Genomic DNA, 286,245 nt, shown 5'->3' with positions numbered 1-286,245 from the left:
AGCAGGTCAGGTTATAGGGGTTGTGAAGGTCCGTGACGGAGCTGACGTTAACCGCATTTTGGTCAGGAGGTCCTCGGAGGGAGTTGGCGGCACTGACTGGGACACCGTAGGCGGCATTGATGAATTCCGACAGGCAGTGTCGCGGACGCCCATCCAGGTGGTAGCAGGGGTCATGGGGAGAAGTCCAGCTCAGAGGGGAGTGAGAGAGTGAACGGGAAAGGAGGGAAAGAGGGAGAACAGTGAGGACTAGCAGGAGAAAAGAGAGGGAGAAGGAGGGGGGAGGGGAGACGGGCAGGAACATCATGTCATCGAGCCTGTGGGAGAAAATGGTCAAATAAACGATTTTAGGGGAGAAAGCGACAGTGAAATCATAAAAGGAAAAGATACTGATGGATTTATATGACTTGTGGTTGGAGCCAAAGGGAGGGGCCTTCTGAGGTAGAGAGACCACCTGTCCCTTTACTGAAAACACCAGTTCGCACCACCACCTTGAACCTTTAACTCTCATATAATCCAGCCAAATCTATCTTCTCCCTTAACCAGGCCTCTTTCAGTGAGTTTTAGATGACTGTATGGATGAAAGCTTATAAAGAGTGGATGAATGTATGGATGAGAGCGTATAGGAAACTAGCGGGTCCAGGATGACAAAAAACAGCTGGGTCTGAAAGCACAAGCTGGGCGGCATCCATCATCTTTATGGTCCTCCTTTCAAATTCTTCTACCGCCGCTCTGCTCCACTCCGCTCTACTCAACACACATGGGCAACAACCCGAGTTTTGGAGAACCCAATGTGTGGATAGAAATGCAAGGAGAGAGAGAGAGAGAGGATGTGAGAAAGAAAGTCGGGAGTGGAAGATGGAGGGAAAGATTTATAGAAGAGAATGCGAGAAATGTGTGTTCGGCTTAAAGCCCCTGTACAGCCACTTCCTGGGAGAAGACAAACACACTTATGTACGTCCACGGTGCGAACGGATTTTTTTCCCCCTCGTAAGACGGCTGGTGATGTGCTAAATGTGTTCGTCTGTCAGGAATTGGTACTGATACCAGAGAAGGTTACTTCATTTACGCCTGCAGACATGTGCGAACAATGTGTCGAGTTTTCCTGACAACATGATCTACGACAACAAACTTTGCACTTTTATATGAGCTCACACGGATGAGTTGAGGGAAAGCGAGCAAGGATCCCACCCAACACTTCACTTCACACCAAACAACTTATGAAGAGGCACATTGTTAGGATCCATCTCTTCTCCAGGCCCTCGTCTTTCTTTCTTTCTTTCTTCCTCCTCTTTTCTTTCTCTGTCTACTGTGCAGTAAATCTCTCTCTCCTTCTATCCTCCCTTTCTCTCATTCTCTCTCTTTCTTTAGAGTATCTTTCTCCTCTCTCTTATTCCCTCTCCTGCTTCCCTCCTTCTCTACCCTTTCTGTCCCCTCTCCTTCTCTCTCTCTTTCGCTCTCTCTCTCTATCACCTGCCCCCTTCGTTCTGTTCTGGGAATATCTCTAACTGCGTCTAGATTGATGATGTCCTAACAAGCGTTTGACACTGACAGCACAGTCAGCAGGCCTGTATAAACCAACCCCATAGGAGAGGAGAGAGGAGAGGAGAGGAGAAGAGTTGGGAGCCTCCCAGGGCTAGTCATCCCACTCAATTAGACCACAGCCGGAAACTTGAGGCTTCCCTCAGGACCACAGCACTATAAGTGGGTCTAGGGGGGGTTACAATGAGAGTCGGCAACTAAAACAACCTATATTACTCAACTGACCCCCCCAAAATGAGTTATGATTCCTCCGTGCCCAAAAAGTGGTCGGTCCCAACCTAGCTCTGTGAAATCGGGCAGATGAGGCGTATCAGGCGTATGTTTCGAGTGTCATTATTGGAAACGCCAAGGCCCGGCGGCTGAGGTGATGAGCGGTCCGACTGCGGCCCCTGTCCCGCCGCACCACATTCCGGGGGTCCGGTGTGCGCCCCCTGAGCATTCCACACGTGTTGCAACATATCCAGCTGGGAACCCAGACGTCCCTCTAAAAGCTGAGCCTCATTAATTGATCGACTGATTAATCGAGTCTCAGGTTTCATAACGGCGTCAGAGTTTCGCTGGAGGGGGAGGGGGTGTCTGGTAGGTGATGTATAGTCAGGGCTGGGGATGGGGGGGTGATGGTATATAACAGGGGTTCCCAAACTTTTTTGGTTCGTGACCCACCAATTGAGGTGCCTTTTGAGTCGAGACCCACCATAAGGGTTGACCAAAGAATAAATCAAAGAATAAATCAACAATATCATCTTGGCAGTGGACAGAAAACGCTGTAGTTTTAAAGCTAATTTACTGCAATTCTAGTCATTTTGAGATGGCTAGTACTGTGTTATTATGCTCAAACATTATAACATAATCAATGGGTACCTGACTGCCTAGCTTTTATTTTGCTGATTGTAAATTCTCAAAGATTAGAGGAGTTTATTTTTTAGATAGGTCCATTATTGCTTCTACATACTTTCTATTTGGTTTTTGTTGTTTAAGTTTACACTGAATAAGTATTTCCCAAAAAATAAATGCACAAAAAATGTAATCCCACCGCGGGTTCCGACCCACAGTTTGGGAAACACATGTATATAATGAGAGTAAAGTGAGGGTTTGGGGAATTTGTGGAAGGGGGGTTTGTGGTGATGGGGGATGTCTGAAATTCAGACTAGATGTGGTTGGTGGGTAAGGGGGGAAAGAGGGATAAAAGGGGTAAGAGGGCTAAGGATACAGGCCATAGCGGCAAGGGGGTTGTTTGCCATTCCCCATGGCGTGAGTTGCACTTGTCTCAGGCACATTACCTCGTCGCTAATGAAACATACTGTAGCCCCCATTACAAACTACATGATAGATGGAAGCTCTTCAGAGAAGATCACAGTGCTCTTTAAAGTGCTACTCACCCCCAACCGTCCCCCCAGGCCAAATGCAGACCCCCTCACCCCCCTCTGCTCCGAAACCAGATCGCCAGTCTCGCACCAGGGATGTAACCCAACCACCGGATACCATTTCAACGGTTTTCCTCTGTCGCTTTCCATAAATTCACACGCCTGGCATGCCAGAAGAACATGGTGGATGAGTGGCATTTCTATTTAATTGACCCCCTTTAGTTTTAAAGACAAATAGAAGAGAGGAAGAACACTCATATCCCACATGCTGGACAACATACATATCCATCCACTACAATAACCTTTAATGGAGAATCACAGGAATAACAGTGTTCCAGAGTGAATATGAACCAATCATGGACATAGAACACTATCAACATTTTTTTGTGTTACAGCCTGAATTCAAAACGGATAAAATAAAATACAATTCTCTCACCCATCTACAAACAATACCCATAATGAAAAAGTGAAAACATGTATTTAGAAATGTGAGCAAATGTATTGACAATTAAATACAGAAATATCTTATTTACATAAGTATTCACACCCCTGAGTCAATACATGTTAAAATCACCTCCGGCAGAATTTACAGCTGGGAGTCTTTCTCAGTAAGTCTCTAAGAGCTTTGCACACCTGGATTGTACAATATTTGCACATGATTCCTTTTAAAATTCTTCAAGCTGACCTTTAAGAGCCTTTTTATTTCTCTATTTGGTTAGGTTGGGGTGTGATTTGGGTGGGCATTCTAGTTTTTCTATTTATTTGTTGGCCGGGTATGATTCCCAATCAGAGGCAGCTGTCTATCGTTGTCTCTGATTAGGGATCATACTTAGGCAGCCTTTTTTTCCACCTTTAGTTGTGGTATCTTGTTTTTTGTGTATAGTTGCTGTGTTAGCGCTACAAAATGTTATGTTTGTTTATATTTTGTTGTTCATCAAATAAAGAAAGATGTACGCTTACCAAGCTGCACCTTGGTCCAATCCTTCTCTAAATGATTGTGACGCAAGCTCTGTCAAGTTGATTGTTGATCATAGCTAGGCAGCCATTTTCAAGTCTTGCCATAGATTGTCATGCTGATTTAAGTCAAAACTGTTATTAGGCCACTCAGGAACATTCAATGTCGTCTTGGTGAGAAACTATATTTGGCCTTGTGTTTTAGGTTATTGTCCTGCTGAAAGGTGAATTTGTCTCCCCTGTCTGTTGGAAAGCAGACTTAATCAGGCTTTCCTCTAGGATTGTTCCTGTACTTTGCTCTATAAAACAACTCCCTAGTCTTTGCCTATAACAAGCATAGTCATAACATGATGCAGCCACCACCATGCTTGAAACTATGAAGAGTGGTACTCAGTGACGTCTATTCACTCTGTCATTTAGGTTAGTATTGTGTAGAACTACACCATTGTTGATCCATCCTCAGTTTTCTCCTATCACAGCCATTAAACTCTGTAACTGTTTTAAAGTCACCATTGGCCTCATAGTGAAATCCCTGTTACCTCCCTCTCTGGTAACTGAGTTAGGAAGGACGCCTGTTTCTTCGTAGTGATACACCATCCATTGTGTAACTATTAACTTCACCATGCTTAAAGGGATACTCAATGTCTACTATTTTTCTACAGAGATGAGCTAGTCATTCACAAATCATGTTAAACACTATTATTGCACACAGAGTTCATGCAACTTGTTATGTGACTTGTTGAGCACATTTTTACTCCTGAACATATCTGGGCTTACCATAACAAAAGGGTTGAATACTTATTGATTCAAGACATTTCAGCTTTTCAGTTTGTTTTTGATTTGCAGAAATGTCTAAAAACATAATTCCACTTTGACAATATGGGGTATTGTGTGCAGGCAGGCCAGTGACACAAAATTGAAATGTAATCCATTTTAAGTTCAGGCTTTAACACAACAAAATGTGGAAAAGGTCAAGGGGTATACTTTGTAAAGGCGCTGTACATACCTAAGTATCAAAACCATTTGTCAAAAAGGGGGTTTTGATACCTATGATCTAACTTTTCAAAAGGCTTACATAAGCAAATAGTGTTTAAGTGAGGTCAATGATATCTCTGGAGGGAGGCAGTAGGCTGTGCATGGTCTTTAAGCGCAGCAGTCAGTGGGACCAGCTATGTTTGGCTTGAGAAGGTCTGGAAAAATACTTGATGACAACCTGGGCCATGTTTACAGCATAGTCTAACATGGTGGGAGCTAGCTAACAGGAGAGCCTTCTGCTCATGTTCTCACAATACGCCTCCTGTAGCAATCTACTCTAAGACGCTTTGTATAATCTTTCATTCCTTAGGATTTAGGTGTGTGGAGTTTAAAAAGTAGCGCTTTGGGGTCGAACAGTCTGCTCGGTAAAATCCCACTGCTGCCGCCAGTAGTTAAAATGCTATCCTACTGTGTATTCTCTCAACATGTAGGAAGGGGGTGTTTTGGGGTTCGGAAGATAAGAAGATACTAGGGGCGTTAAAAGAGAGATAAGAGTGGATACCCGGGTGTTGTAAGAGGGGCCTATGAGGGTGGCAACGGGGTTAAAGAAGTGGCGTAAGACACAGCGTGTATGCGGGCGCTCAGACGGAGATATCATTCATTTTATAGGGTGGTAAGAGAGGAGTAAGAAACGGGTAGGAAGGTGAAGAAAATAGGGAAAAATAGGACGATACAAGAGTAAGACTGTGACATGTATTTTATTTGTTTATTTTATTTAACCTGTATTTAACTAGGCAAGTCAATTAGAACAAATTCTTATTCACAATTACGGACTGCACCCGCCAAACCCGGACGACGCTGGGCCAACTGTGCGCTGCCCTATGGTACTCCCAATCACGGCCGGTTGTGATACAGCCTGGATATATAAATGAGAATAAGAGGCAGGAGTTGGATAGGATGGCGCTTTGGAGGGGGTTAAAGTAGTACTAGAAAGTAGTACTAGAAAGGGTGAAGGGAGAATGGCTAATAACGGGAGAATATGACGTTATTAAGAGGGGTCATGGGTTGAAGTGTGAAAAGAGGGTGATGCCTTCTGTTACCTGTCAGCTCCCCTTGCCACCGTTCCACTCTGCGGTCTAAATCTGTGTCTTTTGGGGCTGTGTATCGGGAGCAGATGAGCTGGATTTGGCCTTTCTCACACGTTTTAAAATTCCTCGTCATGGGTAGCAGTGTAGAGCACAGTTCAGCCACAGCCGAACAGCACCGATCTCAACAATACCACGGAATTCAACATGCAATATGAAGGCAGAGGATATAGCGTGATTTGTAAACAGTGTGTTATGAAATAATGTAGTTGTGATGCTGTATTTGATATTGTTGTCTGATACACGTACATTAGACTGGCTAAGTAGCTATAGCAAAAGGAGGAAAGAAAGTGACAGTAAAATAGCACGAGGACGTGCAAAGAACAGAGTAGGCCTAGGCTAAGAAGTATAGGTCTGCTAAACAACACTGGTCCACAGTGGATTACTTCTTTCAAGAGCCCATAACAATATGCATCCCGTGTTTTAAGCCTCCGCCAAGCACTAATGACCTCTAAATACAGTCTATCTGATTAATTACACGTCCTACCACTCTGCCACTGTGAAACTGAACCTGACACCTGTTTGGGCATGTTTATCACAGCTGACAAGTAACGCATTTGTTAATTTCCAATTGTCCTTAGCCCGTCCGAAACACAACACTGGGCATAGAGACCCGGGAAGAGGAGAAGAGAAACGCTATGTACACCGTCCTGTATTCCCCAACGGCATTCCTGCCTGCTCCCGCTGCAACCCAGCGTGATATTCCACACGGAGCGGATTCCAAGAGCTGTTTTAGGTGTAATAATCTAATTTTAGTGGGGCGGTGAGGGAGGTGCAATTGACAGACTGCACAGAATGGATTATCCCCGCTGCCACTCGTATCATTAGCTAAAGGCCCATGTCCTGTACCTCTGGTTCGCACCTCCAACGCCCAGCTAACGCCTGCTATGTGAGCCCCTCTGTCTAAGGTCAGGAAGAGAAATGGAGCGACACAACAGAGATGATTTACATTGAAAAGCCTTTTCATACAGGCCAGACACCTCAGCTTGGACATATGTAGGGGTTGAATAAGAAAACACATGCCCTAAAGGAAGCAAGGCTATTTCTCCCAATTTCACTGTTTTCTTTTCCCACGCTGTTTCATAAATTATCACACAAGTCGGCAATGCGCTAACCCATGGAGGTTTCGATTCAATGTCGATATTGAAAAACAGATGGACATGAAATCCTTGTCCGTGATTTCATCTTCAAGTAACGCCATAAACAACCTTGGGTGAAATGAAAGTGAAGACCATTTTACTAAGTGGAAGACATCATTTTGGAATTCATGGTAATTAATTGCAAGTCACAGAGAAACGAGAAACAGAATCCTAGAAAAGTAGATCTTGACCAGCCATTGATTTAAAATCGGAACATGCCTATATAAGTCAAGTCAAAGCACGCAAAAGAAGAATTGGACGTACGCTATTTAGTTTGATTTAAATTCAATTGACCGAAGATTATGACAAGATAACATGAACATGTTAATTAAATCCCCCTCGAAGCATTGTTCATGGAGTCAGGAACGGAGATAAAAATCTCTTCAGATATGGGCAGCCTGTGTTGACCTTGAACTCGCTAAACGAAAAATATTGGAGACAATTCGAGAGACCATATGCGTTTGGAATTACCGTTTGTCTCATTAGAAAGAATAACATAGAAACCTAATAGAGTATTTTCTTGTTGCAAAAATGTATTATTATTATTAATAATTACTATGAATAAACGTATTGTTATGAATATTCTGATTTTCATATTAATACATTGCATGCTCATTTAATTGCCAACCTAGCCAATTGAGATAAGTTTATGAAAATATTATATTGGCTATATCCTTAAATGTTCCCCTATCTTAATTAAATCATTTGAAACAAGAGTTTTATCCTGGGGTGCACCCTGATTTAGACAAAAGGGTGTATAAATGAAAAGCCCTTCAAAGAAAATTTGTTGGATTGCTTAATTTAGCACAAATTGTTTTGGCAAGAGTCCTTTATGTGCGGGGCCAAATTGTCTATAATTGCCCACTCCAGTAATTTACTCAATTTGCTGCATCTTGCAGAGACGAAACGCCGATGTATTCTATACTCTAAACATTCTGGGTTGTTTTGATGATCATATACGCATTTAAGTGTTATCATGTTTCTGGTCATTTTCGTTTCCTTTTCTCGAAATAAGTATATTTATCATTGCTGTTGTCGCTCGTCCTGAAATTGTCTGTAAGAAATACACAGGCCTATAGGCCTATCCCTGTTTTCAAGAGAGATATGCGATATTCCCGATACCTACAGACATATTAATAATAATAACAATAATAAAACATAATTGGATTTAATTATGTTCAATGTAATTGTAACATAAATAAATGAGAGCCCAATTGCAAGTGCCAATGATGGCTTGTGTTTGTCTTAAAAAGTGGCGCTGGACTGCTTAACACAATTCCAATCATCCACTTGATTACTTAGATATCGGGGCGGCAGGGTAGCCTAGAGCGTTGGGCTAGTACCTGGAAGGTTGCAAGTTCAAATCCCCGAGCTGACAAGGTACAAATTTGTCGTCCTGCCCCTGAACAGGCAGTTAACCCACTGTTCCTAGGCCGTCATTGAAAATGAGAATTTGTTCTTAACTGACTTGCCTAGTTAAATAAAGGTAAAAAATAAAAATAGTCCTAAAGATATTACTGTCAAATCTCTTTAAATGATTCTCAATCTAATACTTCCAAAATATTTGTTTTCATAAATAAACTCTCTCTACTAACTGAACAGTGTTTTTAAAGAATTGTAACATTTACTAAACGCAAAATATGTATTACCTTAGGTTAGGATATTCAGATGTTAAATAAACAAAATAGTCTTCAATCATAAAATAATATTCTAATAAAAATGGTCACAGGCTAATTTAATTCACACTTTTGAGCAATGCCACTATCATATTCAGATATAAGCCTAGGCTATATTCCCACGAAGAGAACAGGTGTATATCAAATCAATCTTCAATAACAAATGTGTAAGTAATCCGTTTGATACAAAACGCTGACTGTAAAGCTTACCTACCCATGGAGAGTGAATATTGAGCACTTGAAGCGCGAACTTTGGCACGCTCACCGGGTCCAACTAATCAACTTGTCAATGCCTGTAGTCCTTCCATTCTAAATTTAAAACAGGTCCACCAACTTCGTGAGAAAGAACCAACAGCAAGAAAGAAATATACACATAAAAATATAAAATATGAGAACACTCACTATGTGCGTCTCAATTCTTGATCTCCCTTCTCTCGCCGCGGTATTTATTAATATAGGCGATGCGGTCTTTATTAATATAGGCGCGCAACACGTTGACAGTTATCCGGCGGTGCTGTGCTGTGCGCATGGTGTGGAGATCCAACTCGCTGCAGTCCGCCTCCGTAGGGGGCGTCCCGTCCAGTCCTGACGTCAAGACGCTGCCGCCTCTCAGCTTCAACTCACATCTGCACAGTGCTACAGTGCAGGGGGAGTCCGTTTGGCATTTCAAGTGCATTACTGGCAGGCAATTTGAAGACACAGACAATTGAGACAAAGTGGCCTCAATTACCGAGAAGTTCATCTTGCTGTCGAAGACTTCAATCCGTTGTAACAATATTTGTTCTCGTTTTCCAAACGTGCAATGGAAAAATATTGTAACCACATAGGCTAGTAGGGGAAGCTCTTACATGCGGTAGTTAGTAATAACTTAGCAGATGAACTAAAGCAGATACAGATGGGAAGCATGAAATAAAAGAGAATGGATGGATGGTGACGGGATGGAGGGAGGGCGGAGAAGCGAGTGCCTGAGGGAGGAGAGGAACTTTCCCAGAGAAGCCCATTAAACAGATTGATGACTTCCCTCAAGGAATGTTTCCCCAGGTGTGTGTGTGTGTGTGTTCAAGTAGTTACTCGGAGTAGTTTAGAAATGCTGTCATTGGAAGGGTGACAAGGTCAATAAAATAAATTGGGGGGAGAAATCACTATTACATTTTGGCAGAGTTTATGTAGCCTAATAAAGACACTATACACTGCCAAACTCTCGGTTAGCTGGAGGAACATTGTTTTTCTTTGAAAGCTTAGTCGATTTAGCAAAGCAAGTCTATGAGACAGAAGCTGTTAAGACAGTTAAGGCGACAAGTACTAGGGACGTAAAATCCAATAGTGTGTGTGTGTCCGATATACTGTGAGAGGGTAGTAGCAGGTGCACGTGTCCTGCCAAAAATCTGTACCCTGCAGCAAGATGTGACTAATAAAGTGGGCCTAAACAAGGCATTGGTATTTGTCAGACTTCCCCCTTCGTCATAACAGTAAACATGAGGTTTGTTCTTCACAGAATCAGAACAGACTTCACAAGTTATTGACTTCCGTTATGAGGGGTTGAAATCTTGACACCCAAAGTGTTATAATAAGCATACACAAACCCAGCTGTTGACAACATAGTTTTTTATTCAAGTGTTGTCTACAGATGATTCTCCTCGTGTTTCCCAGACCTTCATGTTGTTGCCAGCTTGCCAATCGGTGACACCGGTACACCTGCAGACGCTGCCAGTCCCATGTCACAGCTGAAAGAACCAGGAACTGGGCGGAAGAGTACGACCCTGGCTACCTCATGTCACCTACTTCCCCAGGCTGCTCCCATATGGACAAAGGACCCATGACCCCATAGGACAGGCCACCTATGCTCCCCCTAGTGTCTGGGGGTGGTTATGATCACCTCTCCACTGGAGATCACCGTCGTCTCCCCAAAGTAGGACTCTGGTACCGCATTGACATCACGTCCTGGAATAGACAAAAACACACAAGGTACTGTAATAAACCTAGGAAATTTGGTTACAATTTCTTGCAAGCAGCTTCACCACAGTACGGTAAGGCAGTATTCACCAAACCTAGCATTGGAGGGCTGGCTACTGTCCACTGTATGCAGGCTTTTGTTCCAGTCCAGCAGTATTAAAATGATTGTATTGAATCATCAAGTCTCGTGATTTTCAACATGTATTTTAGATCAAGAACAAAAGCCTGCAGGTCTTGAAAAGCCTGCAGGGTTGGCAACCAATGCTCTGAAGACAAATCTCTAAGCCCCATATGTTATTTTCTATTGAAGTAGTGCTAGAGTACTGCAATACCAACACTCAGCCACCCACTCTCAGTGACAGGTTCATTCAATTGTTGGAAGCAGTTGGGTAGCAGACTGAACATGCTGCAATGGAAAACCTGGAAAAATATAAACACAACAATACCAAATTCATTTTCACAAAGGCGTAACCATAGAATAAGGAATTAGAACATTGCAGTGGACATGAACCTTCTTATGATGGTGCAAAGGTCAGTCATGTTGATGTTGGTCAGGGAGTTGATCATCCATGGTTAGCCAGTGCTGTGATAACATTTTTTTGTAAAACAATGAAAGTGAAGAATTTATCTGCACTGTATGCGTGTTAACTAGCTCGCCAGTTTTAGAGGCTTGATTCAATACGTTTTTCTAATTAACTGCCAATATGGCAACATTCTATTCAAACAATCAGCTGATGATAGGACTTAGACAAGTTGTAAATTCAACAAGTACTGATATTGTATCATATAATAGCACTCAGAGCTTTCTAAGAAAACAAAATCAGAACTGTATGGTTTGTTTACATATATTTTAGAGGCTATTTATCCAGAACATTTGTGTTAAACCCAAGTATTATTTTTACATTTATTTAACTAGGCAAGTCAGTTAAGAACAACTTCTTGTTTACAATGATGCCCTATGGGACTCCCAATCACAGCCAGATGTGATGCAGCCTGGATTCAAACCAGAGACTACAGTGACACCTTTGCACTGAGATGCAGTGCCTTAGACAGCTACGCCACTCGGGAGCCCTTAAATTGTATTTATATTTATATGGTAGTATAATGCCATTACACAATTTCTGATACATCACACCTTAACTTTTGTTTTCCTGCATAAGTAAAAGCAGGAAATGCATCAGCTATGTTTCTACTGCCATTATTAGACTGGTTTCCCATTTTCACCCCATTATGGAACTTTGAGGGTTCATGACATAGCCCCTCTAGTAATCTTTATTGACGTAACATGAAATCAGATCAGACAGAAATGAAGGACATACAGTCTATACGTTATATTTACATCTTCAGCATTTGAAATATTGAGGCACGTTGAATTGAATCAGGCTCAAAGTTCAAGGTGGGAGGTCAAAGGTTAAAGTTCAGAGTAAATAGCGTCAGAGGGAAAGAGGTGAAGCGAGAAGTTTCACTTACTCATTTTTGTATGGAGGTCAATGAGAGTCAAACTTGGTCAATAAAAATGGAATTGCTAATTTGCAATGTGAGGCTTATTTGATCGAACAGAAGTTTCGTAATGGTTAGGTTGTGACAAATTCACTGATGTAAGTGGATGCACATGGCATTTTGGCAACTTTGAAAAAAATGACTATGTTGTAATAGGGGATGGGGGGGTGGATCAGCTTTAATGTTGCAAATAGATTTTGGGTTCTATCAATGTAATTATCTGCATCATTTCCAATCCAGGAATTTCCACCAGAGCTGTTGCCAGATAATTAAATTGTAATTTCTCTACCATACGCCGCCTCCAACCTCATTTTACAGAATTTGGCAGTACGTCCAACTGGGCTCATAACCACAGACCACGTGTAACCACGCCAGCCCAAGACCTCCACATTCGGCTTCTTCACCTGCAGGATCGTCTGAGACCAGCCACCTGGACAGCTGATAAAACTGGGTTTGCACAACCGAAGAATTTCTGCACAAACTGTCAGAAACAGCCTCAGGGAAGCTCGTCTGCGTTCTTGTCATCCTCACCAGGGTATTAACCTGACTGCAGTTCGTCGTCGAAAACTGACTTCAGTGGGCAAATGCTCACCTTCAATGGCCACTGGGTCCCTGGAGAAGTGTTCTCTTCACGGATGAATTCCGGTTTCAACGGTACAGGGTAGATGGCAGACAGCGTGTATGGCGTCGTGAGGGCGAGTGGTTTGCGTTGTGATCAGAGTGCCCTATGGAGGTGGTGGGGTTATGGTATGGGCAGGCATAAACTATCGACAACAAACACAATTACATTTTTTTGATGGCAATTTGAATACAGAGATAAATTGATGAGATCCTGAGGCCCATTGTCGTGCCATTCATCCGCTGCCATCATCTCATGTTTCAGCCAGATAATGCATGGCCCCATGTCACAAGGATCCATACACAATTCCTGGATGATGAAAATGTCCCAGTTCTTCCATGGCCTGCATACTCACCACTCATTTCTCCCACTGAGCATAGTTTGGATGCTCTAGATCAACGTGTACGACAGCATTCCAGTTCCCACCAATATCCAGCAACTTGGCACAGGCCACAATCAACAGCCTGGTCACACCAGATACTGACTGGTTTTCTGATCCATGCCCCTACTTTTCTTTTAAGGTATCTGTGACCAACTGATGCATATCTGTATTCCCAGTCATGTAAAATCCATAGATTAGTGCCTAATTTATTTATTTCAATTGACTGATTTCCATACATGCAAACAGTTGGATATTCACACAGCAGGAATATATACATAGCCAGAAAGAGAAATAGAAGGGTTAGGCACTTAAAATGTATGGCCCTCTCTCAGATCTTGTCTGATCTAAGAAGGTGTCACGGTTGTCGTAAGAACGGGACCAAGGAGCAGCGGCTGTTGAGTTCCACATATTTATTTCAAGGTGAAACTTTAAGCAAAAACAAGAAATCAATAAACGAACAACGAAACGTGACTACGTGGTGCTACATGCACAATACACAAAACAATATCCCACAAACACAGGTAGGAAAAATAGCTACTTAAATATGATCCCCAATTAGAGACAACGCATCACCGGGGGCAAACTACCTGCCCTCCAGGACACCTACACCACCCGATGTTACAGGAAGGCCATAAAGATCATCAAGGACATCAACCACCCGAGCCACTGCCTGTTCACCCCGCTATCATCCAGAAGGCGAGGTCAGTACAGGTGCATCAAAGCTGGGACCGAGAGACTGAAAAACAGCTTCTATCTCAAGGCCATCAGACTGTTAAACAGCCACCACTAACATTGAGTGGCTGCTGCCAACACACTGACACTGACACTGACTCAACTCCAGCCACTTTAATAATGGGAATTGATGGGAAATGATGTAAATATATCACTAGCCACTTTAAACAATGCTACCTTATATAATGTTTACATACCCTACATTATTCATCTCATATGCATACGTATATACTGTACTCTATATCATCGACTGCATCCTTATGTAATACATGTATCACTAGCCACTTTAACTATGCCACTTTGTTTACATACTCATCTCATATGTATATACTGTACTCGATATCAGCTACTGTATCTTGCCTATGCTGCTCTGTACCATCACTCATTCATATATCCTTATGTACATATTCTTTATCCCCTTACACTGTGTATAAGACAGTAGTTTTGGAATTGTTAGTTAGATTACTTGTTGGTTATTACTGCATTGTCGGAACTAGAAGCACAAGCATTTCGCTACACTTGCATTAACATCTGCTAACCATGTGTATGTGACAAATAAAATTTGATTTGATTTGATTTGATTACCAGCTGCCTCTAATTGGGAATCATACAAAACACCAACATATAAAATATAAACTAGAAGACAACATAGAAATTATAAACAAGAATAACCCCTAGTCACACCCTGACCTACTACACCATAGAGAAACAAGGGCTCTCTATGGTCAGGTCATGACAGAAGGCACCGTTACAAAGCTGTAAATCAAAGTGCACATACAGAAACCTCGAGAAACTTGTCAATTGTGCCCTGTAATTCAACAGTACAATTTAAGGCTATACATTGCAGTGGTAATAGAAAAACAATATATATATCTTGCTGATAGACATACTGAGTATATAGCAACGATAATTACCTTATTTCTTATTACAAATATGCTAATGATAACCACACTAAACCCGAGGTAGCATGCACTGCATACACACAAACAATGCAAGCATTAGCTGGAAGCTAGCAAAACACGACTTATCTACAAAAACATAGCGCAGGTATATACAAAAAAAACAATCACACCAAATATCCCACAGAGAAAATCCCCAAATGTACATGCTAAGAGGCGCACACAACACTTTAGTAAGGAAACCGCATGTTAAATATGGTGTCAGTTCCAGTTTCAAAAGTCTAACCGGCGCAAGATGACACGCACCTGTGATCCAGTGAGCAGAAGCTCTCAAGTTTAAATTGCGCTCAACTGACCTGTGCACACGCTGGAACCGTCCTCTGCTCACTCGACCACATTTTTTCTCTCTTAACTCAACGTTTGCTCTCACAACTATGTTTCATCTTGCTCGTGCACATTTTACTTTTGAGTTGGATTTGACACCAATGGTAAATTATCAATGAACCTACCAGGTACAACCTCAAATCCGTAAACATAGATATCATCCTAACCAACCTGCCCTCCAAATACACCTCTGCTGTTTTCAACCAGGATCTCAGCGATCACTGCCTCATTGCCTGCATCCGTAATGGGTCTGCAGTCAAATAATCACCCCTCATCACTGTCAAACGCTCCCTAAAACACTTCAGCGAGCAGGCCTTTCTAAATGGACCTGGCCCGGGTATCCTGGAAGGATATTGACCTCATTCCGTCAGTAGAGGATGCCTGGTTATTCTTTAAAAGTGCTTTCCTCACCATCTTAAATAAACATGCCTCATTAAAAAAAATTGAACCAGGAACAGATATAGCCCTTGGTTCACTCAAGACCTGATTCCTCTTGACCAGCACAAAAACGTCCTGTGGCGTACCGCATTAGCATCGAATAGCCCCCCGCGAATTGAAACTTTTCAGGGAAGTTAGGAACCAATATACACAGGCAGTTAGGAAAGCAAAGGCTAGCTTTTTCAAACAGAAATTTGCATCCTGTAGCACAAACTCCGAAAAGTTCTGGGACACTGTAAAGTCCATGGAGAATAAGAGCACCTGCTCCCAGCTGCCTACTGCACTTAGGCTAGGAAACACTGTAACCACCGATAATTGAGAATTTCAATAAGCATTTGTCTACGGCTGGCCATGCTTTCCACCTGCCTACCACTTCCCCGGTCAGCTGCCCTGCACCCCCCACAGCAACTTGCCCAAGTTTCCCCCATTTCTCCTTCACCCAAATCCAGATAGCTGATGTATTGAAAGAGATGCAAAATCTGGACCCTTACAAATCAGCCGGGCTAGACAATCTGGACTCTCTCGTTCGAAAATTATCCGCCGAAATTGTTGCAACCCCTATTACTAGCCTGTTCAGCCTCTCTTTCGTATCGTCTGAGATCCCCAAAGATTGAAAAGCTGCCACAGTCATCCCCCTCTTCAAAGGGGGAGACACTCTAGACCCAAACTGCTACAGACCTATATCTATCCTACCCTACATTTCTAAGGTCTTCAAGAGCCAAGTTAACAAACAGATCACAGACCATTTCAAATCCCACCGTACCTTCTCCGCTATGCAATCTGGTTTCCGAACTGGTCATGGGTGCACCTCAGCCACGCTCAAGGTCCTAAACGATATAATAACCGCCATCGATAAGATACAATAATGTGCAGCTGTATTCATCGACCTGGCGAAGGCTTTCGACTCTGTCAATCACCACATTCTTATCGGCAGACTTAGTTTCTCAAATGACTGCCTCGCCTGGTTCACCAACTACTTCTCAGAGTGACAGAGTTCAGTCTCTATGGGGGTGCCACAGGGTTCAATTCTCGGGCCGACTCTTTTCTCTGTATACATGAAGGGCGTCGCTCTTGTGGTTGGTGATTCTCTGATCCACCTCTACGCAGATGACACCATTCTGTATACATCTGGTCCTTCTCTGGACACTGTGTTAACTAACCTCCAGATAAGCTTCAATGCCATACAACTCTCCTTCCGTGGCCTCCAACTGCTCTTAAATGCAAGTAAAACTAAATGCATGCTCTTCAACTGATCGCAGCCCACACCTGCCCGCCCGTCCAGCATCACTACTCTGAACGGTTCTGACTTAGAATATGTGGACAACTACAAATACATAGGTGTTTGGTTAGACTGTAAACTCTCCTTCTAGACTCACATTAAGCATCTCCAAACCAAAATTAAATCTAGAATCAGCTTCCTATTTTGCAACAAAGCATCCTTCACTCCTGCTGATCCTTGACTTTGGCGATGTCATTTTCAAAATAGCCTCCAACACCCTACTCAGCAAATTGGATGCAGTCTATCACAGTGCCATCCGTTTTGTCACAAAAGCCCCATATACTACCCACCACTGCGACCTGTATGCTCTTGTTGGCTGGCCCTCGCTTCATATTCGTCGCCAAACCCACTGGCTCCAGGTCATCTATAAGTCTTTGCTAGGTAAAGCCCCTCCGTCACAACTTGCAGGCTTGTTTTCGAGTTGCTGTGCGTTTTGTTGCCAACCTGTTTTGCTACCTGACAACTTTATGGTTTTCACTTTTTAATTACCGTTCATATATTTATTTTTTCCTCAACTTTTTCACTCCGGACGCTTTATCTGGACACGATTCGTCAGGACCTCCAACAGCCGAAGTTAAGTAGTAACATTAACATGATGCCTTCTAATTGCAGCCGCTGTACTCGCCTTACGGCAAGGATAGCTGTGCTGCAAGCCCAGCTTCAGACGCAATCGTTAGGCAAGGGTAATTTCAGTGTAGGAAAGGAAGAAACAGCGTCTGTGGCACCAGTAAGTACAGATAGTAGTATAAATCCCCTGACACAGTCCCCGCAGCCGGACAACTTTCTCACGGTTTCTGGAAGGAAATGCTGTAGGAACGCTCAACCGGTGTCGCTCATTCAGCCGACAGAAACTTTCAACCGGTTTTCTCCATTAAGCAGCGGGTCGGAGTCAGAGGCCGATTCTTCTCTGGTCTCTACTCCTCCCGTTACGGGGTCTGAGACGCTGAAGCTTCCCACCATTAGCTCTGACAAATTGAAAACTCTAGTCATTGGCGACTCCATTACCCGCAGTATTAGACTTAAAGCGAATCATCCAGCGATCATACACTGTTTACCCGGGGCAGGGCTACCGACGTTAAGGCTAATCTGAAGATGGTGCTGGCTAAAGCTAAAACTGGCGAGTGTAGAGAGTATAGAGATATTGTTATCCACGTCGGCACAAACGATGTTAGGATGAAACAGTCAGAGATCACCAAGCGCAACATAGCTTCTGCGTGCATATCAGCTAGAAAGATGTGTCGGCATCGAGTAATTGTCTCTGGCCCCCTCCCAGTTAGGGGGAGTGATGAGCTCTACAGCAAAGTCTCACAACTCAATCACTGGTTGAAAACTGTTTTCTGCCCCTCCCAAAAGATAGAATTTGTAGATAATTGGCCCTCTTTCTGGGCCTCACCCACAAACAGGACCAAGCCTGACCTGCTGAGGAGTGACGGACTCCATCCTAGCTGGAGGGGTGCTCTCATCTTATCTACCAACATAGACAGGGCTCTAACTCCTCTAGCTCCACAATGAAATAGGGTGCAGGCCAGGCAGCAGGCTGTTAGCCAGCCTGCCAGCATAGTGGAGTCTGCCACTAGCACAGTCAGTGTAGTCAGCTCAGCTATCACCATTGAGACCGTGTCTGTGCCTCGACCTAGGTTGGGCAAAACTAAACATGGCGGTGTTCGCCTTAGCAATCTCACTAGGATAAAGACCACCTCCATTCCTGTCATTACTGAAAGAGATCATGATACCTCACATCTCAAAATAGGGCTACTTAATGTTAGATCCCTTACTTCAAAGGCAATTATAGTCAATGAACTAATCACTGATCATAATCTTGATGTGATTGGCCTGACTGAAACATGGCTTAAGCCTGATGAATTTACTGTTTTAAATGAGGCCTCACCTCCTGGCTACACTAGTGACCGTATCCCCGTGCATCCCGCAAAGGCGGAGGGGTTGCTAACATTTACGAAAGCAAATTTCAATTTACAAAAAAAAAAATGACGTTTTCGTCTTTTGAGCTTCTAGTCATGAAATCTATGCAGCAAATCTATGCAATCACTTTTTATAGCTACTGTTTACAGGCCTCCTGGGCCATATACAGCGTTTCTCACTGAGTTCCCTGAATTCCTATCGGACCTTGTAGTCATAGCAGATAATATTCTAATCTTTGGTGACTTTAATATTCACATGGAAAAGTCCACAGACCCACTCCAAAAGGCTTTCGGAGCCATCATCGACTCAGTGGGTTTTGTCCAACATGTCTCTGGACCCACTCACTGTCACAGTCATACGCTGGACCTAGTTTTGTCCCATGGAATAAATGTGGTGGATCTTAATGTTTTTCCTCATAATCCTGGACTATCGGACCACCATTTTATTACGTTTGCAATTGCAACAAATAATCTGCTCAGACCCCAACCATGGAACATCAAAAGTCGTGCTATAAATTCACAGACAACACAAAGATTCCTTGATGCCCTTCCAGACTCCCTCTGCCTACCCAAGGACGCCAGAGGACAAAAATCAGTTAACCACCTAACTGAGGATCTCAATTTAACCTTGCGCAATACCCTAGATGCAGTTGCACCCTAAAAACGAAAAAAAAATTCTCATAAGAAACTAGCTCCCTGGTACACAGAAAATACCCGAGCTCTGAAGCAAGCTTCCAGAAAATTGGAACGGAAATGGCGCCACACCAAACTGGAAGTCTTCCGACTAGCTTGGAAGGACAGTACCGTGCAGTACCGAAGAGCCCTTACTGCTGCTCGATCATCCTATTTTTCTAACTTAATTGAGGAAAATAAGAACAATACGAAATTCCTTTTTGATACTGTCGCAAAGCTAACTAAAAAGCAGCATTCCCCAAGAGAGGATGACTTTCACTTTAGCAGTGATAAATTCATGAACTTCTTTGAGGAAAAGATTATGATTATTAGAAAGCAAATTACGGACTCCTCTTTAAACCTGCGTATTCCTCCAAACCTCAGTTGTCCTGAGTCTGCACAACTCTGCCAGGACCTAGGATCAAGAGAGACGCTCAAGTGTTTTAGTACTATATCTCTTGACACAATGATGAAAATAATCATGGCCTCTAAACCTTCAAGCTGCATACTGGACCCTATTCCAACTAAACTACTGAAAGAGCTGCTTCCTGTGCTTGGCCCTCCTATGTTGAACATAATAAACGGCTCTCTATCCACTGGATGTGTACCAAACTCACTAAAAGTGGCAGTAATAAAGCCTCTCTTGAAAAAGCCAAACCTTGACCCAGAAAATATAAAAACTATCGGCCTATATCGAATCTTCCATTCCTCTCAAATATTTTAGAGAAGGCTGTTGCTCAGCAACTCACTGCCTTCCTGAAGACAAACAATGTATACGAAATGCTTCAGTCTGGTTTTAGACCCCATCATAGCACTGAGACGGCACTTGTGAAGGTGGTAAATGACATTTTAATGGCATCGGACCGAGGCTCTGCATCTGTCCTCGTGCTCCTAGACCTTAGTGCCGCTTTTGATACCATCGATCACCACATTCTTTTGGAGAGATTGGAAACCCAAATTGGTCTACACGGACATGTTCTGGCCTGGTTTAGATCTTATCTGTCGGAAAGATATCAGTTTGTCTCTGTGAATGGTTTGTCCTCTGACAAATCAACTGTAAATTTCGGTGTTCCTCAAGGTTCCGTTTTAGGACCACTATTGTTTTCACTATATATTTTACCTCTTGGGGATGTTATTCAAAAACATAATGTACACTTTCACTGCTATGCGGATGACACACAGCTGTACATTTCAATGAAACATGGTGAAGCCCCAAAATTGCCCTCGCTAGAAGCATGTGTTTCAGACATAAGGAAGTGGATGGCTGCAAACTTTCTACTATTAAACTCGGACAAAACAGAGATGCTTGTTCTAGGTCCCAAGAAACAAAGAGATCTTCTGTTGAATCTGACAATTAATCTTAATGGTTGTACAGTCGTCTCAAATAAAACTGTGAAGGACCTCGGCGTTACTCTGGACCCTGATCTCTCTTTTGAAGAACATATCAAGACCATTTCAAGGACATCTTTTTTCCATCTACGTAACATTGCAAAAATCAGAAACTTTCTGTCCAAAAATGATGCAGAAAAATTAATCCATGCTTTTGTCACTTCTAGGTTAGACTACTGCAATGCTCTATTTTCCGGCTACCCGGATAAAGCACTAAATAAACTTCAGTTAGTGCTAAATACGGCTGCTAGAATCCTGACTAGAACCCAAAAATTTGATCATATTACTCCAGTGCTAGCCTCTCTACACTGGCTTCCTGTCAAAGCAAGCGCTGATTTCAAGGTTTTACTGCTAACCTACAAAGCATTACATGGGCTTGCTCCTACCTATCTCTCTGATTTGGTCCTGCCGTACATACCTACACGTACGCTACGGTCACAAGACGCAGGCCTCCTAATTGTCCCTAGAATTTCTAAGCAAAGAGCTGGAGGCAGGGCTTTCTCCTATAGAGCTCCATTTTTATGGAACGGTCTGCCTACCCATGTCAGAGACGCAAACTCGGTCTCAACCTTTAAGTCTTTACTGAAGACTCATCTCTTCAGTGGGTCATATGATTGAGTGTAGTCTGGCCCAGGAGTGGGAAGGTGAACGGAAAGGCTCTGGAGCAACGAACCGCCCTTGCTGTCTCTGCCTGGCCGGTTCCCCTCTTTCCACTGGGATTCTCTGCCTCTAACCCTATTACAGGGGCTGGGTCACTGGCTTACTGGGGCTCTCTCATGCCGTCCCTGGAGGGGTGCGTCACCTGAGTGGGTTGATTCACTGTTGTGGTCATCCTGTCTGGGTTGGCGCCCCCCCCTTGGGTTGTGCCGTGGCGGAGATCTTTGTGGGCTATACTCAGCCTTGTCTCAGGATGGTAAGTTGGTGGTTGAAGATATCCCTCTAGTGGTGTGGGGGCTGTGCTTTGGCAAAGTGGGTGGGGTTATATCCTTCCTGTTTGGCCCTGTCCGGGGTGTCCTCGGATGGGGCCACAGTGTCTCCTGACCCCTCCTGTCTCAGCCTCCAGTATTTATGCTGTAGTAGTTTATGTGTCGGGGGGCTGGGGTCAGTTTGTTATATCTGGAGTACTTCTCCTGTCCTATTCGGTGTCCTGTGTGAATCTAAGTGTGCGTTCTCTAATTCTCTCCTTCTCTCTCTCTCTCTCTCTCTCTGAGGACCTGAGCCCTAGGACCATGCCCCAGGACTACCTGACATGATGACTCCTTGCTGTCCCCAGTCCACCTGGCCATGCTGCTGCTCCAGTTTCAACTTCCACCTGACTGTGCTGCTGCTCCAGTTTCAACTGTTCTGCCTTATTATTATTCGACCATGCTGGTCATTTATGAACATTTGAACATCTTGGCCATGTTCTGTTATAATCTCCACCCGGCACAGCCAGAAGAGGACTGGCCACCCCACATAGCCTGGTTCCTCTCTAGGTTTCTTCCTAGGTTTTGGCCTTTCTAGGGAGTTTTTCCTAGCCACCGTGCTTCTACACCTGCATTGCTTGCTGTTTGGGGTTTTAGGCTGGGTTTCTGTACAGCACTTTGAGATATCAGCTGATGTACGAAGGGCTATATAAATAAATTTGATTTGATTTGATTTATCTCAGCTCACTGGTCACCATAGCAGCACCCACCCGCAGCACGAACTCCAGCAGGTATATTTCACTGGTCACCTCCAAAGCCAATTCCTCCTTCGGCCGCCTTTCCTTCCAGTTCTCTGCTGCCAATGACTGGAACGAACTGCAAAAATCACTGAAGCTGGAGACTCATATCTCCCTCACTAGCTTTAAACACCAGCTGTCAGAGCAGCTTACAGATCACTGCACCTGTACATAGCCCATCCAACTACCTCATCCCCATACTGTTATTTATTTGATTTATGTCACGAAAGCTAGGAGTGGTGGGTGTGGAGTCAGGCGCAGAGAGCAAAGCTTCCCATGTAGACGTATTTATTCAGCTGGGTCTAGCCAACATACAGGCACAATGACCAATAAAGTCTCCCAAAACCAGGGAAAATAACGAACAGAGAGGAATAAGCCCGCACAAAAGCAGGTGGGCCCTGGAAGTTTAAATAGCCCCGAATTAACAACAAATAACGTACAGGTGAAAACAATCAAGACAAAACCAACAGAAAAGAAAAAGGAATCGGTGGCAGCTTGTAGACCGGTGACGACGAGCGCCAAGCGCCGCCTGAACCGGGAGAGGAGCCACCCTCGGTGGAAGTCGTGACAGTACCCCCTTCTGACGCGTGGCTCCCGCAGTGCGCCGACACCGGCCTCGAGGACGACCCAGAGGGCGAGGCGCAGGGCGAACCGGATGGAGGCGGTGGAAATCACTCAGCAGTGATGGATACAAGATGTCCTCCACCGGTACCCAGCACCTCTCCTCCAGACCGTACCCCTCCCAATCCACGAGGTACTGCAGGCCCCTCACCCCCTCACCCCTCAGTCCAGGATGGAACGTGCCGTGTACGCCGGGGCCCCTCGATGTCCAGAGGGGCGGGAGGACCTCCGGCACCTTCCTGCAGGGGACCAGCTACCACCGCCCTGGGGAGAGACACATGAAACGAGGGGTTAATGCGATAGTAAGGAGGAAGCTGTAACCTATAACACACCTCGTTTATCCTCCTCTGGACTTTGAATGTCCCCACACACCACGGCCCCTGCTTCCGGCAGGGCAGGCAGAGGGGCAGGTTTCGGTCGAGAGCCAGACCCGGTCCCCTGTGCGAACACGGGGGCCTCACTGCGGTGGCAGTCAGCGCTCACCTTCCGCTTCCCACCCGCCCATTTGAGCGATTCCTGGACGGCTCTCCAGGTCTCCTATGAGCACTGCACCCACTCCTCCACTGCAGCAGCCTCGGGCCGGCTCTGATGCCATGGTGCCAGGACTGGCTGGTAGCCCAACACGCACTGGAAAGGCGACAGGTTCGTGGAAGAGTGGTGGAGTGGGTTTTGGGCCACCTCCGCCCATGGGACGTACCTCACCCATTCTCCTGGCCGGTCCTGGCAATACGACCCTCAGAAATGTACCCACATCCTGGTTCACTCTATCCACCTGCCCATTGCTCTCGGGGTGAAAACCTGAGGTCAGGCTGATCGACGTGAACTGGGGACCCCGATCAGAAACGATGTCCTCAGGCACCCCGTAGTGCCGGAAGACGTGTGTAAACAGGGCCTCCGCAGTCTGAATGCCCGTGGGAGACCGGGCAATGGGAGGAGATGGCAGGTCTTCGAAAACCGATCCACAACGACCAGGATCGTGGTGTTCCCCTGTGACGGGGAAGGTCGGTGAGGAAGTCCACCGACAGATGTGACCAAGGCCGTTGTGGAATGGGGAGGGGCTGTACCTTCCCTCTAGGCAGGTGTCTAGGAGCCTTACTCTGAACGCACACCGAATAGGAGGAGACATAAAACCTCCTTCAGTAAAGTGGGCCACCAGTACTTCCCCCTAAGATCCCACACAGTCCTCCCAATTCCCAGATGACCCGAAGAGGGTAGTGTGTGGGCCCACCGGATCAATTTGTCACGAACACCAAGCGGCACGTATTTACTTTGGTAACACAGGACCTAGACCAGGTTGAATGTGTGTCCCTGTCCATTGATGCGTCCAATCATGGACATGCAAAGCTGCTGCCAATACTCACAGACATGATTCAAACAGTTTTAGAAACTTCAGAGTGTTTTCTATCCAAATCTACTAATAATATGCATATCCTATCTTCTGGGGATGAGTAGCAGGCAGTTTAATTTGGGAATGCATTTCATCCAGACTTGAAAATACTGCCCCCTGTCACCAAGAAATTAAGTCTTTATTGAAGACTCATCTCTTCAGTAAGTCCTATGATTGAGTGTAGTTTGGCCCAAGGGTGTGAAGGTGAATGGAAAGGCACTGGAGCAACGAACCGCCCTTGCTGTCTTTGCCTGGCCTGGTTCCCCTCTCCACCGGGATTCTCTGCCTCTAACCCTACTACAGGGGATTAGTCACTGGCTTACTGGTGCTCTTCCATCCCTTCCCTAGGAGGGGTGCGTCACTTGAGTGAGTTGAGTCACTGACGTGATCATTCTGTCCGGGTTTGGTACCCCCTCGGGCTCGTGCCATGGGGGAGATCTTCGTGGGCTATACTCAGCCTTGTCTCAGGTTAGTAAGTTGGTGGTTTGAAGATAGCCCTCTAGTGGTGTGGGGGCTGTGCTTTGGCAAAGTGGGTGGGGTTATATCCTGCCAGGTTGGCCCTGTCCGGAGCTATCGTCAGACGGGGCCACAGTGTCTTCCTACCCCTCCTGTCTCAGCCTCCAGTATTTATGCTGCAATAGTTTGTGTCGGGGGCTAGGGTCAGTCTTATGTCTGGAGAATTTCTCCTGTCTTATCTGGTGTCCTGTGTGAATTTAAGTATGCTCCCTCTAATTCTCTCTCTCCCTCCCCTTCTGGAGGACCTGAGCCCTGGGACCATGCCTCAGGACTACCTGGCCTGATGATTCCTTGCTGTCCCCAGTCCACCTGATCGTGCTGCTGCTCCAGTTTCAACTGTTCTGCCTGCGGCTATGGAACCCTGACCTGTTCACTGGATGTGCTACCTTGCCCCAGACCTGCTGTTTTCGACTCTTTCTCTACCGCACCTGCTGTCTCTAACTCTGAATGCTCGGCTATGAAAAGTCAACTGAGGTGCTGACCTGTTGCACTCTCTACAACCACTGTGATTATTATTATTATTTGACCCTGCTGGTCAACTATGAACGTTTGAACATCTTGGCCACGTACTGTTATAATCTCAACCTGGCACAGCCAGAAGAGGACTGGCCACTCCTCAGACCCTGGTTCCACTCTTGGTTTCTTCCTAGGTTCCTGCCTTTCAAGGGAGTTTTCCTAGCCACCGTGCTTCTACATCTGCATTGCTTGTTGTTTGGGGTTTTAGGCCAGGTGTCTGTATAGCACATCGGCTGATGTAAAAAGGGCTTTTTAAATACATTTGATTGATATCTGAAAGCCACTAATATTACCATTCAATTTGTTACTTTCACTAGTCTTCATATCTGTTTCCTTCAACTAGGACTCTCAAGACCCTCCCAATCACTACTGTTAATACACACGGATCACTCTCAAACAATGTTCTGCTTTTACACCTATTGCAAGTTTTAAAACAAAACAAACATGATAACTTTCTCAATATTACAAGGCATTGTTTTCATTGTAGTCTACCCTAACAATGTTGCTCTTAATATTTATGACCAATTTCAGTTGGATATAGATTAACCTGTAATGCGATTAATTTATAAAATACATCAGCCAATTCAGAAGGGATGTGATAAACCTTCTGGGATCAACATGTATTAAAACTGGGCTGGCACTGTCTATCAGTCCCCTGCAGATGGTGTCCTCTATCCCATAATAAGTCTCTACCTAGCAAGTTAAACTTTAGTAACCCATTATGCATTCATACATTCTTGCTTTATCAAATGTAGTAACATGTTATATTATTCATTTCTCTTAATACTTTTTACACCACTTACATACGTCTGTGTGTGGGTGTGCAAGTTGTATATTATTATTATACTTTTTTTCCATTGTTACTTCATCAAATCTCTAGTAACCGATTATACACATACAATTATCTATTTTTTCATATTCTTCCCACACACACACACACACACACACACACGTGTTCCATTCACTCATACAATTTCCCTATATAACATTATAAATCAACTTATGTATTCACATCCACACCACCAGCAAACACACACAGTAATACTCCCTTATTACTCCTTATGCATATTCCACGATTCTCTTGTCATTACCTCCTATGCATACATGTGTGTCTTCTGCGGTTCCTCTATAGTCTTTACAGTCGCCATAACCTCTACAGTATCTATAGTCCCTGAACATCCATATTCCATATAGCATCACAGTCCCATTAGCATCCATAGTATATATGGTCCCTATAGCGTCGTAGTCTCTCAGCATCCATAGTATCAATAGTTTATATAGTCATAAATGCCATGGTCTCTATAGACTCTATAGTCTTGCCGCTTCCCATACATATAGTTGTTGTGGTTTTCCGACCACGTAGACAGTTCTCATAAATGCCTACAATAACATCTTGTGCTATTTTCAGTGGTTCTCAGACCACGTAGACACTTCTCACATAAATTCCTACAGACAATTTTCAGTGGGGCCTCCTCTGCCCTCACTCTAGCCTTTTCTAAGACTGGTACCCTTCGCTTTATATTTAGTTTTATGATTTTTATTTTTATTGTATTTTTTTACTTACTGAAATCAGTTAAAATGAAGTCATGTCCCTCAATTGCTCGAGGATGATGTGTCTCCTGAGCAGCTCACAGTAAGGGTCTGGTCTGGTCGAGTCCTTGTCGTCTTTTGGTCAGACGGGAATTTCCCTAATGAGTCATACAATGCGCCACCGGTTTTCCTCGCAGACCCTCACTGGAAAGCTCCGCAGGCAGATTCAATCAACCCTTTTTGTGATGCCAAATTGTTGAGGAAATTCTACACATGGACACTTGAAGTCAATCTTAAATTAATCATTGTTTATTAACAGCATGCTGGAGAGGTAACCGTCAAACTTAGATTCATAAAGTACCGGTCTGAAGTGAAGTCCCCTGGGGCAGTCCCGTTCGTTCTCTTATATACTGCTTACACAGACAAGTTATATTTGCATGATTTAGCCTATTCATTATTCATAATTAATTCATCATTAACGTTTGGTTCATGCATGTGATCGACCAATACTGGTCCATGCATGTGACAGACCGATCTCTCCAAGCTGAGACCTTGAAACTGAGATATCCCTTTCTGTTCTCAAAACAAGGTTCTGGACATCCTGCCAAATTGCAGATACTGATAGTGAGGATTCCTCCCAGGCATGTTCATTCAGTGATTTGCATGAACACAGAAATTGGTTATTACAAAAGCACAAACATAACATTTTCCATCACACTCTGCCAAAACGTCATTCCATCACCTCGTATGAAGATGACATAACATTACCATACAACAGAGTCATCTTCAACCTGAGAGGAAAGGGAATTACATCAGTGAATTGATTAGAACATCAGGGGTAACAATCTTACCGTGGCTGTCAGTGCCTGTGAGATTCCCCCCTCTCATTTTTATATTCTGTTTCATACATTTAATGTGAAACTCACCTGTATCCAAGTGCCACAGGCTTTGACAGGGAACTGGTAGATGGCAAAGGCTGCTGTGGTGTCAACAGGGCTGCAGATGTTATCATCGTCTCCTCCCTCTCATCCAAGTAGACTGACAGTGGACAATTCCAGATGAGGTTCAGTGATGCCCACCAAAACCACAAACTGACCATCCCTGGTGCAGTGGAGAGTCTGAGCGTGAGAGACACTAGCAACTTTATGTGATAGGTAGGCCTAGTTCAGATCTCTGACAAATTCAATTGGACATCCAAACAGCCAACACAAATCCATATAGCCCTAAACATTCACTAAAACAAGATGTCAAGTTCTACCATCAGATCACAATTGATTGTAAACAGCGTATTAGGACTACCAGCATTCCCATAATAACACAGCTCCCTGTCAAAACAACAGCTCAGACTCACAGTCAGTCAAATGTACAGTGCCTTCTGAAAGAATTCAGACCCCCTGACTTTCTCCACATTTTGTTAAATTACAGCCTTATTCCACACCTCAATGGGTCAATGGCTGCTTTCGCAATTGGCTGCGTGACAATTGCAGCGCAATGGGTGTAACTTTTGTTCACTATTTCGATACATTTTGGAAACAAAAACACATTTTATGAGGAGGATGGGTTCCACCCAATTAATGTGGGTTCCTAGATATTTTCACAGCATTATAAAGCTACGTTGAGACAATTAATTATCAATGACCCAAGCCCAGCTCAGTTAATCCCTACCATTGTGATGCTGAGTTGTCATTATGCTTCAGCAAATGTAAATTATCCCAGGGGCGTTGGTAGACACAATGTAAGTAATTTAATTTATGTTCCTCTAACTGCCCTGAAGGCCTCTGCTGATCCTACAGCTATTGTATACAGTAATCATGTGCCTATGATCCAGATGTATACTATTAACACCTAGGCGGTGTGCCCTAGTAGGAAATCCACCGTGTGCAGCTCACCCTGCACTAAACTAAATAACATGAGTATATTTACTTCTGCTAAGCTTCCCCAGTAAAGCAATGAAAACAAGAAAGCATCCCAGAAAAGTGCTCAAAATTAACTACATATGCTGACGTGGGCTAAGAAACAAGGTTCATGAAATCAATAATTTGCTATTAACAGATGACATTCATATTATATCTATCTCTCAAACTCACTTAGATAATACATTTGATGATACAGTAGTAGCAATACGAAGTTATTACATTGATAGAAAATACAGAAATGCCAATGGTGGAGGTGTTGCTGTTTATATTCAGATCCACATTCCTGTAAAGCTTAGAGAGGAGCTCATGTTAAATACTGTTGAAGTAATATGTCTTCAGGTTCATCTGCCTCATCTAAAGCCCATTCTTGTGGGAAGCTGCTATAGACTACCAAGTGCTAACAATCCGTTTCTGGATAGCGTGTGAAATGCTTGATAATGTAATGCGATATCAACAGAGAGATATATTTTCTGGGTGATTTAAATATTGACAGGTTTTCAACAAGCTGGCCCCTCAGGAAAAATCTTCAAACTTTTCACCAGTGCCTGCAACCTGGTTCAGGTTATCAGTCAATCTGACAGGTTAGTTACAAACAGCACAGGAATGAAATCATCAAATCTAGAGTCGGCTTTCTATTCCGCAACAAAGCCTCCTTCACTCACGCCACCAAACTTACCCTAGTAAAACTGACTATCCTACCGATCCTCGACTTCGGCGATGTCATCTACAAAATAGCTTCCGATACTCTACTCAGCAAACTGGATGCAGTGCCATCCGTTTTGTTACTAAAGCACCATATACCACCCACCACTGCGACCTGTATGCTCTAATCGGCTGGCCCTCGCTACATATTCGTCGCCAGACCCACTGGCTCCAGGTCATCTACAAGTCCATGCTAGGTAAAGCTCCGCCTTATCTCAGTTCACTGGTCACGATGGCAACACCCACCCGTAGCACGCGCTCCAGAAAGTGTATCTCACTGATCATCCCTAAAGCTAACACCTCATTTGGCCGCCTTTCCTTCCAGTTCTCTGCTGCCTGTGACTGGAACGAATTGCAAAAAAATCGCCGAAGTTAGACACTTTTATCTCCCTCACCAACTTCAAACATCTGCTATCTGAGCAGCTAACTGATCGCTGTACATAGTCCATTGGTAAATAGCACACCCAATTTACCTACCTCATCCCCATACTGTTTTTATTTATTTACTTTTCTGCTCTTTTGCACACCAGTACATGACCATCTGATCATTTATCACTCCAGTGTTAATCTGCAAAATTGCAATTATTCGCCTACCTCCTCATGCCTTTTGCACACAATGTATATAGACTCTTTTTTTCTACTGTGTTATTGACTTGTTAATTGTTTACTCCATGTGTAACTCTGTGTTGTCTGTTCACACTGCTATGCTTTATCTTGGCCAGGTCGCAGTTGTAAATGAGAACTTGTTCTCAACCAGCCTACCTGGTTAAATAAAGGTGAAATAAAAAATAAAAAGTTGTATTTTTTAAATGTACTGATCACATCTTTACTAATGCTAGAGAAATTAGCTTGAAAGCTAATTTCATCCATCGGATGTAGTGATCACAATATAGTAGCCATATCTAGGAAAATCAAAGTTCCCAAGGCTGGGCCTAATATAGTGTATAAGTCATACAATAATTTTTGTAGTGATTCCTATGTTGATGTAAATAATATTTGTTGGTCTGTGGTGTGTAATGAGGAGCAAACAGACGCTTGCACTTGACACATTTATGAAATTGCTTATTCCAGTTACTAATAAGCATGCGCCCATTATGAAAATGACTGTAAACACTGAAATCCCTGTGACTCGATGAGGAATTTAACAATTGTATGGTTGAGATGGATGAGGCTAAAGGAATGGCAGGAATGGCTGCACAACCGATTGGCAAACCTATTGCAAATTGAGAAATTCATGTCACTAATCTGAATAAAAAGAATAAACTACACTATGAAACAAAGTTAAGTGATATAAAAAGCTTTGGAGCACTTAAAATGCAATTTTGGGAAAACAGGCAAACTCGGCTCCATCATTCATTGAATCAGCTCATTCATCACACAGCCGACTGATATTGCCAACTATTTATGTTTTTTTAATTGGCAAGATTAGCAAATTAAGGCATGACATGCCAGCAACAAACGGTGACACTATACATCCAAGTATATCTGACCAAATTATGAAAGACAAGCATTGTTATTTTGAATTCCGTAAAGTGAGTGTGGAAGAGGTCAAAAAAGTATTGTCTATCAACAATGACAAGCCACCAGGGTATGACAACTTGGATGGAAAATTACAGAGGAAAATAGTGGATGATATTGCTTCTCCTATTTGCCATATTTTCAATTTAAGCCTAACTAGAAAGTGTTTGCCCCCAGGCCTGGAGGGAAGCAAAAATAATTCCGCTAACTAAGAACAGTAAAGCCCCCTTTACTGGCTCAAATAGCCAACCAATCAGCCCGTTACCAACCCTTGGTAAACATTTGGGGGAAAAAATAGTTTGACCAGATACAGTGCTATTTTACAGTAAACAAATTCACAAGACTTTCAGCACGCTTATATGGAAGGACATTCAACAAGCACAACACTTACACAAATGACTGATGATTGGCTGAGAGAAATTGATAAAAAATATTGTGGGTGCTGTTTTGTTAGACTTCAGTGCAGCTTTTGACATTATCGATCATAGTCTGCCACTGTAAAAATATGTGTTATGGCTTTACACCCCTTCTATATTGTGGATAAAGAGTTACCTAAGGGTGTTATTTAATGGAAGTCTCTCCAACATAATCCAGGTAAAATCAGGAATCTTTACTAACGACATGCCACTGCCTTTGAGGAAAGCCAGTGTTTCTATGTATGCTGATGACTCAACATTATACACGTCAGCTACTACAGCGACTGAAATGACTACACTTAAAGAGCTGCAGTTCATTTTGGAATGGGTGGCAAGGAATAAATTAGTCCATATTTTTCAAATCTAAAAGCATTTTATTTGGGACAAATCGTTCACTAAACCATAAACCTCTACTAAATCTTAGCAGCAGCTAAATGGGGATCCATAATAAATACACATTTTGGTTAACCGAACAACTGACATCATTTTGCCAAAACATAAAGGACCATCAGCACCAAGAGCCAAACCCTGAGCCAACAGGGTGCACTTCGCGTCACCAAATAACTTGGTGAAAAGTTCTTCTTCAAAGTTTAATTGGCGGAATACATCCAAAAAAGGTGGTTCGCTGCCACCTACTAAAAATAAATCATTATTTGCAGAAAAAAAACGAGTAAAGTCAATATACTCCTTCAGTCAAATGCACTCAGATCCTTATACAGGTTCTGGGGATGAGAGGAGAAAGCGTTGTCAGACATTATTCCCTGCAGTGTCTCAGCAGTGAAATCATTGATATCCAAGAACATTTGACCTGCTTTCACAATGATTTCCGGTTTCTTCGATTTTTTTGTTTGTTAGTTTGTCCCGTACAATGAATCACCTTTGCAAATAAACGCAACAAAATCAACCTTCACAATTAAGTGTTTTCAGGATCTCTCAAGTAACTGACATCCACATAACTGTTGGGCATCACCCACTGCCATAGCTGCATCATCTCTGCTCGCTGCTTCAACCTTTTTCACTGCCTCTGCATAGGAGAGCTTCTCAACAGCCCTGATCCTTCCTACTTGGACCTTCTTCACCCTAAACAGGACACTCAGGGAACTCTGCAACAATATTGAGTTTGCAAACACTTGAGATGTGGACAAATGTTTTACATTTATGACATTGAAGTGGCTTTTGTACGTACGTTTGCGCTGCAGATCTAATACAGTCCTGCTTTACAAGGGTCGGGAGAAATTCAGCATCAAAACGTAAAAACAGAAAGGCTTTCCTCCTTTCCATTCACAGTGCAGGTTATGCGATGTGAATAAACTATTCCTGGCATGTTCATCTTAAACCATGAAGCCTCAATATCTATCGAGACGCCAGATATGACACCTTTAATCGGTGCCCTACTCCGATAATCATAGCATTCCACTTCATGCGTCGACCATTTGTGCATTCACAGTGCTTTCTCCTTTTGACACACATGAAAACACCATCACCAACAACAACAACACCAACAGAATCAAGCCTCGCTCCTGCTTCCTCCATTACTCTCAAACCAAAGTTAGAGCTTCTTCTTCTTTAGGTTTTATGGCAAACAAGTCAGTGCTTCAGCAATAAATCCTTCCATAGAGATAGCAATTACCGGTAGTTCTAATTATTAATCAACTAATCATTTTTGGAGGTGTAGTCTTCTGGCAGGTGGGACCGATTAGAATAGGGATGATGTCACTTTCCATAAGGCAAAAATATATATTTTTACCACATGGAAAATATTTTCCTACATTTGTGAAATAAGAATGATCAATGATGTAGCACAAAAGTAGTCAACCTAGTCAAAGGCCAATAAACAATTGCGCAGGTAAAGTTCTGTGGTCACAATTTGCCCTAGTTGAACTACTCGAATGTTTGTTGTAAAATATATATATATTACATTTCATTTGAACACTGTGACTAAGTAGTTGAGATTGGAATTGTTGATTCTGGGTTGAGAAGTTACAGAGAGCCAGGTTCCAAGCTTATGAAGATGACTCTTTATAGATCCTTTATTTGAATTCTGGCAACTCCGCCTTAGTGTTGTTTCTTAATGTGCTTGGCTGTATCTGCTGGGTTCACATAGTTTTGGTTGATTTGCAGTACCATCCTCAGGGCCAAAAGCCTGTATAAAGACTGGGACAGAAAAAACAGGAGAATACACTATTTAAATTTAGTTTATTTCCTTCAAAAAGAAAAACACATGTGTAAAATCGTACATGTTCCCATCATCGTAGACACCTAAACAGAGCTGAATGTTGGATATTTGTGCCGCATAATATTATGGAAGCAAGACTAATAGCGCACCTTCCACACAAAAAAACAACACTTGTTGCTCTGGTCTAGGCCAGGGACCCTGATAGATCAATGCAGTTCTAGAGACAATTTCAGAAATATACCACAAGATGGCAGCACATTACAAGTTCTCACATCTCCAGCCAGGTAGCTACACCGACTTTCATTGGATATGCAATTGTACCATTTAAAAAAAAAATCCAGTATCCCAATGTTCTTGCTCCCTATACAGTAGAAGGCATGTGAAAAGCTAAATTAAATTCAGACAAATTTCAAGACTCACATGTACACAATGTGATAAGTTTATTCAAATTTAAAAACGGTACATATTGGATTTAGGAAACAAAAATGTACCATATAGTAGTACACGAATACAAAACATGGGCACACTTCGACAGGGTAAAAAGGCTTTCCAATTTCCTATACTTCCCCATCTTAGATAATGCAGTTGGTTTTTAATTTACTTTCATATTGTAGTGTTCTGTAGCATTCTCAGTTTCAACTTACCTACTGAAAAGGGACAGGTGTGTGTAAATTGATGATATTGATTTGATGTAAACTGTAAATGACACATCTATGACTATTCAAATGTTGGACACAACTGGATTGCCTCTTGCTCCATAGATACACTACATGACCAAAAGTATGTGGACACCTGCTCATTGAACATCTCATTCCAAAATCATGTTCATTAATATCGAGTTGATCCCCCCACTTTTCTGCTACAACAGCCTCCACTCTTCTGGGAAGGCTTTCCACTAGATGTTGGAACATTGCTGCAGGGACTTGCTTCCATTTAGCCACAAGAGCATTAGTGAGGACGGGCAATGATGTTAGGCGATACGCCTGGCTCGCTCTCGGCATTCCATGTCATCCCAAAGATGATCAATAGGGTTGTCAGGGCTCTGTGGAGGCCAGTCAAGTTCTTCCACACCGATCTCAACCAAACCACTTCTGGACCTTGCTTTGTGCAGTGACATTGTCATGCTGAAACAGGAAAGGGCCACCCCCAAACTGCAGCCACAAAGTTAGAAGCAAAGAATCTTCTACCATGTCATTGTATGCTGTAGCATTAAGATTTCCCTTCACTGGAACTAAGGGGCCTAGCCCAAAACAGGAAAAACAGTCCCAGACCATTATTCCTCCTCCACCAAACTTTACAGTTGACACTACGCATTAGGGCAGGTAGCTTTATTCTGGCATCCGCCAAACCAAGATTCGACTGTGGGACTGCCAGATGGTAAAGCGTGATTCATCACTCCAGAGAACGCGTTTCCATTGCTCCAGAATTGAATACGGCGAGCTTTACACCACCCCACCACCTCTACTGCCAATGTTTGTCGATGGGGATTGCATGACTGTGTGCCCGATTTTAAACACCTGTCAACAACGGGCGTGGCTGAAATTGCCGAATCCACTCATTTGAAGGGGTGTCCACATACTTTTGTAGATATAGTGTATGATAATAGAGTGGTGAAGGTTTGGGAGACTTGACTTAGCTCACTTTTAGCTTTCTGAGGAGCAAGACAGGAGGCGGATTGTCGATGCAGAGACAGGAATTGTAATGTTCAGTTGGTTGGTCTGCTACATACAGTATTATTGATGTTGAATGTAACTTTGCTCCATGCATTCTAACTATGTTCCACTCCAAATATCGTATGACAATTTGGGAAGGAAAGAGGGGTAGTTCTGTTAGGGAGACTTTCACTCCGCCATTTTGGATGATTTCACAGTTCTCCTGCGTCGTGAGTCTTCCCTCCTCCCTCTTCTTCGCTTGCTACCTCCACTTTGGATCCCTTCTTTCCCATGTCACCCTTCCAAACCTCCTGTAGACATTCTGAGGGAGAGAGGGAAAACCCAGGTAAGTGTTTAACTCTATGTGAACACGTGTATGTTGTGTTTGCCACTATTCAAGTGTCTTGGGTGAGTGTGTGCTTTAGGTATACGTTTGCAAGTGTGTATGCTATAGTGTGTGTTTCCAAACCTTGCTCGGAGGTCTTGAGAATGTGTGTCTCACACAGGAAGCGCTCCAGCCTCTCCTCCTGATGGTGGAAGTACCAGTCCTCCACAACCTCCTCATACTGCTCTAGCATCGTCTCACACTGAAACAACCCAACACCCACTTATTGTCATGAACACGCACAACCCTCTGCCTGTAAAGCGGTGTGTTGATGTGTAAACACACACGGGTATGTACCTGTTTCTTCATGTCGGACACCTCCACTGAGGGTTCGTCCCAGAGTTCATAGGGCAGACCCAACTCCACCTTCACCCCCTTATGGACCAAGTTCTTCAGGGTGGCCATGGTCTGACTGGTACCCTAAAACACACACAGATTGTTAGTTGACTCAGGTGTGTTAATACTGGACTGGAACAAAATCCTGCATGCCATGTGGGTCCACAGGACCAGGATTGAAGAACACTGTTCTAAAGCATGAACATTGGTTAAACTGCGAAGATGGAGAGGTGTGAGGACCTTGGCGTATCGGAGGCTGCCAGGTCTCTCTGCATGGACACTGTACTGTAGGATCCCCTCACAGATGTTATCCACTGCCTCCGTCAGACGGGTCTCACTGAAAACAGTTATTTCAAAAATCACAACTACAAAATTAGTGGTCAAATCATTTGTCTATGACAAGAGAGCAGAGCTCAATGAGAGGCTTGCCTCTCCTTCTCCATAACATAAAAGTGGCTTCCTCTCCATGTATCCTTCCATTCATCGATCTTAAAGGCCAGTTGACCCATCCTGTTTTATTACATCAACACGGTTGAAGGAGAGGGACACTTTAAAGTACTCGTCCTGGGGTTACTTACGAGGTATTGTATTTGATCTTGCGTCTGCGTTTACCCGTGTCCAGCACTGCTCCTAGCTCCAGAACCTCCTTGGACCGACCCGTCTTCTCCAAGGCTGCTTGGAGCTCCACCGTCAGGAATTTACACACTATAGGGTTCCGACAGGCGGATGTTGTTCAAATGCATGTTAATTTACATTTATAAACACGTCCCATGTAAGTAAGAAAATGCATTCACAGACACTGAATCTCCTAGTTAGTTATCTAGCTAACGTTAGCTAAGTATACAAAAAAGCTAACGCTGAGCAAGACATCGTCACATTCAATGTGTAACTACTGTAGCTAACGTTTACCTTCGCATCGATTGGGCAGTCTTTCGTCCTCGGCTGATATAGCGAAGCTGCACACCCAAAAAAGGCACAAGAGGAAAAGTTCCATTGCAACTTTTCGCCAACTTGATTCCCTAAATCCGTTTACAGAAGCCACATCGGCATTTTTCTGAGAGACTCACAGCACGTAAATGGCAAGGCGCAGGCGCAGTGTAGTAGTTGAAGCTTCCCAAAAAGGTATTCACTTAACACAGCCAGAAAGTCATAAATATGGCTAAACCCCGCTAGTTCCACAATTTATTTTCATACAATATTATTTTAGCCCTAACCTTAACCACACCGATAACCGTATGACTAACCTTAAATTAAGGCCAAAAAGCGATTATTTATTATTTTCTAACATCTTTAAGTTGCAGCCAATTGTGACTTTGTGGCTGTGTTATCTAGTGGAAAACACAAAAGGGGAAAGGCGGATCGTGCGAATCCGATTTAGGAAATCTAGTCGAGCATTGAAAAATTCAAACTCAAGGTGGGGAAAGATATTTAGAGTGGACATTTGTAAAATGTAAACATTACAAAAAAAGATGAACGTGCATTTTATCCCATAGGGATTGTATTAAGTGAGTTTAGAGCTTTGGAGTCTCAAGCCCCCACTCCCCAGTTAGCAATGAGCACTCTAGCCAGAGGAAAGAGTGCTGTGCCTTTTTAGCCGATTTATCACGCGGCTGCAATGCTCCTGAAGTTCACGTGCCGTTTTCCTCGCACAGCCTTTGCTTGTCAGTGCTATAATTCAGAGCTAGGGCCTACTATTTATTGACCCCCATGATGAAATCTGGAGGGGCCTGTGGATCTGTCTTCATCCGTTCGCACATTAGTCATACAGGATATCTCAGACAGCAATGGCCTGATTTTTAAATTTTATTTTACCGTTATTTAACTAGGCAAGTCAGTTAAGAACAAATTCTTATTTTCAATGACGGCCTAGGAACAGTGGGTTAACAGTGGGTTAACTGCAGGGGCAGAACGACAGATTTGTACCTTGTCAGCTTGGGGGTTTGAACTTGAAACCTTCCGGTTACTAGTCCAACGCTCTAACCACTACTAACCCATTTACTCACATTTTGACGAAATGTGGGTAAATGATGCATCTTGCCATTAAGATCCGGCATTTAAAAAAATACACTTATTGGCCAGATGGTGGCGCTGTAACAAGAGATTGAAAATGCGAAATTTGAAAGGTCACGCCCCACATCCCGTTTGACCTAAAGTCATGAAATTCGGTACATAGGTCCCTCTCCTCACAAGGAATACATTTGCCTAGGGACCCATTAGGACTGTCATGGTGGATCTTCTGCCATTTAGAATTTTGTGAAAAACACTACTCTGTTACCGAATGACTGATCTGCACAAAACTTGATATGTGAAATTGATGGACAACGATGGACAACGGTCTCTCAACGCAATATTTTCCAGACTTGTACCTAAAACAGCATAGACCAATAAACATTCATGTGGGTGTGGCCTGGCACATATTTGTATTGTAACGAAATTTGGTACATATTTTGAAAACACTGTCAAGACTCAACAGTTGCAAGAACATTTTGACCTCACAGTGGCACTATAACGGGCACATGTTTTTATCTCTTGATCGGTTTGACTGACAGCGATGAAATTTGGCACACATGCTCAGGGACATGAGTCTAGCTAATCCATGCGATATCTCGGACACCACTGGCCCGATTTTGATGAAACTTGGGTGAATGATACATCTTGCATTGAGATCCTTCATTTACAAAATGACACTGACTGGCCCAAGGGGGGTGCTGCATCATTTGTGGGGAACAACATGGTTACTGTTGCCTTGTATATAAATATTTATATTTAATTATAAATAGGCAGTGTATATACAGTGGTGCAAAAAAGTATTTAGTCAGCCACCAATTGTGCAAGTTCTCCCACTTAAAAAGATGAGAGAGGCCTGTAATGTTCATCATAGGTACACTTCAACTATGACAGACAAAATGAGGGGGAAAAAAACCCAGAAAATCACATTGTAGGATTTTTAATGAATTTATTTGCAAATTATGATGGAAAATAAGTATTTGGTCACCTACAAACAAGCAAGATTTCTGGCTCTCACAGACATGTAACTTCTTCTTTAAGAGGCTCCTCTGTCCTCCACTCATTACCTGTATTAATGGCACCTGTTTGAACTTGTTATCAGTATAAAAGACACCTGTCCACAACCTCAAACAGTCACACTCCAAACTCCACTATGGTCAAGACCAAAGAGCTGTCAAAGGACACCAGAAACAAACTTGTAGACCTGCACCAGGCTGGGAAGACTGAATCTGCAATAGGTAAGCAGCTTGGTTTGAAGAAATCAACTGTGGGAGCAATTATTAGGAAATGGAAGACATACAAGACCACTGATAATCTTACTTGATCACCCCGTGGGGTCAAAATGATCACAAGAACGGTGAACAAAAATCCCAGAACCACACGGGGGGACCTAGTGAATGACCTGCAGAGAGCTGGGACCAAAGTAACAAAGCCTACCATCAGTAACACACTACGCCGCCAGGGACTTAAATCCTGCAGTGCCAGACGTGTCCCCCTCCTTAAGCCAGTACATGTCCAGGCCCGTCTGAAGTTTGCTAGAGAGCATTTGGATGATCCAGAAGAAGATTGGGAGAATGTCATATGGTCAGATGAAACCAAAATATAACTTTTTGGTAAAAACTCAACTCTTCGTGTTTGGAGGACAAAGAATGCTGAGTTGCATCCAAAGAACACCATACCTACTGTGAAGCATGGGGGTGGAAACATCATGCTTTGGGGCTGTTTTTCTGCAAAGGGACAAGGACGACTGAGAAATCGTGAGATTTTGAGTGAAAACCTCCTTCCATCAGCAAGGGCATTGAAGATGAAACGTGGCTGGGTCTTTCAGCATGACAATGATCCCAAACACACCACCTGGGCAACGAAGGAGTGGCTTCGTAAGAAGCATTTCAAGGTCCTGGAGTGGCCTAGCCAGTTGAAAGTCCGTGTTGCCCAGCAACAGCCCCAAAACATCACTGCTCTAGAGGAGATCTGCATGGAGGAATGGGCCAAAATACCAGCAACAGTGTGTGAAAACCTTGTGAAGACTTACAGAAAACGTTTGACCTCTGTCATTGTCAACAAGGGGTATATAACAAAGTATTGAGATAAACTTTTGTTATTGACCAAATACTTATTTTCCACCATAATTTGCAAATAAATTCATTAAAAATCCTACAATGTGATTTTCTGGATTTTTTTTTCTCATTTTGTCTGTCATAGTTGAAGTGTACCTATGATGAAAATTACAGGCCTCATCTTTTTAAGTAAGAGAACTTGCACAATTGATTGCTGACTAAATACTTTTTTGCCCCACTGTATAAAACATTTTGACACAGCAGGGTTTGTAGGGTTCATATCATCGTGGTGGTATTCTTGTTGACAGTGTTGGGTATGAGAGAGGAATATACTTTGGCTAGGTAGAGAGTGTGAAGAAGTTCAGGTATGAAGACATGAATAGATTAATAATCAAAGGTGGGGTTTATAAATAGATGACTGATGTAATGTGATTCCGACGAGCAGATACAGTAATATTTCATCCAATGGTTCAATGCCATCTGAATCGTCACAAAATGACCTGGATGTTCAGGAAACAACAGACATATACAGTATCTCAAATATTTGATAGACAAGTGGTAGCAGCAACAAGACAGAACAGCAGCCTCTGGTAAGACACAGGGCGGGGGCCTATGCATTTATGTAACAACAGCTGGTGCACGCTATCTAAGGAAGTCTCAAAGTTTTGCTCGCCTGAGGTAGAGTATCTCATGATAAGCTGTAGACCACACTACCTACCTAGAGAGTTTATCTGTATTTTTCGTAGTGGTCTACATACCACCACAGAGCGAAGTTGGCACTAAAACTGCACTCAATGAGCTGTATTCCGCCATAAGCAAACAGAAAAACGCTCACCCAGAGGCTGCGCTCCTGGTGGCCGGTGACTTTAATGCAGGGAAACTTAAATGAGTTTTACAGAATTTCTATCAGCATGTTAAATGTGCAACCAGAGGGAAAAACACTCTAGACCACCTTTACTCCACACACAGAGATGCGTACAAAGCTCTCCCTCGCCCTCAATTTGGCAAATCTGACCATAACTCTATCCTTCTGATTCCTGTTTACAAGCAACAATTAAAGCAGGAAGCACCAGTGACTCAGGCTATAAAAAAGTGGTCAGATGAAGCACATGCTAAACTACAGGACTGTTTTGCTAGCACAGACTGGAATATGTTCCGGGATTCTTCCGATAGCATTGAGAGGTACACCACATCAGTCACTGGCTTTATCAATAAGTGCATCGAGGACGTCGTCCCCACAGTGACTGTACGTACATACCCCAACCAGAAGCCATGGATTAGAGGCAAAATTCGCACCGAGCTAAAAGGGCAGAGCTGCGACTTTCAAGGAGCGGGACTCTAACCCAGAAGCTCATAAGAAATCCCGCTATGCCCTCTGACGAACCATCAAACAGGCAAAGCGTCAATACAGGACTAAGATCAAATCATACTACACGGGCTCCGACGCTTGTTGGATGTGGCAGGCCTTGCAAACTATTTCAGACTTCAGAGGGAAGCACAACCGAGAGCTGCCCAGTAACACGAGCCTACCAGACGAGGTAAATAACTTCTATGCTCACTTCGAGGCAAGTAACGCTGAAACATGCATGAGAGCATCAGCTGTTCCGGATGACGGTGTGATCACGCACTCCTCAGCCGATGTGAGTAAGACCTTTAAACAGGTCAACATTCACAAGGCCGCTGGGCCAAACGGATTACTAGGATGTCATGGCTCACATCAACACCATTATCCCAGAAACCCTAGACCCACTCCAATTTGCATACCACACCAACAGATCCACAGATGATGCAATCTCTATTTCACTTCAAAATGTATTCCCCTTCAGGAGACTGAAAGATTTGTCATGGGTCCTCAGATCCTCAAAAGGGTTTACAGCTGCACCATCGAGAGCATCCTGATGGGTTGCATCACTGTCTGGTATGGCAACTACTCGGCCTCCGACCGCAAGGCACTACAGAGGGTAGTGCGAACGGCCCTGTACATCACCGGGCCAAGCTTCCTGCCATCCAGGACCTCTATACCAGGCGGTGTCAGAGGAAGGCCCGAAAAACTGTCAAAGACTCCAGCCACCCTAGTCATAGACTGTTCCCTCTGCTACCGCACGGCAAGCGGTACCGGAGCGCCAAGTCTAGGTCCAAGAGGCTTCTAAACAGCTTCTACCCCCAAGCCATAAGACTCATGAACAGCTAATCAAATGGCTACCCAGACTATTTGCACCCCCACGCTGCTGCTACTCTCTGTTATCATCTATGCATAGCCACTTAAATAACCCTACCTGCATGTACATAATTACAATTACCTCAATTACCTCGACACCGGTGCCCCGACACATTGACTCTGAACCGGTACTCTGAATATAGCCCCACTATTGTTATTTTGTGCTGCTATTTAGTGCTGCTCCTTAATTATTTGTTATTCTTATCTCTTACTTTTTTGTGGGTATTTTCTTAAAACTGCATTGTTGGTTAAAGGCTTGTACGTAAGCATTTCACCTGGTGTATTCGGCGCATGTGGCAAATAACATTTAATTTGATAATGTTGTCCTGTCCCACTCTTGTCTGTGTACACTGCAATCCAGCTTTAAGCTGCAAATGTATACAACATGTTTATACATCGATACATAGCTATTTTTTATTCAAATTAGATCATCAGTTTTGAGTCTGGTGATGGAGGGGTTAAGTGAGGGGGATGGGGAAGAAGGGGGGTGCCCCCTGCAGACTCAGGAGACACGGGACACATGCTTAATGACAACATGAGAGAGGGGGGGGGGAGAGAGAGAGAGAGAGAGATGACGGAAGGAAAGACCAAAAATAGAGAGAACGAGAGGTAAAGTGTGAATAAAGATTTATGTGAATGTGTAAATGACAACTATAAAGTGTGAGAGAGGGAGAGAGACGGACAGAGAAAAAGCGAGGGGGAGGAGAAAGAGAGAGCGGGCAAAGAAGAGGAGGGAGAGTGAGAGGAACGAGAGGGGTCTTGCATAGATAAAGTTGCTGGGGGAGTATGGAGTTCAGGGAGAGGACAGAACACTATGCAGAGGAGCCAAAGAGAGGAGCAGAACCAGAAGTAAGAGAGACGTCCTCTGACACACACACACACACACACACACACAAGAAACAGAGCGAGAGAAGTCAGTAAGTTGCTCAATGAAGAGATAACCAAACAGCACCTTAACGTGTGTGTGCTGTGTGTCTTTGCATGGAATGGCCTTCACAATAACAGTAATAACCTTGGATGGCTTCAGATCTCAAGTACTTTCGATTGGTTTGTTTGTGTGGGCTCCCTGTGTCCTATGGTCCTTGGACAGCTTGTTAACACACTTGGTCCAGAGGACGAAGTGTTCTTGATGTAATGCACTGAAAAAGCATGTCTGAAGTAACCATGTGGTTTTCCCATACCTCTATGGGTTATCCCCAGTGTGTGAGGCACTGTTGCTAATTGTGTGTTATCACAAAGAGGGATGGAAGGAGTATCCATTGTCTGTCAAGGGATACGTTTACAGCAGCACACAGCTACACAGGTCTACGGATGTTACCGATGCCCTGTCAATCAAGCCCACTTTCGCTGGTGCAATGGACTTAATTGAATAGACACAAAAGAGAAATCCCCGCCCGTCTGGCACTCCAGCCAGGCTTAAGCAAACACTGAAAGTATTTAAGAGATGTTAAATAGTATTTTAACCCATGTGTGACACACACCCGCATCATCAGATTAAGTCATAAGGAAGGCACACATTTTGACACACCCCAGGACAGGTCGTCACAGGTAGAACATGGACATTATACATACAGAGTGTCACTCAACTACACGCTGTCACGTACGCACAAACACACTTATACGCTATAAAAAGTAGCAAGCGACGTCGCTTGTGTCAAGACTACATACACAAAGCGGTCAGACAGAGGCCGACAAACACACACACACACACACACACACACACACACACACACATAGAGAATTAAACTAAACCAAAAGAGAACAGCCAGATATTAAGAGTTGTCAATCCATGCTGTAATAACAATATGCTGACTAACTGAAAAAATGTTTTAATTCACCGATTTTTTTTCTCCATTGAACTTTTATTTGATTCAGGAAAATCTCACTGAACATAAATAACGTATTTTCCAAAGGAGACATGACCAACATGCCACTATAAAACACTGTAAAACTCTGACAAGACCTACAGCTGATCAGCGAGCCTGTACCGTCTGCCTTAGAAAAGACAGGCAGGAACAACAGAAGCTGAACCGGTCACTTCATACACCCGCTCTCTCTAACATATTCTATGGAAGATATGGATGTCCCTAAAAAGAGGATTTTCTGACAAGCTGATATCGAAGACGCTTCCTCAGTTATAATGTATTAGACAAAACAGATATATATGACCAAGAGGGAAGGTTTAACAGGACGTAATTGAGCTCCAGGAATTCTCTCCTTCCAGAAACAAATTGGATTATCTGACAAGCCATCTAGAACAGGTATGCCTTATATTTACAGTGCCGTTGGAAAGTATTCAGACCCCATGGCTTTTTCCAAATTTTGTTACGTTACAGCCTTATTCTAAAATTGATCAAATATTTTTTTCCCTCATCAATATACACACAATACCCCATAATGATGAAGCAAAAACAGGTGTTGGGAATTTTTTGCTAATTTATTTACATAAATAGTCAGACACTTTCACTCACTGCTTTGTTGAAGCACCTTTGGCAGCGATTACAGCCTCGAGTCTCATTGGGTATGATGCTACAAGCTTGGCACACCTGTATTTGGGGAGTTTCTCCCATTGTTCTCTGCAGATCCTCTCAAGCTCTGTCAGGTTGGATGGGGAGCGCCGCTGCACAGCTATTTTCAGGTCACTCCAAAGATGTTTGATCGGGTTCAAGTACAGGCTCTGGCTGGGCCACTCAAGGGTATTCAGAGACTTGTCTCAAAGCCACTCCTGCGTTGTCTTGGCTGTGTGCTTAGGATTGTTGTCCTTTTGGAAGGTGAACCTTCACCCCAGTCTGAGGTCCTGAGTGCTCTGGAGTAGGTTTTCATCAAGGATCTCTCTGTACTTTGCTCCGTTCATCTTCCTCTCGGTCCTGCATAGTCTCCCAGTCCCTGCCGATGAAAAACATCCCCACAACATGATGCTGCCACCACCACCATGCTTCACCATAGGTGTAGGTTCTCCCATCTCCACAGAGGAACTCTGGAGCTCTGTCACCATTGGGTACTTGTTCATCTCCCTGACCAAGGCCCTTCTCCCCTGATTGCTCTTGGTGGTTCCAAACTTCTACCATTCAAGAATGATGGAGGCCGCTGTGTTCTTGGGGACCTTCAATGCTACAGAAATGTTTTGGTACCCCTCCCCAGATCTGTGCCTCGACACAATCCTGTCTCGGAGCATTACAGACAATTCCTTCGAACTCATGGCTTGGTTTTTGCTCTAACATGCACTGTCAACTGTGTGACCTTATGTAGACAGGTGTGTGTCTTTCCAAATCATGTCCAATCAATTGAATTTACCAACGGTGAACTCCAATCAAGTTGTAGAAACATCTCAAGGATGATCAATGGAAACAGGATGCACCTGAGCTTAATTTCAAGTATCATAGCAAAGGGTGCGAATAATTATGTAAGTAAAGTATTTCTGTTTCTATTTTTAATACATTTGCAAAAATGACTATAAACCTGTTTTTGCATTGTCATTGTGGGGTATTATGTGTAGATTAATGAGGAAAAACGTTTATTTCATCAATTTTACAATAAGGCTATAATGTAACAAAATGTGGAAAAAGTCAAGGGGTCTGAATAATTTCAGAATGCACTGTAGTTAGAATACTTTATTATATGGAAATGATGCTGAATCATTACAGGTATCATAGAAACATAGTACACATTATATTGCAAAGAAATACTGTCAAAAGGCTTATTTCAGTCTTACCTTTGTCATGCACAGAGAATATTTTCAGTTCACAGTCATACTCTCACAGACAGAACCCATGTTAGTTCATTTTAGAGCTGTTAATGTGAAGGAGCACTTCTCGTCAGTATAGTTCCCCTTATGATAGGCATCCCGCTAGCGGGACACCAGTCGACAACATCCCGTGAAATTGGACGGCGTGCAGTTCAAATAAATAATCGTAATATTAAACATTCATGAACATACGAGTATCTTATATCATTTTAAAGCTTAGATTCTTGTTAATCTAACTGCATTGTCCGATTCACAATAGGCTTTACAGCGAAAGCATACCATGCGATTGTATGAGGACGGCACCCCACATGAACATATTATTGAACCAGCACAGGCTTCATAAAATCACAAATAGCGATGAAATAAATCACTTACTTTTGAAGTTCTTCCTCTGTTTGCAATCCCAAGGGACCCAGCTACAACATGAATGGTCGTTTTGTTAGATACAATTCTTCTTTATATCCCAAAAGGTCTGTTTAGTTGGCGTCATCGATTTCATTAATCCACTCGTTCAACATGCAGGCAAAGGAGTCCAAAAAGCTACCGCTAAACATCATCCAAACAAGTCAAACGACGTTTCTATCTAATCCTCAGGTACGCTAAAATGTAAATAAACTATAATATTTCATACGGAAAATAGTATGTTCAATAGGAAAGTAAAACTAGTAAGCGCGCGCCCTCTTCCTCGCGCTCCGAAAGACTGATATTGTTCCGGTGCTGTCTTCACTAAAACTCCAAATTCTTGCTAGTTTTTCAAGAAAAAAGTTTGAAACCTTGAATAAAGACTGTTGACATGTAGTGGAAGCCATAGGAATTGCAATCTGGGAGCAGGAATTACATAGGACCCATAGCTTTCCATTGTAAGAGCATGGAACCTAAAAAAAAAAACATTCAGGTTGGTTTTTCTTCTGAGTTTCGCCTGCCATATCAATTCTGTTATAGTCTCAGACGTTACTTTAACAGTTTTAGAAACTTCAAAGTATTTTCTATCCAATGCTACCAATTATATGCATATATCTGGGCCTGAGTAACAGGCAGTTTACTTTGGACACGCCAGTCAGGCGGAAATTCAGGAAACTAGACCCTATCTTAACATGGTGGCCAGAAACGGCAAGCAAGAGGTTTAATTTACTAACGCTGGCCTGTGTGTGTGTGCGTGTATGTGTGTGTGTGTGTGTGTGTGTGTGTGCATGCGTGTGTCGGTATACAGCACCACTAGATCCCACAGCCACCTACACACTGGCTTCTGGCATAAACACTGACACAGAATCGCACCTGGCTAACACACACACACACACACTGCTGGCTGGTGTCAGGGCCTCCTTGGCAGTAGCTAGGTGTAATGACCTAAACTGTGTCCTCACCTCATGTCCCCTGACCCCTACGACCATAACGTTAACCCTTCTAGCTCCACACTTTCTGAATACTATGTACAGTGCCTTCAGAAAGTATTCACACCATTTCACTGTTTCCATATTTTTGGTCTTACAAAGTGGGATTAATATGGATTAATTGTCATGAGCAAAAAAATAATAAAATGAATATATCTTGATTAGATAAGTATTCAACCCCCTGAGTCAATACATGTTAGAATCACCTTTGGCAGAGTCTTTCTGGGTAAGTTTCTAAGAGCTTTGCACAACTGAATTGCACAATATTTGCCCATTATTCTTTAAACTATTCTTCAAGCTCTGTCAAGTTGGTTGTTGATCATTGCTAGACAGCCATTTTCAAATCTTGTCATAGATTAAGTCAAAACTGTAACCAGGCCAATCAGGAACATTCAATGTCATCTTCGTAAGCAACTCCAGTGTATATTTGGGCTTGTGTTTTAGGTAATTGTCCAGCTGAAAGATACATTTGTCTCCCAGCGTCTGTTGGAAAGTAAACCAAGTTTTCCTCTAGGATTTTGCCTGTTCTTAGCTCTATTCTGTTATTTTTATCCTAAAGAAACACTCCCTAGTCCTTGCCGAAGACAAGGATACTCATAACAGTATGCAACCACCACCATGCTTGAAACTATAAAGAGTGGTACTCAGTGATGTGTTGGATTTGCCTCAAACACAACACTTTGCATTCAGGATTTTTTTTTGCACTATTACTTTAGTGCCTTATTGCGAACAGGATGCATGTTTTGGAATATTTTTTATTGTGTACAGGCTTCCTACTTTTCACTCTGTCATTTATGGCAGTATTGTGGAGTAACTACAATGTTGTTGATCCATATTCAGTTATCTCCTATCACTGCCGTTCAACTCTGTAGCTGTTTTAAAATCAATTTTGGCCTCATGGTGAAATCCCTGAATGGTTTCCTTCCTCTCTGGCAACTGAGTTAGGATGAGCGCCTGTGTCTTTGTTGTGACTGGGTGAGTATTGATACACCATCCAAAGTGTAATTAATAACGGAACCATTCTTTCTCTATAGACACCAATAGAATGAGAGGACTTTGTAACATCATGTTCTAACTACTGAAATGAGCAGACATTCTCTTTGCTGTTCCCCCCCTCTCCTCTCTCAATCCCCATCTTTTTCTCTCTCAATCCCGGTCTCCTCGTTTTCTCTCTCACCCTCAGTATGCCAGAGAGAGTGTGTTGGTTCCAGGGGCAGAGTTACCACAAGCTGAAGAGGGCATGTCTGCAGCAGGGCAAGCTCTTCAAGGATCCCCTCTTTCCCCCATCCGCACTGTCACTCTTCTACAAACGAGCCCCACCCCCTGGACTCACATGGAAAAGACCACGGGTGAGCGGATCGGGGATGGGACGGAGGGGGAAGGTGGGGGAGAGAGAGATGGAGTGAGGCAGTGAAAGAGTGGACGAGGGTGAGAGATAGAAGTGTAAAACAGAGGTAAAATCATACACAGACAAAAAGACCAAAAAAAACCACACAAAAAAAAGAAAAGAGAGAGAAGCGGCACCAGAACAGAATTTTTCATCAAAATCAATCACTTGCTTTCTCTCTTCCTCTACAACCACACACACACACACTTTAGAACGCCTGGACTCCCCTTTGTGCCCTTTCCCAGGAGGCACCCATTTAAGTCCCCAGTCTAATTCTAGTCGTCCACTCAGCAGGTTTTACTCCAGATATAGTTCATTAAAGCCTTTCTAACAGACCAGAGGCGTCAGGACAGTGTAACCCAACACCAACGGGAGTGTGTGTGGCGCGTGTTGCAGATTTGGACCTGAATATGACCAGGGTTTCAGTGTGTGTTTATAAAAGCATCACCTGATGATTTAAATAGCATGTGTTTGTGATGACGAGTGGAGAAGGGCTGTGTAGTGGTGGTGTAGCTTCAAGGGTGGCTGTTTATTGGACATCAGGTCGTGGTTGTAGTCTTTCTTAAGTATACATAGAAGATATACAAACAAAAAAAAACATCATGAGGAACGAAATGTTCCTATAGGAGGTCAGATTTTTGTTGTTGATTGCATTAATCGATAGAATACTGGACTGCACAGGTATTCTCTTTGCTCACTGGAGTGTGGGGGGGCTAACCACAAAGGGTTAATGGGATTGTGTTCCTAATGCTCTACACAGGTCATTTAAGCCTGCATCCAACAGGAGTCGAACGATAGGATGACATCTGTCACCTCACTTTGCAGTGAGACATACGCACTTGGACTCCTGTATACACACAAACGCACACACACACTTGCACACACTCTCACCAGCATTCATGCACGTGTACACCACACACACACATGGACAAGACGCTTGGACACTCTGAATTTCCTTCCTCAGCTATCATAACTGTTATAAAATCCGTTCAGCATCATATTTCATACAGTACTTAGCTTGAACATGATGTCATCTAAGGGGAAATTGAGTTCATAACTTTTCTAGAGTTACATGTTTACAGGTTGTGACCTGTGTGTGTAGTAGTGCGTTTGTGTGTATGTGTGATAGTGTTTAACTATTCTTGTGGGGACTTCCAGTCCCCACAAGATTAGGAAACAAACAAAAATTTGACCAACTGGGGACATTTTGTTAGTCACCACAAGGTCAAATGCTATTTCTAGGGGGTTTAGGGTTAAGGTTAGAATTAGTGTTAGAATTATGTTAAGTGTTAGGGATAGGACCTAGGGTTAGGTTTCGGGTTAGGGTTAGGAGCTGTGTTTAGGGTTAGGGTTAAGGTTAGGTTTTTGGTTTAAGGTTAGGGTTAGGGTAAGAGTACGGGTTAGGTTTAGGATTATGAGCATAGACTGGATTGACACTTGTCCTGACAAAAACACTGACACTATGTCAATATAAACTAGATTGAATTGGCTTACTATACTGTGCTCTACTGTATGTTGCACCAAATTTACTGCTGATCTTGGAGTATGCATATGTTAACATGTTATTGTGTATCTGTATTGAGTCTCTCTCTCTCTCTCTCTCTCGCAGGAACTGTGTAAGGACCCTCGTCTCTTTGTGGACAGGATCAGCACATGGGACCTGCACCAAGGCAGCTTAGGTAACTGCTGGATGGTGGCAGCCACTTCCTGTCTGGCCTCGGAGCCATCGCTGTGGAAGAAGGTGAGGGGTCAAAGGGCAGAGGCCAAATCCCTATAGGTCACATTCAGTGATTTACTTCCTGGTCACTGATTTCATATTCATTTTACTGAAGAAGTCTTAACGATATGTTTCTTATAGCTGAATCAGACATGTTAGTGCTGGGCTGGAATAAAAGCCTGCACACTCCGTAGCTCTGAACGACCAGGAAGCTGGCCGCCTCTGTACTAACACATTCAGGTACCCCAAAACCCTTGTTCAATTTGATTGGTCTAAACCACCAGGTGATTCCGGATCACGTGGAACAGGAGTGGAAGCCCAAGCGTCCGGACCTGTATGCCGGAATCTTCCACTTCCGCTTCTGGCGGCTTGGCCGCTGGACAGACGTGGTGGTGGACGACCTCCTTCCGGTCAGCGAGGACGGAACGCTGCTCTTCTGCCGCTCAGCCACGCCACGGGAGTTCTGGAGCAGCCTGTTGGAGAAGGCCTACGCCAAGTGAGACTTTACACTGTACTAAAGCCAAGACACAGCTGAGAGATTAGATTTCAGGTTGGCTAGGAGGAGGCTTGTTAATCACTCAATCAGTATTCATTTATTGTCCCAATTGCACAGAGTAATTTTAGATATAATGAATACAGTATCCACCACACAGTATACACTACACAGTATACACTACACAGTATCCACCACACAGTGTACACTACACAGTATACACCACACAGTGTACACTACACAGTATCCACCACACAGTGTACACCACACAGTGTACACTACACAGTATCCACCACACAGTATTCACCACAGTGTACACCACACAGTGTACTGTACACCACACAGTATACACCACAGTGACCACACTTGACCAAATAAACCAGTAGCTAGTCAACATTCTTTCCTTATCCTCACCCATTTAACATTTCTTCAGTCTTCCAACCCTTTCCTCCCCTCTTCCTCTTCCCCAGGTTGAATGGCTGCTATGAGGCATTAGAAGGCGGTAACACGGCGGAGGCCCTCATAGACTTCACAGGGGGGGTGTCGGAGCCCCTATGCCTGGACAGGGAGGCCCTCACCCTGCACCCCGGCCAGAGGAGGGCGCTGTTCCAGATCCTGGCCAAGGCCCACGGATGCAAAGCCCTCATCACCTGCTTCATACGGGTCAGTGACCAATACACTTTTCCCTGCATAACCACACTCCTAGGATCAGCTTACCCTTCTTTCCACAGCGTAACAGTAACCATGTGTGGGGAAGATTTTCAATTGACCTTAGATCAGTGAATTAGTACTGAGGCCTCAAAATCTAGGCTTGTGCCAACCTGCCCTAGATGTGATATGAACGTGTGCATTCAGGGTGGTAGTGAATGGTTTGGGATTGGGCCAGAGAGCTTCTATGAATGTCGTCCTACCAGAGAGATCACCTCTACCTACTGTACAGTAGCGGGTTATAGAGAGACAGGTGGCTACATAGTTAACAATGCTAACGCTTACATTTACTGTAGTACAGAATGCGTTAGAATGGCACTGAATGCTATCTATCCTGTCACGCCTCTTTCTGTCCTTTCACACCAGACACATGCCTCTATTGATTAATGATCTGTATTGTTCATTGTGTAGTTGTAGTATACTGCAAGATTCCAATTATACACATCAGGGTTGCCTTCATAGAGTGCCTGTGGTGTGTATTGGTATTAGCGTATCTGTATTGAGTCTCTCTCTCACTCTCTCTACAGCCAGCGGAGGGAGAGAGAGTAGAGTCGGTGCTAGACTGTGGTCTGGTGCGGGGCCATGCCTACGGTATCACCGCAGTGAGGAAGGTGCGCCTGGGGAAGCGGTCACTGCTGCCTGGCCGTTGTAGCGGGACGCCCCGTCTCGGCATGGTGCGCATGAGGAACCCCTGGGGTACAGCCGACTTTACCGGGCCCTGGAGTCAGGGGTGAGGGGGAACGGTTACTGCTGTTCTAGTCTATCAGGATACGGTACATTCAACAAAGAGCTATAGGCCAAGGGTTGTCCCTTTTGGGTAATGTCAAAAATCAGGAACGGACTAGAAACAAGGTTTTGTCTATTTGGTCCATTGACATAGAGCTCTTTTGCGCCCCCTTCAGGTCTCAGCAGTGGAAGCAGGTTGGTCGTGGTGAGAGGGAGAAGATGGGCCTCATTGTCAGAGATGTGGGAGAGTTCTGGTAAAGACATATAGTAAAATAAGCATCACTCTTTTGACAGAAAACAATGATCAATGCATTAAACAAGTCACTACAAATAACACTACAATTCCTGTTGAAAAACTAAAAAGATACTTTTTCACCTCCCCTTCCCTCAGGATGGAGTTTGAGGATTTCTGCCGCTACTTCACAGATGTGGTGGTGTGTCGTCTGGTAGAACGAGCCCTGCTGTGGCCCAACACCCACTGGAGAGAGGTTCGCTGCCATGGGGAGTGGGTCCCAGCCCCCAACACTACCGGGGCAACCCCCGCCACCCTCCTCCCCGGCCGCCAGGCATCCAACCTCGGGAATGACACAGCCAAGCTTGGGGAGGTGAACCAGACTCCGCGAGGGGACCGGAAGGAGGCAAGATTGGGGAAGAGACGAAGAAGTGGAGGAGGAGAAGGAGGAGGCGGTGGAGGGAGAGAGAAGGTGGCTGTAGCGAAGAAGGGGGGGGAGAAGAAGACAAAGAGGAAGGAGGAGAGTGTGAAGAAGGAGGGAGAGGTGGTTGGACGGTGGGATAAACACATGGATAAGAGGAGTAGGTGTGGAGGATGCATCAACCACAAAGACACCTTTCTACACAACCCCCAGGTGAGTTTACCCTATATATTTCTACACAACAACCAGGTGAGCCTACACTATAGCTAGGTTTATGCCCATAGCAACTGGTTAAATGGTTCCAGGGCAAGGTTCAGTCCACTCAGAGTCTGTTTGGTAATGACCAGTAGTTACATTCTGACGGTAGTGATAAACATATTATTTATGTTCAGAGAACTACACTCAGTATGATAGTATAGTATCTCATTATATAGTATGCTTATACGTCAAGCATGTAAATCATTTGTGTTGCTATAACTGTAAGGACTCAACATGTACTATTTTGGCAACTGCTGCAATCTTAATGGTGTAGAAATAGACCTGTGAAAGCCTATTCAGAGGGGTGCAGTTAGGAAACAACATTGCTAAGCTAAAAACAACATGGCTGACACTAAGCTATATTAGTGTTACTGCTATTCTAGGGACACTCTGCCTCCCTTCTGCCCCCCCCCCCTTCTATCTCTTATCCCACCTCTCCCACTACAGTTCATGTTTGAGGTGCAGGGAAAGGAGGATGAGGTGTTGATCTGTCTGCAGCAGGAGGACAGGAGGATAAAGAGGAAGGATGGAGGAGGAGCAAATCTGCCCATCGGCTTTGAGGTGCTGAGGGTGAGTCACAGGCAATGTTCCCTCTAAGCTGGAAGTGTGCCATGCAGAAGAAATATTAGCCCGCGCAGAGAAGCAGGAGATTGAACTTGCCTGTTAGGTAATACTATCAATATTTCCCTTTACTGTGGGAATTGTGATCAAATCAATGCAACATACCGAAACAAAACAAACTGCGCAAGATTTAATATACAAAAATAATTATGGAAGAGATTTTGTTGTAGGCACAACGCATCAGAATAGGATTCTATTGCATTGACAGGCACGACTCAGGCTCGTACTCTATAACCGGTGTGCCATTCACATTGAACTGGACTGTTTTTACAGCATGAGCGGTCCTGAGTAGATGGCTTCTTTTTAGATCAAAGCGAGAACTACATGTAGCAACGTGTGCACATTTGTACATTTGTTCATATCCTTTGCTAGGTACTGAGTTATTAGCCCAGTTATAGATCCTTTGTAGTCAGCAATGGAGCCTGATTGCTTCATACAAGAGCACAAAACCTCTGCATTTCTAGACATCTTTGAAAAGCAAGTCAAGTAAGAGCTGTTTTTGTCTTAATGGGGCAGTATCGTAATTTGAGATAGGCTTGAATAAGCTAAGTAGCCAATAGGCAAAGGGTAACATAATTTGTCTGATTCTCTGTAATAATAGTATGGGAATAATGATGCATTTTATTTTGTGAAGTGGTTTCTTGCATCAAACAACACAACATGTTCAGTCACCTCCTTGTCTGAAGGACAAGTGGATAACAGATTAATGTCAAGCCCTGCATGTTTTCTTTAAAACTTTCATGAAATGTAGGCTTACATTGAACACCACACATTGGCCTCTACTGTGGGCTGAACGATAGAACAGCTATTTCCATTTTTGTTTTGGATGGTAGGCCACTCTGGTAGGCCTACATTACGATCAAATAGCCACAGCAGCCTACTTGACCACTGTTAAAATGACCTTAAAGTGGGTACAGCCTCAGTGTTCACAGTAAACATGCAGCGGAAGTTTCATAGAATTTTCACAATGTTCAAGTTTGCGCTCAGTAGACCGTAGAATGCTATAGTACACCCAAGGTGTGTGTGTGTGTGTGTGTGTGTGTGTGTGTGTGTGTGGACGTGTTTAACTATTCTTGTGGGGACCATATGGATTCTTTAGACACTCAGAACAGTGAAAAAAATGCATGCTGAGGGAAAATAGAGCCACTCTACAAAGTATTACTAACCCAAACACAGTGGGGAACAATGGGCTAAGGATTTATAAAATAATGATTATATTAATAATGATAATGCTATTATTATTTTCAATGAAGTTCTGATTTAATCTCTTCAGTGTTTGTTGAAAAAACTCCAATCAGGTCTCTAGCTAGCTAAGTCAAGCTTTGGCTAGGTAATCAGAAGCTAGATAAAGGCACCTGCCCTCCAACTATATTAGGGCAAACATTTTGAGTGACAGTGGAATCAACCAATCACATTTTGACTTAATGGGTGGGACCGTTTTTATAAAAACATATGGAAACATCTGCCTTCTTGAAGGCCAACAGGTCACTGCGCAATAGCGAGCAGTAGTTTTCCCACCTTCTAGCTAGCTAGCTTTCGTTGTCTGCTCGTTTGCAGCGGCTGCAGCAGGTGTTATCAAAGAAGATGTTGTTGCTAATTTGTTAGCTTCTCCCTTTTCAAGAATACGTTTCAACAAGAAGTAAAAAATCTAAAAAATCTGACAAGCAACCAATTAAATATGGCCATTTTCAATTTTTCTTAAATTAGAATGTTTGGAAATTACGTACAGTATACTAAGACATTTGTGAAAATAATATAATAATATAGAGTGGGAAAGTGGCCTTGCATTTGAACAATTAATAGACATTGGCGTTAATAAAACCGAATAAAAACATCTGTCTTGTCCAGGACCAGAGTATACACAGACCGGTGTGCTATAGCCATTCATAGCTACATTAAGCCTTAATACAGACAATCCATTTGCCACACGGGCCTGCCATCATTCACTTAGAACTGGACTGTGTGTTTACAGGCAGTTGCACAGTGCAACTTTAGATCATTAGAACACATTTGCCAAAAGCCACAAAATACACCTGAATGTATTTCTGAAAACATGTAAACACCACGGGAGTCCTCTTACATTTGGTAACTTTACAATCCTATTGATCAAACAACCATGAAAAGGTAGGCTCTCTCTCCCTCAGTTATGCACATCAACAACAACATGATCAACATCTAATGCTAGCCTGAGCAAGATGAGCTAAAATCTAATGAAGGAACTTTAGATAAACTCTCTCAAACTTTTTCAGCTAGTTGGGCATCAAAATTGCACTGATAAACAATGGGGAATTGTAATATCCTCGTCCTTCTGTAGCTTGCCTGCCAATACATGCTTGTCCCAACCAAGCACCAAGGCTCACTGGCTAAAGTTGGCTAGCTTGCCAGCTAGCTAACATTACTTTTAGACACAAATGAGAGAACCTCACTGACCATTTTACTCGCCGTAGCAGAGCTGGATAGGATGTTTACATGTCAACTAGAGCATTCTTGACTAAGTATTACTTTTTTTGCCTACGTTTACTGACACTTTCAGTTTGTGTTGCTCATTTGTAAATTCCTCAGTTGTTCTGCGCTATGGCACACAGACGAGAGTGCTCTAAAATTGGAGTAGATAGCCAGAGTGAATTTGCGAACGCAAGAGATATGTTAACTGGATAACAGTTGTTCAAGTTCTTGCTGGCTAACCAAATGACACCTGCATCTCTAGCTGTGTATAGCCACTGAAAAAATAAATGAGGGGTACAAATCAGTCACTCACCTACTCCATGACATGACATCCTCCTAGCACCTGGCTAGCTAGCTAGGCTCCGTGTTTTTAGCATTCCCAGCCTTGGTTATATTCGTCTGTTTTTGTCCAGAAAATGTTGTCATTGCAACTGTGGCGGACTGCAATAGCATCGAATAGTCCCCGCGATATGCAACTGTTCAGGGAAGTCAGGAACCAATACACGCAGTCAGTCAGGAAAGCTAAGGCCAGCTTTTTCAGGCAGAAGTTTGCATCCTGTAGCTCCAACTCCAAAAAGTTCTGGGACACTGTGAAGTCCATGGAGAACAAGAGCACCTCCTCCCAGCTGCCCACTGCACTGAGGCTAGGTAACACGGTCACCACCGATAAACCCATGATAATCGAAAACTTCAAGAAGCATTTCTCAACGGCTGGCCATGCCTTCCTGGCTACTCCAACCTCGGCCAACAGCTCTGCCCTCCCCCCGCAGCTACTCGCCCAAGCCTCTCCAGGTTCTCCTTTACCCAAATCCAGATAGCAGATGTTCTGAAAGAGCTGCAAAACCTGGACCTGTACAAATCAGCTGGGCTTGACAATCTGGACCCTCTATTTCTGAAACTATCCGCCGCCATTGTCGCAACCCCTATTACCAGCCTGTTCAACCTCTCTTTCATATCGTCTGAGATCCCCAAGGATTGGAAAGCTGCCGCAGTCATCCCCCTCTTCAAAGGGGGAGACACCCTGGACCCAAACTGTTACAGACCTATATCCATCCTGCCCTGCCTATCTAAGGTCTTCGAAAGCCAAGTCAACAAACAGGTCACTGACCATCTCGAATCCCACCGTACCTTCTCCACTGTGCAATCTGGTTTCCGAGCCGGTCACGGGTGCACCTTAGCCACGCTCAAGGTACTAAACGATATCATAACCGCCATCGATAAAAGACAGTACTGTGCAGCTGTCTTCATCGACCTTGCCAAGGCTTTCAACTCTGTCAATCACTATATTCTTATTGGCAGACTCAGTAGCCTCGGTTTTTCGGATGACTGCCTTGCCTGGTTCACCAATTACTTTGCAGACAGAGTTCAGTGTGTCAAATCGGAGGGCATGCTGTCCGGTCCTCTGGCAGTCTCTATGGGGGTGCCACAGGGTTCAATCCTCGGGCCGACTCTTTTCTCTGTATATATCAATGATGTTGCTCTTGCTGCGGGCGATTCCCTGATCCACCTCTACGCAGACGACGCCATTCTATATACTTCCGGCCGTCCTTGGACACTGTGCTATCTAACCTCCAAACGAGCTTCAATGCCATACAACACTCCTTCCGTGGCCTCCAACTGCTCTTAAACGCTAGTAAAACCAAATGCATGCTTTTCAACCGTTCGCTGCCTGCACCCGCACGCCTGACCAGCATCACCACCCTGGATGGTTCCGACCTTGAATATGTGGACATCTATAAGTACCTAGGTGTCTGGCTAGACTGTAAACTCTCCTTCCAGACTCATATCAAACATCTACAATCGAAAATCAAATCAAGAGTCGGCCTTCTATTCCGCAACAAAGCCTCCTTCACTCACGCCGCCAAACTTACCCTAGTAAAACTGACTATCCTACCGATCCTCGACTTCGGCGATGTCATCTACAAAATTGCTTCCAACACTCTACTCAGCAAACTGGATGCAGTTTATCACAGTGCCATCCGTTTTGTCACTAAAGCACCTTATACCACCCACCACTGTGACTTGTATGCTCTAGTCGGCTGGCCCTCGCTACATATTCGTCGCCAGACCCACTGGCTCCAGGTCATCTACAAGTCCATGCTAGGTAAAGCTCCGCCTTATCTCAGTTCACTGGTCACGATGGCAACACCCATCCGTAGCACGCACTCCAGCAGGTGTATCTCACTGATCATCCCTAAAGCCAACACCTCATTTGGCCGCCTTTCGTTCCAGTTCTCTGCTGCCTGTGACTGGAACGAATTGCAAAAATCGCTGAAGTTGGAGACTTTTATCTCCCTTACCAACTTCAAACATCTGCTATCTGAGCAGATAACCGATCGCTGCAGCTGTACATAGTCTATCGGTAAATAGCCCACCCATTTTTACCTACCTCATCCCCATACTGTTTTTATTTATTTACTTTTCTGCTCTTTTGCACACCAATATCTCTACCTGTACATGACCATCTGATCATTTATCACTCCAGTGTTAATCTGCAAAATTGTAATTATTCGCCTACCTCCTCATGCCTTTTGCACACAATGTATATAGACTCCCCTTTTTTTCTACTGTGTTATTGACTTGTTAATTGTTTACTCCATGTGTAACTCTGTGTTGTCTGTTCACACTGCTATGCTTTATCTTGGCCAGGTCGCAGTTGCAAATGAGAACTTGTTCTCAACCAGCCTACCTGGTTAAATAAAGGTGAAATAAAAAAATAAAAAACAGTGCATCCCGAATAGAGGCAGCAAACAATGTACCAGGCCAGCTGTGGTTTACAACCTGATAGCAATATTTTTTGGACTATCAAGAAATGTATTGGTGAATTGTATTCATCATTGATTAAACTGCATCCATCTTTTCTGCCAACAATGCCTTAGTGTATGTCATGGAAGGTTGAGTCAAATATAACCTATTTTTAAAACCTCTTATGAAGTTGGTTTTGTAGCTTAAACTGGGAATTTGATCTTTTTTACTGATGTTACGATTGTTAGTTTGCTTAATATCTGCAAAGTAGTTAAAACGCTGTCAGTTACACTTTAAACTTTAGGTCACTGGTTACTTTGTGTGTTAAACATGAAATGTATTTTGCAATGGGAAGTAATAGTTGTACATTTCGATTGATAAATGCTTAATGGTGGTGCTTTTGTATTCTTATCATTGGGATTTACTGGCTTCGTATGTCCGAGTTCATGGACTGCTTATCTTTTAACATCATGCTGTGTGTGACTCCTGTCTTTCCATCTGCCCTATGCAGTGGTGTTAGTGGTGCCTGGAGAAGTGGGTATACTCTAATTTTGACAAAAGTTCCCAAAGGCCTGCCCAGCGTAAGAAAGGCACCTCGTGTGAAAAAATTAATGTTTTCCTATGTTTTTCAATGAGTTGTCCTATATCTTTTTCAGATTTTCACTCTCGAAATTACATTTTTTTTGTATAGAACAAAGACAACATTTGATGGTCTAAGTCCACAACAGTGGTTAAACCACATCTGATTGGATGGGCCTGGGTCCACCATGTCTACGCCCCTGATGCTAACAGCACATCATGACAATTGTACATTACAAATAGTCTACTAACCAAGACTTCGGATTAAACTTTTTCAATACCCGGTTTGTATACCCATTGGTAGATATCATACGTTGAAATGTCTTTCCTACCCTACCAGCTATCGATGTCATTCTTTGTGAGCTACTACATTCCAAAACCAGTTGAGAACTGCACACTCTTTCTGCCTGCAGATGATGTTCCCCTGGATCTAGGCTATGTGTGCGGCGGGCATGTGAATATATTTCACGTGCTTTGCGATTGTGTAGACTACTTTGTGCATGATTTCTCTAATTGTACTGCATAATTGATTGAAGTCGTATCCCAGGTAGACAAAATTGGTTTCATAAAGTTTTTTTTAGGTGTTTGATTGGTTGTCTAAACATTCTGAATGCATTCAGATAAACGTTCAGTTTTGGTTAAAGTGTAGGTGCTAGTGTAGTGCTCTCTCACACCATTTGGGCACACAGATCTCTTTCTGTTTATCGGTGACTCTGTCACAAAGCCTGGAGTGGTGGGTGCGGAGTCAAGCAGAGAGTAGAGGATAATGCGGACACTGGACTTTATTACGGCCTCCAAATTAAACGGCCAAAACAACAGGCGAATAATCAAAAATGGTCCAACCCAACACAGGGCACCAACAGACAGGAACACTACACGCAACAACCTAGACTAACAGAAAACAAGCCCGCACAATAACAGGCGGGCCTAACAGGCTTAAATAGTCCTGAATCAAAACAAAATAAGAGACAGGTGCAACCAATAAGACATAACAAACAGAAAAGGAAAAGGGGATCGGTGGCAGCTAGTAGACCGGCGGCGACGACCGCCGAGCGCCACCCGAACAGGCAGGGGAGCCACCTTCGGTGGGAGTCGTGACAGACTCTCTTTTCTCTGGAGACAGATGTGTCAATTTTGACAAGTAACGTTATAGAATAAGAAAGTTACCTAGCATTATGGGATAGTGGTGAAGTAAACAAACATGGCTGTACCCACGAAGTGCGTACGTGGCAAACGTTGGAATAAGTTTCAAATACATTTATTTATAAATGTTTATTTTGAAACCTACTGAAAACGTCCATAAACGTTGGCCAGGAGTTCCTTCTCATACGTGTCAAACAGTTTCAAATCCCAACCTATTGGCTATGTTGGAATAGGTTTCAAATACATTTATTTTGAAACATTCATTTTGAAACCTCCTGACAACGTCTAGAAACGTTGGCCAAGAGTTCTCTTTCATACGTGTCAAACAGTACCAAATCGAGGAGCACGTGATGCCGCGGAGCTGAGCAGACGTTGACAAACCAAGCTCTTCAAAGTTATTCCATTATTACCTAAATAACAACGTTGAAACAATATTCTAACATCGACTGATAAATTGTCAAGTACTTACCTTCCCAAAGAGCCTTGGACCTCCGGCCGAGAGGCAAGAAGGACGACCTAAACGTAGTTGATTCCCAAGATAACACTACATCTAGCAAGATTAGCATTAGCCCTCATAACTCAGACGACAGTTCCAGACTGTTGCTCTCAGCCTCTTGCGAGCCTGCCGACAGGCTTGCTACTCCCCTCCGGGAAATCAGGATGGTAACAAAGGTCTTTCTCTGAAAATTGACAAGAAATCGACTGAACTCCATTCTTCCATTGACGACCTGAAATCCTCCATGAATGATCTCCTTTTGAGAACGACTGAGATTGAGTTGTGCATTAGCACAGTTGAAGATACCATTACTCGACATGACCAGGTTCTGATACAACTGTAGAAGGACAATGCCTACCTGAAAAACAAGGTAGACCAGATGGAGAACCAGAGCAGACATAGCAATATCTGTGTGGTGGGATTGAAAGAGGACAGCGAGGGCCATGACCCGGTCTGTTTCTTCACTCATTGGATCCCGGATGTCCTAGGCATAATCAACTTCACCAAGCCATTGGAAATCGAATGCGCCCACAGAACATCCGCCCCCGAAACCCCGGGCCAGATGAGCCCCCACGAGCTGGCCTGATCAGGTTCCTCCGTTTCCAGGACAGAGAGAAGATACTGCAACTCGCAAGAGCCAAAGGGTACATCACCATCGATGGCAAGAGGGTCAGCCATTTCCCGGATATGAGCGCGGATCTCGCCAGACATCGCAAGCAGTTCAGACCTGCCGCCAAAGCACTGAAGGAGAAGAACCTCACCGGCTACGTCATCCACCCGGCGCAGATGAAAGTTCAGTACAAAGGCCGAAGCCATCTCTTCAACACACCGGAAGAAGTGTTCACTTTTCTCAAAGAACTGAACCGGGTCTGAATCAGGATGGTTTCTCTGGGGGATACAGTTTGTTTGATTTTTCTTTTCCGTGCTGTCCTGGGACTGAACTGCTGATCTCTTCTTGGAATTTGGATCCATTTACCCCGCTATCCGGTCACTATAATTGATTTGTACATTTTCAACTAACCGTTTTTTTCCCGGGGTGATTCCTATTACATTTACAGGAGAGTATATTTTGGTTTAGTCAATATCCACTAGGCGAAGCACATTAGTGGGCTTAGGCCCACTGCTTTCCCCCTCATTTATGTTTCTCCTCTCCTGAAAAAGACTCAGCAGCCCTTACTGTGGGCAGTAGATATTCAGCCATAAACGTCTATTCACAACGTTTGTTTTCAACTTAGAGAGCTCGCAGGTTTTAGTTTACACCAAAGTTTAGCTAGTAAGAGCAAGATGGATAGCGCGCAACAACGCATCTCTACAAGTGTATTCATGTTTGATTGTTGGGATTGTGGTTTTAGTCTGACAACCCCGGGTGGGGTTTCTGTTTTTTGTTTTTTTTCTGTTTATTGTTTTTTCCTTCCTAAAGAGACACATAGGTCACTTCAGTGTTCAAACTAAAGTTGAATATATATATAAGAGATTACATATAAGAGATTTCCATTTGGTTATATATTTGAAACCCAACCTATGCTTAATCCACTAAAATATGTCACATTCAACGTAAAAGGTCTTAACAGCCCGATTAAAAGGAAAAGAGTCTATACATACCTTAAGAAATTAAAGGGCAGACATTGTGTTTTTACAGGAAACACATCTTACAGCCAGTGAACACAAGAAATTGAAGAGGGAATGGGTAGGAGAATTTTTTGCGTCCTCTTTTAACTCCAAAGCAAGAGGAACTGCAATTTTACTGCAAAAGTAGACACATCCCCTTCTGCGTCAACAACACCATCTCTGATCCCTCGGGCAGGTTTGTTTTGGTGCGGGGGAATACGTTTTCGGGGTCTTGGACCCTATTGAATATTTATGCTCCTAACTTCGATGACCATATGTTTATTCAGAATGTCTTCCTTCAGGTTGCTCAAGCACCACCAGGATGGCTACTGGCTGGAGGAGATTTAAATGTTTGTTTAGATACATTTCTTGATAGGTCTTCTGATAAACCCTCACTTCTTACCAAAGCCAGCAAGCTCACCATGTCATTCATGAAAGATCTTAATTTGCTAGACATCTGGAGACAGTTGCACCCACAGGATAGGGACTACTCTTTTTATTCACACCCACACAACACACACACACGCATAGATAACTTTTTACTATCGACCCAACTGTTTCATAGAGTGTTAGATATCAAGTATCTCCCCAGATTGCTTAGTGGTATTATCAATCTCCATTCCTACCAAGGTAAATGGAGCATATAGATGGAGACTAAATTCTACACTCCTGAAGCAACCTGAATTTTGTGCATTCATCAATGAGCAGATCAATATTTTTACTTTGACAAACAAACCCTCCGCTCTTGACAGTTTCATTCTTTGGGACACATTGAAAGCCTATCTGAGGGGACAGATCATTTCCTATACTAAAGGGTTGAAGAGAAAACATGTGCGGAACGTGCGGAACTGAATGTCCTTGAATCTGAAATCTCTGAGCTAGAGAACCTACCAAAGAGGCCCAACTAAATATCTATACAGGCTTTTGATAAATAAAAAACTGAAATATAATACTCTGAACACATATCAGGCTGAGAGGGCCGTCACTAAATCAAATCAGCGTTACTACGAGCTTGGAGAGAAAGCACACAACGTATTGGCATGGCAACTGAATGCAGAGGAAAGTAGAGGACAATTAATGCTATAGAAACTCTTACTAATGAGATATCTTTCGACCCTACTGAAATTAATGATACTTTTAAGAAATAACACAAAGACCTCTACACTTCCCAATCAAGCGATGATCTATCAGAGATCAACTCCTTTCTCTCCTCTCTCAACCTCCCATGCCTGTCAGAGGAAGACAGAGAGCGCCTGAGTAAACAGTTCTCAGTTCCTGAATTGTTGGAGGCCATTAAATCCTTACCTTCTAATAAATCACCTGGGGAGGATGGCTTCCCTCCAGAGTTCTATAAAGTATTTAGGGAGCAGTTGATCCCCTACCTTATGGAGGTACTTTAAAAAGCCAGGGAAGACAACTGCTTTACAAGAGTCTTTCTCTTAAGCAGTGATTACTGTAATCCACAAGAAAGGGAAAAACCCGCTAAAGTGCGCCTCCTATAGACCAATCTCTCTCCAGAACACAGATTGTAAACTGGTCACCAGTTTCCCTGTTGGTCAACCCGGATCAGACTGGCTTCATAATTAATAGATTGTCCTCCCATAATCTCAGAAGGTTCTTTTGATATAATTCACCTTGCTATCAAAAACAAAATACCTAGTGTCGCAGTCTCCCTCGATGCTGAAAAGGCCTTTGATAGGGTTGAATGGCCATACCTCTTTCACGTCTTGGAAAAGTTTGGTTTAGGTACCGTGTTTGTAAGTTTGATAAAATCACTCTACAAATCTCCTAAAGCTAGGATTGCTAACAATGGGATTACTTCCTCCTCTTTCCCTCTCTATAGGGGGAATAGACAAGGTTGCCTAATTATCCCCCAACTCTTTGCCCTCGCCATTGTCGTGTCTTTGGCTATGCCGGATTAAGTGATGTGACATCCTATTCTATAAAATAATTTCTCCGTAATTAATATCACCTGATTGAGCTAATCATGAAAATGTCATTAACTAGAGAGTCGGGCACCACGAAATAATATTTGTAGAGCTGTTATCTTCCGAATAAACTCTTAAAGACCTAGTAATATTTTACATCAATAGCAGTCAATATCAATCGTCATCTTAATTCAGTCTCATCTGAAAGTTGTAAATTCTTGGTTATCTGCACGAACCCTGGCTAACAATCTGAATCAGCAATACAAAATTGGGTTTAATCATTTATTTACTAAATACCTAACTAATCACACAGAATTACACATACACATAATTAAATCATAACTTGATTACAAATTACGTCATGAAGGAAAACATCCCTAGCGGGCGGAACAGATATGACAGCTTGTTACACAAAGGAAAAGGGCTGGGTTTGAGTGAAAGATCGAGAAGACTGAGGAACAAAGGGAGAAGCTGTGCTATCGTAAATACAGTATCTCATGCATTCTAAATTACCGCCCATTTGGAAAAAGAAAATGCAATAAACATTTACTCTGAGCTGCGCTTCGGTAGGTTGGTAGTAGATGGAAGGCCGTGTTGCTCAACCGAGTCCTTTGAAGAATGTCTCTGCTGGTAAATTGAATGCGTGGTAGTAACGCCGTTGCGTGGTAGACGGGATACTCTGTCTGTTCCTTCCTAACCTACGTTTGCAGCTGCGGTTGCTAACTCAACGGCTAGGAGGTATCACTTCTGTAGTGAATAATAGTTAAAAGTTCATACCATTCGCAACCAAAGCTCCCACTGATGTTGGCTTCATTCTGTAGTTCTTATCTGAACCATTCTGACATCGGACCGTCGTCCTACATCCTCGGAACAGAAAGTTATATTGTCATCAAGGGCTTATATAGGAAGGGAGAGGAGGGCGTGTTTGAAAAGTTTTATAGCCCATGTCCCTTCACAGGGCGGGCCACTGATTGAGCAGCCCTATCTTATGAAAATCCAAATCTCTCATTTTAGTAGGTAAAATCACATTTCATCCCATCACAAATGATTTCATATTCAAACATTTAAATTGAACAACAATTCCATGTGAATCCGATAACTCTGATGTGTAGACTTTCCACTGTAGAGTTTATGTCATCTTATCATTGATGAGAATGTCTCAGATGAAAACCGAACTGACATCATAGTCATTAAGTACCACCGCATATGTTCAATTGGTCGCATTACCAGAATATAGTTCATTTCCCCCCACCTTTTGATGTTCCCCAAATCTCTATGTTAACCAAGGGTTTTGCAAAAGTAACCTTAGTAGGGTAGAGAGAGGAAAAAGGGGGGAAGAGGTATTTATGACTGTCATAAACCTAACCCCCAGGCCAACGTCATGACACCATCGAACCATTGACTGAGGCTATTAGAACGTGCCCTGACATACATGGCTTTGAGGTGGGCCCCCATACCCATAAGTTATCACTCTTTGCGGACGACCTTATCTTATTTCTAACGAACCCAGAACAATCCCTCTCTCACTTGCAGATCCTACTACAGTGTTATAGTTCTTTCTCTGGATATAAGGTCAATTTTGATAAAAGCAAAATCTTACCATTGTCTGTCTTTGACCACCATACCATCAAGCACAAGTTTCCTTTTAGATGGTCACCTATGGCTTTACATATTTGGGTATAATGGTGGATGGTAACCTGAAGAACCTCTATAAACTCAATCTGGCCAGCTTGTTGCAAAAGGTGGAGGGTGACCTTTGTAAATGGATGGACTTGCCTCTCACTCTACTGGGTAGAATCAATGTAATTAAAATGAACATCCTGCCCAGATTTCTATATTTGTTTCAATCTCTCCCTATCCCTGTGCCCGCAGCATTTTTTTCCTCTCTCGACATGCTGACCAGACAGTTTATCTGGCACAGCAAAACCCCTAGGGTTGGCCTGGATAAACTGACCCTTGATTATGGTCAAGGGGACTTAAACCTGCCCAATTTTAGAATGTACTACTGGGCTGCGCAGTCTAGGTTTCCAAAGGATCCCAGAGATAATATGAAATGTCGTTTTGTTAGATAAAATCCTTATTCATATCCTAAAAAGGTCCATATAGCATGCACGATCGATTTTGTATTTCCACTCGTTCAATTTGCATAGAAAGGAATCTGTGAAAATATAACCCTAAACGTTGTTTCAACCAGTCAAATTACGCTCGTATTTATTCCTCAGAGATCCTAGAAGTAACCAGACTTCACTAAATCATTAGGAGTGTAGTATATCCTATAGGACACCAAATTTGGTCAGAGAGCGACGCCTTCATGGAGCACCGATGACGCAGGTGGTCTTCACTTGATTGACTGTAACTTTGTCTAATAAGCACCAATCTGGGTCAAACAAAGCTTGCTAGATATCCAAGGAGCTGGGGTTTACAGGAGTATGCGGACCCCGTATCTGTCGCAAAATGTTGCTGCTGACCTTGTGCGACAGCAAGCCTTTTCCGTTTGGACAAAAATATGGAGAGTTATGAGAGAGAGTTATTTATGAAAACTGGGTGTCTTGCAAATGTTGAACTTACAATATGGCTACTAATACTGGAAAAGCATTAAGTATTACCCAATCGAAATGTACAACTATTACATCCCATTGCAAAATACATTTCATGTTTAGCACACAAAGTAACCAGTGACCTAAAGTTTAAAGTGTAACTGACAGCGTTTGAACTACTTTGCAGATATTAAACAAACTGACAATCATAACATCAGTAACAAATATCAAATTTCCAGTTCATGCTACAAAACCAACTTCATAAGAGGTTTTAAAAATAGGTTATATTTGACTCAACCTTCCATGACGTACACTAAGGCATTGTTGGCAGAAAAGATGGATGCAGTTCAATGAATGATTAATACAATTCACCAATACATTTCTTGATAGTCCAAAAAATATTGCTATCAGGTTGTAAACCACAGCTGGCCTGGTACATTGTTTGCTGCCTCCATTCAGGAAGCAAGTACAGGGAGTGAATTTAATAAATAATGGAACATTGAACGAAACAAGAAACACAAATAGCGTACAGACAGGAAACACAGAAACAGAGTCAGTAACGCCCGGGGAAAGATCCAAAGGGAGTGACAGATATAGGGGAAGTAATCAGAAAGGTGATGCGCCGAGACCGGGAGCAGGAGTAGATTTGACAGTAGACATCATGAAAAACTACAAATCCCTGCAAGCTCCTGCAAGTCATCTTTAGCTGACACCTTTGCTAACAGGTATTGTAAACTTGCACAAGACAGTTCACAGAAATGTCCATTAAATTTTTTTTGCCAATTTATTTTTTACTAAGGCATCAGTCAAACACACCTACTCATTCAAGGGTTTTTCATTATTTTACTATTTCCTACATTGTAGAATAATAGTGAAATAACTATGAAATAACACATGGAATTATGTAGTAACCAAAAAAGTGCTAATAAACAAATCAAAATATATTTTATATTTAAGATTCTTCAATGTAGCCACCCTTTCCCTTGATGACAGATTTGCACACTCTTGCATTCCTGGTGACTACCTCAGAAAGCTGGTTGAGAGAATGCCAAGAGTGTGCAAAGCTGTCATCAAGGCAAATGGTGGCTGCTTTGAAGAATCTCAAATATAAAACATATTTTGATTGAACACTTTTTTGGTTACTACATGATTCCATATGTTATTTCATAGTTTTGATGTCTTCACTATTATTCTACAATGTAGAAAATAGGAAAAATAAAGAAAAACCCTTGAATGAGTAGGTGTGTCCAAACGTTTGACTGGTACTGTGCACGTAGCTAACATTAGATAGTTAATCCAGAGATTATTACCTTTGCCTCGATTCGGCAGTCTCGTCCAGATCATCATGGCATTTGTAGTTCTTTATGATAGCCACGTTAGCAGCTAATGTAAAAGATATGCAAAACTCCAAACAAAAGAAAGAAGGGAAGCACTGCTAAGGTACACAATAGTAGATTTTGGTAGACAGAAGGGGCTCTTTGGTAAAAGGGGTAAATTGGTCATCAAAAAGAAAGGAGGACCAGGGTACTCTTCATGTAATTAAAATGCCTTTATCTGTATGGCATGTTCAATGGATACAAAGTTTATAAACTACATGTGTGTGTGCGTATGTCATATTTACTGTGCGTTTACCCGCATATTAATTCACCCTCCTCCATTGTTAACAGGTGGAGGTGAACCGTCTAAGCCGTGTGCAGCGTGTGGTGGAGCAGGCTGCAAGCTCTGTGTACATGGACTCCCGTAGCGTTGCCCTGCGAGTGACCCTGGTCCCCGGCCGCTACGCCCTCCTCCCCACCACCTTTCAACCTAGGGCCACCGGACGCTTTCTGCTACGCCTCTTCTCACATTCACACCTCAGACTCAGGTCAGGGGGAATGGTGTGAATGTTAAGAATGAAGGAATGGGATGTATGTTAGGAAAGAAGGTGTAAGGTCAAGTGTGTGTGTGAGATTCCCTGTGCATTTAGCATGTCAGCACTATATAATGATTGATGATATTACTGTCTATCATTCTTCCTCTTTACTACTTTTATTCTCTCTCCCTATATATATATATATATATATATATATATATATATATATATATATATATATATATATATATAGTGAGTTGAGACAGGAGTTGCCTGCTCTGTCAGTGTGGCAGTGTTGTCTCCCCCAGTCCAGTGTCGTGACCACCGTCCACCTGCGCCGAGCTTGCGGACTCAGCCAGCCCAAACAGACAGGTAGTGTTACCTCACTCATTATTAACGTTATCACAACATACATTATCATAACACACATTATTATGACATACATTATCATAACAGACACAACATTAAACATAAATGATCATAAAATACATTATTGTGACATATATTATTAGAAACATACATTATCATAACATAGATTATTGTGACATATATTATCGAAACAGATTATTATGAAATGTATTATCATAACATACATTATCATGCTATACATTATCATAATATACAGTACATTAAAAATAGATGATCATAAAATACACTATCGTGACATATTATTATAAACATACATTATCATAACATAAATTATTGTGACATATATTATCGAAACAGATTATTATGACATGTATTATCATAACATGCATTATCATGCTAAACATTATAATATACATTATCACAGCAAACATTGTTGACAAATTATTATAACAAACATTTTTTATTTATGATATACATTATCTCAACAACAACAAAATTGTGGCATACATTGTCGCAACGAACATTAGTATGACATACATTACCATCCCACGGTATTGTGGCTCATACCAGTAACTGACCACATCAAGTCTCATTGTATACAAACCTTGATATCCATCTTTCCAAAGAATATGAGATGAAGTCTGACAACACAAGAGTAATTGTCTATGCATGGTGTCTGTATCTGTGTTGTGTAGCACCAGATGTGTATGCTGTGATCTGCTGTGAAGACGACACCATAAGAACACGAGTGTTCAAGGAGGATGGAAATCCAGAGTTCAATATGAGGGCCATTTTCTACAGGAGATACCCAGATGCACACATCAGCATTAAGGTTAGAAACACACACATAGCTCACAAGGATGATACAGTACCGAGGGCTAGTAGTACTGAGGGCAAATAGTTTTGAGAGAAAATAGTATTGAGGGCGAATACCACTGAGGGCGAATGTGTGTGTGTGTGTGTGTGTGTGTTTAGTTGTGGAGCCGTGGTCTACTTTGGGACACTCTATTAGGAGGGGCTCGACTCCAGACCGGCGACAGCGAGAGAGAGCGGAGCCAGGGGATTGACCTGCAGGGCGGCCAATCACATTCAGGATACCAGGGATGCATCTATGTGGAAACCTCATCCAGCAAATGCCTGACAGACTTGTGACAGACAGCTGTGGCTTGTCCCACCCTCTATACAACCATGGCAATCGCTGCTTTTCTGGATGAAGCAGTGGATTTGAATGAGGATGGATCCAATTCAATAACTTTGAAGGAAAATAGACATTTGTCTTCGGCTTCCATGAATTACAAAGACAAATACCTCTTTGAATGAAATGTTATGAGAACTCGGAACTACTGCGTTAAGGAACAGAAAAGCACAGTGATCTGTTTGTTGTTCACTACTAGTGCAGAGGAGATCATAAAATCATAAAAATATCCCCTAACGTTACATCTCTGCTGGCCAGACCATGTAAGAGTACAACATTATCCAAAAAACAACAACATTTAAACTGTAAAAAGACATTGATTACCAGCTGCCAAGGTTATCTAAGGATTATACATAATATGTAGGTCTACTCTTTTTTTATGTGTCATGAAAGGTGCATAATTTTAGGAAAAACATTTTGATCAATTAAAAGGTAATTTTCCTCTACAAACTGACCATTATATAGATGTTTTATTTCACCTTAATATGGTATGCTATATTTTCAAATATTTATTTTAAAAAGAAACATATTTCAACGTGGGATTTTGTTTTTTGAATTAATGTGAACAGGAGAATACCCTAACCTGTCTCTTCTAGCCGTATTCACAATCAACTATCAGGTTTCAGGTATGACCCAGATGCAGACAGTGTCGATGAAACAAAAGTTTATTTCTAGTCCAGGGGCAGGCAAACGACAGGTCAACGGCAGGCAGAGGTCAGTAATCCAGCGAGGGGACAAAAGGTCCAGAACGGCAGGAAGACTCAGGGTCAGGGCAGGCAGAACGGTCAAAACTGGGAAGGGAGGGAGGGATTTTTGATTCCTCTCCCAAAAGATTATAGTCATATTCTGTCATGCATGAGAGTCAGAAATTGCGAGAGACATTGCTAAAGTGGGTGTGGGCAAACATTTAAATTGTAAAAAAAATATTGAGTTGAATGCTAAAAAAATAATATTGTACACAGTATTATCAAAGACTTTTATAACTAACCAAGATAGACTCGAGACTGTCTTTTCAAATGGGAGCAAACTGGGCTTCCTCTCATCACCATATTTGGTATTTGGTAGAGTGGAAACGCCAATAGGATGCTTCACATTTATACATCTGGTGAAATATCTGTCTCATTGTTCTATCTGTGGTATGATCAACTTAATTACTCCAAATGCAAAGCACTTTGAGGCCAAGTGTTGATTAGAAGGAGTACCGTAATTTCCGGACTATAAGCCGCTACTTTATTCCCACACTTTGAACCTCGCGGTTTATACAATGACGCAGCTAATTTATGGATTTTTCCCGCTTTCACAAGATTCATGCGGCCAAAAAACTGAGCACCGTCACATAATGTGACGGAAATCGAGCGCGCTGAAACTTCCCATCATTCTGATTACGGTAGTAATTTTGTCACCCTCATCATGGCAAAGACACGGAGAAATGCATATGATGCAGCTTTCAAGTTGAAGGCGATAAATCTGGCTGTTGGAAAAGGAAATAGAGCTGCTGCATGGGAGCTTGGCCTTAATGAGTCGATGATAAGACGTTGGAAACAGCAGCGTGAGGAACTGACTCAGTGCAGAAAGACAACAAAAGCTTTCAGAGGGAAGAAAAACAGATGGCTCAAAGTATTTGCAGCCACTCGACATCAGTGTAAATCGTGCATTTAAGGTGGCGCTCCTTGTTCAGTGGGAGGCCTGGATGACAAGTGGGGAGAAATCCTTCACTAAAACGGGCCGCATGCGAAGAGCAACTTATGGTCAAGTCTGCCAGTGGGTCCTGACAGCGTGGAGCATTGTCAAAAAATCCACTATCATCAACGGGTTTCGAAAGGCTGGACTGCTGCGTGTTGAAGGGGCAGCATGAGCTCAGCGGGGTATTTGCCTCCGGATGAAAGTGACGACAATGAAAACGATCCAACATCGGATGAAGCAATTCTGAGGCTATTCAACTCCGACACCGAAGATGACTTCAGTGGTTTCAGTGCACAGGAGGAGGAAGATAGTGACCAATGACTTTCTTGGTAGGCTACTGTTTTAATTTTTGTTACAAGCCGTGTTTCGTTAAAGCCTATTTATTTTTGTTGCAAGCCGTGTTTAGTTTAAAGGCTGCGTAAAGTTAATTTGTTTCAATGTACCGGTAGGCACCTGCGGCTTATAGACATGTGCGGCTTATTTATGTACAAAATACATATTTTTTAATAATTCAGTGGGTGCGGTTTATATTCAGGTGCGCTTAATAGTCCAGCAATTACGGTACAAAAGAGAGAAACATATTGTATAGAACTTTAAAAAATATTTTTTCTGTTGTGAGGAGTAGAGAATTGGGGCAGCTTTATACATTACATTTCTATAGGCCGTTGATGACCAAACCTGGGTTGAAATCTTTCCAGTACTTTGAGCCTGGAGTGCAAGGTATGAGGGATTTGCACTTTTGAGACTTTTCTATTGGTTCCATTTCAACAGGCAACCTAAATCAATTACAGATACAGTGAATGATTTCAAATAGTATTTGAACGCAGATCTGTTGATGACAAGGCCCATAATACAGCATCCTATGGAATGTTTGTGTCATGGCTCTCTTTCTCCCTCTGACTTTCCTGAATACCAGTTGTGATTTTTAGCATGTCAATCTTGGTGAAGCAAACTCCCCAAATGTTTTGTTGTTGATGCATGCCAACAAAGCCACTACACAACACAACACAACACTAAACAATGCATTCATTGCACTATAACGGTGACAAACGGTGCCCACAAACTGTTAGGGCCTCATGAGGCTGTCCCAACAGCAGAGCTTTCTTTTCAGCATCATGGAGTGAATCCTTACCATCACTACACCTGGCTATCAGCGGAGTCTTGTCTAGCAGCAAAACAGTTAATTCAGTCTTATTTACTGTCTTTAAAAAATATATGTCTGATATGGCTGACTTGCTTAAACAAATGTGGTTTCTACTGACAAATGAGATGTACAAACGATGGCATAAGGAGATGACGAGCAGATAGGAGGCAATCTGTCATTTCGATTAGACATTAATGAGCGAGCTAGGACGGATTTAGTCAATATAATTATTTGTTCAGCACTTTTGACATGTATAGTTACAGAATTCAGAACATGGGCCGTTCTTACAGTATTCTCCCTGTTCACCAAGTCAGAACCGTAGGATATATAAAGGGGGCGTATACAGTGCCTTGCAAAAGTATTCATCCCCCTTGGTGTTTTTCCTATTTTGTTGCGTAACCTGTAATTTAAATGGATTTTTATTTGGATTGCATGTAATGGACATACACAAAATATGAAGTGAAATGACAAAAATAACTTGTTGTTAAAACGGAAAAGTGGTCTGTGCATATGTATTCAACCCCTTCGCTATGAAGCCCGAAATAAGATCTGGTGCAACCAATAATCTTCAGAAGTCCCATAATTAGTTAGATTGCACACAGGTGGAATTCATTTTAGTGTCACACAAATTGTCACATGATCTCAGTATATATACACCTGTTCTGAAAGGCCCCAGAGTCTGCAACACCACTAAGCAAGGGGCACCACCAAACAAGCGGCACCATGAAGACCAAGGAGCTCTCCAAACAGGTCAGGGACAAAGTTGTGGAGAAGTACAGATCAGGGTTGGGTTATAAAAAAAATCAGAAACTTTGAACATCCCGCAGAGCACCATTAAATCCATTATTAAAAAATGGAAATAATATGGCACCACAACAAACCTGCCAAGAGAGGGCCGCCCACCAAAACTCACAGACCAGGCAAGGAGGGCATTAATCAGAGAGGCAACAAAAAGCTGGGCTATAGAGAAGAGTGGCCAGAAAAAAAGCATTTGCTTAAAGAAAAAAATAAACATACACATTTGGTGTTTGCCAAAAGGCATGTGGGAGACTCCCCAAACATATGGAAGAAGGTACTCTGGTCAGATGAGACTAAAATTGAGCTTTCTGGCCATCAAGGAAAACACTATGTCTGGTGAAAACCCAACACCTCTCATCACCCCAAGAAACTATCCCCACAATGAAGCTTGGTGGTGGCAGCATCATGCTGTGGGGATGTTTTTCATCAGCAGGGACTGGGAAACTGTTTTTTTATTTTACTAGGGAAGTCAGTTAAGAACATGTTCTTATTTTCATTGACAGCCTAGGAACAATGGGTTAACTGCCTTGTTCAGGGGCAGAACGACAGATTTTTACCTCGTCAGCTCAGGGATTCGATCTTGAAACCTTTCGGTTACTAGTCCAACACTAACCACTATAATACCTGCTGCCCCAATTGAAGGAATGATGGATGGTGCTAAATACAGGGAATTTCTTGAGGGAAACCTGTTTCAGTCTTCCAGAGATTTGATGTCTGGGACAGAGGTTTCCCTTCCAGCAGGACAATGACTCTAAGCATACTGCTAAAGAAACACTTAAGTGGTTTAAGGGTAAACATTTAAATGTCTTGGAATGGCCTAGTCAAAGCCCAGACCTCAATCCAATTGAGAATCTGTGGTATGACTTAAAGATTGCTGTACACCAGCGGAACCCATCCAACTTGAAGGAACTGAAGCAGTTTTGCCTTGAAGAATGGGCAAAAATCCCAGTGGCTAGATGTGCCAAGCTTATAGAGACATACCCCAAGAGACTTGCAGCTGTAATTGCTGCAAAAGGCGGCTCTACAGAGTATTGACTTTGAGGGGGTGAATAGTTATGCACGCTCATGTTTTCTGTTTTTTTTTCATCTGATTTCTTGTTTGTTTCACAATAAAACATATGTTGCATCTTCAAAGTGGTAGACATGTTGTGTAAATCAAATGATACAAACCCCCCAAAAATCCATTTTAATTCCAGGTTATAAGGCAACAAAATAGGAAAAATGCCAAGGGGGGTGAATACTTTCTCAAGCCACTGTAAGCAGGCAATGAAAGCTCTTACAGTATTCTCCCTGTACACCAAGTCAGAACCGTAGGATAAATAAAGGGCACACATAAGCAGATAATGAAAGCTCTTACAATATTCAAAGATTACATTTCTCTAAAACAGGCTATAGGCTACATGTGCACCACCAAGTCAGAACAGTAGGCTAAGCTATGAAGAAAGGGAAAGGGACCAAATTATTAGGGTGAGGCACATGGGCTACTAACAGTTTACTACACAACATACACTTAGTATTACTTTCTTAGCTACAGTATACATATCTCCCTGGCATAATACATAATGTAGGCAGCAGCATACAATACATTTTTGGACTCACAATGTTGTGCTGTGCTCACTTGAACAGGAAGGTGGCGCGACAGTCATCAAACTTTGTCATCAAAGCTTGGCCATCTCTGGATTTGTGGTGCTTTCAAGACAACTGGGAACTCAGAAAAAAACAATGTTGAATCGTGATGTCAGTGATCTTCAGGTCGAAGCTCTAGAAAGAGGCCAGAGCTCCCGACTTGGAATTCTGAGTTGAATGACCGTTCTCAGTTGTCTTGAACTCACTGAATTCTGAAATTTCCGAGTTTCCAGTTGTTTTGAATGTGGCAGAAGTCATGCTCGATTGGCAGCATGGCCTATATATTCCACTTGTTCTGGCCTATGGTGTTGAATGTGTATCCTTTTAAGCTTGGAAAAGAGACCTTTAAACCCAGACTTGGACCACCCTCCCACTCCACTGAATAGCATGCTAGTTATGGCTTTGCAACGCTTGCAGTTAGCCACTAATTCCTTCCAAACAACTCTTTGTTGAATTTGTGATTTCCAACTTGTTGTGTAATGTTTATGTCCAATAGCCGATGAGCACAGATACATTTTAGCTATAATTTCGCTTCATATGACAAGAATTGAAAGGATTTGCCAGTCGATTGTCGACGTGATTCATGAAGATGACTGCATGTCTAGCTTGCTAACTAAGATTTTGAAAGTATGATGTTGACATGATCAGTCCAATCAAAGCTACGGTAGATATAACGTGATTTGACAATTTTATCTGTGGCTAATGACCTTGAGCCTTCTTGGATGGGCATTTCTAATATAACTCTATGGCAGCATCCAAGGCGCTTGAATTTATTTTCCAGCTCTCCCCGTAGATTTTGCCGTGACGTACAGTAGTGTCCCCATGAGTGACAGAACACTGAGCCAATCACGTCGCAACTAGAGAACATTACCAACCTGGCTTCCCCACCACCACAGAAAGCACCGAGCTAAGCTGAAACACCTGCATTTTGGGCTAAGCTGAAACACCCTTACTCAAGAAAGCAAAAAAGAGACCGTGCAGCTTTATTAATTGAATAATTAAAAAATATATATATTTATATGTGACAGGCAATGCCACTGCTGAATACAACTGCAACTTTATATCAATATAGTGTTTGTGTTTGAATTAAGATGCAGGATTAAGATGTCAAATCTGCTGCCACCCACAAGATGCAGTAGTGATAAAGTCCGGAGAATGTGGAGTTTCTTATCATTCATCAAACTGAAAGTACTACCTTTAGATTCATACTGTTACAGTAAGGTCACCATAGTTCCATTTTTAGCGACGTTCCAATTCCCTTTTCACTTCTGCATTTATAGTTGATTTGGTGTTCGGCAGCGTAAGTGTCTGACCATTAAAGAGAACGCAAGTTCCACAGCAGGTAGGAAATGTATTAACTCACAGGATTTCTGCACTTCTATTCTCTCTCTCCTAGACGAGGATAACTCTGATCTATATGCGTTAGCAAACCAGCAGTGAACAGTTAAGTAATGATGGTTCAATTGTAGCATTGTGTCAACAATAGATATATTTAGTTAGCCTATGTGACTGTGGGGAGTGTGACGGTGGGGAGCCTAGAAACTGACTGGAGTGGGAGTAAAGATAAGATACTGCCAAAGTGCAGAAGGGACACAACGACTACAGTGTTATCACTTCTTCTCTTCATGAAAAAGTACATTTTACATTTAGTCTCATCCGCCATTCAGGTCAATCCCACCAATCTGTGTCACGCACCATGGGCAGATGTATCGAAGGTGCGTACCTGAGCTACTTTTTTTATAAAGTATTAGCCACGTTACAATCTGACGGCATTACAGAAACCTCAAAAATAGGTGTTTAACATACCGGCAAATCTGATGCCCAACTGTGCAGTCGATGACGTGGCACGCAACCATTGGTTGATGAAATGTAGTCCGCCTGGAATGTGACCCTTGTAACATGACATCATAACTCTTAATATACATATTGCACCCCTTTAGAGAACAGTTAGTCATGGTATGGCTGCGCTGTTGATGAAAACTGAAGGGTAGGGATACAATGACTGACACGTCTGTTTATAAATGTGCAGGATTATAAATGTATACATTTATAAAGGTTTATAAAATGTAAAGATGTTATATCATCATGCTATGCAACCATAGATAGGGCATGAAACAACAACAAAAACATTTTGTGTGGTCTAATTCTGCAGTTTGCAAGCTGGTCTTATGGGTTGCAGTTTGTGTGACCTTCATTGTCTTGGGTAAGTAGCTAGTAAGAAAAACATATCGTTATCATACCGCATCATCTTTCATTGACAAAACTCCTCTACTTCTCCACATAAGTGCTGTGTACACTGATGACTGCCCAGTGAAACGTGTCATCCCTATCCACATGATCATTTCTGGATCTTTCGGTCTCCTCTATGTATTCTTCTCCTGCTGCAAGGACCGTGTTGTGTGCCAACATTTGTCTATACTATTTTGGTTCATGATCATCATCTGGCTCATTATTGGTACGAGACATCAAATTACGATACATGTTGCCTGGTTTGAATATTTTTAAACGCTTCCTTCCTCACACCTTTCCTCCCGCCTTTCCTCCCTCCTTTCTTTGAGGTAATCACTGATCTGTTTCTGTATTGCTTCCAACAATCCAACATTATCAGCTCAGTGATTACTTTACGGAAGGAAGGAAGGAATGTACTGAAACTGTCATTTCAGCAAGCACCATCTCAGATTGTTCTGAAATCATTTCTGTAGTTAGAAACAGATAAGATTAGGATTTCTGCAACAATATTTTGTTGAAAAATAATTTGATCTCTGAGAAGCTAATTGATTGCCAAATTTTAATTTATAGTATTCATATAATATTCTATAAATGTAGTCTGATTTGGACCAAACTTTTATCTAACTTAGCCTTAACTCGACACCTCACAAAACTACACAAGATCTCTCAAACTGTGTACATTGATTACATTTCCTACTGCTTTGTCTACAGGCCGTTTTTGGACCTTCTCTGTATTCCAACCCAACTATGCACGGAAAGAGATCATCGGCAACACAGTATACTGCAACAAATCTCTATACCTCTTTGTGGCCTCTACCACCATCATATTGGACATTATTCTATGTATGTGGCTGCTTGTGTTGTTTTATGTATGTAAATGCTTCATACTTTGTCTGGTCTGCTGTGTCTCTTTATGCAAGTCTGACGATGTCAAACCTGTGCAGGTTGTTGAGCCTTTGAGGGTTGTGGAGACTGAGGACTGTGTTGAACCTAAGGAGTGTGTGGGGACTGACCTGTGTGTGTGTGTGGGGACTGAAGTGTGTGTGTGTGGGGACTGAAGTGTGTGTGTGGGGACTGAGGTGTGTATGGGGATTGAGGTGTGTGTGGAGACTCAGGAGAGTGTGGGGCATGACGAGAGTGTGAGACATGAAGAGAGTGTGGAGTATAAGAAGTATGTGGTAACTGGGCAGAGTGAGTCCAACATTGCTCATTATTAATGCAATTCACTATTCACAATACCAATAGTAATTTCAATGAATTTGTCTATTTTGGGGGGTGAGATAATGTAGATGTCATCATAAAAAATAAGCAATCAATGGGTCAATTTGTGCCATTATGTTACCAAAAATCTGAAGATTAAAATAAAAATATTAATTCCCACTTTGATTTTCAAGATTTAAAATGTACCTTGGTAGACAAATATTACCTTTCCATTTTTGAGCAGAATGATAATCATTTGGCTAATAAGCTGCTGTTCCACTTCACAAACACACGCCCTGAAATAGTTTAGTGGAACGGCCCATCAATGAAAACGCACACCCAAAGAAAATGGACTGGTGTGTTAAAATGCCTGGGCCGACTATTGGTCCGATTTTGCCCCTGCTGTAGTTCGTAAATCATTACAATTATAATAACTAACTGGATCAAATTGTGTGACCATCATCTTAGTGCTTGACAAATACTAGGCCTAAGCACAACGCCTCTCCCCTATTTGACCTAGATAGTTTGTGTACGTATTAATATGTAGGCTAAGTGCAACCGATATGAATGTCTAGCTAGTTAGCGGTGGTGTCCGCTAATAGCGTTTCAATCGGTGACGTCACTCGCTTTGAGACCTTGAAATAGTGGTTCCCCGGCTGCGCATTTTGTGGAGCGATGGGTAACGATGCACCGAGGGTGACTGTTGATGTGTGCAGAGGGTCCCTGGGTCGAGCCCAGGTTGGGGCGAGGAGAGGGATGGACTCAAGTTATACTGTTACATAAGTGTGCCTTTTGTAAGAAATAAAATAATTTATGTAGTTCTGTCCTTGAGCTGTTGTCTTTTAATGTTCTGTTTCATGTTTTGTGTGGACCCCAGGAGAGCACAGAGAGGCTGCTGCCTATATACACAGACTTGAAATCCCTAGCCACTTTAATAAATGGAACACTAGTCACTTTAATAATGTCACTTTAATAATGCTTACATATGTTGCGTTACTCTTCTCATATGTATATACTGTATTATATGCTGTTCTACTGTATCTTAGTCAATGCCCCTCTGACATTGCTCTTCCATATATTTATATATTCTTAATTCAATGCCTTAACTTGGACTGTGTGTATTGGGTATATGTTGTGAACTTGTTATTTAGTACAGCACTGTCGGAGCGAGAAACACGTGCATTTCGCTACACGCGCAATAACATCTACTAAACACGTAGATATGACCAATAAAATGTGATTTGACTTGCTTTTGCAATAGCTAATGGGAATCCTGATAAAATACCCCAAATACCAAGCTTATGGGTCTACTGTCTGTTACCAATATCAGCAATATTATATGCAGCAGCTTGTTTACTTGGAATAAACAGAGCAAATAATGCTAATGTATACAAAGTCAGACAGAGACTAAATCGAAGTTTGAATGTATTATGGCTCAATTGAATTGATAAAATGTGTGTTGTGTTCTTCCACAATAAAAAGGCCAGGGCTTCTAGACTGGTGTGTTTCATTTGACCTACTCTATTTGAGTTGGCATAATTCAAATGGTTGCCAATCTATTCAAATGAAGTTGTGCTGCCTTACTGTAACATTGTAAATTGTCAGTCGCCCGTACCGTTTCGATAAGGTAGCCAACAGTAGCTTGTGATCTTGGCTGCTTTCAGTCGCCCGCAGCACCAGACGAGGGACAGCAAGAGCATGCGCTGTCGAGAGCGGTGGCTCCGTCAGTTAATGAGAAATGGTGAAATGGAATTCTTTTCTGACTTTCCCCAAGCGCAGATCTCTCAGTAGTAGTGTTTACTTCACTGACACACGCACAACCAAGGTAAGTTTACCATATCGCAATCAAATACATTTGACATGTTTTGCCAAATTCTGTAAAGGTTTTTAATTGATCTTTTTTTTAATCATAGCCTACATTCTATTGCCGACAATCCACGGATGCGTTCATTGGACATAGAGTAGACGAAAGAATAAGAGGCTGATCATTACTGGTTATAAATTGTCTGCATAGGTTCTTGGTTATTGGTATTAACTTAATATGATTAAATGACATAGTATTAGCTAAATATTATTAATTGTAATGTAGAACTGTCCTACTGTGTTTTATTGAAAAAAATAGTCTGTGATGGACTAACAAAATGCTAACGTGAACAAGTGTGACAGGTGAGGTTACTTCACTATTTAATGTAACTTCAACCAAACATAAAACTTTGTATGAAAAAAAACACAACGAGAGGTGACATTGCAAAGCTAAGAAAATAAAATATAGGTACGGGCCAGCAAAGACAGACAGGTGTGTGTATAGTTATGGGATTGGTGATTGTGTGATTGATGTTTGTGTCAACTTTTCATGGTAGATATACAGTGCATTCAGAAAGTATTAAGACCCCTTGACTTTTTCTACATTTTGTTAAGTTACAGCCTTGTTCTAAAATTGATTAAATAATTATCCCCCCTCTAATCCACAGACAATACCACATAATGACAAAACACAAACTGAAATATTACATTTACATAAGTATTCAGATCTTTTACCTAGTACTTTGTTGAAGCACCTTTGGCAGCGATTACAGCCTTGAGTCTTCTTGGGTATGACGCTAAAAGCTTGGCACACCTGTATTTGGGGAGTTTTTCCAATTCTTCTCTGCAGATCTTTTCAAGTTCTGTCAGGTTAGATGGAGATTGTCGCTGCATACCTATTTTCAGGTCTCAAGATGTTAGATTGGGTTCAAGTTCAGGCTCTGGCTGGGCCACTCAAGGACATTCAGAGACCTGTCCCAAAGCCACTCCTGCGTTGTTTTGGCTGTGTGCTTAAGGTCGTTGTCCAGATGGAAGGTGAACCTTCACCCCAGTCTGAGGTCCTGAGCGCTCATGAGGAGGTTTTCATCAAGGATCTCTCTGATCTCTCTCCGTTCATCTTTCCCTCGATCCTGACTAGTCTCCCAGTCCCTAACTCTGAAAATCATCCCCACAGCACAATGCTGCCACCACCATGCTTCACCGTAGGGAAGGTGCCAGGTTTCCTCCCAACGTGATGCTTGGCAATCTTATCTCGGAGCTCTACGGACAATTCCTTCGAGCTCATGGCTTGGTTTTTTCTCTGACATGCACAGTCAACTGTGGGACCTTATATAGACAGGCGTGTGCCTTTCCAAATCATGTCCAATCAATTGGATTTACCACAGGTGGACTCCAATTAAGTTATAGAAACATCTCAAGGATAATCAATAGAAACAGGATGCACCTGAGCTCAATTTCGAGTCTCATTGCAAAGGGTCTGAATACGTATGTGAATATGTTATTTCTGTTTTTAGTTTTTAATAAATTTGCAAACATTTCTAAAAACCTCTTTTTGATTTGTCATTATGTGTGGAGATTGATGAGAAAAAGGTTTTATTTAATCCATTTTAGAATAAGGCTGTAATGAAACAGATTGTGGAAAAAGGGAAGGGGTCTGAATACTTTCCGAATGCACTTTAAGTTTGTGTATGAATGGTAGATAACATCATATCTCAACATCACAAACATGAGATGTATAGGTGACATCATGTATGTTTATGCATACAGTACAAGTCAAAAGTTTGGACACACCTACTCATTCAAGGATTTTCTTAATTTTTAATATTTCCAACATTGTAGAATAATTGTGAAGACATCAAAACTTTGAAATAACACATATGGAATCATGTAGTAACCAAAAAAGTGTTAAACAAATCAAAACATATTTTATATTTGAAATTCTTCAAAGTAGCCACCCTTTGCCTTCATGACAGCTTTGCACACTCTTGGCATTCTCTCAGCCAGCATTACCTAGAATGCTTTTCCAACAGTCTTGAATGAGTTCCCATATTTGCTGAGCACTTGTTGGCTGCTTTTCCTTCCCTCTGCGGTCCAACTCATCCCAAACCATCTCAATTGGATTGAGGTCGGGTGATTGTGGAGGCCAGGTCATCTGATGCAGCACTCCATCACTCTCCTTCTTGGTCAAATAGCCCTTACATAGCCTGGAGGTGTATTGGGTCATTGTCCTGTTGAAAAACAAATGATAGTCCCACTATGCGCAAACCAGATGGGATGGCATATCGCTACAGAATGCTGTGGTAGCCATGCTGGTTAAATGTGCCTTGAATTCTAAATAAATCACAGACAGTGTCACCATTAAAGCACCCCAACACCATCACACCTCCTCTTCCATGCTTCACGGTGGGAACCACACATGCAAAGATCATTTGTCACCTACTCTGCGTCTTCCAAAGACACGGCAGTTGGAACCAAAAATTTCAATTTAGACTCATCAGACCAAAGGACAGATTTCCACCGGTCTAATGTCCATTGCTCGTGTTTCTTGGCCCAAGCAAGTCTCTTCTTCTTATTGGTGTCCTTTAGTAGTGGTTTCTCTAATAACTGGTAACTCTAATGAACTTATCCTCTGCAGCAGAGGTAATTCTGGCTCTTCCTTTCCTGTGGCGGTCATCATAAGAGCCAGTTTCATCATAGCGCTAATTGGTTTTTGTGACTGCACTAGAAGAAACTTTCAAAGTTCTTGAAATTTTACGGATTGACTGACCTTCATGTCTTAAAGTAATGATGGACTGTCGTTTCTCTTTGCTTATTTGAGCTGTCTTTTACCAAATAGGGCTATCTTCTGTATACCACCCCTACCTTGTCACAACACAACTGATTGGCTCAAACGCATTAAGAAGGAAATAAATTCCACTATTCCATTAAGTCACACCTGTTAATTGAAATGCATTCCAGGTGATTACCTCATGAAGCTGGCTGAGAAAATGCCAAGAGTGTGCAAATCTGTCATCAATTGTGGCTACTTTGAGGAATCTCAAACATCAAATATTTTTTGATTTGTTTAACACTTTTTTGGTTACTACATGATTCCATATGTGTCATGTCATAGTTTTGATGTCTTCACTATTATTCTACAATGTAGAAAATAGTAAAAATAAAGAAAACCCTTGAATGAGTAGGTGTGTCCAAACTTTTGACTTGTACTGCATGTATACTTTGGGTGCAAGAGGTCCTCTGTCCAGTGTCTGTTTTCTTTTGCCCATCTTAATCTTTTATTTTTATTTGCCAGTCTGAGATATGGCTTTTTATTTGCAACTCTGCCTAGAAGGTCAGCATTCCTGAGTTGCCTCTTCACTGTTGACGCTGGTGTTTTGCGGGCACTATATTATTGAAGCTGCCAGTTGAGGACTTGTGAGGCGTCTGTTTCTCAAACTAGACACTCTAATGTACTTGTCCTCTTGCTCAGTTGTGTACCGGGGCCTCACACTCCTCTTTCTATTCTGGTTAGAGACAGTTTGCGCTGTTCTGTGAAGGGAGTAGTACACAGCGTTGTACGAGATCTTCAGTTTCTTGGCAATTTCTCACATGGAATAGCTTTCATTTCTCAGAACAAGAATAGACCGACGACTTTCGGAAGAAAGTTCTTTGTTTCTGAACATTTTGAGATGGTAATCGAACCCACAAATGCTGACGCTCCAGATACTCAACTAGTCTAAAGGCCAGTTGCATTGCTTCTTTAATCAGCACAAAAGTTGTCAGCTGTGCTAACATAATTTCAAAAGGGTTTTCTAATGATCAATTAGCCTTTTAAAATGATAAACTTGGATTAGCTAACACAACGTGCCATTGGAGCACAGGAAGGATGGTTGATGATAATAGGCCTCTGTGTGCCTATGTAGATATTCCATAAAAAATCGCTTGTTTCCAGCTACAATAGTAATTTACAAGATTAACAATGTCTACTCTGTAATTCTGCTCAAGTTGATGTTATTTTAATGGACAAAATTGTGCTTTTCTTTCAAAAACAAGGACATTTCTAAGTGACCCCAAACTTTTGGACGGCAGTGTATGTTTACAATGAAATCATTACCTATCATCTCTTATCTATTATCTCTGTTGTGGCTAATTGAGAATTGTGAGAGCTATACATTACATTTCTATCTCCAATGTTCCAAGCGTTGCACACCACTGAATTAATACAGCGTCCTATGTCATGTTTGTGTCATGGCTCTCTATCGCCCTCTGTAGGCCTGACTGTGTCGCACAAGATGGAGAGGGGAAATCTGCTGCAACACATGCGTCACCCTTCCAAACCAACCATATCAGGTGGAATGAAATACGTCCGATTGCATCACTTAAGAGTTGCTCAGATCAATTGAATGGTGCATTTAGGGTCCAATCCTAACTTCCACTTAAAGTGACCTTCCACAGTTGAAACAATAACATAGCTCTTGGTAAACAGCTGAGGGATGGGGCTGCAGAAATGTAACCACTATCGCATAATTCATAGACATGGCTATGGATGCAAGGACTGACCATCCATGCTATCGATTTACATTTACTTTATATACAAACATTGGAGTAAAAATCAAACAAGCTTATATTTTGGGTTCTGAGGATGACAGTTGAACTAAGCTCATGAGACATTTCTAAGTTATATGATTTAATAATCAATGGGTACATATCATTAATATATAGGTCCAAAAATGTATGTAGTAGCTGCAGATTACCACTTTAAGTCAAAGGGAAAATGTAGCTAAAATATATAGATTGGGTTTAGGGCAAAAATCTGAACCTCTATCTTCTCTCTCCCCCAGGTATCTCAAAACTACTTGCGTGTGTCATTCCTATCGCTCAGATCACCATAGGTGAGTAGCTGAAGTAATACTTTTATAATACACCTTCCTTACCATTGTTGTACACTTTGCAACCCCCTCTTGCTGCAACTGACTATCCCAAACTCTCCTACCCCTATGTATTACTTTATAGGTGCAGTGTACCTGTATGACTGCCCCCGGCAGCACTACATCCCCATTTACCTGGTGGTAATGGGGGCCACCGGCCTGGCCCTAGCCCTGCTCTCCTGCATACCATGTGCCCAGGACTCAGATGACATGGCCCCCAACCTCCTGAACCACCTCTGCACCACCTGGAGCACCCTGGCCTCCCTCTTCCTCTTCTGCTGGTTCATCAGCGGTGAGTCTGAGAGACCGTGGGAGAGAGAAAGACGGTGTGGTAGGATAGAGAAAGAACACTGTGTGTGTGTGTGTGTGTGTGTGCATGTGTGTGTGAGAGAGAGAGAATAGGAAAAGAGAGAGAGAGAGAGAAAGAGGAGGAGGAAGCGTTCCAGCACACTTTTAACCTCTTCCAAGAACTAACTGATTCCCACCAAAAATACAACGTTACAGTATCTCAAGCTGTGACAGTGAAAGACTTGTGAAAATAACAGACTTGTGAGTTTTACACTCTGTTAGGAAACATTTACTTGACAAAATGACTGTCTTTTCAACTTCATACCAAAGGCCTCTCTCTCTCTCTCTATCTATCTCTCTCTCTCTATATATATATATATATATATATATATATATATATATATATCGCTCTCTCTCTCTCTAGGTAACGTGTGGATCTACTCCATCTATCAGCCCAATTTCAACCAGACACTGACTGAGGACCCCTACTGCAACAAGACCCTGTACCTGTTTGCCTTCTGGACCACCACTCTAGCCTACGTTGAGCTGGGCCTTCTGCTGCTGGGGGGATGCTGTATGCTTGTCTGTGCCTTTATACTGGGCAAGAGGGACCCCGATGACAACAGATCATGAGGGAGAGGATGAGAGGAGGGGAGGAGAGGAGACAACAGTACAAGACAGGAGGAGGAAGGGAGAGTAGAGGGCAGTAGAGGAGAGGGGAGAAGAGAGGAGCAGAGGAAGATGATATTGGAGAGGAGGAGAGGGGAGGAGAGGGTGTATAATGTTTACTAAACAAACTAGAGAAAACCAATGGAATCCAGTTATCAATTGAATAACGAATTATTGGTTTTAACTGTTATTATATATGACTGTGTTTCTGTATGAGAAACGTTGTTGCATTCATTCTCATTAGCTCAATTTTAAACTATTTATACGTTATTAAATGTATTAAAGAAAATATTCAAATTGTGAATAATGTGCCTGTGTTTCATGTTATGATCCTAGTCTGGTGTAGGTATATGATTGTATCAGTGATTCAGTTTAATCTGCAGGACAAAACTGTTTTTGTATCACAATTAGTCAGTGATACAGGTCTATCAGAGCCACATTATTACCGGTTCTTACCTTCTGGGTAACAGTTGCATTTCTATGCCTAAGGTATATTGTTCATACATCATATATCTCTATGGATAGCTCTATGTAATCATTGACTAACAAACATATCAGGCTTACTGTTATGTGTTGGACTGGGAGCCTTTACAACCCCTGAGATCAAAATGAAAGTGAAAGATTCAGTTACTTGAGAATTGCAGACGAACCTTGTTCAGTTTAAATGTTACTCCATTTGAACTCTTTGTACAGCTATTTTCTTTCATTCAATGCTTTCAAAATGCCCTGTTCACCGATAACATCACAGGATACTTCTTATCTGTATGATTTGACAAAAACAGTGCTTTAATTAGTATGAGCTGCACAAGGCCTATATGAGCTGTCTTATTTGACACATAATATTTTGGTGTCCCCAACCTGGCTTAAAATACGTAAACTCCTTTCAAATACTTGAGCTGCACTGATTGAGTTGCCTTGTACAAGGGAATCAATTGAATAATCCCAAAAGTGCAAAGTCCATGCTAAATCAAACGCCATTCAAATTACCAAGACAGTTAGAAGCCTTTCAAAATCACTGGGTTTAAATATACAATCATTATAATCACATTTTCAGCAATATGACTGATTATGTTTAGTAATAATAGTAATAATAACATAATACAATGTTGAAGCAGTTGTTGTTACAGAGTACCAGTGTTGTATTGTGACTGGATCTCAAATTCACCATGCAGACTGATGAGAGAAAAATAAACTACCTGGACATTGTTGGATTCGGGGTTAAACTTGGAACATTGTTGTATTAAACTCAGAAGTATAGAAGTACAGAAGTATAGGAACATATTCCCTCCGCAAGGCAATCAAACAAGCTAAGCATCAGTACAGACACAAAGAAGAGTCGCAATTCAACGGCTCAGACACGAGAGGTATGTGGCAGGGTCTACAGTCAATCACAGACTACAAAAAGAAAACCAGCCCCATCGGGGACCCCGATGTCTTGCTCCGAGACAAACTAAACAACTTCTTTGCTCGCTTTGAGGACAATACAGTGCCACCGACACGGCCCGCTACCAATACCTGCGGACTCTCCTTCACCGCAGCCAACGTGAGTAAATCATTTAAACGTGTTAACCCTCACAAGGCTGCCGGCCCAGACGGCATCCCTAGCCGTGTCCTCAGAGCATGCGCAGACCAGCTGGCTGGTGTGTTGACCGACATATTGACGGACATATTCAATCAAAAATTATTCCAGTCTGCTGTTCCCACATGCTTCCAACATTGTTCCTGTTCCCAAGAAAGCTAAGGTAACTGAGCTAAACGACTATCGCCCCTTAGCACTCACTTCATCATGAAGTGCTTTGAGAGACTAGTCAAGGATCATATCACCTCCACCCTACCTGGCACACTAGACCCCCTCCAATTTGCTTACCACCCCAATAGGTCCACAGGCGACGCAATCGCAATCACACTGCACAATGCCCTAACCCATCTGGACAAGAGGAATACCTATGTAAGAATGCTGTTCATTGGCTACAGCTCAGCATTTTACACCATAGTACCCTCCAAACTCATCATTAAGCTCGATACCCTGGGTCTCGACCCCGCCCTGTGTAACTGGGTCCTGGATTTTCTGACAGGACGCCCCCGGGTGGTGAGGGTAGGAAAAAACATCTCCACCCCGTGGATCCTCAACACTGGGGCCCCACAATGGGACAGCCTACAGGGAGGAGGTGAGGGCCCTCGGAGTGTGGTGTCAGGAAAACAACTTCAAACTCAACGTTAACAAAACAAAGGAGATGACGTGGACTTCAGGAAACAGCAGAGTGAGCACCCCCTTATCCACATCGACAGGACAGTAGTGGGAAGGTGAAAAGTTTTAAATTCCTCGGCGTACACATCACGGACAAATTGAAATGGTCTACCCACACAGACAGCGCCACTTCAACCTCAGGAGGCTGAAGAAATTTGGCTTGTCACCAAAAACACTCACAAACTTTTATCACCGCCTGGTACGGCAACTGCTACACCCACAACCGTAAGGCTCTCCAGAGGGTAGTGAGGTCTGCACAACGCATCAACGCAAACTACCTTCCCTCCAGGACACCTACACCACCCGATGTCACCGGAAGGCTTAAAAGATCATCAAGGACAACAACCACCTGAGTCACTGCCTGTTCACCCCGCTATCATCCAGAAGGCGAGGTCAGTACAGGTGCATCAAAGCTGGGACCGAGAGACTGAAAAACAGCTTCTATCTCAAGGCCATCAGACTGTTAAAAAGCGATCATTAACATTGAGTGGCTGCTGCCAACATACTGACTCAAATCTCTAGCCACTAATAATAAAAAATTGGATGTAATAAATATATCACTAGTCACTTTAAACAATGCCACTTAATATAATGTTTAATATAATGTTTACATACCCTACATTACTCATCTCATATATATACTCATATATATGCACTGTATATATACACACACATATACACACACATATATATATACCATCTACTGCATCTTGCCTATGCCGCTCGGCCATCGCTCATCCATATATTTATATGTACATATTGTTATTCATTCCTTTGTTGTTGTGAAATTGTTAGATTACTTGTTAGATATGACTGCATGGTAGGAACTAGAAGCACAAGCATTTCGCTACACTCGCATTAACATCTGCTAACCATGTGTATGTGAGCAATAACATTTGATCTGATTTGATTAGTTACAAAAGAGACATGAGGGGTGCCATAATGAAGCTTGGGAGGGGCAGAGCGCAGGGAAAACAATCGCATGTGACAGTACTGATAAGGGGAGAAACCGTTGAAGGCTCAAACTACTTAGTTCCCTGCTTAGCAAGAACGATGCATAAGGAGGAGTGATAAGGAGGAGACTCCACCCAAAGTGGGGTATGAATACCACAACGGGGAAAGCTATGTCTTTGAATGAATACAGCTGTATCGACCCTTTGGGAAGAATTCAACTTGTCCGTGAGTTATTTACTCTGAAAATTAGAAGCTAACAACATGGATCATGAAAGGAGAATGATGCATTACACACAGACTAATACACAAGCTCACAGACCACAATGCCCTGCTACGTGCGGAGAGTGTGCATCCCCTTCCCCTCAAGAATGGTCTACCATATTGTCACGCCCTGGCCTTAGTTATCTTTGTTTTCTTTATTATTTTGGTTAGGTAAGGGTGTGACATGGGGGATTTCTGTGTTTAGTTTGGTCTAGGGTTTTTTGTATGTTGATGGGGCTGTATCATTTCTAGGTAGTTTGTAGGTCTATGGTTGCCTAGATTGGTTCTCAATTAGAGGCAGCTGTCTATCATTGTCTCTGATTGGGAACCATATTTAGGCAGCCATATTTTGTGGGTACATTGTGGGTGGTTGTCTTCTGTCTTTGTGTCATTGCACCAGATAGGACTGTTTCGGTTTTCACATTTGTTGTTTTGTATTGTGTAGTGTTCTCGTGTATGGTCTTTATTAATGCAACCGCTGTGTCAGATTTCAAAAAAGCTTTACGGAAAAAGCAAACCATGCAATAATCTGAGTACGGTGCTCAGAGCCCAAACAAGCCAAAAAGATATCCGCCATATTGTGCAGTCAGAAATAACATTGTAAATATTCACTTACCTTTGATGATCTTCATCAGAATGCACTCCCAGGAATCTCAGTTCCACAATAAATGCTTGATTTGTTTGATAATGTCCATCATTTATGTCCAAATAGCTCCTTTTGTTAGCGCGTTTGGTAAACAAATCCAAACTCACGAAGCGCGTTCACTAGGAGCAGACAAAAAGTCAAAAAGTTCTGTTAGTCTGTAGTAACATGTCAAACGAAGTATAGAATAAATCTTTCGGACGTTTTTAACATAAATCTTCAATAATGTTCCAACCGGAGAATTCCTTTGTCTGTAGAAATGCAATGGAACAGAGCTTGCTCTCACGGGAACGAGCGTGGCCAGCTCGTGGCTCTCTGGCAGACCTATGACTTGTTCGACCCCACTTCACAGTAGAAGCATCAAATAAGGTTCTAAAGACTGTTGACATCTAGTGGAAGCCTTAGGAAGTGCAACATGACCAATATCCCACTGTATCTTCAATTGGGAATGAGTTGAAAAATGACCAACCTCAGATTTGTCTCAGGTTTTTGCCTGCCACATGAGTTCTATTATACTCACAGACATCATTCAAACAGTTTTAGAAACTTCAGTGTTGTCTATCCAAATCTAATAATAATATGCATATATTAGCAACTGGGACTGAGTAGCAGGCAGTTTACTCTGGGAACCTCTGGGTACCTTATTCATCCAAGCTACTCAATACTGCCCCCAGCCATAAGAAGCTAGTGTTCAGCGAAATAACAACACAATGTCAAATACAGGTATCCTAGACAAATACAGTAAGTAACATCCAATCACATTAACCGTTACTCTCTCGTGGGAATTCCACTAACGGTCTGTATGAAGCCAAACGTAGCTGCTGATCATGTTGGTATCTGTACTGATGGTGCAAAGGCCATGATGGGAGACATAGTGGAGTTGTAACGTGCGTGCAAGCAGTTGCTCCCGACACCACTTGGGTGCACTGCAGCATCCACTGAGAAGCTCTTGCTGCCAAGGGAATGCCTGACAGCTTGAAAGACGTTTTGGACGGATGGAGATTGTAATTTGTGAGTTGGATCATTGGATCATTGGATCATTCAGAGATCCTCACTGAACTTCTGGAGAGAGTTTTCTGCACTGAAAGTAAAGGGGCTGAATAATTTTGCACGCCCAATTTTTCAGTTTTGGATTTGTTAAAAAAGTTTGAAATATCCAATAAATGTCGTTCCACTTCATGATTGTGTCCCACTTGTTGTTGATTCTTCACAAAAAAATACAGTTTTATATCTTTATGTTTGAAGCCTGAAATGTGGCAAAAGGTCGCAAAGTTCAAGGGGGCCGAATACTTTCGCAAGGCACTGTAAATGAAAACCGAAACAGTCCCATATGGTGCAAACACTGAAACGGAAAACAACTACCCACAACCCATAGTGGGAAAACAGGCTGTCTAAGTATGGTTCTCAATCAGAGACAACGATTGACAGCTGCCTCTGATTGGGAACCATACCAGGCCAAACACCTAGAAATATAACACACAGAACCAAAACATAGAATGCCCACCCCAACTCACGCCCTGACCAAACTAAAATAGAGACATAAAAAGGTCAGGACGTGACAGGGTATGAGTTGTGTTGTAGAGTGTGGTTAGGGGGTGTTGCAATGGTTCTGCTTTGCCCTGAGGGTGCATTTCAAAACATCCTACCTCAATGGTAGAAGTTTCAAAGTTGACTAATTATGGCACAAGCTGTGAGGCTACACGGTAACAGAAAAGCAAAAATCTTGACAGATTCACTCCTTCACAAAAGAGACAGGTAAGAGATACTCACAAAATAAAACATATTTTATGTATTGAATACTGTATACTTTTATCAACAACTAATTTGAGGGTTCAGTGTTTATTTCCACGTCATTTGGCAACCATTCATTTATGATTTCAGCATTTGACATAAAGTTAATCAAGTAAGAACCGATATCTACGCTGGTTTTTATCTTATCCATCATTTATTGGTGGCACATTGTATAGTAGTGAATAAAAACTGAAACTAGTATATTTAAACGTCGGAGTCTTTGCTGTCTGCAATTTGGCAAATAAAACTTTGAACCTGGAACCATCTATCAAATATTTTAAGTTGAAATGACTGTTCAGAGACCAATCCTGTGTCTAGTCCTTTTAGATTTAAAGGACTCACAAAAGATGGAGACTTCACAGAGGTCTCCCGTTCTGTCATCCTGTCTGATCTCAATAATAGGTACAGTAGTTACCTCTCATATAACAAACGAGTGTTCAGTGTTTTCAGCATGTTGTTGAGTTTGTGATCTCTTGATCTCTCTGTCTACAGTTGTGCTGAATATCATCTTGTGGATGTTTCTAATGTCAGCAGTTGGATTAGGTGTGTACATCATATTTCCTTTTCTCTCCATACTCCTTACTGCGAGAATGACATTGATGGTGGATAAGATACTGCAAGATGCCTAAAATCACCCTTTGAGAGAAACTGACATACTGTGTATATAATCAATCTCCACTTTCTTCCTTTAGGGGCTATGCACCTACATGACTGCCCCTTACAGCCTTATATCCCCATCTACCTGCTGGTGATCGGGCTGACGTCCATCGCCTCCCTGCTCCTAGCCTACCTCAATAACACACTGGAGACTGGCTTCCTGAACCTACTGTGTTCCTCCTGCATCTTCCTCCTCCAACTCTTCAACCTCGGCTGGTTCATCACAGGTAAGCAAGAGGGATGAGGAAAGGAGATTGAGGGAAGGGAGAAGGAGGTGGCAATAGGCACATAGGGGCAAATCCTATCTTTCACTTAAGTCAAATTTTCACTTGCATTCATGCATTAATGTCAATGGGAGACTAACTGAAAGGATTCGCCATGTAGAGAGGCTAGGGGAAACAAGAAAGTTTTGGTGCACAAACTGGTCAACCAGAACACTTGTGCACAGGAAGTTGCAGAATAGCCTAGCACCACCAACTTCACATTGTCATTACCAATACATAGACTCCACAGTATGTCACAAAGTAAACAGTAGCATTATTTCCCAAAATCTGTATATACAGTGCATTGGGGACTACTTTACTATTTCCACATTATGTTACGTTACAGCCTTATTCTAAAATTGACTAAATCGTTATTTTCCCTCATCAATCTACACACAGCACCCCATAATGACAAAGCAAAAACAGGTTTTTAGAAATCTTTGCAAATGTATTAAAAATAAAAAACTTAAATATCACATTTACATGTATTCAGACCATTTACTCAGTACTTGGTTGAAGCACTTTTGACAGCAGTTACAGCCTTGAGTCTGCTTGGATATGATGCTTCAAGCTTGGCACACCTGTATTTGTAGAGTTTCTCCCATTCTTCTGTGCAGATCCTCTCAAGCCCTGTCAGGGTGGATGGGGAGCGTCATTGCACAACTATTTTCAGGTCTCTCCAGAGATGTTCGATCGGGGTCAAGTTAGTTCTGGCTGGGCCACTCAAGGACATTCAGAGATTTGTCCCGAAGCCACTCCTGCGTTGTCTTGGCTGTGTGCTTAGGGTCGTTGTCCTGTTGGATGGTGAACCTTCACCCCACTCTGAGGTCCTGAGCGCTCTGGAGATCAAGGATCTCTCTGTACTTTGCTACATTCATCTTTCCGTCTATCCTAACTAGTCTCCCAGTCCCTGCCGCTGAAAAACTTCCCCATAGCATGATGCTGCCACCACCATGCATCACAGTAGGGATGGTGCCAGGTTTCCTCCAGACGTGACACTTGGCATTCGGGCCAACTCCAAGCGGGCTGTCATGTGCCTTTCACTAAGGAGTGGCTTCCGTCTGGCCACTCTACAATAAAGGCCTGATCGGTGGAGTGCTCCACAGAGGAACTCTGGAGCTCTGTCAGAGTGACCATCTGCTTCTTGGTCACCTCCCTTTCAACCAGAGTGGTTGAAAAACAAGTTTTAATGACTCCAACCTAAGTGTATGTAAACATCTGACTTCAACTGTATGTAAATAAGGTATTTCTGTTTTTATATTTAATACATTTCCAGAAATGTCTAAAAACCTGTTTTTGCTTTGTCACGATGCAATATTTGTTTCAAAATGCTTTGTGATGTAGTCACGACAGACAAAGATATATAGTTAATCAGACTTTACCATGCATGTTGTTTACCAGCACATCAAGTACATGAAGACGGTAAGTAACAATTGGTTTCTGTTTCCTGTTTCCTGTGTAACTTCAATACCACTGCCACTCTCTGTTGTCATCTATGCATAGTCACTTTAATTAACTCAACCTACATGTACATACTACCTCAACTAACTGGTGCCCCCGCATATTGACTGTACTGGCACCTCTATGTATATATTGTTATTTATCTATTTATTCTCCTCTTTAACTTGTTACTTTTATCTCTTATTCTTATCCATATTTTCTGAAACTGCACTGTCGGTTAGGGGCTCATAAGTAAGCATTTCACTGTAAGGTCTACTACACCTGTTGTATTCGGTGCATGTGACTTGATCAATTTGATCAATAGTGCAACAGTATTGTGTGTAGATTGATGAGGAAATTGCTTTATTTAAACAATTTTAGAATAAGGCTGTAACGTAACAAAATGTGGAAAGAGTCAAGGGGTCTGAATTTTTTCTGAATGCACCGTACCTATTATTGTCTGACATTATTCCTTGTTTTTCTCTGTATCTTAAGGGAGTGAGTGGGTCTACTCCATATATCCCCCGAACTATGACACGAACAGTGGAGAGAAGTACTGTCAGAGGAAGATATACCTGTTTGCTTTCTGGTTCAACAGCCTGGGCAGCATCTGTATGGCTGTGGTGTTCTTCTGTGGAGTGTTCTTCATCTTCCTTACCTGTGTGAAAATGGCATTTAGGGGACACCATCTACTCCATTCACATAAGAGATCGTATGGTGTGGACGCTTGAGAACTCCGTGGCACAGAAACCTCACTAACATGGTTTTGCTGTTCTGTCTGTTTGTCTGTCTGTCTGTCTGTCTGTCTGTCTGTCTGTCTGTCTGTCTGTCTGTCTGTCTGTCTGTCTGTCTGTCTGTCTGTCTGTCTGTCTGTCTGTCTGTCTGTCTGTCTGTGTGTCTGTGGTGCCTGGAGAAGTGGGTATACAATAATGTTCCCAAATGTTCTGCCCAGTGAAGGAAAGTCGCACTGTGTGAAAAATTGTTTTCCCATAGTTTTTCCAGGTATTCACTCTCAATTGCAATTCTTCTTTTTTTTACCATATCAGGAGACAATTTTTGGGGTCTGGAAAAAAATCTAAAAATCTATATTTGGGGAGGTGTAGTTGCCATTTAATTCAGTTTCACACCAAGCAAGATACATTTTGGCTAGCGGGGTTTCTGTAGCCTAGTGTACAACGTACAGTTGAAGTCAGAAGTTTACATACACTTAGGTTAGAGTCATTAAAACCTCATTTTTCAACCACTCCACAAATTTCTTGTTCACAAACTATAGTTTTGGCAAGTCGGTTCAGACATCTACTTTGTGCATGACACAAGTCATTTTTCGAACAATTGTTTACAGACAGATTATTTCACTTATAATTCACTGTATCACAATTCCAGTGGGTCAGACGTTAACATACACGAAGTTGACTGTGCTTTTAAACAGCTTGGAAAATTCCATATAATTATGTCATGGCTTTAGAAGCTTCCTTTTATGCTTCGCAGAAGTTAGAATAACAATGATCCAGGGTTTTTACCAGCCCTGGTTGCACAATCGATATGCTGATAGAATTTAGGGAGTCTTGTTTTCAGATTAGCCTTGTTAAAATCCCCAGCTACAATGAATGCAGCCTCAGGATATGTGGTTTCCAGTTTACATAGAGTCAAATGAATTTCGTTCAGGGCCATCGATGTGTCTGCTTGGGGGGAATATATGCGGCTGTGATTATAATCGAAGAGAATTCTCTTGATAGATAATGAGGTCAACATTTGATTGTGAGGAATTCAAAGTCAGGTGAACAGAAGGACTTGAGTTCCTGTATGTTGTTATGATCACACCACGTCTCGTTAATCATAAGGCGTACCCCCCACCCCCCCGCCCTTCTTCAAACCAGAAAGATGCTTGTTTCTGTCGGCGTGATGCGTGAAGATATCAGCTGGCTGTACCAACTCCGACAGCGTGTCTCGAGTGAGCCATGATTCCGTGAAGCAAAGAACGTTACAGTCTCTTATGTCTCTCTGGAATGCTACCCTTGCTCGGATTTCATCTCCCTTGTTGTCAAGAGACTGGATATTGGCGAGTAGTATGCTCGGGAGCGATGCGCGATGTGCCCGTCTCCGGAGCCTGACCAGATGACCGCTTTGTCTGTATCTATATCCACAGTAAAACTAGTCCTATATCGACATATAACCTGAAAGGCCACTCAGCAAGGAAGATGCCACTGCTCCAAAACCGCCATAAAAAAGCCATACTATGGTTTGCAACTGCACATGGGGACAAAGACTGTACTTTTTGGAGAAATGCCCTCTGGTCTGATGAAACAAAAATAGAACTGTTTGGAGGAAAAAGGGGGAGGCTTGCAAGAACACCATCCCAACCGCGAAGCACGGGGGTGGCAACATCATGTTGTGGGGGTGCTTTGCTGCAGGAGGGACTGGTGCACTTCACAAAATAGATGGCATCATCATGATGGAAAATTATATGGATATATCGAAGCAACATCTCAAGATATCAGTCAGGAAGTTAAAGCTTGGTCGCAAATGGGTCTTCCAAATGGACAATGACCCCAAGCAAACTTCCAAAGTTGTGGCAAAATGGCTTGAGGACAACAAAGTCAAGGTATTGGAGTGGCCATCACAAAGTTCTGACCTCAATCCTGTAGAAAATGTGTGGGCTGAACTGAAAAGGTGTGTGCAAGCAAGGAGGCCTACAAACCTCACTCAGTTACACCAGCTCTGTCAGGAGGAATGGGCCAAAATTCCTCCAACGGAATGTTTGACCCAGGTTAAACAATTTAAAGGCAAAGCTACCAAATACTAATTGAGTATATGTTAACTTCTGACCCACTTGGAATGTGATGAAAGAAATAAAAGCTGAAATAAATCATTCTCTTTACTAGTATTCTGACATTTCACATTCTTACAATAAAGTGGTGATCCTAACTGACCTAAAACAGGATTTTTTAACTTGGATTAAATGTCAGGAATTGTGAAAAACTGAGTTCAAATGTATTTGGCTAAGGTGTATGTAAACTTCTGACTTCAACTGTAGACCTACAGTGTAAATGTGATGGCAGAGTTCGCTAAAAAAAAGAATGCCCTCCCGATTGATAAAAATCATAATGATATCATTCTGTCTACTTTGGAGTCATTTAATTGTGAAGATTTTTTGGTAAAGCCTTGTTTACTCAAACAGCGCCTGATGACTGAATTGCGCTTTGCAAAGATTCAAACAAGACTCCGGACTAAACGTTTTCAATACCTGGTTTGCATACCCATTGTTCCCTTAGTTAGCATATACTGGTAGATATCATAAGTTGAAACGTCTTTCCTACCTACCCTACAGGCTCCCGATGTCATTCTTCTGTGAGCTGCTCCATGTAACAAACGCTTGAGAGCTGTGTGCTCTTCTTCTTCTCCTTCTTTAACTTTGTATTGGCTGATCGCAACCAAGAGGTGCATACGCCACCTACTTACTGTACTGGAGTGTGAGGCCAGTCACAGCCTCCCTATTCATAAATTTCTCTTATCTTGTCCTGTGTTTCCACCTACTGTTCTGGAGTGTGAATTCATTACACTTTGTGACACAAAAAGGGAAGGGAAAAAGGACTGGGAAAAGGGGAAAATAATTCCCTACCAACTAAACCTACAGCAAATTAAAATCTCACCAATATTCCACTACTTGACCCTATCTGATCCTACACCAGGCCGGCAGCCTGGACCCAGCTTCCTCTACTACTCTCTTCACTGCCTGAGCATATTACACCTTCTGTACTACTCTAATCCTGGCAACCTCAACCTGCCTTTCTCTCAAATCAAAAATCAAATCAAATATATTGGTCACATACACGTGATTAGCAGATGTTACTGCGGGTGTAGCGAAATGCTTGTGCTTCTAGCTCCTACAGTTCGGTAATATCTAACAAGTAATATCTAACTAATTATACAACTTATACCCAAATCTAAGTAGGAATGAATTAAGACTATATACATATGGACGAGCAATGCCAGAGCGGAACAGACTAAGATACAGTAGAATAGTATAGAAAACAGTATATACATATGAGATGAGTAATGCCAGGTATGTAAACATTAAATTACTAAGATACCATAGAATAGTATAGAAAACAGTATATACATATGAGATGAGTAATGCAAGATATGTGAACATTATTAAGTGAATGAGATACTGTAAAATAGTATAGAAAACAGTATATACACATGAGATGAGTAATGGCAGACATGTAAACATTAAATGACTAAGATACCATAGAATAGTAGAGAATACAGTATATACATATTAGATGAGTAATGCCGGATTTGTAAATGTTATTAAAGTGACTAGTGTTCCATTCCTTAAAGTGGCCAGTGATTCCTAGTCTATACCCATAGGCAGCAGCCTCTAATGTGCTAGTGATGGCTGTTTGACAGTCTGATGGCCTTGACCTTTTTTTTAAATGTAACTCTTGCAGGAAGCCACATCTGCTGACAATCTCTTTAAGTGTTCAATAACCATATGCTATCATGAAGCCCGTGCATATTCCATGTGATAAATTGGATTTTGTTGGTCTACTTTGTACTATGAGGCACTTTGCCTTTTTAGGGCTTTTAAACTTCAACTTCTCTTCTAATGTACCAACAAAACAGTTTTGATTATGTCATTGTACATCAAATGGAGAAAGACTGTTACTTAAGTACTGTGGCCAGGTTGTATTACCTTAGAAATTAAATTAAAGTATAGTGGCTGGTGGGGGTCTACTTGGGGAGAGTGGGTCCACCAAGTGACTGAAATGGGATGAATGGAGGCCCCATGCACACCTCAGAGAAGTGTCTGATGCCCTCCCAGTCACCCCATCAGAGTCCCCTGGATTAAGCCCCTCTTGATTTTAACCAATAACCACCATTGAATCTTAGCTATAATGACAAACAAGGAATAATAATGATTTGACATCCTTTCCTAGTCTTTTCAGGACTCTTATTAATTTTACAGCGGGTTTGCAAGTCACAAAAAAACCAATACAATTAATACAATTCTCCCCCCTTTACCCCACCCAAGCCAAGCGTATCCCAAACTCCCATCTTTACTCACCCTTGCCCACCCACGCCAAGCTTGTCCCCACCCTCCCATTCTTACACACATTCTCGGAGCTCTACGGACAATTCCTTCAACCTCATAGCTTAGTTTTTTCTCTGGCATGCACAGTCAACTATGGAACCTTATATAGACAGGTGTAGACTGCCATCACTAACCGGCTACCACCCGGTTACTCAACCCTGAACTGTAGAGGCTGCTTCCCTATAGACATGGAATCACTGGTCACTTCACATAATGGAACACTATTCACTTCAATAATGTTTACATACTGCTTTACTAATTTAATATGTATATACTATATTATATTCTACTGTATTATAGTCACTCCTCCATTGCTCGTCCTAATATTTATATATTTCTTAATTTCATTATTTTACTATTAGATTTGTGTGTATTGTTGTGAATTGTTAGATATTACTGCACTGTTGGAGCTAGGAACACTAGCATTTTGCTACACCCGCAATAACATCTACTAAATATGTGTATGTGACCAATAAATGTGATTTGATTTGTGTGCCTTTCCAAATCATGCCCAATCAATTGAATCAACTCGATTTCGAGGCTCATAGCTAAGGGTCTGAATACTTATGTAAATAAGGTATTTCAGTTGTTTATTTTAATACATTTGTAAAAATTCTAAAAATCTGTTTTCACTTTGTTATGGGGTATTGTGTCACGTTCTGACCTTTATTTCCTGTGTTTTGTATTTAGTTAGTATGGTCAGGGCGTGAGTTGGGTGGGCAGTCTATGTGTGATTTTCTATGATTTGGGGTTTTCTATGTTTCGGCCTAGTATGGTTCTCAATCAGAGGCAGGTGTCATTAGTTGTCTCTGATTGAGAATCATACTTAGGTAGCCTGGGTTTCACTGTGTGTTTGTGGGTGATTGTTCCTGTCTCTGTCTTTGCACCAGATAGGACTGTTTAGGGTTTCACACGTTCCATGTTTATTGTTTTGTAGTGTTCATGTGTACATTTACATATTAAAAGAACCATGGACACTTACCACGCCGCATATTGGTCTTCTGATCCGTTTCGCCTCTCCTCTTCGGAAGAAGAGGAGGAAATCCCTTACATATTGTGTTGATTGATAAGGAAAATAAATAATTTAATCCATTTTAGAATAAGGCTGTTAAGAAACAAAATGTGGAAAAAGTCAAGGGGTCTGAATACTTTCCAAATGCACCGTAAACTGGTCTTGAGCATCACTACAGCCTGCTCAGGGCTTCATCGATGCTTGTGAATTCCATCCTCTGTGTTCCCTTCCATACCCAAAGCACTGCCGGGAATTAGAGTTGATACTTGATTCCTTTTTCCTCCAGTGACTACAAATCTTAATTGCACAAAGCCTATTATTTGGCAGGGAATACTATTTGTAGATCATTGATTCTACACCTCACTTTGCTCAAGCTGATCCTCTACAACAGACTCAATCCCTGAACATCAGAGGTTATAAAAATGGGGCAATTAGGACAGTTAAAGGGGAGACTATGAATCCAATCAGAAAATATATAAAATTTGCCTTGGCAAATCGCGCTGTTAAGACACTGATGCCCTTTGCAACCACGTACCTATGTGAGATTGGATTCTCGGCCCTCACTAGCATGAAAACTAAATACAGACACAGACTCTGTGTGGGAAATAATTTAAGACTGGGACTCTCTCCAATACAACCCAACATTGCAGAGTTATGTGCATTCTTTCAAGCACAACCTTCTCTTTAACCTGTGGTGAGTTCACAATTTTAGATGAACAAATAAGGTTTTATATGTAAGATTGCTATATAAAGAGCAAAATTATTGATTATTAATATATTATTATTTGTGCCCTGGTCCTATAAGAGCTCTACGTCACTTCCCACGAGCCGGGTTGTGACAAAAACTCACACTCATTCTTATGTTTAATAAATGTATCATATAGTGTGTGTGGCAGGCTTACAATGATTTTTAAAAAACTACATTTCAGAGTGCTCCGCCCCTGGTGCTAGAGGGGTTACGCAGCTGGAGGTTGAATGTTTGAAGGGGTACGGGACTATAAAAAGTTTGGAAACCACTGATATAGCCTATACATATTGGATAAAGGCAAAATCATTTGGGCATTTTTGGGGCTTGGACTCATTGCATTTCTTTATTGTAGGGCTCAAAAAATGTTTTTAATACTTGGCTCACCAGGCTCAGGTAGCATCTGGTTAGAGTTTTCATGCTGATCATCAAAGCTGTCACGATCGTCGTAAGAAGCGGACCAAAACGCAGCGTGTTAAGTGTTCGTCATTTGAATGGAAAACGGAACACCCCCAAGGTGCGGACTCCGGCCGCAAAACCTGAACCTATAAGGTAGGGTCTGGGTGGGCATCTGTCTGCGGTGGCGGCTCTGGCGCTGGATGTGGACCCCACTCCACCATAGTCTTAGTCCGCTTCTGTGGCCTCCTAGGAACGGCGACCCTCGCCACCGACCTTGGACTGGCAACCCTACTAAAGGGCCCCACTGGACTGAGGGGCAGCTCCGGACTGAGGGTCAGCTCAGGACTGAAGGGTAGCTCAGGACTGAAGGGTAGCTCAGGACTGGCTGACAGCTCTGGCAGCCCCTGGCTGGCTGGCGGTTCTGGCAGCTCCTGGCTGGCTGGCGGCTCTGGCAGCTCCTGGCTGGCTGGCGGCTCTGGCAGCTCCTGGCTGGCTGGCGGCTCTGGCAGCTCCTGGCTGGCTGGCGGCTCTGGCAGCTCCTGGCTGGCTGGCGGCTCTGGCAGGTCCTGGCTGGCTGGTGGCCCTGGCAGGTCCTGGCTGACTGACGGCTCTGGCAGCTCCTGGCTGACTGATGGCTCAGGACAGACTGGCGGCTCTGACGGCTCAGGACAGACTGGCGGCTCAGGACAGACTGCCGGCTCTGACGGCTCAGGACAGACTGCCGGCTCTGACGGCTCAGGACAGACTGCCGGCTCTGACGGCTCAGGACAACCTGCCGGCTCTAGCGGCTCAGGACAGACGGGAGACTCTAGCGGCTCAGGACAGACGGGAGACTCTAGCGGCTCAGGACAGACGGGAGACTCTAGCAGCTCAGGACAGACGGGAAACTCTAGCAGCTCAGGACAGACGGGAGACTCTAGCAGCTCTGGAGAGGAGGAAGGCTCTGGCAGCGCTGGACAGGCGGGAGACCCTGTAGGCAGAAGACGGAGAGACAGCCTGGTGCGGGGGGCTGCCACCGGAGGGCTGGTGCGTGGAGGTGGCACTGGATAAACCGGACCGCGCAGGTGCACTGGAGCTCTTGAGCACCGAGCCTGCCCAACCTTACCTGGTTGAATGCTCCCCGTAGCCCGACCAGTGCGGCGAGGTGGAATAGGCCGCACTGGGCTGTGCTGGTGAACCTGGGACACCATGCATAAGGCTGGTGCCATGTACGCCGGCCCAAGGAGAAGCACTGGTGACCAGATGCGTAGAGCCGGCTTCATGGCACCTGGCTCGATGCCCACTCTAGCCCGGCCGATACGAGGAGCTGGAATGTACCGCACTGGGCTATGCACCCGCACCGGGGACACCATACGCTCCACAGCATAACACGGTGCCTGCCCGGTCTCTCTCGCTCTCCGGTAAGCACAGGAAGTTGGTGCAGGTCTCCTACCTGGCTTCGCCACACTCCCTGTCCCTCCCCCCCAAGAAAGTTTTGGGGCTGCCTCTCGGGCTTCCTACCGTGCCGCCGTGCTGACTCCATTTGCCGGTATCCCTCCTCACACTGCTCCAGAGAATCCCAGGCGGGCTCCGGCACTCTCCCTGGGTCGACCGCCCACCTGTGTATCTCCTCCCAAGTAGTGACACAGTCCAGATCTCGCTCCCATGTCCAGAAATCCTGACATCCCTGCTGCTGCTGCTGCTGCCCATTACCACGCCGCTTGGTCCTTTTTTGGTGGGTGATTCTGTCACGGCTGTCTTCGTCCTCCTCATCTGACGAAGAGAAGCGAGAAGTATCGGAGGACCAATACGCAACGTGGTATGTGTTCATGATGATACTTTAATTAAAGACAGCACTGAACACAAAACAATAAACGAATAACGACCATGAAGCTATAATAAGAACTGTTGACACAAACACTACACATAGACAATCAGCCACAACCCACAATGCAAAACAGGCTACCTAAATATGGTTCCCAATCAGAGACAACGACTAACACCTGCCTCTGATTGAGAACCATATCAGGCCAAACACAGAAACAGACAAACTAGACATTCAACATAGAATGCCCATTCAGATCACACCCTGACCAAACAAAACATATAAACATACAAAGCAAACTATGGTCAGGGCGTGACAAAAGCTCTAATCAAATCCAGACATATTCATATGCTTCATGATGCTTTTTATTGACACTTCCGGTTTTGACATACCGGGTACCCTCTAGAATGGACTTTTTTTTTTAAATATCGGGAAATATTCAACCCTAATGGGTATGTATGATAGCCATTTTTATGTCAGAAAATGTAGAGAGGAAAGGTTAACTATTCTCAGAACATAAATGGCTAGCCTACTTTCATTCGCTATAGAAATAACCCAACAACTTCCCCAACTCTGTTAAGACCACAGTATTTGGTGAGATATGCTTCTCCGCCTCCACTAAGCACGCGTAAAAGCGCAGGTATTCTGAATGATAGCTATTCTGACACTGTTGAATAGTTCACTGCCTGTAAATAGGCCTACACCTTATCAGCTAGAATAACTTTAACATCTTCACCAAGCTCTCCTAAAAAAAACATTAAGAACATATTGGTCTTGAGTGTCAGTGGATTCGCACGTTAATATGGAGAGGCTTTCAGTTTTTTTAACAGAATGCGCCTCCGTTCTTTACATGTGTGTTAAATAATGTGTGCATTTTGGGATTGTCAACTTTTCTGAGAGGGATGTTGGTGCTTGCAGAAGCCATATCCTGAGCATTTACGTTTTTACATGTATTTTTATAGTGAATAAAAATGGCTACTTTTTTCGGAAATAGATTACATTTCCTTAGAAAAAAATGCCTATTATTCTCATATAATCTTGATAACAGACAATTAAATATGATTTATGTTGATAGCTAATTTCCTTAAGATATGTTCATTAGGCTAAAGTGTAGGTTGCTGATGAGAATAATTGCAGGCAAACGTTTAATTTGAGTCAATCCACATGGTTGGGAATTTATTTTGGACTAATTTGATCATGTATTAGTGTTCACACGTGACAATTAATTCACACATGGTGTGAGAAGGTGCAATATCGCCTCCTTGAGGTCTGGATGATCGAAATGCGATGTAGAAAAAAAACTCAAACAAAAAAGTGGGTATATGGGCATATACCTATAGCCCCTACACCACTGTATGTGTATGCAAGCCTTTATTACAAATAAAGCTAGCAAGAAAACTGGTCACCTTGCAAAATATGTAATTGTATGTATTCTTTGAATGTGTGTTTACTGTAGTCTCAACAGAACAACGAAATGCCTGGTTCCGCTGTGGCTGGTGGCACATTGCAAATCTCCCCAAAATGACGCACACGTTCAACCAACCAATGGCGTAGAGGTCAACATTACATAAGCGTGAGTTAGTCCCTTCTGATGTATGATACATTTGCAAGACAAAACCAACTTGTGCGCTGCTGCCTCGGTGCCGTAATTTGAATGAAGTTGTCCTACTCTGATCTCCAATTTCTCCGTTTCAAAAGGATTCAATGTTGCATAGTCTACTTGTGGAAAACCCTTTTCGATTCCAACTGATATGGCAGGCAAGTGCACTAACAATAGAGAGACAGCTATCTTTTATTGCCAACAGTATTTTAAACACAGAGTAGGACAATCCTAAATGTGACAGAGTTAAATGTGCAGAGTTAAAAGCATTACGTTTGTAAGTGTGTGTTGATTTTCTTTCTTCTGTGTCCTACTCATATCCCAGGCACAGACAACGCAAAAGTCAAGGAGCTCGTTTTAAAGTGCATGCATGCACGGGAAATGGCATATTGCCCTTACAGCCGGTTCCCGGTCGGTGCCGCCATATTGACAGCAGATGGCGCTATAATTACGGGTAATATCTTAGTCAACGAGCTTAGATATTACTGACTGATGTCACTTTTCCTCTCTCAGCAGCACATTTGACATTTTATGCTAATTACAGTCAAATCGATTTCGACATGTAATATGTTGTCCTTTGTGTGTGTTTGTTTGTGTAATAGGTTGCAATGTGGAAAATGCCTCTTTTGGGCTCACTGTCTGTGCTGAGCGAACAGCAATACAGAGAGCCGTAGCAGAGGGACACATTAAATTCAGTGCTATCGCTGTTACATGGTGAGATACTGGCCCAGTAGCCCTTCATATTTATACCTTCTAAATTACTTCTACGACTGGTGAGACTGAACATATTGAATTGTCTATAACCATGATCTCTAATAACCAGGCTAACCATGCCTCCGGCTGGCTGTTTTTTTCTCTCTCTCTCTCTTCAATTTCCATTCAATTACATTTTCAATTTAAGGGGCTTTATTGGAATGTGAAACATATGTTTACATTGCCAAAGCAAGTTCTCTCTCTCTGTGTGTGTGTTCTGTAGTGATATCAAAGATAGTTTTGTTGGACCTTGTGGAGCTTGTCGGCAGGTGCTCATTGAGGTAAGGTCACCACTGATATTTCACAGAACTAAATATAATAATATATCCACAGGCAGCAGTCAGGGATTATGTTTGTACACAATGTGCCTCTAAATCTTTATAAAAATGTTACTACTTATAGTTACATTTTATATATATGTGTGTGTGTGTGTGTGTGTGTGTGTGTGTAGTTGTCAACTGTGTTATAAGTCACTATCTCTCTCGCTCTTTCTCTCTCTCCCCAGTTTGGAACAGATTGGGTTGTGTACTTGACTAAGCCAGATGGCTCATACAAAGAAACCAGCCTTAAAGAACTGCTCCCTCTAGCTTTCTCCCCAGCCCACCTAGGACATTAACTGACACAGCCAAGGACATAGCCATAGTTAGCCTACACAGTTACAGTAATTCACACAGTATAGATATGATATTACACATTCAAAATACTTCTTCTCGCCACATTCCATTTAGACATAGTGGTACAGCCAGGCAGAATTTATATTTAGAAATATTATATACAATTTTTTTTTTTCAGGAGAGAAAATACAACTATGTTCAACTACCATTAAAATGACTGTTTGCATTAAATAAACCCATATGATTTTAACGTTTGTGTGTATTCATGTATTATTATTGTATTTGCATATGATTTAGCAAAAACGTCTTCCATTGGAAGACAAAACATGGAAATAAAATAATGTTTGCTATAATTATATGGCTAGCTAGGGGCTCCCGAGTGGCGCAGCGGTCCTAAGGCACTACATCTCAGTGTAGTGTGTCACTACAGACCCTGGTTTGATTCCAGGCTGTATCACAACTGACCATGATTGGGAATCCCATAGGGCGGTGCACAGTTGCCCCAGTGTCATCCGGGTTAGGGTTTGGCAGGGGTAGGTCATCATTGTAAATAAGAATTTGTTCTTCACTGACTTGCCTAGTAAAATAAAATAAAAATAGCGAGCCATTTGGTAAAAGTGGGAGTTTCCAGTCACTTCCGGAAACATGGGTCGAAAATAGGTCGAAAATATACAGTAGCTTCAACATAGAAACTGTGAGGCTGTTGTCACATGGTAAAAGTGAGCATTTCCAGTTAGTTACTTCCGGAAACATGGAGGCTGTTGTCAGTGAATTGGTAGCTCCCGAAGACCTTTTGGTAAATTTACGTTTTATAATTGTCTTTATTTATAACAAAGCTGTATCATGTTTAGACAAAACCGTGTCGGAGATACCCAGCTTTCCAGATACACTCGTTAATATGTGATCAAACGTTTACAACAGTTAAAGTGTAGAAGTGAAACATATGCTAACGTTATCTAGCCATATTGCTAGTAGCAACGTTAGCTGTCATTCCTTACACATAATCACTAACACTAGCTGCGTTCTGTTGAGTCGTTTTGCCTAAATACACAGTATACAGATATGTATGAAGCCTTTTGATGGATATTTCAATCCAACGAAACGTTTAAAAGCCAAGTGTTGAGCGCATTGTTGTGTTTTTCATATTGCATCTTGAATGTTGTTCGACCAACGTTAGTTAGCTTGCACAACCTTTATTTAACCAGGTAGGCTAGTTGAGAACATGTTCTCATTTACAACTGCGACTTGGCCAAAATAAAGCAAAGCAGTTCGACACATACAACAACACAGAGTTACACATGGAATAAAAAAACATACAGTCAATAATACAATATAAAAAGTCTCTCTATATATATATATATATATATGTGTGTGCAAATGAGGTAGGATAAGGGAGGTAAGGCAATAAATAGGCCATGGTACAGAAGTAATTAGAATATAGCAATTAAACACTGGAATGGTAGATGTGCAGAAGATGAATGTGCATGTAGATATACTGTGGTGCAAAGGAGCAAGATAAATAAATACAGTATGGGGATGAGGTAGTTGGATGGGATATTTACAGATGGGCTATGTGCAGTGATTTGTGAGCTGCTCTGACAGCTGGTGCTTAACGCTAGTGAGGGAGATATGAGTCTCCAGCTTCAGTGATTTTTGCAGTTCATTCCAGTCATTGGCAGCAGAGAACTGGAAGGAAAGGCGGCCAAAGTAAGAATTGGCTTTGGGGGTGACCAGTGAGATATACCTGCTGGAGCGCGTGCTACGGGTGGGTGCTGCTATGGTGACCAGTGAGCTGAGATAAGGCGAGGCTTTACCTAGCAGAGACTTGTAGGTGACCTGGAGCCAGTGGGTTTGGCGATGAGTATGAAGCGAGGGCCAGCCAACGAGAGCGTACAGGTCGCAGTGGTATCACGCGTGACCATGATACAGCATTAATGTCAAACTTCCATTACTAAAGGTCCCAGATTAATCTATTAATTTTACTATTATGACAGCAATACAGTCTTGAAATATGCTACAACAACTGAGATTGTTTTTTCTCACTGCCTTCAGTAAATTCACCAGTGAAGACTATCAACACCCTGAACCCACTAAAGGTACCCATATTTGTTCTGTTTTTTGACCATCAGAAATTTGAGATGAAGTACAGCTCTGAATTGGTAAAGGGGGGCGTATCGAAGGAGACCAAGTTTGAATATGCATGGTGTCTGACCAGGAGCAAGTATTCAGGCGACATCAAGAAAGGAATCGTATTGCTGGAAGGTGGGTAGCCTACAGTAGTTCTGTACTCGGAAGACAATAAGATATCCTTACAAATGCTCTCATAGAATAATGATGTGCAGTGCTTTCTGAAAGTATTCAGACCCCTTGCCCTTTTCCACATTTTGTTACATTACAGCCTTATTCTAAAATGGATTCAATAAATAGCAATCTACACACAATACCCCATAATGATGAAGCAAAAAACATTTTTTAGACGTATGCAAATGTATAAAAAACAGAATAACCTTATTTACATAAGTATTTGGACCCTTTGCTATGAGACTCGAAATTGAGTGGAGGTGCATCCTGTTTCCATTATTCTTGAGATGTTTATATAATTTCCCACAGTTGACAGGTCATGATAGAGCAAAAACAAAGTCATGAGGTCGAAGGAATTGTCCGTAGAGCTCCGAGACAGGATTGTGTCGAGGCACAGATTTATGTATTTATTTTATTGGGCCTTTATTTCACTAGGCAAGTCAGTTAAGAACAAATTCTTATTTACAATGATGGCCTACCCTGATCTGTTGAAAGGTACCAAAACATTTCTGCGGCATTGAACGTCCCTGAGAACACAATGGCCTCCATCATTCCTAAATGGAAGAAGTTTGTAACCACCAAGACTCTTCCTAGAGCTAGCCAAACTGAGCAATCGGGGGACAAGGGCCTTGGTCATGGAGGTGACCAAGAACCCAATCTCTGCAGCACTCCACCAATCAGGCCTTTATGGTAGAGTCGCCTGACGGAAGCCCTCCTCAGTAAAAGGCATATGACAGCCCGCATGGAGTTTGCAAAAAGGCATGTAAAGACTCTCAGACCATGAGAAACAAGATTCCCTGGTCTGATGAAATCTTTGGCCTGAATGCCAAGTGTAAATTCTGGAGGAAACCTGGCACCATTCCTACTGTGAAGCATGGTGGTGGCTGCAGCATGCTGTGTGGATGTTTTTCAGTGGCAGGGACTGGAAGACTAGTCAGGATTGAGGCAAAGATGAATGGAGCAAAGTACACAATGAAAACTTACTCCAGAGCGCCCAGGACCTCAGACTGGGGCGAAGGTTTAGCTTCCAACAGGACAACAACCCGAAGCACACAGCCAAGCAACTTAATCGTTTTTTGCCAAGTGTGAAAAAAGTCCAGAGGTCTGAATACTTTCCGAAGGCACTGTATATAAGTGAATGGATCTTTTTGGAATGAAATGCTGACATAGTGCAACGTAAAGTGCATTGGCCTACCTAGCCTATAATAATGTTACTGGGACTGTTGCTCAATTTGCTTTATAGAGCTGGTTAACAAGGGATCAAAGGACGATGCCAGAGACTTCCTGTTCTACCTAGCTGTGGCCAACTACAGACTTAAGGTGACATTCACTGTACTACTATATTAACCCCCAGGTTTTAAGAGAGAATTTATTGTAATGAAATCAATTACTCTGTCTCCCATCTCTTTTGAGTTGATTACGGAAGATATCATTGCACCTTTTACTCAATTGTATCTCTCTCTCTCTCTCTATCGCTCCATATATCTCTTTATCATCACAGGATTATGAGAAAGCTCTGAAGTACATCCGCACTCTCCTGAAAAATGAACCTGGGAACAAGCAAGCCTTGGAGCTGGAAAAGCTCATAGACAAGGCTCTAAAAAAAGGTGAATGGCAAAGACAGGGAGCATATATGAAGGCTGGAATGCAATAGTTCTAATTTGAATCCTTTCCTTGTCTCCTTCATGATCACTGATGTGGCAGGACATGACGGGTAGAAGATGGATAGGTGTAAGTAATAAGGGCAATGTTCATGTTTTGACATTCACTTTTTTCCACAGATGGCTTGGTCGGCATGATGATCGTCGGGGGAATCGGCCTGGGCGTGGCCGGACTAGCAGGCCTCATCGGATTGGCTGTGTCTAAGGGTCATGGTCCAAGGTCCTAATATGAAGTGTGGAGGGCCTTCACTTTACTGACACACGTCAAAGAAAGACTGACGACATGCATTCTCTTAACTTCTCCCCCATAACAAATTCAACTAAGGTTGGAGATGGATGGTGTTTCCAAAGATCAGAAGATCACCCGATGACCTTCCAAAAACATCCTACTCACATTGTCCATGGAATAATGTTTGGGGATTGGTTTCTGAAAATAGCCTTAATTTCACTTAAATTGTCTTTGTATTTTAACAGGTGTTTTGATTCCAGTGAATTTGACATATGTATGTACAGAAGTATATTGTGCCACATTTTGTCTTCCATATTATACAGTGTAAATAAGGGTGATGAAATATGTAGCAGAATGGAATGGCATTTCTTGACTTTACTGCCCTCAGTATGTTAGTTAGCATGCCTCCTGAACATATAATTATGGTGGATTTTGTAATCGACTTTATAAGTGCAATGATACTTCAATTATTATTGTTCTCTGCATCATTCATTTAGAAAGAAAGCATTGTAGTTTAGGGAAGTGTCTTAGTTTTAGAGGTAAGTGTACTTGTGTTGTGATGTAGTGTTCACGCCGGTAGCAGTGTCTCTATTGTTGGTCAGAATTAGGCAGCTGTGATGTGGGTCACTCATCTAATGCCCACAGGGGGCATCCTGTCTTAGGGATGCAAGTTGATGTTTACTGCGATGAGTCTTGTCCTGGAGGCAGAACTGAGCAATTTCCGCTAGATCGGCCAGCTGCAAAGTCAAAATTGTCTACATTGTGAAAATTAACGATAACAAAGAATAGGTTTTTGGTCTTAATTTAAGGTTAGGGTTAGCAGTGTGGTTATGTTTAAAATCTGATTTTATTACTTGGTTGTGCCAGCTGGTGACCACTCTGCAGAGCTGCCTCCAGAATAAGATTAATGACAAAAAATCACTAACCTGCCTTAGGGATAGGGTCAAGATGAATACCCAACTCATTTGTCTTTCATTTGCAGTGTACATGTAATAATAACAGTATTTATCCACAATATAGCACCATTTACTCAAGTGATCGTAATAACAGGATACTAACATGATTATGATTGTTTTGTATCTGGTGTAATATAATACATCAAAATTCCAAGACTTATCAACTTTTGATTGTCAAGGAATTAATTTAAAGTTGGTATGGTTTCTTAATGTACACATTTGGAATGCACTGTTGGAGATAGGATACATCATTGTCATCATAATCCTTGCAGATGTTCAGTGTTAACCAACCACACATTTGGGTCACTGCATGCTTTGTTGTGTTTTGAATTGTTATAAATGATCAACAGGTTGGAAGGAAATGAATAAAGGGCAGAGCTAGTATATACGCACAATGTTGGCAGACCCATCTCCCAGTCTGTTCAATCTACCAAAGTCATTCTCTAAAGGGATCGTCTATTGATCGACCAAAGTACAGTTTGCACTCCTCAATCCTCCCTGACCTGCTCGTTGTTTTCACACGTCTAACTGGCATTCTCTTTACTATTGACGTGCATGTGCCAGGGTTGTGTTCATGATGGCAAACCGTAGCAAAAGGTTTTGCAACGGAAAACAAAAACAAGCATTTCTTATTAGTTCAGGTAGCCTACTCCAGGTAGCCCTAGTTCATGTAGATCCTCCCTGTTTCTGTCCATTTTCTTCTGTTTGTAGCGGGTTGAGAGTTTCAAATTCCTTGATTGTAAACATCACTAAGGACCTATCATGGTCCAAACACACCAAGACAGTCATGTAGAGCACTCCCCAAAGCCTATTCCCCCACAGGAGGCTGAAAAGATTTGGCATGGGATCCTTAAAAAGTTATACAGCTGCACCATCGAGTGCATTGCCTTGGTTGCAGCACCGCTTGGTATGGCAACTGCTCGGCATCCAATCGTAAGGCGCGACAGAGGGTAGTGTGTACGGCCCAGTACATTACTGGGGCGGAAGGGTAGCCTAGTGGTTAGAGCATTGGCCTAGTAATCAAAAGGTTGCAAGTTCAAATCCCCGAGCTGACAAGGTACAAATCTGTCGTTCTGCCCCTGAACAAGGCAGGGGCAGAATGTTCCTAGGCTGTCATTGAATCAAAGGATTATTTACTTTGACCCCCTTATTGTATTCTTATTTCATCTTTTTTTCCCTGCACTGACTCTTTTGCACAGGCTCGTTGTATGCTCACTGTACTCTAACCACACACATACGTACTAAACTAACACCCGAACACACACACACACACGGACAAACACACACACACATGCATATTGACGCTACAAACACACACACATAAACTCAGCAAAAAAATAAACGTTCCTTTTTCAGGACCCTGTCTTTCAAAGATAATTCGTAAAATTCAAATAACTTCCAGGATCTTCATTGTAAAGGGTTTAAACACTGTTTCCCATGCTTGTTCAATGAACCATAAACAATTAATGAACATGCACCTGTGGAACGGACTTTAAGACACTAACAGTTTATAGACGGTAGGCAATTAAGGTCACAGTTATGAAAACTGAAAGAGGCCTTTCTACTGACTCTGAAAAACACCAAAAGAAAGATGCCCAGGGTCCCTGCTCATCTGCGTGAACGTGCCTTTGGCATGCTGCAAGGAGGCATGAGGACTGCAGATGTGGCCAGGGCAATAAATTGCAATGTCTGTACTGTGAGACGTAGCTGATCATCCTCACAGTGGCAGACCACGTGTAACAACACCTGCACAGGATCAGTACATCCGAACATCACACCTGCGGGACAGGTACAGGATGGCAACAACAACTGCCCGAATTACACCAGGAACACACAATCCCTCCATCAGTGCTCAGACTGACCGCAATAGCCTGAGACCGGCTGGACTGAGGGCTTGTGGGCCCGTTGTAAGGCAGGTCCTCACCAGACATCACCGGCAACAACGTCGCCTATGGGCACAAACCCACCATCCTTGGACCAGACAGAACTGGCAAAAAGTGCTCTTCACTGACGAATTGCGGTTTTGTCTCACCAGGGGTGATGGTCTGATTCACGTTTATGGTCGAAGGAATGAGTGTTACACTGAGTCCTGTACTCTGGAGGGGGATCGATTTGGAGGTGGAGGGTCCGTCATGGCGTGGGGCGGTGTGTCACAGCATCATCGGACTGAGCTTGTTGTCATTGCAGGCTAGGCTAGGCTAGCAAAGGCCATCAATCCCATTGAGCCCCCAGAAATGTCTGGGAACTTGCAGGTGCCTTGGTGGAAGAGTGGGGTAACATCTCACAGCAAGAACTGGTAAATCAGGTGCAGTCCATGAGGAGGAGATGCACTACAGTACTTAATGCAGCTGGTGGCCACACCAGATATTGACTGTTACTTTTGATTTCGCCCCCCCTCCCTTTGTTCAGGGACACATTATTCCATTTATGTTAGTTACATGACTGTGGAACTTGTTCAGTTTATGTCCCAGTTGTTGAATCTTGTTATTTTCATACAAATATGTACACGTTAAATTTGCTGAAAATAAACGCAGTTGACAGTGAGGACCTTTCTTTTTTTGTTGAGTTTACATTCACATTCCTTCACACTATCCACTTACACTGCTGCTACTGTTTATTATCTATGCATAGACACATGACCCCTTCCTGCATGTACATATTACCTGAATTACCTCAACAAACCTATACACTGCACATTGACTTGGTACCTGTATATAGCCTTGTTATTGTTATTTTATCGTGCACAATTGGCCCTGCGTTGTCCGAGTTTGGAAGGTGTAGGACGTCATTGTAAATAAGAATGTGTTCTTATCTGACTTGCCTAGTTAAATAAAGGTTATATATATATATATATATATTTGTTTTAATTGTCGGTTAAGGGGTTGTAAATTATCATTTCATAGTAAGGTCTACACCTGTAGTATTCGACGCATGTGACAAATAACATTTGATTTGGCTGTTCACTAGCCTAGTTCAGTTTGGTGTCACACGCTCCAGAATGGATTCACTCTCTGTGGACATCATTTTACAACAGGAAGGTTTAAAGATTATGGATGATAGGTTATTACTTATGTAGGCATTATCAGCCGCCAGCGATGTTAGCTAGCTACTCATTAACTCTTCGACACGACCGAAACTCACCATGACAAAGCATCGGGCAAAATCATTCTCATTTGGGTTGGTGTGCTGAGGCCAGGGTCACATGGAAAAGCACATCACATAAAAGGGATAGTTCAGCCAAATGACAAATTAATGTGTATATTTGGCTCTGTTTACACAGGCAGCACAATTTTGATATTTTGACCAATTATTGGTCTTATCGGTCAAAATACAAATTAGTGGAAAAATACCAGCCTTAGTTTCATTATTTTGATAGGCAAGGAGAGACTATAATCCACAATTTGGTTTTGTTAAATTAGCCACTGCCATCAATTGCTAATATAAGCATTACAGAGAAGGGCATTTAACTTTCTATATCAGTGTGACGGGAAACCCAACATAGTTTCTGCATTGTCCATTATACCAGAGTAATTTATCCGATTACTGGCTTCCCCACATCCTGTACACACACACTTTCCTAATCAGTGCTGTTATGGGAATGGTAATAGATAGTTTTTTTTTTTTATCTTAACCTATTACACCAAGGACATCACAAGGATTCATCAAATAGTCCAAATGTTATGAAATATCACAGCCATATAACTAAATCATTTAAAACCACTCAGTTAATTGGCAGATACAGTACTTAGTGTCTAATTGATACTTAGCTGGAGTGAAATCAACATAGACATGTGGTTCCCAACACTGAGAAACACTGGTCTACACCAGGGTTTCTCAAACAATGGGTTGGAACCCAAAGTGGTTATGAGAATAGATCTATAATCACACACTTATTTCTTCTTAATTTGAGTCATTGAGGATGATTTGCGTCACGGGAGGATGGCCAATTTCTCAATTGGGTCACAAGCAGAAATAGTCATAAAAAATAACCTTGTCTAGACTAACTTGAAACTTACATCTACGCCCAACCAACCCCTAGCTCACAGCTTTAGCCAGTGCACTTGCAGAGTAATCACATTTTAATGATGACTAATACCTGTAAAGAGTTAGGGAAAGTTACACACCCTTCCATAAAAAAATCACATAAAAAGAACGTTGACAGTAAAAGTCATAACAACATGAAGAACTAATGGTTTGGACAACAGCTCAGAAGCCATGCTGGAGCAGAGGAAGCCATACAATTAGGCTTTGGTAAACATCTCTCGTTTTCAGAGCAAGTGAACTCCGGTGTCGGCGGACAACAGAACTAGCAAGGCTATAGGCTAGACTACATTTACTAGGCAGCATCTCAATAGCCTAAAGAGGCTTTCTCTCTACTGACATGAAATAACTGGACAGGGCAAAAAACTATGTACAACAACAGTATCACTTTCACCTGTCCGTTGTTTTCAGATCAGTTCAGATGAAGAAGAGGAGATGATAAGACGAAGAAAGGAAGCCACAGACTATTGAGATGCAGCCTTAAATAGTAAGACAACGGCCCAGTTCAAATATGTAAAGCATGCACCCTTCATATGATATTCACTGGATTGTGTTGTGTTGTGTTTCACCAATTGGATGACACAAATGCATTAGTAGTTTCACTGTTCCAACACTAAAACCACATCTATTTGTTAACCAGACTTTTATCTCTTCGTAATAACAGTTCCTGATACTTCATGAAAAATTTACCCATATTTCCAGGGAGGGTGCGGCCTTTGGCACTCTTGCCTTCTCTCACTCATATTTATTGGCCAACAGTGTTTTCTTCTGGGTTGATTTTAAAGACCCTCCTATTGTCCTTACATGGAGTTTGCACAAATGTGTTTGCTTGTTTTAAAATCTCCGAACCTAAATACTTTAACCCCCTGTCACTGAATCAGGTTAAGGATTAACATTGTTCTGAATGGGCATATTAGTGGGGGTCTGGGTTCCAGGGAGTGTGTGACTATGTTACACTTACTCTACAACAACCATGCAACAGATGGTAGCCTATGTGATTTGGGTGTGTTACTTGGAACTGGGCAGTTTTAGTGGGATGGTAAATGTGACAGTTGACCATGTGTCAGTTGGCCTTGAAGCAATGAAATTCACACCCAAAACAAATGTAACTGGAGGAACACATTTTGTCCAGATCTCCTCAGTCATCACTTTAAAACACCAATTTACAACACCTGACTCTATGCCAGTTAGAAGGTTGTCAGCATCAATATCATGTTGCTTGTATTCTTTAGTGGAACTGGCATAGGTCAATCTGCAATGATGCAGAAACTGAATTTCATAATGAAAAATATAAATAGGCTATGTATCAAATTAAAATATTTGGGAAGTAATGTTGGACAATGAAACATCTCAATGTTTCAGTTATATTAGTACACCAATTATAATATATTGTATTTTATTTTTTCATTTCACCTTTATTTAACCAGGTAGGCTAGTTGAGAACAAGTTCTCATTTACAACTGCGACCAGGCCAAGATAAAGCAAAGCAGTGCGACACAAACAATAACACAGAGTTACACATGGAATAAACAAGCGTACAGTCAATAATACAATAGAATTTAAAAAAAATAAATACAGGTCGCAGTGGTGGGTGGTATATGGGGCTTTGGTGACAAAACGGATGGAACTGTGATTGACTGCATCCAATTTGCTGAGTAGAGTGTTGGAGGCTATTTTGTAAATGACATTGCCGAAGTCGAGGATCGGTAGGATAGTCAGTTTTACTAGATTCTCTCCTTGGCCTTATTGGTGTAGTAGAGGACATTAGGCTCTGTCCTCATCACTGACTCATACTTGTCTATGGCATCCTGATACCTGAAGACAAACATTTAATAATATTAATTTTTAGGACAAGAGTTAAATAGAACCGCCATACAATAGTCATATCTAAATATCAACCAAAGTGGATACAAATAGGTTTGGTGATAAAACTGTCAAAGAAACCTCAAATATAAACCTGTCGAGGGAACACAGGAACTGAAATATAAAACTCCCATAGGGACTGAAACATTGCCCACAGGGAGGGACTACCACAGAGATGTGCTACCATATAAGACAACATACTTATTTTCCACCATAATTTGCAAATAAATTCATTAAAAATCCTACCATGTGATTTTCTGGATTTGTTTCCCTCATTTTGTCTGTCATAGTTGAAGTACACTTCAACTATGACAGACAAAGTGAGGGGAAAAAATTATGAAAATTACAGGCCTCTCATCTTTTTAAGTGGGAGAACTTGCACAATTGGTGGCTGACTAAATACCTTGAGGGTTGCCCTATTGCTTGTATGTATGGTATGTTTGGCAGCGTGAGTGAAGGAGGCTTTGTTGCAAAATAGAAAGCCTATTCTAGATTTAATCTTGGATTGGAGATGTTTAATATGAGTCTGGAAGGAGAGTTTACAGTCTAGCCAGATACCTAGGTATTTGTAGTTGTCCACATATTCTAAGTCAGAACCGTCCAGAGTAGTGATGCTAGTCGAGCAGGCGAGCGGGTGCGGGCAGCGAACGGTTGAAAAGCATGCATTTAGTTTTACTAGAGTTTAAGAGCAGTTGGAGGCCACGGAAGGAGTGTTGTATGGCATTGAAGCTTGTTTGGAGGTTTGTTAACACAATGTCCAAAGAAGGGCCAGATGTATACAGAATGGTGTTGTCTGCGTAGAGGTGGATCAGGGAATCACCCTCAGCAAGAGCAACATCATTGATATATACAGAGAAAAGAGTCGGCCCGAGAATTGAACCCTGCGGTACACCACAGGTTGTTCAATGATTTATTTCCTAAAAATCCATGTAGGCTAAGTCAACTTTCATGTATTCCGACATACTGTAAACACAAGGGCATAGAGCAACCATTGGACTTTCGTGAGTCTCCATTGCCTGATAGACACCTGTTCAGTTTCAGGCTGTAAAATGCAAAAGGCAGATAGGCCTGGAGAGAGAGAGAGAGAGAGAGAGAGAGAGAGAGAGAGATAGGGTGAGTGTGTGAGTATGTGTGTGTGGGTGTGTGCCTGTGTGTGAACCTGTGTGAGAGGGGGTGGGAGAGAACACAGGTTGACAATGATAAATCATTGAGCATATCTGTTGCTCTCAACAAACTTTCTCATTGGCAACCTAACACAACTGTGTCCCAGAAGGGGAACAGACTCAAAAGCATTTGCACCGGTGAACTATATGTTCGTTTTTTTTTTTAAAAGCCCGAATATCCTAAACAAAAATAAGTGAATCTAATCAAATCGAAGAGGATACAATCTAACGAAGGGATATACCCGGTTTCTTTCTCTCTATTTGTCTATCGCCTTCTCTCTTTATTTATCACCAAATACTTGAAAAAAAAAACAGAATGGATCCAATAGTGGAGGTCGCCGCCTTGCTGCTTGGGTTTATGGGATGGGTGATGGTGGGGATAGCTATACCCAACCGTTACTGGAAGGTTTCCACCGTTGATGGGAGCGTCATCACTACCTCCACCATCTATGAGAACCTATGGATGTCCTGTGCCACGGACTCTACAGGTGTCCACAACTGCCACGAGTTCCCCTCTCTGCTCGCCCTGAATGGTACGGACATCCTAGAGAAAGATCATATTTTCGATATGAAAAAATTGTGTTAAGGAATAAATGGATTTACTGCCTGTGGTGATATTGTTTGGTTGTCGTTACACAAATATGTCAAGGCACACATGTTACACTTTTTCTTAGGAATGTTTTGTTTGTGACTGAGAGGTCAAAAGGTTCAAATATTATCATCCCAGAACGACATCAATAAACAATTAATTTAGGTTGGATCATTGGTTGATATGAAATCAGTCAAATCAGACCTTTTTTTTTGCCACATTTAGAGTTTTTAGAGTTTTTTCTACTCTAATAAACACAAAACAGAAGGATAGTTCCATTTCAATAGATCGTATTCTTAAATATCATCATAATTATTGGCTATTATTTGCCTATAAAATGTGTGGAACTCAATATGTTTCTTTACAAATCACATTTGAAACAAATGTAATAATCCTCCTATTTGTTATTACAGTATATTAAAAAAAACATGTTATAGGCCAATTCATTTTGTTTGTGAAAGTGACAATTTGTGTTTATTCATATTCTCTGTCTCGCAGGATATATCCAAGCGTCTCGAGCACTAATGATTGCTGCGATTATTTTCGGATCTATCGGGCTCCTTGCAACCCTGATCGGGATGCAGTGTTCTAAAGCAGCTGGAGAGAACATGGTTCTAAAGGGTAGAATAGCTGGTGTTGGAGGTGTCCTATTCTTGCTTCAGGGTAAAGGGATATTCTTGTCTTTAACTGTTTATAGTCATAGCTGCCACCTCTTAAGGATCTTGAGCACAATTAACTTAAATAATCTCTCTCTGTCTCTCTCTCTCTCTCTCTCACACACACACACACACACACACACACACACACACACACACACACACACACACACACACACACACACACACACACACACACACACACACACACACACACACACACACACACACACACACACACACACACAAACACAAAAACACATACTATATCTCTCTCTCAGGCCTGTGTACAATGATCTCAGTATCTTGGTATGCTTTCAACATCACCCAGGACTTTTTTAATCCATTATATCCCGGGATAAAGTAAGTGAGAAGGAAATTACCACCCAATCCAATTGCTGCAATTAGGCTACTGGCACACTGCTGTCCTCTGCTGTCTGTTAGACAGAAGAGCCGTCACCAAACCAACATGTAATAGCCTATTGTTTATGAACTTGACAAAATGTAGGACCTACTGTGTTTTGCAGGTATGAGATTGGAGAGGGCCTCTACATTGGCTGGTGCTCTGCTGTTCTTGCTATCGTTGGGGGATCTTGTTTGACATGTGCCTGCAAACTGGGCACGTCTGAGAAACAGTGAGTTCAGTGGATACTGTGTGTGTCTGTGTGTGTCTGTGTTTGTCTGTGTGTGTTACAATCCTTAATGCACGTGGGTTGGTGATTGGTGGTTTTATTTTAACTATGTTTGCCCTCCTCACCCACTCTTCCTCTCATCCTCTTCCTCAGATCTTACCCCTACCAGCCCAGGGGCACAGTGTACTCTGGCAATGCACCATCGCAGAGTCAGGCTGCCACTTCCTATGGCCGGAACGCCTACGTTTGAACAGAGATAGAGAGCACACCAATGAACCATGGGGATCACCTTTATCCACCATGTCCAATGCCTGCAAACCAGACTCACTGTTGACCGCACAGTTGTTGAAGACGTGTAAACGACATCTATAGTGCTGAGGGAGGTTAAGTGCTATACTATGTAGGATTATGTATTTCATATTTGGATCAATCACCTCATATTGAAGACATTATGGCTGTTAGTTTGGTTGTGGTGCACTGTGCAAACATGTCGCCTGTAAAATGACGTGCAATAGCTGAGGTGTCTAATGACTGATGCCTGCATTATATAACATTTTTTATTTTCATAATGATATAGGCTCCTGTTGGCATGAAGAGGGATGATTTGATGAAACGTCTAGATCTAGGGGAATGTCCAAACCAGCAGATTAAGACTGTTGATTCTCAAGTACTGATGTTATGGAGATGTTTTGTATTGTTTGTACAGTTTTATAATGTCTGAGATGGGTGTGGCTGTCCTATGCCATTCTGAATGTTTGTTTTAGTTCTTTAGTTTTGTTTACAATTCCACCCAATAAAAATATTCTTTAAATACTCAAATTCCTATTTTGTTTGTATCTAGTAACCTAACGTAGCAGGTTTCCAGTGAGGAATGAACATGATCAACCATATGTTTATTATTATTACAGACAATAGACATTCTTTAAATACTCAAATTCCTATTTTGTTTGTATCTAGTAACCTAACGTAGCAGGTTTCTAGTGAGGAATGAACATGATCAACTATATGTTTATTATTATTACAGACAATAGACATAGTGTTTGGCGCACAGATAACACTGAGGGATAGGCATATCAATAATATTCCTTTGTGAATATTATGGTATGACCAGTGACTGTACAGTGACGGCGTAATGTGCCATATATGGACATGGGAGTATAGTCTACGAGCTAAAATAGTTCGTCCAATGAGACCGCCCCACGTTGGTAGGCAACAACGATGTGTGCTGCTAGAACCGGCCACTCACCGCACAGACATGTAGGGCATTTGAATCCGTGAAGGAGGGGGTAAAAACCTGACCGGGTGAAGTTTCACTTTAGAAAGCACCTAAGTTGACAGCTGGGGAAGTTATTCAATGTCATGCCACGTAGAGAAAACTAAAATAATTTATTAGATCCATGCGATATTGCAATTTTGGCTGTCTAAACAACGTTGTCCTACGCGAGTAAATTATAGGAACCTTCCATTAGCTCTCCAAGGTGTCACTCGGAACTATTTCTGAACCGGACCACTAAAACATATAGCCTCAAAACGATGAAGACGTTATGAAGAAAATTACCGTTTAAATGATATCGTACGTAGTTTGCAATTCAATTATATCAGAGACGTGAAATATACAACTCCAGGAGAAGTGTGAAGTATATAAGTATGGAGTCGGGGCGACGGAAAGGTCTCAGCGGGGTCCTGTCCTCCTTGTCACTGCTCTGTGTCATTCTGGACCTCCAGTTGGACGGTAAGACCAGACAGATAGATAGCAATGTGTTTTTGCCCGAATAGTTCAGTCTGCATAGAGCTGTTGATTAAAAAATAACGGTAACTAAGTATTCGGTTATTTCCTTAGCTAGGTATGCTACGACCGATTGTACAGGATAATCAGGTAGTTTTCTGTGTGCCCTTACTTGTTAACCACTGTAGACTAGCTAGGCTATCGAAACCCTTTGGCTGTTGGTTTACTTTTTTTTTTACATACTCCCTTTCCAAACAAGTCCTATGATTTACATCTAGAGGGATGTCTACTGTTAAAATGACACAACATTCATGAAAATAGCTACTCTGTCTCCTTCATTTAGGTCAGTTCCTATGTGGTTATGTGAGCAATTGCCTATGGGGGCTTCCAAGAGGCTCACACTAAGTGTTTTGTTTCAGGTGTCTTGGGGGCAACTCATGTGGAGATTGAGCAGCACTTGGAGATGGGCCGTAAACTGTTGGCTGCCGGTCAACTGGCGGAGGCCCTGTCCCACTACCACTCTGCAGTGGGTAAGGTTACCAACCAGACACACGCATCATTATAGCTCCAACGTCACTGCCCATGTAGCCTGTTTGTCTGTCTCCCCCTCTCTGTCTGTACTCTGTTTGTAATAAGTTGAGCTGCTTCCACATAACAAAGTCCCTTCAAGTGATGGGTTATTTCTGATCTCTCTCTCCCTTATTCCCTTATTCTTTCAGGTAAACACATTGAGTGAACTACACATTCTCAGTAAAATGTGTCCATGGACACCTAATAAATAAGTCACATGAAAGTAGAAATCTATTGTGTTCTCCTACTTATCTACTGTATTTTACCCTGTCCCTTCCCTCAGAGGGTGACTCTAAGAACTACCTGACCTACTACAAGCGGGCAGCTGTGTTCCTGGCTATGGGAAAGTCCAAGTCTGCCCTGCCGGATCTGACCAGAGCCATCCAGCTCAAACCTGACTTTCTCGCTGTGAGTGGACACAGACAGTTGTTGACAATATCTCTGTCATCATGATAAATCACGGTTATGATCAACAATTGTGTGAAATTGTTATTAACTCTTAGATTTAAAAAACAACCTGTATCTTTCTCTATCTCCGTCCCTCTCCTCCATATCCCCTCTTCCCTCTCTCGGCCTCCATGTTTCCAGGCCAGACTGCAGAGAGGGAATATCTTCTTGAAGCAGGGTAACACCCAGGAGGCCCGGGAGGACTTTGAGGCTGTGGTAAGTCTAGATGCATAAAAATATAGCTACTATTCTACTACTACCATACTATTAATTATATTTCTGTCTAGTTACACCTTATCCATCTGTCAACCAAAATCTCACTGCTTTTTTTTCCCCCCCATACCCTCATCATATACTCTGTCTCATATTGCAATTTTTTACTATCCTTTTGTCATTGCAATTATGTGATGTGGGTGAGGTTAAGGGAATCTGAAGGATTAGATACACTTTATGTGTTGTGTTCTATTATGTATTTATAGACCTGATATGAGTCATCTATTATATATTTATAATTACAGTTTCTTCAGAAACCTTACCTTTTTTAATTTCCTCAGCTGCAGCGATCCCCTGACCAGGACGAGGCGCAGAACCAGCTGATGAGGGCCAACGAGCTTGAGGAGCTGCAGGAGGAGGCCCACGCGGCCCACCACAGAGGAGACTACAGCACCACCATCACTGTGCTAGACCGCGTCGTAGAGGTAGGGAGTAGCTCCACCACAGGGCCTAGTCATTGGGCCTGGTCATGGAAGCAGGGGTTAGCTCTGCCACAGGGCCTAGACATTGAGAAATCTATTTCACCTAGCCTCTTAAACTTGATCCTCAATACCTTCATCAATCTGTGGTGTACTATACTTCAACAGACTTGGTATCAAATCATACATTCACACCACTGAACTCCCTACCTACCTCCCTCCTTTCTCTCTTTCCAGCTCTCCCCCTGGGACCCTGAGTCTCGGGAGCTCCGGGCTGAATGCTACATTCGTCTGGGAGACCCTCGGAAGGCCATCCAGGACCTGACTCCCACCACCCGGCTGAGGAACGACAACCGAGGTGCCTTCCTCAAGCTCAGCACCCTGCACTATGACCTGGGGGAGCACCAGGAGTCACTAGGGTATGCTCACTAGAATACTGTATTAGTAATAGGGTCGGAGTGATTTAAACAAACAACCACATTTACCAAGCAAATACATGTAAATTAAGAGGTTGTGAGCTTCAGAGCAACATTGGTTTGTGGTTTTGTATCTGTGGTTGATTTTTGTGACACTTGAAGTTTGAGAGTTAGTAAAGAATGCTCACTCTCTTTCAAACATACTAACACTTTTTTTTTTTTTTGACAGGCAAAAATCTCAAACCGCTTTGCAATGTGTAAATCTGTCTCTCTTTCCTCTCCCTCTGCAGTCATGTCAGGGAGTGTCTGAAGCTGGATCAGGATGACAAGGAGTGTTTATCCCGTTACAAACAGGTGAAGAAGCTCAGCAAGCAGCTGGACTCTGCCGAGGAGCACATCCAGGAGGAAAGGTCAGTACCACTGCATCTAGCTAGTATGGCAGTCTAGTCCCTGTGGTGGTTTCTCTTATGTTTTCCTTGACACTAAAGACAAATGCAGTTGCCCATCAGACAAATCGGAAGTATTTTAATTTTTTTACATTTTTTGGGGGGTGCCCAGAAATGATGAACACTGGCCCAAAAATGTAAATGAGCTATTTACACGCAGAAGTGCCATATGTTGCCTGCCTTTCACCAACACAAAGGGGAGTACTCAAAGACCAGTACTGGAATTCTTTGTATTTTTGTTATCAGTAAAAAAAAAAAAAAAAATCTTATTGGAGAAGACTCAACTTGCCCGTCTGTCATAAATGCCCTAAATTGTTTATCATTCACTTAAACAATGGGGAGGAACCAGAAAGATACAGTATGTTTTAGACTACTGGAATTCTATGCAGTTTGGTTGTTTTCACTTTTTTTTAATCACCTACCTAATGGGGCAACCTCAGAGCAGGTTCAACTTGAGCGACGGCTCAATTCATATACCCCAAGCAATAGGGCAACCCTCAAGGTCAATCCCTGCCTACCTACAGTGGGGCAAAAAAGTATTTAGTCAGCCACCAATTGTGCAAGTTCTCCCACTTAAAAAGATGAGGCCTGTAATTTTCATCATAGGTACACTTCAACTATGACAGACAAAATGAGGGGGAAAAAATCCAGAAAATCACATTGTAGGATTTTTTTATGAATTTATTTGCAAATTATGGTGGAAAATAAGTATGTGGTCTTATATGGTAGCACATCTCTGTGGTAGTCCCTCCCTGTGGGCAATGTTTCAGTCCCTATGGGAGTTTTATATTTCAGTTCCTGTGTTCCCTCGACAGGTTTATATTTGAGGTTTCTTTGACAGTTTTATCACCAAACCGATTTGTATCCACTTTGGTTGATATTTAGATATGACTATTGTATGGCGGTTCTATTGAACTCTTGTCCTAAAAATGAATATTATTAAATGTTTGTCTTCAGGTATCAGGATGCCATAGACAAGTATGAGTCAGTGATGAGGACAGAGCCTAATGTCCTCTACTACACCAATAAGGCCAAGGAGAGAATCTGCTTCTGCCTGGTCAAGGTGGGTCCCATCACATAGATGCGTTTAACCCATGGAGTGGGCCATATCTAGATTAGCATGACCTGTCCCTCTACTGAAGTCAATTGTTAGTGTATCGGAAATTCTCAGAATTACTTTTACAACCACGGATTTCGTATTACTTTAAAAATGATATTCCTAATTAAGTAATTACAAATAGAATGGGGAAACAATGATGACGCTTATAAGTGTTGCTCCATTTGTCTCCACCAGAACAAGATGCCTGCTATGGCAATAGACATTTGCTCAGAGGCCCACCAGAGAGACCCACGCAACATCAACATCCTCCGAGACAGAGCTGAGGCCTTCATCCTCAACCAGGACTACGAGAAAGGTACTTTCACCATCCTATTACTGTAGCAAAGAGAATGATGACACATGGTGATAAGACTTTGTGCCGCATTTGTGTCCCCTCCGTCAAGTACTCAAACACCGGCTGTCAAACTTGCCATGTAAACAAACCCGGTGTTTTGTAGCCAGGACCAGTCTAACGCCGCCCTGATTACGGCACATCCAAATCCCAGCGGGATCATTGTACCAGCTTTGTCAAGTATCCATTTTGATCTTTCTCTCTCTGCCTTTTTTTCCCCCCTTACCTTGCCCTCCCTTCTCTCTAGCGGTGGAGGACTACCAGGAAGCGAGGGAGTTTGACATGGAGAACAATGAGATCAGGGAAGGTCTGGAGCGAGCCCAGAAACTGCTCAAGCTCTCCCGAAAGAGGGACTATTACAAGATCCTTGGTGTCAATAGGTATGACTGACCTAGAGAAGGGAGCTCCGTTCAAATACTTCTTCGAAGCATAATGCCTTCCTTCCTTGGAATAATCTACAGTGTATTTATGATCTATAAGCAATTGGTCAAGTGACAAGTTGATTCTATTTGATGACATTCTATTTTCACCATCTGTGATCACCTCATGGTAATGAGGATGCATTTGCTCCTTGTATTCAAACAATATTTTACATTACCAACATGTTTTTTTTTTCCCAGGAGTGCCAACAAACAGGAAATAATCAAGGCGTACAGGAAGCTGGCCCAACAGTGGCATCCTGACAACTTCAGAGAGGAGTCGGAAAAGAAGGAGGCAGAGAAGAGGTTTATCGACATTGCCTCTGCTAAAGAGGTGCTCACCGACCCAGGTAATGAACTGTATATGTACCTGTTAATGTTGCTCACGCTGGTAGATAAGATCACTACTAACTAAACCCTCCCATACTGGAAAATCTATGACTGTATTTAGTAAGCTGTAAACTACTTGCAGTATGATAACATCCTGTCGGACCACTTTCCTGTAATCTACGTGTGTTGAAAACGTAGCTGGATACTTGTTGTGCATTATTCATGTCTCCCTACCCCGAACCGTTAGAAATGCGCCAGAAGTTTGACTCCGGTGAGGACCCCCTGGACCCAGAGAGTCAACAGGGAGGCGGTCAGGGTGGCCAGGGATGGCCCTTCCACTTCAACCCCTTCGAGTCTGGCGGCAACTACCACTTCAAGTTCCACCACTAGTGAGGATGAGACAAGAAACATGGGGGGGGCTGACTGACGGAACCAGGAAGGATTTACAATTGGAGGATTTTAGGGCTTATGACAACCCGTGGAGTAACTGGTGGACGTACCCAGGGGTTGGGGGATTCAGGTTGGATGTGGGGTGTTGTGGGTAATGTAGTGAGACAATGGGGATGTGAATGACACTGTCAAAGGCATTGGATTACTACTGTACTGCGAGGGGTTGAGTTGTACAGAGTTAAACTTTCCTACCACAAATTCTACATGGATGAAACTAAGTGACAATGTTGTCGGCTGTTGACTCGAGTGGTCGAAGACGCGCAAATAAAGTCCTACATTGGTGCGCTGTTCAGTCCTCCCAACTTGGCCCAGTCTGTTGATCCTGTCATTGCATCCCTCCATGTTATTTTTCTTTGATGTCTGCTGCTGCTTTTACTTTTGCTCGGTATTTCTTCCATTTTTCGTCTATTCAACGTAGCTCTTTTGGTTTTTGCTCGACTAGCCTGGATGCTGGACTGTTTCTCCATTTATTTAAAGGCCCAGTGCAGTCAAATGTAATTTTCCTCTGCTTTATATATATATTCTCTCAGGATGGATTAATATTTTGAAAATGGTATAATGCCCGTTTTAGTATTAGAGCTCTTTGAAATTTCAGCCTGTTTTGGTGGGATGGAGTTTTGGCCTGCCTGGTGAATTAGTTTAATTGACCAATAAAGAGTTACAAACACCTCTGCCAATAAAAGCTAGACCACTCCCAGACAGTCCTAGCAAAAGTATTGCTTGAGAAAACAATTTGAAATGAAACCAATCTACAGTAAGGTACTTCATTATTACCCAAAAATGATTTGATAGAGATAAAAATGCTGTATTGGACCTTTTTAATAATACTTAGATAAGCTCAAGTTGGATAAAAGCAGATTCAGACTGGCACCCAAGCTGATTTATTTTCAGAATGTTTTAGAAGAGATGTCGTTTTCTTCTTCACTAAACAATGTCTGTTTTTATTTTTATCTGCAAAGCTTTGAATGTTCTCCACAGAATATACTCTTGACCTAACTTAATTGACACAACAGGTGTTATGGAATAGTTGGTGACCTACTCCTTCCTGGTTGTGTACCCGGTCAAAAGGGTGAGTGGATGAAGCATGTCTATTTACTTCCTGAAAGAGCCTGTTCTCGCTGTCCTTCGAAAACATATATTTTTTATTTGCCGGTCTTTTTAATAACTAATCCTCCTGTGTTCCCCAGTCCAAAGCAACTGAAAGGACTCCCTGCAATGACAAACAAATGACTTGCGTCATTTTAGTGTATCAAACAAATTATGGACTACAACCAAATTATGGATTGTCTATCATCCTGTCAAGTCCACTGTTAACATAATTTGAGTTCTAAGGATGCAGTATAGCTGTAACTGAAAGCTTTTTATGTCACCGACTGCTCAACTACGTGATCATTTTAATGTTTCTAGGGGGTTTTCTCGTTGCCAACCAGAATGAACTAAAATGCTCAAACTATTAAAATATGGAAACAAACAACCCTGTTCTCTGGTTATCTTTCACTGTTATAAATTCATGGTTCAGGTATCATTTCAGTACTATACTGATGGCATACCATCTTTAGCTCATGTTTGAGTTGTCTTTTGTGCAAATCATCTTCCAGTAGCAAGCAGGTCTGTCTAGTTCCAAGAAAATGTTAATGTGTGCTTGAACTATTTGACACACTTATACACTGAGTATACCAAACACATTACCAGAAAATAATAGGCAACTTTTGCAATCCTGTGTGATCATGTAAGCTCGGGGCCCTGAGTCTGAACCCCGCCCTGGTGAAGGTAGAAAACAAAGCCACTTTGCTGCTCCTCAACACAGGGGCCCCAAAAGGGTGAGTGCTCAGCCCCCTCTTGTACTCCCTGTTCACTCATGACTGCGTTGCCACACACGCCTCCAATATAATCAAGTCTGCAGACGATACAACAGTAGTAGGCCTGATTACCAATAATGACAAAACAGCCTACAGGGAGGTGGTGAGGGCTCTGGCGGAGTGGTGCCGGGAAAATAACGTCAACAAAACTATGGAGCTGCTCGTGGACTTCAGGAAATAGCAACGGCACGGCCCCTGACACCCTCAAACTTTTACAGATGCACAATTGAGAGCATCCGGTCAGGCTGTATCACCGCTTGGTACGGCAACTGTGCCACCCGCAACCGCAAGGCTCACCAGAGGGTGGTCAGCCCAACGCATCACCGGGAGCACACTGCCTGCCCTTCAGGACATCTACAGCACCCGATCTCAAGGCCATCAGACATTTAAATAGCCATCCCTAGCTAGCTACCGCCCGGTTACTCAACCCTGCCCTATATACATAGACAAGGAATCTCTTGTCACTTTAATGTTTACATACTGCTTTACTCATTTCATATGTATATACTGTATTTTAGTCCATACAACTGACATTGCTCATCCTAATATTTATATATTAATTCCATTCTTTTACTTTTAGATGTGAGTATTGTTGTGAATTATTAGATACTGTCGCTACACCCGCAATAACATCTGCTAAATATGTATATGTGACCAATCAAATTTGACTTGAACAGCTAACTGATGGCCTCAAATGGTGTGACCTGGAAAGACTTGCCCTGATGAGTGAGATGGAGGACATTTGTCAATAACTTATGCTCCTAATAGGAGCCAAGGGTTTTAAGTCAAGTAGGTAATTCACTTTAGCTATTCATATGCTCTGAACTACAAGTAACTGCTGCACTACCAGTATATAAGGAACGTCTGCATCGTTCCTCATTGACAGATCAGACACAGGTTTAAATACTGAAATGTATTGAAAAACATTTATCACAGACATATACTGTACCGTCTGGCTCAGTCCCATGCCCCTTATTGCGCAAATACCTTTTATACTCCGTATTAACTTCACACACACTAATGTCACTGGGGATGCTTGGTTACATTTCGCACCTATCTTGGCTCTGACTGGTAAACCCACGACACTGGCACCAGAGATCAGCCACATCTGGAATTCCTTTGATTGAATTCTCCCATTTCAAGTCTGTACTGTAGCCTTTTCTAGGACCGTGTCCTCCGACTTTGGGTGAGCTCAGCTTGTTCTTCAGTGGCTGCCCCCGAACCCATGTGTGTCGGCCAGGGTGTCTGACTCCACCTCGATGGAGACCACGTGGTGGCCGGGAATCATGGCTAACCCCAGCACTCTGGGCTCACCCTGGGAGAAGGAGTCTGATGCAAAAACAAGCAAGACAAGCACACAAAATACATTTTAAATATGGATCTGTACACAGTATAATGATGGTCAGGTTACAAAATAGAAACAACATATCATGTGGGGTCCCAGAGAGCTGCAGCGCCTTCAGTATTCATACCTTTTGACTTATCCCTCAGTTTGTTGTGTTACCGCCTGAATTCAAAATGGATTCAATGTTTTTTTCTCACCCATCTACACACACACAACACTCCATAATGACAAAGGGAAAACATGTGACATTTTAGCAAATTTATTGAAAATGAAATATCTTATTTATATAAGTATTCACACCCCTTAAGTCAATACTTTGAATAAGGAAATTGGGCAGCGATTACAGCTGTGAGTCTCTTAAGAACATTAAACACCTGGATTGTGCAACATTTTCCCACTATTATTTTCAAAGTTCTTCAAGCTCAGTGAAATTGGTTGTTGTTCATTGCTAGACAAATATTTTCAGGTATTGCCATAGATTTTCAAGTAGATTTACGTCAGAACTGTAACTCGGCCACTCAGGAACATTCAGTCTTCTTCTCCCAGTGTCTGGTGGAAAGCAGACTGAACCAGGTTTTCCTCTATAATTTTGTCTGTGCTTAGCTCCAATCAGTTTCTTTATCCTGAAAATCTCCCAGTGTTTAACGATAACAAGCATACCCATAACATGACTCAGTAACTGATTTGCCCACAACAGATCACTTTTTATTCATGCTTTGTTGGACTAAGGTAATATTGTACAGGCTTCCTTTGTTCAGTCTGTCAAATAGGTTAGTATTGTGGAGTAACTACAATGTTGTTGATCCATCCTCAGTTTTCTCCTATCACAGCCATTAAAGTCTGTAACTGTTTTAAAGTCATCATTGGCCTCATGGTGAAATCCATGAGAAATTAAGTTTCGCTCCTCTCCGGCAACTGAGTTAGGAAGGACGCCTGCATGTTTGTAGTGACTGGGTGTATTGATACAGCATCTAAAGTGTAATAAATAACTTCACCATGCTCAAGGGGATATTCAATGTCTGCTTTTCTTTTTTTGCCATCTACCAATAGGTACCCTTCTTTGCGAGGCATTGGAAAAATTGGTTGAATATCTGCGTTTGAAATTCACTGCTCAACTGCGGGACCTTACAGATAATTGTATGTGTGGGGTACAGAGATGAGATAGTCATAAAAAAAAATCATGTTCAACACTGTTATTGCACACAGAGTCCATGCAACTCATTATGTGACTTGTTAAACACATTTTTACTCCTGAAATTATTTAAGCTTGTCAAAACAAAGGGGTTGAATACTTATTTACTCAAGACATTTGAGCTTTTCATTTTGAATTGATTTGAAAAAAAATCTAAAAACATAATTCCATTTTTACATTATGTGGTATTGGGTGTAGGCTAGTGACCGATACATTTAATTCATTTTTAATTCAGGCCGTAACACAACAAAATGTGGGAATATGGTTTGCATTTCTGATTGCAGGTTTTTACAGCAAATCAACTAATGATTGGCTGATCAGCTGAATCAGGTGTGTTCAGTGCTGGGTTGGGACAAAACCCTGCACCCACTGCTCTGCAGGAACAGGTTTGAAAAGCAGTGAACTTGCTAGAGTATGTAGGCCTAATATGTACTTTAGTTACCTGAGGATTTGAGGAACTCCTGAGCGGACCCCAGGATGACGTTGCAGTCTCTATCTGTGCACAAGAACAGTCCCACCAGCGTCCGTCCGTCTGTCATTCTGATTCTCATGTTCTTGTTCAGCAAGCTCTCCAGCTTCTGACGCACTCTGGAAGAAGAGGATGACAGTTCACTCTGCCCCTAGAAATAGGGATTGGGGAGAAATTAGACGATAAGCCTATAATCATTCAAGGGTAAATCCCTTTGAATTCAATCACTTTTTGACAGCATCCCTTCCGGTCAGAAATTAACCTTTTGAACGTGAATGCCAAAACATTCAGAAGATAAAGGTGCTCAAAGTTGACACATTTTACGCACCATACCATGACATCCATGTCTTCATCACTGAAAAATATAAACACTTGAGTTTGATATCATTTAAAAGCTTACGTTGTCAAACTATTTAATTTATTGAAAAAAATTGTCATTTTTAAACCTTCACGTAAATGATAAAAAAATACAGATAAACCCCCCAAAAAAAAAAAATCATAGTCGCATAGGTTGTAGCTTAAACCTCATTTCACATTATCTGAGGTTTTTGTGTTGCGACCGCCATCAGGTAAGACAACATGCTCTTGAATACAGGGTTGGTGTCATTTCAATCATAGAAATATATTTAAAAGAATGGACCTATCCCAGTTCAGACCACTGCAATTTAGCTGGTACAGCATAGACATTTAAATTTAAATTGTAACTTCTAATTACTATCACAAAGATGACTGCTTGTCCACCCACGGTCGAATGTCAACGTAAAACGTCATGCCTATTATATGATCTATACTTCAATGATTTCAACAGGTTTCCTATTGAGGAAAGAGTCTAATTTAAAATGACAGATATTCTCATTCAAGTCAACATTCTCTGACGTGTGGAGATCCAACCATCTCTGTGGTACCATTTGAAAGTAGAAAAGTCTATTTTTTATTCCCATTTTAGTACATTTATCACCCAAAACATGAAACTCACCCTGTTTTTTTTTCACCTTTATTTAACCAGGTAGGCTAGTTGAGAACAAGTTCTCATTTGCAACTGCGACCTGGCCAAGATAAAGCATAGCAGTGTGAACAGACAACACAGAGTTACACATGGAGTAAACAATTAACAAGTCAATAACACAGTAGAAAAAAAAAGAACATTTAAAAAAAGCATGTTGTATCTCAACCGTTAGTGGACAAAACACAAAAACCTTAGATGATGTAAAATAGGATCTAGGCTACAACATATGTAAATATGAAAAGAATCTGAGTTCATGCATTTTTTGATAATTGACGTTAAAAAAATGTGGGGGGGGAATTATATGGAATTATATAATAGTTTGACAACCCTGTTTGTAAGCTTTTAAATGAGATCAATCTCAACTGTTTATATTTTCCAGTGATGAAGATATGGATGTCTCATGGTATGGTAGGGTATGCAAAATGGGTCAACTTTGAGCACCTTTATCTCTTGAATGTTTTGGCATTCAGATCCAAAAAGGCACTTTCTACAGTGCCTCTTAGGGGCCATGGTGGTGAAAAAACCGTCCAGGCTAATCTGCTCCCTCAGTTTTTTTAAAATCCGTGCCCTACAAAAAGATATCCGTTCCCTACAATGTTTCTTATTCGTTGACCTACGTTTTTTTATTCGTTGACCTACAATTTTTTTAATAAGATACTCCTGAAGTCCTTCTGGATTTAAGTAGCCTGTCTCAAGGCCTAAAAACGTCATTCTCCTTATGTAGGCTACCATGACTGTCCAGGACTATAAGACAAACTACTTTTGAGCATTTTGTTTACCATCAAACTAACTCTGGTCCATGCACATGCGTACGTATCCGGCGCATGTGAATGGATCAGAGCTAGGTAAATTAAGTGTTCAAAAGTCGTGTCACCTTGTCAACATTGCCAAGGGGAAGCTTGACAAGCATACAAAGAGAAGAAGCCAGACGGTTGAGATGCACCCAATATCACCATTATGCTTATTTTACTTGTGGGTAATTACATTTGAATTCGATCACTTTTTGACAGCACCCCTTTCAATTTGAACGAAACCTTCCATACATATATGCCCATTGTAGAAGTGCTCAGAAAGTCATGGAGCCCCTTAGGGGTCATGGTGTGTTAAAAAAAACACACACAAAAAACAGGCTAATCCATTCCATCAGTTTTTTCTCTCCATTCCATCTGATTATTTATACTTTCCCTCTGTTTTATTTGTTTATTCGTTCCCGCTTCTCCTTATGTAGGCTACCATGACGGTCCCACTTGGCCGATAACATATTGCAGCCTAAATGTACTTCTATTTAGTTATTACATGCTTCAAATGGTGTGTTCATATACCTGAAAAGCCAGGAGCATCACTTGCAGTCATAAATTAACGATGCATGTTTAGGATGCAAACCAGATAGGCTACACTCAGATTCATGCCACTTGGATTCATTTTGAGCACCTCTCCTCCCCGCAACCCAGTGTTTTACCCCTTGTGCATAAAGTCAGGGACATATGTTCAGTAAAACATGGTCCAGACATACGTAATTGTGCAAGTGACTCACCGGTGGCAGAAAGAAACGGCATGCGAATTTACTGTGCATAATTCTGGTGCAATGATGCGCTCTCATCCCTGCACTAGGCAGGTGAACATCTGCCATAGCCAACCAGGCACACAGAAAGATGGTTTAAAGAAGCTCTGGCTCTATCTGGTATGTTTATAACTAAAACTGATAGCTATTTGCTTGGTTGCGATGACAATACATTCACCTGGAAATCAGCTGATGTAGCTAAAGAAATCCTTCGGGAAAATAGACAGAACAGCTAGGGTCATGAAGCAGAGCCAGATGGATTTATTGCCTAGGGATGAGAGCACCGTATTTGCACCTTGAGTGGTTTTGCACACACGTTACCTATTATTCGCCCCTATGATTCGGAGACATATGTAAACACTGAAACTGGAAAATCGCAAATGAATGGTCAGTGATCATCACCATTTGAAGCATGTAATTAACTAAATAGAATAACAATTATGCTGCAATATGTTATTGGCTAAGTGGGACTCTCGTGGAGAAGAGGGAACAAATGAAAAAAATCAGAAGGAATGGATAACAAAACAAGGTAACAAATAAAACATCTGTGGAAATTGATTTTTAAAAATGTAGGGAACGAATACAAAATCTGAGGGAACTAAAAAAAAAACAGAGGGACATAATCAGAGGGAATGGCTAATAAAACTGAGGGAATGGATAATAAAACTGAGGGAATGGATAATAAAACTGAGGGAATAGATAATAAAACTGAGGGAATGGATAATAAAACTGAGGGAATAGATAATAAAACTGAGGGAATGGATAATAAAACTGAGGGAATGGATAATAAAACTGAGGGAATGGATAATAAAACTGAGGGAATGGATAATAAAACTGAGGGAATGGATAATAAAACTGGGGGAATGGATTAGCCTGGTGGCCATGACCCCTAAGGGGCTCAGTAACTTTCTGAGCACTTCTACAGCACTTCTACAACAAAAGGGGTGCTGTCAAAAAGTGATCAAATTCAAATGTATTTACCCACAAGTAAAAGAAGCGTAATGGTGATACTGGGTGCATCTCAACCATCGCGCTTCCTCTCCTTGTATGCTTGTCAAACTCCCCCTTTGCAAGGTTGACAAGGAGACACCACGTTTGAATGGCCTACCCCGGCCAAACCCGGACGACGCTAGGCCAATTGTGTGCCGCCCTATGGGACTCCCAATCACGGCCGGTTGTAATACAGCCTTGATTCGAACCAGGGTGTCTGCAGTGCCTTAGACCGCTGTGCCACCCGGCAGCCCAATTTACCTAGCCTGGTCCATGCACATGTGTTACATGCACATTGGACCAGAGCTAGTTTGACGGTAAACAAAATGCTCAAAAGTAATTTGTCTTATAGTATCGGATGTTGCGTACTGTGTTCAGCCAATCAGACCATGGGTGAAAAAAACACACTGTATGCAATACACAACATCCGGGAATAGCGTTAGCCACTCTAGCATGTTTGTGAAAACTGTGCTTCATAAAGAAAGTATGCATATTTCCCCCGTTTTTTCAGCCTTGTAGCCATTAAATCGATATAAAGGGGAATTTGATGCCTTTGATGCCAGAATGTAGAATGTTTAACGTACGAACTGATCCACGGGGGAGACGAGTTTATAGACGGCTGCATACGTTCCCTTTGGATAGTAAAGCTAATTTATGGTCATTCTGGCGTCTGCATTGGCCGTACAACAGGGTTCCCAATTGGCGGCCCCCCTTGGGTTGTGCCGTGGCAGAGATCTTTGTGGGCTATACTCAGCCTTGACTCAGGATGGTAAGTTGGTGGTTGAAGATATCCCTCTAGTGGTGTGGGGGCTATGCTTTGGCAAAGTGGGTGGGGTTATATCCTTCCTGTTTGGCCCTGTCCGGGGGTGTCCTCGGATGGGGCCACAGTGTCTCCTGACCCCTCCTGTCTCAGCCTCCAGTATTTATGCTGCAGTAGTTTATGTGTCGGGGGGCTAGGGTCAGTTTGTTATATCTGGAGTACTTCTCCTGTCCTATTCGGTGTCCTGTGTGAATTTACGTGTGCTCTCTCTAATTCTCTCTTTCTCTCTCTCGCTCTCTCTCGGAGGACCTGAGCCCTAGGACCATGCCTCAGGACTACCTGACATGATGACTCCTTGCTGTCCCCAGTCCACCTGGCCGTGCTGCTGCTCCAGTTTCAACTGTTCTGCCTAATTATTATTGGACCATGCTGGTCATTTATGAACATTTGAACATCTTGGCCATGTTCTGTTATATCCTCCACCCGGCACAGCCAGAAGAGGACTGGCCACCCCAAATAGCCTGGTTCCTCTCTAGGTTTCTTCCTAGGTTTTGGCCTTTCTAGGGAGTTTTTCCTAGCCACCGTGCTTCTACACCTGCATTGCTTGCTGTTTGGAGTTTTAGGCTGGGTTTCTGTACAGCACTTTGAGATATCAGCTGATGTACGAAGGGCTATATAAATAAATTTGATTTGATTTTGATTTGATATTTTGGACATAAAAGACTGTCAAAACACCGGAAATCAGCTGAAAGTGATTTGAATTTTGGAAAGTATTCACACACATAAGAGAGACATGTGATTGTACACAAACGTAGGCAAGGTTTGAAATTATGTTTAAGTTCAATATTATCCGTTGGGGCTTCTTACGGTTTATTTGCAGTCTAAAAATGATCTGTAATTATGTTCTGGCCCCTGACCTTCCACTCAAGAAAAAAATCGTCCCGTGTCTAAATCCAGTTGATGATCCCTGCCATACAGCATTTACTGAGATGTGGCCTCTGCAGAAGTCAGGGCATTCATACTTCTTGTGCATCGCAGAGCTGTTGTGAAGGAAGTTGTCAGGGAAGTGAGTGTGTTTATACAGGACATGCCGCCCCCAACTACCGTCAACCAATCATTTCAAAGCGGAGCTATACCGAGCCCTCAGCATTGTTACAAAATTTGGGAGGTGCACCGCGATGCAGTACTGCGCTTGATTTGGCTGCAATTGCGTCACACGCTCTGTACGGAGCCTCTGATCCACATTTCCAGATCAAGCTTAAATGAGCTTTTAAGACGAAACGACTCAATATTGCCATCTGCCAGCCTTTGGGTTAGATTAGAGCGAAGGAGAAGAAGCTACTTTAGACTATTGAAATGCACCCTTTAAGAAGTGCACCCCGCTTGCTTACAGCTACACTAGGGTCGGACAGACTTCCTGTGTAGATTAAGACACTGCACAGCCGGCACAAGATATGGCTCGGAAAACATACCTCAATCCAGGGATGAGAAATGTGTTGTACTTCAAATTGTCCCACTATCCCAACTGTTACATCGAGAAGATTGAACGATTTGCGTCCACACGCTAGATAGCGGTAGCCACAGCACTGGCAGCCATTATGGAATGGAACGTGCTGTTGAACAAAGGAGCTGATTGGCTGACATTGCCATTCCAAAATTGCTGCTGTGGCTTCTAGCATGAGGGCGAAATTGACAGATTTTCGGCAAAACTAGCAGATCTTGCTCAATCTTCTCGCTGTAATAGTTGGGATAATGGAACAATTTAGAGAACAACACATAAACCCTTTAATCTACACAGGGAGTATGTCCGACCCTAGTGCAACTGTAAGAAATCAGTTCGGATCTGCTGGCTAATGGTACTGTAGGTTTTGGACAAAAATAACGTTAGCATAGCTAGCTAGTGGATCCAACTTGCCCAACAAATGTATGGATCAGTTACGCACGCTCTCCTTTCAGTTTGGCAAAGTGAATATTATGCGTTAAAAGTGTGTAAAGTGCGATAATATTAAACATATATCACCCCCTACATGAGTTGATGGACCATTTTCTTCAATCATTGTTGCCATTCCACCCTTTCTTGATTCTATTTTTCTAGCGGAATTATTTCTCTGACGTACAACCGGAAATGCATCAGGGAATACATTGCATTATGGGTATTGTAGTATGCAAGGTAGGTATGACAAATTAGCCCTAAAACCCTGCCCGACACTTTTCGCCTAATTTATTTTCAAATTGGGCATTACATTTGTCAAATGTCTTACCTTGTGATTTATGGACTGTCCAGCCGCTCACGAGATGCAGCGAAGCTGATTTGAGTCTGGTGCTGTCTCTATATCAGGTGTTTCCGTGGTTACCATAGTAACGGAGCTTGTTTGTTAATGCAATGTAGCGACTGAGCTTGCAAATAAACAAAATTAACAACATTTTATATCTATGACATATTTCACGTGACCATTTATAGGTCTCCATACATTCTCCATATATTGGGTAAACTTTCAGAAGTAATATAAATGCCGCGACCAAAGTATTTCACTTTGAACAAGGTGTCCTTTCATAACACGATGCCTTGGCGACCGGTGGGCGTCATACGTGTGCAAGGTGTACGACCTGACACTATTGGTGAATTACTTTAAAGGTGAGTTGTCAGATGCATGCATTTATAATAGGCTATTATTAGGCTACAAACGTTTATTAAATTACACAATTATTTTTCAGTTGATGGACTTCTGAGACCTATTATTGGCTGTGCAGGAAATGACATCAGTCACTGGTTTGAATTAAAGACAACATTTGTGAGTGAGAAAATAATCTGAAAATAATATTTATCAAGAATTCAGCATGTTTGTCTTCTTAAAGTTTATTTTTCATCATGAGTAATTCCCAATTTGTATTCTTACATTCGGACTCACCTGAACCCACTATCTGACTATGTGATGTACTACACCCCTAGGGGGTGCTCTGTGCACGTGTCGTCTCCCTGCCTTAGTACTAACTGGACCAATGACTTTGGGCAACCCTGGTGGAGGGATACCCAATATGAGGTGGGGCTATTTTGCCAAGACCAGGTGAATCCGCATCATCAACAACCTCACATCCCAGGAGCATAGGCTGGAAGTAAAATATCCTTCTTCAGATTAGGGAGAATGTCATGCATAGATCACAAGAAGCTACATGTGTACATGCCACATGTATAGGCTACATGTGTTATCATACTAATCTCACTTAGCCTGACACCATCCCCTGGCAAGCGAGGCCTAGGGTCTTACATAGATATCATCAGTATTATACATGCGTCATATATGTGCAATAGATATGCAGACAACATACAGACATCATTCTGCACACATACATATCACCTACATGCATACGTGTGTCATTTATACATAACCATCATACATTCTATTGTAGTTGTTCAAGCTTTATCCTCCTACCCCCTCTTTCACCTCTACCCCTCAGCAATATCACGGTAGCAGTATTTTGGGAGTGTGTCCATTCATCTGGCACGGTTTCACCCACACAGCATAATATCACTGAGTGGAGCACAGGTGCTGTTTCTCCCTTCCTCTGTGTGCCACTGGCTGCATAATATATGGGTTACCACACTGCCCTTTAGGTAGCCCTGGCCTGTACATGACTCGCTTCCAAACAGACACGATGAGGTGGAGTTAGTAGTGCACTGTGTCACCGTCAAACCCTGGGGGCATATGAGTGAGTCCTGGCTGGGTTCACTCATTCCCCCTGCAGCACACACACACACACAGCACACACAGCACACAGCACACTCACACCCCAAGCACACCTCTCCTCTCCGGCATGGTGGGAGAGCACGGTGGGAGAGCAGGCTTTCCCGCCAACCCGCCCCAGCTGGCACTACTAGTCTTCTACTGAGCCAGAGGCTTAGTGTGGGTGCTCCACTCTCCACTCACACAGTCAGACACATGCTTTCTCTCTCTCTTTCTCTCTCTCTCTCTCTCTCTCTCTCTCTCTCTCACACACACACACACACAAAACACACAAATTCTCTCTTTCTCTCCCACACTCTGTCCCTGCACACACATTCTCACACTCTCTTTCTCTTCCTCAAACAGTCTATCCTCCTTCTTTCTCTCTTGCCCTGCCTCCTCCCTCCCCCCTCATTCCTCCCCCACTTTCTCTCTAGTGGTTCTTGGCAAATGTGCCCATTGGACCCTGCATAAACAAATTCCTTTCTTCTTTTTTTTTTAAATCCTGGAAGCCAAGCTAGAGTGGTTTAACTGCCTGTTGCAAAATTTGCCCATAGTCCACAGAATGATTTTCATAGATAAACCACTGGAAAATGAAAAATTTTGAATGAAAAATCCCCAAATCCTCTTATCATTAGAGGACAATTGCTGGTAGCCAGGGCGGCAGGTAGCCTAGTGGTTAGAGCGTTGGGCCAGTTGGGGAAAGGTTGCTAGATTGAATCCCCGAACTAACATGGTAAAAATATGTAGTTCTGCCCCTGAACAAAGCAGTTAACCCACTGTTCCTTGGCCGTCATTGTAAATAAGATTTTTTTCTTAACTGACTTGCCTAGTTAAATTAAGGTAAAATAAAAAATTACAATGACTATTTATATACTGTATCATAAATATAACCTATACACTGAGTATACAAAACATTAAAACAGAACACCTACTCTTTCCATTAAATAGACTGACCAGGTAAATCCAGCTGAATGCTGGATCCTTTATTGATGTCACTTGTTAAATCCACTTTAATCTGTGTAGATGAAGGGGAGGAGATAGGCTAAAGAAGGATTTTTACGCCTTGAGACAATTGAGACATGGATTGTGTATGTATTCCATTCAGAGGGTGAATGGGCAAGACAAAATATTTAAGTGCCTTTGAACGGGGTATGGTAGTAGGTGCCAGGCGCACCGGTTTGTGTCAAGAACTGCACCGCTGCTGGGTTTTTCATGCTCGACAGTTTCCTGTGTGTATCAAGAAAGTTCCACCGTCCAAAGGACATCCAGCCAACTTGACACAAATGTGAGTAGCATTGGAGTCACCTTGTGGAACTCTTTCAACACCTTGTAGAGTCCATGCCCCGACAAATTTAGTCTGTTCTGAGGGAAAAGGGGGGTGCAACTCAATTTTCAGAAGGTGTTCCCAATGTTTGGTATACTGACAGTAGTTTCTTCATCTAAAACTGCTGCAACTGATTTCAGCTACAGTCAATAACCACTGTACATGGGTTGGAAAAGTAAAATAAGGTCTAAAACAGCAAATCCCTCCTCTCTCTCTCTCTCTCTAACTCTCTCTCTCTCCTCTCTTCTCCCAAGTGTGTTCTGAGGAGACCTTGAATGAGATTCCCCAGCGGTAACTTCTCAACAGTTCCGACTCCGCCAGCTCCACCTGGAAGCAGAACTGCGTCAACCCGGGACATTAGTCGGACACTGGAGGAGAACGGTATCCTCGACAAGGATGAGGACTTCTACAGTGGACGCATGGACCGCGACCTCTTCTCCCAGTCCATCGGTCTCTACTCAACATCAATCCCACTGAACTTTGACCTCATATGTAAGGATGTCAGAAAATGGTGATGAGCAATATGAGCAATCTATTAAAAGGTTGACTTACAAAGTACAGGTCCTTTATTTTTTTTATATTGTGATATTGTTATGAACATTTTATTAGAGGGAATTTGAGCCTGTAAAGGACTAGAACTCATAACCTCAAAATCAACATCCTTTCCTTGCCATTCTATCCCAGTGTCTTCCTTTTGTCATTCCTTCAAACCTTCTTGCATCTACAATAGGCCAACATACGTTAATAAATTAACAATAGTCTGCCAAAACTGTACATAAAACTGCATGGTAACCATGGTAATCATTTATGTGATATTTAATAGTAGTAGGCTACTTCCTCTCAACAGCTCCTTTGTGGCTCTGCTAAGTTTTAATTTCCTGTACTACAGAATGTGCAGGAAACCAACTCTACTGTAACAGTAGCAGTTTTAGTCAGTTGTGAAAAGTCATGTTACACATATTTCTTTAAATCAGTGACGTGTCATTGTTATCAATGTCTAGTTTACTCACCACAATTCACAATTATACACACACACACATTTTTTACTGTAAAATGTGCATACAGTGCCTTCAGAAAGTATTCATACTGTACCCCTTGACTTATTCCACATTTTGTTGTGTTACAGCCTGAATTACATTTTTATTAAATTGATGTGTTTTTCACCAATCTACACACAATAGCCCATAATGACGAAGTAAAAATATATTTTTTAGAAATGTGTAAAAATGTATTGAAAATAAAATACAAAAATATCTCATTTGCATATCTATTCACACTCCTGAGTCAATACATGTTAGAATCACCTTTTGGCAGCAATGACAGCTGCGAGTCTGTTTGTCTAAGAAGAGCTTTGCACACCTGGATTGTATAATATTTGCACATTATTCTTTAAACCTTTCTTCAAGCTCTGTCAAGTTGTTTGTTGATCATTGCTAGACAGGCATTTTCAAGCCTTGCATTGATTTTCAAGAAGATCTAATTCAAAACTGTAACTAGGCCACTCAGGACCATTCAATTTCGTTTTGCCACATAGTTTGCAGTATTACTCTAGTGCCTTGTTGCAAACAGGATGCATGTTATGTCATATTTTTAATTCGGTACAGTCTTCCTTCTTGTCACTGTGTCAATTAGATTAGTATTGTGGAGTAACTACAATGTTGTTGATCATCCTCAGTTTTCTCCTATCACAGCCATTAAACTCTGTAACTGTTTTAAAGTCACCATTGCCCTCATTGTGAAATTTCTGAGCGGTTTCCTTCCTCTCGGGCAACTGAGTTAGGAAGGACGCCTGTATCTCAAAACATTTGGCATTATGAGTTATTGTGTAGGCTAGTAAAACTACATCTAAATGTTATCCATTTTAAATTCAGACTGCAACAACAAAGTGTGGAAAAGGTCAAGGGGTGTGAATACTTCCTGAAGGGATTGTATGTACAGTATGTTTCATCGTAGACCCCTTAATCAAAACTGAACTGCCTAAAGGGGAGACAAGGCAGTCTGACTACTAGAGTTCACATTGCCTTACTGCCACCCAGATCAGAGGGACTGTAGTGAAACAGTACAAGATGCGTTAAAAATGTGTCCTCTTTCATTTCTCTGTGTTCACCATCTTGAAAATAATTTATTCGATTTATATTTTAATCCGAAATCATTTCCAGTTGAAAAAAATGATAGTCTGCATATTGCATTGTTTTTTTTATCCCCACCATAAGTGGTTAATTTTTAAGCAATCCAATCTGATGTAAAGTCTGGGCATGGCTGCGGCAGATTTTTCCAACCCCCCGCCCCACACACACACACACGCACACGCTTTCAAGCTCCCTCCCCGACTCTCTCTCTCTCTCTCTCTCGCTCTCTCACACACACGTATAATTTTATACTACGGTGGGGGCCTTTAAGAATATTTCATAGATTTATGTCGTGTTCTGCAGTTCAGAAAGGGAGCGTTGTTTCGTGTGATCTTGAGGCACAGTTACCAGGCAAGTCTGCCTTCGTGTCTGATTTTTTTTTTTTTTGGGGGGGGGACAAACAAGTAACAATTTATACAAGCAGTCATACACCCCTTTCTTGTAACAATGTGAATGTTTTTTGAGGAGGGAGGGGTGCGCGGAGAGAGGGAGAGACAGGCAGAGAGAGAGAGAGAGAGAGAAAGGAGGAGGGGTGGTGGGGGGGGCGTTCTGCAATAATATAGTCAGCCATTTTTTATGTAAGGGGATTTTTCTTATTGGGGGGGTTGTTAAAAAATAAATATAAGGGCGGCCATCTTTGTTTCCTTGCGTTGTAGTGTAAAATATTCCAAAACGCCCCCCACTTTTTTTCTGGAGTCGATTTGAATATTAAATAAATATCATAATTCCGGAGGATTTCTGATTTCGAGTACGGAGCCGATGACAGGAATATAATGTCCTCTCCTCTCCGGTCCTGTGAGGAATACAAGGGCATGTTGGTTAATTCCAAAGGAGGAGATTTTGATGAAGAAGAGGACGACGGAGATCTAGACGAGAACGCAAGCGACATAAACTCGCCGGCGGCGCCTCGAGAAACTGCAACACTAGCCGCGCCAGGTAGGCTATAGTAGGCTACAGGAGACAGACACTGGCGAAAGACTCGGGAGCGCGCACACAAAATAGAAACACATCCAAATTGTGAAAAAAGTAAGACAGGACACATTGTGCCGCTCATCTCAATAGTTATCTTTTGCTACAATATAATTAGTTGCGCCCCATTTGCTCCAGAGGATAGCGCAGCTTTGAAATAGAAAGAGTTGAGGATTCCAACTTCTAAACCAACTTGAGAATGCTCTTTTCGTTTTATCCCATATACATTGACTACAATTAACAAAGTTGATCCTCGACTTTCTTTTCATCCGTAGAATGGTGCCACATTCATCAATATATATCATATCTCAATATGAATAGGTCGACGTGAAGGGTAAAGCTCACGACATCACTGTTAGAAAACATGGACTCCCCAGCAATACGCTTTCTGATAGTGATCTTTAGAATAGTGATGTGTAAGGCGTAAGCGTTAAAACCGGATGATGGAGTGAGTGCTGGTATGACAGCGTGTAAATAAACTTGACCCTACCCCCTGACTGTCTCCACACTGACAGGGACGGTTCATGATAGGACACTGACACTCTACTCAAGTTATGAATAGAACCGTTATGTGTCGACTACAGGGCCTTTGTTTTCCCTCTCTTTTCGTTGTCATAGCAGGCTAACACATATTTAACAAGTAGGCATGTAATAAACATAATAAATATTGCCACATGAAAGAAAGGACTTGCCTACAACAATGTAATGTGCAAAACAGTTTTTTTTTCTCCAAATAAGTTTATTTTTGAGGGACTATGATCAGGCCTACCTGGTTCCTGAAAACCTAGTAACATGCTTGCATTATTTTACAGTTCATTTGAATTAGCCTAATTAAATATAATGCATGTGCATGTAGCCTATTCAATAGTAGCATTCGATAGGCTATTGCATATCATGATTTTGGGATATTCAACAAGGGCCCATTTAGAATCACTGAATTGCTCGTCTCGAGACGGACAAGCGCGCGAATCAATTAGTGCGCTTCCCGCCGTTGCCAACCCCCAGCGACCTCCGCCAGCGGTTGTCGCTCTTGTGGTCAGGACTCATGTTTTGGAGTTAACGGGAAGTAGCCTGGGGTAGGGAGTTGTTTCAGCCAAAGACTCCCCATTATTTTGACTAGATACTCAAGTGGCCGCTCTAACAATAAAAATACATGTAAATAAAATGGAAGGCAGTCGGGAGGAGGCAAGAGCAGGTGGGACCATTTTAGCCAATGAGAGGGCAGATACGCCTGCGAACAACAGGCACAACTCCGATATAAAGTGTTTTTTTTCTCAAAGTTCCCGGTATGTCACATGTGCTACTTATATCAGTACACTAGTAGTAACCTAAGCATTACGAACCTTCTATTCGATCAAATAAGCCACAAGTAACAAATAAGCCTTTACATATTTGTTTTAACCAAATTCGACACTCTCATTGATCTCCATACAAAACTCCTGGCTTTGGTGAGCGAAAAAACCGCAAAACCGCCACCTGCTGGAGAAGACAGATTTTGGGCCTAGTTATCCCTCTCGCTTCGCCTCTTCCTCTCCGGTTCAGTTCATCAGATATAGACAGACTGGCTTGCGGCCTTAGAATCACCGAGCCCCGCGTGCGTGCTGCTGCCGCCTCTGGCTGCACTCTGCAGCAGACTTTGTTTGGGCGCGCGCTGCGGGTTGTAAAACCCTACTGTAGGCGCCCAACAAAGACAAACAATAAAAACGAACTAATTTATACGATGTACATGGAGGCCATAAGCGATAGTTCTTGGTGATTTGTTCCCCTTTTCTCCACCCTCCTGACAATACATAGGCTTATCTTTCTCTCACTCTCAAAAAGGCTACCGTCTCTTTGCCCAGTGAAAAACTTGAATAAAGCGTTGAAAGACTCATTTGGAAGTCCCTTGAAAACTCACTAACACATCCTCAAAACGTTCGGTGGTGTTGTCTTCGAAATAAAGCTATGACATGTTTGATTGGTTTCCCCATTTGTTTATTGCAGGACAAATACAGTATAATGCTATGGTTATACATTTCTTATATGACAGCCTCAGTTTTAAAATACCACCATGAATACTATTATTGTGTGCTATACAACACTCATTGACATATCATGTCAATGTAGCCAGTTATGGCTTTGCTTTTCATTGAACTAATACCAAGCAGCTGTCAAATACACTTATCTGTCAAACACACTGACTGGAACTAATTGAACATTTGTCAGAATTCAGTCAAGGTAGAAAGTCATGTTAAGACACTAGTCCCTCCCATTTGACACATGTGGTGTCAATGCACACATCACAGCGGGATGGTGCGATGCTTCTGTTGTGCTTAATTGTGTTCAGAAGAGATTAGATTGACGATTCAAAGCCTTCAAAGAGGATTATAGTCAATATGATTTAGTCACAACTCGCTCTCTTTCTTTTCATCCACATCTCCTCTCTTCAACCTGCCGTAGAGGAAGAAGGGGGGGCATTGGACAGGGACAGTCTAGGGAGGAAGAAACGAGGGCCCAAGAAGAAGAAGGAGACAAAGAAGAAGGAGAAAGAGAAAGAAGGAAAACTCTCCAAAGCTAAAAAACGGAAAAAGATTGTAAGCTTCTCGGACATGACCATATCACCCCATCTATAGCCATACTTTCTGATCACACTTCATTCTATTTTCATTGCCCCCCTCCCCCCCTTTTATGTTCTCTCTCTCTTTCTTTCTCTCTTTCCCTGTCTCCCCTCTTCTCCTATCCCCTCTCAGGACAGTGATGTAGAGAGGGACTCGGAGAGAGAGAGAGACTATGGAGAGAACTCTGACAGTGCAGCCAGCATCTTCGCTTGTGAGAAAAAGAAGAAGAAGAAACACAAGGAGAAGAAGGAGAAAAAAAAACAAAAGATGAAAAAAGACAATGGGGACAGCACGCAAGAGGAGACAATAAAGGTAAGGACACAACAAAAAAAGTGTTGTCATTGTTTTGCTTCTACTTGGCCTCACTCTGATGGCTCAAGTCTAGCGCTCTGATTGGTTGTTTCTTTCCACCAGCCAATAGAACAGAAGACGTCGGCCCAGCTGGCTAAAGACTGGGGTCTGGAGGATGTGGATCATACCTTCACTGAAGATGACTACCGCACACTCACCAACTACAAAGCCTTTAGCCAGTCTATGAGGTACTGTGGAGATGTCACGCAGCTGACTCTATTTAACTTGAAATCAGACAGGGCCGGTGGCAGAATGTTTAGCCTAGAAACATGTAGCTTATTGCGCCTCGTTCTCAGTCAAAGGGGACAAGTTACGGAGTTATTGATTGAGGTTAGATTCCTAAGGTAATCATTTAGCTTCCCTTCTCCCCCTACTCCTCTTCTTCCTCATCTTCCTCTTCGCACCTCGCAGGCCCATGATCGCCAAGAAGAACCCTAAGATCCCCATGTCCAAGATGATGACCATCCTGGGGGTCAAGTGGAGGGAGTTCAGTTCCAACAACCCCTTCAAGGGCTCAGGTGCTGCGGCCGTGGCAGCTGCAGCCGCGGCCGCCGCCATTGCCGTCGCCGAGCAGGTCTCCGCATCAACCGCTTCCCCATCCCCGGAGCCCCCACCACCCCGGAAGCAGCCCCAAACCCCCCGGCTGGCCCCCCAGCCGCCGCCCCCGCTCCGCAAGGCCAAGACCAAAGAGGGCAAAGGTTAGAAAAAGAGGAGGGTGGAGGAGTCTATTGTCATAGTATGTGTACAGTAGCAGGGTTTGAATTGGAATGGGTTTGGTCCTAACCAATTGCCCCGGTCCTCTCACTGTTTTTCAGGCCCTGGATATAAGAAGAGTCGCAGTAAGAGTCCTCGTGTTCTGGCTGAGAGGAAGAAGGCGGTGGCAGCGGCTGCAGCAGCAGCAGTAGCGGCGGCAGCAGCAGCGAAGGCCAAGAAGATGGCTCCCATACGCATCAAACTAGGGCCTCTAGGCAACAAGAGGAAGAAGAGCAGCTCTGTGAGTTTCACTATGCTATGTAATGTATATGGATGTATAGATGTGCTGTGTGGGCTACTGTCTGTGGGAGCATGCAGGTGTGTGAGAGTCGACAGATTTGACTGTGCTTCTCTATCTCGCTCTCTCCCTCCCTCCCTTCCTCCCTTCCTCTCAGAGTGGGGATGATGTTGAGGAGGAAGATTCGGAGCAGGAGGACTCCAGTGTCCACAGCTCCTCGGTCCGCTCCGACAGCTCGCCCCGCGTCAAGAAGAACAAAAGAGGACGGCCCGCCAAGAAGAAGAAGAAAAGTAAACTAAATGTTCCTTAGAAAAAGTCAACTCTCTATTCTAATCTGGTGTCTCCCTATCTCTCCCTCTTTCTTTTTCTCACTCCCTCTATCTCTTTCCCTCTCTTCTCTATCTCTCTCTCTGTCTCTCGTCCTCTCTCTCCCGGGTCTCTCTCTCTCTGCCTCATCTCTAGAACCTAAAAGGGTTCTTTGTCTGTCCCTATAGGAGAACCCTTTGAATAACCCTTTTTGGTTCCAGGTAGAACCCTTTTGAGTTCTATCTGGAACCAAAAAGGGTTCTCCTATGGGGACAGCCGAAGAACACTTTTGGAACCGTTTTTTCTAAGAGTGTACCTTGCGTCTCTCTCCCGCTTATCTTTTTCTCAATCTTTCTCTCTCTATGGTCTCTCTTTCTTCATAACATCTCTCCCTCTATCTCCCTCACATTGTTATTCTCCCTAATTTTCTCCCCCACCCCTCTCTCTGTCAGTGCTGGGTGAGGGTGATGTGGAGGTGGATGGTTATGAGACAGACCACCAGGACTACTGTGAGGTCTGCCAGCAGGGAGGGGAGATTATTCTGTGTGACACCTGTCCCAGAGCCTACCACCTGGTCTGTCTGGAGCCTGAGCTGGAGAAGGCCCCCGAGGGCAAGTGGAGCTGCCCCCATTGTGTGAGTTACTGTAATGCTCAAAATTGGTTGTAATCATCACGTCTACGGTTGATTTATATTATTGTATGGAATAATATAGAATGGAATAATATATTACCATTTTGCACCATATACACACTATTCCTTTAAGTGCTCCTCCACCTATTCATTCATTCTCCATGGTCTTATTCTCCTCTCATGTCCTCCTCTCCTCTTCTCCTCTCCTGCAGGAGAAAGAGGGGATCCAGTGGGAAGCGAAGGATGAGGACTTTGAGGAGTTTGAGGAGGAGAGTGAGGACATGGTGGTACCAGAAGTACCTGGGGTTGGACTGCTGGTAGGACTGGAGGAAGAGGAGGATGAGCACATGGAGTTCTGCAGGGTCTGTAAGGATGGGGGGGAACTATTATGCTGCGACACCTGTCCCTCCTCCTACCACATCCACTGTCTCAACCCGCCCCTGCCTGAGATCCCCAACGGAGAGTGGCTGTGTCCGCGCTGCACTGTAAGTCATGTTTGTTTGTTTCTACTTTGTGTGGAGCGCTTTGATTCTATTCTTCATTTTCGTCTTCTTCCCCCAGTGTCCTGCCATCAAAGGCAGGGTACAGAGGATCCTCCACTGGCGATGGGGCGAGCCCCCCGATCCTGTACCCGTGCCCCCCGCCCCCGATTCTCCCACTGATGCTCCCCCGCCACCCCCATGAAGGGCAGGGCCGAGAGAGAGTTCTTTGTCAAGCTGGTCGGACAGTCCTACTGGCACTGTACCTGGATCACTGAACTACAGGTGTGTGTGTGTGTGTGTGTGTGTGTGTGTGTGTGTGTGTGTGTGTGTGTGTGTGTGTGTGTGTGTGAGAGAGAGAGAGAGAGAGAGAGAGAGAGAGAGAGTGAAACAGTTGGAGAAGAGGCTGATGAGATAATATGAACAGCTGAAACGCTTGGCATGCAAGTGTGTCTACCACCTGTATTTCTTGCCTTCCTTGTTTTCATTGAACAAATTCTCTCTATTCCTCTCCTCTTTTTCATCCCTCCATCCGTCTAGCTGGAGATCTTCCACTCGGTAATGTTCCGTAACTACCAGAGGAAGACAGATATGGACGAGCCTCCCAGTCTGGACTATGGGTCGGGGGGAGAGGAGGAGAGTGTTAAGAGTGAGAAGAGGAGGCTGAAAGACCCCGACTATGCTGCCCTGGATGACAAGTTCTATAAATACGGCATCAAGCCTGAATGGATGATGGTCCACCGCATCATCAACCACAGGTACGTGTGTGTGAGGGGGGGCGGTGTGTGTGTGTGTGTGCCTGCGTTTGCTAGTTTATTGATTGGTATGTCTGCAGTTGAGGCCGTAATGTGTGTGTTTTTCCCAGTGTGGACAAGAAGGGGATATACCACTACCTGGTCAAGTGGAGAGACCTGACCTACGACCAGTGCACATGGGAGAGAGACAACCTGGAAATGCCAGAGTTTGTCATCCACAAGGCCAACTACTGGGCACACAGGTACTAGACTACTGTACTGGCCAACTGGCAGCCATGTTGGCACCAAACACTAAAACATTCAAACTGTCTCAAACCAAGTTTGCCCAACTCTGTAGGCTATTGTATATGGCTCAAGGACACTGGATTTGATAGGTTGATTGATTGATTCAGGGATGAGGTGATGAAGGAGGCCCCAGACATGCCGAGGAGGATGAGGAGCATGAGGATGGAGGAGAGCGAAGACCCACACAGATCACCTGTCAACGACGTGAGTTCTGATTAGCTCACTCACTCTGTAACAGCCACATCTATTGGTCGTCATTCTGGTAGCCAATCAACGAACACTTCCAAGTCAAAACTCTACTATCCTTCTTTACTTGTATGCCAATTATGTTGGTCTCATTTTTTTCCCCCTTACATCAATATCCAGCCTACTCATTCCTTGTATTTATCTTCCAGCCTACGATAAAGTACGAGGAGCAGCCAGACTTTGTGACAGCGACGGGGGGCACTCTGCACCTGTACCAGCTGGAGGGGCTCAACTGGCTGCGTTTCAGCTGGGCACAGGGCACTGACACCATCCTGGCAGACGAGATGGGGCTGGGCAAGACTATACAGACCATTGTCTTCCTCTACTCACTCTTTAAAGAGGTAGGACACCACTGTCAGGTGGCTCTGTGTACTATGTACACCTGTATTTGGTATTTCCAGTGCTTCTAGTCCCTTCTAGTTCTTGTTAGGGATTTTAGTCCTGTGTGGCTCAGTTTGTAGAGCATGGCACTTGCAATGCCAGAGTTGTGGGTTAGATTCCCATGGGGGGACCAGTACAAAGACTCTGGATAAGAATGACTCAAATGTAAATTGCAATGCAAATTCCTTAACATATTCAGCTCTATTCTATGCATTATCAATGGGTCTTTCTGCATCACAGTCACCATTGGAAATATGGTCCATCTCTTCTCTTTCCTTCCCCCCACAAAGGGCCACACCCGTGGCCCGTTCCTGGTGAGTGCCCCCCTCTCCACCATCATTAACTGGGAGAGAGAGTTTGAGATGTGGGCCCCGGACTTCTACGTGGTGACCTACACAGGGGACAAGGACAGCAGAGCAATCATCAGAGAGAACGAGCTGACCTTTGACGACACGGCCATTAGGGGAGGGAAGAAAGCCTTCAAATTGAGGGTGAGGAAGGAGGGGACGGAGGGAGGGAGGAGAGGAACGACAAAAGAGATGAGAGATAGAAAAGAGATGAGAGAAAGCTGCAATCTGTGTATCGTTTTATTACGACCTCGACTAATCTCAGCATCTCCTTCCCCCCTCCTCCTTCCACTTCTCTCCCAATACAACCCCCCCACACCACATACCCCTCTCGATCTCCCTCCCTCTCTTTCTCTCTTCTCCAGAGAGAAGCCCCAATAAAGTTCCATGTTCTGTTGACCTCCTATGAGCTGGTGACGATAGACCAGACCTCCCTGAAGTCTATAGACTGGGCCTGTCTAGTGGTGGACGAAGCCCATCGCCTCAAGAACAATCAGAGCAAGGTTGGCTCCCTCTGTTTGTGTGTGTGAGTGTGTGTGTGTATGTGTGTGCACTGTATAGAACCTTACTGAATTTCCTCTTCAAAGACAATAAAAGTCCAATCAATCAATGAATTATTGCCTGCGATTTCTCTCCTCTCCCTGGTCAGTTCTTCAGACGTCTGAATGACTATAAGATTGACCACAAGCTGCTGCTGACTGGTACTCCTCTCCAGAACAACCTGGAGGAGCTGTTCCACCTGCTCAACTTCCTCACTCCCAACCGCTTCAAGTAGGGCCAGCCTCACGCGCACATATTCACACATAGAACCACGTACACATAACACGTATAGACTGATACACACTTGGACGCGCTGTATGTATAGACGCGCACACTCGAGGAAACTGGCTAACAGACATAACCAGTCACACATCTCTACCTCTACTTACATGTTTTCAACCAAAATGGCCCCTTTCTCTCTCGCTCTCCCTCCCTCCCTCCCCCTCGCCACCCTCTCTCTGTAGTAACCTGGAGGGGTTCCTGGAGGAGTTTGCCGACATCTCCAAGGAGGACCAGATCCAGAAGCTACATGACCTGCTGGGCCCACACATGTTGAGGAGGCTGAAGGCTGACGTCTTCAAGAACATGCCGGCCAAGACAGAGCTCATCGTACGAGTGGAACTCAGCCCCATGCAGAAGTAAGGGTTGTAGGGAGGGAGGGAGGTTAGGGAGGGAGGGAAGGGAAGGGGTAAGGAAGGATGAGAGGACAGGAAAAGAGAGAGGTAGTGATGCATGGAGGCAGGGAGGGCAGGAATAGAGAGAGGTAGTGATGAAAGAAAGGTCATGAAAGAGTGAGGGAAGAGCGGAAAGAAGAGGGGAGGGAAGGTGAATAGTGTGGTAGATGGAGAGATGGAAAAAAACAGAGAGAGGGAGTATTTGACTAGTTAATCATAAAAACAATCACACTCTAACTGTGCCCGTCTCAATTGATGTATTTTTAACAGGAAATACTACAAGTTGATTCTGACGAGGAACTTTGAGGCTCTGAACTCGAAAGGAGGAGGTAACCAGGTGTCTCTACTCAACATCATGATGGACCTGAAGAAGTGTGCCAACCACCCCTACCTCTTCCCTGTCGCCTCCATGGTAACTATCGTCATAATTATTTATAGTCATTTATGTTACAGGAATACTGTATCAACATTTTCCACTGTAAGACTGTAATTCACCTCTGAATTGCAGTACAGTGACACCTTCTGGTAGATTTGAGTATTATAGCTACAAATATATCCAGCCTATTAGAGTCCAGGGGGGAAATCTAGCAATATGCATGAATGTAAATATGTCCAAACATAGATGTTTATGAAATATAAAAAGTTTATATTCTTTAAGTTATTTATCAGATGACCTTGTCCGGTGATTTAAAATAAGCAAGTTCAGTAAAGAAGCTATATCTGTGTATATGTCATCACATGGACACGGTGTGTTGTCTTTACCATGGTATTAGGAAGCCCGTAAGACTGCAAGCGGAGCGTACGAGGGCACAGACCTCACAAAGGCTTCTGGGAAACTGACTCTTCTGCAAAAGATGATGAGAAAACTGAAGGACCAAGGTCACCGCGTGCTCGTCTTCTCACAGGTTGGTACGCACGCACACACACACACACACACACACACACACACACACACACACACACACACACGGGCACTGTTAGCACTTCCATAACCATTTCGCTGTTCTCTCTCTCTCTCCTCCCTGTCTCTCCTCCCTCTCTCCTCCCTCTCTGGTAGATGACTAAGATGTTGGACCTGTTGGAGGACTTCCTGGACTTTGAGGGTTATAAGTACGAGAGGATCGACGGAGGAGTCACAGGGGCTCTGAGACAGGAGGCCATAGACCGGTTCAATGGTGAGGGAGACACTCATAGTCTAAGCGCTCTAGAAACAAAAGCCACCCCTATAGATGAAAGGGGCCTTTTTAGTTTTTGGTGAGATTTGGGTGTGTGTAATACAAGTCCACCCTCCCTCTATCTCTCTCAGCTCCTGGTGCGCCTCAGTTCTGTTTCCTGCTGTCCACCAGGGCAGGGGGTTTGGGTATTAACCTGGCTACAGCTGATACCGTCTTCATCTTCGACTCAGACTGGAACCCCCACAATGACATCCAGGTAGAATGTCTGCCATTCACTGCCATTCTATAGCCCACAATGCACTCAGATCTGTCATTAATCTACATTTGCATCAATGGAAACAAGTCTTGACAGCATTCTTGTGATCAAATCAAGCCATGTTATTTGTCATATGCACAGGATACACATGTACTGGCAGGTTCCCTCTCGACAATGCGACAACAATAAGAAATAATACAAATATTTTGAAAAGCTTGTATGTTTTTTTACGCCATATTTTGTTTTTCCGTTTTCTTTTTTCGTCTTATCTCTTCTCTACCCCTCTCTGTCTCACCCCCCTCTACTTCTTTCAATCTCCCTTGTCCCACCCTGCTGTCTCACTCCTCCCTCCCCCTCTACCCTCCCTCCCCCACAGGCGTTCAGTCGCGCCCACCGCATCGGGCAGGCCAACAAGGTGATGATATACCGCTTCGTGACCCGTGCCAGTGTGGAGGAGCGCATCACCCAGGTGGCCAAGAGGAAGATGATGTTGACCCACCTCGTGGTACGGCCCGGCCTGGGCTCCAAGGCTGGATCCATGTCCAAACAGGAGCTGGACGACATCCTCAAGTTTGGCACCGAGGAGCTGTTCAAGGACGAGATTGAATGTGAGTTATTGTCAAGCATTTTGTGACACCTGTTGATGTGGGATGGAGGGAGGATAGGAGAAAGGGGGAAGGATAGCAATAGCAGGAGGAGGATGGAGGGAGGATAGGAGAAAGGGGGAAGGATAGCAATAGCAGGAGGAGGATGGAGGGAGGATAGGAGAAAGGGGGAAGGATAGCAATAGCAGGAGGAGGATGGAGGGAGGATAGGAGAAAGGGGGAAGGATAGCAATAGCAGGAGGAGGATGGAGGGAGGATAGGAGAAAGGGGGAAGGATAGCAATAGCAGGAGGAGGATGGAGGGATATCAAATGCGAGGATAGGAGGCCGAGAGCTTAATATGAGAGGTTCTATAGGGACTTAATATGAGGGGTTCTTTAGGTACTTAATATGAGAGGTTCTATAGGGACTTAATATGAGGGCTTCTTTAGGGACTTAATATGAGGGCTTCTTTAGGGACTTAATATGAGAGGTTCTTTAGGGACTTAATATGAGGGGTTCTTTAGGGACTTAATATGAGAGGTTCTTTAGGGACTTAATATGAGGGGTTCTTTGGGGACTTAATATGAGAGGTTCTATAGGGACTTAATATGAGGGCTTCTTTAGGGACTTAATATGAGGGTGCTTTAGGGACTTAATATGAGGGGTTCTTTAGGGACTTAATATGAGGGGTTCTTTAGGGACTTAATATGAGGGTTCTTTAGGGACTTAAATGAGGGTGAGGGTTCTTTAGGGACTTAATATGAGGGTTCTTTAGGGACTTAATGAGGGTTCTTTAGGTTCTTTAGGGACTTAATATGAGGGTAGGGACTTAAATATGAGGGGACTTAATATGAGGGCTTTAGGGACTTAATAGGGTGAGGGACTTAATATGAGGGGTTCTTTAGGGACTTAATATGAGGGGAGGGGTTCTTTAGGGACTTAATATGAGGGTTTCTTTATGGACTTAATATGAGGGGTGCTTTAGGGACTTAATATGAGGGGTTCTTTAGGGTCTTAATATGAGGGGTTCTTTAGGGACTTAATATGAGGGGTTCTTTAGGGACTTAATATGAGGGGCTCTTTAGTGACTACACTTTCTTTTTTGGGGTTGTTACATACATCTATATATGGAATGATTTTAGTCACATCTTCATCCTTGTTTCATCACCGTTTCCTATTCCCCCAAAGTCCTCTCACCACCACGTATGTCCACCCTCTCTCCCCTACGGTGTCCAGCGGGAGACAACAGGGACGATGAGGGCAGTGTGATCCACTACGACAGCTCGGCCATCGAGAGGTTGCTGGACCGGAGCCAGGACGCTACGGATGACACGGACATGCAGAACATGAACGAATACCTGAGCTCCTTCAAAGTGGCCCGATACATGGTCCGAGAGGAGGATAAGGTGAGAAAGGGAGGGAGGGAGGGAGGTAGGGAGGGAGGGATGGAGAGAGCGGGATAGAGAGAGAGAAGTGATAACATTGCTGTTTCAGATTACAACTTTTTGTACGCTTGCATCTATACAGAAATATTATATGGCACGTTGGTGTATTTTTGTTCCTCTTTATGCTAATCTAAGCCGTTAACACTTTCATTTGAACTATAGAAGAGTTTGTAAGTAGATTATATCACATTGGTTATGTGTAAACTGTTCTTCCATGTTCTTGCATGTGTGTCCAGATTGAGGAGGTGGAGCGTGAGATCATTAAGCAGGAGGAGTGTGTGGACCCAGAATACTGGGAGAAGCTGCTGAGACATCACTATGAGCAACAACAGGAGGACCTGGCTAGTAAACTGGGCAAGGGCAAGAGGAACCGCAAGCCTGTCAACTACAACGACGCAGCACAGGAGGACCAAGGTAGGTAGTTGGGAGCCGTCAGTCGTGGTTGTCACGGAGATGGGTGTAGGTGCATCACTATGGCAACCTGGGGCATTCTGAATAACTTTTTGTTGTTGATAGACTTTGTGTCAGGTCCGTGTATTGGTTCATTCATGGTTGATAAAAGGATGTTGTGCTCTTTGTTAGATTTAGATATTTTCATACACGGTCTTTGTGCAATACGTTAGGTAATGCTAAAGTAATGCTGAAGCTTTGTTAAAGTATTGCTAGTAGTAGCTGCATGGGGATACTGGGCCTAGCCTGTTGACGGTACACCATGTGCTGTTTCAGACTGGCATACTGGTATTTCAGATAACCAGTCCGAGTACTCTGTGGGCTCCGAGGAGGAGGATGAAGACTTCGACGAGAGACCAGAAGGTAGGCCAAAGTACACAAGGCACAACACATTTGGAATGAAGCCTTCTCTGTTGAATGTGTTGTGATAGATTACTTTATTCTCACATTTAGTGTTTAGATTTTAAAGGAGAGACTAGATTGATATTATGTCTGCTTTACTAGTACCCGTGCTTGACTTGGGCAGCAGCCCAGCGGAGCTGACTACTGGCACCTCAAATGACCTACTGCTTGAGCTCCTGTTCTTCTTATAGAATATTAGCTCCAAAGTATTGTGGCGCTACTGCACCTAAATTCTGTATAAACAGTACCGGCATCCAAACCTATTTCAGTCCAAGTCAACTGGTACCGTAAGTACTACGCTGGTTACCAGCCACTCTCCTGACTTCTCCTCCTCCTCTCTCTCTCACTCTCATTCTCTCTCTCTCTCTCTCTCTCTCTCGCTCTACCTGAATCCTCTCTCTCGCTCCAGGTTCTCGCAGACAGTCCCGCCGCCAGATGAGGAACGAGAGAGACAAGCCGTTGCCCCCCCTGTTGGCCAGAGTGGCCGGCAACCTGGAGGTTAGACAAAATAACCTTCTGTTCTGCTGTGGATGGGTTATGAAGACCTTATGAAGTACCTTTCACCTGGGCACCACCCTCTCGCCGTCCCCCATCTCATTGCTTATGAACTGCATATGAATGCAACGTGTATGGGTTGTGAATGTGTTATAACGTCCTTATGTCCCCTCTAACCCTCTAGGTGTTGGGCTTCAACACGCGCCAGCGGAAGGCCTTCCTAAACGCGGTGATGCGTTGGGGCATGCCCGCCCAGGACGCCTTCTCCTGCCAGTGGCTGGTCAGAGACCTGAGGGGCAAGAGCGAGAAGGAGTTCAAGTGAGTGGAGAGGAACTGTGATTGTTTGCGTCACCGGCTACAGTATGAGCTTACACTGAGATCTTCACACTACATTGTAGTTGCTGGTCCCTATTTGTTTGCTGTTTTTCGAAACCTTTTTCTCTCTTCTCCCCTCCCCCTTTTCTGCTCTCCCACTGCCTCTCTCTGCCTGGTTCCCCTCTCTCCCTCACTTCTCTCTCCTCTTTCTCTTTCAGGGCGTATGTGTCTCTGTTTATGCGTCACCTGTGTGAGCCCGTGGCCGACGGCGCCGAGACGTTCGCCGACGGCGTGCCGAGGGAGGGCCTGTGCCGTCAGCCCGTGCTGACCCGCATCGGTGTCATGTCCTTGGTCAAGAAGAAGGTCAGGGGTCAAAGTCTATCCTAACAACCACAATGCTAAGCTAACAGGCTAGCTAGTTACATTTAAACCAATAGCAACTGTTTTTTTTTAGCACAGCTGTCACCCATTCAGACCAGAATCTAACAAAGGAAATCATATGAGTAAATAGAGATATTTTACAGTCATTTGACCTCTTTCCTCTCCACTAAGATTTTCCCATGCTGTGACTTCCTCATGACATAAAGATACATCAATGAAAAGCCACAGAAATTAGAGCCCATTTTTCCCAGGGAAAGAGACTGTTGGCTAGAGTAGAATTAGAACAGAGCAGTACAGAAAATAACAGTATAGGACAGTACAGAACAGTACAGAACAGCACAGTACAGTACAGAATAGAATACTTTATTGCCAGTTAACAATGATTGACAGCTGCTTGGTCCTGTCTCTGAACCCTCCCCTCCTTTCTCCTCAGATCCAGGAGTTTGAGCACATCAACGGGCGGTGGAGTCTCCCAGAGCTGAAGCCAGAAATGAAGCCTGAGGCTCTGAGGCCAGAGGTCAGTGTGTCTTCCTCCTCCAGAGCCTCCTCCCCTGGAGGGACCATGAAGACTGCTACGCCCACCCCTGACCCCAGCTGTACCTCAGACAACACCCCCTGCACCTCCAAACCAGGTGGGTGAACAAAGTACACACACACGCATGCATACACATGCACACACACACACACACACACACACACACACACACACACACACACACACACACACACACACACACACACACACGTAGGCAAGCGCACAGCTCAAACATATCCAGCAGGGGGCACTCCAAGTCTGACCGTGATAACTGTGTGTGTGTGTACATGTGTGTGTGTAATATGTGTGTGTGTGTGAGCGAGGGATGACCTTCTGCCTGTGTGTTGTGTTCAGCTACCCCTGCTCCCTCAGAGAAACTAGAGAAGAACGGGAAAGACGGAGAGAAGGAGGAGGGAGAGAAGGAGGAGGGTAAGGCCCCGTCTGAGCCAGAGAAAGATGGAGAGAAAGAGACGGAAGGGGGTAAAGCGGTAGAGGGCAACAGGAGTGCAGATCCTGAAGTGGTGAGAGATTGAATGCTGTTAATTACACAGTTCACAGTCTTAATGAATCTTGCTGACCTACATACAGTTAGTTATACCAACGACTGTCACTGAACACTATGCTTTGTCTTGTCCCCAGCCTCCAATCCCTACGAAAGAAGCTCCGCAAGAATTATCCCCTAGTACAACAACAGACAGGGAAGAGAGTGGTACAAAAGAGGAGGGGAAAGAAACAAAAACGACTGACACCCCTCCGGCCCCAGTGGAGGAGAAGAAAGGAGAAGAGGAGGGTATGGAGGGCGCACCGGGAGGAACAACTAAACAAGGGTCGGCGGTCAAAGATGAGAAACCAGGTAGTGTAACGCTCTTACCTGGCGAGAAGATGGAGGAGGAGGAGAAGGGGAGAGAGAAGGAGAACGACAAGGGGAGCGAGGAAGCCCCTGTCGCCACAGAAGCATCAGACAACAAGGAGAAGATGGACAGACAGCTACCCTCTGACGTGATGAAAGGTGAGTGACCTCACCTGTCTGTACATCCGTCCATCCGTCTGTACCTGTCTGCTAGTTAGTCAGTTCGCTAGTTAGTGACTCACTGACTAGTCACTGGTAGTTAGAAATATGTACACTCTTAGGTATAATTCAATGGCATCCACTGATCTAAAGGAACTCGCTTGTGTTCTTCTTGGTCACAGAGGAAGTAAAAGGTGAAAAGGATGCTGGGAAAGAAGTGGCGAAGGAGGAGGTTGCCAAAGAAACCTTGCCGAAACCCCCCATCATCCCACCCGAGCGACGGCGCTTCATGTTCAACATCGCTGACGGGGGCTTCACGGGTAAACGACCCCTATCATATGACCCCTGTCATATCTGGTACTGTGTGTTAGAGCTGTGGCAGAACTCACTCTATATCAAGGGTTGTTTCAACATTCATTCAATGTTATGTTGATATTCACCCACACTGAAATCCACACACAGGGATTTAGTATCATGGGTTGCTTTAGCATGAGGGTTTTAACATTGACACAACGTTGTGTTGACTTTTTTCCTATAGAGGTCCAGAACACCCTCAGTCAGTATCACAGGTTGTTGTTATAACATTGATAGAATATTATATTGACTTTACCCTGCAGAGATGCACACACTGTGACAGAACACACATTGTTCGTTTAACAGTAAAACAACATTATGTTGACGTTATAACATTGACATTATGCTGACATTGTCCCCCTGCGGAGCTGCACACGCTGTGGCAGAACTCACAGGTTGTTTTAACATGGTTATAACTTTGACACAACGTTATGCTAACGTTTCACCCTGCAGAGCTTCATACGCTGTGGCAGAACGAGGAGCGGGCGGCCATCTCTTCTGGGAAGATGAATGAGATCTGGCACCGGCGGCACGACTTCTGGCTGCTGGCGGGAATCGTTCTGTATCCTTGACGGCGGTTGCCAAGGAGACCGTCTTGTCGTGTTTATTTATTGATCTTGCTGCGGCAGGGGCTTCTTGTTAGAAGTCAACAAGTCCATCCACTGATGCCTTTGTGTAGCAGAGAAGTATTAGATTGTGTCTGCAGAGATCTACACACGGACTAGAGATTGGAAGTCCATTCTGTTTGTTCTATTTCTGTGACTTTCACTAGAATTCCCAATCCCGAATCTAACCCTAGCCCTCCTAACACAAGAAACACAATAAAGATCTGAAAGAATTTGATAGGAATAAGCTTGATGATGATAGCCCCATTCATAGGCTTAGTAGAAGTTGTGCTAAAATTACTACTGACAAGCTAGATGTTTGTTTGGGATTTGCCAATGATGTATTGAGCTTGTATGACCCTTGACCTCTCTGTAACAGTCATGGGTACGCGAGGTGGCAGGACATCCAGAACGACCCCCAGTTCGCCATTGTCAACGAGCCCTTCAAGTCGCAGGCCAACAAGGGCAACTTCCTGGAGATGAAGAACAAATTCCTGGCCCGCCGCTTCAAGGTATGACACCACATGGCGTGACATAAAATGACATAGCATGACATGACATTACATAGCAGTGTAACATGGCATAGGATACATAGCGTTGAATAACTAAATGGCCAGGAAACTCTCTGGGCCCTACACATCACATGACATACTATAACATAACCATCACTTAACTATGACACCACACAACCATGACACAGACAAGATGAACACAATTCAGGACATACAGTGTGCTCCAAAAGTATTGGGACAGTGACATTTTGTTTTTGTTGTTTTGGCTCTGTACTCCAGGACTTTGGATTTGAAATGATACAATGACTATGAGGTTCATGTGCAGACTGTCAGCTTACATTTTAGGGTATTTTTGAAATTATACCGTTTTGAAATTATAAGACTTTTGGTACATAGTCCCGCCATTTTAGTGGACCAAAAGTATTGGGACAAAATCAGTTATATGTGTATTAATGTAGTAAAAAGTGAAGTATTTGGTCCCACATTCATAGCATAGCCAAAAGAAATGCTAACCTTGTCATTGTAATGGTGAGAGGTTAGCATGTGTTGGGGGTATGATATTTGTGCGTCTATATCTTTCACTCATCATTCTTCACGATTCATTCAGGATTATCCATAGTCATGGTAGCTTCCACATTAATGTAGAAGTGTTTAGAAACATTCTATTCTTATTTACAATAAAAGTGACTCCAAAATGACACAATACCTTACCATTAATTTCTATTGGGCTCAAAATGATCTGAAACTCAACCAAAACAAACAGAAAATGCATCAAACAAATGTGTAGAGTCACAAGCTTGATGTAGTCATTGCGTGCTATGAATACGGGACCAAATAACTTTTACTACTTCAATACACATATAAGTGGGGCGGTAGGTAGCCTAGTGGTTGGAGTGTTGGGCCAGTAACCAAAAGGTCGCTAGATCGAAACCCCGAGCTGACAAGGTAAATATCTGTCATTCTGCCCCAGAATAAGGCAGTTAACCCACTGTTCCTAGGCCATCATTGTAAATGAGAATTTGTTCTTAACTGATTTGCCTAGTTAAATAAAAAAATAAGTGAGTTTGGTCCCATAATATGGGGGGACTATGTACAAAAAGTGTTAGAATTTCAAAACGCTTCACCTGATATGGATGAAAATACCCTCAAATTATAGATGATTGTCTGCACATGAACCTTATAGTCATTTTATCATTTCAAATTCAAAGTGCTGAAGTAAAGAGCCAGAAAAATGTGTCACAGTCCCAATACTTTTGGAGCTCACTGTAATTAAGTACAGTTCAATATCTAATAGAACACATCTGTTTGAAAGATGTAAACCTGAGACCCTATGAATGACAGATATTGAATTGACAGACAGATACCAGGGTGGTCTTGCTGACCGGTGCGTTTGTGAAATGACACTCATCCTGTTTTTGATGGCCTCACATGTTTCATGCCCTGACCTCAACATCCGCATTCTCACTTTCACACAATGATGGTGGCTAAAATAACACTGTAAATATGAATATTTTTTCTAGAATTTGTCCCCACATCATTTGTCTTTCTCTGACTCATTCGTCTCTCCTCCTCCTCATGCCATCCTCACATTCTGTTTATCTCTCCCCTTTCTTCCAATGTTTCTCGAACATCATCCTCATTGCGATTCAGATAAATAAAACTCAATAAAACTTTCTTCCCATGAAATGCAGTACACACTGTACATGTTGGCCAGTGAACACACATGTCAAGAAGCAGACGAGTTTTACTACAATCCTTGATGAAAGAACTGACTCCCCCCCCTCTCCCCTTACCCCAGTTATTAGAGCAGGCCCTGGTGATCGAGGAGCAGCTGAGGAGGGCAGCCTACCTGAATATGACCCAGGACCCGGTCCACCCCGCCATGGCCCTGAACGCCCGCTTCGCCGAGGTGGAGTGTTTGGCTGAGTCCCACCAGCACCTCAGCAAGGAGTCCCTGGCCGGGAACAAACCTGCCAACGCAGTGCTGCACAAGGGTGAGGGACAAACACACACACACCCACACACACACACACACACACACACAACATCTCCCTCCCCTTTCTGTGTGTGTGTGTGTTGTGTGTCTGTACGCATTTATATCAGAAATAAAGATAAAGAAACAATCTCCCAGACTACATCTTTCCAACGTTCATTGACCTGAATCTGTCAGCAGACCAGGCCTCACAGAGCTGCTGCTGCTGCCAGAAGCTAACATTTCACAATATCAACTTCAGGATAGAGTTACAATCTCAGTTACCAGACTTCTTTGTTAGTTCAGAAAATGTCCTCATCCGATCTCTGACGAGTTGGTATGTTTGTATTGTTCATTTGAAAGGACAACATACTGGCTTGACTTTTTCAGTATTCTACAACGATCCTGAAAGATAGAGATACGTTCATACAAAATGTGCCATGTCGGTTTCGTGACATTAAACGAAAATGAGCGTTGAATATTGTAGTGCTTCAGTGGGGGCAGGCTTTTGCTTCCAACACAACAGATTCTACATACCCTGTGGCCTAAATTCTCTCACTGTACAATGTAACTCAAACCTAGTGGGAGACTGATAGAGTACGTAGTTGATGGTTAATACTAACACACCAATAGCTGCTTGGAATGGTTAACAGTAATTTACTGATCTAATAGCTGCTTGGAATGGCTAATGGAATGAATTGACCGTTGAGTTGTTGTAATTTCAGTGCTGAACCAGTTGGAGGAGCTGCTGAGTGACATGAAGGCTGACGTGACGCGGCTCCCTGCCACACTGTCCCGAGTCCCGCCCATCGCCGCACGCCTGCAGATGTCAGAGAGGAGCATCCTCAGCAGACTAGCCAGCAAGGGTACCGACACACACACTCCCCCGGTAAGTAGACTGAGTACACACACACGCAGGAGCACACATACACACACAGTAACGCAAGCTCGCGCACACGCATACACACAAACTACCTGTGAACACACACAGACACATATATATACACACACACACACACACACACACACACACACACACACTCAGGCTTCTGATTATTCTTTTTGATTTCGATCGATCATCAAATTGACAGTCTGTCCCCGCTCCCTCTCCCTCCAGACCATCCCTCCAGGACCCTACGCCACTCCTCAGAACTTTGGACCCGCCTTCACCCCCGTCCCCCCGGGAGTCTTACCCATGGGAGGGGCCAACTACAGCCAGATGCCCCCTGGATCTTTCGTATCAGGTCAGTGGCTACACTGTGCTGTAACACCCATTCACTGAAAGGGCTTTCCAAAACTACTAATGAATGATTCCATGTTCCTATCAGTTAGAAGTTTTTTTTATGGGTTGCTACTCTGCAGCTGCTGCATTTCTTGCCGAAATCCTTCATTTATTATTTATTATCTGATAAAGTAAACAAGTCACTATAAATCCTTCATCAGTGAAGCTTTGGAAAAAATGTGGTTTGTGTTTATGTGTGTGTGTGTGTGTGTGTGTGTGTGTGTGTGTGTGTGTGTGTGTGTGTGTGTGTGTGTGTGTGTGTGTGTGTGTGTGTGTGTGTGTGTGTGTGTGTGTGCTCGTTCCAAGTAGGGCGTCTGTGCAGTCCAAGCAGAGAAGACAAATCCATTTAGCTTAAGCTGCAGTATCTCTGAGAGTATGTATTATACCAGTGTATTGCACTATATTTATGTTGATATAGACCTAATGAGGTTGGGTTTAGAATGCATTGGCTTCTGGCTCTGGCATCTTGGGACAGATGGGTCAAATCTGGGGATTGTAGCATCTTTATATGGTCATACATTTTGTAGTGAGATATTTGTGCCTGTTGCTATATAGATCATTATCGTGAGGTTAATGCTTCTAGGCCTTTTTACACTGCGTTGTTCTTGACTGGCCCTGGGCTAGCTTATCCTTTGTGTCACACAAGCATTTGTTAGCCCTGGGCTGAGCTTTTGCCATGGGCTAAGGATTCACACTTGTATTCCAAAGCCCTGGGATAACAGAGAAACACAACACGCGACCAACATTCTATCTCTGCAGCGCGACCAATTTTATAAGGATTAAGGCATTTATTAACATATAAATTTCCCTCTTGCTTCTAGCCTAGCGTTTTATTTCCAACAGTGATGGTTTGTATAAACCTTGCTGTCTGCCTTTCCGACCCTCGGGAAACATTTTTTCTCACTTGAAATGCGATCTTGCTCTGTATAGAGAATGCTGTGCAGGGAAGATACATCGACTTTTCTGATCCAGGCAAGATCATCCAACAATATTATTATCGTGGATAGCTATATACAATTAAATGTCAATGTTAAACCTATGAAAACAGACGGAAATGGAGCGTTTTTTGCTGCCCTTCCAACTGTAGAGGTTGTGGCTTCAGAGGCTAGCTAAATGAAACTGGGCACAGATGTCAATTCAACGTCTATTCCACGTTGGGTCAACGTCATTTCAATGACAATAACGTGGAAACAACGTTGATTCAACCCATGTGTGCCCAGTGGGAAGACGTTGGCCAGCCTGCGTAAGCAACCGTTTTTGTTTTTGAACGGATGAAAAGTATTTCCGTTTTTTTTTGTCCTCAGATGGAAAGATGTAATAGTATAAATGTACTTATCAAAATAGAGTGCAGAACACGTCACAGGCATCACAAGCATATGCAAATGAAGAGAAAGTGCAGCTTTTGTGATTGGACAGTGACAATTCTATGCATTATTCCCGACCCCGTTTCACACGGGCTATTTTGGCACCGTGTTTCTGGTGCTAGCCCACTTTAGAACGTACATGTGTGAATACTCGATTAGCCCCGGGCTAAGATGTCTCTTAGCCCAGGGTTAAATCGCAGTGTGAACGTGTCTAGGTAGTGTGTAGTAGTCACCGTTTTTTTTCTCAAATGGCACTGTGGGATTACTCCCTGGTTTGTAACATCCTTCTAAGCACTATTTATTTGAAGAAAACTGAGTTGAGAAAGTCCTCTCATCTGTCATGACTCAATAAACCCTGGCAATGCCGGAGACACTTAGATCAGTGTGATCCACTTTGTCTTTGTTTTCGTTGCTGTTAGTGGTGTCAGGTTCACTGCTAGTCACAATCTCTGATGTCAATATCTTTTGTCACTTTGGGGTGGAACCCTCAGAACTGGAATGATGTCATTCTGTTTCTATGGTGAATCCTTCCACTTAAGTTGAACTTTCACTTAGTCATGCATTGATGTCAATATTGGGAGATTTGAAAATTCTACTTGGTGGAAGTTAGGATTTGCCCTTTTATCTTTTCAATTGTTGAAAACCCTACAAACGGTTTTCTATGAGCTATTCTGAACCAAGCTTACAAGAATATGAAGGTGTCCAGTACGTTGGAACCCCACAAACAATTTTGGAAGAATATTTGCAGTTGTTGATTTTTTCCTCCTAAAGGTTTATTCTACTCATTGGCATAATTGTAATATTCTAAACTCTCCACCTTTTTTTTTTTTTGGGGGGGGGGATCTCATTGTCTAGCTATTTCAGTCGTTTTTAAGTCCATTCCAACTGCCAACAATTTGTTTTCCCTCCATTTAGTTTGGCTACAGCAGATGTTGACCAGATACGTCTGCTCTGGAGTGTGTAACAGAACTCTAACAGAGATGCAGAGATATTTGGTAAACCTGATACTCCCCACTGGTATTCCTCTGTATTGGCCTGGCTGATCCAGGGTGCTGTGATCCAGTCTGTCTGTAGTGTGGACCTGCATTCCTACATCTTGATTTATGTATTTGCAGTGGGACCCATCAGTCTAAGACATAGCATTCTGGGAGATTTGTTTTTTCTTTTTCTGACAATGTGCCGTTAGTTCATTTCGTACCGCGTCGCGGTGCCAAGATGTAATTCGGTCTCCAGGGACTCTGTACAAAGGTATTTTAAGAGGACACCAAACCACACAGAAGTTGCTTGTGTAAACTCCTTGTTGTGACTTGTGAACCAGAACTCTCTGAGGCTTGGCTGAACAGAACGCTGGGCTGAACGCTGGTGTTCAGAAATAGTCGCAAGATCACACACCGTCTGTCTGTTCTCTGTGGGTGTTGAGCCTGAGTGGACCGTGCTGAGATGAACGCTAAGCAGCTGAACACACAGACAGTCTGAACGAATGAATGCGCTCTCTGGGTAGAGCTATAAATATTTGGTATATGGGGGTGCGTTGGGTTTGTTGTCTTGATTAGGGTAGCTCTGGTTGGTGACCCCTTTTTAGAGAAAAGGAAGAGAGGGAGAGAGAGGGGGAGAGAGGAAGAGGAGAGAGAAGAGCAGAGGGGGAGAGAGAGAGCAGGAAATGATAGGAGAGGGAGAAAGATGAGAGAGTGGGGAGAGAAGAGAGACAGAGAGGAGTGTGAAGGAGAGGAGCGGAGCGAGAGAGTGAGGAAAAACAGTGAATGGAAAAAGCTAACACTTCTATGACCTCATAATAACCTGATAATAACCTCACTTCAACAGTCTGGTCACCTCATCCCAGTCCTGAGTACGCAAAGCTGCTGCTGCGTCAAAATAAACAACTTCTGTCTGCCCTGCATCTTTTCTCACTGTGTAACTGTAGCTAACCTCGGTGAACTCCAAGCAAAATGTAATGGCATTTCAACACACCTGAATTGGGAGAACACAAACTTTCAACAACATTGACTGTCCCTCAAAATGGGTTGCCCTTTGGGAAGTGTAACAATGATGTTGTGGTTTTTGTTGTTTCCATGACACCTCGAGGAAGCTGACCCTCAGTAGTGGAGTTTTGAGGGCCAGACTGCCTGAACTGACTGACTGTCGCTCGTGTTACCATGGCGTTGCTGGGGTGTTGCCGTGGCGTTGACGTGGTGACCCCTACCTCTCCCTCCCAGTCCCACCCAGTCTCTACAGCTCTGCCGCTTGTCTGCCCCCACAGAAGCCCCAGAAGCCCCGGGTGGCGGCGGCGCCGGCTTCCTGAAGACCAAGGAGCACGACATCATGCAGCGGCAGCGCGTGGTCGACCTGTGGAAGGACGGCAAATCGGAGGGGTCCATCGGGCAGGAGCTGAGGATGCCTAAGTCCACGGTGCACAGCATCATCGTCAAGTACCGCCTCAGTAACACCGTGGAGAACCTGCCCCGCAACGGACGGCCCAAGAAACCCTGAGGATGGAGGGATGGAGAGATGGAGGGAGAGGTGGAGAAGCACAGAGAGAGACAGAATCCAAAAGAAGAGACGGCACTTTGCAGTAAAGCATGGACGATGGATAGTGATAGAGAGAGAGGGAGGTGGAGGGAGGCAGGGAGAAAGAGAGAGAGAATCCAAAAGGCACCGCTTTGAAGTAAAACATGGACAATTTATAGTGAGAGGAAGGTGAATTGTCTGGCCAAAAAAATAGAGGGGGAAAGAGGGAAGGAAAGAAGGAAAGAGGCCCGTAAGCTGACTCTGGGGGAGAAGTGTTGGCAGAGAGAAAAAGGCAACGAGGAAAAAATAGCAAGAGTATGTTAATGTAATCAAGAGAGAAGGGTTTCAAGAATGTAGGTATGAGCAGCTGAAAGAGAGAAACATGCAAAGAAAGGGGAGATTTGTTCTTTTTCATTCCTCCTTCTCTGCGTCAGACAAATCTACTGGCCCGTTTCTATTCCTTCTCTCTCCCGTTCTGCCCCAACGTTTCCCCTCCGGAATCATTCTTTATCCGATGGCTGAGTGAACGACTCCGCACTTCGGCTCTGCACTCCTTCATTCCTCCACAATCCCTCTCTCAGTCCTGCACTCCTCATCCTCCCTCTCTCTTACACACACACACACACACACACACACACACACACAGCAGACCTTGCACACAACATTACCGAAACCTACTAAGACTGGTCTCTCTCTGTACTACCCTCCTCTGTTCATTACAAGGCACTGCAATGCAAATGCAAGCCAAAGTGGACCATGCTGGATTTTCTCATTTCAACCCCCAAAAAATTAGAACGAGGAAAAATTGTCCCTGGACTGAATCACCCCTTGGCATTCCAGATTCCAAGCCCAACCAACCGTAAAGCAGCACAGGTGTAGGAACAAAAGTACTTCCTGTTTTTATATTCTTGTCGTCGTAATGAACCAATCAACATGAGATGTGAAGAGGACAGTGACCAATGGGAAGAGAGCTGGGCGTAGGGACCTGTATTCTTTGTACTGTATTGGCCAATCATTACTTACTGTAGCACCTTTATATGGGGTCACTTTATCTTGATGGACGTAAGAAGGAAACGCAGGCAATAGGGGGTCTGGTATTGGGACGACGATGTGGTGTAGTGTCATGAAGTGTGTATGTGTGAAAAAGTGCTCAGCTGGCGTTTCCTGTACCTCAAAGCACAAATCGTGGCTTGACTTGTCGGCCCAAATTCTTTAATGGAATGACATTACAAAAAGATTCGATTGGGATCTGCAAAAGGGAAAGTGATATTGTACAGGACATGCCTGTGCGCACACACACACACACACACACACACACACACACACACGCTCATGCATGTGCGAAAGTGTTGGCATACACACGTGGGATTACACACTCATACACACACAAAAACAACTCTGATAGAGTAATTGTGGACATTCTTGTTATGCTATGTCAAGCTGGAAGTCTGTCTCTCCAGGACTCCTCTTGTCCAAAATGGACAACTATGTCTACAAAACATCTGCTGCCTGCTCTCATTTTCATTGCCAGGTCTTCTCCTCCTCCTCCCTCTCTTTCTGGTTTTCATTTCTCTCCGAGGTGAATGATAGACTGCACCACGGCGTTGGATGTTTAGAGGATCAGGCCCACAAAGTCTTGACTGTCAGTGCTCTCTCACCTTATCTCTCTCTCTCTCCCTCTCTCTCACCTTATCTCTCTCTTTCTCTCTCTCTCTCTCTCTCTCTCTCTCTCTTTCTCACTCTTTATCTCTCTGTCCCTCTCTCTCTCTCACTCTCTATCTCTCTCACCTTATCTCTCTCTTTCTCTCCCTCTCTCACATCTCTCTTTCTTTCTCTCTCTCTCTCTCTCTCTCTCTCTCTCTCTCTCTCTCTCCTCTCTCCCTCTTTCTCTCTGATAGGCAAGAAAGAGCTGCTTGAACAAAGGAAACAGGTAGAGCAGAATGAACAAGGGATTAGACTACACTCCTGAGAAGGGAGAGAGAGTGAGGGAAAAAGAGGGGGAGATGAGTCGGAGTGAAGAGTTGAAAGTGATGGATGAGTGCACGGGGTGACTTTGGAGTCAGAGAGAGAGAGAGAAAGTGAGAGAGAGAGAGGGAGGGAGAGAGAGAGGGAGAGCGATATGCTTGGATTGGTTTTGAGTGAGAGTGAAGTATATGATCTGAGGTATCTGAACCGGAAAAGCCTTTATCTTGTAACAGCACAAGTGATCCATAACATCCCCCCCACTCGCATTCTCTTTTTCTCTCGTTCTTGTTCTCTCCCTCTCTTTCCCAGTCTGTCTTTTTCTGTCTTTTTCATATCCCTCTCTCTTTCTTTTGTCTCTCACTTTTCACATGTCTAATCTCCCTTTCTCTCCCTCTCTTTCTCACCCCCCTCTCCCCTTCACTCCAACTATCCAGCTTTATTTGTATTGCTGGTAATCAGATTTGAACTCTCACACACAGTCACACAGCACTAAGTTAAGTAGTCCCTCTGCCTTCCTTCCCTTCGTGTGGCCTCCACTGGGCCACGTGCCATAAGGTTTCCCTGTTCCCCCTCTGTCTCTCTCTGGCTATATGTACAGCAGCTGCAGCCACACCAGCAGTAGTTATCATATCATCACACCCACCACTCTCGTACAGTACACTATCAGTACTTTGATATACGGGGGTGTTATGACAATTTATGCCTTCCCGGGGACACGCCGCTCAGAGCAGACAGGAGCTGCCTGTGTGTGTGTGTGTGTGTGTGTGTGTTACCTCAAGAAGACCCCCATTAAACTATATAAGCTGTTTTTCATTCGTATTGTTACCATGACATATAATGTATGATATTCTGAATGTATATGCAAGCTCGCTCATTAAAAAGGTTGTCATAAGTGCTCAGGAGCCGGTGTGTATCAATCTATTCATCAGTGCAGTATGTGTCATCTAAATTGTGTGTGTGTGTGTGTGTGTGCGTCTTGTTATGTTGTGTTTGTGTGTGTCTGTTTCTCCCCTCTCTCTCTCTCTCTCTCTCTCTCTCTCTCTCTCTCTCTCCTTTCCACATACTTGAAGCTGAGAGTTCAGGGTAATGATTCAGAGAGTGATAGAGTGACATTGTGATCATTCTTGTGGTGGATGGTGCTTTGATTCAGCACATAATGCCTCCGTTAATCATGGAATGGAGAAAAGTTAAGAGTAGGACATCAAACAAAGTGAAGGGTTCGACGTGTTCTGTGAATGAGTGAGTGAGTGAGTGAGTGAGTGAGTGAGTGAGTGAGTGAGTGAGTGAGTGAGTGTGTGAGTGAGTGTGTGTTGTATGCCTGACCGAATGTTTCTGAATGTACGGTAAGCATATACCGTATAGATGGGTGTGTGTGTTCATGCTCATGCGTATGTTCTCTTCCCCCTACAGTGTTGAACGGGCCTCCCTTGTCAGTGAAGAAGGAGAGGGAAGCCGAGCAGCTCCTGAGCAGGAGAGACCAGCGCTTTGGGGAAGTCATCTGTATCGACGACTAAATAACACCACTCACTGACCACACATACACACACACACACACACACACACACACACACACACACACACACACACACAAGGTTATTATAGTTTGTGTTTTTCTATTCGTTTTTATTTCTACATAAAAAATGTATTCAGTTTAGTTTCAGTTCATTTTCAGACCTGGTTTACTAGTTATTATTAAGTTTGAGTTTTATACAAATATTTATATTTTGTTTTATATTATTTAGTTATAGCGACAGAAAATAGCGGATTTCTTCCCTGTTAGCTAGTGACAGCAGAAATAGTTTAGGAAATGAGGAGAGGAATCTCATTGGTCAAGGAATGAAGGCACGTTTAACACCCAGACTGTCGACCAATCGCGTTCACGTTGTCATGCTGTGTAATGTGGTTGCTAAGCTAATCGTCACGCAATCCCTTGTAAAAGTCAGGGTACGAGACTAGAAACATGCCTATTGTCTTCGAATGTACGTAATGTCACTATTTCAAAGCTATATACCATATTACAGAGAACAAGTTAATCATCTCACATCTTGGAAAATATGTGTAATATTGTGTTTCTTGTTCTGGTAGGCTAATTCATATTTAAATGTTTATTTTATTTTTTATTTAACCTTTATTTAACTAGGCAAGAACAAATTCTTATTTACAATGAGAGCCTACCCTGGCCAAACCCTAACCCGGACGACGCTGGGCCAATTGCATGGGACTTCCAATCACGGCCGGTTGTTATACAGCCTGGAATTCATGCTAATGTTTTATTTTTTGCTAGCACCCAATTGAATCCCATTCAAGCCTTGAAGGAGTTGCGCTCGTTGTCCCAGAATCGCTCCAAATGTACCGCACGGCCCATTGACAACCTACGGGCAACATACACGAGTTTCCCATCTCCTAATATCTTCAAGTATTTCTGGGAATAACTAGTTATCGTGATGCACAAGCTAGGTCTATTTGAAACAGCCCAGATTCAGAAGCTTGAAAACTCCATTTGATTTTTGCTCAAAGTATTATTAAAATTAAACTGAACATAATTCATGATGGTTTTATTTTATTTTAATTCGTTTTGGAGTCAAAGATAATATTTTCAGTATAGTTTTAGTTTTTCAAACAGATGTGTAAATTATTTAATTTCCCTTTTCGTTTCAGTTTTCATTTACTATAATAACCTTGACACGCACGCACACTCTCACACACATATACAAACAGATTAACATATACACGTGTGCACACACGTGTATACACACACACACACACCCCAACGTGGTCTACGCTGTTACATACATACATACCCTCACCTGCTCAATCTCTTATTGTCTGCCTCAAACCAACCAATACTCCTCACAAGCAGCCTACTAATACTCATAGGTCTCCACTCCACTCCAGAACAATATACATGTAGTACCATAACCTAGAACCTCTTTATCCTGGCACCGCTCACAGACCCTCAACCTCTCAACACCAAATACCTAGAACCAATAACCACTACAGAGTTTGACCTTTGACCCTTCCACAGGTCGCTCCTGTGATAATATAACAGTATAACATTTGACTCTTAACACCATTCCCGCCATTCGTCCTCTGACGCATGCAATACTCACTAAAAAATGGTGTGTTATCATTCAAGTTGTGCCTACAGTATTTCTTCTAGTGTTGTCTCAGAGGCTCGCCGAAAACCATCAATCATCCTGTTGGAGAATTGATGTGAAGTATTATAGGACTCAGGGGGCTCTAAACTTGGCAGGAAACTCTCAGCCCATTTCCCTTTCATGTTGACCTGATGGTCCATGTAGAAATACTGAACAGTCAGTCAGTTTAACTCCAACTTGACTGAGTGAGGTATGGCGTAGTGGATGTTCTTACAGACCAGGGTGCATATAATTTTTTTTTTTTTTATTGGGATGGGAGGTTCCGGTGCTGGTTCAGGATAGGTCTCACTCACAGCAATCAAGTGGATAGTTTCAGAACCCCTGTGAATGGTCATAACCTTTCATAGGCAAGTCATACAGTGTTAGTTATAAAGCTTCTTGGCTACCCTCAACTACAGTCCTCCTCTCCCCTTGCTCTCTCTGACCTCCCTTCCTCTGGCTTCTATCCCCCTTTCTCTTCCTCTTCCTCTCGATCAACCCTTTCTTCCTTGTTTGTTTTTTTCGAGTTTCTACTTCTTTCTACGAATTCTGTGATATTCTTTGCATATTTAAACTTGGCTCATTCGTGTTCTCGTGTTTTTACTCTTGTTAACTTACTACGACTATGATTATTATTGTTGTTGTCGAAGTTGCTGTTGTCTTTGCTGTTACTATTGAAAAAAGAGCTTTTACCAAATGAGAAATTGAGAAAACGATAAAATCTTATGATTTGGTGCATTTCTTATGCTGCATCTGACATCTTATAGTCAGAACAGAAAGCAAACAGAGGTTGACCTTTTGAACTTCATAGATAGACATAATACAAAAAAAATGACATTCTAGATTTGGGGCTTGCAAATAACCTTTATAATAGATGACATATGTAACCCTAAATGCGTTAAAGACCACTGAAACGGTGTACGATCTTAACAGTTATAGTACATTAATTCATTATTCTTTGGAAACTCAGAGGCTGTTAGTTGAATCGAGTCAATTTTATATACTGTATCCACAAATACGCCTTAAACATAACATAGCTGAAATAACTGTAAAGAAAGTTACGTCTGAATTAAGTGTATTAAACCTGAATAGATCAGGAGATGTAAACTCTATATATGCTAGTTGAAATAGTCTACTTTTAGTTAGTTCCCTGCACTTATTTCAAATAATTAAAGTAGAAACATTTAATTTATTTAGCTAACACCCTGGATACTCCACAATGGTGTTCCAAGTTGAAGAGTCTAAGCAACATTTCACCGATTACGTTTCGCAGGACGTGTTTTGCAACCCCGTAACTAGAATGTATACTGTCAAATCAAGCACTTCTTTTCTCATTTTATTTCTTTTGTTCTTTTTTTTCAGATTTTGTTTTGTTTTTCATTTCTTGATATCTTGTGTTACTGTGTACGTTGTTGTGATGCCGATCGATGAAACAATGAGTGGCAGTGATGCCACAATAATAATGCATCTCTTTGTCTTTTATTTGGGGTTTTGTTTGTAATAAAAATAAACACATTTAAAAAAAAATGTGAATGGATGCTGGAATAGCAACAGTAAGGAAAAAACACACACACACACACACACACACAGATTCAGTGATCATGGGTAAAAATCTACTATAGGATACTATACCGTGCTACAGGATACTACAATAGGATAGGGAGCATAGTGACGCTATAGGATATAACGTGACGCCGATCAGTTGTGACTGAGTCCTCTCCTCCAGCCCCCACATGAGGTCATCTCAGTCTGTCTGCACTGTGTTGCACTGAATCCAGACCTTGAGAAGCTACAGATCTATGAATCACAGGTGGTGACGACTGAGTACACAGTAGTGTGTGAGTCATGATTAAAGAACTAGAATAGAGCAGGATTCCACGCATTCTATTCAGCAATACAGTGATGTCATCGAGGGAAGCCGGAGAAGAATGGGGTTAGAAGATGACAAGAAGATGATTTATATGTTTTGTGTCATACTGTATCATTGTACATTGTACATATGTTGGATTTTAATTTGATCACCCTGTTGCAGGAGATCTTTCCTGCAATTCAGGACATTTAAAACTTGTAGTGTATTTGAGGTTTAAAAAGGCTTCTGAAGTTTGTAATTTCCACTTTGAAATTTCAGACTTGATATTTCCTTCCGAAAAATGTATCAAACCCTACAAAAATGTATTTGAATTATAATCCACATAATAGTTACATTTCCTGTTGCTTCAGGATTTTTTTTCTGCTGTAGCAAACTGGCTCAAATTAAGATCCTGTCTCTGTACAGTAGTAATCACTGGTCTGAGTCAAAAGCAAACACAAGGAGATATTTAAACGGGAAAAGGTTTTAAAGGTTAACATTTTTATAGGAAGTGAGTTTAGAACAACAACCAGTGTTGCAGACATAATTTCGCAAACATGAATATACACAATATCCCCTCACTGGTTCTTCAACCATGCCCTACTTGTTAGACTTCTCAGCGAAAGGCCTCATTGTGCAAAATAAGGCTTTTTGAAGTGGCAATAAACTTTGACATTTGAAATAAAAGGAATTGGGGAAGGAAGTGCCCGACATGTTTTTCATCAAACGCTTTCAGCTATTTGGTTCAAGATCGGAATCAGGAAGTGAGAGTTGAAGAGCTGTGTGTGTGTGTGTCTGTGTGTGTGAGGAGAGGTGCAAAGTGGGTAAACACAAAAGGGAAGCAGAGAAGGATTAGGAAATCAAACAGGAACTATGTATACATTACAAAACCACATTTTACACTTTTGATCTAATGATGAGAAATGACGTTTAGAGCTGGAAACCATAATAACTTGACTTTTGCTGTGTGTGTGTGTGTGTGTGTGTGTGTGTGTGTATACGTGCGTGCGTGCGTGCACGTGTGGAAATTGCTGAGCAGAAACCAATGTGGTCCCCCACATACTACTTATAAACCAGAGTAGGAGTGGTGAAACATTAAGCCAAACCACCTGATAGAAATACTTTGTTTGTACTGTCTGTATTCAAAACATACTGCTGCAAATGGCACGTAAGAGCGCTTTGGAATGAGTACAAGTATTGTGAATATAATATACAAAATCATTTCTATTTCCACCATGAAATATCTCCACAGGTTGACCCTTATTTTCACATACAGGTCAAGGTTCAATCCAATGCGTCTCATAGCACAGTGCACTATAATGGACTTTTGATGGGGGTTTTTAGGCTTGAGCCGAGGTGCGCATCGCTGTTTAGTTGAATGTGAACAGAACAATATTTGCATCTGAAAATGATATATGATAGGCCTATAATATTAGCAGATTGAGATGCATTCTTTTGGTAAGATGATAAACACTGAGTGTACAAAACATTAAGAACACCTGCTCCTTCCATGACATAAAAAAGCTATGATCCCTACCCTTATTGATGTCACTTGTTAAATCCCCTTCAACCAGTGTAGATGAAGGGGTGAAGGGTAGGAGACCGGGTAAAGAAGGATTTTTAAGCTTTGAGACAATTGAGACATGAATTCTGTATGTGCGCCATTCAGAGGGTGAACGGGCAAGACAATAGATTTATGTGCCTTTGAACAGGGGCCAAGAACTGAAACGCTTCTGGGTTTTTCACGCTCAGCACATTCCTATGTGTATCAAGAACAGTCCACCACCCAAACGACATCCAGCCAACTTGACACAACTGTGGGAAGCATTGGAGTCAACATGGGCCAACATCCGTGTGGAAAACTTTTGACACATTGTATAGTTCATGCCCTGACGAACTGGAGGCTGTTCTGAAGGGGGGGGTTGGGCTGCTTAAATTATCTCCAAGCTACTGAAACAACCTAAGCTAGGATTACAATGGAAAAGAGACAAGAGTTGTAGAGCTCATTATCCAAAATCCTTCTCATTCAGTAGTCCACCAGCGTAGCTCCTCAGAGAGGTGCACCCGCAGTCTTCAGGCCAAGTCACGGTGAAAGAAGAGTCAGGTGGATGTGTTGTGCTCCAAAAGAGCTCCATCAGAGAATATTCCATTCGTTTTAAATCTTCAAAGAAGCAGGGGTAGAAACTCTTGGAGAGTCCAGAAGTACATAATATAGTTTCACTTTCTTCCTTGTAGTTTCTGTCTTTGAAAAGGTATCATACAGAGTGTCTATAGGTAACATGATTCATAGTTATTCCAACGATTCAGATCGTTGGTCCAGATTTCACAATAAAAACGAATCCGGAAATATCACATTGGTGTGTCTCTTCGATACAGGTCGGAATAAGACAAAACACTTCCTTTAAAACAGGTTTCTCCTCCTTCCTTTTAAAATGCCCATCCTCTCCGGTAGCTCAGTTGACCTTAAAGAGACCGAAGTAATGCTTTCCCGTGATGTGGAGGTTGAAAGCGGGGCCTGTGATGGCTTTTAGCTCCACCCCCTTCTCCAGCCGCAGCAGGCCGGACACCTGGCAGGGTTTGAGGAAGTGGAACTGGTGTGATCCGGCTGCAGGCGTAGTCCCGTAGCCCTCCATGCACTGTAACCTCTGAAGCCGCTGGCTCCCCCTCACCACCGCCACGTCCAGCTTCACCAGCTGAGACTGGTTCTCATTGAACAACACCTGTGAGATAGAGATGGAGAAAATGAAGGAAGAAGAAGCAGAGAGCAGAACAGCAGGGGTCAATCAGCGTTTGATTACGCCTGTGTTGTTTGACAGGTGTAGTTCCGTCCAGGTGGACACAGGACTACAACTCCCAGAGGCTCACCTGACAGTACAGGAAGTAGACTCCCGTTTTCTCAACTGTGAAGATGCCTCTGTCTGCGTTGTACTTCACCGCCTTGCTCATATTCAAGTGCTCGGAGTCCGTCCATCCTTTTATCAAGCCGTCCTCTCCCACTGAAACACAGACACACTCATTTAAAGCACTGAAAGGGAGGAACCGGTGCACGCGTAAATATAACAACATATTATTTTCTCTTTCTTTATACTGTAGGTTTGTGTGTGTAGGGATGATTTATTACAGTTTGTAACACTCATCGGGGACAGAGATCTTACGAAACCAATTCCAGAAATGCAGAAGACTTTTCCATCATAAATGTCATCATCCACGTTTATGAAGCTTACCTTTCTGAACAGACTCTTTGGTTACTGGTGGAAAGAGAGAGAGGGAAAGGGGAATTAGGATTTTAGAACTGTTATTCAATCCAAACCACTTCAACAGATGCTACATTATAACACTATGAAGATCTGCCAAGTCACTTACTCTCAAACTGAGAAGCCACTTTCTTTCCATGTCCATTCTTCCCTTTCCCAGTTCCCCCTTGCAAAGGGAAGAAGGAAGAACGAATGAGTTAATATGAGAGACGAGAAAAATTCAGAGGGGTTTTTGTTTTCCTTCATTTGTCACAGCTGTGGTGTGTGTCGTAGAAACCATAATGTATTCATTTGTGGTTGTTTATCCACCACCTGAATACTCAAACGGCTCTAACAGATGGAGAAGGATTTCCTTTCTCCTCTACTCCGGCTCTGCTCTACTCTGCTAGGATATCAGTCTTTTTTTACTTCCTGTTTTTTAGCCTACTTTTGTCTTTGTCTCTCTCTACTTTCTGTGCCAGCTGGGTCCAGTCAACTGAAACACAGTCAATTAAGAGAGAATAGGAGAGAAAGGGAGGATAGGGATAGATAGAGGGAGAGAGAGAGAAAGCAAAAGAGAATGTGAGAGACAGAAGACAGTTAGGGAGAGAGAGAGACAGAGAGAGGGGGGAAAGATAGAGCAAAAGAGAGAGTGAGAGAGACCTTTGGCTGTTCTATGACCCAAATGAGCTGTGAAGGCCCTGTCAGGAGAAACAGGCAAGAGCAACAGCCATGGCCACCGTTCAAATAAATACAATAAATAAAATCCATCTCGAAAACTGGGGGAGAGAGGGAGAGAGGGGGGTGAGACAGGCCTCGTTGTTCACCAGAGGTTTGTTTTAGCTCCAGTATCAGGCCTACAGGGAGTGATTCCAGGCCTTGATACTGGCTGCACACACACACACACACACACACACAGTATATATTCACTGCAGGATCAGTTCACTGTAGGATATGTTGTGGGGGAAAAAAAGTGGCAAACATTGAACACTAGGGGGGCCGCTTAGCTTAGGAAATGTGTGCCCCTGCTGAAATTACTAGCAGGTGGGTGACCCCATAGCATCAGGATAAGCCTCAAGCAATACCGTTTTTTGATTATGCAGTTCACATTTAACTGTAATGTGAATAGAGGCCATTCATCATGTGGAGTGTTATTTGCAGCTCTTTCCAGTCGCTAGCTGCAGCGAACTGAAAAGACAAGAGACCCAGGGATGTGTGTGCTTTGGGGACCTTTAACAGAATGTAACTGGCAGAACAGGTGTTGTATTTGGAATGAGGGCTGCAGTAGATGTCTCAGATAGGGGGGAGTGAGGCCTAAGAGGGTTTTATAAATAAGCATCAACCAGTGGGTCTTGCGACGGGTAAACAGAGATGACCAGTTTGCAGAGGAGTATAGAGTGATGTGATGTGTCCTATAAGGAGCATTGATGGCAAATCTGATGGCCAAATGGTAAAGAACATATATCCGCTCGAGAGCAGCCTTACCTGTCGGTCTATAAATTACGTCTCCGTAATCTAGCATGGGTAGGATGGTCATCTGAATCAGAGTTAGTTTGGCAGCTGGCGTGAAAGAGGAGCGATCACAATAAAGGAAACCAAGTCTAGATTTAACTTTAGCCTGCAGCTTTGATATGTGCTAAGAGAAGGACAGTGTATCGTCTAGCCATACTCCCAAGTACTTGTATGAGGTGACTACCTCAAGCTCTAAACCCACAGAGGTAGTAAGGGGGCATTCTTCTTACCAAACCACATGACCTTTGATTTGGAAGTGTTCAGAACAAGGTTAAGGCAGAGAAAGCTTGTTGGACACTAATAAAGCTTTGTTATAGAATGTTTAACACAAAATCCAGGGAGGGGCCAGCTGAGTATAAGACTGTATCATCTGCATATAAATGGATGAGTGAGATCCTACTGCCTGAGCTATATTGTTGATGTAAATTGAGAAGAGTGTGGGGCCTAGGATCAAGCCTTGGGGTACTCCCTTGGGGACAGGCAGTGGCTGAGACAGCAGATGTTCTGACTTTATACACTGCACTCTTTGAGAGAAGTAGTTAGCAAACCAGGCCAAAGACCCCTTAGAGACACCAATACTCCTTCGCCGGCCCACAAGAATGGAATGGTCTGCCGTATCAAAAGCTTTGGCCAAGTCAATAAAAATAGCAGCATAACATTTGCTCAGAATCAAGGGCAATGGTGACATCATTTAGGACCTTTAAGATTGCAGTGACACATCCATAATCTGAGCGTTAACCAGATTGCATACCAAAGTGAATACTATAGAAATCAAGAAAGCCAGTCAGTTGATTATTGACAAGTTTTTACAACACTTTGATGAACAGGGCAAAATAGAAATTGATCCTAGAACATTTAGGATCAGCTTGATCACCCCCTTTAAATAAAGGATGCACCGTGGCTGCCTTCCAAGCAATAGAAACCTTCCCAGAGAGGAGAGACGGGTTAAAAAGGTCAGAGATAGATTTGGCAATGATAGGGGCCGCAACCTTAAAGAAGAAAGGGTCTAAACCATCTGACCCAGATGTTTTTTTTTGTCGTCAAGTTTAAGGAGCTCCTCGGACTCAGTGACCGCCTGTAGCGGGGCAGGGGAAAAAGAGGGAGGAGCATCTGGGGTAGTTGCATTAGAAGGTCTGGGAGATGAGGAAATGTTGGACGGGCAAGGAGGCATGGCTGAGTCAAATAGGAATCCTGACTTAATGAAGCGGTGATTAAAGAGCTCAGCCATGTGCTCCAACCACATCCTCAACATTAAGGGGCATGGGCAGCTGTGAGGAGGAGGGTTTATTCTCCAGGTCTTTAACCGTTATCCAGAACTTCTTGGGGTTAGACCCACAGAGAGAGAACTGCTCCTTAATGTAACTAACTTTGGCCTTCCGGATAGCCTGAGTGCACTTATTTCTCATTTGCCTGAACGAGAGCCAGTCAGCCTGAGTATGCGTGTGGTGAGCCTTTCGCCAAATGGAATTCTTGAGGTGGAGTAACTCTGCAAGATCACGGTCGAACCAGGGGGCTGAACCTGCTTTTAATTCTCATTTTCTTTATGGGGGTGTGTTTGTAACAATACCACTGAAAATATTTTAAAAAGAAGGTCTAAGCATCTTCAACAGACGGGATCAAGCCTATTCTATACCAATTTACATAGACCAGGTAATTAAGGAAGGCTTGCTCATTCAAGTTTTTAAGCAAGCGTCTATGACAAATCAGGACAGGTCATTTCACTGAGTGGCCATTACGAACACAGGCTGTAAAACAGTGATCACTAAGGTATTTACAGAAAACACCAGACTGATACCTATCAGGATTATTTGTGATGATAACATCAAGGAGAGTAGCCTTTTCTGGGTGTTTGGAGTCATACCTTGTGGGATTGGAAATAATTTGAGAAAGATGTAAGGAATCCCATTGCTTTAGGACTTGGTCAGGTGGTTTAAGCATGCCAAAGTTTAGGTCACCTAGCAGGACAAATTCAGACTTAGTATAAGGGGCCAGGAGAGAGCTTAGGGCATTTACGGTACAGGCCGGTGCTGATGGTGGACGATAACACCCAGCAACAGTCAACAAAGACCTATTTTAAAGTTTAATGCTTAAAACCAGCAAATCAAATTGTTTGGGGACAGACTTGGTGGAGACAACCGAGCACTGAAGGTGTTCCTTGGTAAAGATTGCCACTCCACCAACTTTAGAAGATCTGTCTTGCTGAAAAAGGTTATAACCAGAAAGGGTAACATCAGAATTCAAAACACTCTTTCTTAACCACGTCTCAGTAATGACCAACACATCTGGAGCTGTGAATACACACTTTCAATTGATACATTTTAGGTAATAAGCTTCTGGTGTTAACGTGCAGAAAACCCAGGCTTTTACGAGAGCAGAAATCAGTGAAGCAGATATCAGAGCACTAGTCAGAATTGGGGCTAGCAACAGTAGATGGGCCAGGGTGTACATGCACATTTCCAGATATCATCAACAGTAATACAATCAGGGCACGGCAGAGGACAGGGACAGCTCTGCGGTGTTGATTTATGACATTTGAATGTGCATTAGATGGCAACAAGATCATATTGTATAGCAATTTCATCAGGTAACATGAATACAAAGCCAGCCAGAGCTGGTTAGAATAAGATGGGAGGCCAAGAGTCCGTGTAACCAATACAGAGTCAGAGTCCCGAGTGTGGGAACAAACATTGTCTGTCCCACGGTTGAGTAAACAAGCAAGTTCATAGTTAACAAAGCATGGAGGAGTCATGAGGCAAATAGTATAAAGCGCAAGAAAAAAAATGATGACTTGGGGCTAGCCATTGTAAGTTCAGAGTCACTCGCCACAAAAGTGCGTGTGTGCTGGAGGCGAGCAAAAGCTCGGGAGAGAGGGGGGAGTGTGGCGGGGTTACCCGTATCAGACAGGGGGAGACAGGCCAGGGCAGATGGAGAACAGATCGCCAGGTGGAATCCGACCAGCAGTGCAGCAGAAAATGGGAGTAGGTATCACACCCACTTGGGAGAAGCTTTTTTTTCTTCAGGAAGCAGATTCCTTGTAGAAAATCTCAGCTAGCTAGTTGCTGTAGCTAGCAAGTCTCTGTCCACATTTTTTTTTTCACGTGGAAAAGGAGGATGTTAGCGAGCTATATCTCGAGCTATATCTCTTCAGTTTCGGCGAATGGTCCTTTACGACATCCAAACAAAGTTGTCCTATGGCTGTTGTATTTTGGAGATTGTGAGGAGGATATCTTCTGATGTGATCAAAGCAACAATATTGTTTCTTATTGAGGTTATTTACAATTGAAGTGTCCTGGCTGCATATCAGTTCTATTCAGTACTATTTCGCAAATATGAAACCATCACAGCCAGAAAAGGTGAGGATTTTTACTCTTCTAACTAACAACAGGTTATTACATATTTCTATTATATTTCGCTGCCAGCTTTTTTGTTTTGAATAAGAGTGTCATCATATATTCCTGCACAAGGCTACTACTAGGCTACCTTTGTCTTCTTGCAAAATGGACAAAGGTCTCTCAACGCAACACTTACCAGACTATTACCAAAAACAACATTGACCAATAAACATTCACGTGGGCGTGGTCTGGCACATAAATGCATATAAATCAGTCAAGGATATTCGTATTGTAACAAAATTTGGGACACGTTGCAAACACTGTCAAGACTCAACATATGCAGGAACATATCGACCTCACAGTGGCACTATAACCAGCACGTGTTGATATCTCTTGATCCGTTTGACTCAAGAGTGATAGAATTTGGCACACATGCCCAGGGATATGAGTCTAGCTAACCCACAAGATATTTCAGAAACCACTGGCCCGATTTTGCCAAAGAGATCTGCCCTTTACTAAATTGACTGGCCCAAGGGGGTTGCTATAGTAATCAACTGTAAGTACGTTAGTCACACGAGATATCTCAGACACCACTGGCCTGATATTGACAAACTTACCATAGAGATCCATCATTTACATGTTTACTGATGCCTTTTTTCATGTACATCTTGCTTCTGAATTGAACATCAACTCTCGAGTCTTGAGCAGTCTCCTCCTAGTGATTTTCAACCCACTATTGTCCATCCTCAGAATTATTTCCCGATGCACAGAGATGACGTGTGCACTGCCTAGTCTCAAATCAAATGTTACCAAATCACATTTTATAAGCCACATGCTTTGTAAACAACAGGTGTAGTCTAACAGTGAACTACTTACTTTCGGGCCCTTCCCAACAATGCAGAGATATTATTTTTTAGAAATAATAGAAAAGTAAAAAACTTAATAATAAAAGTAATAATAAATACACAATGAGTAACGATAACTTGGCTATATACACGGGGTACCCGTACTGAGTCGATGTGCAGGGGTACAAGGCAATGGAGGTAGATATGTACATACTCTATAACTAGGAATAAAGTGAACAGGGGGTACAGGAGGAAACTAAGCACTCAACCCTGAGGGGCCCCGGTGTTGAGGGTCAGTGTGGCGGATGTGTTGTTGTCTCCCCTCACCACCTGGGGGCAGCCCATCAGGAATTCCAGGATCCAGTTGCAGAGGGAGGTGTTCAGATCCAGGGTCCTTAGCTTTTAGTGATGAGCTTGTAGGGCACCATGGTGTTGAACGCTGAGCTGTAGTCAATGAACAGCATTCTCACACAGGTGTGCCTCTTGCCCAGGTGGGAAAGGGCAGTGTGGAGTGCGATAGAGATTGCGTCCTCTTTGGATCTATTGGGGCGGTATGGGAACTGGAGTACGCCCATGGTGTCTGGGATGATGGTGCTGATGTGAGGCAGGAACAGCCTTTCAAAGGGTTTCATGGCTACAGATGTGAATGCTATGGGGGCAATAGTCATTTAGACAGGTCGGTTACCTTGGCATTCTTGGACACAGGGACTATGGTGGTCTGCTTGAAACATGTAGGTACTACAGCCTATATATAATCCAATGCTTAATCATCAAAAAAATCACCAATCTGCTCAATCTTTCTCAACAAATCATAGCTATTGTCAGTCTCATCGGGGGAAAGATCACTTTAGGTCCCTGAAGCGTGCAACGTGGTCTCCCTCCTCGTGCCAGATGGTTTCTCTGGGTTCTCTTCAGTCTAAAGCAGACCTGTAATTTCTGCATCAGTCACCCAGCTGCCTACTGTTTCCTGTGTCAACTTTTAGCAGCAGGCAGCGAGTGCCCATGGGGCTTACCAAGGTGCCATTCAGCCAAGATTCCCCTGTAGTTAAATCCTGTGCTGCTCCATAAAAAAAACAGAGCAGAGCACCATTGATGGGATCTATCATCTCTGATCTATTGTGACCATTTGGTTATTGTTGATTATGTATTGCATGTATGATGATGGGGAGTCAGAGAAAGAGGCATTGACTGCGGTAGAGTGTAATTGATGTGTAGTGCTATATGAATCCTTTTTTACTGGCATGCACACACACACACACACACACACACACAACACACATACACACACACACACACACACCAGCATGCAGGCACACACGCATGTACCATCTCTCTTCACCCTTTGGCCCACCAGCAAATCTCTCTTCTCCATGATGAGTTGGACAATGGCCTTCCGCTGAGTATTCACCTGTTGCAGAGAAGGAGAGAGAGAGAGAGAGAGAGAGAGAGAGAGAGAGAGAGAGAGAGAGAGAGAGAGAGAGAGAGAGAGAGAGGAGGGAGGGAGGGAGGGAGGGGGAGGGAGGAGAGGAGAGAGAGAGAGAGAGAGAGGGAGGGAGGGAGGGAGGGAGGGAGGGAGGGAGGGAGGGAGGGAGGGAGGGAGGGAGGGAGGGAGGGAGGGAGGGAGGGAGGGAGGGAGGGAGGGAGAGAGAGAGAGAGGGGGGAGGGGGAGGGAGGGAGGGGGGGGAGAGAGAGAGAGAGAGAGAGAGAGAGAGAGAGAGAGGGACAGACAGGACAGGCAGACAAGACAAGAAAGAAAGGGAGAAAAGGGAGAGAGAGACAGTCAAGTTTATTATGAAGGTTGTCAAATTGGCCCCTGCTGCATATTTACACAGACAGAAGATTTCAGCAAAAACATGTAAACAAACAGCCTCCAAGTGTGTGTCAGTATGCCAGTGCAATGCCAAGGCTTAGAATATGTCAACCACTTCCTCCTAAACCGGTTGCGACACCAAATGCGTGTTTTTAGTGCTGCACATTCCTCACATTTCCTAACTCCCCTGCTGAGACTGAGAAGCAGGAAGAAAAGAACACTGTACTGAAATGTGTCAAGCCGGCAAAGTTGAACCAGTACTTTCTGAAGTACTGGGGCCTACCGTATATATATATGCCAAAGGGGCCCTATTGCTTGAATTAGAGAGAGCGATGGAGGGGGAGGATGGAAGTAGGTTTCAATATACAGCTACTGTTTCTGTGTGCTGGGCAGTGCAGCCTACGGGGTGGTTTTGATATAGTGCCTACTGAGGTAGTCTGCCTGGACTGGAGGTTTGGTTTATTAGGGACCTGAACTGTCCCGGCAGGCTCATTGACAGATGGGCAGGAGCAGGCCACTGTTACTGTCAACCCCACCATAAGTTATATTAGGTGCATAAGCAGGCTATCTAAGGCTGGGCACGCATAATGTATTATCAATCAGGATGAGTTTTGAATGAATGAAAAGACCAGCAACTCATGTTAAAAGTCCAGTGCAGAGTGCATTGTTACAATCTAATACAGGGTGCATTACAGTGTAATATGCCTTAGAAAGCATCACTTCACATCCCCTTAGGACTGCAGAACATTCCACTGGTTGAAGTCTAGCCTACCTGCAATGTGGGCTTTACATGTTGCAAATCATTTAGGCCTTCTCTGTTTTACGCAGCTCAATCCTTCAGTGCAAAGTCAGTTGGCTATAATGCGCTCTCGAGCCAAGAAGTCATGGGATTCCAGTAAATTGGAACACAACTGGCGGTAGAACGATTAAACTTGGCAGAGAGACTGTGGACGCAGAATAAGCAATAACTCTACGGCTTGAGTACACCTATTGGTAAGCAATAAAACGGCCGCTGTTACAGAATCCGCAGGACACCAGCAGTGAAGAGGCCCGCTATGTGTGTACAATTTAACGCCACAGGATGGGGAAGAGAGAGAGTGGGGGGGGCTAAACGTGGCTTTTCATTTTCCATAGTCCCCTACGACGGTTTCTGTAACTACTAGTCAACAGACACAAAGACGTTGCGTAATAGTCATTTCAACAGCTCCAAATTGTTTTTATGGAAAAAAATATCTGGTGACAGTATGCAAGGCATTCAATGCAAAGTGAATTCGTAAAATTGTTACATTGTTACTTAGCTCGACTACTTACCTGCTCCAATCGGTCTTGCAGAGTTTTTAATGACTGTGACAGGTCCCGCGTCTGTCTCCAGGTCCACGCCGTAAACAGTGCGCTGCAAGCGGAGAGCGACAGAGCCACCATGGCCATGAATGCCCAGACGAAGCGAAGTTTGCGCACTTTTCTCCTCCGCAGAATTTGATGCATGGTTGTTCCACATTCCCCGGTTACCATTGCAGACTATTCGAAATGTTCATATTAACTTCATTACAGCGACACGTTTCCCTTTTTTTGTGAAATACAATCCAAATGCTCACATTATTTTGGCAAGGCGTGCAAGTGCTACCGGCCGCAATACAAAGGAGAGCTCAATAGCCCTATTGATAAAAGTGGAAATCATGTGAAATATGAAATAATTGCATGGGTTTCAAAACAGCAACTAAATAGACAATACTGTTGCTTTAATCAACTAATTTAAACAGACGAAATATCTTGGACTGTCTGCCTTGCAGGTCGTAGCCAAATGCGCAATGTTGAGAAATTTGCAGCAAGTGTTGCAAATAAAGTTGTCGACTAGTTTACATCCACTATGATTGCATCCTTCTGCCACTTGATTCGTTGAGTCAACTTCCTTGTCTTCCCACCGCCTTTGCAGCGGGGTCATATCTGGCGTTGACATACAGTACCGCGTATGATGCACTCACTCTGCCGCATCAGCTTTTCTTCTCCGAGAAGTGGTTTTCAGTTTAATGCACCGGTCATGTGCCAGACGCACGAATGCAAAGCCTTCAGCCCACAATTTGGATCCACTCCCCAAAGCCACTAAGTAGATATTAAAGCATTAGTCACACTATATTTGCTCCATTGCACAAATCAAAACAGAACTGTAGCCTTGGCTACTAGAATCTATTTGGACTGAACTAATTCATTAGTGTCCACAAGGTGGCTCTGGTGTATAGGGCAAGGCCCGTTGTGCAAGACAGAGCGCTACGCACAGGCACCGCATGACCTGGATCACACTCAAAGCATCCAATGATTGTTCGTATATAACATGGTCAAAACTAAATGGGGTCACACCCAGTTGTCATGTGCCTTCTCTGTCCCCAGAAAGATCACCTCTTATGTAGTGTAACATGTGGATTACAAAAGGCTTGAAATATAAAGTTAGGTGTCATTTAAAATAAAACCTAAAGATATGGATCTCAATGGAAATGTATGCATTTTGGCTATTTTGCCATGTCCCCTGGTGTTATCGTCAACTTCTACAAGAAATATAATCCATAATTTAAAACATAGCATATCTTTCTTCATGATTTTATAGTCTTAGTTCAAATCTCTCTCAACAATAAAACACTTCATGAGTATTATATTTATATTATTACTGTATTTAAGTTGTTTGTGTGTCCCTGGTATCTCTTTCCACCCTGTTAGTTTATAGTAATGATCCTTTAACAAAACAACCCCTTTCCACAATGACATGGTTTCCACTAGATCCCTCAGCCAGAAAGTCAAAACCAGATACAGTGCATTCGGAAAGTACAGTGCCTTGCGAAAGTATTCGGCCCCCTTTGCGACCTTTTGCCACATTTCAGGCTTCAAACATAAAGATATAAAACTGTATTTTTTTTGTGAAGAATCAACAACAAGTGGGACACAATCATGAAGTGGAACGACATTTATTGGATATTTCAAACTTTTTTAACAAATCAAAAACTGAAAAATTGGGCGTGCAAAATTATTCAGCCCCTTTACTTTCAGTGCAGCAAACTCTCTCCAGAAGTTCAGTGAGGATCTCTGAATGATCCAATGTTGACCTAAATGACTAATGATGATAAATACAATCCACCTGTGTGTAATCAAGTCTCTGTATAAATGCACCTGCACTGTGATAGTCTCAGAGGTCCGTTAAAAGCGCAGAGAGCATCATGAAGAACAAGGAACACACCAGGCAGGTCCGAGATACTGTTGTGAAGAAGTTTAAAGCCGGATTTGGATACAAAAAGATTTCCCAAGCTTTAAACATCCCAAGGAGCACTGTGCAAGCGATAATATTGAAATGGAAGGAGTATCAGACCACTGCAAATCTACCAAGACCTGGCCGTCCCTCTAAACTTTCAGCTCATACAAGGAGAAGACTGATCAGAGATGCAGCCAAGAGGCCCATGATCACTCTGGATGAACTGCAGAGATCTACAGCTGAGGTGGGAGACTCTGTCCATAGGACAACAATCAGTCGTATATTGCACAAATCTGGCCTTTATGGAAGAGTGGCAAGAAGAAAGCAATTTCTTAAAGATATCCATAAAAAGTGTTGTTTAAAGTTTGCCACATGCCACCTGGGAGACACACCAAACATGTGGAAGAAGGTGCTCTGGTCAGATGAAACCAAAATTGAACTTTTTGGCAACAATGCAAAACGTTATGTTTGGCGTAAAAGCAACACAGCTCATCACCCTGAACACACCATCCCCACTGTCAAACATGGTGGTGGCAGCATCATGGTTTGGGCCTGCTTTTCTTCAGCAGGGACAGGGAAGATGGTTAAAATTGATGGGAAGATGGATGGAGCCAAATACAGGACCATTCTGGAAGAAAACCTGATGGAGTCTGCAAAAGACCTGAGACTGGGACAGAGATTTGTCTTCCAACAAGACAATGATCCAAAACATAAAGCAAAATCTACAATGGAATGGTTCAAAAATAAACATATCCAGGTGTTAGAATGGCCAAGTCAAAGTCCAGACCTGAATCCAATCGAGAATCTGTGGAAAGAACTGAAAACTGCTGTTCACAAATGCTCTCCATCCAACCTCACTGAGCTTGAGCTGTTTTGAAAGGAGGAATGGGAAAAAATGTCAGTCTCTCGATGTGCAAAACTGATAGAGACATACCCCAAGTGACTTACAGCTGTAATCACAGCAAAAGGTGGCGCTACAAAGTATTAACTTAAGGGGGCTGAATAATTTTGCACGCCCAATTTTTCAGTTTTTGTTTTGTTAAAAAAGTTTGAAATATCATATAAATGTCGTTCCACTTCATGATTGTGTCCCACTTGTTGTTGATTCTTCACAAAAAAATACAGTTTTATATCTTTATGTTTGAAGCCTGAAATGTGGCAAAAGGTCGCAAAGTTCAAGGGGGCCGAATACTTTCGCAAGGCACTGTATTTAGACCCCTTGACTTTTTCCACATTTGTTACAGCCTTATTCTAAAATGGATTACATTTTTTTGTCTCATCAATTTACACACAATACCCAATAATGACAAAGCAAAATATATATATATATATATATATATATATATATATATTTTAAATCTGAAATATCACATACATTACAGCCTCGAGTCTTCTTGGGTATGACGCTACAAGCTTGACCTACCCGTACTTGTGGAGTTTCTCCTATTCTTCTCTGAAGATCCTCTCAAGCTCTGTAAGGTTGGACGTGGAGCGTCGCTGCACAGCTATTTTCAGGTTTCTCCAGAGATGTTTAATCAGGTTAAAGTCCAGGCTCTGGCTGGGCTACTCAAGGACATTCAGAGACTTGTCCTAAAGTCACTCCTGTGTTGTCTTTGTTGTGTGTTTAGGGTCATTGTCCTGTTGGAAGGTGAACCATCCCCCCCAGTCTGAGGTCCTGAGGGCTCTGGAGCAGGTTTTCATCAAGGATCTCTCTGTACTTGGCTCTGTTCTTCTTTGCCTCGATCCTGATAAGTCTCCCAGTCCCTGCTACTAAAAAACATCCCCAAAGCATGTGGTTGCCACCACCATGCTTCACCGTAGGTATGGTGCCAGGTTTCCTCCAGATGTGATTAGCAGTGTGATTAAGGTTAGGATTAAAATCAAATTTGAAGAAGATAAATTGTAGAAGTAAGGCAGGGTTTCGCCATTAATTATGACTTTGCCATTGTGGAACCTAGTGACGACCCAATGTGCCATGATGTTTGTATTTTTGTCTCCACCCTCTTTGGAAAAAGCATAGAGAAAATTAAATCACATAATACAAATTTAAAAAAAAAGTTTGATATAGAAGTTAAAATCCTCTTCAATTGTTTACCATTATGCTAGCTCATTCTCAATTACCCACAAAGCTATGGCTTAATAAGGCTCCACATTTCCACCCTGTTAGGATTATGTGCCTGACAGAGGTGGAAAACGTGGATTTAAGTGCCTGAGCTCGACCAATATTTGTTTCTGAAAGTCAAATGCCCTTTTTCCCATGTAATACAAAAAAGTAAAAATGTCTACTTCCAAAAGTCCAAAAGGCACAAGATAGTCAGTGCTTGACTAGTGGAGTACCAGCACATCTTTTAAAATATTAGCTCAAAACTATTGTGGAGCTCCTGCACCTAAATATAAACAGTACCGGCACCCAAAATTAGTACCTGAACCTATTTCAGTCCAAGTCCTGAAGATTCTAGGAATGACCCGTCTATCAATGGAACTACAGAGAGAGAGAGTACAAGTACCCTACCTACCACAGGATCTAATGTAAGCAGCCCATTCTACTAGAAGATATAGCCAAATTGTGGCTATTCTAGCAAAATAGCCTATTGTACAGAATAGCCAAATGTCATTATTTCCACGATGACAACATTTTATGTCAGATGTATATTTATCAATAGCTGGTTGGTTCAAGGGAATATATTGAATGATAAAATAATAGGAGCACAACACTGTATTGGCACATCACTTTATTCCACAGTGTGTAACATACACAACAAGTAGCCTATAATGTCATCTTCAATGCAACAAGAAGTGTGATTACACAAAAAACAAGGTTCTTACAGTGATTTCGAAGTGTAAAAGGTTGACTGTTTTACATAGCGACAACAGAAGTGGGATTAAGTGGCTTTTGTTTAAAACACCAACTCAAGGGAGGTTAAAAAAAATAATCTAATAGCAACACTGTAAACTATGGACTTCAACTCATGTAACTCTTTGTAGTTTTTGCTTCTGACAAACTATTTGGCTGCTGGACAACAAATACCACAAAGTGCTACCTTTATCGAGGAGTTATACACCTACCAATGACTCTAACGGTGCTCTATAAAGTGGACGTGAGAGAAAGTGGACAAGCCATCATTTAAAATTTTTAAAAACACACACACCAATGTCAGTTTTACAGACAGACTTGACCCTGTATCTGCCCAGTCCACAACATCATCATTGTTGCTCTACACTTGACAGCTCTCGAAGTTGTGATTTACAATAGACATAAAGAGACTGTTTGCAATACATATCCAGAGTATTATCTTATATGGTACGTTAATTTAATTGCTGGTAAGATTGGTCTTTGATCTACTGTAGCTTAATCAGCGTATTTCATGTAATTGCTTTGCTTGATTGTTTTTGCTTAGTTTATAGGTTGATGGTGAATAACATATTGTAACGTATTGTTGATGGAAAATGCCACGAATAGAACTATAAGCTAATGCCACATTTAATTGCCTTTTTCTTCATGTTATTGCCCACCATCTAATAATCTTGAGATTTAAAAAAAAAAATTCAGATCAAACATATTTTCATTAAAGAAATCTATTTTTAAAAAATGTTCTTGAATCACTATCGCAAATTACAAGCCTTGGTTTGTCATATTTGCTTAAAGCAACAGTCTGAGCTTGCAGAAGCTAATCAAGTAACCTAAACAGGCATTCAATCCTGTTGAAGGTGAAACAGGAATCAGTTGAAAAAAATCACATTGTGCTTCATCACAACAACAATTATACAGTAGTTATAATCATCAATTGACAGGTGGAGAGCTTGGGACTATAAGGTTATATCTGAAAAAAAAGATGATTCTGAGATAATTGGCTTTAAATTTCAAAACCCACTGGTTTGAATGGTGTCAGACATTTTTATCTTGTATTTCATTTGAACTTAACAACAGGAATTGGGGAATTAAGAGTACTTTGAACAGAAAGAACATGGTTATTTATATGACAAAATGTTGACAAAAATGCACATACTGTAGAACCTTATAGTCCCAAGCTCTCATGTGATTTTATAGTATTATATAGGTTCCCGTTTCACCAGATTTCTCACATACTATCAATGGGTGTCTCTTACCTTAGCTTAGAAAGCAGGGAAAGGTGCTATGGGGTCACAGGTAAACACCACATTACTGTTCACACAACTAATGTCAACAACTATAAGATAGTTGGTGAACTGTTAGTTCAGCTACAACCTTTTTGCATTGCATTGGCATCGTTCCAACACTTTGAAAATACATCCTGTCTTCCTCGTTTCGTTAAAGGTAATCACTGATCTGATATTAGTAGATTAATGAGAGCTATGCAAATAATTCCCTAATGTTCACCTATTCAATCATATTAAATCAGTGACTACTTTACTACAGGAAAGGAAAAGAAGAAGGAAAGGAAAGGTGCATTTTTTAAGTATTGTAACAGGGGCTTTGAGTTAGTTCTTTATCCCTGCATATGTTCTAGGTTGACCTCAGTATTGCAATGGTCAGACGTCAACTCAGTGGGGGGCGGGTGGTGTTTAAGTGTCCCCCTGGGCCAGTTGTTCCAGCGCTGCCCCCTCACAGCGCATGCAGTGGTACCCCATGTCTGCCGTCACATCAAAACATCCCTGGCTGAGGTAGAAATCCAGAGACGGTTTGTTCCAGTCCAGCACGGCGAAGTTGAGCTGGGTGCAGCCGGCGGCCAGGCCCAACTACAGTACAGGGAGGGTGTGTGTGAGAGAGAGAGACAGAGAGACAGAGAGACACAGAGACAGAGAGACAGAGAGACAGAGAGACACAGAGACAGAGAGACAGAGAGACAGAGAGACACAGAGACAGAGAGACACAGAGACAGAGAGACAGAGACAGAGAGACACAGAGACAGAGAGACACAGAGACACAGAGACAGAGACACAGAGACACAGAGACAGAGACAGAGAGAGAGAGAGAAAAATGTCAAATAAAGTCAAATGAGAAAAAAAATTGCTTGAGGATAAAATAAATTGACATATCGTCACAAACATAAGTAATAACAAACAAAAGCAAAAAGCAATACATAGCGGTGCACACACGGATGGAAACATGCATGATTGTGTATTTTGCACTTTGCCTCACGAGAAAAGCAAAGGCTTCAGGATAAACTACAATAAACTACAGATGAACATACAGTTGAAGTCGGAAGTTTACACACACTTAGGTTGGAGTCATTAAAACAGGTTTTTCAACCACTACATACATTTCTTGTTAACAAACTATAGTTTTGGCAAGTTGGTTAGAACATCTACTTTGTGCATGACACAAGTAATTTTTCCAACAATTGTTTACAGACAGATTATTTCACTTATAATTCACTGTATCACAATTCCAGTGGGTCAGAAGTTTACATACACTAAGTTGACTGTGCCTTTAAACAGCTTGGAAAATTCCAGAAAATGATGTCATGGCTTTAGAAGCTTCTGATAGGCTAATTGACATCATTTGAGTCAATTGGAGGTGTACCTGTGGATGTATTTCAAGGCCTACCTTCAAACTCAGTGCCTCTTTGCTTGACATCATGGGAAAATCAAAAGAAATCAGCCAAGACATCAGAAAAAAAATTGTAGACCTCCATAAGTCTAGTTCATCCTTGGGAGAAATTTTGAAATGCTTGAAGGTACCACATTCATCTGTACAAACAATAGTACACACGTATAAACACCATGGGACCACGCAGCCGTCATACTGCTCAGGAAGGAGACACATTCTGTCTCCTAGAGATGAACGTACTTTGGTGCGAAAAGAGCAAATCAATCCCAGAACAACAGCAAAGGACCTTGTGAAGATGCTGGAGGAAACAGGTACAAAAGTATCTATATCCACAGTAAAACGAGTCCTACATTGACATAACTTGAAAGTCTACTCAGCAAGGAAGAAGCCACTGCTCCAAAACCGCAATAAAAAAAGCCAGACAACGGTTTACAATTGCACATGGGGACAAAGATCGTAGTTTTCAGAGAAATGTCTTCTGGTCTGATGAAACAGAAATAGGACTATTGGCCATAATGACCATCGTTATGTTTGGAGGGAAAAGGGGGAGGCTTGGAAGCCGAGGAACGCGGGGGTGGCAGCATCATGTTGTGGGGGTGATTTGCTGCAGGAGGGACTGGTGCACTTCACAAAATACATAGTATCATAACGCAGGAAAATTATGTGAAAACCATAGTGAAAAACTAAGTTCAACTGTATTTGGCTAAAGTGTATGTCAACTTCCGACTTTAACTGTACATATTCACATTATGCACAAACACACGTGTGCAAAGGTTCATACACATATCAATTGCACTCAAGGGGAAGCTTTGTCAATACAATTACACCCCAGCCAGAGGGTTTAATTATATGGCAAAGTTAAGTAACAGGGCAACATCACCCACCTGAGCTACTTTGCTCATCAGTGCCTTCCCGATACCTTTACCTGTGATGCCAAAAGAGAGACATGCATGAGATATGAACCGTAGGGTTATTGATCGGCTTTATGCGGTTGGTATAAATGAACTGATTAAGCAAAATACAAATCAATGTGCGGTCCACATTTTTCTGTTTGACAAATATTGTTCCTGGAGACCCTCTAGACTAATTTCTTTGGGTGCGAGGCGAGTTCTACTTTTAGAATTTGTTTTGTTGTACACTGGTGGAAATGGGAGAGAAGCAGGTGCAAACTGTGCAATCGCTTAGTGGATCAGGCACATGTTGCGTCACACTAGTTTAACAGATGTACAGGAAGTTGACAGCAGGATAGGTGAATTGCAAGACCTCCACGTACAGTGCATTCGGAAAGGTTTCAGACCCTTTGACCTTTTCCACATTTTGTTGTTACAGCCTTATTCTAAAATGGATTCATTCGTTTTTTTCCCCCTCATCAATCTACACACTATACCCCTTAATGACAAAGCAAAAACATGTTTTTAGAAAAGTTTGCAAATTTATAATTAAAATTAAAAAACTGAAATATCACTTTTACATACAGTAAGTATTCAGACCCTTTACTCTGTACTTTGTTGAAGCACCTTCGGCAGCAATTACAGCCTTGAGTCTTCTTGGGTATGACGCTACAAGCTTGACACACCTGTATTTGGAGAGTTTCTCCCATTCTTCTCTGTAGATCCTCTCAAGCTTTGTCAGGTTGAATGGGGAGCGTTGCTGCATAGCTATTTTCAGGTCTCTCCAGAGATGTTCGATCGGGTTCAAGTCCAGGCTCTGGCTGGGCCACTCAAGGACATTCAGAGACTTCTCCCGAAGCCACTCCTGCGTTGTCTTGGCTGTGTGTTTAGAGTCGTTGTCCTGTTGGAAGGTTAAACCTTCACCCCAGTCTGAGGTCCTGAGGGTTCTCGAGTAAGTTTTCATCAAGGATCTCTCTGTACTTTGCTCCGTTCATCTTTCCTTCGATCCTGACTAGTCTCCCAGTCCCTGTCGCTGAAAAACATCCCCACAGTATGCTCCTGCAACCACCATGCTTCACTGTAGGAATGGTGCCAGGTTTCCTCTAGACGTGACGCTTGGCATTCAGACCAGAGAATCTCATCTCTCATGGACCGAGAGTCCTTTAGGTACCTTTTGGCAAACTCCAAGAGGGCTGTCATGTGCCTTTTACTGAGGAGTGGCTTCAGCCTGGAAGTGTGCCTTTTACTGAAGAGTACTGCAGAGATGGTTGTCCTTTCGGAAGGGTTTCCCATCTCCACAGAGGAACTCTTGAGTTCTGTCAGAGTGACCATTGGGTTCTTGATCACCTCCCTAACAAACCTGTTTTAACTTTGTCATTATGGGGTATTGTGAGTAGATTGATGAGGAATAAGGCTGTAACGTAACAAAATGTGGGAAAGGTCAAGGGGTCTGATTACTTTCCAAAGGCACTGTATATTCTGAATCCTCCTCTCTTGTTTGATTAAAACAAAACTGGTCAAGACCAAGGCCCATATTCACAAAGCATCTCAGAGTAGGAGTACTGATCTAGAACCAGTTTTTAAATCATGATGATTAAAGGGGTTGGTGGGGAGTGCTGATCCTAGATCAGCACTCCTACTCTGAGACGCTTTGTGAAGACAGGCCCTTAAGTAGCTGTCTAACCTCTGAACTCAGGCATCACATACAGGTCCTCCATGTAGAGGGCCCGTCCTTTCCACGAGCTGTAGGTATAGAAGTAAAGTGCGTAGCCCACCTTGGCATGGCCTGCAAACAAACACACAGGTATCAAGGTCAAGGTCAATAATAATATATATCATATTGACTGCGCACACCCTTAAAACACACATACATTTATACATGCTGCTCATGCTTGCGGACAGATAGGCAGACACAAACGCACACATGCGGCCCATCTGCTGGTAAGCAAGCAGGCAGACACTAAGGTCAAGTCTATGTGTCAGCACATACTGTAATACTGAACACACAGAAAAACATGTCCACACACACTTAAAACTCACAAACAAACAAACAGACACACACTCACAGAAGAACTAAAAACCTCTCCCCAGGCGTAGGTACGTGCGCAGGCACACACACACACACACACACATACATACACACGCACACGCACAGCAATAGATGTGAAGAGGTGTCTGTCAATGAAATGAACCAGGTGGCCAGGCAGGCAGCTTCTGTTCTGAATGTGTAAAAAGAGACGTGTTATGGAAGGGAAAGAGTCTGGCAGCTGTTGGAATGCATAATGTTCTTGTTCTGGTGGCTTCATAAAAAAAAAATATGTCAAGCCCCTTAGATGAGTGGGCAGAGAGAGAGCAGCATAGTCAGCCCTGACAGAGGATGGTTAGGTAACAAAAAGAGAGCTAATTAACATATGGAGCCAGCCTGGTTACTATGATGGGGAGGGTAGATGGAGAAGATGTTATAATATATCTGAAATCATGGAAGTTCATGAAACATGGTTTCTGAATTGGGAAAATCAAAAACAGCATTGTGGCGAACCATTCTATTTCGGTTTCGTAAATAATTTTAAATTCAATTCATGAATTTAAAGTATAATTTATCTCCAATCTCTTTTTGAAGACATTAATTGAATTACCAGTCACTTTCTGAATTGATGGAGTTCAAAGGGAATTGACCGCAACCCTGGTCATGTCAGCACATAGAAACTGTGTCTATGGTTAGTTCTTCTCTCACCCTCTTTGGTCCTGTGTTGTTCGGGTACTTCTGCAACGATACCATGAAAGAATGGGTTTTTAATGAACCCATCCTGCTCCAAATCTGGATGAGAGAGATGACAAAGATACAGAACAGAAAGGGTTAAAGTGATCTACACTCTAAGAAAAAAAGGATTCCAAAAGGATTCTGCGGCTGTCCCCATAGGAGAACACTTTTTGGTTCTAGATAGAACCCCTTTTGGTTCCAGGTAGAACTTTTTGGGGTTTCATGTAGAACCTTCTGCTGAAAGGGTTCTAAATAGAACCCAAAAGGATTCTACCTGGAACCAAAACGGGGTTCTTTAAAGGGTTCTCCTATGGGGGCAGCCAAAGAACCCTTTTTGGTTCTAGAAAGCACCTTTTTTCGAAGAGTGTAAACTCATCATTGAGTGAAAGAAAAAGTACATTAAAATATGGCATTTAAATTACAAAAAATTAAATTGGGATTTTTTTAAATAGCTGGAATGGATTAATCTACCTTTCTGTGTAACTTTCACTTGGTCCAATACCTTCTCGTATTCAGCCAGTTCCTGAGGACACATGAGGACATAAAATACACATTTGGCCTAACAAAATGGCATTAGTGTTATTGATTCCAAACATAACTTTGATTTAGCACTGAGACTATCATAGAAGGCGTGTATTCTTAATAAGGCACAAGGGAGTGCCTGGATACAGGCCTTACCTGTGGTATATTGTCCATATACCACAACCCTGAGGTGCCTTATTGCTATTATAAACTGGTTACAACCAGAGCAGTAAACCGTGGTATACGTGTTATACCACGGCTGTCAGCCAATCAGCATTCAGGACTCGAATCACCCAGTTTATAAAAGACTCTCACACTAGGGACACGTTTTTTTTGTTGCAAAACGTTTTGCGTTTGGAGTAAACGTTTGCCGTTGTAAAAAGTTTTACAACAGACCAAACGTGTTGCAACAGAATCAGACTAATGAATAGACCCCAGGACACGTTTTGGAAGGTTCCGGTAGAAATACATAATATAGAACAAACATTCATCTCCCCGATATATAGACCAAGGAACCACGTTGGCTCCATTTATGGCATTTGGTCCAACGTTCGACAACATAACGGGGCCAGGTTTGAAAAAAACATTTGTATAAAAATAACTGTACAAATATGGCTACTGTAGCATATCGAATAAGACTATTTTGTTTTACCAGACAAAGAATGGATACAATGTAGCCTAACAGTAGCTGCAAACAAATTATTTTATTTCAAGCAGCGATCTATGTATTGTGGATACTGACGTAATATTTCTATGCAAATATATCATTCATGTCTCCAAATTCCAAGCACGTGCGAGGCGGCCATGCACACGCGCATTTGTGACAGCTCACCAAGATCATCCGCGCGATATCTTTGCAGTCTTCTAGTGTAGAAGCACGAATGGAGAAATCCATATTATGAAATATATATCAAGGATGTAGAATATTAAAAGACAGACAGAGGTCAGACCAAGGTACAGTAATCCGGAAAAGTGCAGGAACGTGATAAACTCGCTTTTACATCACAACCGTAAAGTCTAGGCTGTTAATAATTTAATAGCGCCCTCCGTGCGTAGGTGGCGACCGTGGGAACTCGTCAGGAAACGCAGTCAACCCGAGTAGCATCAGTGGACCTCGAAATTATACTGGGCCTACATAATATTAATTTCGAACAAAAAAAGCACGAATTGGAAGAACATGGACAAAGTCATTGCCTACACTGAGGAACATCGTTGCAGTTTTAACCCTATCAGTCCCGAGGCCCCAGCAAAAATCATCTTTTCATTTATCTGACTTTCAATTATCTGTATGCCCAGACCTTATATTTAGCCTAACAATTTTATTTTCAGGACAACCAGGGATACAAGCACAACACAAAACAATTTGACATAAACAGTTGCATTTATGACTTTTATTGACAAACGGTCTGAAAAAGCAGAAACTTTATAAAAATGAATTTGTGAATGCTGTAAGTACAGAAATGGTTTTCTCAGTGGGAAATTAATATACAATGAGCTAGTGACAACTGTGTGGAGTTTGGCGTTTGTGACAGCAACTATGTGAGCTTATTACAATATTATAGGCACTATGTCCTTGGATTTCCTATGATCTCCTATGTAGAAGGACCCCTTCCTTTCTAACGACTTGTGAGCGTCATAGAGCAAAACATGTTACATGTTTGTGTCAGCTTTTCGTAGATAACCCTTGGGGATCTGCCCTTGCCTCATAAACACTGCTCGATCTCAGCCCGGTTTAAAATTCTTTGCACATCTGCTGAGACATCCATTTCATTTTGCATTTTGAAATGTGTGTAATGCCAAATCAAATCACATTTCATTCGTCACATGCTTTGTTAACTACAGGTGTAGTTTAACAGTGAAATGCTTACTTACGGGCCCTTCCCAACAATGCAGAGTGAAAGAAAATAGAGAAATAATAGAAAAGTAAAACACGTAACTATAAATACACAACGAGTAACGATAAATTGGCTATATAAACGAGGTATCAGGGGTACTATCTAATTGAGGTAGATATGTAAATACTGTATAACTAGGAATGAAGTGACATATAATCAACAGTAGCAGCAGCATACACTACCATTCAAAGGTTTGGGATCACTTAGAAATTTCCTTGTTTTTGAAAGAAAAGCAATTTTTTGTCCATTAAAATATCATCAAATTGATCAGAAATACAGTGCAGACATTGTGAATGTTGTAAATGTCTATTGTAGCTGGAAACGGCAGATTTTTAATGGAATATCTACATAGGCGTACAAAGGCCCATTATCAGCAACCATCACTCCTGTGTTCCAATAGCACGTTGTTTTAGCTAATCCAAGTTTATCATTTTAAAAGGCTAATTGATCATTAGAAAACCCTTCTGCAATTATGTTAGCACAGCTGAAAACTGTTGTTCTGATTAAAGAAGCAATAAAACTGACGTTCTTTAGACTAGAGTATCTGGAGCATCAGCATTTGTGGGTTTGATTACAGGCTCAAAATGTCCAGAAACAAATAACTTTCTTCTGAAACTCGTCAGTCTATTCTTGTTCTGATAAATGAAGGCTATTCCATGCAAGTAATTGTCAAGAAATTGAAGATGTACTACTCCCTTCACAGAACAGAGCAAACTGACGCCTCACAACTCCTCAACTGGCAAAACACCAGTCTCAACGTCAACAGTGAAGAGGTGACTCGGGGATGCTGGCCTTCTAGGCAGGTGGGGCATATAGAGTTGAAGTTGGAAGTTTACACACACTTAGGTTGGAGTCATTAAAACGTATTTTTCAACAACTCCACAAATTTCTTGTTAACAAACTATAGTTTTGGCAAGTTGGTTAGGACATCTACTTCGTGCATGACACAAGTCATTTTTCCAACAATTGTTTACAGACAGATTATTTCATCACTTATAATTCACTGCATCACAATTCCAGTAAATCAGAAGTAAACATACACTAAGTTGACTGTGCCTTTAAACAGCTTGGTAAATTCCAGAAAATGATGTCATGGCTTTAGAAGCTTCTGATTGACATCATTTGAGTCAATTGGAGGTGTAGCTGTGGATGCATTTCAAGGCCTACCTTCAAACTCAGTGCCTCTTTGCTTGACATCATGGGAAAATCAAAAGAAATCAGCCAAGACATCAGAAAAAAAATTGTAGACCTCCACAAGTCTAGTTCATCCTTGGGAGCAATTTCCAAACGCCTGAAGGTACCACGTTCACCTGTACAAACAATAGTACACAAGTATAAACACCATGGGACCATGCAACCGCCATACTGCTCAGGAAGGAGACGCGTTCTGTCTTCTAGAGATGAGCGTACTTTGGTGCGAAAAGTGAAAATCAATCCCAGAACAACAGCAAAGGACCTTGTGAAGATGCTGGAGGAAACAGGTACAAAAGTATCTATATCCACAGTAAAACGACTCCTATATCGACATAACCTGAAAGGCCGCTCAGCAAGGAAGAAGCCACTGCTCCAAAACTGCCATAAAAAAGCCAGACTACGGTTTGCAACTGCACATGGGGACAAAGACCATACTTTTTGGAGAAATGTCCTCCGGTCTGATGAAACTAAATTAGAAATGTTTGGAGGAAAAAGGGGGACGCTTGCAAGACGAAATATATATGGCATCATGATTATGTGGATATATTGAAGCAACATCTCAAGACATAATTTATAGCTTGGTTGCAAATGGATCTTCCAAATGGACAATGACCCCAAGCATACTTCCAAAGTTGTGGCAAAATGCCTTAAGGGCAACAAAGTCAAGGTATTAGAGTGGCCATCACAAAGCCCTGACCTCAATCCTATAGAACATTTGTGGGCAGAACTGAAAAAGCATGTGCGAGCAAGGATGCCTACAAACTTGACTCAGTTACACCAGCTCTGTCAGGAGGAATGGGCCAAAATTCACCCAACTTATTGTGGGAAGCTTGTGGAAGACTACCTGAAATGTTTGACCCAAGTTAAACAATTTAAAGGCAATGCTACCAAATACTAATTGAGTGTATGTACACTTCTGACCCACTGGGAATGTGATGAAAGGAATAAAAGCTGAAATAAATCACTCTCTACTATTATTCTGACATTTCACATTCTTAAAATTAAGTCATGATCCTAACTGACCTAAAACAGGGCATTTTTACTAGGATTAAATGTCAGGGATTGTGAAAAACTGAGTTTAAATGGATTTGGCTAAAGTGTATGTAAACTTCCAACTTCAACTGTATATAAACTGTATTCTACTGTATTTTGGTCAATGCCACTCGGAAATTGCTCATCCTAATATTCATACATTTCTTAATTCCATTCTTTTACTTTTAGATTTGTGTGTATTGTTGTGAATTGTCATACTACCGCACTGTTGGAGCTAGGAACACAAGTATTTCACTACACCCACAATAACATCTGCTAAATATGTATATGTGACCAATAACATTTGATTTGATTTAATTTGATTAGATTACATTTTTGAGCCCCAACTGTTTAGCTAAAAGATACGATTTTTATTTTATTATTATTGTTTTTTTAGCCTGTTTTTCATGTTATTTTGATATTAATACCTGTCAAATATCAGTTTGCAAACAATGTAAAACATTTTTATTGAGTTAAAACCATGGTCTCTCTTTTGCTTTCTTGAATAAGGCAGTTCCAAAATGCAGGTGTTTCAGCCTAGCTCAGTGCTTCCTGTGGTGGAGGGGCAGCCAGTGGAAAATATCAAGCGTTGCAAAGCAATCACTATTTTGCTTCCCCTGTCTTCTATTCCGTGGAGAGGGTGTGTGGTCCAAACCTGGGTTTAAGGATCTCTTTTCCAAGTTTAAAAGGATAAATATTCACACGCAACTTCATGGGCCAGAAAAGGTTGAATGCATTGGCCATACTGCCAATCCTGCATGACTTCTGCCACGTTCAAAACAACTGGAAACTTGGAACTGGGAAATCTTAGACTTCAGTGAGTTCAAGACTACTGGGAACTTTGAAAAAAATGAGCTCCGACTGTTTTGAACAGTCATCCAACTCGGAATTCCAAATCAGGAACTCGGACCTCTTTCTAGAGCTCCGACCTGAAGATTGCTGACGTCATGATTCAATATTGTTTTTTTCTCTAAAGTTCCCAGTTGTCTTGAAAGCACCATGAATCCAGGGAATGCCAGGATATCCACGCCACCTTCCTGTTCAAGTAAGCACAGCACAACAACAACAATTCCAAAAATGTCTTGTATGCTGTTGTGCCTCACCCTAATAATTTGATACCTATCCCTCTTATAATTTAGCCTACTGTTCTGACTTTGTGGTGCACATGTAGCCTATAGCCTGTTTTAGAGAAATGTCAGCATCGAATATTGTAAGAGCTTTCATTGTCTGCTTACATACCCCCTTTATTTATCTTACGGTTCTGACTTGGTGTATAGGGAAAACACAAAGAACGGCCCATGTTCTGAATTCTGTCGCTGTACATTTCAAAAGTGCTGAACAAATAGTTATATTGACTATGTCCGTCTTAGCTCGCTCATTAATGTCTTAATCGAAATTATAGATCGCCTTATTCACTTATGCCATAGTTTGTACATCTCAATTGTTATAGGCTTTTTGCTTATATACAGTACAAGTCAAAAGTTTGGACACACCTACTCATTCTTTGATCTTTATTTTGACTATTTTCTAAATTGTCAAATAATATTGAAGAGCTCAAAACGATGAAATAATACATGTGGAATCATGTAGTGACCAAAAAAGTGTTAACCAAATCAAAATATATTTTAGATTTTAGATTCTTTAAAGTAGCCAACCTTTGCCTTGATGACAGCTTTACACATTCTTGGCATTCTCTCAACCAGCTTCACCTGGAATGCATTTCAAATTGTCGTGAAGGAGTTCCCACATATACTGAGCACTTGTGTTGGCTGCTTTTCCTTCACTCTGCAGTCCAACTCATCCCAAACGGGTTGAAGTCGGATGATTGTGGAAGCCAGGTCATCTGAGACAGCACTCCATCACTCTCCTTCTTGGTCAAATAGCCTTTATACAGCCTGGAGGTGTGTTGGTTCATTGTCCTGTTGAAAAACAAATGATAGTCCTACTAAGCGCAAACCAGATGGGATGGTGTATCGCTGCAGACTGCTGTGGTAGCCATGCTGGTTAACTGTGCCTTGAATTCTAAATAAATCACTGACAGTGTCCCCAGCAAAGCACCCCCACACTATCAAACCTCCTTCTCCTGTCACGCCCTGGCCATAGAGAGGCTTTTATTCTCTATTTTGGTTAGGCCAGGGTGTGACTAGGGTGGGCATTCTATGTTTTATATTTCTTTGTTGTTTGGCCGGGTGTGGTCCTCAATCAGAGGCAGCTGTCTATCATTGTCTCTGATTGAGAACCATACTTAGGTAGCCTTTTCTTTTTTTTGTGGGTAGTTGTTTTCTGTTTTTGTTGTCTGCACCAGACAGAACTGTTTCGGTCATTCTCTTTGTTGTTCAGTTCAAATAAAAAAGATGAACACGTACCACGCTGCACCTTGGTCCTCACCTTCTTCCACCAACAGCTGTTGCACCTCCATGCTTCACGGTGGGAACCACACATGTGGAGATCCTCCTTTCACCTACTCTGCATCTTACAAAGACATGTCGGTTGGAAACAAAAATCTCAAATTTGGACTTATCAAACCAAGGACAGATTTCCATTGCTAATGTCCTTTGCTCGTGTTTCTTGGCCCAAGAAAGACTCTTCTTTTTATTGGTCTCCTTTAGTAGTGGTTTCTTTGCAGCAATTTGACTATGAAGGCCTGATACACACAGCCTTATCTGAACAGTTGATGTTGAGATGTGTCTGTTACTTGCACTCTGTGACACATTTTTTTGGGCTGTAATGTCTGAGGCTGGTAAATCTAATGAACTTATCCTCTTCAGCAGAAGTAACTCTGGGTCTTCCTTTCCTGTGGCGGTCCTCATGAGAGCCAGTTTCATCATAGCGCTTGATAGTTTTTGCGACTGCGCTTGAAGAAACTTTCAAAGTAATTTTTTTGTTGTTGAGTTTTTACCCCTTTTTCTCCCCAATTTCGTGGTGTCCAATTGTTGTAGTAGCTACTATCTTGTCTCATTGCTACAACTCCCGTACGGGCTCGGGAGAGACGAAGGTTGAAAGTCATGCGTCCTCCGATACACAACCCAACCTAGCCGCACTGCTTCTTAACACAGCGCGCATCCAACCCGGAAGCCAGCCGCACCAATGTGTTGGAGGAAACACCGTGCACCTGGCAACCTTGGTTAGCGCGCACTGCGCCCGGCCCGCCACAGGAGTCGCTGGTGCGCGATGAGACAAGGACATCCCTACCGACCAAGCCCTCCCTAACCCGGACGACGCTAGGCCAATTGTGCGTCGCCCCTTTCAAAGTTATTGAAATGTTCCGCACTGACCTTCATGTTTTAAAGTAATGATGGACTGTCGTTTCTCTTTGCTTATTTGACGTGTTCTTGCCATAATATGGACTTGGTCTTTTACCAAATAGGGCTATCTTCTGTATACCACCCCTACCTGTCACACCCTGATCTGTTTCACCTGTCTTTGTGCTTGCCTCCACTCCACCCTGATCTGTTTCACCTGTCTTTGTGCTTGTCGCCACCCCCCTCCAGGTGTCGCCCATCTTCTCCATTATCCCCAGTGTATTTTTACTTGTGTTCTCTGTTTGTCCGTTGCCAGTTTGTCTTGTCAAGCATACCCGTGTGTTTTTCCATGGTCCTGTTTTTCCAAGTCTGTTTATTAGCTCTCCCTGTTCCAACCTGTTCTGCCTGCTTTGACACTGAGCCCACCTGCCTCACCATTCAGCCTGCTCTGACCTCGAGCCTGCCTGCTCCCCTGTACCTTTCGGACTCTGACCTGGTTAATGAACTTCTGCCTGTCCCTTGTATTTGAATAAATATCAGAGACTAGAACCATCTGCCTCCTGGGTACGCATCTGGGTCTCGCCCTGTGCCATTATCGTAAGAACTGTGACTGACCCAGCAGACTCGGACCAGCCACCATTGAAAAACATGAAGAGCTACTTCAGAGCCTTATGGAAGGTCTCCATACGCTGTTGGGTACATCATGACCAGGGTTTCAAGACGTTACTAGAATAATTCTGTGGACTATCGATCAGGCAGCATGCCACAACGGAGACCTCCCAGACTCAGTAATTCCCCTGCCAGTGATTTTGTACAGCCTACCCCGGCTTCCCGAAAACCCTACTTACTTTCTCCTGAGCTCTATTTTGGGGGTCCTGGAACCTGCCGGGCGTTTCTTTCCCAGTGCTACCTCATCTTTGAGTTGCAGCCCTCTTTGTTCCCTTCATCCCGTTTGAGAATAGCCTTTCATATAACGCTAATGTCTGGTAGGGCGCTCTCCTGGGCTATGGCGGCTTGAGAGCAACTATCCGCCATTTGCCTTAATTTGGAAGATTTAATTTCAGGGGTGAGGAAGGTATTAGATTCTCCGGTGTCTGGGAGAGAGGCGGCCCAAAAGCTACTTTGATTACGTCAATAACCCCGTAGTGTGGCAGACTATGCAGTAGACTTGGAACCCGGATACTCTGTTTGATACCTTTCTTCATGGACTATCTGAGGAGACTAAAGACGAGCTCGCAACTCGGGAGTTACCCCTGGACATCGACTTCCTCATAGCCTTAACAATAAGGATCGATGTACGGGAGTGCAGGAGGGAGAGGAGGTCTGTTTTCGGCCACACTCGTTCGTCCAAGGCTGCTCGTTCGCCCCCGAAAAACCCCAGAAGTCCATGATGCCTGCATTTCCGAGAGGATTCGATGGTACCGGACAACCCTCGGGAATCATCGGGAACGAGTGACACAGTTTTCTACTGTGCCTACGCAACGGGGCAGAGCTAGGTTGTCACCTCAGCAACGGCTACAGAGGCTTAACTCCAACAGTTGCCTGTATTGTGGTGCAACAGGACATTGCAATTCCGCCTGTCCACGATGGCGGAAACATTATGTACCAAAAAAGTTAAGATCAGCGCAAAAAAAACACAAAATAACATAATTGGTCAGGAGCCTGTAAGACAGCTGCTATTCATTGCAGCATCATTCTCACAAAACGTGTATCAAATATGTATATAAAAAATATATCAACAATGTTTTGTGGTGGTTATATTTGGGCTCGTGCACCATACCTGTAGCTTATAAAATAACAACACTTTATAACACTTCTACTTGGCATATCATCACCTGGTTAAATATTAGACCCATAACTGTGACAAAGTACAGGGATTTTCAACCTGGAATAGGGGTAGATGTAAAATAGTACATGTAAATTGTAACGGTTCTCTTCTATCTCCTCCTCTGACGAAGAGGTGGAACAAGGATCGGACCAAAATGCAGCGTGTAGATTGCGATCCATGTTTAATCAACAAAATGTAAACACGAATCAATACAAACACTACAAAACAAATAAACGTAACGAACACCAAAACAGCCTATACTTGTGTCAACTAACACAGCGACAGGAACAAAGACACTAAGGACAATCACCCACGACAAACTCAAAGAATATGGCTGCCTAAATATGGTTCCCAATCAGAGACAACGATAAACACCTGCCTCTGATTGAGAACCACTCCAGACAGCCATAGACTTTGCTAGATAACCCACTAAGCTACAATTCCAATACCAACACCAAAACCCCAAGACAAAACACACCACAATACAAAAACCCCATGCCACACCCTGGCCTGACCCAATACATGAAGATAAACACAAAATACTTCGACCAGGGCATGACATAAATCTGTCTCCCTCCATGCAATGTTACATTTCGTATTGGTATGTATTAATTTGTGGATGTCCATCGTCCATTTCATATGATATGTTACAAATTACAATTCGTATGATATGATACGAATTACAATTTGTTATGGCTAATGTTGGCTAGGTGGCTAATGCTAACGTTAGCTAGGTGGCTAAAGTTATTTAGGCTAGGGGTTAGGGGTTAAGGTTAGGTTAGGTTGGCAGTTAGGTTAATAGGGTTAAGGTTAGGGGAAGGGTTAGCTAACATGCCAAGTAGCTAAAAAGTAGTAAGTAGTTGCTAATTAGCTAAAAAGCTATATTTCCCCATGATGATATTGGAACGTGCAACCTTTAGGTTGCTAGACATTTGCATTATAAGCCCAACTATCCACCCCATCTAACCACCCTCCTTTCATGTTTGCCTTAAATAACCTTCTGTCTTATGTAAAAATACCTAACTTAACATTTCATACTAATTTCAGTGTCCTGGGTTTCCATTTAGTATGTTACGTCTAGTCTGAGACCCGGCTGCAGATTTTATCCCTAAAAATAGAAAAGGGGTAGTGGTTGGGTGTAAAAATAGATTTGACACAGAGGGGTTTTCACAGTACAGGGCATTGAGTAGGTACAGACAGGGTGTGGGGAGGAAACGGGAAGGAGGGGGCGCGCGAGCGAGCTTCGATGCCGTCATTATAAGACTCTACCCTTGAAAAATGGTGACTTGTGTCTAAAATAACACTTACGTTCAAGCCAGGGAGTGAGGTTTCGTTCCAGACGGACTAACGGCTCTTTCTTTCATTTGACGTAAGCAAAGGCAGAGCTTGCCACTGTTCCCATCAGCCTCTCTGGGCCCTGCTGATGACGCGCGCGCGCGAGAACCTGGAAGGTTTTTTATAGACTCACTAGAGAATTCAACAGTTGTGTAAAGTACTTAAGTACATTTAAAACCAAATACTTTTAGACTTTTATTCAAGTAGTATTTTACTGGGTGACTCACTTTTACTTGAGTAATTAAAAAAAAAAAGTGAATCTTTACTTTTACTCAAGTATGAAAATGGTGTACTTTTTCCAGCACTGGAACTCATGCGTTTAGATATGGAAACATTGTAAAGAATATGAGTGTGAACAGTGAGAGAGAAAGTCAGGGAGAAAAAGAAAAAGGGGAGCTTTCAGTGGGCTACTGTTAGGCCTACACATAATGCATCATATCAGGCCCTTACAGGATTGCAGAAAAAGTACCAGAAAAAGTCTGGAGATCAAGGCAAGGGTTATATGCACAAAAACAGCATCTTGCATTTTATTGCATACCCTTATTTCACATGTAAAGAAGGAATAATAAATGTATATTACCTATTGGAATACATGTATAATCAAATATTTATTGCCCTGAAGTTTGTAGACCTTTAAAAAAAGTACCTGGTAGGGTAATAGTTGAATACCCCTGCTATAGATCAATACATGACATTATCCATTGTTTCATTAATGCAGGGTTGGGTAGGTTACATTCTAAATGTAATCAATTAGTTATTAGTGACCTGTCCAACATGTTTAGCAGTTACGTAACTTTTGGAATATCCGAACTCGGTAATGTAATCTGATTACTTTCCTCCTTCTCCTTAATTAAGAGTCATTAGGAGAAGACAAAAATAATCCAACAAATACATGTGGTGTGTTATCATAGTGGTCTCTGACTTGTGGTCAGACTGGCTCAGGTGCAACAAACTTAAACTTGCACTGTTTTTCATTGCTGAATTAAATGTTATTGACAAAACAGAAAGTTGTCATAATGTATTTTTTTTCCCACAAGCATCCTTTCTGAATTTAAAAGTTTAGTTTTTCTAAAGTATATGTAATCTGATTACAATATTTTTGCTTATTACGTTACAGTTTTGTTATCAGATTACATGTAACCGATTAAATGTAATCAGTTACTCCCCAACCCTGCATTGACTTCTGTGCCAAGTGTTAACAACTAACCAACCATTATACAAGGTTGACATTATCAATACATGCAATAAAACCTTTTGGTAACATTAGGGCTTCCTGCTTCAAACTGTTGAATGTCAACGTGCAAAACATTTTTAGGTCGTTTTTTTTATTTGAAGGTTTTATTCTTCACTTTGCCAATTCCACTTAATAGGTGTACAGCACACATTATCAAGGTACACATTACACAGACCCTGGTTAATAAAATTAACTTATTTTGGGCACTGTTCCAAGCGGGACATCTGGTGGATGGGGTTACTAATGTAGACTACTAAGAGCTGTAACTGCTTTCCTAGTCCTGGAGCCAAGTACAATTGTGGCCAAAGATATTGGCACCCTAGCACTTTTTTTCAAGTAACTTACAATTTTCCCTTAAAATAAGTTTAAATTTACCCAAGTTTTTGGTTCCCACAACTCTTGATTTTACTGTTAATATTACAGAACCTTTTTAAATGTTTTATTCTGAACTTATTACATCCATTTAAATCAGAACATAAACAGAAGGGCCTCCCGAGTGGCGTAGCAGTCTAAGGCACTGCATCACGGTGCTAGAGGCATCACTACAGACCCGGGTTTGATTCTGGGCTGTATCACAATCGGCCGTGATTGGGAGTCCCACAGGGCGGCGCACAATTGGCCCAGCGTTGTCTGGGTTAGGGGAGGGTTTGACCAAGGGAGAGGCTTTATTTGGCTCATTGCGTTCTAGCGACTCCTTGTATTTTTTATTTATTTTGGGGGTGGATCAACTTTAATATTGCAGATAGTTTGTTGCTTTCATCAATGTTATTGTCTGCATGATTTCCAATCCACCATATATTTTGGGGGTAAATAAATTAAAAATATATATACATACACACTTCTTTTTATATACCTTCCTTTATTATTCCCCGCAAACCCTACCACCGCTCCCCCAATTGGAGTAAACTAATAAACAATAACACTTGGGCTTCCACTTCTAGCTTATAGAGTACTATACACATTTTACATACACAAATTAAATTACAATAGTCATATTTTGCTTGTTTTTAGTCCTGGTCTTCCTCTATTTCTGATGTCCATCCTTCTATTTGCCATATATTTTTGCCATATATTTGTTACTTCACAAAAGTTCTGAACCTATATACATTTTACAGACTCTGTTTTACATTTGTTATCTTGTTGTTATTAGACCCACCTTTTAGCTCCATTCAACCCCTCCCATCTATCTCTTAACACCATCCACATTGTCACTACTTCCACCGAAGTCGGTCCCTCTCCTTGTTCGGGCTGCGTTCGGCGGTCGATGTCACCGGTCTTCTAGCCATCGACACTCCACCTTTCATGTTCCATTCGTTTTGTCTTCCCATACACCTGGGTCACATTCCCTCATCAGACGAAATGTATATTACCCTCGGTTTCCCCGATGTCTGTGTGTGGAATTGTTCTTTGTGCAGGGTGTTACGCTATAGGCTGGCTTGCGCTATGTTTGTTTCAAACCTAGGTTTGTTTGTTTTGTTTAATCCGGTTGTGCTTTGTGCTGCCTCGCCTGTGCCTTTGGGCCAGGGTGTATATTATAGTTCTCCTGTTATCACCCATTTCTGCTCTCCTGCGCCTGACTTCCCGGCAACCAGTTACTCACCCCGTTACACATATTGGATTTCTATTTGACATATATTTTTAAACTGTGCTGTGATGCTTCACAAAAGTACTGAATCTTTCTATTCTCATAGTTTCTACAGATTGTAAAATAATTTATATTATTGATCGATTGACTATGACTTTTCAAATCACTCAGTATTGATATCTGCAGCGTTAGCTCCAGGTAAATGTTGCGATTCTTCAGCCTTTCGTGGACCTGTGAACAAAAACGAACTACATATGGACAGTACCAAAATAAATGATCTAATGACTCTGCCTCCTCGCAGCAAAATCTTCAGAGCTGGGAAGATTGTATCCCCCATATATATAACATTCTATTAGTTGCAATAATTTTGTATAATAATTTAAATTGAAAAATTCAAAGTTTTGAATCTGGTGTCATTTTGTGTGTCAATTCATAAACCATGTGCCATGGAATCGGTACAACGGAAATATCTTCCTGCACCTTTGTACTGGTAGTTTGGCCCACTCCTCTTGCAAACTGCTCCAGTTCTCCCAGATGAGAAGGGGGCCTTCTCCCAACTGCTGTTTTAAATGGAATTTAGATCTGGACTCATTGCTGGCCACTTCAGAACAGTCCAATGTTTTGTCTTGAACCCATCCTGGGTATTTTTTAAAGTATGTTTGGGGTTATTGTCCTGCTGGAAGACCCAGGACCTTTGACAGAGACCCAGCTTTCTGACACTGCGCTCCAAAATACCTTGGTTTTCTCCTGATTTCATGATGCCATGCACACATTCAAGGAACTCAGTGCCAGCGGCAGCAAAGCAACCCCAAAACATCACTGAACCTCCTCCATGTTTGACTGTAGAGAAGGTGTTATTTTATCTGAAGGCTTCATTTTCTTTTCTGTGAACAAAGAGATGGTGTGCTTTACCAAAAAGCTCTATTTTGGTCTCATCTCATCAAGATTTTGGCATGTTGAGGTGTGTTTTGGCTTGATGGGCTCCCAAATAATTTAGGAGCTCTTTTCAGCCGGTACAGGAAGCTGCCTTCTTTCCTGTTAAGTCTATCCCGTGATTGGTCTGTGAGCTGAGGAGTATTTCCATGGCATAAGCATACTTCTGGATAGATAACATGGCCTGGAGCACAAAGAACAACAACCCAGCCCAATATGGAGAATATAGGACTATTGTGATAAGGGAACTACTCTAGTGGGTAGACGCCTTCTAGTGTTAATCTATGTAGGCTGGCGGTTTTTCCCCATAGGAAAGAAAGGCCACAAGGGAATGCATTAAAAGTACATTATGATTCCTCCTGTTAAATCTCACTCACACACTCACTCACTCACTCACTCACACGCACTCACACGCACTCACACTCACACGCACTCACACTCACACGCACTCACACACTCACACTCACACTCACACACTCACACACGTAAGAAGCAGGAATCCACATCTGATATTGAAGAGAGATCTTACTACACATGTTTTACTAATGTAAAGAGCGCCCCCCTCTCTCTCTCTCCCTCCCTCTCATATATACACTGAGTGTACAAAACATTAGGAACACCTGCTCTTTCCATGACATAGACTGACCAGGTGAATCCAGGTGAAAGCTATGATCCCTTATTGATGATTACTCTTGTTAAATTCACTTCAATCAGTGTAGATGAACGGGAGGAAATAAGTTATAGAATGACTTTTAAGCCTTGAGACAAATAAGACATGTATTGTTTATGTGTACCATTCAGATGGTGGTCCACCACCAAAAGGACATCCAGCCAACTTGACAACTGTGGGAAGCATTGGAGTCAATATTAGGAAGGTGTTTCTGATGTTTGGTAGACTCCGTGCATTATTTTTCCAAATTTTGTTACGTTGCAGCCTTATTCTAAAATTGATTAAATCATTTTGTTCCTTCATCAATCTACACACAATTCCCCATAATGACAAAGCAAAAAAATGTTTTTTAGAAAAAAATGTTTTTCAAAAAAAGTCAAGGGGTCTGAATACTTTCCGAATGCACTGTATCCTTCACTGGTTGTTACAACTCTCAGTGCTTGTGCTGCAGTAACATTTGTGACCAGAATTTGGCTACCATAGATTTATGGGAAATTTAATAGTTTATTTGGTATGTTAATTAATAGATGATGACTTGTTCAAGGCAGATTAGGACAGCACAGTAGGCTAGGCCATGAAGTTAAAAAAATAAAAAATAAAGGGATTTCTATAGCCCCCTCCTCAAATGACAGGAGAGGGGGAATTCAGTTCTTTTCAAACTGAATTCCTCCTCTTAAAACAATCAGTCACTACTTTGTCTGGTGATCCGGGATAAAATAGGAAATTAGATCATCATGTGCGCTGACTTAACCCTGCCGCAAGAGAAAGAGAAAGAAAAACAGAAGAAAAAAAAAAGGAGACACCATCTCACTCAGTCATTCTCCGCCACAGACTTTAAACTCTCATCTGTAAACCATATTAGGAAATGTGTGGTTGTCGTGTCACTCCAGTAGGCAGCACACTATAGGGCGAGAGGCAACGAACAATGTGTATTCAGCTCGCCTTCGCGGCTCACGCCTACTGATAACTGTTGGACATGTGACTCAAGAAGGTCAGGTCAGGTCAGTCTCTGTCTGACACAATGGACATTTAGAGAGAAAATTAAACAATAACCCAGTGCAATCTGTTCTGGTAAATCAGATAATTTATCCACAGACATTAAATAGGCGTAGATTTTCAGGCTTACTTCCCAGAATTACCTATTCAGCAAAAGCTTGTGTTGCCCCTATTGCCTTGCCCTAGGCCTCTCTCAAAGTAAAAGGTGTTTACAGATAACGGACATTCATTTGTTGCCATTGAAACAAGAGGCACAACTTTGTAAATTGTTGTAGCCTACTTTTTCTTGTAAACGTGCACTGGTTCAGGTGTTTCCCAATAGACCTCGGTACAAAGTTTACGTTTGTAGTCGGCCTACATCAGGGATGGGCAAAACTTTTGGCTCAAGGGCCTCAAGGGTCGGGATTTCAAAATTCAATAGAGGCATGCACAGAATTTTTGGACGTATTTGTTTGTCATAATCAATCAAATGTATTAAATTGAATGTTTCCCTCATCAATCTACACATAATCTCCCATAATGACAAAGCTAAAATGGGTTTTTACAAATTTTTGCTAATTTATAAAAAATTAAAAACTGAAATATCACATTTACATACAGTGCCAATCAAAAGCTTGGACACACCTAGTCATTCAAGTGTTTTTCTTTATTTTTACTATTTTCTACATTGTAGAACAATAGTGAAGACATCAAAACTATGAAATAGCACATATGGAATCATGAAGAAACCAAAAAGTGTTCAACATATGAAAATATATTTTAGATGGCATTCACTGACCTTCAATGTAGCAGAATGTTTTTGGTACCCTTCCCCAGATCTGTGCCTCGACACAATTCCTTCGACCTCATGGCTTGGTTTTTGCTCTGACATGCACTGTCAACTGTGGGACTTATATAGACAGGTGTGTGCCTTTCCAAATCCAATCAATTTAATTTACCACAGGTGGACTCCCATCAAGTTGTAGAAACATTTCAAGGATGATCAATGGAAACAGGATGCACCTGAGCTCAATTTCGAGTCTCATAGCAAAGGGTCTGAATACTTATGTAAATAAGGTATTTCTGTTTTTAATTTTTAATACATTTGCAAAAATTTCTAAAAAACTATTTTTGCTTTGACGTTATTGGGTATTGTGTGTAGATTGCTGAGGATTTTTTTTAAATTCCATTTTAGAATAACAAACAAAATGTGGAAAAAGTCAGGGGGTATGAAAACTTTCCGAAGGCACTGTAGGTACATTATCGTTTCTACATACTTTCTATTTAGTTTTAGAAATAAAAAAAATGGCCTGGAGTGTTTTTTACCCAAAATAATCATTTTCCCAAACCTCCTGCGGACCATAGCTTGCCCACCCCTGGCTTATATAGTTTATTTTACATATCTAGGCTACATTGTGTTGTCAGAATTTATGTGGATAATAAATAGGTCCATATAAGAAAATATTGATGAATGTGTATAGAGTTCAATCGAGTACAGGCTACCTTTTATAAACACTACAATGGATACCTGCTATGCTAATGTGGTAACATAACAGCTACCATACACTGTAAATACCTGCTATGCTGATGCGGTAACATAACAACTACCATATAAATACCTGTTATGCTAATGAGGGAACATTATAAAACACTACCCTATAAATAGCAGCTTTACAGATGAGGTAATGTTATAGACTATACTATATAAATACCTGCTATGCTGATAGGTGAGATAGATGCAATATGAATTATAGAGTTTCCAAGATGAAGTGATGATCCATTCAGACCAGCCTTACTGATTGAACTTTCGCAACTACACTATATGTACTGATGAAAAGTACTTCTCAACAATTTAGGAACTATGAAGATAGCTCTAGGGCTACAGTTTTATCTGCAATGTGCTCAATAAATGTTTAACAGCCATTCACACCTGCATTTACAGTAAGCCACAATATACAACCCAGTTCCTGTCCAATATATCACCCTACATTTGCCCATAAAAATGTTGTTGTCAGTTAACAAAACAACAGAGGCCACTTGTCATTCCTATAAGTAAACATTTCAATGGGCCTGCCTCTGATATAGGCACGTACGGTAGGCCTATAAGGCAGTGCAACACAGGCAGGGTGCATATAGCATAGCGACATCCTGAGGAAGTAGTTTCCCATAACAGTTTCCCATAACTTACACTACTGACCCGTAAAAGGCGGCCATCTTGGACGCAGTGTTGTGTTGTTGAGTTTATGGGGGTGCATTTGAATGTTTCCAATCAACTTTGACCAATTGGCCTAAAGTAAAAACATCACAATAAGCAGTGGTGGAAAAAGTACCCAATTGTTATACTTGAGTAAAAGTTAAGATACCCCAATAGAAAATGACAAAAGAAAAAGTGAAAGTCATCCAGTAAAATACTACTTGAGTAAAAGTCTAGTACTTAAGTATCAAAAGTAAAAGTATAAATCATTTCAAATTCCTTACATAAAAAACACCACTTTTTAAATGTTTTATTATGGATAGCCAGGGGCACGCTCCAACACAAACTAAGCATGTGTGTTTAGTGAGTCTGCCAGATCAGCGGCAGTAGGGATGACCATGGATGTTCTCTAGATAAGTGCGTAAATTGGACAATTTTCCTGTCCTGCTAAGCATTCAAAATATACCAAGTACTTTTGGGTGTCAGGGAAATTTATGGTTTCAAAATTACATTATTTTCTTTAGAAATGTAGTGAAGTAAAAGTAAAATATGTAGTGAAGTAAAAATATAAATAGTGAAGTAAAGATGCCACAAAAAAACTACTTAAGTTGTACTTTAAAGTATTTTTACTTAAGTACTTTACACCACTGACAATAAGTGATGTGAAACAACGATTTAAATATACGCTTCTACGCTCATTCCTCAGAATGCAAAAACAACATTTCCTTTTGGGAAGGGACAAGGATGTTTAGGGATTGGCTAGCGGCCAAGCGCAGGCCTGTTGTGCTTTGTATTCTACTGAATGGAGTGTTTGATCGGGCGAGCGGGAACCTTAGGTTTAATTTTTTGAAGACATCTCAGGGGTATACTACAAAGCAGCATCAATGAGTTAGCCAGCTAACTTTGACAAACAACCAGAAATAACTATTGATTTTCGGATTCATTAAGAAAGCTTAGATATGTGTTTTTGGTTGTCAAGTCAATTAGACCATACCCATTTCAAGCTTATCCTTCTAAAAAATAAAAAGTTATTTCAGAATATTTAGCAAGTTAGCTGGCTAACTCATTGATTCTGATTTGAAGTACAATCTCTGGACTGGGACTGGGCATTGTTATCACTAAATTCAATAGAAACCGATTGAGGGTTTGAGGGGCGGGGGGAGATTAAGTGGTCACACACACTCAAGCGCATGCACAAGCACACATACACACATGCAAGCACACACACTCTCTCAATACTGGCAAAATGTTCTAATTACTAGGTTATCCTGCATGGCTAACTGGTAACCTGACATACACGGTTGTCCTCAACAGACCTTGGTGGTCAGATTCAGTGGAAGCCTGGGTCTAACTAGCTCTCACAGTCTCATGTCAGAATTAGACATTCATCCGTGTTTCTCAAATGTCAAATTTCTATGTTGTTCCAACATTAAATTTCTATGTGTTTAAGGTTACTTAACTACACATTTTTAAGGTTAGGGTTAAGTTTAGGCATTAACTCTGAGATTTTAAGGTTGGGTATTAACTCCGAATGGTTAAAGGTAAGGGTTAAAGTTTGAGATAGGCTGAAAACAAAACTCTCAAAAACAAGTTTCTATTGCTGGATTCGAACATGCAACCTTTGGCACCAGAGGTTCAAGGTCTACTTGAAGGTAACAGCGCTCACTGTTGCCCCTAGTGGCCGGTTTCCACGTCATGTCCAGACGTCCTCAGACATGGAGAGACATCGAATACTGACTTGTATCAAGGGTGACCTGGCTGAACTCAATACCAATATCCTGTATTACTATATTTTAAACAACAGGTGGGTCTAATCATGGATGCTGATTGGTTAAAACCGCATTCCAGTCGGTGTCTTTTCCACAAGTTATCACCGCCTAAAATCTATGACGTTGAAATGCCTATTTACTCTGTTTCATCTGATTGCGAAATCCGCTATCTCATCAGCTCAGCAATTTATATGCTAGAACTACACTGTAAAAATAATCTAGACATGATCTCCCATTTCTTTTAGACTAGCATTTGGTTTGCAACAGCAAAGATTTGTTGGCTGATCAATATGAGCTTGTGACAACTGTACAACTCTAACCCTCAAAGTGTTCTCTAACCACTCTCCAAAAAAGTAGTGTTCGTTAGTCTTAACAGGCTGTTGATGGGTAGGGAAGTACAATTAATCATTTGAGATCATTTGAATGTCATTGATTATCTCATGAGTGTGTGTATCTTCACACTTCACACATTAATCTAAGTCATTCTTAATCACCTGAACTAGTGCCATTATGCTCTGGTCAAATGTACATTCTGTTTTGTTTTGCAAAGTTGCAATATATTGAGGTTTTTCCTATTATTTCCCAAAAGCCAAGATGTCAGATCAAACTTCTACTTGTTGAGAACTGTAAGTAGAATTAATAAAAGCCTGGCGGATGCTCTGATTGGATAGAAAAATGGAAAATGGATTTGGTATAAAATCTCCCATTCACAATGTTTTTTTTACAGCTCATTTGTTCCCTTCTGTCAACAATCTCAGCGTGTTCATTTAGCACGGATGTCCAAATATGTATTGATGGAAACATGAGATAACAGAATACTGGATTGTTGCTGCTACCGTGGGTGTCAACTCAACTCATTTTATCTACACAACGTCTTGTTAACATATTCTTCTACTAAAAAGAGCCCCTGTGTGGTTCTCAAAAAAGCTTCAATCTCATTATCTTTTGCTTCATAGATGCAGGAAGTGGCTGCTTGGAGCTGGAAACAAAAACAGAGGTTACTGACCTACTTGATATGACTGTAGACACGGTGTCATGGCGGATTTAGCCACCCATCGCAAACCAGTTTCAACAAGCAAATACTCTGGTATGAGTTTCCTGAAAGCTTCGTACCACTAAGTTCATCTTTCGCCCATTGCCTTAACCCCTGTTTTTGGATTGTCAATTCACAGCTTTCCTCTTCTTCTTCTTTGGGATTGGGTTGGCGGATCGCATGAAACATTTGTGATACAAAAATAAAAAGGAAATGGGGAAAAGGAAGAAAAATTGCACCACCAACTAACGCTACACCTATACACCTACACCACTATTTCATAGAAATAAAATCACCACCCCATTCCACTACTTTGACCGTAACTGATCCCACACCAAGCCAACGGCCTAGGAGGATGGGACAACACCCCTCAACACACCGTGTAACTCTTCTGAAGTCAAATCTCGTATACCCAAATACTTCTCTGCAGCTGCCCCCACAATATCTATCTTCTGTGATTGCTATAAAACACTAAAAAGCCGACCTTACTGAAGCATAAAGGAATTGTTGCCCTATTCCTCTGTGCTGGCACAAATCTACTACTCCCTGGGATCCTTTCAGGCTCCCTCACCCTTGACCCATCCTTCTCTACTTCCTCCACTGCCTCAGCATATGATACCTTCTGCACTACTCTGACACTGGCAACCGCAACCTGCCTCTCTCACACCTGACACTTCCGATCCCCAGCAACATGAGCACCCCTACTGTTGACACACACAACTTTATACACGGAAACTACACAATCCTCTGTCCCATGTCCTCCTGCACACTTCCCACATCTTGGAATCTCCCTCCTACATACTGCTGTGACATGACCATAAATGTTGCACCTGAAACACTGCAGTAGATTCGGCACAAAAGCTCTTACATGATAACTGATATCCTAGCATGGCTTTGTTTGGCTAGAGACTCTGACTCTGACTCAAAACACAAAAGGACTGACTCTGTTCCACCATGCTCCCCACCAGGCCTGCGTCGCACCAAATGGCAGGCGTCACAAACACCATGAATTTTCAACTTCAATTCCTCCACCTCCACACTTAACGCTACCCCAGAAATCACTACTTTCAATGGTGCCCTGTTCCTAAGAGCAAATCAAAAAACAGATCTTGACCCAAGTTGCGTGACAATTCACATCCTAGCCAGTTCTGCTCTGTTTCATTGGTAGAGCTGAAAACATGTTAGTTTAGTGGGTGGGTGGGTATGGTAGATGGTTCATAGCGTCATCGGTGCCTAATAATAGTTCCACTGTGTACTGTAAGGTACTTTGGTGGGTGTGACTTCCAAAACTTAACAGTTGCTGCTGGGCCAAAACCAGATTAAACAGGGGCGCACTGTTCCTCTCTGAAACACACACGCACATACACACGGAACCATATAGCGTTTTCCATCACCTCAGCTCGAATGGCACCCAAAATTAAAATATGAAAAAGAACATAGAAACTAGGGTAAATAACCCTGATTAGCAAGAGGCTATAGATGATGCAATGTACTGATGGGCAGTAGTGGTTTTCAGATGTTGCTATGGCTATAGACCTAGGCTACTGCAGTTTGTTGTCTGAGTCACTGTATTGTCAAAAAAAAACAATTGTGTATTTGTTTTAATTGAAAGAGCTAGGCTAATGGCCTAATTGGGGAGGCAGGGTAGCCTAGTGGTTAGAGCGTTGGACGCAAGTTCAAACCCCGAGCTGACAAGGTACAAATCTGTCGTTCTGCCCCTGAACAGGCAGTTAACCCACTGTTCCTAGGCCGTCATTGAAAATAAGAATTTGTTCTTAACTGACTTGCCTAGTTAAATAAAGGTAAAATATAATGTTACGGTGAATGTGTCCATAATTATGTTATCAGTCATTTACTTTCTATTTGTTTATGACACACAGTGACTGAGGTGTTATCCTTCCTTGTCCTCTTTATCAAGTCAATGCATCTTTAGTTATGTGTGCATTTATGTATATAGGCTATACCAGCATTCCCCTATAGTAAGCCCTAACATTGCCTCCAGGTACTATTTGTCTTGGCTTTGTATTTCCTCCTCTTTCTCTGCTCAAAGCCCTATAGTTTTCCCCTTATCCCCTTGTGCGCCTTTCACTCAGTCACAAACACACACACACACATTTCTCCCACCTTTCACTCACACACTCAAAACCCCCTCAAAGACGCAAATGCTCGTCCACTTGCATAGTAGGCCGGAGGCGCGCCCACGCTGTTCATAAGCGCAGCTCGCGAAGGCGTCACCACATTAAAGTTGAGCGGATGAGTATCACACACGCCGACGAGGAAAGCACGAGTTTTTAGTTCCGAACAGTCATAATGTCCTAAATTGTGCCACGTTCTTTTTTAGTTTTAGTCCATAAAATACATTACTGGAATGTATCGTGAATCTTGAGCAGGCAATGCCAAACGAAGCTTTGGGTCAGAATTGTTATGTTTTTAAACGAGACGCGCATTTTGGTTGATCTTATACATCAGTATTCCAATAATTGAGAAAACAACCGTGCTGAAGCAGAGACCGTTCATTTGCATCCAGTCAGTTGTGAAGACGGGCACTCTTCTTTGAAGCGCCACAGGACATCATTTGCATGAAACTGAAGCCAGGTAAGATGCGTAATTGTTTTTCACTCTATTGAACTCAAGGGATTTTTCAGCCCGTTTTGGGATTTCAGTTGATGGTACGGACCACAGCTGGCTCCATGTGATCTACAATCCCGACACCCTGTTTAAACGTTTAGAAAGGTAAATAATCGTGTATATCTTGCTCATATGAAAGCCAAAGTCAAATGTTTCCAAAACCATATAGCGTGCGAGGCATATTTGCGTTTAGACTCACTCAAGGCAAAATGATGGGACGTGGTCTCTGTTTGAGTATGATATGTTGGATAAAAGAATAAAGACAAGACACCAATGTCAAGTTCAATAGCCTTGTTTAAGCATTGTACAAATCCCTACACACGGAGTCCGGGGAACAGCCCAGCTCGTCGATTACCTATCAACCAGATTCAGTAACAGTCTCCACTGTCATGTAATGTAATTGGAGTCATGACAAGGGAAACTGACAAACCAATTTCATGTGACTATTACTATTTTTCAGAATGAAAATTATTCGACGACGATGGCAATTTGTGGCATTTCCAAAGTACATGCATTTACCAATAAATCAAGTTGCCTTATCCTTTGGCGCATATTGAATGTGTTAGAATTTGTGGAGTCATTGGAACGTCAATGTGCTGCTGACTTTTCCATGGCTCATAATCGGGGCCATCTAGTAAAGACGCTCTACTGAAGGGAAAACCGCTTATGTCCTCGGTGCATAATGGCATTTCAACAACTCTCCATATTTCCCAGTCTGCACAGACACACAGAACTTACTGTCTGCCACTAGGGCAGTACAGTACATCAGATAATATCCTCTGGGATTTGTCACATTGCTCTATTTACTCATGGGCATTCTTGATCCTATTAAAAAGCACTGTGCAGAAAAATGCAGCCTGACCACATTCTGAACATAGTTATGATCGGCGTTACTGTATGTGTACATGTTCACCTGTATCTGCCATCTACCAGTTTGTAGACATGCCAAAAGAACTGAACATATTTACTGTGGAAGATTACTTAACTTGTAGCCTGGGGTGGGGTGAGAAGAGGTCTGTTTTTGTGTGTGATAACACTATTTCTGATGTCTAGGTCTCTTGACATCTCACCAAAGCATGCCATTTTTTTTTATTTTTAGGAGGATAAATATTATGTGTGGCGGGGTAGAAAGCGAAGCTTGTTTCCTGAGAAGTGGGCTTGCCTAACAATGGCCATCTTGGCACAGTCGGTGGTTCGCAGTCAAAGCAACATCTGGGGGAGGCTGTAGGATATGGAGAGAATGGCAGAGAAAAGAGAAAGGGGGGAGAAAGTGCCTAACAATGGCTGGGGCCGTACAGCTCACACAATGTGCCAAGAGGAGAGTGGTGTTTTTGGGACATTCTTAAGACAATGGGAGAGCTATGTCCAGCTGGTGACACTTAACCTCTGTTAGACAGTCCATTGTTTGGGTCTCATTGGCTCTTATGTAGTGTCTAGTTGTAACACAAGTCTGGTCAAGTCAATGCTATGAATTCTAGAACTTGCAGTAAGTACACATCAAATCACTTAAGATTTGTATTGTAAAAAACAACTTTTTGTCTTCTAAGCCAACAGATCATGTGCTCGAGGTGAAGGGTAAGCCTATGACAGCCTTGGTGTTAATATGGGGAGGGGGGAATACACCTCCACTGGACTGTCATTTGATTTGCTGTTTTTCCAGCTCAGCAGCTGGGTTTATTAAGACGAGGCACAGTAACTGTTAAATATTTGATGGTTCTCTACTGAATCTAGTGAGTGAATATTGATTGACTGTTTTATTGCTGCACCTGATCCTGGGCTGGCTCTTGGTTGTTTTTCCACAACCCAGTTCATTGTGTCCTAACAGTCCCCTTTAACTACTGACATGTGTCCACTCTGCATAATACGCTTAAGCATAGTTTGCCTCTCAACAACAACAACAAAAAATATGTATTTATTTTTAGTAAAATCTCTCGAGCCGTGTGTCCATATTCCACATTATAACTTATGTTATGGTGTTGGCAATTCATGTGTCTGATTTGTGGTAAAGTATTTAACTAGGCTGCAATTTGTCTTTCTCTGTATTCCAGATCAAAACGTTGACTCCAACTGTACTCGATTCAAAGAGAAAGTGGGAAATACAACTAGGAAAAGGACTGAAGACCACGACACCTGTGCCACATCTACCACTAACCCCCCCTTGACCCCTTCAAAACCCACCCTCCTATCCACTATGTCTCTCAATACCTTCCACCTGATGGAGACCCTCAAGAAATCCCCGGCTGCTTTACGCCGCCGTTTCCGCCGCGACCGCACAGAGTCCCTCTCCCACGGTGATCCGCTATTCAAGGTCCACTACCTGGGCACTGAGAAAATCTTCTCCCTGGATCGAGAGCAGGCCCAGGATGCCATAGCCCGTCTGCTCGACGGGGCCGCAAATGGAAAGAAGCTGAGCAAAGACCACGCGTTGGTTGTTCGTCCACGCTATGTCGAAGTCAAAGAGCTCAGCACAGGACGCCAGCTCACTAAGACGTACCTCCAGGACATCGCCTACTGCGCGGCCGACGCCACCAGACCCAACGTGTTTCTGTACATCTGTAAGCAGCGTGGGCAACAGCTGCAGTGCCGGGTGTTCTGGTGCAGCCGGGCAGAGCGGGCACGGGACATGACGGCCTGTCTGGCACACTCCTTCCAGAGGGCACTGAGTGACTGGCAGGGGGATGGCGGAAGTACCGGCACACTGACCCCAGAAAAGGTTGGGGTGAAGGAGGGAGAGGATATGCCCACCACCCCTAATAGCTCCAAAAACTCCATGCTAACGGCTAGCTTAAGACGAGGTGAACATGGCCTGAGCACCTGACACACTGAAATATTCAATTGAAACCAACATTTTTAGGCAGGCAATCCCCTTACCGCCTATCAATAGGGGAAACTTTCAAAGGGATCAATTGATAGTCTTCAGTTAACGCATGAATATGTATGTACCTGTATTTGCACATTTCACTGTCTTTTTCTTGAGAGTTGTAATGTGATTAAAATCAAGCCCAGTCAGCACATTTAACACCCTCTCTCACTCCTGTGTCGGTTTGCAGTCCGTTGGAAGAAGAGGAGGTCCCTGTCTCGCAGTCCACTGAGTGCCATGATCAGGAAGAGATCCACCTCAGACATCTGGCACTGAGACAACCGATCCCCAGCATGACACTAAACTGATGACACCCACAGAGACTAGTTACAGCACGTAGGGAGGGAGGGAAGAGACGAGGGATTGAAAGAACCCACCACTACTGGACTCAACAGGACTGAAGGGTGAGAGAAGGAGATTAGTGCTGGACTTTCTTTTAAATGGGACATTGCCTTAGTAAGTCTACAGTACAGTTCATGACTGAAATTAACATTTAGCCTACAAACCGGGACAGTTAATGACTAGCTGCCTTGGAAGACCTGGGAACAAGGCATTGGGTTGATGGTGTGGTACTGTAAGCTGTTTCCAGCATTCACCTCCGTTGCCTTGTGACTTGCTTTCACTGTTGGAAAGCTTCAATGCTAAACTGCTAATATCCATTGCCATTCCAAGGCACTTGTTTTCTAGTGGCCTTGCTACTCTAAACTGCCAGTTATGCTTTTGAAGAAAGGAGCACATGGTCTTGTGTGCCTTTTTAACTAGGTAAGGATATGACCAAATGTATCCCCAAACCACAATCTTCTCTCAATGCAATGCTGGGTATGGGCTGGAATGGTTGAAACTGGTTACAGTCATAGCAATGATGGTTGTTTTTTTATAGTTTAAAAAAAATGTATTTCAATTAAGTTTTTGTTGTTAGCTTATGGATCATCAGCCTGTACCTTTTTTTTTTTTTTTTTTTTTTTTTTAAAGGGGCGAGGAACTTTGTTTGCGCTGACCCTGCAATGTGAGCTCTGTGTTGGTCTTGAGAGGTGTTACAAAGTGTGTGTGAGGATTCATGGGGCATAAAGGGTTAATTTGAGCCGACCATAGAAGAACATCTGCTGAGTTGTCGTAGGTACACAGTAGGCTGTGTTTATAGGCAGAACTGTAATTAAGGCAATAAGACATGAGAACCCAGGGTTTATTGTGTGAATAACTCACGACTAAGACCCAACATGGAGGATCAGGGAAACGGCCATTAGGAGGATGTTATTCACGCTAATTCCTGGGGCCTGATTGCTTTTATAAAACGGTTACCAATTTTTTTTTTTTTAAGATGTGTTTTCATTCAATGTTATTTTAATGAGTAAATTTGTTTTATTTCTTCCTTACACCATGACGATCTAGCCTGAGCAAAAGCCAGTTGTTAGTTCTGAAATAATGAAGTAGCTAGCCAAATGAGCTGGTCATCCAAAAAAGGTTGCCATGCAGGCTAGCTACTTTTCCTTTGCTAGTTAGCTAACTAAAGCTGACACTATCACATCAAGCAGCTGAAATGATGGCAAACTATGTGCATTTTAGTTTGTTTTACCTTTGTTTCTATTGCCATTTCTTTTGACATATCCATTGTTATGACCCTTTATAAATAAATTTTCCTGACTAAGAGAAGCTGTCAGTCTTGTCACTCGCAAGTATAACCTGCAACATCGTTGCACAAGTCGGGGGCAAGCAGCAAGGTTTAGACAAACCCAAACTGTTGCAAACCAAATGCTAGCCTAGTAGTGTGGGGAAATAATGTTTTAACACTATTTACAGGAGAGATGAAGTTTATAAATTGCCTGGCTGGGCTGTGGAATTCAAATGGAACTGTTAAAGGGAAAATCAAATGATGATGATGATGTGGCCAGTCATTGACAGTGCATTTTAGTCCAAGACTATGCTAACTGTCTTCACAAATCTTCTGAATTTGAATGAGCCTCACGGCTTATGTATACTATAGATGCGATATCAACCTACTTATTCACACTAAATCCTCCCTTACAGGCGTTAGTGTTTGCTAGAACATTTTTTTTTTCTCATAATGATGAACCAGTTAGATGTATATTATTAGCAGTTTATTTGGAAAAATCACTCATCTGTGATCCTCCTCAATCCTCACTATTCCGGTGTGTGCAAAGTAGTGATGTTTTTGTCACACATACCGGATAGGTGTAGTGAAATGTGTTCCCCGGGTCAGATATAGTAGTTCAGCAGCCCTGGAGAAAATGAGGTGTAAGTGTCTAGTTCAAGGGCACATCGACAGATTTTTCACCTTGGTGGCTCAGGTATTCAAACCAGCGACCTTTCACTTACTGGCCCAACGCTCTAACCGCTAGGCTACCTCTGTTCCTCTGCGGGGCAGGAACGTTGGTTTGAACTGTTTGGGAACTTGCTCCTGCATTCCATTGGGGACATTAGAGTTCACAAATCCTCATTGGCCCCGCCCCCAACCTCTCCTCTCTGTCTGGCCTAACCTACTGTAACCTCATGACTTTGCATGTTTCATAGCATTAGTGTTAGTGTGGCCCCAAGCTCAAATACCTGTTTCTCTTACACGCGCTCTCTTGCCCCTCACACACTTCCCCATGCCACATCAGCTTATTCCATACATTAAAGACATCTATACTCAGGCAACCATTATGAAAAGGTCACATTACATCCCAGCTTAATTTCTCCACATGATACTACAGTATGCAGTATTGTATAATTTAGTTTCATGACAGCTGACTGGTGTTTTGTGTAGAGTTTACACAGGAGACTGCTTGTCTACGAATGGGGTGGTATGGGGGCTATTCTACAGTTGAGTCCCTACCTATCCTCGGGCCAACCCCCCACACATTACACCTTACCATTTTAGTGACAAATAAGCAAAAGGTTAGCGATGGCTATCTGCATGTTTTACAGTAAAAGGTGCCTCTGTTTTAAAATTTTATTTGACTTGACAGGTTATGCCATTGATGTCAATGGATGTTTAACCATTTATTTTAAATGATTATGTATTCTGATGTATCTCAAACTACACTCCAAAGATGAGGTTGTGCCATTTGTAAGTGCATGCTTTAAGGTCTGGTTTTATGTTGCATATTTAAATATGTATTCTATGGAATAAACTTTTATACAATGGTACTGTATATGCTTGTATATTTGAAAAATGTATTTTCTACCTTAACTGAAGACACAGAGCATCAAAACAGCCAACCTCAGGCCAAAACAAGAGTCCTGTACCACACTACAGTGTGTACTGTATCTTTAGCCCTGGAGCCAAGCGTTTGATGAATGAGACAAAACAATCTGAGGCGTATCTATTTAAAAAGGCGATTTGCCCTTTTTAAATTTTTTTAAATGTATTTATTTAAAAAAAAAGGGGCGTTATATCTCTGACTCGAAAGAACACATTCCATCAAGGAGCTGGAAAGCAGAAGTTCACCATGGGTCATGGGATAAGCTGAAAGTCATGAGGCTAATTTCTTAGGATACTTTATTCTGACCCATTTCATAATTGCTTAAACTGACATTTACCTCTACATCACTCGGACAGAGGTGAAATTACAGTACATTAACACATTGAAATGGAGTTCCATACATTCAAATGTGCCCTATTTATGGGCCTAGCACATTTGAATGAGAGCATTTTTCAGGGGGGACAAATAATAGTTCCCTTTGTATTGTCTTATTGGCACATTATTTCCCCAACAGAGGTGTGATCAATCATTCAATATGGCTATATGTTTACCTATATTAAAAATGCACAAACATAGGGATATACTAGTACCCCCTCAGTCTCCTTCCATCCTACAATGTCGACTGACCACCACATCAGGGTTGTGTTCAGGGGCACCAAAAGGAAGAAAACATCCTGAAGTTGGGCAAAAATGAGTGGACCGTTCAATTTAAAGGAAACGGTGCTGTTCGGAAACGACCAGTTGAATAATGGGGAGGGGTTCGGTCGTGGGTTCAAAATGCGCCGCTGCCCTTAAAATACATTACCAATCGGAGCAAATGTACCTCAAAGTCTTGTTTGAACGTTTTGGGGAAATGTGTCGTTCAGTACAAACTGTTACGCAACATAGCAAATGTTATATTGAACTGAAAGCACCCCTGGACTTGCCCTATAAGAAACTGTAGTTTTTTTAGTTTTTCGTTGCAAAGCGTTTTGCCACGGTGTGCTGTGCACTAAAGAATATGACCCTTGTCACTCTTCCTCTGAGGACTCTTCTGAAACGGGAGTGGCTGGCCTGGTGCATCTGCCCGGTCTTCTTTGGACCTCAGACAGAGTCTGGACATGGAGACGCCTCAGAGACTTCATCTCTTCTACGACTGAGAGAGAGAGAAAGAAAGAGTGAGGAGATTAAGAAAGGAAGGCCATTTGCCATACATATACAGCCCAACAGTGCCACCTAGCAACTATAGACTAGAGCAACACTCATCATAATAATTATGTTCATGAATATTATTGGTTGGATAATAAATACAAATGTAGCCCATGCATCTTAAGCCATTAATAAACACTTGGCATTGCAGGTCAACACATTCATAATTGGATGTTTTGATTCTGTGTTGAAAATGTTCACTAAACCCCAGCACCATAGGCCTATTCTAGTCTTGACGATTTGATACTGAGTACAGAAATAGATACGTTTCCAGGAAGTTTTATTTAATTATGACTTACCTTTGTCGTAGTGCAGCTCATCCCGGTTGCCATAGACAGTGTAGGTTTCCAGAAAGTTAAGCAGAGCCCCAGAGACCAGGAAGCGCTCTGGGAGAGGAAGGCTTTTCAGGTAGCGCATGTCCAGGGCAAAGGGGTTGGAGGGAGATGGAACGGTGCACAGACACACCAGCTCACTCACTACATCCCATACCCGTATTCCTATAGGAAGAGCAACAGGGAAAAGGAGGATAGCTGATCAGCCAAGTATGTGATGCAGTGTTTCAGATGGATTATTGTTATGGTGGGGTGCAAACTAGAAAAACATAAATATAAACGTTCTAAACCTTGTGATCCCCAGTCCGTGATGGCCTTGAGTTTCATGGGCGTGTCCTTGACCATCGAATCTGTGCCTCCAATGTTGACCAGGCGCTCGTGATTGGACCTTATCCAGGCATATGGGCGACCATACTTGGCGTAGCCAGCCAATAGGAAAAGAGTGCAATTCACTTCCTGAAAAGATGAGCGAGGGTCAGAATAAAACTGATTTATTTACAACTCAACGTGAATGGAACGCAATGATGACTATACTCACAGGCACTGCTATCTCCCTCTCACTGGGGGAGGCTGGTAGGAGATGGGCCTCACTGCTGCCCCTGTGGAAAACGATAGATAAATGATTCTGTGTGTGTGCATGTGGGCATGATTCTATGCATGTTGTGTGTGTTTCATAATTGCATGTGTGTATTTGTGTGTGTACTTTAATACTCGCAAAACATAACCCCTCACTTGTGAGCATGGTGGTTGGGCCCATGTGATGAGTGCTGCTGCTTCCTTGGCATGCTTTGTGGCCCCTGAGGGCCTTGATGAGGCCCCTGGTGGTCCCCGGGCAGGGGGGAGCTGGCGTCACTAGCCAGGCTGTAAGTGCTACTGGTGCTGCTGGATGAGGAACTGCTACTGAAGGAGGACGCTGCCGACACCATGAACCCAGGGGAACGCCAACCCTGAGGGGGCAGACCAGGGTCTTGTTCAGTAGAGCACACAGTAGCAAATGTTTTTGGAACAGGGAATGGAAATCAGTGTTCTAATTGGTCAAGTTAAAGTAGAATTTCACCCTCTTTTAAAACGTTTTCTCCCTACTGTCCTGGAATAAAAGATTAACAGTAATATAGACCAGGTATTCCCAAACTGGGGGTACGCCAAATAAAAATGTGATTCACGTAAAAAAATTAAAATATTGTTAATAATAATAATTCTTCATAGTACATTTATATTTTCCAACTCAGCTATACATTTGGGTGAGGTTTTTTTTCTCACCTGAGTAGCCTCGTTTCACTGCCAAAAAGAAATAAATTAAACCATCTAGTGTTCAGTCGAAATAACAACACAATGTCAAATAATTAACATCCAATCACATTAACCATTACTCTCTCGCAGGAAACCTTCACTCTTGCGCAGACATTTAGAAAAGAAACATGACCATTTGAAAAATAAGCCACGGGAGTTTTTTGAGCAAGAATGAAGACAACTTTTGAGTAGTAAGACATGTATAAAAGCAACAGATACCATTAATAAGAAGGGGCTAGAAGCATCTTATATGGTGAGCTACTGAGTGGCTAGGACAGGCAAGCCCCATACTATTGTGGAGGACTTAATTCTTCCTGCTGCCGGGGATGTGGCTGAGACAATGCTGGGGGAAAAGGCCCAAAAAACGATACAGACAATGCCTCCATCAAACAACACTGTTTCACAATGCATCAGTGACATGGCAGGAGATGTTTTGAAACAATTACTGCTTCGCATACAAGTCAATGAATTATATGCGTTACAGCTGGATGAGTCAACAGTCGTGTTGGGCCTGGAACAGCCCCTGCTATATGTCCGTTACGTTTATGGGGGGGGGTCAATTAAGGAAGACATCCTCTTCTGCAAACCACTGGAAACCAGGACAACATGATAGGATATTTTTAAAGCAATGGACAGCTTTGTGACATCAAACGGACTGCAGCATCCACCGAGAGGCTCTTGCTGCCAAGGGAATGCCTGACAGCTTGAAAAACATTTTGGACACTACAGTGAAAATGGTTAACTTTGTTAAAGCAAGGCCCCTGAACTCTCGTGTATTTTCTGAATTATGCAATGATATGGGCAGCGACCATTTAACGCTTTTACAACATGCAGAAATGCGCTGGGGCAAAGTATTGATACATTTTTTTTAAATTGAGAGATGAGCTTAACATTTTCTTTACTGACCATCATTTTCACTTGTCTGATCGCTTACATGATGACGAGTTTCTCACACGACTGGCTTATCTGGGTGATGTTTTTTCCTCACCTGAATGATTTGAATCTAGGATTACAGGGACTCTTTGCAACTATATTCAATGTGCAGGACAAAATTGAGGCTATGATTAAGAAGTTGGAGCTCTTTTCTGTCTGTATTAACAAGGACAACACACAGGCCTTTCCATCATTGTATGATTTTTTGTGTGCAAATGAACTCAAGCTTACGGACAATTTAAAATGTGATATAGCGAAGCACCTGAGTGAACAGGGTGCGCAATTACGCTGGTACTTTCCTGAAACGGACGACACAATCAACTGTATTCGTTATCCTTTTCATGCCCTGCCTCTAGTCCACTTACCGATATGTGAACAAGAGAGGCTCATCAAAATTGCAAGAAAGCGGTTTTGTGAAATTTTTATTTAATCTGAATTCACTACCAGATTTCTGGATAGGGCTGCGCTCAGAGTTTCTTGCCTTGGCACATCGCGCTGTTAAGACACTGATGCCCTTTGCAACCACGTACGTATGTGAGAGTGGATACTCAGCCCTCACTAGCATGAAAACTAAATACAGGCAAAGACTGTGTGTGGAAAATAATTTAAGACTCCAATAAAGAGTTATGTGCATCCTTTCAAGCACACCCTTCTTATTAACCTGTTGTGAGTTATTCACAATTTTTGATGAACAAATAAGGTTCTATATGTAAGATGGCTAAATAAAAAGCAAATTTATTGATTATTATTATATTATTATTTGTGCCCTGGTCCTATAAGAGCTCTTTGTCACTTCCCACAAGCCGGTTTGTGATAAAAACTCACACTCATTCTTATGTTTAATAAATGTATCGTATAGTGTGTGTGTGTGTGGCAGGCTTACAATGATGGCAAAAAAACAACATTTGAGAATGCGCTGACCCTGGTGCTAGAGGGGGTACACAGCTGGAGGTTGAATGTCTGAAGGGGTACGGGACTATATAAAGTTTGGGAACCACTCATATAGACTTAAAGGAATGGCTCATCATCGATTTCTGATGTTTGAGAAAACAAGATAGGTGCAGTTAATTAGTGGAGTTAGTTCAACACTAACCAGGTCTTCATTGACTACTGTCAGGAGTAGCTCCTCTCTCCCCCTCAGCCAAGGTTGAAAGTACCGGAAACCCTACATGGAGAGACACAAGATTATCCTGATGATAATATATGTTTTCTGACCTTTAAAATTATTATTATTTAGGTGTTCTGTAACTATCATGTATCTGGTTCTAGAACTATAAGAACTAACCTGCAATGATCCCAATAAGGCCAGGTCTGTCAGAAAGTGCTGCAGTTTTTTCCTCTGTTCTCTCTCTCGCTTCTGCCACACACACACACTTTGTGAATTTCATGTTTTAGCAAATGTTGTTTATCTGAAAGCAAGGACCTCAGTATGGTGCATGGAAAATAAGATACCCCTTATCTCCTAGCAACACCTCAGCATCCTTGACAAGTATCCCACTATATGGTGCACAAACAACATATCCACTGCCATTTAGATGCATGGTTATGAATGCAAAGGAAATATAAATCAAATAATATCAACAACTGCATTTTAAAACTACATCATTGATTATATTTCATCTATGGGTGATTGAATACATAGGCTACAATAAACATTTAATTGTCAAATGATTCATTTCCGAAACAGAAATCGATTCCTTAGGCTGGTTACTTACACTGCCGCTGCTCATCTTGTTGTCTGTAAAAATCTAAACCCAGAACTGTGTATTTTAGCACGTTTGCACTGCGTTAATGTGCGCTGTCACACCTATACATAAAACGATTAAACTGCAAACGCATCATTCCTTCCCTCTTTTTCATTAATCTTAATTTAATGTATTCTGCATCAGAATCTTATGCGTCTTTCTGCGATACAATTATCTGTCAAATGCATTTTCTTTTAAAACAGAAATCTACATTATAGATATTATTTCGAAAGATCCCTTGTTCTTCGATCTCATCTCTCGGGTGTTGTCTCACACGCAAGGGATCATCTGTATCTTCCCGTGTTACAGAGAAACGTAGGATAAATGCGTGATTAGGCATAATATGTGGACCTGTTGGGTAGGCGTACATACATTTAAGCCTAAAGTGATTTCAGGAATATGAGGGCCAATTAATGCATGGGGTTTTAATATTTCCTTGTAAATCCGTGTAAATTCTTCAATGTGCCTTGTTAATTGGTAGATCCTACGACAGCAAACAGCTTTCTACCAATTAGGTGCGAACAGGTGTCAACAAAATAGTCAAAATGGCGCCAGTGAACAGCAAAACAATTGTAAGTTTGACTAATTGCACAAGAATATAGAAAAAGATAAAGAAATAGAAATTAAATTATTTTTCACTTCATCTTCACACTATACCAGCCATGACCATACATTGTTAAGTAAAAGTTTGGTCTCCCAAATACATGCTGGGGTGAGTTTTAAGGGTGGATGGTAGTGACTGTGAAGCTACTAGTATTTGGTCACAGTAATAGAATAGTTATTCCATATAAATATATACATGTTTAATTTAATTAAACACTTTTCCCAGCATACTATTACTCTGTGCTACACTCAACAGTACCCATACTCATGTACCAGTTGCTAAATTTGATTACATTTACAGTGCTGCTCTCACCCACCGGACTTTACGAGCTTATTCATGAACGACTGGACTGCTTCTCTTACTGAAAATGTCATATGATAGTGTCGACCCCTGTTGGCCATCTACAGCATAACCTTTCTTAGTATCAGTAGAGGAGAATTCAGTCAAGTGTTTTGTCTTTAGATTTGTCGGAGAGATGGAGACCTGCACACTGTCGAAAATGTGGACAAATCCAAAACTGACGCTCTAATGCAAAAACAAAGATATTTTATTAGGACAACATCCAATCGAAGATTCACAATAAAAGTTCATCTTAGATGCACTTAAATTATGCATGTATAGTACTAGTCAAAAGTTTGGACACCTACTCATTAAGGGTTTTTCTTTATTTTTATTTTCTTACTATTCTACATTGTAGAATAATAGTGAAGACATCAAAACTATGAAATAACATGTAATCATGTAGTAACCAATAAAGTGTTCTACAAATCTAAATATATTTTAGATTCTTCAAAGAAGCCACCCTTGCCTTGATGACATCTTTGCACACTCTTTGCATTCTCTCAACCAGCTTCACCTGTAATGCTTTTCCAACAGTCTTGAAGGAGTTCCCACATATGATGAGCACTTGTTGGCTGCTTTTCCTTCCCTCTTCGGTCCAACTCATCCCAAACCTTCTCAATTGGGTTGAGGTCAGGTGATTGTGGAGGCCAGATCATCTGATGCATCTGATGCAGCACTCCATCACTCTCCTATGTCAAATAGCACTTACACAGTCTGGAGGTGTGTTTTGGGTCATTGTCCTGTTGAAAAACAAATGATAGTCCCACTAACCGCAAACCAGATGTGATGGCGTATCGCTGCAGAGTGCTGTGGTAGCCATGCTGGTTAAGTGTGGTTTGAATTCTAAATAGTTCATAGACAGTGTCACAAGCAAAGCACCCCCACACATCACACCTTCTCTTCCATGCTTCACGGTGGGAACCACACATGCGGAGATCATCCGTTCAGCTACTCTGCGTCTCACAAAGACACTGCGGCTGGAACCAAAAATCTCAAACTTGTACTCATCAGACCAAAGGACAGATTTCCACCGGTCTAATGTCCATTGCTCATGTTTCTTGGGTCAAGAAAGTCTCTTATTATTATTTGTGTCCTTTAGTTGTGGTTTTGCAGCAAATTGACTATGAGGGCCTGATACACACAGCCTCCTCTGAACAGTTGATGTTGAGATGTGTCTGTTACTTGAACTCTGTGAAGCATTTATTTGGGCTGCAATTTCTGAGTCTGGTAACTCTAATGAACGTATCCTCTGCAACAGAGGTAACTCTGGGTCTTCCTTTCCTGTGGCGGTCCTCATGAGAGCCAGTTTCATCATAGCGCTAGATGTTTTTTCCGACTGCACTTGAAAAAACATTCCAAGTTCTTGACATTTTCCGCATTGACTGACCTTCATGTCTTAAAGTAGTGATGGAATGTCTTTTCTCTTTGCTTATTTGAGCTGTTCTTGCCATAATATGGACTTGGTCTCTTACCAAATATCTAGGGCTATCTTCTGTATACCAACCCTACCTTGTCACAACATAGCTGATTGGTCCAAATGCATTAAGAAGGAAAGAAATTCCCCAAATTAACTTTTAACAAGGCACACCTGTTAATTGAAATATATTCCAGATGACTACCTCATGAAGCTGGTTGAGAGAATGCCAAGAGTGTGCAAAGCTGTCATCAAGGTAAAGGGTGGCTACTTTGAAGAATCTAAAATATATTTTGATTTGTTTAACACTTTTTTGGTTAGTACATGATTCCATATATGTTATTTCATAGTTTTGATGACTTCACCATTATTCTACAATGTAGAAAATAGTTCAAATAAAGAGAACCCCTTGAATGAGTAGGTGTGTCCAAACTTTTGACTGGTACTGTATATCTGACAGGATTGGAAAATAACCACACGATGAAACTGTACAGAATCTCATATTGTTATTCATTCACCATGTTGTTCTTATTGTGGTTGCATATGGTTAGACGGATGGAAACACCATAAACAAACAATCTGTGAAACACATGCCACTGTTGATCAGCCTCCTTGCTTTTATTACTGACTCATACCAAATACAACATGTTCTGTGTCAATGAGTTTATGGTAATGATTCCATCTGTCCTGTGTTAAAGGAACATCCCTTTAACACAGGAATGTGTCTGTGTCTGGCTCCCTCTGCCTAATGATCAGATTCGACGTTGAAGTGTAATGTTATTGGTTGAAAATAGTGATGGGTTCAGACATAATTCATGGGTTCAGACATCATTCAATTAAATAACACGATTTTGTGTCCCCTTAGAGTAAGCTAGGTGCACTGTGAATATTGACATTCACTTCCTGTAAACCTCTGATGTCATCAGACCACCATGGAGTCCACTTCCTGTCTGGTCAGCCTGCCACGTCGGCGATCTGATGTCATCAGACCACCATGGAGTCCACTTCCTGTCTGGTCAGCCTGCCACGTCGGCGACTAGGTTGACTTGATTGACTCATATTGGAATTTCCTTATTTTTGTATTATTTAAAAAAAAAATTGTTGAATTTTTACCCCTTTTTCTCCCCAATTTCGTGGTGTCCAATTGTTGTAGTAGCTACTATCTTGTCTCATTGCTACAACTCCCGTACGGGCTCGGGAGAGACAAAGGTTGAAAGTCATGAGTCCTCCGATACACAACCCAACTTAGCCGCACTACTTCTTAACACAGCGCGCATCCAACCCGGAAGCCAGCCGCACCAATGTGTCGGAGGAAACACCGTGCACCTGGCAACCTTGGTTAGCGCGCACAGCGCCCGGCCCGCCACAGGAGTCGCTGGTGCGCGATGAGACAAGGACATCCCTACCGACCAAGCCCTCCCTAACCCGGACGACGCTAGGCCAATTGTGCGTCGCCCCATGGACCTCCCGGTCGCGGCCGGTTACAACAGAGCCTGGGCGCGAACCCAGAGTCTCTAATAGCACAGCTGGCGCTGCAGTACAGCGCCCTTAACCACTGTGCCACCCGGGGGGCCGGAATTTCCTTATTTGTGGTAATAAAATCGCTTTGGATTGATAAAGTCCTTTTCCAATTGTTTTACACTAGGTTGGGGTGGAAAACTCACCTCATCCACTGATGTTGCACTCAACAATGAATCCCACTAAATGTATTTATTTTGATATGTTTTTTTGTGTGTAATCGACTGTATTCGGCAGTCAATTACAGAAATTCGGCTTGGCCCTAAGACCCTCACAAGCTTCTACAGATGCACCATGCACCAATTGCCTGGTACGGCAATTGCAACTTCCGCAATTGCAGGGCTCTCCAGAGGGTGGTTTAGTCAGCGTAACGCATCACCAGGGGCACACTGCCTGCCCTCCAAGACATCTACAGCACCCGATGTCACAGGAAGATCATCAAGGATCTCACCATCCGAGCCATGGCCTGTTTACCCTGCAACCATCTAGAAGGCAGAGACAGTACACTTGCATCAAAGCTGGGATCAAGAGACTGAAAAACAGCTATCTCCAGGCTATTAGACTGTTAAATAGTCACTACTAGCCCGGCCTCCGCCCAGTACCCTGCCCTGAAACTTAGTCGCTGTTACTAGCCGGCTACCACCCGATACACAACCATGCACCTTAGAGACTGCTGCCTTATGTACATAGTCATTGAACACTGGTCGCTTGAATAATGTTTACATACTGTTTTATCCACTTCATATGTATATACTGTATTCTAGTCAAGGCTCATCCTGTATAACTACTGCTGTACACACCTTTTCTATTCATATACATAATGTCTATACATACCATCATATACATATATATTTATATTCGAACTCTGACATTGCTCGTTCTGATATTTCTTGATTTCTTTCTTTTTATTCTTTGGGTTTGAGTTTTTTGTATTGTTAGGTATTACTGCACTGTTGGAGCGTGGAACAAAAGCATTTCGCTGCACCTGCGATAACGTCTGCCAAGTATATATATTTGACCAATTTTTTATTTTATTTTTATTTCACCTTTATTTAACCAGGTAGGCAAGTTGAGAACAAGTTCTCATTTACAATCGCGACCTGGCCAAGATAAAGCAAAGCAGTTCGACACATACAACAACACAGAGTTAAACATGGAGTAAAACAAACATACAGTCAATAATACAGTAGAAAAATAAGTCTATATACAATGTGAGCAAATGAGATGAGATAAGGGAGGTAAAGGCAAAAAAGGCCATGGTGGCGAAGTAAATACAATATAGCAAGTAAAACACTGGAATGGTAGATTTGCAGTGGAAGACCTTAGAAAGACAGGGTAGGATAGATATAGGTCTTTGAAGAAGGGGATGGCCGCAGCTGCTTTCCAATCTATGGGAATCTCAGATGACACGAAAGAGAGGTTGAATAGGCTAGTAATAGGGGTTGCAACAATTTCGGCAGATCATTTTTTAGAAAGAAAGTGTCCAGATTGTCAAGCCCGTCTGATTTGTATGGGTCCAGATCCGACAGCTCTTTCAGAACATCAGCTGACTGGATTTGGGAGAAGGAGCAATGGGGAAGGCTTGGGCGAATTGCTGTGGGGGGTGCAGTGCTGTTGACCGGGGTAGGGAAAGCCAGGTGGAAAGCATGGCCAGCCGTAGAAAAATGCTTATTGAAATTCTCAATTATAGTGGATTTATCGGTGGTGACAGAGTTTCCTATCCTCAGTGCAGTGGGTAGCTGAGGATAGGTGTGTTGTGTTGCAGGAAGCAAATTTCTGCTTGCCTTGGCTTTTCCAACTGCCTGTGTATATTGGTTTCTAACTTCCCTGAAAAGTTGCATATCACGGGGGCTGTTCGATGCTAATGCAGAACGCCATAGGATGTTTATGTGTTGGTTAAGGGCAGTCAGGTCTGGAGAGAACCAATGGCTATATCTGTTCCTGGTTCTACATTTCTTGAATGGGGCATGCTTATTTAAGATGGTGAGGAAGGCTTTTTTTTAAATAACCAGGCATCCTCTACTGACGGGATGAGGTCAATATCCTTCCAGGATACCCGGGCCAGCTCGGATACCCGGGCCAGTTAGAAAGGCCTGCTAGCTGAAGTGTTTCAGGGAGCATTTGACAGTGATGAGTGGAGGTCGTTTGACCGCTGACCCATTATGGATGCAGGCAATGAGGCAGTGATCGCTGAGATCTTGGTTGAAAACAGCAGAGGTGTATTTAGAGGGCAAGTTGGTTAGGATGATATCTATGAGGGTGCCCGTGTTTACGGCTTTGGGGTGGTACCTGGTAGGTTCATTGAACATTTGTGTGAGATTGAGGGCATCAAGCTTAGATTGTAGGATGGCTGGGGTGTTAAGCATGTCCCAGTTTAGGTCACCTAGCAGCACGAGCTCTGAAGATAGATGGGGGGCAATCAGTTCACATATGGTGTCCAGAGCACAGCTGTTGGCAGAGGGTGGTCTATAGCAGGCGGCAAAAGTGAGAGACTTGTTTTTAGAAAGGTGGATATTTAATAGTAGAAGTTCAAAATGTTTGGGTACAGACCTGGATAGTAGGACAGAACTCTGCAGGCTATCTCTGCAGTAGATTGCAACACCGCCCCCTTTGGCCATTATATCTTGTCTGAAAATGTTGTAGTTAGGGATGGAGATTTCAGAGTTTTTGGTGGTCTTCCTAAGCCAGGATTCAGACACGAATAGGACATCTGGGTTGGCAGAGTGTGCTAAAGCAGTGAATAAAACAAACTTAGGGAGGAGGCTTCTAATGTTAACATGCATGAAACCAAGGCTATTACGGTTACAGAAGTCATCAAAAGAAAGCGCCTGGGGAATAGGAGTGGAGCTAGGCACTGCAGGGCCTGGATTCACCTCTACATCACCAGAGGAACAGAGGAGGAGTAGGATAAGGGTACGGCTAAAAGCTATGAGAATTGGTCGTCTAGTACGTCTGGAACAGAGAGTAAAAAGAGCAGGTTTCTGGGGCCGATAAAATAGCTTCAAGATATAATGTACAGACAAAGGTTTGGTAGGATGTGAATACAGTGGGGGTAAACCTAGGTATTGAGTGATGATGAGAGAGATATTGTCTCCACAAACATTGAAACCAGGTGATGTCATCGCATGTGTGGGTGGTGGAACTGAAAGGTTGGATAAGGTATAATGAGCAGGGCTAGAGGCTCTACAGTGAAATAAGCCAATAAACACTAATGAGAACAGCAATGGACAGGGCATATTGACATTAAGGAGAGGCATTCTTAGCCGAGTGATCATAAGGGTCCAGTGAGTGGTGAGGTTGGTTGGGGTCACAGCGATTCAGACAGCTAGCCGGGCCATGGGTATCAAGCTGTCAGAGGATGGAGGTCTGTTTTTAGCCACCTTGTGCGTTTCCGTTGGTAGATTAGTGGGGTTCCGTGTGGTAAAGGGGACCAATCCAATTGGCAAAATAGATATAGTTATAGTGACCCAAGAAAATTGTCCGATAGATAGCAGCCAACAATAAGCAGGCCGCAGATGGGCGTTCAGGTTACGTCACAACATTGGCAGATAACGTCGGGAGTCCAGTCGTGAAGAAATCAATAACATCTGATTTATTTAATAATATCTCTTTGTGTGTCTGGGGGACTCAGATTTCAGTCCAAGGTGGTGGCTGATGACCCGGCAGGTAGATGGGAGGGACGTAGCGGTACCCCACTGCTCTCCCCAGTGTCCCTAGGGTAGCCAGGAGCTCATCTGTGAGGAGAACTACACCGAAGTGACTTACAGGACCATCAGACCACAATATCATATTTACCTTTATTTAACTAGGCAAGACAGTTAAGAACATATTCTTATTTTCAATGCCAGCCTAGGAACAGTGTGTTAACTGCCTTGTTCATGGGCAGACAACATATATTTACCTTATCAAATTGGGGATTTGATCTCGCAACCTTTCAATTACAAGTCCAACGCTCTAACCACTAGGCTACCTGCCACCCCGAGAGCTTTGCTGTCCATCTGAGCGTGGAACTTTGCCAAACGTCCATGTCAAACGTACGTGTTTCAAATCAGCAATGTTTTAATTTCACTTATACTGTCTGTCTCTCCTTCAATATGTCTCCAAGGTGTCCATAAAGCATCCAGTCCCAGCTGTGTTAGAATCTGAGCAGTCGAAGGAGGAGGTGGGAGATAGGAACATGATATTCACAGACCAGGCCAACCACAGGAGGAGTATAGACTCAGGCACATGACGGAGGCCAGTGCCCTGGTTTACCACATCTCTGATTCAGGCTCCAGGATCATCCTCCGCTGCCCCTACTCCTCATCCCTCTCCTACACCATCAAGGTCAGAGGTTACTTCTATGTAGGCAGGGGGTTTATGGTGCTCAGTTTGTGTGTGCTTTAATGTATACGGTTAGAGATGGAGTAACTCTATTTTTTGCCTCTTGGCAGAATCTATGCACAAACAGGACAAATGGGTGGAGCTGGAAGTGGTCAATGCCACATTCCTGTACCCACATCAAGGGAAGGTCCTTGCCATTGATGCCACAACGGCCTGCTCTATTAGTCAGTCCATGTTTTCTGTCTAAGTGCTAGTTTTGACTGGGGTCCTATCTGCCATGCCTTCTTTTGAAAATCTCCTTTATCCCTACCTCTCTTTCCTCCTCTCCTCCATCTAAATCAAAATCAAATCAAATCAAATGTATTTATATAGCCCTTCGTACATCAGCTGATATCTCAAAGTGCTGTACAGAAACCCAGCCTAAAACCCCAAACAGCAAGCAATGCAGGTGTAGAAGCACGGTGGCTAGGAAAAACTCCCTAGAAAGGGCAAAACCTAGGAAGAAACCTAGAGAGGAACCAGGCTATGTGGGGTGGCCAGTCCTCTTCTGGCTGTGCCGGGTGGAGATTATAACAGAACATGGCCAAGATGTTCAAATGTTCATAAATGACCAGCATGGTCGAATAATAATAATCACAGTAGTTGTCGAGGGTGCAGCAAGTCAGCACCTCAGGAGTAAATGTCAGTTGGCTTTTCATAGGAGATCATTAAGAGCATCTCTACCGCTCCTGCTGTCTCTAGAGAGTTGAAAACAGCAGGTCTGGGACAGGTAGCACATCCGGTGAACAGGTCAGGGTTCCAAAGCCGCAGGCAGAACAGTTGAAACTGGAGCAGCAGCACGGCCAGGTGGACTGGGGACAGCAAGGAGTCATCATGTCAGGTAGTCCCGAGGCATGGTCCTAGGGCTCAGGTCCTCCAAGAGAGAGAAAGAAAGAGAGAATTAGAGAGAGCATACTTAAATTCACACAGGACACCAGATAAGACAGGAGAAGTACTCCAGATATAACAAACTGACCCTAGCCCCCTGACACATAAACTACTGCAATATAGGCTGAGACAGGAGGGGTCAGGAGACACTGTGGCCCCATCCGATGATACCCCCGGACAGGGCCAAACAGGAAGGATATAACCCCACCCACTTTGCCAAAGCACAGCCCCCACACCACTAGAGGGATATCTTCAACCACCAACTTACCATCCTGAGACAAGGCCGAGTATAGCCCACAAAGATCTCCGCCACAGCACAACCCAAGGGGGGTGGGGGGGCGCCAACCCAGACAGGAAGATCACGTCAGTGACTCAACCCACTCAAGTGACGCACCCCTCCTAGGGACGGCATGAAAGAGCACCAGTAAGCCAGTGACTCAGCCCCTGTAATAGGGTTAGAGGCAGAGAATCTCAGTGGCGAGAGGGGAACCGGCCAGGCAGAGACTGCAAGGGCGGTTCGTTGCTCCAGAGCCTTTCCGTTCACCTTCACACTCCTGGGCCAGACTACACTCAATCATATGACCCATTGAAGAAATGAGTCTTCAGTAAAGACTTAAAGGTTGAGACCGAGTCTGCGTCTCTCACATGGGTAGGCAGACCATTCCATAAAAATGGAGCTCTGTAGGAGAAAGCCCTGCCTCTAGCTGTCTGCTTAGAAATTCTAGGGACAATTAGGAGGCCTGCGTCTTGTGACCGTAGCGTACGTGTAGGAATGTACGGCAGGACCAAATCGGGAAGATAGGTAGGAGCAAGCCCATGTACAGAAAGAAGCCTATGCGTAGGAGGCTAGGAGACAGGTTTTGTGTTTTTTGGGATGTCACTTCTTTCCACTGTGGGGCGCTAATGCATAAGGTGATGGGACAGGTCAAAGGTTAGGTTTAAAGGTAGACTCAGTGAGATGGGTCAATTATAGATGGGTCAATTTCAGCAACAACCAGGAGCATTGAAGTGTGAGGTTAAACATGATACTCAAATTTTCCCTATACCCATCACGAGGTTGCTACAACCTAGCCTATGAATGAATGTTTACAACGTAAGTGCACACAGGTTGAGAGACAAATTTGAGGCGACAGACAGTGACACTTGGACAGACAGTGACATTCAATACCAGCTTGCACACTCGTCTGCATCTAGCTGATCTAGGGTGCAATCATTAGTCCAACAGTTGCAAACAAGAGTTTCTATTGGACAAATTTAGGTATGTTTATCCCTGTTTTGTTCCGTTTGCTTCCGGCTTTCGTTTAAGAAATGTTTTCAACAGAATCAGTGGAATGAATACACACCTGATTATATGTAAACACATTTCACTTTCATAGCAGCCACGTTGAATTCCTTCTATTCGCTCTCCTTTCAATTTGTCCTTTCCCTTGTGGACTTCAATGCACAACACATCAGCTGTATGTGACCAGGCAAAAAAGCCTTTCCAAACCAAACCGCTACACACAGCCTACATCATTGTCATCATATTAGCTAAAGTAACGTCATAGTCAGCATAGCTAATAGAACTAATGAGTTAGTAAACCCGCTACAATCATGGAGTAACGTTAATGTACAGTCAGTAAGCAGTTACACCGGTGGGGCCTGATGGCAATAAATTAGTAATACCAAAAGCTTACCTTGACTTGGAAAAGTTCCAGTGTTGTGTTGGATGGTCATAGGCAGCTAGCTAACATAGCATCCCTCTGTTTGAGCAGGGTGTTTCAGTAGGCTAAACTAGCTAGCTGCATTTTCTAGCTAAGTAAGTGAAACTGAAAGTGAAAAAAATGAAAAAGCTCTCTCTATTTCTCTCTTGCTTCTCCTTAATTTTGGAAGAAATGTATTTGTTCAAAACTGTTCAACTATTATCTTTCTCTCTCTTTGAGTCAACTACTCACCACATTGTATACACTGCAATGCTAGCTAGCTGTAGCTTATGCTTTTAGTACTAGATTCATTCTCTGATTCTTTGATTGGGTGGACAACATGTCAGTTCATGCTGCAAGAGCTATGATAGGCTGGAGGATATCCTCTGGAAGTTGTCATAGTTACTCTGTAAGTCTATGGAAGGGGGTGAGAACAATGAGCCTCCTAGGTTTTGTAATGAAATCAATGTACCCAGAGGAGGACGGAAGCTAGCTGTCCTCCTGCTACTCCATGGCGGTACTCTACAGAGTGCTGTTGAGGCTACTGTAGACATTCTTTTCAAAATAGTGTGTTGTAGTCAATTGTTTGGTGATGTGATTATATTTAGTATAGTTTTATCTAAAAGGGATAACTTTTTTAATGTTTTAAACATTTCATTTTTATGAAATTCACAGAGTAGGATGGTCCTCCCCTTTCTCCGTTGAGGAGCCTTCACTGCTGCCTAGCTAGTTTTATAGTTTGGTAATTTATTCCAATAAATGTCAGAATTCCATTTAAGTTTTAAGAATCTAGCTATGTTTTATAGGTTCCTCACTACGAGACAGACAATTTTCCAACGTTAAAATCAATGTCTATTATTTAGCAAGCTAGCTTCACACTTTTTTCTGACGTGCCGAAATTGCAGTTTTGTTCATTAAATTCGACACTTCGTGGCCACCAGAGTTTGATGTGGCTACAGTTCGCATTGAATTGTGGGTCATATCAACCCCGCAAGTGACCAAAGTTGTTCACTCGCTAAGGCCGAGGCAGGCAGGCCTCGAAGGCCGAGGCAGGCAACGTAAGTGAATTGGACCTCCACTTAAGATGACAATCAAACTGCATCCGGTTTCGACAGAGATTCCCCCGAGGGAAGTGGCTAGCGCAAGAGCTGAGGGGGTAAAAATTATGTGTTTGTACTGGAGCCTCTGTGTGACTGTGAGAGCAAAGTCTTGAATAAATGCGCATGTCAATGGGCGTGTTCGAGAGGATCACTTTTGTCAAGTCTGTGACCATCGTTGGTCACTGCCTTTCAAAGTGTGTTGCATTCTGGAAATAACAATGGTGTGATCAAAGGTCATGAAGTTTTGACTGCAGTTGACTACAAGTTCCTGTAGTTGCTCTTCACCAACTTCAATCTGCAGCCATCACCTGCATTGTTGGAGGCTTTATTGTCAACCAATCATTAGGGTGTTTTTGATGGACCCACGTGAACGTGACCAAAGACATGACTGAAACAGGAACCAATTTGTTGTGATTTATGTTTTTCAGTAGATATATACAAATACATGTGATATTTGAGGCTCTCTCACTAATTGATTGTAAAATGTGTACACAATTTTATATTATGATTTCAGTTTGTGAGTGTGTGATATGGGGGTTGGATACATGTTTGTTTCAAACTTTCTAAAGAAAACATTTTATAAACCATGGCAACACTGCCATGTTGATCTGAGCCTTGCTGTTGGAAAACCACATTAGCGTCTAACTGTTGTCAGTCGCAAATGCACCTCCCCCGAATTCACTCCTTGACTTTCATCTACAGTCGGTTGCTTTACCACTCGAACACACCCAATATCTGTGGTGCTGCTCATGGCAACTTCATCTCACTTAGTCTACCTTTCCATTATAAAGTAAATCTTCATTTGGAGCTTGAAAACCCCATTGAAAAAGCTGTTCGACTTTACCCCCCCCCCAGTCATTTTTTCACAGGTCAACAAAGTGATTCCCCAAAGTCAAGGATTTATCTGTACCAAGAACATGAAATGATATGTATAAATATAAATGACAGACTATGGAGATGGAAAACATGTCCTAAGAAGGGGGGAATGAGAGGAGATGAGGAGAGGAATCCACATTAGACTATTGAGATGCACCCTTAGGCTCTGGTAAACTGCCCAACCATGTGACCCAATTATCAAATGAATTACCTGCACATTAACTCCAGAAAGCTTGTAATTGGTCAAGCAAAGCACCATTCCTATATACAAGTGCCAGGTAGAGAATGTGCCACTCATCAACTGCCAGGACACTGTCAGCACATGGTTTATGTTAGCTTGCAGGTGTAGTTTACTAGCGGTTCCGGGCTAGGGTTTGACACTTCTACTGCTTAGTGGCAATGGATTTTGGGACTTGGTTGGGGTGAGTTTGGTGGTGGGCATAAATGTTTTGATTGAAGTGTTTTGACACTAGCACACTTTGTTGACCTGTGCAGATGTTTTTCTTACAGAGTATTTGTACTCCTGTCTGTATGGCCTAGTGTAAGATGTTCTGACCTTCCAAGAGGTAAGAAACTTAAATTGGGTCAGATGAGCCTTTTATACAAGCTATAGAACACGGGCATTGTTGAGAATCATTTAGCTTCCACCCTTCAGATTCTCACCTTGTGTCTTTTTATAGGGGCCATTGAGACTGCATGCCGGGATCGATACCTGTTGGTAACAACCCAACTCTCATTTGCTGGGAACAAACCTCGCTTTGAAGCAGTTGGTAAGTATGCTTTTAACCTTAATTCTGATGCAAAATGGGCCTGAAATCAGGTTTGGTCAGCTCATGAACTTGGCATCTTAACATGTCTTGGCCAGGGTTTGGTAGCTGGTGCTGACAGCACGACTGCAGTATATTGCAGTCTCTCACTGTGCTGTTGGACCACTTAGGAAGAAATACAATTTCATTAAATTGACATTCAAATAATTTGACCTGATCCTTTTCCATCTAGATGCTGATGGTGTTCACCCCATCACTAAGCAGTATGGGTCAGAGTGTGGCTACATGTTCAGTATCCTCCCTCTGCCTGGCCATGCTGAACTCAGAGCCTCCTACTTCTCCTGCCACACTGACAACCAGGTTCATATCACCACACATGATCTTTTCAAAGCTAGAAGGGTTTTTAAACACTTTTTTTGCAAATCTTAAAGTTGAAGGTCTTGTTTTTGTGTCTTAGGACGATGAGGTGTTCACTTTTAGCTTTAACTTGATCACGATTGATACGAATGGAGTGGAAGCCACGTACTCTGTGACTGCAACCTGCTCCCTCCCTCTACCCTGGTCCCCCAGAGAAGTCAGCTGCGAGGAGAACTATATGGAGGTACTAATACATGGCTCTAGACTGTGCATCCAGGGGTTATATTTGTGCTGATGCTGGCCTAGACTATCCTTAACCTTTTTATAGGAGTATGGCCTGTTATATTCCCCTGTAGGTGTCAGTGAGGGGTGAAGTGTCTGGTCTACCTGGTACAAAAGCAGATGACTGGACTGCTGCCCTTGCTACCGTAAGCTAAAGGCTATTTGGCAAATTCTCAATCAGATGAGCTCCACCAGTTTGTCCCCAATACCACCCTGCATGCCTTGTCTCTTGTTCCCCATCAGGCCCACAGCTCTGCCACGTCTACCTGGCAGGTGATGTTCCAGCAGGAGGGGCAGCAGTTGACTCCCATGTCTCCTTCAGAGGCCCGGGAGCTGGGCTACGTGTTCTACCTCACCCAGGGGAGGCTAGTGTTCCGTTCACCCTACATGCCAGGTTCTGTCATGGGTTCTGTCACCATGGTGAGGATTTATATTGATGCAGTTATCTTGGGCATGTCTCAATGCTGGCACGAGGCTTTCCCATCTCAAATTCCTTGATGGGTAGGGTCTTGCTTTCCTGTAGGATCTCTTAAAATATAACTTGTTTAGGCTGGAATACTGGATTTATTTACATAGCTTTTCAGTTGTCTTCATAGTGTATTGTTGGCAGGTACCAAATCATCATCATCTAATTCCAGGTGAATGGTACGTTGGTTGAGGTGGTCTATCCGATACTAGTCTCCAGGCAGAGATGGGTGGTCATCATGGTGAACTTGGTGGTTGCTTGCAGCACTGGTAAGTTTCAGTGACCTATCAGCCCTGGCCATTCAAGGTTCAAAGGGCTAGATGGGCTAAACAATTGTGATGGCTCAATCTAGTGACTATTTTCACCTGCACCTGATCACTGCACTGATTGATCACTAAACCAGGAAGTGTTCATCAGTCTTAACCTTTCTATGTATAACCTCTTTCCAGATGAAGGAATGTATGATGGGGCGGGGCTGGTCTGGCAGACCCCCACTCTGCTGTCCCCGCTGGTCTCTGGCCTCTCTGGGTTGGAGAGCATCAAGATCTCAATGGGGGTGGATGGTCAGCTCCTGGATGAGCCCATCACAGCAGAGCGAGGCTACAGCCTGGACATCAGTGACGCCACTGTCCAGATCAGCATCCCCTTCAATGCTGCCGGAGGATACAGAAAAGTCAGTAGCGTACTAGGCCAGCATCTGACCATTCACATGGAGACACTTACCTTGTATTCTGATGTAGAGAAGCTGCAAATGGCTTCACACTCATGTCCTCTGTACACCTTGAATATTCTACTTTGTAACATATAACTAACTAATGGCAGATGCTTCATAACGGTTTCAACTCTTCCAGAGCTTTGTGATGGGCAACATGTACCATGAGTTCTATGTGGTCCGTCTCTACTATGAACACATCTTCATGGATGACAGTGGTGTGGAGACCAGACTCCGCCTCCACAGGCCCATGAACACACCCCTTCTGATCCAGCACCTCTCCATCATTAACCGTAAGGAGTTCTACTAGCCAATCCGAAGTGGCTCTTCAGCTCCATGGTCATGATTGCTAATGACCCTGTTGTCCTTCTCCCACCACAGAAACAGTCCTTGAGGATCGTGTGTTTACTGTTTACCTGGGGAACCTCTCCTACGATGTTGACCTGGTGGCTGTGAAGCTCAATGGTCACGACTTCACCATACTAGAGGCGAATAAAAGTAGTCTCGTCATAACCATGGTCCCCCAGCCCAATAGTACCCTACATGCCTACATTCTCAGGGTGCCATTTGATGCTGTTATTCACAAGCTGGTAATGATGCAATGATATTAGCTACTGTGGTCTCAGCTTTTCCTCAACATTGGAGAAGAGGGGGTCCCTGGCCTCAACTTTCTCCAATGGTTTTAAGATGTGAATTGAAGGCATTTGTACTGTTTCTTAATTGGTGATGTGTTCCTGTCCATAGTACCCTACAGAGGGGCTTCTCGAATACTCGTTGGACATCAACTACACTTTGGTCATCCTGCCTCAGGCGGAGCCGTACTTCTACCTGGCCTCAGTCGTGGCTCAGTTCAATGATGTCTGTAAGTTGACTTCAACCTTCAACTATAATTCCTGGGCTGCACGATGGTTTGACGCAGCCCAGTAACCAACCACGATACACTTCCCCAAGTTTACCCCTAACGTCGTCTCACTATTTGTTTCTTCTCAGTTCCTCCAGTCTTCAAAGGCGTCTGCAATGAGAAAAGCATCCGTTTCCAGATGGACCATAAGCCATTTGACTACCTGTGGGAGGTGGGTGTTGGCCCCTACATTCTGACCACAAATCTGGCAGCCAAGCGGGGCTACATTATGCGGAATGACAGCAAGAGTCTGACCCTGGAAGTGCCCCTCTTCTCTGTTGGCTACACTTATAAGGTGAGATGCTCATTGGTCAAGTGCTTAAACTGACTCGTCGTTGAATAAAGGAGTTATAATTATTTAAAGTGTACCTGCTCTTTTTTTCTTCCTAGGACATTAATTTGAAGCAGTTCCGTGGCACTTTTGAAATTCTCTCAAGGGCTCTGAAGACCTTGGAGGTCAAGAGCTCCTTGGCCAAAGCGTGTCTATTCCAGACTACTGAGGTCATAGGTAACTACAAGTTGGTCAGATATTAACCTGCAGCGTCGCTTGCTTTTGCCTGGTGACGCTTTTATAGGGTTGATCAGTACTAACAGGCCTTCCTCTCTCCAGTGTGTTCCACTGAAGGTGTGATGACAGTGGTGTCTGTCATTTTGGCCATCCCTGGATCTGAACCCATCAGATCCTCCCTCCTGGACTCCACCTGCAGGCCTCAAGAGATGGATGACACGAGAGTTCTCTTTAGCTTTAGACTTGACACCTGTGGAACCAGGGTCCAGGTATAGCACTGTCCAACCCATAGAATTAGAGTCATAAATGCAATCGGGCTCCACGAGTGATCGGTATTTGAAATGGAAGTTCCAGCATTCTTTCATCTTAACCAACAACTAAAATCTTACTACATTTTGGTCAGCTGTGGGTTTTAGTTCTGGGGTTTCGGTTTGAGTCCTTACCAAAGGACTCGGCTGAAACCCCCGAATTTAACCTGTTAACTTAAATTATTTAAGCCCCACCTTTGTCCCATATCCTAATCTGGCCAAATAATTTGATTACCAGAATATCCTGAATGTGCAGAGACAGTCCAAGTGATTAGTGTGCCTTCACTCGGTGTTCACAACTTTATTCCAGGGCCCCTGGTACTTAAAAAATAATTTTAAAACTCCAGTGCTACACAGTTGATTCAAAGCTTGCGGAGTTGGTATTTGAATCTGTAATGCCAGGGCAAATTATGTGTCCCAGGACTGAGTTTTGGGGAAACCCTGGTTTAACTCAGGAACTTTCAGCATACAGGCCAACTGCTTAAATTAATATTAAGACTTAAACTGTCTTGATTTCTCATGAGGGCTAACAAAAGAACTGTAAGCGTTTAGACATTGCTTTCAACAGGTTAATGGTTGAATTAATAAATTCATGTTTGTTTTGACCTCTTGTGTTGCAGTTTGATTACCAGCACCTTACCTATGAAAATGAGATCACCGTTGAGCATACAAGCCAATCAGTGGAAGCACCAGTCTCAACCAGGTATACCACCTTTGTGTACATGACTTCACTAATAATATACTGTCTCATTGGTTGAAACAAAGTACAATAAATATTCATCAGTCATTAACTCTCACTGAAGGCACTCTTGGCTTTAACGTATACTTATGTTCAATTGTTCTCTGGTTAGGGTGACTGTGCGGTGTGTCTATCCACTGAGTGGCCTTTACAAGCTGTTTGCGTATCGGCGGTTTGAAGCAGACTCGCCAGGATTTGGCACCATCTTGACTAGAGTCCCTGTAAAGTAATTGTTCAATACTTGGTGTCATGCATCTGAAAAGTGGTGACATTTACTCCTGACTCTGTCCACATATTATTTCAGCCCACCCATTATACCGTCAACCTCCAAAACAGGAGTGACTCCTGGGAGAAATGCCTGCCAGCTTAAGGCTAAACTGGCAAATTAACCTTTGGGCCCCCCCACCAGTCACGCAACACAATTTTATGATGACTAGTATGGTGTTACATTTCAAACTGAGCTAACTTTTTCTTCCTCTCTCTGTAGGAACCAATGAAGTGACAATGCTGCTAAGAGTATTGAGTGTAAATGTCTTAATAAATATAATCTTGCAAATCTCTGTAGCTTGTCCTGATGTGGCTTCATTCAGTTTGGGGGTTATACCCCAAGTGAATTCTTTTTGGGTTACACTTTAAAGCCCTGTTAACATTGGCACTTCTGAAGTCAACCCAGGGTGGGTTATTTCCATTGCCTCCAGAAATGAGATTGGCTACCTACAGTAGCATCATGGCAATGTGATGAGCTGGAGGCACTAATGTAGCTAGCAAGATGTTGACTTGCGTAATTTACCATGTTCTGACTTTATCCCAAAGTCCTGCTATGCGGAATGACTGATCCATCTATTTAGCTTGCTAATGTTCACTCACTAAATGGTTATTGTTGCTAGCTTAATTCCTTGCTTGCCATGGCATTCGCCACCTAGCAAACCAGATTTGATATGCTCTGGCTAGTTTTCAATATGATCTGCCATCTTCTAACTGACTTGCTAGCATTCAAGGGTCTGTTTTGTATAGTGAAAACATTTGTATGAATGGCTTTATGGTGGTAATTCCCCATGTCTGACTACCGCTTGTCCATGCAATAGCTGAACTTTGTCAGTGTCTAGCAGTGATCAGCCTTGTTTTTGTGATGTCACAGCCCTAAATCTAATCAAGCTGGCACCAGTTAACTGGGTTGCACTGGCCCAGGTCTTTAACTTTAACCTAGGCAAGTCAGTTAAGAACATTATTTTCAATAAAAGGCAGATTTGTACCTTGTCAGCTCGGATTTGAACTTGCAACCTTTCGTTACTAGTCCAACACTCTAACATTAGGCCACCCTGCCGCCCCTTGACCCAGTGTGAAGTTGAGCTTTTTTTGGAGCCAGCTATTTGGCCCTTTAAGTGCCAGTGGAAACTGGGCTTAAAAGTGGACTGGTAAAATGCCTTGTCGTTTAATGACTTGGAAGACTACGACTGATGTAGGATCTTTGAGACACTTTAAATGACAGAAATGGTAATGAAATTAATTGATCACTGCCCCTGTAAAAACAAATTTCCTTTTTAAAAGGGGCACTTAAACAGGTGGGTACCCCACCATTCAACTTCTAACAGGACTCTTATGGTACCACAGCAACCAACCTGGACTGGGGTAGATGTAAATCTGATTAAGGGGGGGACCCCCAAGTTATGACCAGGCTTTTCCTTTTATCTCTAGTCCCAAAAGTTCTGTTTAGGGTGTTTGTGGGCTACAGCCATACAGTAGCCTCAACACCAAGGTTATTATATTGGTGTCAAGTGAACTGAAATTGCACTAGTGGACAATTAGTGGCTGGCAATGTGGGTAAGCCTAGCAGTGGAAAGGGCCAATACTTCAAGGTGGCCTGAGTGTAGGATCACTGGCATGCTTGTGGCTGGACATCGGATCTGGCTGCGGCAAGGGCATCAGGTCATAAGTCTGCTGGGTGGATGAAGTGGGCATGGGTGTGGATTCCAGTGTGCGGACAGACTGAGTTTGATTCTTGGCGTTGCTCTGTGGTAGGGGAGAAATCTGGGACATCTACAGTTTTTATTTTTACATTGGTTAAAAGTGGGTTAACTGCCTTGTTCAGGGGCAGAACGACTTAAAAAAAAAAGTTTCACCTTGGCAGCTCGGATTCAATCTTGCAACGAGTAGGCTACCTGCCGCAGAACAAAGACGGAGGTGCTTCAGACCCAGCTGGATTATCCTTAGTCATTACGCATAAGGTCCTTCCGCAAATCTAAACGTGATTCTGTTTTACAAACAAAGGCTCAAACAGGAAGTACCAGTAATGCGCTCAATACGGAAGTGGTAGGACGACAAACGCGAGTTTACAAGACTTTCGCTAGCACAGATTGGGATATATTTCATGGTTCATCCGATATAAAATAATTAAACCAAATATCAGCAACACAATCATGACCTTAGGACAATATACATGACTCACAGGAGGTTGGTGGCACCTTTTTATTTGGAGAGGACTGGCTTGTGTTCATGGCTGGAGCAGAATGGTATCAAATACATGGTTTCCAGCTGTTTGATGCTGTTTCATTTGCTCTATTCCAGACATTAAGTCTTCTGGCACTCAGCAGCCTCCTGTGATGACAATATGCAGACATTGAGTTTACCAACAGTCGCAGGCTTCAATAAGTGCATAGACTGTCATCCCTACCATGAATTACAGACAATATCAGTGTTGGGTTAAAGACTAATCTACCGCTTACAAGGAATTTTTATTTAACTTAACCAGGAAGGGCTCATTGAGATTTAAAATCTATTTTTCAAGAGCGGCCTGGCCAAGATAGGTAGCACCAAGTCATTTCAAAAATTACAGACAAACATGAAAAACTACAAGTAATCTAGTAAAAACCATAGAATTCACAAGAGTATAACAAATCAGAAACAGCAAATTAACATTGACAGTCCAGGGAATCAGTCTCAAGATCATTCATCAGTAATTTAAAAATACCAATCAGGACAAGTTCTTCCAGTTTAAAAGTATTTTGTAAAGCGTTCCAAGACGATGGCGCAGAGTACATAAAAGCCCTTTTACCAAATTCAGTTCGGACATTTGGAACAGTTAGCAGGATAAAGTCCAGCGAATGAAGAGTACCCACCACATTTCTGAACATAAAAATGTACAAATAAAATGGTAGTAAACCCAAAATGGCTTTATAAATAAAAGTATACCAGTGACTGAGCCTATGAGTGACTAGAAAAGGCCAGCCAACCCTGGTATACAAAGTGCAGTGGTGCGTAAGGGTTTTGCAGTATAAATCTCAAAGTGCCATGGTAAAGGGTGTCAATTGATCTCAAACACTGAGCAGAAGCATTCATATATAAAGTATCCCCAATAGTCTAGTAAAGGCATAAATGTAGCTGATACTAGCCGCCTCCTGGCTTAAAAAGAAAAACAGGCCTTATTCCTCAAATAAAATCACAATTTCAGTTTCAATTGTTTTGTAAGTTGTTGAATATGCAATTTAAAAGAGAGGCCGTCAACAATTAAAATTCCAAGATATTTATATGAGGTTACAACCTCAATCTCCTTGCCCTGACAGGTAGTAATAGGTGAAAGGTTCAGAGGTCTATTTCTTGCTTTAAAAACACCATTAAGTTAGTTTTGTCAGTATTGAGGATAAGCTTCAATTGACACAAGGTATGTTGAACAGTATAAAAAGCAGTTTGCATGTTCTGGAAAGGTTTTGTAAGAGACTAGGCACAACAGTAAATAACAGTATCATCAGCATAAAAATGCATTTTGGACATTTTTGTCTAAATAATTTAAATAAATAGTGAATGAGAGGACCAAGTACAGAGCCTGGGGGCACACCATTAAAGACAGACAATTTAACAGACATAAGACCATCAAATTGAGTGCACTGAGTTCTATCAGACGGATAGTTAGCAAACCATGCAACTGCATGCTCTGAAAGACCTACACTCGACAATCTCTGCCTTAGTATAGCATGAACAACTGTATCAAAAGCCTTAGAGAGATCAATAAAAAGTTAGACACAGTGCTGTTTTTTGTCAAGCGCTTCAGTGATATAATTGAAAACCTTCATGGCTGCTGTAATTGAGTTAGTAAATAAAAAGCTGTTCACTCACAAGGGTTTCAAGTATTTTCACCAGGGGTGACAGCTTTGAGATTGGCCTATAATTATTTAAAAGAGTTGGATCTCTCCCTTTTAAAAGTGGTAGGACAAATGCTGATTTCCAGATTTTTGGAATTTCATTACATTCCAGGGTTAGATTGAACAGACATGTAAGTGGTTCAGCTATGAAATCAGCTGCCAGATTTAAAAAGCAGGGATCCAAAAGATCAGGACCTGCAGGCTTTCTCTGATCTAAGTATTTCAGGGCTTTATGTACCACCTGCACTGAGAATGGCTAAGAGTTTGACCAGCTCTCACTGGTTCATCCACACAGGGTTGTACAGAGACAGAGAACACTGAATCAAACAGCCTACCAGATGATACAAAGTGTTCTTTGAAACAATTCAGCATTTCAGTTTTGTCATATACAGCAACAGAGTCCTTCAAAACACATGAAGGTAATTCATTAACATTACTGTTACCAGACATAGACTTAATTGCCTTTCAAAACTTTCTAGGGTCATTCAGGTTATCAGTGGTTAAAGACAAAACATTCAGACTTGGCCTTCCTGAGAAGAAAATAACACTTGTTTCGTAAGTGCCTAAAACAAAGCCAATCCACATCAGAACATGATTTCCTTGCTTTAGCCCAGGCTAGATTACAGTTGTGAATAATTCAAGACAGCTCAGAAGAAAATCATGGATTATCCCGCCCTTTAACCCTGAACCTGCGGAATGGGGCTTGTTTGTTTAGTATTTGAAAAAAACCATAATGAAAGAATATCCAGGCAGTTTCCACATCAGGGATAAGCTCAATCTTGCTCCAGTCAAAATAAAACAAATCATGAAAGAAAGCCTGCTCATTAAAACACTTCAAATTTCTCTTACGAATAAAACATGGGTTTGTCTTAGGAACCTTCATATTTCTAACAGTAACAACAACACAATGGTCACTTAAATCATTACAAAAATCACCAACCACAGAATATTTATGTGGAACATTTGTTGATATCAAATCAATCAGGGTAGATTTATCTGGGCATTTCAGATTTGGGTGAGTGGGTGAGATAATCAACTGGGTAAGGTTCATAGAATTACAAAACATTTTTAAACCATCAGACACCGGCTTTAACCAACCAGTTGAGATCACCAATCAAGATCATTTCACTGTAAAGAAGTTTAGACATAAGGTGCGTCAAAGAAGAAAATGCATCACCGAGAGCAGAGGGAATAGGACATGGATGCATACAAGAGAGCCCGCTAAAAGGGCCTCCTGCATTACAGTGCTGGAGGCGCTACTACAGACCCGGGTTCGATCATGATCGGGGGTCCCATAGGGTCGCACACAATTGGCCCAGCATTGTCCAGGGGAGGTTTTGGCCGGACGGGCTTGATTTGGCTCATCGCGCTCTAGCGACTCCTTGTGGCAGGCCGGGCGCCTGCAGGCTGACCTCTGTCATCAGGTGAACGGTGTTGGACCTAACGTGTGCCAGGAAAACATCCACCACAGCATTACACCACTGTTGTCAACAGACAGGATGGGGACATTGACTAATGCTGCTTAAACCAAATCGGGACTCTGCCATCATGATGGAACCGGGATTTGTCAGACCAGGCAATGTTTTTCCGCTCCTCAATTGTTCAGTGTTGGTGGTTGCGTGCCCACAGTTCTTCTTGATGTAAGCTGATATGAGTGGAACCCGGTGTGGTTGTCTGCTGCATTAGCCCATCTGTGACAAGCACCGATGTGTTGTGCGTTCCGAGATGCCGTTTTGCACACCACTTTTGTGCTGCACAGTTATTTGCCTGTTTGTGGCCCGTATATTAGCTTGCACTAATCTTTTTTTTTGTAATCATTTTTCTTTATGTTGTACTATTCAATTAAAAAAATTATATCTACTTGCAGTGAAGCTGCACAACATCTACATCACAATAGCCATCTTCCAGAGTGACCCACAGAAGCAACCAGGGTCACCGCCCTAATCAAGGGAACGTTGACAGATCTCCCACAAGGCCAAAAAACAGATCGCTGGTTCGGGTCCCCATCGGCCCAAGCACCCAAGCGCCCAACTGCCAGGCGACCAGCCCCCCAGGATCCCCTTCCCATAGTTCCCCGAGAGCTGCCCCTCAACCAACTGAGAGACCCCCCCTGAAAATGTTTTAATTCCATTCCCCATGTGTTGGGGGGTCGCACCATTCTCGGTAAACCCAAGACGCTGTCGTGTTAGATTCATTACAGAAAGCATTGGAGATTGTGTGGACTGGAGCTTCCGTGGGGGCATGTCGATACAGTACACCCAATGTGTGGGCTGTGGTACAGTGCAGCCCAGAGCTGGAAAAATCTGCGTGAAAATAACTAAACTCAATCGTTCTATTGCACTACAGACAGCATGCAGCACACGCTCTGGCCACTTGGTCTGCTGGGGGTGTGGCCAGCCAGGCCATCTGCGCAGGGATTACCCAAAGTCCCACAGAGCTCAGGAGCAGACTGCTGCATGAGAATGGAGCCTGTTGTTGTGGTGGGCCGGAACGGTGTTGGGGACTTTTGTCTCTTCGCTGTCACTGTGAAGGGGGTGCCCTGCCCTGGTGGACACTGAGTCCACAGTAACCCTGGTGAGGCCGGACATTGTACTAGGTTGGACTCGGTTCAAGCCCACAACTGTGGGTTGGACTCGGTTCAAGCCCACAACCCCCATCTGTGTGTTACTTTCCCCAGCTACCTCCATGAAACGTCCATCTGTGAGCCTGGGCCAGACCAGCCACTCCAGATGGGAGAGAAGAGGACACTGTCCGCAGTGAGATAGATATGGGAGAGGAGCTGTGATGGTCTTGACCCCGAGCAGCAGGAACGGCTGTTGCTGTTAGAATTCAGAGACAGCTTTGCTCTGAGTGAAGAGGAGGTGGTTCAGATTCTGGTGCAGCACGAGGGGACGCTCGGCCCATCAAGATGCATCCCAGAAATATCCCACTGGCACACCAGGAGGCAGCAGACAGGCCCGTTGGAGATGCAGTGGGTAGACTTCATTGAGCCCTCAGGCAGCCCCTGGGCGGCACCAATAGTCATGATTCCTAAGAAGGGGGATAAGCTGAGGTTATGTGCGGACTACAGAATGCGATAACCAGGAAGGAGTCATACCCTATATCATGTATCGAAGATTCACTGAACTTGGTTAGGACGTCCTCCTAGCTTCCTCACTGGACCTCCGCAGTGGTCACTGGCAGGTTCTCCTCTCCCCAGAGCCAAGACTGCTTTCGCCCACCAACAGAGGGCACTGGCAGTTCAAGGTCCTGTGCTTCGGCTTGCGCAACGCTCCAGCTACTTTTGGGCGGTTGATTGATAGCGTGCTGGCTGGCATTCTCTGACAGGAGTGTCTGGTCTACCTCAACAACATCCTGGCCCATGGCAGCTCCTTCCAGTCTGTCCTGGGGGCGCTATGGAGTGTTGGAAAGGGTGGCTGCCGCAGGCCTGAAGCTCCACCCTGAGCAATCCCACTTCATGAGGAGAGAGGTGTCCTTGGGGCACCAAGTGGGGGAAGAGGGAATCAGCACTATGGAGGACAAAGTGTGGGCTGTCCAAGACTGGCCCATTCCCACTAACCAGCAGCAGCTGAAGAGCTTCCTGGTCTTGTACTACAGGAGGTTTGTACGGGGCTTCTCCAGTGTCGCCACTTCCTTGAACTGCCTGCTGCCGAGGACAGCAGAGTGGCAGGAGGTCTCCAACACCCTCTAGCGTACACTGATCGATTCCCATGTGCTCACCTCCCCCACCTTGCCCTTTTTCCTGAACACAGATGCGAGCAATGTGGGCATGGGTGGGGTGCTGGCCCAGGTGGGGCCAGAAGGGGAGAGAGTGTTGGCGTACTTCAGCAAGACATTCAACAAAGCTACTGTGTCATATGGCAAGAGCTCCTCGCTGTAGTGGAGTCCATCAAACACTTCAAGTACTACCTGTGTGGCTTGCCCTTCACTGTAAGGAGTTATCACTCCACTCTCCAGTGGCTCATGTTTTTTAAAGAGCCAGAGGGGCAGGTGGTTGGAGGAGCTCCAGCTGTACGACTTCACAGTTGTACATCGGGCCACTCTAACGCCGGCCCTGTACTGTACATGGGAGCTGAGAGAGGCCCATGAGAGAGAGCTGTGTGCGGAGGAGGGGGTTGGTGCCTCAGTATGCCAGGTGAGTGTGCCTGTCTGCTGTGAGCTGCAGGCTGTCAAATTGGCTAAATGGAGGCAGGAGCAGGACACAGATCTGCAGCCAGTGCTAGAGTGGATGGAGGTGTGGCTGGCTGATGGCATGCTACAGTGAGCATGGAAGGAGCCAGCTACAGCAGAGGATAGGTGGCAGGTGGTGGTCCCCAAAGCACTGTGGGAGGCTGTGCTCCAGGGCATGCATGGAGGAGTAGGGATTGGACAGTTTGGGAGTGGATGTAGTTGGGCCGTACCCCACCACAGACCGTGGAAACCGCTGGGTGTTTCTCGACTATGGACTATTTCACAAAATGGCCTGAAACCTACACTCCAGGAAGCAGAGACAATCGTCGACGCCCTCACAGCCATATGTTCAGCAGGTTTGTCGCTGAGTCCATTCACAGCGACAGTCCTGTGTGTTCTTCACCATGTGTGAGTGGCTGGATAGGCACAAAAGCCGCACCACTCCGCCTCACCCGTAGAGCGATGGCCTTCTGGAGCACTTCAACAAAACGCTAGCACAGCAGCTGGCCATCATCTCTGATGAGAAAGAAAGAAACGTAGTTGCCCCAAGCTGGAGAGTCACTGGGTGGGACGGTGCATGGTCCTGGATAGGATGGGAGAAGATGGTTGTTAAGGGAATTTTTATCAATGATGACTAATTATGTATACATTTCAATCAGGACTGACTAATCAGAATAAAATTATGTTACTGTATATGTACTAATCAGAATACTATTATGTTACTGTATATGTATGCATTTTCTTTCTTAATCTTAGTACTGAATATAATGTTTGTGAATGAATCAAGGATTAGAACAATGACGGTCTGTTCCTGGGTAGAAATGAATGAACTAAATCTTCAGACTGGCTAGAATGCTTATCTACACCGGAAAACATTGTCTCAGCCATAAATTATATTAAATTGGTAGGGAGACGATGTGGGAAGACTTAAGATACTGCCTTTGTACCAGGGTGAGGGAAGAGACGGGTTGGTACTGGAACTAATGACGTCATTTTCAGTTTATAACCTGTGGTAACCTGTATCGTGTTGAGTACTCTCGTGAATAAACTCTGCTGATTGACTTTAAGACTGGGCTCTGTCCATTATTATAGAATAAGGGTCTTACAAATCCTTATGAATTGACGGAGTGTTTCATTTTAATTGGGTATTAAAACATAGAGCAATAAAATTCCTTTAACAATGGTGTACTGGGTCCAGCTGCCTCCCAGAGGGAGAAATGTGGCAGGTAACCCCCATACAGAGCGGCCTCTTCGCCCCAAACCCCTCCCTCTGGAAATTACATTCTGCCCACAGTTAGAGCTCCAGAAGTCCCGCTCCTCCTATACCCCCTATGTCACTGAGTGGTTCCCCAGAGCCACAGGCTGTGTCCCCGGTGCCCCAGAGGGATAGCCCCCTACCACAGACTGAACCCCCTATGCCTGTGAGCCCCATCACGCCCGCGCAGGAAAAAAAGGAGACCTCCGGGTCGCTTCCAGGACTTTTTGTTCCCTCTGGAACAAGGGACTTTGTGGTGAGGGGGCTGTGTAGCAACCCTCCTGGTCAGTTATGTGGGGGGCAGGGGATCTGGGCAGGGGGTCGGGGCACCGCAGGTTGTAACCTGGCTTTTTCTTTGTGCATGGTACTTGTTGCAGTAGCCTGTGAGTTTTCATTGAAGGACTCAAGAACTGTTGTGGACATTCGCTCATTTATGATTTATAGAGGCCATTACAATATCATACTAATTAGTGTCCCAGATTTACAATGTTACGTCTAGTCTGAGTCAGGCTGTATCTACCGTGAGAGTGTGTGCGTGTTGAGCCACAGTTGGAAATCAGACTTCTCTTACTTCTCGTTAGAATACAGTTGTTGGTTCGAGTTTATTCAATTGTTACCAACATAATGGTCAATACAAACATCTGTGGGTATATCACCAGTTCCAGTTGGAGTTATGAAATAAACATACGTGTTGAGTATACAGTATATTATGGTCATCTAGGTTGAGGGGAATTTCCTAGTGTACTGTATGAGAATCAGAGCCCGATACTACGAATCCGATTTTAGGAGTTCTAGATAACTCTGGTCAACTCTGAGTTCAACTCGGGATAACCAGTACCATGAAAGTGGCTCACCTTTTTAGCGAGGTAAAATTTTAGGCCAATTAATCGTTCATAAATAATCTGCTCGGGGCAGGCTTACTCAGGGTTACATCAATTTATCCTGGAAATATTGCCTGAGCTGCGACTTGAGGACCAATGAAATCAGATTCCCTCCCTCTTGCAAAGATTTCATCATCCCCTTCATTTGAGGAAGATGACTGATTCAATATTTCATTGATCAAAAGTGTTGTTGTCTGTTAAACAATAGTAATGTTAAAATACCTACACTTTCAGTAATGTCAGAATGCATTTGAAACTTCAACGGTTAAGAGCGTTGGGCCAGTAACCGAAAGGTTGCTGGTTCAGATCCCAGTGCCGACTAGGTGAAATATCTGCCACTGTGCCCTTGAGCAAGACACTTAACCCTAATTGCTCTGGATAAGAGTGTTGCTAAATGACTAAAATGTAAAAACATGTATTATACTTGTCACATGCGCTGAATACTTGTGAGTGTGCGTAGAGTCAGTGCAAGATAGGGTCAATGCATATAGTCTGTGTAACCATTTAATTAATGGTAGCAGTCTTATGGCTTGGTGGTAGAAGCGGTCTCTGAGCCTGTCGGTCTAAGAGCCGATGCTCCGTATCGATTGCCGGACGGTAGCAGAGTGATCGGTCTATGGCTTGGGTGGCTGAAGTCTTTGGCCATTTTTAGTCCTTCTTCTGACACTGCCAGATACAGAGGTCCTGGATGGCAGGGGGCTTGGCCCCAGTGTTGTAATGGGCTGTCCACCCAGTTATTTCTTCTGTTGTCCAGGTTGGAGAGGGCATTGTGAAGTGCATTTGAGATTGCGTAACCTGTGGAACTGTTGGGGCGATATGAAAATTGAAATGGGCTCAGGGTGTCTAGGATGATGGTGTTGATGTGTCATGGCCAGCCTTTTCAATGAACTTTATAATTACAGTTGAGTGCTACAGGACAATATTCATTTAGGCAGGTTACCTTGGAGTTCTTGGGAACAGGGACAATGGTGGTAACTTGAAACGTGTTGGGATTAACGACTGGGACAAAGAGAAAGTGGAAATGTCAGTGAAGACACTTGCAGGTCTCTGCACATTCTCCAAGAACGCTCACTGGTATTCTGTCTGGCCCGGTGGCCTTGTGAGTTTAAACTTTTTTAAAGCTTTACTTTCATCAGCCATGGAGAGTGAGATCCGGTCTAATAGGATTCCACCTTCCTCCCATATTGTCCTTTTGAATGTTTGATGTCTCATCGGAGATCGTAGCGGGCTTTCTTGTAAGCAGTAGCTATAGCCTTTAGCAGAGCACCGATATTGCCTGTAAATCCATGGTTTTGGTTTGGGTTTGTTCGCGTAGTCGCTGTGGGGATGAAGTCATCGATGCACTTATTGATGAAGCCCGTGACTGATGTGGTAAACACCTTGATGCTATTGGATGAATCCCAGAACATATTCCAGTCCGTACTAGCAAAACAGTCTTGTAGCCTTGTGTCTGCTTCAACAGACCACTTCTGTATTGAGCGCGCCACTGGTACTTCCTGTTTTGAGATTTTGTCTGTAAACAGGAAGCAGGTAGATAGTCATGGTCGGATTTGTCAAAGGGAGGGTGAGGGAGGGCCTCATCCGCAAGACTCTCCCTACAGGTAACAACACACATGGATGCATGCACACACTATTTACACACTAACATTCAAATGTTCAGTTCTCTTAACAATTGTGTTTTGTTTCAGGCTGACCGTTCAGTGTCCCTACCCTGCCAATGACACCGTCACTGTCTCTATTGAACACCCTGTCAACTCAACCTTTACCCTCTAACACCCTCTTGATTACTGTTACAGGGAAGATGCTCTGTTGAATGCCCAATAAAACATGAAAACATGTTTGCAAATTTGTGAAGTTGGTTAAAATCCCAGCTAAATGTATTTCATATAATGAGCCCATTGCCAAGTGAAAATATAACTCTTGACTTGGGTCACTAAACTAACCAAAAAGGCTGCATTTATACAGGCAGCCGAATTTTTTTTTTTTTTTTTTACAAATCAGATCAGCTCTGAAAAATATCTGATGTGAAAAGATCTAATGTGATCGGTCAAAAGACCAATTAGTGGAAAAAAAGATCAGAATTGGGCTGCCATTGGGCTGCCTGTGTAAACTCAGACATAGTGAAGGATTATTCTGTACCATGAATATGAAATGACATGTATAAATATCAATCATAGACTATGTATACTGAACAAAAATATAAATGCAACAAAGATGTAACTTTTTCAGTCAATTAAAATAAATAAATTTGGACCTAATCTATGGGTTTCACATGACTGGGAATACAGATATGGATCAGTTGGTCACAGATACCTTAAAAAAAATAGGGGGGTGGATCAGAAAACCAGTCAGTATCTTGTGTGAGCACCATGCAGCGCAACACATTTCCTTCACATAGAGTTGATCAGGCTGTTGTCCCACCCCTCTTCAATGGCTGTGCGAAGCTATTGGATATTGGCGAGAACTGGAACACACTGTCATACACATCGATTCAGATCATCCCACACATGCTCAATGGGTGACATGTCAAATCAAATCAAATCCAATTTTATTTGTCACATACACATGGTTAGCAGATGTTTATGCGAGTGTAGCGACATGCTTGTGCTTCTAGTTCCGACAATGCAGTAATAACCAACGAGTAATCTAGCTAACAATTCCAAAACTACTACCTTATACACACAAGTGTAAAGGGATAAAGAATATGTACATAAAGATATATGAATGAGTGATGGTACAGAGCGGCATAGGCAAGATGCAGTAGATGGTATCGAGTACAGTATATACATATGAGATGAGTATGCGTAGCCTAGTGGTTAGAGCGTTGGACTAGTAACCGGAAGGTTGCGAGTTCAAACCCCTGAGCTGACAAGGTACAAATCTGTCGTCTGCCCCTGAACAGGCAGTTAACCCACTGTTCCCAGGCCCTCATTGAAAATAAGAATGTGTTCTTAACTGACTTGCCTGGTTAAATAAAGGTAAAATAAATAAATAAAATGTAAACAAAGTGGCATAGTTTAAAGTGGCTAGTGATACATGTATTACATAAAGATGCAGTAGATGATATAGAATACACTATATACATATACATATGAGATAAATAATGTAGGGTATGTAAACATTATATTAAGTAGCATTGTTTAAAGTGGCTAGTGATATATTTTACATCAATTCCCATTATTAAAGTGGCTGGAGTTGAGTCAGTGTGTTGGCAGCAGCCACTCAATGTTAGTGGTGGCTGTTTGACAGTCTGATGGCCTCTCGGTCCCAGCTTTGATGCACCTGTACTGACCTCGCCTTCTGGATGATAGCGGGGTGAACAGGCAGTGGCTCGGGTGGTTGTTGTCCTATATGATCTTTATGGCCTTCCTGTGACATCGGGTGGTGTAGGTGTCCTGGAGGGCAGGTAGTTTGCCCCTGGTGATGCGTTGTGCAGACCTCACTACCCTCTGGAGAGCCTTACGGTTGTGGGCGGAGCAGTTGCCGTACCAGGCGGTGATACAGCCCGACAGGATGCTCTCGATTGTGCATCTGTAGAAGTTTGTGAGTGCTTTTGGTGACAAGCCGAATTTCTTCAGCCTCCTGAGGTTGAAGAGGCGCTGCTGCGCCTTCTTCACGATGCTGTCTGTGTGGGTGGACCAATTCAGTTTGTCTGTGATGTGTACGCCGAGGAACTTAAAACTTACTACCCTCTCCACTACTGTTCCATCGATGTGGATAGGGGGGTGTTCCCTCTGCTGTTTCCTGAAGTCCACAATCATCTCCTTAGTTTTGTTGACATTGAGTGTGAGGTTATTTTCCTGACACCACACTCCGAGGGTCCTCACCTCCTCCCTGTAGGCCGTCTCGTCGTTGTTGGTAATCAAGCCTACCACTTTTGTGTCATCCACAAACTTGATGATTGAGTTGGAGGCGTGCGTGGCCACGCAGTCGTGGGTGAACAGGGAGTACAGGAGAGGGCTCAGAACGCACCCTTGTGGGGCCCCAGTGTTGAGGATCAGCGGGGTGGAGATGTTGTTACCTACCCCCACCACCTGGGTGCGGCCCGTCAGGAAGTCCAGTACCCAGTTGCACAGGGCGGGGTCGAACTTGATGACGAGTTTGGAGGGTACTATGGTGTTAAATGCTGAGCTGTAGTCGATGAACAGCATTCTCACATAGGTATTCCTCTTGTCCAGATGGGTTAAAGCAGTGTGCAGTGTGGTTGAGATTGCATCATCTGTGGACCTATTTGGGCGGTAAGCAAATTGGAGTGGGTCTAGGGTGTCAGGTAGGGTGGAGGTGATATGGTCCTTGACTAGTCTCTCAAAGCACTTCATGATGACGGAAGTGAGTGCTACAGGGCAGTAGTCGTTTAGCTCAGTTACCTTAGCTTTCTTGGGAACAGGAACAATGGTGGCCCTCTTGAAGCATGTGGGAACAGCAGACTGGGATAGGGATTGATTGAATATGTCCGTAAACACACCAGCCAGCTGGTCTGCGCATGCTCTGAGGGCGCGGCTGGGGATGCTGCCTGGGCCTGCAGCCTTGCGAGGGTTAACACGTTTAAATGTTTTACTCACCTCGGCTGCAGTGAAGGAGAGTCCGCATGTTTTGGTTGCGGGCTGTGTCAGTGGCACTGTATTGTCCTCAAAGCGGGCAAAAAAGTTATTTAGTCTGCCTGGGAGCAAGGCATCCTGGTCCGTGACTGGGCTGGTTTTCTTTTTGTAATCCGTGATTGACTGTAGACCCTGCCACATACCACTTGTGTCTGAGCCGTTGAATTGCAATTCTACTTTGTCTCTATACTGATGCTTAGCTTGTTTGAATGCCTTGCGGAGGGAATAGCTACACTGTTTGTATTCGGTCATGTTTCCGGTCACCTTGCCCTGATTAAAAGCAGTGGTTCGCGTTTTCAGTTTCGTGCGAATGCTGCCATCAACCCACGGTTTCTGGTTTGGGAATGTTTTAATCGTTGCTATGGGAACGACATCTTCAACGCACGTTCTAATGAACTAGCTCACCGAATCAGCGTATTCGTCAATGTTGTTGTCTGATGCAATACGAAACATATCCCAGTCCACGTGATGGAAGCAGTCTTGGAGCGTGGAATCAGATTGGTCGGACCAGCGTTGAACAGACCTCAGCGTGGGAGCTTCTTGTTTTAGCTTCTGTCTGTAGGCAGGGAGCAACAAAATGGAGTCGTGGTCAGCTTTTCCGAAAGGAGGGCGGGGGAGGGCCTTATATGCGTCGCGGAAGTTAGAATAGCAATGATCCAAGGTTTTACCAGCCCTGGTTGCGCAATCGATATGCTGATACAATTTAGGGAGTCTTGTTTTCAGATTAGCCTTGTTAAAATCCCCAGCTACAATGAATGCAGCCTCAGGATGTGTGGATTCCAGATTGCAAAGAGTCAAATAAAGTTAGTTCAGAGCCATCGATGTGTCTGCTTTGGGGGGAATATATACGGCTGTGATTATAATCGAAGAGAATTCCCTTGGTAGATAATGCGGTCGACATTTGATTGTGAGGAATTCTAAATCCGGTGAACAGAAGGACTTGAGTTCCTGTATGTTGTTGTGACCACACCACGTCTTGTTAACCATAAAGCATACGCCCCCGCCCCTCTTCTTATCAGAAAGATGTTTGTTTCTGTCGGCGCAATGCGTGGAGAAACCAGCTGGCTGCACCGACTCCGATAGCGTCTCTCGAGTGAGCCATGTTTCCGTGAAGCAAAGAACGTTACAGTCCCTGATGTCCCTCTGGAATGCTACCCTTGCTCGGATTTCATCAACTTTGTTGTCAAGAGACTGGACATTGGCGAGTAGTATGCTAGGGAGTGGCGCGCGATGTGCCCGTCTCCGGAGCCTGACCAGAATACCGCTTCGTTTGCCTCTTTTACGACGTCGTTGTTTTGGTTCGCAGGCTGGGATCCATTCTGTTGTCCTGGGTGGAAGGCAGAACACAAGATCCGCTCCGGAAAAGTCATATTCTTGGTCGTACTGATGGTGAGTTGACGCTGCTCTTATATTCAGTAGTTCTTCTCGACTGTATGTAATGAAACCCAAGATGACCTGGGGTACCAATGTAAGAAATAACATGTAAAAATAACAAAAAAAACTGCATAGTTTCCTTCGGAACGCGAAGCGAGGCGGCCATCTCTGTCGGCGCCGGAAGTCACGCAGGCGCCGGAAGTCACGCCTGTGAGTATGCAGGCCATGGAGTTTCCAGGCCATGGAAGACCGGGGACAATTTCAGCTTCCAGGAATTGTGCACAGATCCTTGCTACATGGGGCTGTGCATTATTATGCTGAAACAGGAGGTGATGGCGGTGGATAAATGGCACAACAACAGGCCTCAGGATCTCATCACGGTATCTCTATGCATTCAAATTGCCATCGATAAAATGCAATTGTGTTCGTTGTCCGTAGCTTATGCCGCCAATACCATAACCCCACCATGGGCACTCTGTTCACAACGTTAACATCAGCAAACCACTTGCCCACAAGACGCCGTACACAAGGTCTGTGGTTGTGAGGCCGGGTGGATGCGGCTTATGGTAGAGTAATGAACATTAAATTCTCTGGCAACAGCTCTGGTGGACATTCTTGCAGTCAGCATGCCAATTGCACTCTCCTTCAAAACTTGAGATATCTGTGGCATTGTGTTGTGTGACAAATTTTAGAGTGGCCTTTTATTGTCCTCAGTACAAGGTACATCTGTGTAATGATCATGCTGTTTAATCAGCTTCTTGACATGCCACAGCTGTCAAGTGAATGGATTATCTTAGAAATGCTCACTAACAGGGATGTAAACAAATTTGTGCACAAAGTTTGATAGAAATAAGCTTTTCGTTCGTATGGAAAATGTCTGAGATCTTTTATTTCTGCTCATGAAACATGGAACCAACACTTTACATGATACGTTTATATTGTTATTCAGTGGAGATGGAAAACACATCCTAAGAAAGGGGGAAGGAGAGGAGATGAGGAGAGGAATCGACTTCAGACTATTTAGCTGCGCCCCTAGGCTCTGGCAAGCTGGCCAACCATGTGACCCAATTAGCTAATTAATTACCTCAAACACAGCACCACCCCCATATAAAAGTGCTAGAGAACATGGTACATATCAACTGTTGTTTTTGTCTTGGATACTGTCAGTAGGTGGTAGTTGATATTGTGTTAACTAGCAGGTGTAGTTTACTAGCTGTTCCTGGCTAGGGTTAGACACTTCTACGGAGCAATGGCTTTTGGGTGTTGGGTGGGGTAAGTTTGGTGGTGGGCTTAAATGTTTTGAATAAGTGTTTCGATGCTGGCAACCTTTCATGACCTGTGCTAACATTTTTCTTACAGAGTATTTGTACTCCTGTCTGTATGGCCTAGTGTAAGGTGTTCTGACCTTCCAAGAGGTAAGAAACTTAAATTGGGTCAGATGAGCCTTTTATACAAGCTATAGAACACAGGCATTGTTGAGAATCATTTAGCTTCCACCCTTCAGATTCTCACCTTGTGTCTTTTTATAGGGGCCATTGAGACTGCATGCCGGGATCGATACCTGTTGGTAACAACCCAACTCTCATTTGCTGGGAACAAACCTCGCTTTGAAGCGGTTGGTAAGTAGGCTTTAACTTGAATTCTGATGCAAAATGGGCCTCAAACTAGGTTTGGTCAGCTCATGAACATGGCATCTTAACATGTCTTGGCCAGGGTTTGGTAGCTAGTGCTGCAGTATATTTGTCTCACTGTGCCTGTTGGACCACTTAAGAATAAACTGATTTTTATTTGGTATTGGACTTGAGTATATTCAAATCATTTGATATGACCCAGTTCTTTACCCCTATCTAGATGCTGATGGCGTTCACCCCATCACTAAGCAGTATGGGTCAGAGTGTGGCTACATGTTCAGTATCCTCCCTCTGCGTGGCCATGCTGAACTCCGAGCCTCCTATTTCTCCTGCCACACTGACAACCAGGTTCATATATTTGCTGTGCATTGTGGTCTTTTCAAAGCCACAATCCATGGGCAAACTGGTTAAATCAACATTTCAATTACATTGAACCAATGTGGAGTAGCCATTGAGTTGATATCTGTACCCATGGGAAGGGCTTTTAAACTATATTTTCTAGTTAAATTACTACCAGGTATCTCAGTTGAAGGTCTTGTTTTTGTGTCTTAGGACGATGAGGTATTCACTTTTAGCTTTAACTTGATCACAATTGATGCGAATGGAGTGGAAGCCACCTACTCTGTGACTGCAACCTGCTCCCTCCCTCTACCCTGGTCCCCCAGAGAAGTCAGCTGCGAGGAGAACTATATGGAGGTACTGATGCATGGATCTAGACTGTATCAGGGCTCGTGGAGGTGGGCTTGTGTATTTTTATAGGAGAGTATTGTTACCCTGTAGGTGTCAATGAGGAGTGACGTTTCTTGTCTGTCTGGTACAACGGATGCCTGGACTGCTGCCCTTGCTAAAGTAAGCTAAAGGCTATTTGGCAAATTCTCAATTAGATGAGCTCCACCAGTTTGTCCCCAATACCACCATGCATGCCTTGTCTCTTGTTCCCCATCAGGCCCACAGCTCTGCCACGTCTACCTGGCAGGTGATGTTCCAGCAGGAGGGGCAGCAGCTGATTCCCATGTCATTCTCAGAGGCTCGGGAGCTGGGCTACGTGTTCCACCTCACCCGGGGGAGACTGGTGTTCCGCTCACCCTACACACCACGGTCTGTCATGGGGTCTGTCTCCATGGTGAGGATTTAAATGTCCTGTTTAATGGCTTCCTTTATCTTGGTTGTCTTCAGGCTTGCTTAATTTGACATTAACGACCTAGACTGGTGGCTGTATTCCGAGAGGGTCTTTCATTGCGTAATGTTTAAAACCAGAGTTATGCAGGATGGGAAGGAAGCCACTTATTTAGACTACTGAAATGCCCCTTTTGTACTGTTGGCAAGTACACTTACTACTTTCTTCAATTCCAGATCAATGGTTCAGTGGTGGAGGTGGTCCATCCCATACTGTTATCCAGGCAGAGATGGGTGGTTATGATGGTGGACTGGATTGTTGCGTGCAGCACTAGTAAGTTCCAGTGCAATATCAGGTTCCACATAATCAAGGATCAGACCTGAAGGGACTGGATTGTCTTAAGCAATAGTGATTGCTCAGTTAAGCAAATAATATTTTCACCTATGAAGTTATTTCAGATCTGTGATGTTTCGATCCCTCGGTTCCAGAGGAAGAATTGCTCACAGGGTCTTAACACTTGTAATCTCTTTCCAGATGAAGGGATGTATGATGGGGCGGGGCTGGTCTGGCAGACCCCCACTCTGCTGTCCCCGCTGGTCTCTGGCCTCTCTGGGTTGGAGAGCAGCAAGATCTCAATGGGGGTGGATGGGCAGCTCCTGGATGAGCCCATCACAGCAGAGCGAGGCTACAGCCTGGACATCAGTGACACCACTGTCCAGATCAGCATCCCTTTCAACGCTGCCGGAGGATACAGAAAAGTCAGTAGCGTACTAGGCCGGCATCTGACCAGTCACATGGAGATGCTTACCTTGTATTCTGATGCAGAGAAGCTGCAAATGGCTTCAGTCACTCATGTCCTCTGTACACCTTGAATATTCTACTTTGTACCATATAACCTAATGGCAGATGCTTCATAACAGTTTCAACTCTTCCAGAGCTTTGTGATGGACAACATGTACCATGAGTTCTATGTGGTCCATCTCTACTATGAACAAATCTTTCTTGATGACTGTGGTGTGGAGACCAGACTCCGCCTCCACAGGCCCATGAACACACCCCTTCTGATCCAGCACCTCTCCATCATTAACCGTAAGTTCTACTAGCCTATCCGAAGTGGCTCTTCAGCTCCATGGTCATAATTGCTAATGACACTTGTCACCCCCCCAACCACAGAAACAGTCCTTGAGGATCGTGTGTTTACTGTTTACCTGGGGAATCTCTCCTACGATGTTGACCTGGTGGTTGTGAAGCTCAATGGTCATGACTTCACCATACTAGAGGCGAATAAAAGTGGTCTCGTCATAACCATGGTCCCCCAGCCCAATAGTACCCTACATGCCTACATTCTCAGGGTGCCATTTGAGGATGCCGTTGTTCACAAGCTGGTAAAGAGAAATATTTATTTTTACACTCTAATGAACTACTGTGGTTTTTCTCAGTATTTCCTCACGGCTTCTTGATAAGGGAATTTATGTTTAAAGTAATAAGAGAATCTGAATGACATTAAGAGTTATGACTGAAGTATTTCACCCTAATAGTTACAGAAGCTTAGACGATGTGTTTAGACACAATACTAGAATATTGTGAGACAGTGGGAACATTGTGTTTGTGTGATAAAGAGGAACTGACAACACATGTGTTAGTACTGTGAGACCAAGGACAGGAGAAAGCCCCCCCCCCCAGGGAGGAACAGATGTACTTGTAGAAGTTATATAGAAGGCTGTGCGCATTATAGGTTTCTTAGCACCTTCTCGTGAATAAAGAACTACCTTTTGCATAAGCTGAGTCTTTTCCTATTTATTTAACCCAGGGTCTTAATCTCGGGAATTGGTCAAAGCTTGATTGTAGTTATAATCATTGGGATAGAAAATTCTCATGACACTTCTCATTGGAGGAGATCCAAGGTTCCTCAACATTTTCCAATGGGTTTTGGGGACCTCAGATTCACCCCTAATATGTGGATGTAAGCTTCTGTTTCTAAATGAGTTCATATCCATAGTACTCTCCAGAGGGGCTTCTTCAGTTCTCGTTGGACATCAACTACACGTTGGTCATCCTGCCTCAAGAGGAGCCCTTCTACTACCTGGCCTCAGTCGTGGCTCAGTTCAATGATGTCTGTAAGTTGACTTGAACTTTATTAAGAGACCTGGGCTGGAAGTGCTATTTCTCATTCTTCTGAGCCTTCTGGTTCTGACCACTGCCTAACGTGGACGCAGCCCAGCGATCTACCACTGTTTACCCCTGATGTCATTTTGGCACTATTGACTAAACTATTGGGCCGATCTTCTCTTTGTCAGTTCCTCCGGTCTTCAAAGGCGTCTGCAATGAGAAAAGCATCCGTTTCCAGATGGACCATAAGCCATTTGACTACCTGTGGGAGGTGGGTGTTGGCCCCTACATTCTGACCACAAATCTGGCAGCCAAGCGGGGCTACATCATGCAGAATGACAGCAAGAGTCTGAACCTGGAAGTGCCCCTCTTCTCTGTTGGCTACACTTATAAGGTGAGATGCTCATTGGTCAAGCGCTTAAATTGGCTTGTTGGCTCAAGTAGGAGTTATAATTATTTAAAATGTACCTTCTCTTTTTTTCCCAGGACATCAATTTGAAGCAGTTCTACGGCTCATTTGAAATTCACTCACGACTTCCTAAGACCTTGGAGGTCAAGAGTTCCTTGGCCAAAGCTTGTCTCTTCCAGACTACTGAGGTCATAGGTAACTACTAGTGCCTCATCTTTGCTGCAACTTAATTTATTGCCTGACTGTTTAGTGTTGATCATTCACTTTGTTCTAGCCCAGCTCTAACACAACTTTCTCTAGTGTGTTCCACTGAAGGGGTGGTGACAGTCGTTACTGATGTGACTCTGGCCATCCCTGGAGCTGAACCCAACGGAACCTTTCTCCTGGACTCCACCTGCAGGCCTCAAGAGACGGATGACACCAGGGTTCTCTTTAGCTTTGGACTCCACACCTGTGGTACCAGGGTCCAGGTATAACTGTCCAACCCATACAATTTGAATCATTCAAGTGACTGGCCCTACCAGTGACTACTTCAAATAAGTTTGTCAGCATCTAATCTGGTAACTCAGAACTCATCTTGCTTAATTTGTTCAGCTGCATGACTTAGTTCTGGTTACATATGTCTTAGAAATTGCCCAATCCTGATGCGTCCAAATAATCTGCAAAATAAACGCCTGAACTACTGCTGTTATCAATGCATACCGTCATTGGTTCAGGCGCAGAATCGGTCCACGAGATTAGCAAGCCTCCATCTCAAACTGTCAGCATACAGGCTGAATATTTAAATATTCGCTTTGACTGACAGGTGTCTATTTCTCATGAGGCCTGACATGGGAACAACCATTTAGTTTTTAGACATGGCTTGCAACAGTTTGATATTCAATGAATCATGTTCAGGCTTGTGACGTCCTCTTGTCATCTAGGTTCACCATCAGCATGTTACCTACGAAAATGATATCAACGTTGAGCACAAGAGCCAATCTGTGAACGCACCAGTCAAAAGCAGGGATACTGCCTCTGTGTACGTGACTTCACTGATAATCTACTACCTCATTGGTTGAATTAAAAATATTTACATCAGTCATTAACTCCCACTACAGGCACTTGTGGCTTTAATGTTCAGTTCTCTTTTTAGGGTGACAGTTCGGTGTGTCTATCCACTGAGTGACCTATACAAGCTGTTTGCCTATTGGCGGTTTGAGGCAGACTCTCCAGGAGTTGGCACCATCTTGACTAGAGTTCCTGTAAAAAGTAAGTGTTCGGTAGTTGTGCAGCTAAAGAGGGTGGTACAACTGTTACAGCTTTTTACACCTGACTCTCTGTCCAATCATAGCATTACCACCCACTACCCTCACCACCACCAGAAGACCGTTGACCTCCACAACTACTTCCAACACAGGCCTTAGTCCTGGGAGGCAAATGCCTGGCATCAACCCTAGGGCTAAATATGTCAAAGTCTTCAGCTGGCAAATGAACCAACCTAAAGGAACCACTTAGGGCCAGACCCCAGTCACTCTCCATACAATGGTATGAGATGGAGAAATCTGTTCTACACGTCATATTCCTAGATGAGATCTAACTTAATTTTATTCTCTCCACAGGAACAAATGAAACCACTGACTGAATCGGGAGTGATTGCGGTGTTTGTGAATATAATTAAGTCTGGTTCTTAATAAATATTTTCTTACAATCTGTACCTTGTCCTGATTGTTATGGGATGTGGCTGCATCCAGTTTGGGGATTATATCACAAGTGAGGACTTTATTTGGTAACTAAGTTGGCTAGGTAAATGCTTTGTGCGATGCATTTGAATATCTTTCATCCGGGCACTTACGACATGTTGGCCTTTAAGTGGTGATCAGCAATTCTAACTGTGGCCACCCTGCCACTTTTGGTCAACTGCTGCAGGATGGGGCCTGAATAATATAAGCACACAGCTCCATAAACTGCATTTTGGCAGCAAGGTGTGACCATGTTGAGGCTAGTGTTACTAGAACTGGAGTAAAGCAAGCTCGTGGCATTAAGCTATATTAGTCCAAATCAATGGTTAACTACAGCTGACTACTCATCCTAGAACTTAAAGCCTCTGTAGCCAGAACAATGTAAGGCTATTGCTGCTTTCTATTTACCATGCTATTTCAATGTCTGAATTCAAAGGGTGTTATGAGTGTCTGACCACTTGGTTATGCCTAGAATTTAAGGCTCATACACTGTCGAGTTATACACATTTTACCTGGATGCTGTTAACAGGTACCCCAGTACTCGCCTTATACAACACACTGCATCAGCCAGTGTCAAGTTGTGTGACTGAAATGCTAAATTGTAATTGGTCCCATCAGAATGTGGCATAGGTCTAGATTGCACTACGACAGTTAGCACAAGTCATATCCTGGTAGAAGGGATTCAGCCAATTAAAATCTTTGAAGTTGGCGGTGGTCCACCTTGTTCATTACTGGAAGTGTCATTAACAGGCTACTTGAGTGTTGGCGTAGTTGATTTGATAATCAGAATATCACATTTGACTGGTCAAATTGCTCCAGACAACTAGCCTTCAGCTAGACACCAATGCTCATCCAACAATGGTAGGCCTGTAGTTTGGTTGGAAGCATTTGATTATGCATAGGCCTATATTTTTGGATTTGTGTACACAACTATTCTCACAGCGAGACACATGTGACCGTAGGCATTTTCAGAGATCCAGGAATCGTAAGTTACATTTCTTAATTATAAACTTAGTTACAAAACATAATGAAAGGTGTTTTGTCGCATGATCGGTGAAAACGCCACGCATTCAACTCATGACTAATGGACAGCTCATGAGCTAGGGTGTCGACGTTTGCTTGAACTCGTAAATTTAATGTCGGGTACTGTGGGACACAGGGAGAATCTTAAACTGTACCACGAGAAAGTTTACTCTATAGGCAGTGCATTTGCCATTCTGGTAAAATGCATTGATAACAGAGTCCATTTGAGCAGCTAATCGTAGGCCTTCATATTTTGATGGACTCAAATATCTTTTTAGGACATTTGGTATTTGGTTACAAAAACAGGGGCTCATAGGATAATAATTTTTTGGGATATGTGGTTTGTCACCAGCAGCAGATGTGTGGGCGTAAACGCAGGAAGCAGATTGAAAGATGATCATGAGTAACTTCTTACGGACAGCTCATGATAAATCAGAGCCAGGTGTTGACCATCTAGGTTTTGATGTTTGATTAAAACTTATTGAATTCACAATTTAAGTGTTATATTTGATCATGACACTACCTGTTTTGCATGTGTTTGTGTAAAGTTGCCTCTGCTGAGAGGGTAGGCAGTTTACACACTTTTTCAGACAAATACATTGTGGATATAGGGACTGAAAATGAACAGAAATATTGTGTTGGTCCCATGTTTCATGAGCTGAAATAAAAGATTCCTGAATTTCCATACACACAAAGCTTATTTCATGTTATGTGCACCAATTATGTACATACCTGTTAGTGAGCATTTCAACTTTGCAGAGATAATCCATCCACCTGACAGGTGTGGCATGTCAAGAAGCTGATTAAACCACTGGGGATAAAAGGCCACTAAATGGTGTTTTGTCACCACACAATGCCACAGATGTCTCAAGTTATGAGGGAGTGTGCAATTTGCATGATTGCAGGAATGTCCACCAGAGCTGTTGCCAGACATTTTCATTTCTCTACCATAAGCCACGTTCAACGTCGTTTTACAGAATTTGGCAGTTTGTTCAACCGGCTTCACAACCGCAGACCACGTGTGACCTCCGGCTTCTTCATCTGCGGGATCATCTGAGACCAGCTACCCGGACAGCTGATGAAACTGTGGGTTTAGGCAATTGATACATTTCTGCGCAAACTGTCAGATACAATCTCAGGGAAGATCATCTGTACGCTTGTAGTCCTCACCAGGGTCTTGACCTGGCTGCTGTTTGGCGTTGTAACCAACTTCAGTGGGCAAATGCTCACCTTCAATGGCCACTGGCATGCTGGAGATGTGTGCTTTACAAGGATTAATCCAGGTTTCAAATGAACCGGACAGATGGTAGACATCTTGTGGGTGAGCGGTTTGCTGATGTCAACAGAGTGGCCGTGGGGTTATGGTATGGGCAGGCATAAGCTACGGACAATGAACACAATTGTGTTATATCAATGGTAATTTGAATGTGCAGAGATACTGTGACGAGCTCCTGAGGCCCATTGTCGTGCCATTCATCAGCCGCCATCCCCCCATATTTCAGCATGGTCATGCACGGCCCAATGTCGCAAGGATCTGTAGACAATTCATAGAAGCTGAAAATGTCCCATTTATTCCTTGGCCTGCATACTCACCAGACATGTCACCCATTGAGCATGTTTGGGATGCTCTGGATCGACGTGTACGACAGCGTGTTTCAGTTCCTTATTCCAATATCCAGCAACAGGGTAGCCAGCCATTAGTAAGAGGTTGCAAGTGGGACAACAAATCTTCCACTGCCACAATCAACAGCCAGATCAACTCTAGAGATGTGGTAACATGAATAATATGGTGGTCACAGCAGAAAATGGGTTTGCTGATTCACGCTTTATATTTTTTTTAAAGGCATCTAGATGAACAACAGATGTGCTCATATCTGAATTCATGTGAAATCCTAGGGCAGAGGGCCAATGAATTTAGCTTTTCAATGGACTGGATTCCATAATGGGGCGGCAGGGTAGCCTAGTGGTCCAGTTGGACTAGTAACTCCAAAGAAAATAAACAAATCAAATCAAAATCAAATCAAAGGTTGCAAGTTCAAATCCCTGAGCTGACAAGGTACAAATCTGTCCTTCTGCCCCTGAACAGGCAGTTATAACCCACGGTGGCTAGGAAAAACTCCCTGGTTGAAAATATGGCCAGTCCCACTGACTTGCCTAGTTAAATAAAGGTAAAAAAATAAAATGTTTTTGAAAAAACTAACTCAGTAAAATCTTTGAAATCGTTGCATGTTGCGTTTATATTTTGGTTCAGTATAGAACCATAGATCAGTACCTCTGTGATGTGCTCACAGCTAACTTCTCTGGAGACTAGGGCAGAGGAGACCAGGTGTTAGATATGGTGTAGCTTGTCTCCACTGTTGTTAGTCATGAACAAGTTGAAGTTAAAGGTGAACACCGTGTCCTCCTAAGAGGGTAGAAAAGCATTGAGCAACTTGCACCAAAGAAAATAAACAACAATGAAGATTAAAATATATATTTAAAATAAAAAAATAAAACATTTTAATGGTGTGTTTGGAAGCCCATGGGCTTATAGAAAACCACACCACAAAAAAACTATACACAATATATACACTACCGTTCAAAGATTTGGGGTCACATAGAAATGTCCTTGTTTTTGAAAGAAAAGCACATTTTTTGTCCATTAAAATAACATAAAATTGATCAGAAATACAGTGTAGACATTGTAAATGACTACTGTGTCTGGAAACGGCTGATTTTTAAAGGAATATGTACATAGGCGTACAGAGGCCCATTATCAGCAACCATCACCCCTGTGTTCCAATGGCACGTTGTGTTTGCTAATCCAAGTTTATCATTTTAAAAGGCTAATTTATCATTTGAAAACCCTTTTGCAATTATGTTAGCACAGCTGAAAACTGTTTAAAATAAATGCTGATTAAAGAAGCAATGAAACTGCTCTTCTTTGGACTCGTTGAGTATCTGGGGCATCAGCATTTGTGGGTTCGATTACAGGCTCAAAATGGCCAGAAACAAAGAACTTTCTTCTGAAACTCATGTCTATTCTTGTTCTGGGAAATGAAGGCTATTCCATGTGAGAAATTGCCAAGAAACTGAAGATCTGGTGCAATGCTGTGCACTACTTGTAAATGACAGTTATCCTGTAAGTCTATGTCGTTGTCTTTTGTTTGAATTGTTTACGTGTCCGCTGTGCGGGGGAAATGATAAGACAAGCGGAACTACGAAGCTAATACTGTTGTAACGGGGATCCTTATTGTAGCAACACACTTTTGGAGGTAAGGCAATCCCGCGCTGTGTTAGCTAAGTTTTCATGTCATCGGGTGTAGTTCATAATGGTTGAAGCGTGTATGTTAGGATGGTAATGTTATAATAATTAAGGATGAAGTGTGAATTCATGCCAGGAATAATAAGTGTGAAGTTTGATTTCCGCCCTTCTGTAATAAGCAGCCAATGAGGTGTTTGTTCAAGCCTTTGTCACAAGCATTATACATGTTTATACCACGTACTTGTCACGAATACCACCGAAGGTGGCTCCCCTTCCTGTTCAGGTGGCGCTCGGCGGTCGTCGTCGCCGGTCTACTAGCTGCCACCGATCCCTTTATCCTTTTCGTTTGTTTTTGTCAAATTGTTTTCACCTGTTCCTTGTTGGGGTTTTGGGATGGGTGTTATTTAAGTTAGTTTAGCCCGCTGGTGTTTGTGCGGGCTTGTGGTTATTCTACGTTAGTGGTGTTTGTGTTCTTTTGGGTTTTCGCTGTCCGGTATTTTGGTAACAGTGGGTTTGGGTTTTTGTTGCGCCTCTGTTTTGGGCTTCACCCATGTTTGTCCCTGTTACTGTGCTTGAGGACATTAAAGCGTTTTTTCCCGTCTCCCTTCTGCTCTCAGCGTCTGACTCCACACCCATCACTATCCCAACGTTACAGTACTAAGGTTTAAATTACATTGAATTAGAGAATAAATTACCTACTCACTTATCCAAACCTTACCTAGAATTGATTTGATTTGATTTAGAATGTCAGAAAGAGGTAGTTTCACTATAGGTGATAGAGATGGGGTGGGTCAAGTTGAGCATCTGCAGCAACACCTCGCAATCTTCAAGCCTTCATCAGAACAAACAGAGCAGCAGGAAGAGGCCCAGACTGGTGTGGAATCACTTCTGCCAGCGAATGATGATGCAGAGGCTGCTGATGAGATATCACAACAAGAGCCACGAAAAGGTGAGAGGGTCCGCAGGTTAACTGAAAAGGGCAGAGAACTGCGCGACGAAAGATGGAGACAGCTCGAACATCGTTTCAGGGTCAGCTATGAGAAGTGGAAGGCTCTGGTAAAGGAAGCAAAACTGTCACTGACAGGCTGTTGCTCTGAAGACCTACTAGAAGACCTCTTAAACAAGATTAGCCATACCTCTACAGAGCTAAACCTTGTCTACATAAATTTGGTCAAATTGACATACGATATACGACGCAGAGTTGATACTTGTGAAGCAGTTACAATGTCTATTATCAAGACTGTAAGGTGTCATTTAAAAGGCATGGAAGAAGGTCAAAGTAACCAGATAGAGCTGCACTGGAAGGACAGCAATTCCTTGTGCATGTCCGAACTCTCACATAAGTCAAGTCTCAACTATCAGCCCTCAAGTGCTTTCTCCCAGTCTCTAAGCAACTCAAAGGTCAACTCCAGACGTTCAAGCGTGTCATCTGTCAAGAGACAAGAGGCTGCGGTGGAAGTTTCTACTAACCAAGCAGTTTTAGAAGTAATGGTTAAGCAACAACGCCAACTAGAAGAGCTTCAGAGACTCGAAGATGAAGATAAGAAGAGGACAGCGGAGCAAGAACCTGAGGCTGTGAAACGCAGCTTAGAAGAAGCTAGGCTGCGAGTCAAGTTAAAGGTAGAAAATGCTGCCAGACGAAGGACGCTAGAAGACAAGCGTAGAGAGTTAGAGCGCCTAGAAGTGCTCAAGAAACTAAATGCTGCCAAGGCGCCGATGCAAGTGTATGAGCAAGATGAAAACTCAGAGGACGAGAAGAGAGAACTACTCTCTAACTGCAAATCTGTGAAAGAAGTCATGCACAGAAGTGGCTCATTTCACAGTATTTCACCACAACATGTTGTGACAAGCACACAACAAGAAGATGGCACCAAGACCAAACGGTTGCAGCGGAATCAATCAGGGAAAGCCGCCTCCCCATTCCAGAACCAGTAACATTCAATGGAGAAAGTTCACTGACTGGAAGAGACCTTTTCAGACTCTGATCAGTTTGGAAGTTTCCAGCAAATGAGAAGATATATTACTTAAGCAATCCTGGGCCTGACAAGCCTTCATGCTTTGAAACCATTCTTGAAGATGGAAAACCTAAGACGCCAAGTCCTTCAAAGCTCAATGCATGGGTAAGACTAACTCTGATGAGAAAGTTACTGTTACTAGTTGTGTCTTCTGTGAGAAGTGAGGTCACAGTCTCACAAAAGATCATGGATAAGCCCAATGCTGTAATGATAGAAGTTTGTTCAAGAGAATACATTTAAGGCCTGGGCATGTCTGGGCACTATTCGCTCGAAAGATTGTGAAAACAGGATAACCTGCGACACGTGTCAGAGGAGGCATCCATTCTGCCTGCATGAAGATCAAGACTGGAAAGAAAGGTTAAGGGATAGGAAGACAGAGCCCCCACAAGATAAGGGGACAAGAGCGTCAATTGAGGCCATATCTAACAGAGTTGTAAGGGACATTAAAACCTCACACCTCCACAATCATTCCAGTATGGGTGTCAACCACAAGTGAGCAAGATCGTGAAGTTCTTGTGTATGCACTTCTTGACACCCAGAGCACACCACTTTTATCCTTTAAAACATTTTTTTTTAGAGAATACATTTTTCTCCCCAATTTCGTGGTATCCAATTGTTGGAGTAGCTACTATCTTGTCTCATCGCTACAACTCCCATACGGGCTCGGGAGAGTCGAAGGTTGAAAGTCATGCGTCCTCCGATACACAACCCAACCAGCCGTACTGCTTCTTAACACGCGCCTATCCAACTCGGAAGCCAGGCACCAATGTGTCGGAGGGATTGTGAAAACAGGGACACGTCCAGGATAGGTGGCACCGTGCACCTGGCAACCTTGGTTAGCGCGCACTGCGCCCGGCCCGCCACAGGAGTCGCTGGTGCGCGATGAGATCGTGAAGTTCTTGTGTATGCACTCCTTAACCAGAGCGACGACGCTTTTATCCTTTAAAACGCCCCCTTTTTCTCCCCAATTTCGTGGTATCCAATTGTTGGAGTAGCTACTAGCCTGTCTCATCGCTACAACTCCCATAGGGCTCGGGAGAGTGAACCCTGTCCTCCGATACACAAGACCAGCCGTACTGCTCTATGATGGGCAATGTGTCGGAGGGTACACCGTGCACCTTGGCAACCTTGGTTAGCGAACTACGCACTGCGCCCGGCCCGCCACAGGAGTCGCTGGTGCGTATGAGGCAATATGACATCCCTACCGACCAAGCCCTCCCTAACCCGGACGACGCTAAGCCAATTGTGCGTCGCCCCACGGACCTCCCGGTCGCGGCCGGTTACGACAGAGCCTGGGCGCGAACCCAGGGACTCTGATGGCACAGCTGGCGCTGCAGTACATTGCCCTTAACCACTGCGCCACCCGGGAGGCCCACTTTTATCCTTGAAGAGACAACAAAGGCTCTCAATACAAGGAAGGACCCAGTCCAACTGAAACTCTCTACAATGGCTTCAAGGAATACCATTGTGCCATGCCAGAAGCTGTCTGGTTTGCAGGTTAGAGGGTTTTACTTGGAGAAGAAAATCCCTCTACCAACAACCTACTCGAGAGAGTTTATTCCTGCAAACAGAGATCATATTCCTACTCCAGAGACTGCAAGAGCATGGTCTCATCTTGAACACATTGCAGAGGAGATTGCTCCTCAACAGAGCTGTGATGTCGGTCTCTTAATTGGCTACAACTGCTCCCAGGCTCTCCTTCCAAGAGAAATTGTGTCTGGTAAGGGAAATCAGCCTTTCGCTCAGAGAACAGATCTTGGCTGGAGCATAGTCGGCTATGGAAATCCATGTATCGACTATGGCGACGCTATTGGAGTGAGTCATCGGGTTATCGTTAGACAGATGATGCCAAGCTTTCAATCTTCTTCCAACCTCACAAATCAAGTACACTATGTTTGTAGAACACGTGTAAGAGAGGTTATCACAGCACTGGACATTATCAAGACGCTTGAATCTGACGCAAGGACAATGGACATTATGAGATGCCGCTGCCGTTTAAGGAAGAACAATAAAACATGTGCAGTTCACCGTCTCAAGTTCCTGGAAAGGAGGCTAAGGAGAAACAAGCAGTACTACAAGGACTACACAGCATTCATGGAAGAGACCATAGCTTGTGGAGATGCTGAGAAGGTCTCCAAAGAGGAAATTAACAAGCATCCAGCATGGTACATCCCACACCATGGGGTTTATCACCCACAAAAGCCTGGGAAGATACGAGTCGTCTTTGACTGCTCAGCTAAGTTTCGAGAGACGTCCTTGAATGACCATCTCCTTAGCGGTCCAGAGTTGACAAACACATTGCTGGGCCTCCTTTGTCGTTTTCGTAAGGGTCCAGTTGCAATCATGTGTGACGTAGAGCTACGGTTCCTTTGGTGGGAGAACGGAGATCGAGAGTCTCAACCCTCAGTGTATCGTATGAAGGTCCACTTGTTCGGCGCAGCTTCATCTCCTGGTTGCGCCAACTATGGTCTCGAACATCTTGCTGCCGAAGGACGAGGAAGCTTCAGCGAGAAGTCTATCCAGTTCATAGAAAGGAACTTTTATGTTGATGATGGGTTGACAAGCGTATCGTCTGAAGCTGAAGCG

The 286,245-nt window shown here is 42.9% G+C and overlaps 17 protein-coding genes and 2 long non-coding RNA genes across 24 annotated transcripts in view; 13 read left to right on the top strand and 6 right to left on the bottom strand.

The window, feature by feature from the left end:
• ntn5 (netrin 5) overlaps nt 1-9,311 on the bottom strand; it is an 18,999-nt gene extending 9,688 nt beyond the window's left edge. The window contains exons 1-3 of one of the 3 annotated variants that reach the window (XM_042298298.1): nt 9,195-9,311; nt 9,003-9,101; nt 1-314 (exon numbers count right to left, since the gene is read on the bottom strand). The exon at nt 1-314 is cut by the window's left edge and continues 1,173 nt beyond it. In XM_042298298.1, coding sequence (XP_042154232.1) covers nt 1-314; nt 9,003-9,010 — 322 coding nt within the window. In that variant the 5' untranslated portion in view covers nt 9,011-9,101; nt 9,195-9,311. The remainder of the gene's footprint in view (nt 315-9,002; nt 9,102-9,194) is intronic. The other 2 variants (XM_042298299.1, XM_042298300.1) reach the window with 2 other exon arrangements.
• A 26,304-nt stretch (nt 9,312-35,615) lies between these two features.
• cnpy4 (canopy FGF signaling regulator 4) lies at nt 35,616-37,429 on the bottom strand. Its single transcript, XM_024401732.2, has 6 exons — nt 37,241-37,429; nt 36,910-37,036; nt 36,572-36,668; nt 36,293-36,415; nt 36,080-36,197; nt 35,616-35,932 (listed from the first exon to the last, which is right to left on the bottom strand). The coding sequence occupies exons 1-6, from the start codon at nt 37,323-37,325 to the stop codon at nt 35,823-35,825; spliced, it is 660 nt and encodes a 219-aa protein (XP_024257500.1). The 5' UTR covers nt 37,326-37,429; the 3' UTR covers nt 35,616-35,822.
• A 5,766-nt stretch (nt 37,430-43,195) lies between these two features.
• Nucleotides 43,196-72,450, top strand: LOC112232725 (calpain-5-like). Its single transcript, XM_024399923.2, has 13 exons — nt 43,196-43,462; nt 48,933-49,098; nt 50,746-50,877; nt 51,138-51,349; nt 51,817-52,009; nt 52,582-52,784; nt 52,957-53,034; nt 53,172-53,646; nt 54,139-54,261; nt 69,461-69,657; nt 69,899-70,017; nt 70,710-70,846; nt 70,990-72,450. Exons 1-13 carry the CDS (start codon nt 43,428-43,430, stop codon nt 71,164-71,166), a joined length of 2,247 nt encoding a protein of 748 aa, XP_024255691.1. The 5' UTR covers nt 43,196-43,427; the 3' UTR covers nt 71,167-72,450.
• A 5,078-nt stretch (nt 72,451-77,528) lies between these two features.
• Nucleotides 77,529-80,673, top strand: LOC121839400. The gene is made up of 3 exons (XR_006078937.1): nt 77,529-78,175; nt 78,613-78,663; nt 79,401-80,673. It is a non-coding gene; the product is annotated as an uncharacterized LOC121839400 (long non-coding RNA).
• A 4,805-nt stretch (nt 80,674-85,478) lies between these two features.
• On the top strand, nt 85,479-87,807 carry LOC121839360 (transmembrane protein 272-like). The gene is made up of 4 exons (XM_042297842.1): nt 85,479-86,021; nt 86,513-86,563; nt 86,685-86,891; nt 87,312-87,807. The coding sequence occupies exons 1-4, from the start codon at nt 85,862-85,864 to the stop codon at nt 87,518-87,520; spliced, it is 627 nt and encodes a 208-aa protein (XP_042153776.1). The 5' UTR covers nt 85,479-85,861; the 3' UTR covers nt 87,521-87,807.
• Nucleotides 87,808-93,287: 5,480 nt separating this feature from the next.
• Nucleotides 93,288-97,101, top strand: LOC121839359 (transmembrane protein 272-like). Its single transcript, XM_042297841.1, has 5 exons — nt 93,288-93,417; nt 93,772-93,855; nt 93,946-93,996; nt 94,146-94,337; nt 96,309-97,101. The coding sequence occupies exons 2-5, from the start codon at nt 93,801-93,803 to the stop codon at nt 96,542-96,544; spliced, it is 534 nt and encodes a 177-aa protein (XP_042153775.1). The 5' UTR covers nt 93,288-93,417; nt 93,772-93,800; the 3' UTR covers nt 96,545-97,101.
• Nucleotides 97,102-106,447: 9,346 nt separating this feature from the next.
• On the top strand, nt 106,448-108,092 carry zgc:103586. The gene is made up of 5 exons (XM_024399957.1): nt 106,448-106,629; nt 106,797-106,925; nt 107,074-107,185; nt 107,448-107,505; nt 107,730-108,092. The coding sequence occupies exons 1-5, from the start codon at nt 106,623-106,625 to the stop codon at nt 107,838-107,840; spliced, it is 417 nt and encodes a 138-aa protein (XP_024255725.1). The 5' UTR covers nt 106,448-106,622; the 3' UTR covers nt 107,841-108,092.
• Nucleotides 108,093-108,514: 422 nt separating this feature from the next.
• Nucleotides 108,515-113,380, top strand: LOC112233846 (mitochondrial fission 1 protein). The gene is made up of 5 exons (XM_024401735.2): nt 108,515-108,634; nt 109,968-110,100; nt 111,383-111,459; nt 111,641-111,746; nt 111,921-113,380. The coding sequence occupies exons 1-5, from the start codon at nt 108,590-108,592 to the stop codon at nt 112,025-112,027; spliced, it is 468 nt and encodes a 155-aa protein (XP_024257503.1). The 5' UTR covers nt 108,515-108,589; the 3' UTR covers nt 112,028-113,380.
• Nucleotides 113,381-120,062: 6,682 nt separating this feature from the next.
• LOC112232741 (claudin-15) lies at nt 120,063-122,748 on the top strand. The gene is made up of 5 exons (XM_024399953.2): nt 120,063-120,585; nt 121,140-121,304; nt 121,579-121,660; nt 121,825-121,932; nt 122,083-122,748. Exons 1-5 carry the CDS (start codon nt 120,369-120,371, stop codon nt 122,177-122,179), a joined length of 669 nt encoding a protein of 222 aa, XP_024255721.1. The 5' UTR covers nt 120,063-120,368; the 3' UTR covers nt 122,180-122,748.
• A 422-nt stretch (nt 122,749-123,170) lies between these two features.
• dnajc3b (DnaJ (Hsp40) homolog, subfamily C, member 3b) lies at nt 123,171-130,350 on the top strand. The gene is made up of 12 exons (XM_024401737.2): nt 123,171-123,661; nt 124,075-124,185; nt 124,509-124,633; nt 124,814-124,888; nt 125,227-125,370; nt 125,602-125,783; nt 126,071-126,190; nt 127,184-127,289; nt 127,521-127,641; nt 127,925-128,057; nt 128,298-128,446; nt 128,674-130,350. The coding sequence occupies exons 1-12, from the start codon at nt 123,577-123,579 to the stop codon at nt 128,814-128,816; spliced, it is 1,494 nt and encodes a 497-aa protein (XP_024257505.1). The 5' UTR covers nt 123,171-123,576; the 3' UTR covers nt 128,817-130,350.
• Nucleotides 130,351-131,647: 1,297 nt separating this feature from the next.
• LOC112233850 (N-alpha-acetyltransferase 38, NatC auxiliary subunit) lies at nt 131,648-140,182 on the bottom strand. 3 transcript variants are annotated; one of them, XM_024401739.1, is made up of 3 exons: nt 140,086-140,182; nt 133,715-133,892; nt 131,648-132,064 (listed from the first exon to the last, which is right to left on the bottom strand). In XM_024401739.1, the coding sequence occupies exons 1-3, from the start codon at nt 140,122-140,124 to the stop codon at nt 131,940-131,942; spliced, it is 342 nt and encodes a 113-aa protein (XP_024257507.1). In that variant the 5' UTR covers nt 140,125-140,182; the 3' UTR covers nt 131,648-131,939. The 3 variants fall into 3 exon arrangements, with proteins under 3 accessions (XP_024257507.1, XP_024257508.1, XP_024257506.1); XM_024401740.2 differs by having other exon boundaries at nt 133,715-133,860; nt 140,086-140,175; XM_024401738.2 differs by lacking the exon at nt 140,086-140,182 and adding an exon at nt 139,531-139,832.
• A 47-nt stretch (nt 140,183-140,229) lies between these two features.
• Nucleotides 140,230-141,710, top strand: LOC121839399. The gene is made up of 3 exons (XR_006078936.1): nt 140,230-140,693; nt 140,774-140,850; nt 141,009-141,710. It is a non-coding gene; the product is annotated as an uncharacterized LOC121839399 (long non-coding RNA).
• Nucleotides 141,711-145,787: 4,077 nt separating this feature from the next.
• On the top strand, nt 145,788-173,293 carry chd3 (chromodomain helicase DNA binding protein 3). Its single transcript, XM_024401745.2, is given in 40 exon segments — nt 145,788-146,172; nt 148,645-148,778; nt 148,935-149,114; nt 149,217-149,341; nt 149,565-149,851; nt 149,969-150,147; nt 150,302-150,434; nt 150,903-151,084; nt 151,294-151,566; nt 151,643-151,754; nt 151,757-151,845; nt 152,101-152,318; nt 152,426-152,557; nt 152,708-152,804; nt 152,996-153,187; nt 153,518-153,718; nt 153,940-154,077; nt 154,224-154,345; nt 154,579-154,752; nt 155,059-155,200; nt 155,562-155,693; nt 155,846-155,963; nt 156,095-156,219; nt 156,596-156,827; nt 158,042-158,211; nt 158,487-158,664; nt 158,998-159,063; nt 159,512-159,600; nt 159,782-159,915; nt 160,131-160,275; nt 160,727-160,925; nt 161,183-161,349; nt 161,468-161,837; nt 162,020-162,157; nt 162,645-162,753; nt 163,176-163,308; nt 165,107-165,302; nt 166,006-166,169; nt 166,398-166,524; nt 170,184-173,293. Coding segments are annotated over 40 exon segments (6,495 nt in total). The 5' UTR covers nt 145,788-146,009; the 3' UTR covers nt 170,414-173,293.
• Nucleotides 173,294-179,134: 5,841 nt separating this feature from the next.
• LOC112233852 (tumor necrosis factor ligand superfamily member 12) lies at nt 179,135-190,226 on the bottom strand. Its single transcript, XM_024401747.2, has 6 exons — nt 189,426-190,226; nt 187,631-187,712; nt 180,746-180,802; nt 180,607-180,630; nt 180,248-180,378; nt 179,135-180,102 (listed from the first exon to the last, which is right to left on the bottom strand). Exons 1-6 carry the CDS (start codon nt 189,624-189,626, stop codon nt 179,836-179,838), a joined length of 762 nt encoding a protein of 253 aa, XP_024257515.2. The 5' UTR covers nt 189,627-190,226; the 3' UTR covers nt 179,135-179,835.
• Nucleotides 190,227-194,066: 3,840 nt separating this feature from the next.
• Nucleotides 194,067-202,096, bottom strand: LOC112233853 (thialysine N-epsilon-acetyltransferase). The gene is made up of 6 exons (XM_024401748.2): nt 201,885-202,096; nt 201,002-201,053; nt 200,504-200,587; nt 199,454-199,555; nt 197,764-197,804; nt 194,067-196,065 (listed from the first exon to the last, which is right to left on the bottom strand). The coding sequence occupies exons 1-6, from the start codon at nt 201,945-201,947 to the stop codon at nt 195,892-195,894; spliced, it is 516 nt and encodes a 171-aa protein (XP_024257516.1). The 5' UTR covers nt 201,948-202,096; the 3' UTR covers nt 194,067-195,891.
• Nucleotides 202,097-224,178: 22,082 nt separating this feature from the next.
• On the top strand, nt 224,179-230,603 carry LOC112232734. Of its 2 annotated transcripts, none has more exons than XM_024399941.2 (3): nt 224,179-224,566; nt 226,648-227,394; nt 227,650-230,603. In XM_024399941.2, the coding sequence occupies exons 1-3, from the start codon at nt 224,551-224,553 to the stop codon at nt 227,733-227,735; spliced, it is 849 nt and encodes a 282-aa protein (XP_024255709.1). In that variant the 5' UTR covers nt 224,179-224,550; the 3' UTR covers nt 227,736-230,603. The 2 variants fall into 2 exon arrangements, with proteins under 2 accessions (XP_024255709.1, XP_024255708.1); XM_024399940.2 differs by lacking the exon at nt 224,179-224,566 and adding an exon at nt 224,609-226,085.
• Nucleotides 230,604-230,783: 180 nt separating this feature from the next.
• si:dkey-19b23.7 lies at nt 230,784-236,467 on the bottom strand. Its single transcript, XM_024401749.2, has 8 exons — nt 236,121-236,467; nt 235,691-235,762; nt 235,499-235,570; nt 232,915-233,129; nt 232,721-232,781; nt 232,473-232,638; nt 232,150-232,347; nt 230,784-231,797 (listed from the first exon to the last, which is right to left on the bottom strand). The coding sequence occupies exons 1-8, from the start codon at nt 236,133-236,135 to the stop codon at nt 231,673-231,675; spliced, it is 924 nt and encodes a 307-aa protein (XP_024257517.1). The 5' UTR covers nt 236,136-236,467; the 3' UTR covers nt 230,784-231,672.
• Nucleotides 236,468-249,211: 12,744 nt separating this feature from the next.
• LOC112232732 lies at nt 249,212-254,536 on the top strand. Its single transcript, XM_024399938.2, has 18 exons — nt 249,212-249,358; nt 249,447-249,502; nt 249,617-249,706; nt 249,936-250,063; nt 250,161-250,304; nt 250,417-250,488; nt 250,586-250,762; nt 250,981-251,077; nt 251,258-251,481; nt 251,660-251,813; nt 251,902-252,110; nt 252,265-252,382; nt 252,511-252,716; nt 252,812-252,929; nt 253,032-253,198; nt 253,858-253,940; nt 254,089-254,202; nt 254,464-254,536. Exons 1-18 carry the CDS (start codon nt 249,336-249,338, stop codon nt 254,471-254,473), a joined length of 2,190 nt encoding a protein of 729 aa, XP_024255706.2. The 5' UTR covers nt 249,212-249,335; the 3' UTR covers nt 254,474-254,536.
• A 16,998-nt stretch (nt 254,537-271,534) lies between these two features.
• On the top strand, nt 271,535-277,350 carry LOC112233857. The gene is made up of 19 exons (XM_024401753.2): nt 271,535-271,662; nt 271,750-271,805; nt 271,920-272,009; nt 272,242-272,369; nt 272,574-272,717; nt 272,802-272,870; nt 272,968-273,144; nt 273,375-273,471; nt 273,673-273,896; nt 274,074-274,227; nt 274,312-274,523; nt 275,138-275,255; nt 275,436-275,641; nt 275,734-275,851; nt 275,957-276,126; nt 276,580-276,677; nt 276,792-276,907; nt 276,990-277,183; nt 277,258-277,350. Exons 1-18 carry the CDS (start codon nt 271,640-271,642, stop codon nt 277,151-277,153), a joined length of 2,364 nt encoding a protein of 787 aa, XP_024257521.2. The 5' UTR covers nt 271,535-271,639; the 3' UTR covers nt 277,154-277,183; nt 277,258-277,350.
• Nucleotides 277,351-286,245: the final 8,895 nt, after the last annotated feature.

This window comes from Oncorhynchus tshawytscha, linkage group LG15 (assembly GCF_018296145.1).
Source record: "Oncorhynchus tshawytscha isolate Ot180627B linkage group LG15, Otsh_v2.0, whole genome shotgun sequence".
Classification (NCBI taxonomy): Eukaryota; Metazoa; Chordata; class Actinopteri; order Salmoniformes; family Salmonidae; genus Oncorhynchus; species Oncorhynchus tshawytscha.
Note: the sequence above shows the minus strand (reverse complement) of the source record. Positions and strands in the feature narration are given on the sequence as shown.

What these genes read in the sequence shown, in the direction of transcription:
- cnpy4 (XM_024401732.2), bottom strand. Translation starts at nt 37,325, where the DNA reads ATGGAACTTTTCCTCTTGTGCCTTTTTTGGGTGTGCAGCTTCGCTATA. An exon ending in AAGATCAAATACAATACCTC is followed by an intron (nt 36,669 to 36,909) that starts GTAAGTAACCCC and finishes AACTGTTTTCAG; the next exon opens with TGAGACCCGTCTGACGGAGG. An exon ending in GCAGCCTCCGATACGCCAAG is followed by an intron (nt 36,416 to 36,571) that starts GTCCTCACACCT and finishes TGTGTGTTTTAG; the next exon opens with GGTACCAGTCAGACCATGGC.
- LOC112232725 (XM_024399923.2), top strand. Translation starts at nt 43,428, where the DNA reads ATGCAGAGGAGCCAAAGAGAGGAGCAGAACCAGAA. An exon ending in AGCCATCGCTGTGGAAGAAG is followed by an intron (nt 50,878 to 51,137) that starts GTGAGGGGTCAA and finishes CTAAACCACCAG; the next exon opens with GTGATTCCGGATCACGTGGA. An exon ending in TCATCACCTGCTTCATACGG is followed by an intron (nt 52,010 to 52,581) that starts GTCAGTGACCAA and finishes CTCTCTCTACAG; the next exon opens with CCAGCGGAGGGAGAGAGAGT.
- LOC121839360 (XM_042297842.1), top strand. Translation starts at nt 85,862, where the DNA reads ATGTTCCAAGCGTTGCACACCACTGAATTAATACAGCGTCCTATGTCA. An exon ending in TATCGCTCAGATCACCATAG is followed by an intron (nt 86,564 to 86,684) that starts GTGAGTAGCTGA and finishes ATTACTTTATAG; the next exon opens with GTGCAGTGTACCTGTATGAC. An exon ending in CTTCTGCTGGTTCATCAGCG is followed by an intron (nt 86,892 to 87,311) that starts GTGAGTCTGAGA and finishes CTCTCTCTCTAG; the next exon opens with GTAACGTGTGGATCTACTCC.
- LOC121839359 (XM_042297841.1), top strand. Translation starts at nt 93,801, where the DNA reads ATGGAGACTTCACAGAGGTCTCCCGTTCTGTCATCCTGTCTGATCTCA. An exon ending in CTGTCTGATCTCAATAATAG is followed by an intron (nt 93,856 to 93,945) that starts GTACAGTAGTTA and finishes CTCTGTCTACAG; the next exon opens with TTGTGCTGAATATCATCTTG. An exon ending in AATGTCAGCAGTTGGATTAG is followed by an intron (nt 93,997 to 94,145) that starts GTGTGTACATCA and finishes TTCTTCCTTTAG; the next exon opens with GGGCTATGCACCTACATGAC.
- zgc:103586 (XM_024399957.1), top strand. An exon ending in AGTGCTATCGCTGTTACATG is followed by an intron (nt 107,186 to 107,447) that starts GTGAGATACTGG and finishes TGTGTTCTGTAG; the next exon opens with TGATATCAAAGATAGTTTTG. An exon ending in GTCGGCAGGTGCTCATTGAG is followed by an intron (nt 107,506 to 107,729) that starts GTAAGGTCACCA and finishes CTCTCTCCCCAG; the next exon opens with TTTGGAACAGATTGGGTTGT.
- LOC112233846 (XM_024401735.2), top strand. Translation starts at nt 108,590, where the DNA reads ATGGAGGCTGTTGTCAGTGAATTGGTAGCTCCCGAAGACCTTTTG. An exon ending in TAGCTCCCGAAGACCTTTTG is followed by an intron (nt 108,635 to 109,967) that starts GTAAATTTACGT and finishes TTTGACCATCAG; the next exon opens with AAATTTGAGATGAAGTACAG. An exon ending in AGACAAGGCTCTAAAAAAAG is followed by an intron (nt 111,747 to 111,920) that starts GTGAATGGCAAA and finishes TTTTTTCCACAG; the next exon opens with ATGGCTTGGTCGGCATGATG.
- LOC112232741 (XM_024399953.2), top strand. Translation starts at nt 120,369, where the DNA reads ATGGATCCAATAGTGGAGGTCGCCGCCTTGCTGCTTGGGTTTATGGGA. An exon ending in CCATTATATCCCGGGATAAA is followed by an intron (nt 121,661 to 121,824) that starts GTAAGTGAGAAG and finishes TGTGTTTTGCAG; the next exon opens with GTATGAGATTGGAGAGGGCC. An exon ending in CTGGGCACGTCTGAGAAACA is followed by an intron (nt 121,933 to 122,082) that starts GTGAGTTCAGTG and finishes CCTCTTCCTCAG; the next exon opens with ATCTTACCCCTACCAGCCCA.
- dnajc3b (XM_024401737.2), top strand. Translation starts at nt 123,577, where the DNA reads ATGGAGTCGGGGCGACGGAAAGGTCTCAGCGGGGTCCTGTCCTCCTTG. An exon ending in GAGCACCAGGAGTCACTAGG is followed by an intron (nt 125,784 to 126,070) that starts GTATGCTCACTA and finishes CTCCCTCTGCAG; the next exon opens with TCATGTCAGGGAGTGTCTGA. An exon ending in AGAGGTGCTCACCGACCCAG is followed by an intron (nt 128,447 to 128,673) that starts GTAATGAACTGT and finishes CCGAACCGTTAG; the next exon opens with AAATGCGCCAGAAGTTTGAC.
- LOC112233850 (XM_024401738.2), bottom strand. Translation starts at nt 139,737, where the DNA reads ATGCTAGAAGCCACAGCAGCAATTTTGGAATGGCAATGTCAGCCAATC. An exon ending in TTTCTCATCCCTGGATTGAG is followed by an intron (nt 133,893 to 139,530) that starts GTATGTTTTCCG and finishes CCCTATTTCTAG; the next exon opens with GGGCAGAGTGAACTGTCATC. An exon ending in GGAGTTCCTCAAATCCTCAG is followed by an intron (nt 132,065 to 133,714) that starts GTAACTAAAGTA and finishes TTTTTGCATCAG; the next exon opens with ACTCCTTCTCCCAGGGTGAG.
- LOC112233852 (XM_024401747.2), bottom strand. Translation starts at nt 189,626, where the DNA reads ATGGTAACCGGGGAATGTGGAACAACCATGCATCAAATTCTGCGGAGG. An exon ending in CCAAAGGGTGAAGAGAGATG is followed by an intron (nt 180,803 to 187,630) that starts GTACATGCGTGT and finishes TCCCTTTGCAAG; the next exon opens with GGGGAACTGGGAAAGGGAAG. An exon ending in CAAAGAGTCTGTTCAGAAAG is followed by an intron (nt 180,379 to 180,606) that starts GTAAGCTTCATA and finishes TCTGTGTTTCAG; the next exon opens with TGGGAGAGGACGGCTTGATA.
- LOC112233853 (XM_024401748.2), bottom strand. Translation starts at nt 201,947, where the DNA reads ATGGATTTCTCCATTCGTGCTTCTACACTAGAAGACTGCAAAGATATC. An exon ending in ACAACACAGGACCAAAGAGG is followed by an intron (nt 199,556 to 200,503) that starts GTGAGAGAAGAA and finishes GTTTGTTTGCAG; the next exon opens with GCCATGCCAAGGTGGGCTAC. An exon ending in TGATGAGCAAAGTAGCTCAG is followed by an intron (nt 196,066 to 197,763) that starts GTGGGTGATGTT and finishes CCTGTACTGTAG; the next exon opens with TTGGGCCTGGCCGCCGGCTG.
- LOC112232734 (XM_024399940.2), top strand. An exon ending in AACGGCTAGCTTAAGACGAG is followed by an intron (nt 227,395 to 227,649) that starts GTGAACATGGCC and finishes GTCGGTTTGCAG; the next exon opens with TCCGTTGGAAGAAGAGGAGG.
- si:dkey-19b23.7 (XM_024401749.2), bottom strand. An exon ending in CCTTATTGGGATCATTGCAG is followed by an intron (nt 235,571 to 235,690) that starts GTTAGTTCTTAT and finishes CTCTCCATGTAG; the next exon opens with GGTTTCCGGTACTTTCAACC. An exon ending in CAGTAGTCAATGAAGACCTG is followed by an intron (nt 233,130 to 235,498) that starts GTTAGTGTTGAA and finishes CTGCCCCCTCAG; the next exon opens with GGTTGGCGTTCCCCTGGGTT.
- LOC112232732 (XM_024399938.2), top strand. Translation starts at nt 249,336, where the DNA reads ATGGATTTTGGGACTTGGTTGGG. An exon ending in GATTTTGGGACTTGGTTGGG is followed by an intron (nt 249,359 to 249,446) that starts GTGAGTTTGGTG and finishes TTTTTCTTACAG; the next exon opens with AGTATTTGTACTCCTGTCTG. An exon ending in CCAGACTACTGAGGTCATAG is followed by an intron (nt 252,930 to 253,031) that starts GTAACTACAAGT and finishes TCCTCTCTCCAG; the next exon opens with TGTGTTCCACTGAAGGTGTG.
- LOC112233857 (XM_024401753.2), top strand. Translation starts at nt 271,640, where the DNA reads ATGGCTTTTGGGTGTTGGGTGGG. An exon ending in GGACTGCTGCCCTTGCTAAA is followed by an intron (nt 272,871 to 272,967) that starts GTAAGCTAAAGG and finishes GTTCCCCATCAG; the next exon opens with GCCCACAGCTCTGCCACGTC. An exon ending in CTGTTGGCTACACTTATAAG is followed by an intron (nt 275,642 to 275,733) that starts GTGAGATGCTCA and finishes TTTTTTTCCCAG; the next exon opens with GACATCAATTTGAAGCAGTT.